Here is a 259,121-nt window from a genome sequence, read left to right on the forward strand (position 1 = left end):
CCCAAACCACCCCAGTCCAAAGGAATGAAACATGTTGGAGCAACCTGGGCTAGTGGAAGGCAGCAGAGAGGTGGAATTAAATCATATTTATGGTATTTTCCAACCCAGACCATTCCATGACTCCATGACCTGGTGTGGGGGGACAGGACACCCATGCCCACCCCTGCCTCAGCCTCCCTCTCTCCTGCTGCGCAGAACAGCTCACAGGGCTCAGAGAGGAATTAGAACAGCTCAGTATCACTGTTTTAATTTAATTAATTGGGCTTTCATTCTCTGGGAAGCTGAAAAGCAGCATTAGATGGGCCCTCTGATCTCCTCTGCTGTCTTGCACTGGTCCTTGTTTAATTGTTCCTGTTAATCACAGCTTTTGTGCCCATGCTTTACGTTATCAGGATGATTCAAGTCCGTGCTGAACTTAAATCTGGGGAAGCACAAGCAGCTGAGAAACTGAAATCTCTGTTGTGTTCTGGCCCCGATAAGGAGATCAGACAGGCCATGGGGCTGCTTGAAAGGCCCTCCACCAACAGAAATAAAAATTCTCCACATTAAGATTAAAAAAAGATAGGGAAACTGTTCACAGTCTGCTCACCATTTGGTCCCACAGATAAAATAGAACAAGAAATGCAGGAAGCTGAGATTTCACATGTTGTTATCCAGCCAGGGATGGATAATTCTGTGCATGTGAAAACGCTCCCGTGCTGCTCTCCACACACTGCTGCAGCCACTTGGCTTTGGCTACCTTTTATTTAATTAAACAAGCCTGAAACCCAACAAAAACACCACCCAAAGTGAGAGGGAATGACCCTCAGTTACAAGCCACCAAGGAGAGGATCACAAAATCCAAATTTGCAATTTAACTTTTTGCACTCTCTGTCCCTGCTGGTGACACAGCCCCGGGGCCGTGGGGAGCAGGATCTTGTTCCAGCAGCTCCTACCAGGAATAAAAATCCTCCTGCCTGCAGCACAGAGGTCCCACACAGAGAATCCAGGTTGGAACAAGGCTGGGTTAGAAAATATTAAACATTTTTTTGGCCATAATTGTGTCACAGCCTGGGGCGAGGCCTGTGCTAGGCCTGAGGCGCCTCTGTCACTGCCACCACAGCACAAACACATAAAAGATTTTTATTTTCTCTTATCTTTCCTCAGAAACATTTTTATTTTCTCTTATATTTCCTCCCCCACCCCTGCAGGATCCTCCCTGGAGCAGCTCCATCAGGGCCTGGTTGTATCATGGCCTGATGATGGGAAGCAATGTTAAAAACAAATTAAAAACCCCAACAAAACAACCCCAAAACTGAACCTCCAAGCCAGAAAAAGAACAAAAGGCAGCACAATAACCTTGGAAACTTTTATTAATGTTGTTTAACCAAATGAACAGGTAAAGAATTGGAGCATTTCCTTGCAAAAGCAGGAATGAAAATACAAAACTTGGTACTCCCAGATATGCAAAAGCAGCTCAAAGCCCAGGGAACAGGACAACCTTCACTCCTGCACCTTGAACAGTATTTATCACAAAAAAAGTGTGAAATATGAAATAGCTGTGCCTATCAAAATTCTCATCCAAAACTCAATTATATCCAGAGATCTTGGTGGTTTTTTTTGGACGAGGCCTACCAAAAATGTGGTTGAATTAAACACCAGGTATCTTCATAACAACCACATTTTTTTCCACATTCTTGTCTGATGCTGGCAGGGAACATATTGCTGCACTTGCAATCTCTGGAGAACACTGCCTTTTCCTCATTAGCTTTTTGCACAGCAATTAATCCCTTTAATCAGTCCAATCAGTTCAACACTAGATCACAAAAGCACTATGTAAAGAGAAAACAAGAAATTACCTTGTTAAATTTAATGAGCAAGGAAAAACAGACTCTACATGGGCTGCAACACTCCAGCATGGAAACATTTCAGTGCCTGAGCAGCACCAGCAGCCCACAGAATTACAATCGTTTTGTCTTTAATCTGAAAACTGCATAATGCAACAGAGCAAGGAATTCTCTAGCTTATGAAAATGTGCACGTGCAGAATAAAAAGCAGTTTCATAAGGATGTGACAGTAAAAAAAACAACAGCTCACTTCTGCACATTGACACTGCCTGGGCATGCAACAATGGCATCAAACCAGCACAAAACATTTCAGAACACAGAGCACTGGGTTTCCTTCTGAACTTGCTGCTGCTGTTCAAGGAAATCTGAGCTTTACAGGTGTTTATGTGGCCAAAAAGGGCTGTAATTCACAGAATAAACACTGTGCAAGCAGCAGCAAGCAGGTGATGTGTAGAACTTATTTACTCTGTGTTTTAATCACGGAGAGAGCTCTCATCCAAAATAATTTTCCTGCAGGGAACAAAAAAAAAAAAAAAAAAAAAGAGGGAAAATGGTTATGAAGTTGGTTTATCTTCTGTAAAGTACAAGATGAAGGGAATGGGATTTCACAGTGTCTCTTTTTAATGGAAGACAGGAATGCAGCTCATGCCACAAATAAATTTCTGCCACAATTCCAGTTTAACTCACAGAGTCTCACCTGAAGGGTGGAGCTGGAGCCAGCTGCTGCTGGGGGTGGGATTTCTGATCCTTGATCTCATCTAAAAAACAGGGAAATTCAGCTCAGAACATGAAAGCCACACAGAGACAGCAACTGAATCAAGAGCTGCAGGTTCCTCTGCTTGATTCATTTGGAATCAGAACCCAGCCCCAGCTCTGCTGGATCACCCAGGACCCTCGTGGGGATCAGAAAATCAGAAATAATCCTGATTTCCATCCCTGAAGCCCAGTCCCAGCTCAGCTGTGGAACTCTGACAGCAAACAGGGGCACAGCTGCTGTTGCTGCAACAATTTGTTATTGTAATGCAATAACAAGCACAGGGATGTCACCCCCAGGCTTCTACACTTTAAAATTGCCATCAATATTTCCAAAAGTAACCAGAGATTTGGGACATTTCAAACTTTGGGTGCATCCAGCAGCTCTACAGACCAAGGGCACCTGCTGAAGTCCCTGCAGAGATTCCTGGTGCTCTGCCTCCAGCCCAGGCTCCTCTCTGCTCTACTTCATTCTTCCTTCCAGCATCTTCTGGATCCTGCAGGCTGGCAGCCCTTCAATGACAGAATTTTGTGTATCATCCTCATTTTTTTTGTTTTTTAACGGGATTAAATAGAAAATTCTGATGCCAAACATTCTGATGCCAACAAGTTCCTTTGTGAGACCGAAGTTAGGGATATGAGCACTCACTGTGGAGCTGTTCAGAGTTACTGGGCTCTGATCTTTAGTTCCAAGAGGAAAAACAGTTATTTGGGATATGAGTATTTTCCTTAAAATGATGTTTAAATGACTTCTGCCATGTTCTTCAAATTTCCTAATATACTGCCATGGAAGCACAACCATTTTCACAAACTCTTCTTTCTAAAGAGCTTTCATGATTCTGTTCTCTTAATGCACATTTTGTCTGTCTCAAAAAATTCCCCCATTCTGTCAAATTATCTCTGATTTCTGTAAAGACCAAGCACTGCCTTTCAGGGCTGTTGAAGTATTTGCTTTCCACCTACAGGAAGCTGTATTAACAAAACATTCTTTTCCATCTCAATTTAGTAGGAGAGTTCACATTCACGTCTCCAGGCAAGTTCCCTGGCACTCTCCACTCCCCAAGGAGTCTCAGCCCATTTTCTGAAAAGTCCTCCACAGATGTGCACACAGCACACAAAATAAACCCTTGAACACAAATAGAAATTATCAGCTCACCCAAGAGCGTGTCCCTGAGGCTCTTCTTGGATCTCCTCATCTCCAGGAACTGCATGGAGCATTCTTTCCAAAACATCATCCAGACTGGAGTGAGCCCTGTTCAATAAAAGATTTCAAAGTGATGGTGACAAGGATCATGCTGCAAATTTCCAAATAAAACAGTCATAAGGGGATTTAAAGTTTTCTGTAAGCATTGAATCTTGTTAAAATTCTAAATCTTTGTAACTCAAAGCCAGACATGCCTTCCCATCCTTTTTCATACCTTTCTGTATCCTCTGCTAGATTAAATGACTCCTTAGTCCATAAACTCTGATTTGTCTTCTCATTTCTCTCAGATTCTTTTCCTGACTCTCTGCTTTCCATTTTAACTTGATCAAGAGCTATTCACATAAACAGCAAGATTTTAGTATCAAAGGAAGATAAACAAAGACATTAAAATGTTGTTTTCTTTGGTGCACTTGGGCAATTTCCAGTTGCCCACTTCTCAGTCACTCTTTCCTCAGCCAGGCCTGATTTTCTACCAGATGAACAAATTCCCATTATCTGCAGTCAAAGGTGGCCAGCAGCAAGGCCCAGATAAATATTTCACTCCAACACATTTCCAGATTCACAGGACTCCACATTTTGTTTCCCATTGAAATGAAAAATGCATGTGGAAATGAATCTTTAATCTTTCCCTTTCCAATCCCAGATATGGGAGAGAAACCCAAGGGAAACCTGAGGATGGTTTGCCTATTTATCAAAATCCAGTGACTTTCCCTCAAAGCTTTATCAGCAAATTCTGTTCCCCACAGAAATGAGGGTTAGGGTTGGGCTTAGGGCTGAGAAGGGCACCCCATGGTGAATTTTCTCAGCTGGAAATTCATGGTGATGGGGTTAAACTTAGGGGAATATTTCAGCCCCTTCTGCTGGGCTGTGATAAGCAGGAAGCACGAGGCTGCCACAAAAACTGGGAGTCTGAAATAGCTGTGCTTTATGCAAATCCAAGAAAACCACAGTGATTGAGCAGCCAGCAATAGCCTGCTGCAGTCCTCTCCCCCTAAAAACAAGAAGCTCCAATGAACGTCCATCCCTCAGGAAAAGATTTAACAAAGCTGCAGGACAACCAAACATGTGCCAGCATCATTCTCGAGTGACTGTGTTATTTAGCTTTTTACAGACTTAACTCATGTTCTGCCTTTTTCTTTTTTTTTTTTCCTTTTGCCTTTTTTTGTCTGCTTTTTTTTTTTTACTGCTGCTCACTTTGTGACTCACTGGAGGAAGAAAAAAAAGCACAGCCTATAAACATTTAGGTTTTCTGCTCCTCTGACACGACTTGTTGTACATCTAAAAATGATTCCCACTTAGCACCATTTGCATCTGCAGCAGCACAAAGATTCACCACTCTGCTGTCTTTGTAACAGAGCAGGAAATCCAATATTCATTACCCCAGTGGAAGCTATTTTTTTTCCTCTGTGAAATCAGAGGCATTATTTCATGCTGGAGAATTAGGAACATTAACAGGTAGGGTGCAGAGGCCACTTTCTGAAGTGAATCACCCTCCCAGAATGGATTTGACATCACCTGCCCAGCACCTCTGCTCCTGTGGGTGTTGTCACCTGTGTGTGAGCACAGCACAAGCTCCAGTGGCACAATAAGAGCAGAAAATTTCATTTTTCCTGCTTAGACCTGCAAACCTCCCCCAGCAGCTCCCCGTGGACCTCGGAGGGAGCACACAGGGAAAGGCAGCAAACACTGGTGGGGGCACCAAGCTAAAAATTGCAATTTATTGTTCCAGCTGAACAGCCAGTGACGAGGACGCAGAGGCAGTTTGCAGCAAGGAAAAAAGAATTTTCTATTTTAATCTCCACATTGGGACTGTTAGCAACCAACCATTCACTTGCACTCCGGAGTCTGGCAATCCCATCCCTTCCAAGCCTGGAGTGATGGAATCTTGCTGCTTTAAGTGTTCTGTTAAAAACAGCATTATTTCCATATTGGTCTAGGCTGCTTATACACTAAAATACCATATAACTTCATCCATCCAACCCTGGAGGAAAACCTGTACATTTATAATTATTTATATATTATTTTTGAATTAATATAATTTAAATAATATATATTATAATATAAAATATAGTAAATACATTACATTTATTGCAATAATTAAATTACATATAATTGCAAATATTTGTATATTTATACATTATTATATAAAATATAAATATAAGTATATGTTATTATATATTACATAATATCTATATATTTGTCAATATTTATAATTATTAATATTCATAACTATATTGTACAATAATATAATTATATACTATTATGTCTTATAATATGTACTATATATTATATATAATAATATATAATATATATAATATATAATATATACTAAATTATAAATAATAATATATAAATATATTATTATATATTTTTATTTTATCAATAATTATAATTACTAATACTTATAATTATATGTATTACAATAATATAATTATATAATAATATTATGTCTCGTAATAAGTACTATATATAATATAGAATAATATATACTAAATATAATATATTATAATATATTAATAAATAGAATGATTTACATATTATAATTTATAATTATTTTATATATTAACCTACAGGTTGCCCCTGACCATCATTAATGGCATCACCTTTGATGCCAACTCCACAGGTTCTTTTTTTGGTGATTGAGGAAATAAGGTGAGGATGGACAATTTAATTATGTAATGTCTGGTGTTAATTTAGGAAGAGCTTAATGATGGATAAGCAAAGCAAACTCTTCTCCAATACCCTGCAGTGAAAACCACACAGAGGTTTTACATTTTTGTGTGAACACAAGAAGAAAATGCAAATCACTGACTCTGCACAGACACCTGGGGGGTGCAGCTGCCTCCTCTAACAGGGAACACAAATTGCTCCAGGACACCTTTGAAAAATTCAGTGTACACCAAACTCCTCTCTGTGTTAAACTCCACCTGCACTCAGTGTGCTCTCAGCAGCAGCAAGGAAACACTCAGAGAAATGCAGAGGCCTCAAGAACTGCCAGTTATTTAAGCTGCTGATCATTTAAGCTCTTGATCTTCCTCATAATTGACTGCAACTAATTTGGAAGCTCCAGTGTATTTTGGCAGTGAATGGTTTGGGAGAAATCCTGACTGAGCACAGCTGGAAAGCCTCCCACAGTTTGGGGTGAAGTGCCTCTTACCAATTTCATCCAGCAGCTCTTGGGCTGGTGGAGGCAGCTCATCACTGGAGGGGGGAGATGCCTCTGAGAGTGCTGAGACAGAGAAAAAAATATTCCAGTTAATTAGCAGTGATTAATCCTTAATAACTGTGACATAGGCTTACACTCTGATAGCATCTTGCTTACATATTTCATTTAACACCCTGCACGAGCCTGGCTCATTCATATTTTATCAAATTTCCCTCAATAATTCCATAATGGAAAAATCATTTGGAGCCAGACTTGCACATTCAGCTCCCAATGGTGTATCAGAAATCTGAGGCCAGTAATATTTACACTTCAAACAGAGGTTGATTTAGAGGTCAGAGTTCTCAGTGTGCAGGTGCAAACACAAAATCCATAACCTAATTAGCACCAGCAGTACATGGTTGAGTGCTCAGCTATTTATCCCTCTAAAAAGAGACATCCAGGAGCAAAAGAAGAAGGGAAAAAAAAAAAAAAAGGAAAAATAATTAATAGACTGCTGAATTTCCTTTCAAATCCATTTCTCTGTTTATTGAACAATTTATTTTGGCTGGGGCTGGGATAAAAGACTTACCAGGTGCCTGCCTGGTGTTCCTCAGGGATGAAGCAAGTGGTGGCAACCCAACCTGAGTGAGATCAAACAGAATTAAATACAAGAAGTAAATTGAGAAACTGCTGATCTTCAATCCTCCCCTTCAACATCCTAAATCCAAAATTTAGGTAGAACCTTCAATTAAAGCCTGAGCTGACCATTAAATTTTAAACTAAGCTTTCCAATCAGTCCAGAATATGAAAACAGAGTAAGACTGATGTGTCAAAACTTTTTCTTACACTGCTGTGCATCATAATTTAGCTGTGAGATATCATCAGCTTCATAATCTTTATTTCAACACTCTGAACAGACAATTGGATGGGGATTTTCTGACTGGGCAGTTCCAAGATTTCTTCAGTTTCCATTCTCTGCTTGGAATCTTTCACTATTAAATCCAGGCACATCTGTTCTTTAGAAGAGCCCCCCCAAAATTAAAAATTTGTAACCAGAGGCAAATCCTCACTGCCCTCAAAGTGGCAATATGCACTTAATTCTAGAATAAGATTCTGGACATGAAGTGACAGCAGAGCCACTCAGGGCTGTAAATGAATTTAATGAATTCCAACTGCTCTGGCACTGGAGCAGCACGACACAGACCTGCCTGTGCCAGGTCAGCTGCACAATGAGCAAACTCTGATTCCAGCTCTGAACCACAGCCCCAGCACTGGAAATAACAAGAAAGGTGAAAAGGCAACTGTGTTATACAAAACTGTTTTATACAGAACTGTCTGCAAAGGCAATTTGAGATAATGCTGTGGCTCAGGAACACCTTCAGTGCCAAAAGGATCAGTGGAAATGGCTGCAGCGACCTTGGAAACTCTGCACTCCAAAGGGTTTGAACAAAGCCAAAGAGATTGGGCACATTTAATGTGCAGAAAAAGGAGAAAAAAGCTTTGAACAAAGGGCTCATTCAAACCACCTTCTGCAGAGTCCATTCCGGACTCTGGGCAGAATCCAGTCTGGCCTTTCCCTTTTGCCAAGTCCATTCCAGACTCTGGTCAGAATCCAGTCCAGGTTTTCCCTTTTGCCAAATCCATTCCAGACTCTGGGCAAAATCCACTCCATTTTTTTTCTTTTGCTGAGTCCACTCCAGACTCCATTTGGAATCCATTCCAGGTTTTCTAATTTGCTGAGTCCATTCCAGACTCCGGCTAAAATCAGGTCTGAGCAAGTCCATTCTGAAATCCAGTCCGGGTTTTTCCTTTTGCTGAGTCTATTCTGTACTCCAGCCACAATCCAGTCTGTGTTTTCACTTTTTCTGAGTCCATTCCAGACTCCAGGTGAAATCCGGTCTGGGTTTTTCCTTCTGCCAAGCCCATTCCATACTCCAGCCATAATCCAGTCCAGGTATTCCCTTTTGCTGAGTCCATTCCAGTCTCCAGGTGAAATCTGGTCCCGGTTTTCCCTTTTTCCAAGTCCATTCCAGATTCCAGGTGAAATCTGGCCCGGGTTTTCCCTTTTGCCAAATCCATTCCATACTCTGGGTAAAATCCAGGATTCCAAAGGCTGGGAAGTGGAAATTCCCAACAGCCAGGGAGGGATGGAGGGCAGGGAAGGGCCACTTGGAGAGAGGCCAACATTCACCAACAAGAGGAACCCAAATCTTTGTGTAATCAATGCCTGAAATTAATCAGGACTCTTTACTTCATCCACAGAGCCACGATTCCCAAACACTCAAAAAGACCTACAAGCATTTCTCTGCTTGCATTTCTTCTCAATAAAAGTGTTGTCAAAAATATTTTTAAGGAACATTAAAAGAATATTTACAGAAACTCCTGGTGTAAGTGATTTTCTGACTTACAGGCTCTTTCGGTCCAAATGGGCAAACTCTTGAAGCCACCACTGGAATTTCCATGCTCCTCTCCCCTTCCCAGGCTGTGGTGAAAGTCTTGAACAGCGTGGAGGAGGTCTCTTGAGAGCCACAAAAGGAAGAATCTGAAGAAAATTCACGGCACTGTTTGTATTTCTCAAAGGCTAATGGAAATTTTTCGTCTAGAATTAAAAAAAAAAAATAAACAGGAAAAAAAAAAGTGAAGACAGCAAAGCTGGAGAATTATTTTTGGAATTTTTGAATCTTTAGCACATTTCAACAGAAGCAGAAAAAAATTTAAAGGGAACAGGCACCTGCATAAGAAACTCTATCCATAAAAGACCAAACTGAGGTTGATAACTCAGAAATTCCACCTGAGACAAAACTTTGCCAACTGAGAAATTCCACCCTCTGTTTAACACCAAATTAATGAAGCACAAATGTTAATTCATTACTCTTTGGCACTCCAGTTCAACAAACATTTATCATGTCATTTAACTTGTTATAAACTTACTGAGTGCTTATTAAATTGCCTTTAATATGCTAAAATCCACATGTATCAGTTAAAGTTAAAATTACTTAATTTCTGATTTATGAAGGCTGCCAGAGACCTTTCAGGCAGTGACTTTTTCAGCTGTGTCCCTGTAAATTCTCCTTTAATTCTGTGTCTTTGAACAACGAGATTTTCAACAGGAACAACAGCATTTCTCGTGCAAGCCTGACATTCCCGCACAGAGCAATGGAAGTTCACGATTCACCTTGATGATTTTCACATAAAAAAAAAAAATCCTGGCAGAAAGGCCTGGCTGGCACAGAGAGGAGATTCACAATTCCCCGTGAATCCTCTTTTTCCCCCTCCCCGCATTACCTGAGCCCAGGGGGGTGCTGACACTGGTGGGAGCGTGGCTCAGCCGAGGCGTTCTACACTCCACACCCCTCTGGAAGTTCTGCTCACAGGGGATGCTGGACAAATCCTGAATGTCTGCCACTGATCTGAATTATAGAGAGATGTTCTGACAGTTAGAATGGCCACTTTCCTGCACCTGTGAATCACCAGATCCTGCTATTTTCAGGGTCTTGAAATTTTAATTTCGTGCAGTCTTATCTAGCTCGCCGGAATGGAAGGAGATGTTCCCTTTGAGACTCCCCACAGGAATCTTTGGAGGCCCAAAATCACCATCCTCAGGGAAGTTAAAGAGGCAGAAAAGGTTAATTATTTGCTTCCCCTTCTTTTCCAGGATGTGTTAAATAATCCTTCCACAAAACCAGCTCAGGAAGCTGCTTCCAGAAAGGGCAGGAGCTCCAAATGTGAACCAAAAGGCAGAAAAAAATCCCCAAAGGCAAGGGAAAACCTCAAGGGTTAACAAGAATTAATGAGCCATTAATTAAGACTAAATGTAGGCCTTGGGAGCATTTAAAAGAATGACTCTGATAAACTGAGACTGCTGAAGGCACTGACACAGCCCCAAGTGAAAAAAATTAATTCCAAATTGATCAAATTTTGGGGAGATACACCCTGGATTCCATCATCCTCAAAGGCCATGGAAAGAACAGACACCTCCTGTAAATCAGTAATTTTATGCAAATCTCCATTAGCTGTAAATATAAATTAACCTCATTAGCTGAATCACAAACATACTCTGCTGATTTTTTTTTTCTCCCTGAAAATCACAGGACTATTTCTGTAATAAAATTTATTTGGCTCCACACGAACGATTTGCTCTTTAAAGTGATTTTATTTCCCTGTGCCATATGGAGAGAAGAAGAAACCAGGAATCCTCACACTTGCATGGGAAGAAGCACACCCAGATGAACACCAAGTTAATTACTTCTGAATATGAAAATATTCCCAACTCAGGACAACACTTTTACACCAATCTCACAACTTTTCACAGGAAAATACTCTCTCAATACTCTGGGGAGTTTTCTCTTGGTCTGTCCCTCCTCCCTTGACAAAATTTTGTAGTTAATGACCAATTTGCTGAAGTTTTGCTATAAAATGTGGCTCTTACACATCTTTTTCTTGGCATTCTTCCTGTGGCTCCCACAGCATCGCTTCTTGTGCTGCATCCACACTGAAACGAGGGAGGAAAGGTCACATTCACCCTCAGAAAATTATGGAAATTGAGAAATTTGGTTTCCTTTCCTTCAGGAAGTTTAAGCATTACCTTCTCTCTGAGGAAGACTGCAGCTCATAAACACTTTTTGCTTAAAACCTTAAAAGGTGGGGACTGGTAGGAGAAAAATGTCATTTTTAACAGATTTGTTAAAGCTTCTAATTGACATTTGCAGCTTCAGAACAAAAGTGAAATTAATAAAATTAAGTGAAATTAATTAATTAATCTGCCTGCTCATCTGGTGCTGGGGACTGGCAGCTCCTCCCTAGGATGTCAGAATGGAACAACATTATTGACCAAAAATAAAAAAAGAAATAAAAAAGAGATGTGAAGTGAGTGATGTGAGGCACTGCTGGAATATCAATGAGAGCAGGCAGTGGCACTAATTGCCTGCCAGGAACATGGAGAAATAATGACATTTAAATGCTCACCTCGTTAAAATTTGGTGAAATTAATAAAATGAAATCAAAGAAATCAAAACCTAGGCATACACACCACTCCATTGTTCCATCATCCCTTGATCTGTCTCAGATTGTGACAAGGTCAAAGAGGATTAGGCAGAGAGCAACATCCCCTCTGTCCTGCTGCCAAAAGTTCCTAGGTGGAGGGAGCAACCAAAAACCTTCTTTTTTTATCCTAAAGCCAAGTGATTTCCACTGCTGGTGCCTCCCTCAGCTCCTGGGTGGCGAGGAGACCTGGCAGTCACAGCCAACTTCTGGAAAAATTTTACCATGCTGGTAAAATAGAAAATTTTAATAATACAAAATTTAATAATATAAATTTAATATAATAATAATAACAATAATAACAATAATAACAACAATAATAATAATAATAATAATAATAATAATAATAATAATAATAATAATAATAATAATAATAATAATAATAATAATAATAATAATAATAATAATAATAATTTTTTTATAAAATTAAATATAAAATTTCATAGGGGGGACAAAAAAACCCTCTGTTTTTCAGAGGAGCCGGCCAAACCTCCAAGGTTTCAGAGGCTGCCAAATCTGATGTTACCCCCAGGCAGGATCAGTGAACATTCCTGGGCTGATCCCCTGGGGTTGGGAAAGGCAGGATCTTCATGGCTCCACTTCAGCTCCACAACCAAAATTAAAGCAGATGACTGAAGCTTTAATTTGAATTATCTTTGCTCTGTTTCAGCTTGTGGTTTATCAGGAATAACGATATGTACATGGCTTTTTTTCCCCCTATTTTAGCTCCCTCATTAAGGCAGAAAAAACCCCACCAAACTCTGCAAAAGACAAAATCCCTTGAGACCTGTGAAAATCCCTTTTTGTATTTTCTTAGCAAGGAGCTGAGCTGTGTAGATAATCATTAAAAACCACCACTGGCATCTTATTTGAATATTAGATATATAAGCAGAATTAATGAAGAGAGCACACTTTAAAAGCTAATTTATGCCTGAAGCAACAATGAAAATGAGTTTTTCTACCTGGCTACAGGCATTTGGCTCAGCTGATTCACTCCCAGCTTGTTTCTGCCACTGCTCTGTGGTGTTGTGCTGCAGAATGGCATTTTTCCTCCTGAATACAAATAACAAATATGTTCCCTGTTATTGGCTTTTGCAAGCACAAAAGAAAACAACCCAACTCATTGAACAGGAAATTGTGATTTTATTAATTTTTTCTTTTTTTTTTTTTTTTTTTTTTTTTTGTCTGAGTTCTTGTGACCTTTGTTGTTATGGAGAGACAAATGTGTTTTAAAGATGCATTTTCATAAACATGGCACAGCTGCCAGACAGGCACTGGAGCACTGGGGAATATCACAACATTTAGAGATTTGAGCTAAAAGAGACAACAGAGTAAGGAAACAATGATTCTTGATTCTTGCATTATTCTGCACACACACTCTGTCAGCTCTCACTGGGTTTAAGCCCAAGATCCTCCCAGCAATGAGAATATTAATGTGTAAATACAACTCTAATTCAGTTTCCAGCACCACAGCAAGTTGCATAAAAAGATTAAACTTCGCCCCAGGGTAAAAATAAAAAGGTTTCAAACAAGTTTTTTTGTTTTGGCTTTTTAACTGAAACACAGCAAGTACATAAACACTGCATCTGAAATGATTTCAGGCACTGCAATGCCCAAACCAAATTCCTAAATGGCCTGAACTCTCCCAGAAATAATAATTTTGAAATGAGAGATCAACTGAGCCTGAAGAATGGAAGTCCAGCCTTGTGACAGGAGAGCTGCTAGCAAAAATATCAATGCAACAATTCTGTGTCCCTGCCTCAGAAGTGCTTCTGTAAAAAGGACATTTACCTGGAGCCTGAATTGCTGTATCTGCAGGTGATTTCTGTAAAAATCCTGCACAAACATCTTCAGCTCTGCCCTCAGCATCTGAGGTCTGAAAAGGGGAAAAAGAGAATTTAATTCCATTTTTGACAGAGCAGCTGCAAAGGGCAGGACAACCCTCCCAGGATGATGGGAGTGGAGAGAGAAACTTTTCAGGAGCTCATCAGCAAACGGCCCAGACTGGATTTAACAGTAAAATAGGAAAGTTTTGTATCTTCCAGAAATTAGTGAAGATTAATTTGCTTACTCTTACCCAAATCTTTATTTGCAGGTACTGTTTTGAAAGAAAAGAATAATAATGAAGAAAATAAATCTCCCATTTTCCACAGCTCTCTTCAAATCAAATGTGAGCACAATTAAACCACATGTTGTGTAACTCATGTCCAAAAAATGTTATTTTTACCTCTGGTTCTGACCTTCCCTCAAGAGCAGGAGGAAGGAAATAATCAGGAGTGAAGAATTCTTCAGTCACATCAGGAGGTGAATTAAGGGAACAATGCAATTCCCTTGAATGTCCCTGTGAAAGACATCATCACCTGAGATGATCCCCCTCTCTATTAATAAAAAATACACATTTCAACCAATAAAAACCACTGCAATTCTGAAATTCTATTTAATTATTCCCTGACTTTCCACCCACCTCCTGCTCCTTGCATTACCTTGGTGGTTTATAAAACAAAATAACAAAAAAGAAGGGGGAATGAGGAGGGGAATTGTTCCTCAGATCAGCTCAGGCTGAAGTTTTCCATGGACAAGCAGCTGCCACTGAACTCCCTGGATTTCTGTACATACTCTAGAGAGACTCTCAGCTTGCTGAGGAAGGGCTGGACTCTTAGGAATGGATTTTCCAGACTCTGCCTCCTCATCTGGTGCTGGGGACTGGCAGCTCCTCCCTAGGATGTCAGAATGGAACAAAATTATTGACCAAAAATAAAAAAAAATAAATAAAAAAGAGATGTGAAGTGAGTGATGCGAGGCACTGCTGGAATATCAATGAGAGCAGGCAGTGGCACTAATTGCCTGCCAGGAACACGGAGAAATAATGACATTTAAATGCTCACCTCGTTAATTAATCTAAGCAGGGGAACCTTGCCCTGTTCCTTTGTCCAGAACTTTTTGAAAAGCTTTACCCACTGAGCTGCTGCAGGAAAAGCAGCTGTGTGGTGAGACTGGAAGGAATAAAAGTGTGACAGCACTCTCAGGGCTCTGAGAGCTCTGGGTTCCTCCTGCTGATAACATTCATCAGCAATGATGAAGGTCCCCAAGCTCATCCCCTCCACCCATTAACACCTAATAATCACCTTATCTCTATTTGTGCCCACCAGGGAGTGCCTGACTTGCTCTGAGGGCAAGATAAAATGGACAAAATTTGTAAAAATTCACAGAAGCTGAGATGTGAATGGAAATGGAAGGGGGAAAAAAAAAAAAAAAAAAAAAAAAAACCAAAAAGAGAGCAGAGCTTTTACCTGTGGTGGAAGCCCTGGGTGCAGGCTCCAGGTCGCTGTCCCCAGAGTCGGTCCTGTCCTCACTGTCCCAGGGCTCAGCAGCCTCACCTGGCTGCCACCCCCAGCCCTGCTGAGCTCTGGGGGCTCCAGCAGGGACATCCTGGGGCATCTCCCTGACACTCTCAGCTTCACTCTCAGACGTGCACTCGCCGCCAGGGTAGGGACAGCCGAGCCCCAGCTGGCCCGAGGCCACCCTCCTGGCCATCTGCTTGACTTCAACTACACAAAAAAAACCCCAAAATTACCACTTGACACCCCGGGATCTGGAGCTTCAAAGCATCCCCTGTGTTTCACTGTGCCCGCAGCGTGGAAATTTGGAAAATCTGCATTTGGAAATGCAAAGGTTAGAGCTGGCAGCGCCACGGCTTTTGTTATGAAAGGAGCTAAACGCTTCCTTTTATTTTAAATAAAATAAAGATTTTTAAATTTTAAAACCTGCACAAAATGATATGGACAAGTCTCCACAGGAACAGGTTTTGTTGGTTGGATTCTCCATTATCCATGCCCGTGCTGCCATCCACTGGGCACTGCCATCCCTGCCCCTCCTGAATCCTCACCCTGCCCAAAACCAGGCTGGAAATCCCTCCAGCTCCAGAAACCAAACCACCCCAACGTGCCTGGGATTATTTTATGCCCAGAATGTGCAAGACACAGGATCCCACTCCCTTGGATTCCCTCCAAGAACAACCTCACAGATCTTCAGCAATTAAAGCACAGAGACCTTTCCTCGCGTGCTGAGTTTAATGCTCTGCACTGCAGCAGGATTTCTGATATTAATGCTGATTTAACACTGATTTAATATTGATTTGACACTGATTTGACACTGACTTAACATTGATTTAACACTGATTTAACACTGATCTGACACTGATTTAACACTGATCTGATCTGACACTGATCTGACACTGACTTAACATTGATTTAACACTGATTTGACACCGATTTAACACTGATATAACACTGATACAACACTGATTTAACACTGATTTACTCACTCCTCCACCCTGACTGCACCACCCTCCTCTTCTCGCTGCTTTTTTTGCTGCAGAATTCCACCCTTGGCTTTGAATGGCACCTGCAAAAAATGATTATGAAATGCACAAACTATTTTAGAGCCTGAGCATATTGTGTCAAGTATTCCCCAGCCAGGAAAAGGCTCCAAGTTGTTTTAACATCAATTAGAGCACGTGTGCCTCTCAGCCTTTTAACAACCCAGCAGAACCAGCAGATTGAGCTGCCAGGAGCTTGGAAAGCACAGATAATAATTATTTAGGTTTATTCCAGATTAACCAGACAAGCTGTACATCTCAGAGCAGAGCTGCAGATGCTGCAGCTCCAAAACCACACCATGGGTGATTGTGGGGATTGTTTTATTGAGGGGATCACAATTTCACACCTGGACAGTGATTCTCCAACCAGAGTTCACTCCCTGACCTCCACTGACCATCAAATATTTCTGTTCTAACCTTTACCAACAGGTATTTCTGATCCAAAATGCATCATGGATTAATTTAAAACTGCTGTAATTTTTTCTGATTTGACCAAACATTGAAAGAAGTGTCTGTCCCCCTCTTTCCAACATGAATCTGCACAAGTTTTGCCAGGTAATTTCAACATGTGCTTTCCATTGCTGCTTAAAACCACAGAGAAATGACACTGAAAAGCATTTCTGCTGGGAATTGAAGGAGGCTGTGCCCAGAGAGGAGAACCACCTTCATTAACACCTCCCCACATTGCTCTCCTTAGGCCCTGCTACATTTTGGACCACTGACCTCCATCCCAGAGGCATGTGAAATCATTTTTAACAGCACTGTTTAGCACAAAGTGCCCTGTCACAGCAGCTCTGCAGCTGACAGTGACTCACAGCAGGCTCCTCTCTGCACAGATGGCTTTTGCCTTCCTGAGGAACATTTAATGCCAGCCTTGATCCTGATGTGCCTCTCTCTCTGCAGATGGATCTGTCAGAATTAACTCTTGTATGAATAAGATCAAAACTCACCACTTCTCCTCCTCCCTCCTTGCTGCAGGATGTGAATCAGCTCCTCTCTGGCACTGCAAGTTGAACTTTTGCTGGCTCCTTGCAGACACGTGTGGGAGGAGATGCTGAAAGGAGTCCAACAAGCCGTGATTCAGCACACACTGGGCACTCTGCTAATTACTGCTAATTACTGCCTGAGCTGGCTGGGATGCAGCCTCAGAACAGGACAGCACCAACTTTAATCCCTGAGTTTTATTTTAGTTTTATTTTAGGATGACAACTCCAGCAGAATATAAATATAAAATATAAATCCAGCTCTGCCCTGCATTTATAGCAGTTTCAGGTGCAGGCAGTGAAAACATGGAACTTCCAGGGCGATGAGTGGACCTGAATGAGTCAAGATTATCCTGACAGGAGAGATGTAATTGGATTTCTCTCTTTCTCTTTGGTCCATGTATTTAATAATGAAAGTGATCCAGAAGCCCCTCCCAGTAACAGCTTAGGCCTCAACACAAACAGAAATATTTCTCCACTGAGAGAAGAGGAGAAAGAGGAGAAAATTTCTCCTTTTCCCTGAGATTCCCATCTCCATTTCAGTGCAGGATTTGGATTCTAACCCCACCCTGAGCCCCTGGATCAGTGCTGTCCTGGGAGGACTGGAGAGAAAGGGGAAATAACACAATTGCACTGCTGAGCTGCCTTCATTCCTGTATTTAAAGCCCATTTGAAAGGACAGATTCATCCCTCCTCCTGGACACCACCCATCCCTGCTAAGGATCACAGAAATGATAACCAGGCCCTTGCTCAACACTTTACCTCCTGGTTTGGGCTCCCTTCACCATCCAGCCCCACGCTGCAGCCCGGGTCACGATGGGTGGCTGCAATTTTGCTCTTCCGTTTCTCATTCTGCACTGCCTCTCTGTCCTTGGCTGTCTTGGGAACAGCCTGGAAGCTGTCTCTGCCCGGTGCCTGACACGTTACTGGAGGTGGAATGTAATCCCTGGATGGTGGAGCCACAGCCTGGTGTAAAAGAATATCAGCTCCAGAAAGAGCCTCGCTGGTGCTTTGGGAAGCAGCACCAGAGCCATCCCAGTGTCTTCCTTTAGAATTTCCCTTGGGGAGCAGATTCATCCTGAGCTCCTGGAGCAGCCTGCTCTGCTTTGCCTGGGCCTTCAGCCTGTCCAGCTCCTGCTCAGTCCTGCTCAGGGAGTGCCCAGCCTGCCGCAGCATGCTCTGCATGATCTTCAGGTTCAGCACGCACTTGCTGATGTGCTGCTCGCTCTGGGAGGGGCTGCTCAGCCTGCTGCCAGCATCTCCCCTCATCTGGGACAGCCCAGGGGCTTCTCTCACCCTTTCCTCTTCCTCCTCCTCCTCATCTTCCTCTTCCTCCTCCTCCTCCTCTCCAGTGAAGCCTGTGCTGGACCCTGAGGATTCCTCTTCCTCCTCAGCCTCCCACTGGCTCTGCTCTTGCTCCTGCTGCCTTTCTGCGTCCCTTGGAGCCTGGCCCGACCCAGGTCCTCCTTGCAGGAAATCCTGGGGACCTTCTGGGTAACTGGCCAGGATTTCATTCATCTCAAAGCTGCACAGGCTCTCGTCCACATCACTCTCACTGCAGGGAGAAGCTGCTGGCTGCAGCTCAGAGCAGACACTGTCCCGCTCAGGGGGCTCTGCTGCCTCCTGCAGCACCACAGCACTGCTCTCCTGGGGGAAAGCAGAGTCCTTGGGGGCAGGAAAACCACCTGGGAAATGCAATTGGAAACATGGAATAATTTCTCCAGAAATCCAACAATTTGCAATTCTGCTAAATTGGGAATTCAGAAACTCCACGAGCAGCATTTGACACCTCTGCTGAAAACTCTGCCTGAACAAAACAGATTTGGAGTCCTGAGTCTACATAAAGTGGCAGCTAAAATCCAGAACCAACTGCTTCCTATCTTCAACCTGCACCATAAAATCTGTGAGTGCTCCCATTTTAATTGGGATTTCTGTCAGCCTGCTGTGAGGAACACATGAAGGACATCCTGCCCCAGGAAACTCACCAGCCTTGCTTATCTCTCTTTCCTGGACTTCCACTGTTCTCTTCTGGAAGCTAAAAGCTGATGCCCAGCAGATGTTGACATCTGCAAGAACAGCAGATCTCTGGGCTTTGGGTATTCCACCACTTTCAGATTTAACCAAGTCCTGTAAAACAAGACAAAAAAAGGAATAAAATACAATTGTATTTGACAGTTCTGTGTCTCTGCCTGCTTTTCTGAGAGTGTTGGGTCACCTCCTCTAGATTTAAGCAGAATCTGAATGGACATATCAAAGATTAGAGCGCTGGAAATCACCTTCAGGTCATTTTTGAGGATATATTGAATATCCTGGAGCTTCATGGAGCGGTTCCTCTGCTTGGGTTCCAGCCCTGACTTGACAACATCATAATAGAGCAGGGGGAGCCTGACATCTGCCTGCAGCTGCTGCCCTGAAAGGATGAGCTGCTTCACAGCTGAGTCTTCCACACCTTTCCAGGGAGGGCTCTCTGCAAGACACAAGAGCAGATTTTATGTCACCAGCTGCACATTATTGTTATTTAAAAAAAAAATACATCATTTCCTAATGTAATTTTTTTTTAAAAAGTGATAAAATAAAATGTAATAAAATAAAAAATCACATTATTCCCTGTCCATTCAGTATTTTACAATTAAAAACAAGCACTGGCATCTCCTCCCTGTCTTATTGAATGCTTTCAAGGGAGCTGACAGAAATATCCAGAGGAGAGTGACACTGCAAACAGCCCTGCTCTGGATTCTTCACTGGGATTAATTTTTAGGGTAATTGTTTCTCCCATTTCACTGTCAGAATAGTCAGAGTGAATGCAGAGCAGACATTATCTGTAATAACAGCTACAAAAACACAGTAACATTAACTTATCTCCAAGTTATCACACAGATCCAAAACACAAAAGCTGCACAAGCTTGTTGTGAACAGTGAAAAGACTTAATTGAATGTTTTGCTGCGCTGGTAGGAAGAAGAAGAAGAAGAAAAACAAACAGCAGAAAAACACTTTATTTCTCCAATAATTTCATCCCTTAGCCACACAATTTTTTCTGATCACATTTTACAGGAGTTCCCAATAATCTCTGTTATTGTCGTTAATATTTGGGTTTTTTTGCCTGGTTTATTTTTTCAGTTTATTTTTGCCCGTTTATTTTTTAATTTTGCCTGGTTTATTTTTTTATCCCAAAGCCGTGCTCTGACCTGTCAGGGCCTCCTGCAGCACTGCACAGAAGCTGTAAACATCAGATTTGACCGTGCCAGGTTTGCCCAGGACGATTTCAGGGGAGCTCCAGCGGAACAGCTGGGCCGGGACAGGGATTCGGGTCAGGTCACTGTGCTCCCCACTGTCCTTGCTGCAAAAAAAGGGGGAAAATTGGAAATTAGGACATAAAACACACTCAACTGCAAGGGCTGTATTTAGGGATTAAACACCTGAGTGTCCTACAGCTTTTAGTTTAATACATAAAAGGTTCAGGGCAAATAGAAATGTGCAGTAAATGTATTTTGGCAAAGATTGTCTGGGGAAAGCAACACCTCCTTTAATGACTTTACAAAAAAAAAAAAACTAAAATAATAAAAAATACAAAATAAAATATAAATAAATATAATACTAATATTAACAACTGTAACAATAATAATAGTAACTATAATAATAATAGATATGTGCAAATGCAAATAGAAATGTGCAGTAAATGCCTTTTGAAAAAGTTTTTCTGGGGAAAGCAACACCTTCTTTAACAACCTTACAATTAAAAAAACCCTAAAATAATAAAAAATTTAAAATAAAATATAAATAAAATATAATAATGAGAATTAAAATAAATAATGTACTAATACTAACACTAATAATAATAATAATATTAGTAATAGTAATACTATTAATACTACTAATAATAATACTAATACTACTAACACTACCACTACTACTACTACTACTAATAATAATAATAATAAACCCTAAGAAAAAGCAGAACTTTTCCCAACATGAGCTTTCCAAACAACCCTCTACTTCTGACCACGAATAAAACACAGAAAGCCTGAAATTTTTTTTATTTTCCAACGTGTCCAGGGGACAATTTCAGTAATAGTGAGACGAAAAAAAAAATCCTCTTTATCTGACTGGTGGCACTTAATTCCCACCAGTCTAAGGAGGTGCTGGATGTCCCATCCCCAATTTCAGAGCAAACCTGAGGAAATTTTTCGTGTCCTCCCCCAAGGACACGACCTGGATGGCAAAGGAGGAGAGGCAGCGGTGCAGGAAGTCCTTGAACCCCCAGTGCCTCCTGAACCCCCATTCTAAAAAACCCCAAAAAATCTCTTTTTCACCCCATGATCAATTATTATTCTACTTAAACTCTCTTGACTTGTGAGTTCTCATATAAAGGTTGGTAACTGCTTTTTCCAAGGGCTAAATCTAAGGCACGGGGTGGGTCTTAAGCTTTGTGCCAAGGTCTCTGAGCCCCTTGGCGGGGTCTTGAGTCCTCCAGGGCAGCCAGAGGAATTTGCAGAGGGATTTCCAGAGGAATTTCCTGGGTTCCCACGGCATCCCTGAGGGAGTCTCTCACCTCTCTATCATGTGCTCCAGGTTGCAGAGCCTGCCCTCCCCCGAGGACACGATCTGGATGGCAAAGGAGGAGAGGGAGCAGTGGAGGAAGCTGAACCCCCATTCTAAAAAACCCTAAAAGTCTATTTTTCACCCCATGACCAATTATTATTCCACTTAAGCTCTCTTGACTTGTAATTCCTCCTATAAAAGTTGGTAACTATTTTTTCCAAGGGCTAAATCGAAGGCACAGGGGGGCCTTGGGCTCTGTGCTCTGAGATCCCCAGGGCAGCCAGAGGACTTTGCAGAGGGATTTCCAGAGGAATTTCCTGGGTTCCCACAGCATCCCTGAGGGAGTCTCTCACCTCTCTATCATGTGCTCCAGGTTCCAGAGCCTGCCCTCCCCCAAGGACACGATCTGGATGGCAAAGGAGAGGCAGCGGTGCAGGAAGCTGAACTCCCATTCTAAAAAATCCCTAAAAAATCTCTTTTTCACCCCATGACCAACTATTACTCTACTTAAACTCTCTTGACTTATAATGCTTCATATAAAGGTTGGTAACTGCTTTTTCCATGGTGTAAATCAAAGGCACAGGGGGGCCTTGGGCTCTGCGCTCTGAGATCCCCAGGGCAGCCAGAGGAGTTTGCAGAGGAATTTCCTGGGTTCTGACACAACCCCAATTTCAGAGCAGCCTGTGGGATCTCAGCACCTCAGGATGGAGGTGCAGAGTGACCGAGACCACCCTTGGGGGGCTCGGAGGTCCTGGAATGTTGCCAGAAGTGTCTGGTGGCTGGACTTTGATTCTGCACGGGAGACGACACCTGTATGAGGATGGGAGGAATTCACTGGGTGAATGGTGAAGGGATAAGTTAATCAGAGTGTGAAACACAGGGTTTAGGATTTCTGTACAGGGGGGTCTAAAGAAGTAACATGGAGGAATTGGGGCGTGTCCTGTCCTTCTTCTTCTTCTTCTTGGCCTCCATCTTCTGTGGTGGTGCTGGCACTTTGGGATTGGTTATTACTAAAAGTGCACTGGTCAATAAGGGTAAAAGGTATTGGGGGAAATAGGTAAATATTGTATATGTAGTTTTGAGTATAAAGATAGGTGACCGCCCCAGGGGCTCTCAGTGTGCTCATGTCTGGCTGCTGTGCAGATCTCTGTCGGGCCGAGAGAAAAGCTTTTAGATAAACAACTAATAAACACTGAAGACCGAGAAAAAACCTGAAGCCTCTTCTCATCCTTTGGAGCACGAGCTGCCCAAGGCCATCCCCGAGCCTTTCCAGGCCATGAAACAGCCGGGAAACCGACAGCAGCCCTGATGGAGCTCCTCACCTCTCTATCATGTGCTCCAGGTTGCAGAGCTTGCCCTCGCCCGAGGACACGATCTGGATGGCAAAGGAGGAGAGGCAGCGGTGCAGGAAGCCCCGGGAGTGCAGGAACCGCAGCGCGTCCAGGATCTGCAGCAGGACGTGCAGGAGCGTCTCCGTCTGCAGCACTGGGAACTCTGCTCGCTGCAAAAACAACCCAAAACCAGCACATCTGCAGGGCAGGTTCTTAAACGTGAGCTGAGGGAAAGTTAGGGGTTGGTTATTGTGGGTATGGTTTAGGTGGAGAAGGCAGCGAGGGAAATTTATAGGAGGAAAAAGGAAATTTATTTTTTGTTCTCGATGCTAAACCAAGTAACAACATCTCAAAAAGAAGAGAAAAATATTAAATGACAACAATAAAACACAGATTTAAATTTTTTTAATTGACTAAATTTTTTAAAAAATTGATTAAATTTAAATTTTTAAAAATTTAATTTTTTAACTTTAAATTTAATTTTTTCAGTTTTAAAAATGGATTAAAACTTTTAAAACTGATTAAATTTAAATTTTAAAATATTTTTAAATCTTAATTTATTTTTTTAATTTTAAAAAATAGATTAATTTGTTTTAAATTTAAAATTTACATTTAAAATTTTTAATCCAAAATTTTAATATTATATTTTATTTTTCAGTTTTTAAAAATTGATTAAATTTAAATTGATTAAATTTTAATTGATTAAATTTTTAAAAAAATATTTAAAATTTTAATGGATTAATTTATTTAAAAATATTGATTAAATTTAATTTTTTTTTAAATTAATTAAATTTTTAAGCTGATTTAAAAAATAAGAAATGTAACCAGAAACTCAGATACACACTGAGGATTTTGCCTTCTTGAGGAAAGATGTTAGTCACTAAACTTCTGGTGAATTATTATTTAAAATCCAAGCACTGCAGTTACCCTTTCATGGAGGATGCTGTAGAGAGAGCCAAAGTGAACCCTCTCATAGACCAGACGGGTTCTCTCCAGGTCGCAGGACAGACAGACAGACATCAGCTGCAGCAAGTGAGGGTGGCGCAGTTTGCTGCACAGGGAGAGCAAAAATCAAATTTACAAATCTGAGATGAGAAGAAGGAAAGTCCTGCCCTGCTGAGTGCTTTTATCAATATGACACACGAATGTTGGAATGTATTTTAGTGTAAATGTATTTTTTTTAACTGAAATATTTGATTTTAGAAGATCAGAGTGGGAAGAAAATTGTATTTCTGATCTGGGGAAGATGTGCAACCCCAGCTGAGAGGTAAATCCCATTCCTCCAAGATAAACTCCATTCTTCCCAGGTAAATCCCATTCCTCCCAGGTAAATCCCATTCTCCCCAGGAAAATCCCATTATTCCTTAGATAAATCCCATTCCCCCCAGGGTAAATCCCCTTCCCCCAAGGTAAATTCCATACTCTAGGTAAATCCCATTCCCTCCAGGTAAATCCCATTCCTCCCAGGTAAATCCCATTCTTCCCTAGGCAAATTCCATTCCTCCAAGGCAAATTCCATTTTTCTCTAGGTAAATCTCATTCCCCCCAAGATAAACCCCATTCCCCCCAAGGTAAATCCCATTCTTCCCCAGGGAAATTCCATTCCCACAAGGTAAATTCTGTTCCTCCCATGCAAACACCATTCCTCTCAGGTAAATTCCATTCCTCCCTATGTAAATCCCATTCTTCCTTAGGTAAGTCCCATTTCCCCAAAGTAAATCCCATTCTTCCTAGGTAAATCCCATTCCCTTGAGATAAATCCCATTCTTCCTTAGGGAAATCCCATTCTTCCTAGGTAAATCCCATTCCTCTCAGATAAATCCCATTCTTCCCTAGGTAAATCCCATTCTTCCTTAGGGAAATTCCATTCCCTTGAGGTAAATCCCATTCCCCTGTGGTAAACCCCATTCTCTCAAAGTAAATCCCATTCTCCCCAAGGTAAATCCCGTTCTTCCTAGGTAAATCCCATTCCCTTGAGGTAAATCCCATTCCTCCCAGGGAAATCCCATTCTTCCCTAGGTAAATCCCATTCTTCCTTAGGGAAATTCCATTCCTCTCAGGTAAATCCCATTCTTCCCTGGGTAAATCCCAGTCTTACCAGGTAAATCCCATTCCCCCCAGGTAAATCCTATTCCTCTGTGGTAAACCCCATTCTCTCAAAGTAAATCCCATTCCCCCCAAGTTAAATCCCATTCTTCCTAGGTAAATCCCATTCCCTTGAGGTAAACCCCATTCCCCCCAGGTAAATCCCACTCTTCCCTAGGTAAATTCCATTCCTCTCAGGTAAATCCCATTCTTCCCTGGGTAAATCCCATTCTTACCAGGTAAATCCCATTCCCTTGAGGTAAATCCCATTCCCCCAAGATAAACCCCACTCTTCCCAGGTAAATCCCATTCCCTCCAGGTAAATCCCATTCCCCCCAGGTAAACCCCACTCCTCCCAGGTAAATCCCATTCCCCCCACCCCAGAGCAGCCCCTGCCCCACCTGCAGTGCTGCTGCTCAGCCAGGAGCAGGTCGGCCAGGCGCAGCTTCCAGCTGTTCTGCTGGGGCTGGAAGCTCAGCTCCTTCACTGTCACCCTGCTGCCTCCCCACATCAGGCTGCAAAGAACAACAGGAATTTGCACCAGATGCTTCCAGCAGTGTTTTCCCTCTTTCTTTTAAATATTTTTCCCCCAGTTATGTGGTTATGTACCCAGAATTTTGTTATTCTTACCAAGAAAATTCTTACCAAAAATTCTAAGATTTCTTCTGTGGTGCTCTGGTGCTGCCTCCCACTGTCAGGAATTTAAATTTTGCTCTTTTTAAACTGACAACAAATAAACTCGTCCTGCTGAAGGCTGATGGAGCAGGAAAGATTCCCTGCCCAAAATCCCACCCTTTCCACAAGGAATTCCCTTCACCAAAGGTCATCAGTGACACAAATCAGAGTTTTGGGGAGATTACATCACCAATTAAATCAATTGAGAGACAACCACTTGCTTAACACACAGTAATTAGAAAACACCATATTGTTGTAATTATTACCAATAATTACAAGATTTTAAATGAATGTTCAGCCTGCCCTTGCAACTCTCATTTCAGCACAGGTTATGCAGAGGAAATCCTGGACAAAGATTTACAAGGATTAAATGCTGAACAACACAATCTGTGCAACCCTAAACACATTTCCCACCACAAAAAAAAAAAAGATCAATACTGAACCACTGCCATCAGTAATCAGCCTTAATTGGGTTAATATTGCTCGTGGGCTGTTTTTGGCCTCTGAGCCATCAGTCTGACTCAGATATTAATCAATAAACAGCAGCAAACAAGGTGCAAGCAGGAAATAAACACAGAACAAACATGGGAAATCACCCAAACAAATCACTGGTACAACAATTTGCTTTGCAGACACAAAGAGGGGATAAAAAAAAAACCTCTTGAATTCCACTCACTTGGTCATGATCATGTAGGGCCCCACGGGGTAAGAAAATGCTGGCTCATCATCAGCCTGGACCACATCTCTGTCCCCAATAATGGGGAGGGAGGCCAGGTAGCCCAGGTGGCCACTGCCTGCCAGGTGGAACTGAAAATGCAGGAAAATGAAACAGCAAAATGCAACAGTTCCCGTTGGGAAGGATGAAAGTTCCACGAGAAAGCAGATCCAGCCCTTAGGAAATGCCACAGGTGATGTTTAATAGGAATTTCTGCTGGTCCAAACCCAACCAGGCACCAAAGGCCTCAATATTTGGGATCTTCATGGGGCTTTTTCCCCCCATCTTTTCAGCAGAAATAAGAATGCAGTAGAAGTTAAGAATGCACTAAAAGTTAAAAAGCAAAAAATAAGAATGCATGAAAAGTAAAAATAAAAATGCACTAAAAGTTGGAAAGAAGAATCCACTAAAAGTTAGAAAGTAGAAAAGAAGAATGCACTAAAAGTTAAAAATAAGAATGCACTAAAAGTAAAAAATAAGAATTAAGTAAAAGTTAAAACATTGAAAATAAGAATGCACTAAAAGTTAAAAGGTTGAAAATAAGAATGCACTAAAAGTTAAAAAGAAAAATGCACTAAAAGTTAAAAAGAAAAATGCAGTAAAAGTTAAAAAGAAAAATGCAGTAAAAGTTAAAAAGAAGAATGCACTAAAAGTTAAAAAACAAAAGATAAGAATGCACTAAAACTTAAAAAGTTGAAAAGAAAAATGCGCTAAAAGTTAAAAAAGCTGAAAAGAAGAATGTACTAAAAGTGAAAATTAAGAATTCATTAAAAGTTGAAAAGAAGAATGCACTAAAAGTTAGAAAGTTGAAAAGAAGAATGTACTAAAAGTAAAAATAAAGAATTCATTAAAAGTTAGAAATAAGAATGCAGTGAAAGTTAAAACGTTGAAAATAAGAATGCAGTAAAAGTTTAAAAGGTGAGAATAAAAATGCACTAAAAGTTAAAAATAAGAATACACTAAAAGTTACAAGATTGAAAATAAGAATGGACTACAAATTAAAAATAAGGATTCACTAAAAGCTAAAAAGTTGAAAATAAGAATGCACTAGAAGTTAAAAATAAGAATAGATTAAAAGTTTAAAACAGCACAGATAATTACTGTGAGGAGCAGCAGATTCTGGGGAAAATGTTCCAATATCATCAGGAAATCCCTCCCACAGCACCTCACCTTCCCAAAACCAAAGCTGTAAATGTTCTTGGCCACGCTGGGTTGTCCCTTCAGTAATTTCCCCAGAGGCGCCTCAGCATTTCTAAACACCAAAACCAAAAGCAATAATAGTAATTTATTTATTCCAAGGCTTGGATGCAGAGAGAGAAGGGAAAAAAAGCAGAACTTCTGCCAGAACCCTGCATTTGACTGGTCCCAAAATACATTGTGGGTGTTAAAATTCTAAATTATTGCGCAGCTCATTAAAACTTTTTGGATGGATTTTTATGATATTTATTTATTTCTTTAAGGCAAGATAACCAATAAATATACTTATACACACACTGCATATCCTGCACTGCTTTTTTATTTTTCCCACCAGTATCTGACACAAAAACTCCTGAAACAGTTGGGAACACCCCCCAAAAAAACATCTGCAGTGATCTTAAAAAACATCTGCAGTGATCTTCCTGCTACCACTTTAAGGCTACTAAAATCCAGTGCTTTTAATGCTGGTTTCAAGGGTTTAATTAATAAACAGATATATTAATTAATATAATATGTAATATATATTATAATATATAATATATAATATATGATATACGATATACTATATAATATTTAATATATACTATATAATATTTAATATATACTATATAATATATACTATATAATATATAATATATACTATATACTATATACTATATACTATATACTATATACTATATAACATATAACATATAACATATAATATATAATATATAATATATAATATATAATATATAATATATAATATATAATATATAATATATAATATATAATATATAATATATAATATATAATATTGTGTTTAATTTACACATATATGTTTAATTACTATACAGATATTTACAACTATCAAGTTCCTGTTTAGAGCTGTGACAACAGAAATAAAATTAATCACAGTGGACTTAAATCTGCTATTGCCAGGAAGATATATGAACCTGCTAATTTTAAATAATAATATATAAAATTTTAGATATTTATGTATAATTTAAGGAAATAAATAAAAATTAAAATATAAATAAATATATAAACTAACTCATAAGAAAATAAATAAATATAAATATACACAAATAAATATAAAATAAATATATATTACATATATAATTATAATTATTTTAATTTTAAAATAGCAGAAAATGGAAGTAAAATCCCTCCTTACCCTTGGACAAGGCCACCAAACCTCAAGGGGCTGCAGATCAAAGCCTTTGAGGAGCCAACTTTCCTGAGCAGATCAGAGGGAAGGTTCCAAATGGCAGCCTGCATGTGCAGGGTGCACTGCTGGATAAATTCCAGCATCTGGGCAATAAAAACAATAAAAATAGAGAGCTTCAGAAGAAAAAGAACCATTTTAAATTCATAAATCTGGATTACTGGAAGGAATAACTGGTTACTTGCAATATCAAAATGGGAATTTTGAGAAAGGCATTAACACAAAATCAATTTGATGAAAATGGAAGAAAAGCTGACCTCAAACAGGTGAAAAATTTGAAATTTCACCCAGCTGGAATTTGAAAAATCACAGAGAAAATTGTTGTCACTATACGACATGAAATAACTTGACACACAAACACTGCTGTTCTTAAGGGAAAAAGGGAAGTTTCTTTTCTGACTCAAATATTTACAGATTTCCAAAAATGACAATGGATTGGAGGGTGAAAGTGTCACCTCTCCAATGACACTGAACAAAACAACAAATTTCTATCAAATTTCTCTTCCTCTATAAAAGAGGAACGTAAATGTAAAGTTATGTTAAGGTAAAACAATAAGTAAATGTAAATATTTAATGTAAAACAGTAAGTTATTTACAGAAAGTGTGTGGAAAGAACGTAAACATCAAAAAGCGTAGAAAATCTTAAAAAATCAGAACAATAATTGCCATTGCAGGTTCCTTTTTAAGAGGAGCATTGTGATAATGGAGAAGAGGAGTTTGAAATGAATACTGCAGCCAGGAATCAGCTTCCACAGCAATACCTGAGTGTGAAAATGGAAAAGAGGGGTTTGAAATTAATATTGTAGCCAAGAATGAGCTTCCACAGCAATACCTGAGTGTTGTGATAAAGGGGAAGAGTTTGAAATTTGAAATGAATATTCCATCCAAGAATGAAGTTCCACAGGAATACCTGAGTGTTGTGATAGAGAAGGAGTTTGAAATTAATATTTCAGCCAGGAATGAGCTTCCATAGCAATATCTGAGTGTTATGATAAAGGAGGAGTTTTAAATTAATATTCCAGCCAAGAATGAGCTTCCACAGGAATACCTGACCACTGTTGTAAAGGGGAAGAGGAGTTTTAAATGAACATTCCAGCCAAGAATGAGCCTCCACAGCAATACCTGAGTGTTGTGATAATGGATGAGTTTTAAATGAATATTCCAGCCAAGAATGAACTTCCACAGCAATACTTGAGTGTGAAAATGGAGGAGATTTAAATGAATATTGCAGTCAGGAATGAGCATCCACAGCCATACCTGAGCACTGTGATAAAAGGGAAGAGGAGTTTGAAATTAATATTGCAGCCAAGAATGAGTTTCCATAGCAGTACCTGAGTGTTGTCATAAAGGAGGAGTTTGAAATTAATATTGCAGCCAAAAATCAGCTTCCACAGCCATACCTGAGTGTTATGATAATGGGGAAGAGGAGTTTGAAATTCACACTGCAGCCAGGAATGAGCTTCCACAGCCATACCTGAGCATTGTGATAAAGAAGGAATTTGAAATTAATATTCCAGCCAGGAATGAGCTTCCACAGAAATACCTGAGTGTGAAAACGGAGGAGTTTGAAATGAATATTCCAGCCAGGAATTAACTTCCACAGGAATACCTGAGTGTGAAAATGGAGGAGTTTGAAATGAATATTCCAGCCAGGAATCAGCATCCTCAGCAATACCTGACTATTGTGATAAAGGATGAGTTTGAAATGAATATTGCAGCCAGGAATTAACTTCCACAGGAATACCTGAGTGTTGTGATAGAGAAGAAGTCTGAAATTAATATTCCAGCCAGGAATGAGCATCCCCAGCCATACCTGAGCATTGTGATAAAGGAGGAGTTTGGAATGAATATTCCAGCCAGGAATGAGCACCCACAGCCATGCCTGGGCATTGTGATAAAGGAGGAGTTTGGAATGAATATTCCAGCCAGGAATGAGCATCCCCAGCCATAGCTGAGCATTGTGATAAAGGAGGAGTTTGGAATGACCATTCCAGCCAGGAATGAGCATCCCCAGCCGTACCTGAGCATAGTGTTAATGGGGAAGAGGAGTTTGGAATGATCATTCCAGCCAGGAATGAGCACCCACAGAAATACCCGAGTGTGAAAACGGAGGAGTTTGGAATGAATATTCCAGCCAGGAATCAGCATCCTCAGCAATACCTGACTATTGTGATAAAGGATGAGTTTGAAATGAATATTCCAGCCAGGAATGAGCATCCCCAGCCATACCTGAGCATTGTGATAAAGGAGGAGTTTGGAATGAATATTCCAGCCAGGAATGAGCATCCCCAGCCGTACCTGAGCATTGTGATAAAGGAGGAGTTTGGAATGAATATTCCAGCCAGGAATGAGCACCCACAGCCATAGCTGAGCATTGTGATAAAGGAGGAGTTTGGAATGAATATTCCAGCCAGGAATGAGCATCCCCAGCCATAGCTGAGCATTGTGATAAAGGAGGAGTTTGGAATGACCATTCCAGCCAGGAATGAGCATCCCCAGCCATACCTGAGCATTGTGATAAAGGAGGAGTTTGGAATGAATATTCCAGCCAGGAATGAGCACCCACAGCCATAGCTGAGCATTGTGATAAAGGAGGAGTTTGGAATGACCATTCCAGCCAGGAATGAGCACCCACAGCCGTACCTGGGCGCTGCTCTCCTTGCTGCCTGTCAGAGCCCAGAGCTGGGGAGTTCTGCCCTGGCTGTCGTGCACCCGGAGCTCTCCCCCCTCATCCAGCAGCTTGCTGAGGATGCTCTGGCTCCCCGAAAATGCAGCTGCGTGCACTGGGGTGCTCCCGTCATAGCAGCGACTGGGGAACAGCAGGGAATGATCAGCAGGGGGAAAAAAACCAGCATGAAAACAGCACTAAAACAGCACGAAACAGCATTAAAACAGCATTCCTGGAGTGCTTGTGTGCCCCAAAATAACAGAATAAACCATGAAATAAAAGAAAATTTTCATGGCCCAAATAACAGAATAAATCATATATATATTCATATATATATATGTGTGTGTGTATATATATATATATATATATATATATATATATATATATATATATATATATATATATATATACACACACCATATATATATATACACACCATATATATATACACCATATATATACCATATATATATATTTTTATATATATATATATATACACACACCATATATATATATACACACACACCATATATATATACACCATATATATATATTTTTGTGTATATATATATATATATATATATATATATATATATATATATATACCATATATATATAAAATATATAAAATATAGAAAAATATTTCTATATTTACCACTGAGTAGCTTTGGTTAAAAAACAACATTCCTGGAATATCTGTGTGCCCCAAATAACAGAATAAATCATATATTAAATCATATATATATATATATATATATAGATAGATACATATATAGATACATATATATATATATATATACACACCACATATATATATACACACCACATATATATATATATATATACACCATATATATAAAAACCATATATATATAAAATATAGAAAAAATATTTCTATATTTACCACTGAGTAGCTTTGGTTAAAAAACAACATTCCTGGAATATCTGTGTGCCCCAAAATAACAGAATAAATAATATATATATACACCATATATTTATATTTATATATAAACCATATATATATAAAATATAGAAAAAAATTTTCAATATTTACCACTGAGTAGCTTTGGTTAAAAAACAACATTCCTGGAATATCTGTGTGCCCCAAATAACAGAATAAAGCATGAAAAAAAGAAAATGATCTCTGTATTTATCTCTGAAGAGCTTTGGTTAAAATACCATTTTCATGCCCCAAATAACAGAATGAACCATATATGTATATATATACCATGTATAGATATGTATATATATAAAATATATACTATATATATATATATATATACATATATAAAGTAAAGAAAAATTATTTCTATATTTACCACTGAGGAGCTTTGGTTTAAAAACTACATTCCTGGAGTGTTTGTGTGCTCCCCAAATAACAGAATAAACCATGAAAAAAATAAAATTATTTCTATATTTACCTCTGAGGAGGTTTGGCTAAAATACCAACATGCATCTTAAGCATTTCTTCATTTATGCCCAGTGAACATTGTGTTTCAACTTGAAGATTAATTTTAATTAAAAAAAAAGGTTGATACTTAACTGATTGGCATCTGAGCCGTATTCCAGCAGCACATCCACTATTTTACCCAGCCCCAGCAGTGCAGCAGTGAACAGACAGGTCTGGCCCATGGAATTCACAGCATCAACAAAAATTCCTGCAAGGAAACCCAAAATTCCATGTTACTTAAAAATTTGTTTGTTTTAATAAAAGCTAATGGTTCATCATCACTGCTGTGAGCTGCTGCAGGTACGAAAATCCAGCAGCAGAAATTGAGGGGGGAAAAAAACCAGCAAATTATATTTTTGTGACTTTCTAAAGGGAAAGAACTGCATGTCCATGAGGGTTTTAAATGCAGGATGTGTAAGTAACAAACGGTGCTTTTATGAGTTGTGTAAGGAATTATGTGTACTGTTTAAATTAAACAGATGGATATGTAAGTATATATATATATATACATGGAAATATATATATGGATATATATCTATATATTGATCATCTGTATAAGTACAAATGATGGATATATAAGTCGAGATGGATGAGCACACATGACAGAGGACAGAATTAATAAATAAGCAAATTATTATTTAGTAATTACCTATTTATAAATAAGATTATTATTGTCATCATTATTGTTATTATCATTATCGTATTAATAATTAGGTAAATTATTCTTTTGTAATTACTTGTTAATGAATAAGTTTATTATAATTATTTTATTATGATTCTTACTACTGCATTAGTAAATAGGTAAATTATTCTTGAATAATTGCTAATTAATAATAAGTTTATTGTTACTATTGTTGTTGTTGATATCGTATTAATAAATAAGTAAATTATTCTTTAGTAATTGTTCAGAGCATGGCGCTGATAATGGCAAGGTCGCAAGTTCGATCCCTGCATGGGGCATTTGCTTTAAGCAACAAACCCTGGTGGTTCTATTCCAGTCACAAACCCTTTGTGATTCCAATATTCGGTTGCTTTGATTTTATTCAAAATAATTGATTCTCCTCTGAAATTAAATTCCGATCTGGAATAATTTGCAAGGTGATGAGCTAATTGATTCCAGATTTTTATTAAGGGAAGGTGATAAGCCCGAGGACGACTGGGGGAATGATGGGCCTAACACCGGAGTAAGGACGGAGTTTAGGAAATTGCTCTATTTTTGAACCACAATAAAAAAAAGGGCCACAAACCACTCAGCCCGTGTTCTCTCCCTCCCGAGCCCCACACACGGGGCCGGGAACGGTCATCAATGGCGAGCGGCCCCTGCCCAAGCAGCACCGCCCGCCCGCTTCGCGCTCAGGAGAGAACACCTCGCTCCTCCTCGTGGCTTGTGACGCCGATCAGGGAAGATCACTCTCCTCTAGTGACCAACTACAGAAATGATCCCTGAAAGTATAGTCTTAACCCAACCCTGCCCGCCGCGCCCGCCCCTGCCGCCGCCACCCGCGCCCAGCGCACGGCGAGCCCCGAACCCCCGGCCGGGAGCGGCCGGCGCGGCCCCGCCGAACCCCCGCGGCCGCGGGAGCGCGCCCCGAGCTCTGTGGGAGCGCCCGCGGCCCCAGGAACGGCCGCGCGTGGCGGCGGTGGGGACACGCCCCCCTGATCTGCATGTTCTGCCCCCGATGGCCAATCAGAGACGCTCCCCAAGCCCGCGCCGGCGCGGCCCCGCCTACCCGCTCCCCCCCATTCCTAACCAGAAGTGACGCTGCCGCCGGAGCTTGGGCTGTCACCCCTGTCACGGCTGTCGCGACACGAGACAAGAGACCCTCACCGCCCGTGTGCCGCTGCCCCGGGTCCGCAGAGGAGAACAGCCCCGGTACCGGCAGCCCCAGCGCGGCACGGTTTGCCGCCGGGGCGCTGCGCTGGCTCCCAGCCTTTCCGACGCTGTCAGGGTGGCATTAATGCATTCATGGAGCAGAAAGAACAAACTGCGGCCTTTACATCTCTGGGCTCAGCCTGAGCAACACGGACCGACGCGACAAAGGGCAAAACACGGAGCAGTTTCTCCCTAAAGCCCATCGGTATTTGTAACTGACCAACACAGGCTTCCCACAAGTGATGAAAGATAAATCCGCAACAGGCTCCCCTTAGTCCCGTGTCATTCTCTGATCATCACCGTTCAGCAGGGTCAGCACTTTAAAGAAGTCCCCTTGCCCTGCACTAAGAGATGGGTCGAGAATGCCATTGGTCTCAATACTCTCATTAAAATCTAAATTCGCTGCTGGGCCTTCCCTTGGGGATCGTGCATTGCGGAGCCCTGCAGCGAGAGCCTGGCTGCGGGTTGTGTACGAGAGAGATGGAAAAGCCCCTAGACAAGGCTTGTTCATCCCTCTCGGCTCTGTCCAATTCTTTTTTTGCCACAATAAAAAAGGGCCACAAACCACTCAGCCCGTGTTCTCTCCCTCCCGAACCCCACACACGGGGCCGGGAACGGTCATCAATGGCGAGCGGCCCCTGCTCAAGCAGCACCGCCCGCCCGCTTCGCGCTCAGGAGAGAACACCTCGCTCCTCCTCGTGGCTTGTGACGCCGATCAGGGAAGATCACTCTCCTCTAGTGACCAACTACAGAAATGATCCCTGAAAGTATAGTCTTAACCCAACCCTGCCCGCCGCGCCCGCCCGTGCCGCCGCCACCCGCGCCCAGCGCACGGCGAGCCCCGAACCCCCGGCCGGGAGCGGCCGGCGCGGCCCCGCCGAGCCCCCGCGGCCGCGGGAGCGCGCCCCGAGCTCTGTGGGAGCGCCCGCGGCCCCGAGGAACGGCCGCGCGTGGCGGCGGTGGGGACACGCCTCCCTGATCTGCATGTTCTACCCCCGCTGGCCAATCAGAGGCGCGCCCGCCCGGCTCCGCTCCTGCCCCGCTTTCCCGACCGGGGACGCCGGCGCCGCCGCCGCGCTGGGCCCAGGACGCGTCACGAGAGGCGGAATCGGCAACGGGCCGGGATTCGGGAAAAGTCGCCCGAAAGCTGCATGGAGGAAAAGGACCCTGGCATGCCGCACAAGAGTGGGTGCACAAGAGCGGGCAGCGTGCCCAAGTGCCGAAGCAGGCCAGTGGAACGTGGCTTGTACCGGCGGTTGTGTGACCAGCAGGACCAGGGCAGTGACCGTCCTCTGTACTCGGCACTGGTGAGGCCGCAACTCGAATCCTGCATCCGGTTTTGGCCCCAGCACAAAGAGAAGGACGTTTAAGGGGCTGGAGTGGGTCCAGAGAAGGGATCAGATTTTGGGAAGGGTCATGGATCTGAGGAGGAGCAGTTCAGGGAGCTGGAGGGACTCAGCCTGCTGGGTAACTTCCAATTTGCACTGGAAGGAATTATATAACGTGCTTGTGGCACATGGGGTCGGGATCCAGGAAGCGACCAGCCGGTGAACCAGAGCTTCTTTGCATTAAATTCTATCTTTCGACCATGATAACAAAAGGGCCACAAACCACTCAGCCCGTGTTCTCTCCCTCCCGAGCCCCACACACGGGGCCGGGAACGGTCATCAATGGCGAGCGGCCCCTGCCCAAGCAGCACCGCCCGCCCGCTTCGCGCTCAGGAGAGAACACCTCGCTCCTCCTCGTGGCTTGTGACGCCGATCAGGGAAGATCACTCTCCTCTAGTGACCAACTACAGAAATGATCCCTGAAAGTATAGTCTTAACCCAACCCTGCCCGCCGCGCCCGCCCCTGCCGCCGCCACCCGCGCCCAGCGCACGGCGAGCCCCGAACCCCCGGCCGGGAGCGGCCGGCGCGGCCCCGCCGAACCCCCGCGGCCGCGGGAGCGCGCCCCGAGCTCTGTGGGAGCGCCCGCGGCCCCAGGAACGGCCGCGCGTGGCGGCGGTGGGGACACGCCCCCCTGATCTGCATGTTCTGCCCCCGATGGCCAATCAGAGACGCTCCCCAAGCCCGCGCCGGCGCGGCCCCGCCTCCCCGCTCTCCCCCCCATTCCTAACCAGAAGTGACGCTGCCGCCGGAGCTTGGGCTGTCACCGCTGTCACGGCTGTCGCGACAGGACACAAGGGACCCTCACCGCCCGTGTGCCGCTGCCCCGGGTCCGCAGAGGAGAACAGCCCCGGTACCGACAGCCCCAGCGCGGCACGGTTGCCGCCGGGGCGATGCGCGGGCTCCCAGCCTCTCCCGACGCTGACAGGGTGGCATTCATGGACAAGTAAGAACAAATTCCGGCCTTTACATCTCTGGGCTCAGCCTGAGCAACACGGACCGACGCTACAAAGAGCACAACACGGAGCAGTTTCTCCCTAAACCCCATCAGAATTTGGAACCTGACCGACACGGACTTCCTAGAAGTGATGAAAGGGAAATCCCGAACAGGTTCCCCTTAGTCCCATGTCACTCTGTGATCATCCCCGTTCATCAGAGGCAGCATTTTTAAACAAGAAAGGCCCCCTCCCCTGCACTAAGATATGAGTCGAGAATGCCACTGGTCTGAATACTCTCAATAAAGCCTAAATCCGTGTGGCTGCTGGCCCTCCCCTGGGGATCACCCACTGCAGGCCACTGTAGCGAGAGCCTGGCTGAGGGTTGAGTACGAGAGAGGGAAATGCCCCTCGACAAGGATTGTTCATCCCACTTTGTTCTGTCCAATTCTTTCTTTAACCACGATAAAAAAGGGCCACAAACCACTCAGCCCGTGTTCTCTCCCTGCCGAGCCCTGAGGGGACGGAGGGGGCTCTGCCTGGAGAAAAGGAGCCTCAGGGGGGACTGTCACTCTCCCTGCCCCGGCCTGCAAGGAGGATGTAGGCAGCTGGGGTCTGTCCCTCCTGCACGGAAAAGTCAGGGGGAAACGGCCTCAGGTTGCACCAGGGGAGATTTCAGTTTGATATTTGGGGAATATTTATTCACTGCAAAGGTTCTCAAGCACGGGCACAGCTGGCCAGGGCAGAGGCCGAGTCGCCATCTCTGGAGGGATTTAGAGGACATGTGCTTGTGGCACTTGTCACCAGAGCGCCTTTACGAATTGATTCTCTTTTTTGACCAACATAAAAAAAAGGGCCACAAACCACTCAGCCCGTGTTCTCTCCCTCCCGAGCCCCACACACGGGGCCGGGAACGGCCATCAATGGCGAGCGGCCCCTGCCCAAGCAGCACCGCCCGCCCGCTTCGCGCTCAGGAGAGAACACCTCGCTCCTCCTCGTGGCTTGTGACGCCGATCAGGGAAGATCACTCTCCTCTAGTGACCAACTACAGAAATGATCCCTGAAAGTATAGTCTTAACCCAACCCTGCCCGCCGCGCCCGCCCCTGCCGCCGCCACCCGCGCCCAGCGCACGGCGAGCCCCGAACCCCCGGCCGGGAGCGGCCGGCGCGGCCCCGCCGAACCCCCGCGGCCGCGGGAGCGCGCCCCGAGCTCTGTGGGAGCGCCCGCGGCCCCGAGGAACGGCCGCGCGTGGCGGCGGTGGGGACACGCCCCCCTGATCTGCATGTTCTGCCCCCGATGGCCAATCAGAGACGCTTCCCAAGCCCGCGCCGGCGCGGCCCCGCCTCCCCGCTCTCCTCCCCATTCCTAACCAGAAGTGACGCTGCCGCCGGAGCTCGGGCTGTCACCCCTGTCACGGCTGTCGCGACACGAGACAAGGGACCCTCACCGCCCGTGTGCCGCTGCCCCGGGTCCGCAGAGGAGAACAGCCCCGGTACCGACAGCCCCAGCGCGGCACGGTTGCCGCCGGGGCGATGCGCGGGCTCCCAGCCTCTCCCGACGCTGACAGGGTGGCATTCATGGACCAGTAAGAACAAATTCCGGCCTTTACATCTCTGGGCTCAGCCTGAGCAACACGGACCGACGCTACAAAGAGCACAACACGGAGCAGTTTCTCCCTAAACCCCATCAGAATTTGGAACCTGACCGACACGGACTTCCTAGAAGTGATGAAAGGGAAATCCCGAACAGGTTCCCCTTAGTCCCATGTCACTCTGTGATCATCCCCGTTCATCAGAGGCAGCATTTTTAAACAAGAAAGGCCCCCTCCCCTGCACTAAGAGATGGGTCGAGAATGCCACTGGTCTGAATACTCTCAATAAAGCCTAAATCCGTGTGGCTGCTGGCCCTCCCCTGGGGATCACCCACTGCAGGCCACTGTAGCGAGAGCCTGGCTGAGGGTTGAGTACGAGAGAGGGAAATGCCCCTCGACAAGGATTGTTCATCCCACTTTGTTCTGTCCAATTCTTTCTTTAACCACGATAAAAAAGGGCCACAAACCACTCAGCCCGTGTTCTCTCCCTGCTGAGCCCTGAGGGGACGGGGAGGGGGCTCAGCCTGGAGAAAAGGAGCCTCAGGGGGGACTGTCACTCTCCCTGCCCCGGCCTGCAAGGAAGATGTAGGCAGCTGGGGTCTGTCCCTTCTGCACGGAAAAGTGAGGGGGAAGCGGCCTCAGGTTGCACCAGGGGAGATTTCAGTTTGATATTTGGGGAATATTTATTCACTGCAAAGGTTCTCAAGCACGGGCACAGCCGGCCAGGGCAGAGGCCGAGTCGCCATCCCTGGAGGGATTTAGAGGACATGTGCTTGTGGCACTTGTCACCAGAGCGCCTTTACGAATTGATTCTCTTTTTTGACCAACATAAAAAAAAGGGCCACAAACCACTCAGCCCGTGTTCTCTCCCTCCCGAGCCCCACACACGGGGCCGGGAACGGTCATCAATGGCGAGCGGCCCCTGCCCAGGCAGCACCGCCCGCCCGCTTCGCGCTCAGGAGAGAACACCTCGCTCCTCCTCGTGGCTTGTGACGCCGATCAGGGAAGATCACTCTCCTCTAGTGACCAACTACAGAAATGATCCCTGAAAGTATAGTCTTAACCCAACCCTGCCCGCCGCGCCCGCCCCTGCCGCCGCCACCCGCGCCCAGCGCACGGCGAGCCCCGAAACCCCGGCCGGGAGCGGCCGGCGCGGCCCCGCCGAGCCCCCGCGGCCGCGGGAGCGCGCCCCGAGCCCTGTGGGAGCGCCCGCGGCCCCGAGGAACGGCCGCGCGTGGCGGCGGTGGGGACACGCCCCCCTGATTTACATGTTCTACCCCTGCTGGCCAATCAGAGGCGCGCCCGCCGCCAACCGCCTGGGATGGCGCAGTTCTCCATCAGCGCAACCCACTGAGATTTGTGATTCTAAAACCGAAACGAAACTGCACCAAGTATTTGCTTTTATGTAAAAAATTCCTTGTTACTATGTCGCTACAAATCTGGCTGTCAAAATGCTTAAGGTATAAACCGTACCCTAAGCATTCGGCAATCCGAACTAAAATCCAATTGACAGAGAATATTCCTACAGCTGTCTTTCAGAATTTTAGTATACAATGCCTCAGTCATGAGCCCTTTACTTATAAAAGATTAGTTTTCTTTTGTACTAACTTGCTTTAATACATTTTTCGATTCAAGAACTATTCCAACTTAACGGAAAAGGCCAGCTATAAATCATTTTGTTAATATATTTCACTCAGAAAGCTGGATTCTACAAGGAATATGCTATTTTTTACCAGAAATAAAAGAATACAGGGAAAAGTAGATATTTTCTGCCAATACTTGTCTAAACTTAGCTTTTACCTTTTTTCAGAAGCTTCTTCACTTTCACATAGTTCCCTTCCCTGACATACTCATGCAGGTCAGCTTCCAGGGAGTCTCCTTTTATAAGTCCAAGCTTGACTGGGCATGGAAATGGGAGAGGGATGGGATGAGCCATCTTCTTTCCTGAACGCAACTGGGAAAAGTTAGGAAACATCAAGCTGCAAAGCACCTCAACGTAAAGAACTTATTTGTGACTTCAGAACCTGCAGTAGCTTAAAATTAGCTCTGCTTCCTGTAGAAATATCCAGGGATGGAAGGGAAAATCAGCCTCCCGCCCTCCCTAACAGTGCCCGCTCGGACGGGAGAGGCGACAACCGGGAGATCACAGACCCTGCCAGGAGCAGCGGTGTCTCCGGGGCACACAGGCGGGACACACCGAGCGGCATTCCCGGGTGGGCAATGCCCGCTCCAGCCCCTCCCGGAGCCCGGGACACCCGCGGCCCACGGGGCACCGCTCACCAGCCGTCCGAACGGCCCCGACACGCGGGAACGCCAGCGCGCATGCGCGGGGGCACGGCGCTCCCGCTTCACGCCAGGGTGGGGCGGGGCGGGGCCAGGCCGTGAGGGGCGGGGCCGATGGGCGGGGCCGGGAGCGAGCGCTTTCCCGGTTCGGGTCCGGAGCGCGTCCGAGCCGTGTCCGGAGCGTGTCCGGAGCGATCCGGGCCGTGCCCGGTGCCGGTGGGTCCCGGTGCCGGTGTCCCCATGCAGCGGGAGGTGGGCACGCTGCCGCTGGCCCCCGCCCTGCGCGCACGCCTCGCCGCCGCCGGCTTCCAGACGGCGCAGGAGCTGCTGGACACCGGGCCCTGCGGCCTGAGCAAAGGTACCGGCGGCTTTCGGCCCCGCGGGGCCTCCCCGGGATCTTCCGGGCCCTCTTCCTTCTCCGTTCCGGCCCCAGTGAGGCCTCTGGGAAATGGGCACAGTGAATAATAATAATAAAAAAATAGAGGATTCTGGTAAAAGATCAGCTGACACTGATGGATGGAAATGGGATGCAGGAAAGCAGAGGGATTCTGTTAGGCTCATCTCTCTTTCCCCAGCTTTCCTCTTCTTTTTACTAGGTGATTTAAACAAAATAAGTCTATTTGAAGTTAGAAAATTGCCTTTTTCCAGGAGCGTGTAGTGATTCCTCCCTGGGAGGGTGGGCAGGCCCTGGCACAGGGTGCCCAGAGCAGCTGTGGCTGCCCCTGGATCCCTGGCAGTGCCCAAGGCCAGGCTGGATGAAGTTTTGAGCCTGGGACAGTGGAATGTGTCCCTGTCCATGGCAGGATGGAACTGGGTTGTCTTTACAGCCCCTTCCAACCCAAACCTGTCTGGGTTTTTGATTTTCTAGTTTTATTATCCATTACAATAACAGTTTGAAAATCGCATCATTAGTTCCAGGGCTGTGTGCATGTTGTTCTGAGAGGGTGAACATGGAACATTTTGTGGAATCAGTCAGTGCTTGCAAAATAAAAGTGGTGTTTTGTGCTTTTGGCTTCTCTAGAAATTGGAATCTCCAGGGAAGAGGCGCTGGAAGCGCTGCAGGTGGTGAGGCAGGAATGCCAGGGGGACACAGCAAGGACGGCTGGGGGATCAGGTGCCACCAGGAAATGCACAGCCCTGGAGCTCCTGGAAGAAGAGCAAACCCAGGGCTTCATCATCACCTTCTGTTCAGCACTGGACAACATCCTGGGAGGTGGAGTGCAGCTGACAAAAATCACCGAGATCTGCGGAGCACCCGGCGTTGGCAAAACCCAGCTGTGGTATTTCACTGTCCCGTGCCTTGTGTGCAACCAGGAACCACTTTTTGTTCAACTCAGTTATGAAATGAGCCCATTTTCCTTGTTGTCTCACTGCAATCTCTGATTCTTCTCCAGCATTATAAATACAATAATGGTTATACTGCTCCCTGTGTATTCCTCAGCAGGAATATCACTCCAGTGAGCAGGGGCAGCTCTGGGATGCAGATATTGATCTCTATTTCTGTTTCCCATATCAGATCTCTGTTTCTGTTTCCCAGGGACAGCTCTGGGATGCAGATATTCATCTGTGTTTCTGTTTCCCCTCTCAGCATGCAGCTGGCAGTGGATGTCCAGATCCCCGAGTGCTTTGGGGGCGTTGCTGGAGAAGCTGTGTTCATTGACACCGAGGGCAGTTTTATGGTGGACAGAGTGGTGGACATTGCAGCTGCCTGTGTGCAGCACTGCCACCTCATTGCTGAGGCTCAGCAAGAAGAGGGTAGGTTGCCAAGTTGTTTCTTTTCTGGAGGAGGCAAGGATGGAGTGAAACAAGTGGCTCATAGGCTGCAGTGTTGCTTTTGGAGTGTTTGCTGACAGCTTTTTATTGCCACCTCTGTGGATCAAACCCTGAACTACATCTGTGTCTGGAGCACACTGGGCTGGGCTACTTCAAAAAGAATTATTTTTCTACAGGGTGATTTTGTGAACATTTTGATCTTGGGAGTTTTAGGCAGCGTGTCAGATTTTGATATTTGATCTTCCTTCTTTCCTCTTTTTCCTCCATTTTTTAGCACCTTAATGATCATATTTGCAGCACCTTATTGATCATATTTGCACCTGTTGAGCAAAACTGAGGGTTTTGTTTCAAAACACAGGAACAGGTAGGGAAAGAAAAGAGAAACAGCAGAATTTTGTGAGGCAATGTTGCTGCTGAAGGCCCTTAGAGTAAAACCATAGCTGGAATTCAGCTCCTCCATAAAGTCAATATAGCCAGGCTGCTTTTAATAGGTTTTATTCTCTAAGTCATCAGTCTCCTGGGGATAAGGACACAACTTTTGTGTTACTCATGGAGAATTTATGCACCAAACTTCTGTTTGAACTGAGCTAAAGAGACAGTGTATTAAATGAGGTACTGCCTGTATATTGAACAAGGGATGATTAATAGTCCCTGATGTCCTCTGGTGGCGTTCTGGCTTGAAAATGATTTACTGGAGAAGTTCTTGCTTCAGAAATAAATTTTTCATTGTTGGAGGCCTCCCTTGGAGGCTCCAGTGTGTCTGTGTGCAAATGCTGGGATAGCATCTGCTCCCCACCTTGCTGACTTTCGAGCCAGATGGAAAATATGTTTCCACACTCCTTACCTTGCCTGTTCTGTTTCTGGGGGCTTTGCTGTTGCTATGTGTGGAGGGCAGGCTTTGGTGGGATGATGAAAGTAACAATATGCTCGTACAGACTCCTGACTCAGTTACTCGTCTGTTTGTTTTGTTCTCAGATCATGGGAAGGCTTTGGAGACTTTCTCTGTGGAAAATATCCTCTCTCACATCTATTGCTTCCGTTGTCGTGACTACACAGAGCTGCTGGCCCAGGTCTACCTCCTGCCAGAATTCCTGGCAGAGCATTCCAAGGTGAGGCTTGTCAGGAGGTGTCACTCATCTTCACACTCAGGAGTTTTTGTCTGCTGTAGTAACAGGAGTAAACACCTTGGTACCTCGTCAGCTTGGCAGTGAAACATTGGCTGATGGCAGAGTACAAATGTAAAGCCTTCTGCTTGTTTTGCCTTTTCGTTCCCATCCCAGTTTCTCTCAAGAGTAATTTGCTTTTGCCATCCTCCTGAATTTCCACTCTGAGCTGAGGACACTGGGTCTGTGCTGCCACATGTTCCATTTCTGGGAGCACTGAGCTGTGAATCAGCACAGAACTGCTCTGCACAAGAGCCTGCCAGCCAGGGGGGTGTGTGCTGACCATGAGGGGGGCATCAGAAAGCCTTGGTGCCTCTTTTTTTGCCCTGAAAGATGGCTGAGGATCAGAAATATCCTGCACCATCCAAGTGACTCCTCTTTTTAGTGCATCTTCTGTTGCTACAAGCAACCAGAGCCTGCAGCTTGACTCTTGGGTGGACTGCAGCCAGAAAGTTTCTTAGTACCTAATGTCTTAGAGAAATGCTGTTGTAAGGCAGATTTTCACCACCTCCCCTCCAGATTTCTGGGTTCTACACTGCAGATCACTCCCTGTCAGGATCTGGGAAATATGACTGTGCCTTGTTCCTTCAGAGCACAAATCAGTGCTGGATTAGAATGTCTTTTGCACATATTCCAAGATTTTTCATTGATGGGAGCTGTGGTGTTCTGGAATACACAGATGGGAGCCTGACTTGTGCTCAGTGTAGTCTGGTATTCCCCTTTCCCTGCCAGGTACTAACGGTGCCCTGTTGTGTTTGCTCTTGTGGAAAGTACATGGCTTCATTAGCACAGTTCCACTGGGCTGCAGCTCCCTGGAACCATCTGTGCTGATTATCTGGCCTTGGCCTGCAGCCTGAAGTGCTGAAGGTTGCAGGAGAACCACAAGACCTTCTGCTGATTCCTTGGATGGGCTAGGAGTGATTTGGCAGATTGCTCATTGCAGTCCAGCTCTCATTATTGAAATTAGTCTGATCCCTCTGGAGCCCAGTCTGGGACCACAGGAAGCCTCCAGATTTCAGGGTTTTTAGGAGAGAGAAAAAGTTGTAGAGGTTTAGAGATGAGAAAGATGTAGAGTTAGAGGTCCAAATATGCCATTTGGAAATATGAATTAGTTTGAGATCTTGTTAATAATATAAGACTGTTAGCAAATATTCTTGTGATAAAAAAACCTACTTATTTAAGGTCTGCTAGAGCCAAGCTGGCATGGACAAGGCAGGTGTTACCAAGATTTCTTTACACTTTAAATACTTTAGGTTTTCCTGTCTGCTCTCTGGGAGAAATTTAACTAAATTGCATCCTACCTGGACATAATTGTGATAGCCAAGTTATATAACCATCTATACATTCCTGTCTAGCATGAGTCATGTTTATGCTGTTAAACTCATTGTTCTTAAAGAAATGATACATGAGGAGAATGTACAGACTCATGGAAAAGAATTTGTAGGAAAGAGGGAAAATGAGAATAAGATTGATGTCTTCTTTTAATCCCAACTATTTAATCTTCTTTTGCAAATTAAGGGTTTTTTTCAATTGGAGGCCCAGGACTATTTCACAGTGATGTCTGTGCAGGCTTGTGTGTTCCAGTCATAAAGAGGCTTCCCAGTAAGGAGTTAAATCAGTAATGCAGAAAATCAGGATTTTTGTGTTGTTTCCACTTTGTTATCTTGTGCAGTAATGCAGGAACTTGTAGACACCAAGGATTTGAGTGACATCTGAATATGCAGGCACTGTTAGACCATCCATCTCCCTCCTGTATTTCATACTTGGGTCATCAAAACAGCCACAACAAATGAAGTTAAAATAAATCAAAATCCCAGACTAATGTTTGTACAGTGTCTTGAGGGTGATGAGCCAGCAGCTGCAGCATGCTCTGACTTCAGCTAATGATTGCTACAAAAGAAATAATTCAGCAAAGCAAACATCTTGAGGCAAGATAGATCCTCAGCTCCAGTGCAGTGTGCCTGGAATATCTTCAGGCATCTGTTAAACTGTGTGTTTCCAAGGCAGATCACTGATAACAGCTGAGTTATCTCAGCAGTGCCTCCAGAGAGCCTGAATTCTGATTCTGATTTGGATTTAATTTTTGAGGGAGAGGGTGAATTAATTGCTGTTTGTGGAGAGCTGACTGAAGAACAGTTCTGCTGTTCAATGATTATTTTCTCCAGCTTCTCCTCTGCAGGGCTTCAAGCCCAGCTTTGCCAGTCGTGTTCACCTAAGGATGAAACAAAACATTCCAGTGCACTTAAAAACAACTCTTGCTGTTTGTTGTCATTTTTTATAGGATGGAAATGACAGTTTTTGATCTTTTCTGCTGCCTTTAGGTCCGGCTGGTGGTGATTGATGGAATTGCCTTTCCCTTCCGCCACGACTTTGAGGACCTGGCGCTGCGCACGCGGCTGCTGAACGGGCTGGCCCAGCAGCTCATCATCACAGCCAACGAGCACAGGGCAGCTGTGAGTGCAGGCAGCCCTCCTGCCCAAAAGATAACTGTTTTTATTACAAAGAGTTAAGGAAATGTGTCTCTAAATAGCCAGATAAAACTGCAGTAATACCCTCTGCAGTAACGCCCTCTGCAGTAACGCCCTCTGCATTCACTCTTGCCAATTTAGTTGGTGAATATAGAGGGATCACAAAGGCAAAACACCTAAAAGGTGGGAAATTCCTAGACTTGCCAAAATAAGTGAAATTTGCATCAATAGCATCCTTAATTAAGTGTTAGCACAGCATTTCTAATGCCATCATCTCCAGTGATTTGGTTGGACAAGAAATGCTCCTCTGATGACTTTACCTACAAAAATACCTGGGACCATTCAGCAGTTCCAACACAACTTTCCACTCTCTGTTTAAAAATAAACATTTGCATTCCTAGGGAGGAAAACCACTTTATCTGCTGGATTGGCATCCATGGAAACCCAGAGGCTCCTTGCTGGGCATTGTTTTACGTCACAGACGGTCTGGAGGCAGCAGAGCCACAGCCAGCAGATGGCACTGGGAAGCTGCAGCTGTTCCAGAAGTTGTTTTGGAAGTCTCTGACAGCTCAGAGGAGCATTGTTCAGGAATTGGAGCTTCCCCAGCCCTCAAAATGGTGCTTGTGTCTCTAACGGTGTCCAGGTGACTTGTGACCTTGTCACCCACAGCTCTCTGGTGCAGTTGGCTTTTGTTCCAAGCTGCTAAAAATAAAACTCCTCTTGTGCTTCCTCTGGGAGCTGTGGGAGGGGAAGAGCCCAGCATTCCCAAAGTGTCCTGACATGAGCTGTGGCGCTCCTTCCTGCTGCTCTGGGCACCAGGGAGATGATGTTCCAAGGTCTGCACAGCCTCAGGTTTCCTGAGGGCTTTCCCCCACAATTTGGTACCTGGTGACCTTGAACAGCAGCTGCTGTCATTGGACAATGCTTTCCTTTGGTCAAGGATAAAATCTATAAATCATTTCTTCTGAACCAGGCAGCACTTTAGTACAAATATAATAAATGAATTCACTTTTGCTAAAGGAGTCAGAGCTTCAGGAAGGGTTTTGCTTGGATTTGCCCTCTTGTTGGTGGTGTCTGAGTTAGTTCCATGAGCTGTGAGCAGGCTAAATCCAGTCTGCATGCCAGGGATTGCTTGTCAGGCAGCTCTGGATGCTCTAATATGGAAGGAAGTCAGATCCTAAAGCTGGACTCAGAGTCAGGATGCCCAGCCCTTCTCCAGCAGGGGGATGAGGAGCCTTTTTGGGGCTGTTGCCATGCACTTGTGATGAGTTACTTCTCTAAAATGTGCAATATCCATGCTGGGCTCTCAGCTGTGTGATGTTTCAGGCTGTGCTCAGTGGAACTCTTTGCTCTCACACACTTTCCTGAACTACTCCAGCAAGAATCCTCTGAGCATGTCAAACAATGGAACTCTCTAGGGTCTTAGATGGGTACAATTTTTCATTTTTAATGAACTTTGTCATTAATATTCCTGGCTCTTCTCTGTCTCAGCCACCCCCTCCTCTGCCAGGGATCTAACCTAGACTGTCTGTGAGCCTCCCACCCGTGACTGGGGCTGCGAAAACACTCCCCCGCTCTGTCTGTTCACTTGCATTCTGCTTTGTCTTGTACCCACTTGTGCATTTTTAGACTACAAGGCACAGGAATTCAGTTAATCACCAGATAATGCACACTGGGAGCAGCAGCACCAAGTTCATTTACCCAGGGACTGAGGGCTGGCTCCTCATGGAAGGCCAGTGCGAGTCAGCTGCAGCTAAACATAGATCCAAACAGCATTTAGGACAAATGCTGTGGGATAAATAAGTTGTGTGGAGCTTGTCTCCCTTGGGGAGGGAGAAACTGAGATTTCTTTAAAGTCTTGAATGAAAGAAATCTCCCATTCAAACCAAACATACATTTTGCAGGGTACTCTTAATTTGTTTTGAAAAGATGAGGCACACTTACAGTTTTTCCTTATTACAGTTGCCAAGAGTTTTGCCTGACTAACTGCAAAAGCTTTTTTGAAAATTCCCTCTCTTCCCTCCCACCAGTGAGCTGATTTCCAGGAGATTTTAATTTATTTTTTTTTTTTTGCTTCTGTTTCCTCTTTCAGGTAGTTCTGACAAACCAAATGACAACAAGGATTGGACAAAGCCAGTCCACATTGGTACCTGCTTTAGGTAAGTGTTGAGCTTTCAGTTGAAAATTGATATATGAGTTCCTTTCCTTTGGCTTTATGTACAAAGAGAAATCATCCAAAAATGTACCTGAGAGCTGTAAAGCTCTAGCAGGGATGTGGTGAGGAGAAGGTTAAATCACTCAAAAAAGAACCCAGCTTAATGGTTGCATACCCCAAACTAAGCTGCAATTCCCTAAATTCCCTGAGATCCGTTCAGTGCCTCTCCCAAACAGTTTAAATTGTTTATTTGCCCATTACCCTTGAACATGTCCCATTAATTATTTGCAAAGGCATTTCATATTTGCTGTATCACTGGAATTCTCTGCAGCTATGATGTACAGGGAGGTTCTGTGGGGGATCCTCAGGCACAGCCTGCCCTGAGCCAGGTTAAAGATTTTTTTTTGCAGGCTGCTCAATTTTGCCCTGTAATGAGCAGATACCTCATCCATGCCTTTCTGCTGCAGTCACAGGGGAAAATAAAACAGTTCTGAAGTGGAGATTTCTACAAATTAAGGAAAGGTTCAGCATTTCAATCTTATTTCAGGCTGTAGCATTGCATTATTTTATGATTCACTTAAAGGGCACAAATTCTTCATTTTCTGTGAGCCAAGTAATGATTCCCTTTCTCTGGAGAGGAGAGGGAAGGGGACAGTACAAAGGCAAAGATGTTCCCAGAGTCTGTACAGGCACCAAACCACTTGGCAGAGATAGAGGGTAAAATGAACAAACACAGCCCATCTCCTGCAGGAATGTGCAGAATGTGGAATTTGGAGCTGTGCAGGCAGACCCAGCTCCCAGGATCTGACCCTTTTTGTCAGTTTTGCCTCTTGCTCTCTGATGGATTATTTTTGGCAGCCTTTCTGGCTACAAACTCAATTAAAGCTAATAGAGTCTGTCTTTTTTCACTGGCCAGCATTGTTTGGGAGCTGTTGTGTTTATTGAGTCATGGGGACAGTAAAGAATGTGAAGACATTCAGGGGAGTTTATAATTCCCAGCTATCCTGCCTTGCCTTGTGCATATTTTCTTTCACAAACAATTAATTTGACATGACCTCCTGTGGAGCTGCCTGTGCCTCTCCCCAGCCTGTGTGACCACAGCATTGTTAAACTCAGCAGTGTGAACTCTTCCAAAAATGCAGCTTGGTACCAGTTGGGAGAATATTTAACCAAGTGGTTTTGATGCTCTGCTCTGGAAAGATGGTGTTTCAAAAGTCTCATCATAAAAGCTAAGGAACCTCCCACTCCTCCATGGTTTGGTGTAGCCAGAACTTGAGGGAGGGGTCAGCAGCAAACCCCCAAGTAAAATCACTAAATTGGGTTTTTCCTCCCATTGATTGGTAAGCCTAAGAAACAGCTTTTTCATGAAAGCATTAATCTCTAAACTCTTATTCAGCTCCTGAGCAGAAGGGAAGATCTTAATTATGAGGAAAAAAAAAAAAAAGTAAGAAAAAGCACAGATGCTGCAAGGTATTAAGTCAGGAGCTTTATGAAGGGGACAGCTTTCTTTCCCACTTGTGATAGCTAAGCTGGGTGTTCCTAGACATTTCTACTAAATATATTTAGAAAGGAGGTCAAATATTAATCTACAAGCAGTTCAACTCAGAAATATCTCATTTTACAGTAGCATTTTTCACACATATTCAGTGCAGTTGGAAATCTGCTGGTGTGGAATTTGTAGCCATTGTAAAATGTGTTTTGATCTCTGCCTCAGAGCCATCTCTGAGAGCCAAAATCTTTAATCTCAACTCAGATGTAGTGGAGCAAGCTCTGGCAAGATGCCTAAAGGATCTAGGTCTTCATTACAGTGGGATCATTTTATTTTTTCCTTCTCTGTGCTGTAATAAATGCCAGAGCACAGGGGGCACGAGGGGCTGGGGGTGTGGGGCAGACCAGGGAGGGGAGGACAGCAAAGAGCAGGTGGACAGGGGAGACTTGGCTGGTTTAAAATGCAATCCATCTTTGGAGTGCTGACAGGGATAAACAGGAAAAAGCACCCAATAAAATGTCTGCATATTGACTTGTGGTCGGGTGTGAGCTGAAACATTGGGACTGAGCCCCTGGAGCAGGATAAAAATCTAAATTTTCTTCTCTCTTTCCACCACACCTCCCTGCTTGCTTTTGGTTATTTTGCATTTTGCTGTCAGAAGCAGAAAACTGCTTCAGGGGCCCTTAATGCTTTAATAATGGTTGACTTTCTCCCAAAGCTGGCATCCCAAAGGGACTGATGTTTGCTCATAATTATGCCTGAGAGACAGAATATCACAGTTCTGAAGTAGGATTTAGACCTCCTCACCAGACTTCTTTAGTAGTAATTAGACAAATCTCTTCTTCAAGCTGCCTCTGTTTTCAAGACTTGTTTAGCACCTGTCCCTTATTGGGCATCCATGATTTTTTTCTATATTTTCATATTTTCTATATTTCTATATTTTCAAATTTTTCATATTTTCTGAAATATGGAAGTATTGCATCAAGATTTCTGTAAAACACACAGACCACAGAGGTTACTCCTTTTTTTAGGTCTATTTGTTGTGAATTCCTTGCAAGTATGAAAAAGATGTGGTGCATCACTGCAAGAAAGGCAGATTTTGTTTTAATCATGGGGTGGTTTTGAAGATTAATTTCATTTCAGCTTACTGATGTTGGTGTTGTGAGAGATAATGATCTGTCATTTTGTGTTCCTCAGGAGAAAGCTGGGGACACGCTGCCACCGTCCGTTTGATCTTCCACTGGGACAACACTCAGAGGTGAGGGAAAATGGGAGGAAAATCCCCATAAATGCAAGAATGGCACAGGAGAATGTTTCAAACTGGCCATGGGGGCCAAGCTGAGGTTTGAATTTGGCTCCTGGCCTTGCTTGTGCTCCCAAGGCTCAGGAATTGTCTCAGTGAGGGTTGAACTGTCAGGCTCCTTCTCCTCCTCTTGGTGAGTTCTTCCTGGCAAGATGCCATGGTTTATGAAAGTGTAACATCCTCATGGCTCAGACACAAGGATTTCTTTTACTATTTGCATTTTGCAAGATAGTTTGGTTTTTTTTAATGAAACCCTTCTCATTTTAATGTGAATTTTTGCCCTAGACTCAGTGCAAGTATAGATCTGCTGGGTTACAAGGTGATTTTTATGCCTCACTCTGAAGAGGTGCAATTTCAACAGCCTCATTATAAAGAACCTCCCACTCCTCCATGGTTGGTTGTAGCCACTATAATTTCTTTGAGAATAATTTTATTTTGCTTCAGTGTTTCCATCCCCAGTCAGTCCAAAGCCAGAGATGCCAAAGAAGGCTTTAAAGCCACCTGGCCTGTGACCCTCAGGACAGGCTGCTGACCCTGAGCCTCAGGGGTTGAACCTTCCAAAAACCAGTGTGAAATTCTGTTTGTTGCAGTGAGACCTCCCCTGTTTCCTGGTTCTTTTTCCCCTCTTTATATTGCAAGGTCATTTCTCTTTCGTGGTCAGTTAAATTTGTCCTCTATGCAGTATCACCATGCAGCAGCTTGAGATTAAGGAGCTGTGCTGCAATTCCCTAATCTTGTGCAAACAGTGAGCAAAAGTGGTGCTAGAATGTTGTTGTGCAGTGTTTTGCTTGTTGAATTTGAAAGAAAAATGCAGTGACACTTTCTCGGGGAGTTTTGTTTTTAAATTCTAAGTTTGAAGGCAATGCAGGATGATTAGAGCAGGCTGTTTAATTTGGAATTAAATTAACATCACTGATTAGTTAACAGTCTTTTTAGGACGAGTTGCATCAACATAATGATTACAGAGTGAACAAAAGTTAATTTTATATATGAAAAGAACTTTTTTTTTCTTCTGCAACAGAGCTGGGAAGGCTGCAGATAGAAGTTCCAGAAAACAAGCCAAGGAGAGACAAACCTGGCTTATTTACTGATGTAAATCTGCAGTTAATGTACAGTGGGGCCTGCAGAAACAGCAATTCTGGACACAATTGTAAAAGCAGAAATAGCTCAACGCTGTCTTATTTTTGCACAGGCTGATGCTCCATTGTGATTTTGTTGGTTTTACATCAGGTTATTGAGGCACAAAGATCATTTGAGGATCTATTGCCTTTTTAAAAATAATTTTTAAATGTGCTTTGGCCACTTTGATACCTGTCTCCTCCTTTCTCTCTACTCTTGAAAATGTCAGAGCTTAATTCTAAGAGTTCTCTTTGCTGGGAGGAAAGATCCTGTTGAGTCAGAGGCTCCAGCTGAGCTCTTGTGAAAGCCTGGCTTCTGCAGCTCCACATTTGGGCAATTTTGTCAAGTATAACCCAGCATTTGAGTGTTCTGAGGAATTCCCTGTGTAGCTAACATGAAGTGGCAGCGTTCCTCAGGCTGTAATTACGTGCTCTCTAATAGAAAGGCACCTCAGGGAGGAAAAAACCCCCCGAAAATAATTAACAGGATTTTTGGCAGGGTGTCTTGCTACAGAGAGCAGAACACTTTCTGGATTGGCTTATGTAAGGGTGAGTTTTGGGGAGGTGGGCACGGTGCAGCCCTGACAAGGGTTGAAAACCCCTTTCCTTTTGAGCTGCTGTGCAATTTTCTCTCTATATTATGCAAGCATTTGCTGTAGAACACAAATCAAGGTGTATTGCTTAGAGTTTAAATGCAGCAAATCAGGGAAGTGTCAGAGGAGAAATAAAAGGGAAACTATTTTCTCAAGGTTGTGCTGTGTGTCAGTGGCAAGGGCAGGCTTAGAAATAGAACATCTCCAGCCTCTGGGTTATATTGACAGGCTTGGGAAATCTCTGCAAAAAGCCTCCCTAGAAGTGCTGGAATTCTTGAAGAATTCTTGAAGGTCTCTCACATCCTTGAGAGGGCAAAGAACAAGTGATTAATGGGATAGGGAAGAGGTGTGCTCAAAACCTTTTTTGTTTGCATTTTAAGAAAGTGACATTTGGAATTAATTCATGATGAATATTGTTCCAAAAATGTCATCAAATACTGTGATGAAACAAGGCTAATTAATCATTCACTTTTTTTAGTAGGTCTAGATTGTGTTTGAGCTGACAGGTCGTGTAAGGATGGGAATCCACAGTTTGAATGACCTATATGAAAATACATCCCTAAGAATTCCACTGGTACTGTGGGAAAACTTGGGTCTGGTCACTGGGCTATTTGGAATTTTTATTATTGTATGTATTAATGATAATTACCTGGGGTTTATTTTCCCAGGTTGGCCACGTTGTACAAGTCACCAAGCCAGAAGGAGTCCACCATAGCCTATGAGATCACAGTGAGTGTCCCTGGGGGAGGGACATTGCCAGCTGGAATGTCACCTGCAAAGGAATTTCACACAAATCTCACAGTGGCCTTTGCTTTCTGAGTGTTGCTTTCCAGCTGCCTTCTGAAGGGAAGTGGTTATACTGGGGTAGCTCCAGATTTTGGGGTAATTTGCTCTTTTTCTCTTTGGAAAAGTGACCCAGCATTTTGTCTACTCAAAGTTAAAATACTTTTGATTTCCAGACCAAAGTTTCAGGCAGCCTGTCCCCATCTGTTCTGCTGCTGGTGCTGTTTATTTTATCTGCCCCTGAAGTTAACTTTTATCCTAAGTGCAGGTACCAAGAACAATCTGAGCTTCATTTTGGGACACCTGAACCATTGTCTCCCTGCTCAGGTAGGGAGTGGTTTCTCAGGTGGCTTTTTGCCTCTGTTCCAGCTGAGTTCATCTTTTTAGGATGAGGATGACCAGAATTAAACCTGATATTCCAGAGCCTGTCCAGTGCTTTGTTCCATGGGTATTTCTCCATCTCTGCTTTCTGTGTGGTGTAACCCACGTTGTGTTTATCCTACACTGACCCTACACCCAGTCAATATAGGGATTTTTCTCTTCTGTCCCTGTCATAGAAGGAGCTTCCAGCTTATGGCTGGAGTCCTTCTTCATCCCCAGTTAAATCCTGTGATTATTTCCTATTGTGGAGTGCTTAGATACATATTAATGAGAAGACATGCTGTCTAAGCTGTATTTAGGTTTAAAAAGACAGCACCACTCAGTTCTTACCTCCTCAAATGTCACATCCATAGGTACAATTCCATCACTGTTTGCTGCATGTCCTCATGGAAACACGTTGCCATAGCATTTTCTGCAGATTTTAATGCTGCCATCAGATGAGATCCTCAAACTTTCAAACAGAAATCAGGGTTTTCCCCCTCACCCATTAATGCATTCACCAAATACTGCAAATATAAACTTTTATAAAGACTGGAAGGGGAAGTGGGACTGCATGCCAAGGTTGTTTGGATCATGTGATGTGAGTCCTTTTTTTCTCCAGCTGGCAAACAGATGGATTTTATCTCAGACAGTTTAATTGCCTTTTTCTTTCATTTTTATAAGCATCATAAAACAGCTATGCTCTCTTCTGTGTGAATGCACACTATCTTGAAATAGACTTGAGAGTGAATCCTGATCAAAGATTAGTTAATATTTAAGATTATCCCTGTGGTCTTTCCCTTAATCCTGATGAACTGCTTCAGCAGATGATTTCTTTTAGTAAAAAATTGTATTATCTCCATTTCTCTAATGAAATCCAGGTCTGATAACAGTTTGCTGTTATCATTTCTCATTCCATAGTTAAACTGAAAGATGTCAATACATGTCCAGTGTTTCCAGGTCAGATTTGTCTATAACCAGCAAACAAAAAGATATAAAAAAATAATAATTCTTTAGGATTGTGCAGATGAGGTGCATTGGTACCATTGGCAAAGGGGCTGCTCAGCACCCATGAGCTGATGAAATGTGTAAATTCATGAGTGAGCTCTGGGCTTTTTTTATCCTGTCCTTCCCAGCACACTGGAGTCAGTCACCACTCTGAGGGGGCTGTGGAACTCCTCTCCCATGAAATCCCTCCTTCCACAGGCTGATAAGGATTCATTCTTAAATGCACAGTATAGAAATGGAAATTGATTTATGCACAAGGGAGTAAGTAGCTGGGCTGATTCACCTGAATTTCCCAGGAATGTGACCTGATTATTTCGTAGTGAAAGACAGAGACCCAGGATCTAAATTCCAAGTTAGAATTGTGTTTCCCTGAGCTCTGGAGGGTCTGCCAGGCCTGCACTGGGAGCAGTGCTCAGGTAATAAACACATCTGCCCTTGCCAGTCTTGCTGCAGAGGGTGTAAATCCAGAGGATATTAAGGAACAATTCCAAATGAAAGACTGAGCTTTGTCCTTGGTTCCAGCAGTCACATCCTCACCATCTGAAAGCCACTACCAAACCTCACAAATGTACACAAAATTCTTGTATTTTCAAGGTCCCTGCCTGTAGCCAAGCACAAAACATCCATCCTGGGCAGGCTGCTTTATGTTCTGGCCTTTCTAACCCTTGGAATGCTTTCACTGGGAGTCAGCATTCTGGATTAAGTGGATACTTGGCTGCAGATCCACCTTTGTGCCTCAGGGAAATGGCAGAGATTAGATGTAGTGAAACATTAAACTTGAAGATTCCCCATTATGCTCTTTAGAATAACACTTGAGTTGCTTATAAATAGCAGAGGGGTTGCACAGATCCTGCCCTTGTAGCAGCTCTTGCTGTTTGTTCCTTTAAAAAGCCCGGGTTGGGTGAGGTGAGGCATTCAGAAATAGAAATACAGGGATGGGAGACTTAAACAAGACATTTTGTTGGGATTTGGGATTTGGGATTGGTCTTGGTGTGGGACACGCTGGCATTTGGGAAGAGTCACCTCTGATGGTAATTCTGCCTGCATTCCTCCTGCACCAACCCAAAATGTCAGCATGCCTGAAATGCTCTGGTCCCCACATTGTCTCTACCTGAGCATTTTGGATCAGCAGAGCAATTTTGTGTTCTGGTTAATGCCTTTTCCTCTCTAAGGCTGCACTGAGAGTCTTCACTGAGCTGTCAGCAGTGCCCTCTGCACAGCATTTGTCTGGAGATGGGAATTCAGAGTTGCAGGCTTCACACAGCACACCATCTCCATCTGCATCCATGGCATGTTTAGCTAACTGACTTGGAGATCTTTCATATTTTAAAATGGTTAAAAATTAAATTGTGAGCTACAGTAACAGAAAATACAAGTGGTACCAGGCCAGATAGATCACTTCAAGCACTCTCCTGAGTAGCAGCCTGTAGTTTTCACTTCTACATTTAGTTTTTGGCAGTCAAAGGTTTTCATCCCATTGTGTCCCATAAATTACTATGCTGGAACAGTCTTTGCAGTCTAGAGACAGATTCAGCTCTGCTGTTCTCTTACAATGTCTCATTGATGTTTTCAGTTCATTAAGTAGGTACATGGAACAAAAATATCCTAGGTTGTAGAAATTCACAGTTTTGTTTCTGAAAATGACTGAGGCAATTAATCCAGTCATCTCCTTGCTTCTGTGGGAGCTGATGGATTTGTCTTTTGATTTATTTAAATAGGCAACATAAGTTAATTTACAGAGAAGCAGTTTTTCATAGCCATAGGGGTGATAAACAGTAAAATGGAAGTGATAGCCTGGTTGGTGAAAATAAAATATCTTTAAAAAACAAAATGAGCAGACATGAGTTGGCACATGTGTTGTAAAGTTTGCAGCGCTGAGCTTAACCTGGTCTATAAACATTCTGTGGCTGCTCATCCTGAATAAATGGCAGCATGATCCTTATTCTGATCTTCTGGGAACTGCTTACTCATGCTTTCTATCCCTACAAGCCTTAGGACACGATTTCCCTTTCATCTTCCAGCCCCATGGCTTCCGAGATGTGCAGCCTCCAGCTGGCCCTGCCAGCACAGGAGGGACTGAGCCCAACCCTCGGAAACGGCCCCGGACAGAGGAGGAGAAGCAGCAGTGACCTCAAAGTGACCCCAAATGATCCCAAATGACCCCAAAGTGACCCCAAATGATCCCAAAGTCACCCCAAAGTGATCCCACAGTGGGGTCAGGTTAAAACCCTGCAGGAGAGCAGTGCCAGGGTGGACGTGCAGCCAAAGGCAGCCTGAGAGATTCCCAACTTCAGTTCCTGCTTGGGACTTTATTTTAATATTAAGACTGCAACGTGCACATTTTTGTGGCACAAAATTCCTTTGTGTATGGCATAATTGTACTTTTATAATAAAAATATGTTTTCTATAAGAAATGGCTTCAGCTTTGGGGCTGGGGCTTTTTTTGTTTGGGTTTTTTTTTGGGGGGAAGGTGGATGTGGGAGCCACAACTGCATCTTTTCACCCTGGGTAAAAAGACAATGAAATGAGAGCCTCTAGCACAGCACATTTAGTGACAGGCATGTGGATCAGTCATCTGGCTTTGTGTGTACCTGAATTTTAAGGAGGTTGGATGCAGCACTGTGCTCTCCACAGGCTCAGAGCAGGGCACAGGCAGTGGATGCTGGAAGGGAAATGCAGCTTTCAGTGCTACACCAGAGTGGGGCTTCAGCCCTCACCTGCTGCAAAGTCCTTGGTCAAGGACAGTGAAAGCTCTGCTTTGAACTTCTCCTTTATCCTGTGGTGCCAACAACAGAGATGAAAGGCTGAATCTGAAGGACAAAGAATTTAATCCAGCACAATAATTTTATGTTCCTGTTTCAGTAAGAGGGAATATTTTACCGTGACTCAGGCTTGAACCAAACTGCTGCACAGCCATGGCTTCCATGTTCTTCATTTCATTTCTTGCTGTGATCAGGATCTCTTTTGTTCATGGCTGTAATAAAGGGGAAACCCAGACTTAGGCACCAGCAATATCAGCAGCTCCAGAGTCTAAACCCAGAGAATGAATCCACACTGAAAGCACAGCAGCTTTTTGTCCTCTTTTTTATTAAGAGAAAACAAATCAAGGAGATTATTAGAGGAGAAGAAAGGTGCTGCACTGCAAAATAGTAATTACTTCAATTATGGGAAGTGTTTGTACACATGCACAGAGATGACCCCTTTTGGCAGAGCACTCGGTAACGTTAGAGCTGAGGAAACTCAGCCAGCAGCTAAATGGAGAATTCAAGTTGTGGGAGTCACTATGTTAAATTTTTTATTTAGTATACACTAAACTGACTTTCCCTTGAAATTAAATTCAGTGCTGAATCTGAGTCATCTCCCTATTAAAAAAAAAAAAAAGAAAAAAAAGCAGTGGTTTTTGCATCATTATAGGGTTTAGATAAAAATTACATAATAAAATATTAAAGGGAAAAGTATTGAGTTGCCATGCAGCAAACTGGGCTGTGTCAAAATTTAAAAACTGTGAGTCAGGGAGAAGCTGTGAAGCAAGCAGGATGACATAGGGGAAGGGAGGCAGCGGGATCTGTGACTCAGACAAACATTTCAATGCAGGAGACACAGGCAAACAAAAGGATCCTGGTGCTTGTGATGTCAGCAAGCAAACGCTCCCGTTTGGGAATAAAGCCTTCCTACGTCTGGCAGGGCAGGAGGAGGGGGGAGCTGGCACCCAGCTCTTGCCGACGTAGGCATGAGGAAAACCATCCATTAGGAATGTTGGAGCAATATTTTCAGGAGCTCTCCTGGATCCTGGTGATAGCTGCTATCCGAGGGGTTTGGTAATTATGGAAAAATCCATTTCTCTCAGTGCATTGTGCTGGGATTTAACACCCTCCACACGTCCTTCTGTGTGTGAGCACAGGAACAGTGTGGCTCCCATATACTATTAATTTCAGCTGACTGGTGGTTTTAATTTTGTTTGTAGTAGAGTAGCATCCAGAAGCCCCAGCTGAGATGCTGATCCTGTTATAACAAGATAAATGGTCTTGGCTGAGTAAATGTTAAAGCTTCCAGTGTTATGGGCATCGTTATTCAAATTAAAAAGATGCACAGTTACTGGTTAACAGTGGGAGTTACAAAATGTCCAGAGGAAACATTGGAGGCTCTCTGTGCTGAGATTTTTTAATTTTTCACTCTTTTTTTCCTATTGAAGCTATTATAAAAATCAGCTCTGCAGACCAGAACTGAGAGAAGGATCTGTTGGCGGAGACAAAATTAGATTAAATGAGCCAGATTTCGTTCTCATCTGCTGGAGACAAGGAAGCTGTTCCAGCCTCAGAATTGCAGAGAAAGAAAGAATTTGACCATTGCCTCTCCAGTAAATCTTCCATGGCAAGTTGATTTTTTCCCATATGTGCCTGGAATCCTCGTGCATGTCACAACATCAGTGCCCAACAGTGAGGGGCAGAAGAGAATTTTATTACTGCACAAAAAGTGAGATTCTAAGTAGCCAACCTCATGGCACTGCATCAAAAAGAAAATGGGTTGTTTGATTTGCTGCTTAAGTCCCAGTTTGCTGAAAGCCAAGGGCTTTAACTGTCATGCTGAGTTTGAAATTATTCCATTTTGTGGGGACGGCATTTACTTGTGGTGGAGGAACTTATTTTGTCGCCACAAGAATGCAGATCCTACCACAGGCCTTGGCAACAGGCAAACACTGCGGTCACAGGAGGATTCTCAAGCCCTGAGTCCTGCTTTGAAACTCTTTAGTTTGGACAGGGAAAATAACAATTTATTTGTTCCTGTTTTGATCTGTTCTGCACCTTTTCCATTATGAAGTACTGAGGAGCCAGCAAGCCTCTAAGTAGAGTAAATTGAAGAAAACATGGAGAAGAAATGGCTTAACTGGAGGTACAAAGGTGCAGCCAAGGTTCAAGGTAGGAAATCAGTCTCCTCTTGGAGTCAGCCACAAAGTGATTGACTTGTGGAAAGGAGATTGGCCACTAACCTGAGTGCTGAATGCAGAGCTGAGAAAAGTACATCTAAATTATAACAACCATTTTCCTGATCAATTTCAGTTACTGTTCCTTCAGTTATTTTACAGGGGGACTAAATTTAGGATCAGATTTATTCTCAGATATTTAATGGATTAACAACAAAGGTGAAATCCTTGGAACTCCACCCTTGTCCTGAACAAATGAGATAGAGAAGTTGGAAGGGCATGTCATTGTGCTCCAGCTTCTCCAAAGAGACTGTCTTACCATGCTCAGGATAATAATTCTTTAGAAAGGCATATTGAGATGTGTAGTACTGTTTTAGCATCTGATAATTCTATAATAAATATATGTTGTCACAGACATCTTTTCATAAAAATCCTTTCTTTAGGATTTTTCCCTCTTCTGGAAGGCTGAGAGAAAGTGAATATAAACAATGCTTATCTGCTGCTGTGGAATGCAACAGGTGCACCTGTGGTTGGCCCATGTTCCATGCTTACAATTAAGGGCCAATCAGGGACCAAGCTCTCTGGGACAGATCCGAGAGAGCTCTTTTGTTTATTCATTCCTTTTCTATTCTTAGCATAGCAAGCTTCTGAACTTTTCTTTCTATTCCTTTTCACAGAATCACAGAATCACAGAAGCTCAAGACTGGAAGAGATCTATAAGATCATCAAGTCCAGCCGATGTTCTAACTGTTCAACTAGATCATGGCAGCAAGTGCCACATCCAGTCTTTTTTTAAATTCTTCAAGGGATGATGACTCCACCACCTCACTGGGTAAATGATTCCAGTATCTGACCACTCTTTCTGTGAAATATTTCCTTCTTAATTCTAACTTACATGTATTATATATCATAAATTAATAAATCCAGCCTTCTGATCATGAAGTCAAGATTCTCCTCTATCTCTTCACCCTGAAGAACCCTTGCAAGCAGTAAGTTTAGAAGCATGGTTTGATGGTTGAGAGAAATGGAACAAACAGCGCTGACATGGCAGCAGCACAACTATTCCAGAAGGGAAATAACAGTGTTTGAAAGGACGGGAAGCAGGGGGTCAGCCTGTGTTCCCGGCGCGGCAGGGCCACGCTGAGAGCCCCGCAGGGAGCCCGGTGCAGGGGAATGTGGCGCTGGCAGGGGCCGGGAGCGGCCTGGCCAGCGCTGCTGCTCCTCCTCCGCAGCCCCGGGGCTCCAGCAGCCGCTGCCAGCTGCTCCCTGCCCCGGCTTCCCCCTGCTGCCCCCGGGCCGGGCCCTCGCTGCCTCGTGGCTGCTGGCCATGCCCTCCTTTGGGATGGTTGGGGTCAGGGGAGCTGCCTTCCCTTGGCCGCTGCAAGCTGCCTGCCTTCGTGTTCTCTCCTGAAGAATGAAATCACCGGGAACTGGCCCCTTGCCCAGTACTGGATTTCACCCACAAATGCACCCACTGTTAAACTGTCAGCTCCTGTCTTGCTTCCCACAAGCAAGAAATATTCCTACAATATCCACTATCTATCCATGAGAGAGCCTGAGCTCTCCACAGTTTGAACTCTAGCTGTTGAAATAATAAATGGCATTAAAACCAATAGTCCCATCATCACACAAGCAGTAAAAATGTTAGATTGTGTGCCAAAATAATGCATAGAAAAGACTGTATTTTAGTAAGTCAGACTTCAAGAATTATAGCTAATACTGCTCATTTTTACAAGAATTGCTTGCCATTGATTTAAACAGAGCCGAAGGAGTATTGGGATATTTAAAAAAAAAAAAAATCACATTTCAGTTTCAAACAGTGAGAAGGGGGATTGTTTAAAATATTTTATAACATATATAAAATAGTAAAAAAGAAACTCCACAGACCTCAAGGAATGGTTCTAATTGGCTCTGGATGTTTGTCTCAAAGGCCCTGAATTTGCTGTTTGAATGCTTGCTCAGTTTCCATTATTTTGGAAGTTTAAATTTCTGACACATATCCCTCTAATACCCTTAATTTATTTAGCGTGAACTGCTGCAATTTTAGCAACACAGTTACAACTACACTCAGTTAGTAATTCTTTTTGTATCATATATGTTACTAAATTAAAATGTTTGGGCTAAAGAACAAGTTGTCTCCTTAGCAAGAAAATAATGTCTATAAAGTGCAGCGTGTCAATAAGAGATTGTAACACTTTTTTTTTTACTAGATAAACTTACTGCTTACTACATTTTGATAGTAAATATGTTACATCACATAAATCTATCTCTTTAAAAGCCATTCATTCATTCGTTTGTGAAATGAGCACAAGTTTCTGTGGCTAATTCACAGAAGGGTTTGAGGCTGTTGAAAGAAGTTAGAATGAGCTGGATCAATGGGGTTTGAGAGGAACACAAATTCAAAGCACACCCTTTCCTGAACTGGGGTCTGAATGGAAGGCTGAAAATGGAATTTTCCTTTGGGATGGGACTGGAAATTTCCATGACAGCTGGAAGTGGGATTCAGGCCTGAAATCCCGTGTTTTGCAATGGATGGGGATATTTCAGAATAATCTTTGACTATTAATCTGGAAAAGCTGACTTGACCTCGAAAACTTTAAAAAGAAATAATAAGAGAAAGAAAAAGAGAGAATGACTTTGGTAATTAGAAACACCCTAAAAAAACCTTATTATGGTCAAGGAGGCAGTAAAACTGTGATGACAGAAGTTACTGAGCTTTTCAAAGCTGCAGTTGACCAGGCTGAACCTGAGAAAAACCTGAGAAAATGAACTGCAGCTTGATGGATGTTGGCTCTGTCAACAAGAGTCCTCTTGCTGTATTCCTTACAAATTCCTGCTGCCTTTGGTCTTAAGCAACTGGAATTATTAAAACTGAATAGAGCTGCTAAAATTAATTCAGGTTTACTGCAAAAGCCCTACTTTTTAAAGAAGCCCTACTTTGAAGGAGCATTTACCATTGGATTTTTGCCATTAAACTCATTTGTATGGTATCAGATCATGTGTCACAGGTATTGTCAAAGCATTCTTCATGAGACCTACCTGTCTTCTGTTTGCCAGCCCACAGGAGCCACTTCCAAGGGTTACAAAGAATTAAAAATCACTTCTTTTTGCCCTCCATACAATTCAGGTCACCTCCCCAAGGCCTGTTCAAACCCTGCTTATTACTCAACAGCAAATGAGAAAGAGGAAGGCATTGTTTTAAGGCTAAAATGAAACGGATTTCTTCCAAAACAATACTGCAAAATGTTCTTTTTTAGAACAAAAGACGACATTATTAAATTTGAAATGATATAAATACCTGTGTTTCCTTCTCACATCAAGTGCAAGCCTTACTCTCCATATGATTGGAGAATATGGAGACTCAGGAAGCTGGGAATTGTGAGTTTATCCCATCCACCTCCCCTCATCCCACAGGAGCCATGCACCCAGCGACGCCCAGAGCACAGCCAGCACTCTAAATTTAGCTCCCCGAGTTCCTGAGCGCTCCAAACGTTCTGTAACAGCGGCGAGCACACGCTCTGGGGGCTCAGTGGGTGCTCAGAGCTTCCTCTGCTGGGCAGGGTGGCTCCTTCTGGGGGAGCTGGGCCCCCCGGTGTCCCCACAGGGCCAGCACAGCCTCCTGCCTGGCTCTGCCACCACCCACCGCCACCGTCTGCTCCCCGCTCCAGCTTCAAGGAACGCTTCCCCACCTTTTCCCTCTCACAAACAAACGCCAGCGTGGCTCGGAGCCATCAGCTCGCTGTTTAACACCACAGCAAAACAATCCTGGCTTGACCGCGGTGCCAAAAGTTGACAAAGTGTCCTGAGTGTGGAGTTGGGCTCTGTTTCATTTTAATTAGTGTCTTCTGCCACGAGACAAATGATGAAAAGCGCATGGGGACTGCCAAGATGAATCAAGGACATCTGGTAACTTTAACATTTCAACATGGAGCAGAGTAGGTATTGCTCCCAGATACTCTTCTGTGCTCTTTGAAACAGCTGAAAAAATATATAAAATTAACAAAAATTCCAGGAAAGGGCTGCCTAAGTGCTTTTGAATTTCTTCTTAGATAATTTTAATTGCTGCTTTTCATAAAACATGAAGCTGATCTTGCATCTTGTTGAATTAGCTGTGAGTTCCCTAAGACATTGTAGTAATAGGAATTTTTATAATTCAGAACATATTACATTAAGATTATCTGGATTATAGTTTCTTGGAAACTCCAACTGCCTCTGGATTCTGAGGGAAAAACAACTGATGATGAAGTTGAAACTGCTTTGTGATACTTGCATTGATATACATCCTCCCGGGGCTTGTGACTCACTGATGATGCAGAACACACAAACATAAAAAAAAATAAAAAACAAAATCCAGCAATGACATCGTCAGCTGCAACTGGGAGCTCTCTGCTCAAAAAGAACTGCGATGTTTCTTACCCTTCAATGTTTCTTACCCTTCAAACCCACCCGGTATTCACTAAATAAATGAGTGTTAAATTGAAAATAAAGAAATGGCATAAAGAAAAATATTGCTTAGACATAACCTTCCAGGACAAGTGATGAGATTTTCTGTCACTGTCAGCTGTGAAGGACTAAGACTGACTGTGACAATCACATTTTTAACTCCCAGGGCTTTTACATATTCACAAGATCTCAATATGATCAGTCAATGCAGTTGCTGGAAATATTCTAAAATTAGTTTGGCTCTGAAATAGCTCACCAAACAGAAGACAGATTTACAGGAGCACCCTGACATGCAGAGGTAATTGCTACAATGCAGAGAACAACAGGTTTCAGCAAGATACTGTCCCTGTTACAATACATAAAAATTTGAGGATCTTTTTGCATATGGGGCTTGTGATTTGGCCATTTTTCAAGGTATATCTCACATTAAGGATATTGCTCCCTCCCATGTGTACAAGCTATTTTAAATGTGTTGCAATTATACCTGTTCATTAATTGTATTTATGGACCTGATAGCTCTGAAAATAGCTTTCCAGAGCAGTGAATAAAACAAGCCAAAATGCCTTTCACAAATGAAAGACATTTGTTAGACAGCAAGAGAATATTCACTACAGCTTGTCTCCCACTGGCAGGTTATCTTTTAAGTTTTAGTTGGTGTAGCATCTTCAGCTTGTCACAAATTCTCCTTTGCCAGAACATGGAATGAATAGATATTGTGTAATATGTAATTTACCACAAAATGATGGAATGGTTTGGGTTGGAAAGGAGCTTAAAGATCATCTATTCCATGGACAGGGACATTTTCCACTGAACCTGGGAGTTCAGAGCTCCATCCAACCTGCCCTTTTACACTTCCAGGGATGGAGCACCCACAGTATCTCCGAGCAGCCTCTGCCGGGGCCTCACCGCCCTCACAGCGAACAATTCCTCCCGAACACCTGAACTAAACCTACCCTCTTCCTTTTCCATGGCCACTTCCCCTCACGCCAACACTCTCCGCTGTCAAACCCGCTCTCCGCGGCTGCTCCTGGCCCCGGCCCGGGCCGCGGCTCGGCGGGACAGCGCCGTCCCCTCACGGCGGGGCCCCGCTGCCGCCCCGGCCCCGCGCACCCTCCGGCAGCCGCGGAGGCGCCGGCGGCGGCGGCGGAAGCTCCAGGGAAGCCCCGAAGGAGGCAGGGATTAGGTAACAGGCGATGTGCGCTCAGGTTTCCTCCGGGTTCCTGTGAGGAACCTACGCGTCTGGCTGCCTTCGCATGACTCATCACAGCGGCGCGGCTGCCGCCGCTCCCGCTCCCCCGCCAGCGCCGCGGCCCGAGCCGCCCCCTCGGGCGGCCGCCGGACCCCGCCGGGCCCCCCTCAGAGCCGCGCGCGCTCCCGACGCCCAGGCGCGCTCACCCCCCCCTGCACCCCCCGCGGCGTGCGCGGCCCCGCGGGCCCGGCTCGGGAGCGCGCGCGCAGGCGGCGGGAGGGAGGGAGGGAGGGAGGGAGAGGGAGGAGGAGGAGGAGGAGGAGGCGGCGGCGGGCAGGGAGCTCTCTGCGGGCGCAGTGCTGATCCGCCGGCGGGCGGCCGGGAATGCGAAGCGATGGCCGCGGGCGGCTCGGGCAACGGCGGCGGCGGCAGCGCGGAGGAGAAGACCTACCGCCGCTTCCTCGAGCTGTTCCTGGGCGAGTTCCGCGGGCCCTTCGGGGCAGAGCCGGAGCCCGAGCCGGAGCCCGAACCGGAGCCGGAGCCGGCGGCCCCCCCTCCCGCTGCCGAAGCCGCGGGAGACGCTGACGAGGAGCCCGGGGCAGAGGGAGAAGCGGGAGCGGCCGCCGAGGCGGAGGAGGGAGAAGGCGGCGAGGGCGATGCCGGCGACCCTCAGCCGCCCGCCCCGCCGCCGCCGCCCCCGCCGCTGCCCTCGCTGCCCCGGCCGCTCTCGGAGTACATCACGGAGGAGGAGGTGGAGGGCGAGTGCCTGGACCTCTGCCTGCAACAGCTCTACAAGTAGTGAGTGCCGGGCTGAGGGGAGCGGGGCAGGGCGCGGGGCTGAGGGGACCCTCCTGTGAGGGACCGAGGGGACCCACAATGTGAAGCTGAGGGACTCCCAGTGTGTGGCTGAGGGGACTCACAATGTGAAGCTGAGGGACTCCCAGTGTGTGGCTGAGGGGACTCACAATGTGAAGCTGAGGGACTCCCAGTGTGTGGCTGAGGGGACTCCCCCAATATGAGGCTGAGGGGACTCACAATGTGAAGCTGAGAGACTCCCAGTGTGGGGCTAAAGGGAGCCCCCGATGTAGGGCTGAGGGATTCCCAGTGTGGGGCTGAGGGACACCCCATGTGGGGCTGAGGGAAGGAAGCGAGGACAAGGGGGGATACCCGAGGCAAAAGAGTTCAGGACTACTGTGGTGCTGAGCACCCCGGGGTCACAGCGTCCTGCTCTGTGCGGCTGCCCCTGCCCCAAGGAATCCTCTGCTCTGTGCCCTCCGCTCGCCTGGGACAGGACAAGGGAAGACAAGGGAGAGCCACGAGCATCCATCTGGAGAGCAGCTTGCTGGGGAGGGAGAGCGCTGGGGGAAATATCTCACGCTCTGGTGCCAAAGCAAAGAGGGGGGTTTGCCTGTGGTTGATTGTGCTGGGGCTTGAAATTGAAATGTTCCCACTGTGAGGGCTGGTAAATGGGGAAACCTCTGCCAAGAAGGGGAATGAAGATGGGGCAAGGGAAGAGAGGCGGTCCAGTCCCTTCACCCTTCCAAAAAACCACAGCACATGGAGAAAGCCACACCGTGTATTCACAGAGCGGGGAGAAAAGAGGAGTAGAAAGCCTTGGGAGAAAGCTATCCATAATCATGGGGATTTTTCTGCCGTCAGCTGGGGAAAGCCGGCTATACTCGGTTCTGTACGGAGGCAGTTTCCAGATCTGTGCTTTCTAAAGGCTGGTGCATAAAGAGGAAACAGATGGGATCTATTCCCAGTGTGGAAAGTCTGTGGACTGAAACCTAAAGATCAGTTACCAGTGCCTTGTATTGTGCTCAGCTCCGGCTTTGAAGGCTCGAAATAGAAGCGGTTGTTAGTGGCAATTCTTTAGGAACCTTTTTAAACTGATGCCACAGGAGGAGACAAATGAAGCTGTGAAAATCTGCGCAGCACACCGGGGAGATTTTCTGCCATTGAGCCGGTAATTGTAATGAGAGGTGTTACTCAGTCGCAGAAATAAATAAATAAAGAGAGAAAAGAACCGGGTTTTACAACTGCATGGTCTGTTTCTATCCAGTTCTCATCTGCCCTCTGCGTTTGTGGACGGTAGGGACAACACAATGATAGCTGCAGAGGACAAAGCTCTCCTATTCACACATGCTCGCCCTGCCACCTTTGGAAAGTCTCTGGAATACAGCAGCACATTCAGAGGATGTGGTAGAGAGCAGAGAGGCAGGTCCCTTCTACCTATTTAGGACGTGTTTTGTTGGGTTATTTTTAAACAGGTTTGTGAAATCCAAAGTCACGATAGTGGGAATAAAGTTTTAGAAGTGGAGCAGATGATTTGAAAGTATTATTTGAAGTATAGCTATGAAATTATTTTGAACTGGAATTCCTCCCCAGTCCTTTCTCAGACCTGTCCCCATACCCCAGATTCCCCATTTCAAGGCTGAATTTAATAAGAAAAAAAAAAAGAAAAAAAAGACCTTTTGAGATGAATCTTTTTATAGACCCAGCTCTTGCCAGGTTGTGGCTCTTTGGGTTTTTTCAGCCTGAAGTATAAATCTTTGGATGGCCACTGAATGGAGCATCCCCTGGCTTTGTTTGTGGTGAAATCAATGCAGGCTTCCTCCTCTAGGCTAAAACCAAGGTCTACCTCAAAATCATGGGAGCAGGGGATTATGTTGTGAGAAAACAGTTTCCTAAAGGCTTAAATAAAACATTTAAAAATATTATAAGCCAAATCTAACAACTCCTAAGACAGAGCTAAACTGAAATAGCTTTTTCTTTTCTTCCACCATCATGTGGAATCTGAGGTAAGTGGAAATATGCAAAAGTATTCCTCAGGTAAGGCTCTGTATTTTTAGTTCACTCTCCAGTCACCAGAGAAACTTAAAATGTGACAAGACTATAAAACAGGCAGAAGCAGAATCTTTTCACCCTTTACAGCCAAAGGCTCAGCTGGTTCCAGAGGTGGGAAACTTGATGTGTATGAGTAAAGCTCTCTTGTGCCAAACAGCTATGAAAGTGTTAAAATAAAAAAATAAAAAAAAAACCCCAAAACCTAAATAAAAAAGCACATGAAAACTCATGTAAGAGGGAATATTTCCTCTGTTTGTCCTTAGCAGGAGAGACTGTTCTGAAGGCATGTTTTCTGCAACTATATATTAGTCAAATGACTGGTTTGCATTCTATGTAGCATGAAGATAAAACCCATTGCTGTGAAAAATCCAACAGCTGTTTTTCAGCTATTTTAAGCACAGAGCTTTAGATCTTTTTGAGAAAAGTCAGACCATTTCAGACATGAGAACATATTGCTAATCATGACAAAATATAATGTTTTTCTGCCACTGTGTAGATCAGTATCAAAGAGTTCTTATTTATGAGATTTCCCTGCTATTTTCCAAAAGACTCATATTCCCCTTTGAGCTTTCCTGTTCCTGTTTTGTTTTTTTTTTTTTTTTTTTTTTTTTATTTTTTGTGGAGGCAACATATGCTTGGAAAATTAGATTAATGTAATCTTTCTATCTGTCTAAATGCCACCAAATGGGCACTGTGTGTTTTCTTAGTGACCCTCCACAGAATGAAAGCCATCAATAGGAGCTGCATTAGATGGAGAAAATTGTCAAAAGGGGATTGCCTTGGAACATTGGCTGGTAACCACAAAATGAACTCTCAGGCTATGGCTAGACCATATTATTCAAGAGAAAAAGATAATTTACAGAGTTTCTTTGTAGAAACAAACATACCAAGGCCTTAAAATATTAAATATGAGATCCCATCTCTTGCTCCTGCTGAATCAGACCTGATTTCTGACTCATTTTATAGGAAGAAGTTACTAACTTGAGTAACAAAGTTACATATCATGCTCTGGTCTCTTCCTACTGATACCATTATTAAACCTGACACATTTAGAGAGCTGGTTCTTGACAAGACCTCTGAAAAACAAATCAGCAAAGCTGTGCTTGCCAAGAGAGGACACAGCCAGACTCTTACAAGTTGTGTCACCAGGAAGCACAAATTTGTCTTGCTGCTACACTCCTTTTTTCCTGTGCAAATGAAATGCTTTGAAAAATTCAACTGTGCATTCTTCTTGCTTTTATTTTCTTTTTTTTTTTGCCCCAAGCTTTGATAGGAATAGATACAGCTGGTATAATTTCTAGGTTCAGATTTATTTCCAGTGATTTTGGAGGTACAACATTTCTGCTTTCAAATGTTCATTTAGGAATTCAAATTTCATTTGAACAAGCTTAGAAAGCAGCCCTACTTGTCCAGTGCTGAGTTTGCAGAAGATGGTAAGTAAAATAAAAGTAAAATTTATTCTTATGTCATCTTAAGTGCTTAACTAAGTCCCTGATGGCAACATTATTATTTTAAAGGCTGTAAAAGCCTTGCTTTGACTTGGAACATGAAAAGAAAAACTTGTAAGCACTGTCCTTTTACATTTCTTCACAGAATAATGTGCAACATTCACAGAATACTGTGCAACATTCACAGAATACTTAGATTCCAATAAAATGCAGTATTTGAAGTGAGTTCTTTTAACTGATCCTTTCTTTCTCTTAAAGAGAGAAAATATTTTTTGCTTATGGATTTCCCACAGCCTTACTATAAAAAATCAAGAAAGGCAATGTAGGCTCACCCTTCTAACACTGGAGTTAAGTGAAATGTGGACAGTAAATGAGAATGGAGGTTTTGCCCCTCAGCTTTCAATGTTAAACTAAAGAAGACCTTCTTGTAGTAATTTTCCATGAGCAGAAATCCTTTTTAAAATAAAATAAGCTCTTGAAAATTGTTATTTCTGCTATCTCCATCTCTGTTGAGTGGAGAGATGGAATTCTCTCCCTTTAAACAGCAGATATCCACGTTTTAACTTGCTCTCTAAACCCTCTCACATGAAAGCTGGCACTGTTGTCACTTTAAGTTGAAATCCATGTATGATGCTGGATGGGCTTTCTTAGCATCCTGTTAAATAGGCTGTGATGTTTTACTCCTTCATAATTTGTCTTTTAGAATCAATTCTATTGATTGCAATCTCAAAGCCCTTTTAAGAAATGTAATTAACTACTTGCCATGTCTAATATTAATCACAAGGACCAACAAAAAGTCATTGCATCCTTTTTAACATGGTGCTTTTCTCATCATCTTTTGTGAGGTTTAACAATAGAAATGATAATGTTGGCCTGTGCCCACAAGGAATGACAGGAGGAGATTTGGCTGCACCTGGCTGGGGCATTTTCTCTGCTTAATGAGATTGGATAGAGAACATTCCATTTAGAATATCCTAATATTCCTCCATATTAGGAATATTTCATCTAATCTAGGCTTGGATTAGATATCAGGAATTGTTCCCTGTAGGGTGGGGATGCCCTGGCACAGGTGCCCAGAGCAGCTGTGGCTGCCCCTGGATCCCTGGCAGTGCCCAAGGCCAGGCTGGGCAGAGTTTGGGCACCCTGGGACAGGGGAAGGTGCCCCTGCCATGGCAGAGGTGGCACTGGGTTGTTTTTACAGCCCCTTCCAACCCAAACCAGGCTGGGCTTTCCCATCCTGAGGCTGTGTTAACTCTCAGGAGCCCCTCCAAGGTCAGGAATCCCCTCCAGGGTTGTTGTGGAGCTGGCTGGGTACAGCTGAGCATGCTGACATCACACCCAAGGGATTTTGGTGCTAGAAATCCTGGTGTTTGTCTGAATTCATCCTAAATCCTCCCACTGGGGGTGTGCAGAAAGTCAAGAGCTTCAGTGCTGCTGGTACCTTGTCACTCTTGAAAAGAGCCCAAGTTCTAAGTGCTGGTGATGTCATGGCACACACATCTCATCCCCTTAGCCTAGAAATCACTATCATCTACAAACAGAAATCTAAATCTACAAATTAGATTTAGAAATCTAAATCTACAAATAATCTACAAATAGAAATCACTATAATCTACAAATAATCTACAAACATTTCCCAAACACAACTCATTCTCTACACATTGAGGGATTCTTCTTGTTGTTTCTAAGACATATTCAGCTCACCCTCCCACACTTTTAAAAATACTGAAGGAAATCAAATATTTTGATACTCATTAAAAAAAAAAAAAAAGGAATAGCAGCTCAAAAGATCTATCTAAATTGCAGATTTACATTTTGTAATGGTTAACATATAAGGTGACATTTCAAAACTTCCTACTTTATGATTAAAAGGATGCTGAGTTTTTCAAGCACAAGGGTGACTATGCTTGGGAGTTGCTTTATATAGCATTAAAAATCATTCTGAGTGAACAGATTATGGAAATATATTCATTCCACTGCTTTTATTTCAATGAACGTTCCTGGTAGTACAACACATTAAAGGGAATTAATGTTGTTAGGAGCTTTTCACACCAAGATTTTTTTTGACCCAAGAGCAATTTGCACAGATTCTCTCCTCCTAAGTGAGGCTGTTTGCTTTTGAGTACAAACTGACTGAAGAATTAGATCTGTGCTAACACATTCTTTTTTTGGACCTTATACTCCTGCAACTCAAATCTCATTGGCCATTGTGTGGAACTACTTTTGACTCTGCCTTTTGGATGTGATGAGCTTCATTCCTCTGGAGAGTTTGTTTGGTAATTCTTTTTGGCACAAAACACTGCACAGAATATTTTTATCCTTAAAATCCCTCATTGTAACTTTAACAGTGGCAGAGCATTTCTCCACCTGTTATTTGAAGAACTCAGTGTGGTTCTTTTCATAAAAGGTGAAAATTTTAGTTTGCTTTGCATTCTGTGAGCAGAAGTTTCAGTGCCTTGCCTGCTGTCTCAGTGATGTTTGCTCTCATTCATTTTTGTTGTCTGGCTAAATTGCTTACATGATCACATTAAAAGCAAAAGCAACAGGGCATGCAGTAGCAGATAATGAGAATACTATTTATTACTATATTTGATACCCTGAAATATTCTCTGGCTGTTCCACACCATTTTCTTTCTTCCCATTTTTTGGTGCCTGCTCTTTTTTCATTTGTTTTCTCCTCGCTGTCTAGGAAAGACATGTGAGAAAGGAGATGAAATGGAGTGAGCAGTTTAAAACATTAGATGTTCTTTGAAGCATGCTGCAAGACTGTCTTATGCAATGCAACCACAATTATGTAATGCAAATGATTACAAAAATAAATGTGTCCTGGACAATATGTGTGAGAGACATGTTAGGAACCCATGACACTGCTAAAGGGCCGTTACTACAAGTTGTACTTCAGGGCCTTCTGTTTGGGTTGGCTGAAATCTCAATTACTAACCAAATATTCCAGATTTTTGTTGTTACAACACACCAGTGATTAGATAAAATGATTGCAGACTGTGGACTTGTTTTACAGCAACATTTTCTGCCGTGCCTTTGTACTTCATTAAGAAGAAACAACATTACCCGCCTTTAATAAGACATTTTATAAAGAAGTAATGATCAGAGCCATAAATGAGGAGTGCGTGGGAAATGGCTGCCCTTGGGTACTTCTATAATTAATACAGAAGTTAAACAAGTTAACCAGATTGCAGGATCACCTCAGTTTATGTTTGTATTGGATGGAAAACAGCTGAGGGCAAGGAATGACTGAGTAATGCAGCAGTTGGAGCTGTGGAGCTGCTCCCAGCCCTGAACTCTCTGTGCACCCTCATGGGTGGCTTTGGTGGCAGGGCAGGGTTACCAAGTGGGCTGCTAAACTCTGATCATGGCAAAATGGCCTCGGATGCACACAAACCTGAAGTGGGAAACTGCAGTTACAGCAAAAGGAATGTTTGATTAATTGGGTGAAATTGTGGGCAGCCCCTTCATTTTCTCAGAGGGTAGGATTTGGAAGCTATTTTTGCCAGCCTTTGATGATCCAGTAAAACCTGTTAAATTGTACCTAACAAATTTTCAACTTTAGTTTCTTCTGCTCTTCATTTACAAGAAAGAATTTGAGTACTTTACTGGGTTGAGAATATGATTTTTTCATAGGCTCTGTACTTCCACACCATGTAACTAATAATAGAAGCAGCATGTAAAAATAGCCCTTGGCATTTTAACTTCTTGGCACTTTCTCGAGGGCTGTTCCTTTCACCTCAGGCTGTGACCTTCTTACTGAGGTTCAGGGAGCTGAAATGAACGTGGTGACTTGTTCCTCCTCAGTGTTACAAACACCCTGCTCTGCATGTTACATTCATTAGCTGCCACAACGGTTCCATTCCCTCAGTCCTGACTCCACATTCTGCAAGGCTGAAAACTCCCCATGCTCTAGTTGAGAATTCAACAAATTTTTGTTGTTGTCTTTTTCTCAACAAAATAAATATTAAAAATAGGATGAAAAACCCAGGGAAACATTCAGTTCCTATTGCAACCTCTGGGCCCAACAGTGATAAATTATCAAAAATTCCAGCCTGGATAAAAAGCAGGAATTTAGTAAGTTATAAACTAAAGCACACACTTATACACAGCATGACATTTATTTTAAACTAAGGCTTTTCCAAACCTTTCCTAGAAGTGGCGTCATTCTGTTTGTCATCTCATTGCTGTGTTTGAGGAAATATTGATGAATTCATGTATTTATTTATAAATATCCCTGTCTAAAATGAGTTTATGCTCTCAGCTCTCTTATTACCCCTTTCTCCTGAAAGGGGTAATAATACTCTTCTGAAAAGCTGGGTAAAACCCAAACATTTGGCAATGAGAAGCCAGAAGCTCAGTATTTCTGGCGGTTAGAGGAACACCCCTGTTTGGGACAGATGCACTTTGTGCCTGCAGAGCATGGAGGTGTTGGGCTGTTCTTAGTTCTGCTTCCTCACTGGATTCTGCTCCTCACAGAGTGGGAGATCTACCTGGTGTGACATGAGCTTAACCTCTCCTCTTCACTCCAAAAAGTCCAAATTTTAAGATATCCAAAGTATCAGATTCTCTAAGAAAATTAATTGATGCTAACCTGAAGTAGGGAAGAGCCCCCAGTAGAAATGAGCGTTGATAAAACAGAAGTGGGAGCTTTTAACCTTTTACCTTAGTGGTACAAACTGTGTAAATCGATGGGAATGATTGTCTGCTGTACAAACAGAGAGTGAGAGAGATCACTGTGTGGAAGTGGTGCAGTTCCCTGTGGATGAGAGGAAAAGCAGCTGCAGGTTCTGGGGGTGTGTCCAGGCTGGAGGAGCTGAGCCTGCACTGAGTGACTGCTCCCCTTCCCAGTGCATGGAGAACCAATTGGAAATGCTTTAAAATTCCTCATGCTGTCAACTTCTCTCAGTTTGGCTGATGAGAATGACCCAAATGATCATACAATGCTTCAAACCTCACTAATTACATTGTATATTAATTTTAGAGAGGCTTTTAGATACTTTTGGTTTAGCACCTCACAATTCACACTCACTTTGTTTTCCCAAGTGTCAATGCTGTCCATGACATACAATAAAGTCATCTCCAGAAACATGAGCCAAGCCACAAAGTTCTAATTCTGGCTCTGGGGATTAAAGAAAAAATAGTTTATCCTACAAAATTACTAAATATCCTAAAAATATTTCTCTCCTCCCTGAAATTTTACAAATTCTTTCTGTGTCTTGGAAGATGCAAGTAAAAAGGTTTGTCAACAGTGAATATAGAGAGTGGAATACAATAAATCTGAAAAATACTTCTTAAATTCATCCTAGCTGGTTGAAAATGTAATGCAGAAAGCAATGAGCTCTAAATATTTAGATTATCATTCTTTAGAAAAGCTCTTCTTCCATTTCTGTTCATGTAATTCTATATTAAATAGCTTTAAGAAACCAATTACAAGATATATATCTTATACATGACAAAATATGGGATTTACCTAATAAAAAGCTAGTTTTGCATTAACATATTGAAAACTATTCAATTTCATTTATTGTCCTCTGAAAATGGATGGATTTGGTCAATTCCTGTTTCCACGCTCTGTCTGTGCTTCTCAACAGGAATAAAAAGAAATCTGGAATTTACACTTTGTGGAGGGGGTATTAGTTTTTATTTTCTGAAACAGAGATAACAAAGAGCATTGGCTGGGGAAGTACAAAAAGAAGAAGGAAAGTCTGCTTTGTGTTTGTGAAGAGATGAGACCCAGCTCATTAAGGCAGTGTGAAATAATACAACAGAAAGAGGAAGAAAGAGTTAAATAATACCACAAACATAAATGACCCACCCACTCATTCCTTAGAGAATCATTGTCAGTCTGTGACAGGAGTTTGTAAAATAGAGAAACTCCTCAGTTTTTGATCCTGGCCCAGTTCCTGAGCTGAGCTGGTTACACAGGGCTGGGTTTGGACTTGGACACCCCTGTGAGGTACCAAGGCTGTTACTTTAATTTAGAGAAGGATTTGATGCATTCTCATGCTCTTATTTCATGGGGGTTTGCTATTAATATCCTCCTACCAGCTCCAGGTGCTTTCAGGGAGCTGCTTTGGGCTGCACTCAGGTTTTTTGGAAGGACTGATAAAATAATTCAAGTGTCTCCTTTTGGTTCTGTACGAGTGTGCCTGGGGCTGTCTGGCAGGCAGAACAGAAATTCAGAGGTGTTAAACCCTGAGTGATCCTGGTAGCAACAATAAACCTGGAAATTGCAGGGCAGTGCCAAGCTCCTCACTGTGTCTGGAGGTCAAGTTGCATTTTTTACATGTCAAGGACTTCCAAGTTATGTCAAAGGAAGTTTGGGCTAAATAAAAAGGCACAGGATATGACCCTCAAAAATTGCTGTTTTTAAACCCAAGAATAAACTAACACATCCTCCAGTCTCATAAACCCTTATGTCTCAGAAGTGAGTTAATTAATTTACTCTATATTTATCCTTTATTTTAAGGAAGATGATTTGTTTTACTTTTCTAGGAAAAAGGAAGGATAAATACATAAAGCAGGGCAGGAGGTTGGGAAAATTTATAGGGGGAAAAAAGAGAAAAGAGCAAGTTACTTTTGGTTTAAAAGTAAACATTCAAAAACTCTTCTCCACTTAAAAATATCCTTTTCATTCTTGATCTTTTCTCCCCACCCTCTGCCAGCTCAGTGACAAAGTTTTCATTTCTCTAGCTATAATTTAAATTATATTGTGCTGCTGCTACAAGTACAAATCCAGTTGGGAGTCTTGTTGGACAAGCGCTTTCCTTGTTCTTCTAAAAAAGTCCCAAATAAAAATGGCATTTTAAAATGCCATAAAAATCCCTAAAACAGGAATGTACAAGTGAAAAGGTGAATTAGAAAGCGCTGCCAAACCAAGTAATCATTGTATCAGCACTTAGCTCAAATGATACAACTGATGTAAATTTAAAATAATTGAGAAGAAGCTCTGGTGTTGGGTTGGCTTCTGAAAAGTGTACTTGGAAACATTTTACACTTCTACTGTGCTATCAACTTGGAAAGTTTCCTTAAAAAAAGAACAAACTGAAATTTCAGTGGGGTTGTTTTCCAACAGACGCTGCAGTCACCAATTAACCTCCAAGAAGAAAGGAGCAGAATGAGAAAATGTAATAGACACAATTGGAAATAATTTAAAAATAAAATTGTGAGGGTAATTAGAGCTGAAGCATTGGATCAGCTCAAACAATTAAAAGGAATTGCCAGGATGATGACTTCAGTTCCCTTCCCTAACCAGGCTGTGTTTAACCCTCCCAGTAAAACCCTGATTGCCCCTCATCACCCATCAGCTCCAGTTAGAGGCTGAGAGCTGCAATCCATCCAAAGCACAGCACTCCTCCTGTGCCCTGTGAAAAACTGAAAAACTGGATTTTCTGTTTGATCCCTTGGAGAAACTGCACCTTTCACCCAGCCACGCTCCCTGATTCATTCAGTGATGTACCTGTAGGGCAGCAGCTGAGATATCACAACTGGATTTACAGAATTGTCATCTTTCTCAAGTTTCAGCATTCTCTTCTGCCAGTGTTCAGTGTTTCTTCCATGACAAAGGAAGTCTGACAAGGCAAACAGTTGGTACAAATTGTCTTGTTCATCCAGTGTAGTCTAACCAGCAAGAGATGCTTTTATGTTTCCAGGAGTGGTTTGAAAAGATAAATTTTTCATTCTCTACCAGTCCCTATTGCTGTTCTATACATGGGAAATAAGAATTCCTCACATTTTAGAAATCTCTTGGCAAACAGAAGGACACTGACATGGCAAGTTACCCCTGGATGTGCTGCTGATGAACTTACACCAATTAGGATGGGTTTGGTAATGAGCAGATTTGTTCTTTCTGATATCTAAGAGAAATTGGTAATTGTTAGATTTGTTCCTCCTCTTTTGTCAGGGGTCTGGTTCTCTGCTAGTTGCTGGCAGAATTAAGTGTGGAGTGATGTGTTGACCCAATATCAAAATAAAGTTTTTGCAATATTAAGTATATTTCTACAGTATATACACTACACACTATAGTACAGTATATTAAGTAGATTTGTAACTCCCCCAGTTGCATGCTCCAGCCCACATGCTGGGATATCCTGTAGCAGAAAACATTCCACAAGTATTATTCTGCTCCAAGATTCATCTGTTCTCTTCCACCTCCTGGATCCAAAGATAGTTTACACATCTCTGTTGTGTGAACACAATAGAGTATGAGGATGATGCCTCTCTCTGCATTTGCCTGCAAATATTCAATGTTCATTTGTTGTAACCATAATCTGAGAAAAACTAAAATAAATGCATGATAAGGCAGGATTTTTACTACAGATGCAAGGCTGATTAATTTTACTGGCACTTTTACTGCTGCTCTCTCTGTGTGTATTATAAAACCATTGTAGTACTCTATGAAAAGAGGAGAGACTACTACTGTGAGTATGAGTAGCAAATACAAGCTGCCAGTGTCACTTAGAGCAAGGGGGAAGTGACATGATAAGGAAATTTTACACTCAAGTGTCTAAAATTGTTGCCCTCATCATAACACTGGTGGGAACAACAAACTGGGGAAGTTCCTGAAAAATGGCAGCGTAAACAAAGCTCTTTGGGAGGTGTTGCCCTTGATATCAGGCTTGAAAATATCATCCTGATTATTTTATTCCTGCAAAATATTGGCCATGGTGCTCAATAATAGGGAGAAAAAGGCACACAAATGTCTAAAACAGCTTTTTTCTGTAGTCAACAAGCTTGCCCATGAGCCACCAAAGGAGTTTTCTGAGTTAAAAATAGCTTGATTAGGAGCTTATTAAAAATACAGAATTGGTTAAATGATGTGTTAGTGTGTGTATGCAAGGTGTTAGTGTGTGGTGGGTTTTTTGTTCTGAATTAAGAATGTGGGAGAACTGTGATGTTTTCCTCTCCATTGTCTCAGAAATGCCAGAGGAACTGAAATCAGCTGTCCATGCTCTAAGGTGGTTTAGAGTAAAAGTGAGGGAGGGCAGAGCCAGAGGTGATGCTCAGTCAGGATTTTGGCCTCACCACCCCAATAAAGTGTGTGAGGCTCCTTATGGAATGTCCATTTTTGTAAAAACCAGTGATAATCTGTGTGCTCTAAACCCATTTACTGTGTTCTAACTTCACCAGATTTGCTCCAGTGATAACTCTGAGCTGTCATCTCCCTTTTTCTGAAAAATACTTAACCCTGAAGAATCCAATCTGGCTGGTACATAATCCTGAATGGCCACATGGGACATGCATTGTGCCTATCAGTTCTCCCCCTGTTTGTCTGGATAAGTTTCATTCAAGCCCTATTGATCACAATTAAGGGTTGAAATTAGAAATTGACTTTCATTAGCTCAAGGCAGATCCATCTCAAGGCACTGGAGGAGGTTGTACTCACTTTCTGTTAGTGGAGTTGACAATCAGGTTCAGCTGGAATCCAAGAGTGCAGTGGGAAGGCTGTATCCCAATATCTTAATGTGACAGCTACCCAGGGAATTACTTTCAGAAGCAGAAGAAGGGAAACTGGAAACACTGAGGGGGTGGATGCAGACAGATATGACAGGATTCTAAGAACCTGGGATTCCTGACAGCGTAGGCCTCCAGAGCCCACCCACTGAGCTTTGGCAGGTAATAATCTAGGAAATTAGAATACACTTATTTTAAGAGAATCCGTTGAGATGTTTGATCCCAGATCTTCATTACACATACAGTAAGGCTTCTGCTGCTGGAGCTCTGTTATTTTCCCAATTATCTTGAAGGCAGGAAGAGATTTCAGAATGGATTTTGTAATGGTGTAGCACCCAGTGAAGTGAGCACAAGCCTGACCACATTCTGCAGAACCTATCATCATGATATTCCTGTAGGAAAAAAATGTTCAGTCAACTTGGATGTGCTGCTCCTGAATGGAGCTGGCTGAGATCCTCGTGCTCTGTGTGTGGGTAATGAGATTGCAAAATCCTGGCACGGGGAGGAATCACTGCAACTAAAGAGCTCAGATTTACACCCCCCCAAAACTGCTTGGTTTCTCCAGAACCTCCTCATTTCCACAGAGCAGCCCCGTGCAAATGATGGAATGAAATGTTTACAAACAGTGGAATTTGTGTTGTGCTGCTCAGCCCGTTCCTCTGCCACAAAGCCACTGGACAGCTTTGTCTTACAGCTCAGCAGATTAAGGCTGGATCTGTGTGCTCCTACAAAAGCCTTCCTCCTTCCCCCCCTGAACAGATCCTGAATCTGGACTCTAAAGCAGAGTGTGTGTAATTGGGGAAAGAAATGGAATATATTTCCTGGTGACAGGGGAGCTCAGGCTCTGCTGGGACAAATGGCAGCGCCTTTAATGAGCTGCACGGGGCAAGATTTAGTGCATGCTGCAGGAATTGCTGTCAGAGTGGGGCTCTGATAGGACTTATCAAAGAGTACATGCTACTTATCTATCTTAGGCAGGGAACTCTAACTCCCTTTAACTGTCAGCACATCTATAATCCTTCCAAGTCTGGAATTGTTGATAGAGTGCCAAATATCTTGGGTTATGGATTGCCAGAACGAGGGAGATCTGTGTTTGTAATCTCAAACAAAGCAAATGTAGCTGTTTAATGAAATTCTGCTGAGCTTTTAATGTGGTATAATATAAGCCTGGTTTGTTGTGGGGTTTTTTCAGTATTGTTTTGGAGATAAGACAGAGGGATGGGGATATAGAGAGATTTGGGGATTATAGCTACCTACCTACAGATAGATAGCACAGGCAAACCCAGCCATTTATGTTGTTATTTTTGCATGATGGGAGTCTTAATATACACACTGGAATGTTCTGGTCAATTAGTACCTTTGTGGTATTATGAAAGTGGTGTTAAAGGACATTGGAGATGAGACAATGTTGGAGCATTCAGCAATGAAAAAATAACATCAAAAAGGACAAAACAGCCTCTGCTGAATGGTGTAATCAGCAAGGAGGCTATTTTAATTCTAATTCTCCATGAATCAACATCTGTCTGCTTGCTGGTTTATCTTTAAAGGCGTACACACACAGACATGAGCATGCACAGGCTCTGGAAAGAAATATATTTTAATGTAGAGCTGATTGAGGCTGTGGTTTCACTCCTGAAACCCAAATCCTGTGCTAAATCTCAGCACAATTTCTGCCAGCTGCAGTACCAGGCTTTAGCTCAGGGTTCCTGTTCCCTTCCTCATCTAAAATTTCACAGCTCTGGCACTTCTGCTGCTGATTACGTGGCAGTGCCAGTGGCACAGGAAGAGCCACAACAACGTCCCCAGCTCCTGCCATCCCAGCTCCCTGCCAAGCGAGTGGAGCTCATCCCTTTCAGCTCTCTTGCTGCAGCTCCCATTAATGTGGAGATTCTCACTCAGGGGCACGGCAGCTCCTGCCCTCACCCTGCTGAAGGTATGGCTGTTCACAAGAACAATTACAGCAGATGAGTAATTCTTGTTCCCTGATCAAAACAGAGAAACAAAACAAAAGGGTTATCAGGCATGGCTCAGGCTGCCCAGGGAAGTGGCTGAGTCACTGTCCCTGGAGGGACCTAACAGCCTTGTGGATGTGACACTGGGGACATGGGGTGGTGGTGGCCTTGGCACCACAATTGGAATCAATCTTTAAAGTTTTTTCCAATTCCTTTTTTTTCCCCCTTCACCCTTAACAAAGCCCTTGGGCTAACAGCTCCTACAAGCCTACATTTTTCTTCATTTCCTTTTCAACTCAAGGGTAATAGCAGTTAAATCTAGTAAAATAAATGTTGATTGATGGAGTTTATTCATCATGCCAGGCTAATGAGGCATCATAAATATATTTGTGAATGTGTAAAATCCATCGGGGGCAATGGCTTCGGTTGGATAAAAGATACAAAATCTTCTTGTTTCACTTGTCTTGGAGGGAGGAACCAGCTGAGCATGTCACTGTTGATTCAGAGTTTTTCAACCTTCACTGGTGCAAATAGGTTCTTTTTCAAAATTCTCCAGAGGAGAAACATGACAAAGCAATCCTGTCTGCTTTTTGAGTTTCTCCCCAGAGATGCAATCAAACAGCAGAATCAGATCCTGAATTTCAAGAAGGAAAATACATGAACATTTCAATTTTTCTCCTGCTGACATATTTTGTTTACAGAGTTGTGGCTGACAGGACTTTTGTGGCTCTTCAGTGTCCTTGTTCCATTAACCCATGTTTGCTACAGAACTGGTTTCTGCTCTATAGGAAAAGAGTCGGGTTCCTACATATATATATCATAGATTATATTGATAGTAAACCAGGGATCTTGACCTAAAAAAATCCAAAAATCTGCAGTTAATGGTTTGAAAATGTCTGCCTGTGTTTAGAAATGTTTATCATAACACAGGAAATTACAAAGGCAATTGGAAAGCTGGAATTCCTTTCACATGGGCTGCTCGTTTGCATCTTAATGAGATACTTCTCATTAGTCCAAGAAATGCAGGTCAAAGAACCCCAGCAAAATCTGATAATTTTGCTTCTCTGTACCCCTGCTCATCTCAGGAAATTTGGTTTGAGTCAGTGAATATGGAATGTCAGTTAATTATTAATATTATTTGTGCAGAGAAGAGCAAATTGGCTTTTCCTTGCAAAAATACCTCACCACAGTATCTGTGCCTTAAATCAGTGAAAGGTTTGTTATTTGTGTTGATATCTCACTGTGTTTTGCAAAGTTCAAGAGAATAATATTTCAACATCATGTTCCTTTGGGGATGATGATTGTGCTAGTTAAAATTTCCTGTAAATTGAAATGTTACTTTTAAGGTCATTATTCTTCATGCATAAGAATGGAAAGAACATGATGCATTTGTAATGGACCAGAGTATTGCTGTGCAAAATGTCAATTGTAAATTGTTCCTCTCGTGTGTACAGAGGTTCTGATGTCAAAGGTAAATGTTCTGCTATTAAATGGAATTTCTTTAGCTAGAGAAAATGTGCTCAGACTCAGCCCTCATCTTCTGAGGATCAGCTTGTCTGATTTGGGACTCGGCTCTGAGAGCCTGACACTCCCATTTATCATGAGCAGCAAAGCCAGAGCAAGTGGCACCATCCTGACCTGCCAGAGGAAATTTCCTTCCTGTCCTTCTTCCATTCAGGTTTCTAATGACCCTTCTGTCCTGGGAGGAGTGTGCAGGTGTCCTCTGGAACAAACCCTCCATGCCATGAGCAGCACCTGAGGGCTCCTCTGCTGGATTTTAAGGTAGTTCAGGTCATTATTTCCCATCAGCAAAAACTGGAAATATATCTGAGTGGTTTGAGCCTAATTTTCCTGGGATGTGACCATGGAACTGAGACATTTACACCGAGTTCTGTGCTGAGTGCCCTAATCTGGCTTTGCCACCAGGAATGGGCAGCATCCCACAACATTCCTGACTGGAAAAGGCCCATGGCATTCCACCCCCACTCCTGAGCCTGACCATGAATTATTGCACTGGGGAAAACACAGATTAAACCAACAATTCACGTGATGGCTGAGCGCAGAGGAGGGAAACTGCTTCTTTAAGCTCTGAAAATGTTCTCAAAATTTAGGTAAACCTTTTCACTCTATCAAATTTAAACATTAGCTCCTCAATCCCAAAACTTGCTCCTGCCAAGTCCAATTAGCATTTTTTGAGGGGAAAGGTTGAATTTTGCCTTTGCCTTGCGAAGGCGTGCAAGAGCAAACAGCATATCCAGTATATTTACTTTTTAACAACATAAACTCTTGGCTCTTCCTCCAAGAGCAGCTGTTCTATTCCTTTCATGGCTTTTATTGCCTTCTGTGTACTTTTTCTTGTTTGTCTGTGCTGGGAGGGGAAGTTGTAAGCACAGAAGCTGGACTGAGATCCCAATCAGAGCCAATATTCACCCAGGGTTTATAAAGCAGGATAAAACATCCCTGCTCCCATAACCACCAGCACTCTGCTGGCTTTACTTGCCTTTAGTGAAGAGTAAACTGCCTTTTTAATAGACCTATTCATTATAACTTAGAAGAATGCTTCTCCCAAGAGGCAATAGCCTGTTCAGAGACTATTTTGTGTGTGAATTTAGGATGGAGGTTTCTTCCCCTCCTGCATCCCTTTACATGAACCTACAGTGTGATTTTGCTGCCACTTTGTCACCCTCACCCAACAGCCTGGCATTGCTGCCACCAAGTTTATTCCATCCTGAGTAAATATTATATTAAGGTATGTCACTTAAGAGAAGGTATGTATAGAACTGTTTAACTTTTAAATGCTTAACAGATCAAAATAATGAAAATAAATTGCTCCTGAGTTAAGTACAGGAGGAGGCCCATGAATTTTAAACAACTGGCCTCAATTATCCTTCCTCCTGTGGTGCTTCCATTCAGATAAGCCTGCAGCAAAGCACTTGGCCTAAAGATGTTCATATGCTGTGGTCTCTCCATGGAAACAGTCTTAAACCAGAGAAAACAATTCCATTTTTAAAAAGGCTGAATCTCCTTTCCAGTTGGCTCCTAAAATAACTTTGAGCTCAGCCTCACACGTGCTCACTGCGAGTTAACTCAGAAGGGCTGAGGGATGGTGTTAGAGCCATTTTAAGGAGAAAGTTGGGGACACTGCTGTGACAGTCACTTCAGCTGCCAGGGTGGCCTTAGAGCGTGAGCTGCTCCTTCAGCACTGCATTTTCATGTGGTGGCCCTTTTGGAAAGCTCAGGATTAGGAGCTTTCCTAAACTCATATTGTGGAATCCTGTTAACTGTTTGCTTTCTTTTCCAGACAAATTTCAGTTCAGGTTCTTTCTCTGAGCTCTTTCAGCAGCTGAAGGTGAATGACCTTGTCTGTACCTCCCTGTTCTCTGCAGACAAACCCAAATTTTCTCAAACACACAGGAAAGGCACAGAATCACCATTTTGGTTTAGTCATAATTAGCCTGAATGTGAAGCCCAACAGAGAGTTTCAGTATCTATTAAAATTAAATATGTATTATAATCTCCCTTGGAACTGAATACAGATTCATTTTGCATCATTTTCCCCTCCATAGCTCTTACACAGTAAATTTGCCTTAAGAGAATGTTGTATTTAAGAAAATAACCCAAATTATTCTGACCATATGTCAGGGATACCCAGCATGTCTGTATTTTACAGACATGACAGCTTGATCCAAAAGACATAAAAAAGCCATTTTTGTTTTGGTGATTTTGGGGAGGGAGTGCTGATGTGAACAACCTGGCTATTTTAGCAATACCCTGGTGGCACACAAAGCCCCCAGTGTGAACAGGGTTGGGAACTGGGACAAAAAGATAAGTCAAGACTTTCCTGACTGGATGCCAAATCCTTTGTGAACTGTCTGAAATGCCCAGATTATGCTGATTCCTTATCACCAGGAGAAACAGCAAATGCTGGACAATTGCTTCACTCACGTTGCCAGGACGTGACACCCTTTGGGTAAATCATGTCTCCTTTCAGAATCCAAATTATTTTTATCCTAATTTTCGAGGTTCTATCTTATTTTAGTCCATTTGTTTCCTCTCTGTTGATGGGCTGTGCTGTGGCAGCTTCCTGCAGGCTGCTGTTCCTTGTGCAGCCATCAGCCTGTTCACCTCTCAGACCCTCTGTGCCCATTATATCCTCTCTGATCTTGGATGATTCTGTTTTCCTCTCATCCTTCAGCTTTCCTCAAGATTAATGCTGCCATCAGCCTTCCACTGCTGACTCATTGCTGATCTCCTCCCTGACCTGCTCCCACCAACTGGAATATGTCAACCTATGAAAATCATTTACTTGAGAGAGAAAATGACCAGGAAAATAGATGGATAATTAGATAATTTTATCATTTCTCTCGCTGTTCTCTGCCTGTCAGGTGCCCTCCTCACAAAGCTTAAAGCTGCACCCCATTTTTATCTGGATTATTGCACATATCCAGCCATGGCCCACAGAACTGAGGCTTCATTTGCTCTTTTTTTTGGAGATTATTATCCTTTGCTCAGAAGCTGCACAGCTCCTTCCCTTCCTGACAATTCTGGACATTTTTCAAGTGTTTCTCATCTCATTCATCTCCATGACTATCCCTACTCACATGGGTTAAATTTTGCCTCGAGTTATTTCTGAGCATGGGGAAAAATGGGATTCTGGAATTGATTGGTTTACCAAAGAAAACCTGTATTAGAGATGAGCAGAAGCCTGAGCTTTCTAAACTTCCTACCCTGGCTGCTATAATTTCTTCCTATGCCAAGCTAAGACACAGCAAATAAAATTCCAAAGGGTTTCTTGGGTTTGGTTACACCAATTTTAACATCCTTTTTGTCCTGGGGGAATATTGTCTCTCCAGTTACTCTGAGATACTTGGAACCTCTCAGGAAAATCAAATCATGTTGTTTCCTGTTTTTCTTCCTTGACTTCTTTTGTGTTCCTATAACCTGAGGGGGCTGGATAAATCTGGATTGTCAGCCTGAAGGATTTGTTGGAGCTGAAATCAGAGGGTTTGTGGTGAGGAGTGAGCCCTTCATGCCTTGGTTCTGTTCTCCAAACTGGGGGCAGTGATGCCAACCTGCCTTCAGGGGCTGGGTGCTACAGGGACAGCAGGAGGAGGAAAAGAATTTATCCTCATGGAGGTTTCTTCAGTGGAAACTTCCTCTGAGGAGCAGGGCAGCAATGGGAGATGGAAGGGAGGAGGTTCAGTTTTAGTTACTGGAGCCATCTGGAAAGAGATTTCCAGTCTGCAAATTGGGGAAGTGAGTGGGAATTGAGGCCCCAAAATGCCCTGCAGTGTCTCCACTCCCAAATCCCCCAGGCTGGGAGCAGAGCAGGAGGGAAGAGGAAACCTGCACAGCTGGAGCTGCCCTTTGAATTGATCCTTCACATCCCAGGGCACTGCTTTTCACATGCCCCAGAATTTAAAACAAATTGGAAATATTTCAGAGCTGTGAGTATACACAGCCTAATCTGTTTAATTGCTGTCTGACAATATGAAATCAGTTCTGAATGTATACCATTCAGTAAAATAATAATTACCATAGCAACACACACTACATCTGAAACACAGCTCTTCCCTACAAAAACCCAAAAACAGAAAGCCTGAACTCTTCACACAGCTCTGAGAGCAATTAGTGAGGTTTCTTCTCCCCTTTCAAATCACTGTCTTTGAAAGAGGCTGACAGATGTGGAAAGGTAAATAACAATCAAATCTTGTTTCTGCACTCCATCCTTAATTAGAGATAAATCAGTGCATTGTATTTTTTATGGCAGAGATTGTAACTAGCTCTGTACCCCAAAGGAGAGACGGGAATGCAGCATCCTGGGGATGCTCAACCCCTGCTCCCACCTGACCCAAAGGAAATACATTTTCTGGCACCATTTCCCAGGTTCTTTATTGCAATTATTCTGCTCCTGGCAGTGAAGGTGCCCACCAGGGTGTTCAATGGCAATGTTAGAATTTGAAACTGGATTTTTGGAGATGCAGTGGCTCAAATTGAGAGGTGACAGTATTTTATTGGGGCACTTTCATGTTCTTAAATATATAAGGCCTTGGTTTTGTTGCTGAACAAACTGTGAGTATCCTCACAAAATGAGGTAAAATGCTTCACTTTGAAAAATCACATTAATTTTCCTTTACCTGTTTTGTTTTTCCCACAAGAAAGTCCTACACTAGATGCTGCTAAGATCTAGATTTCTATTTTTGAGTTTTACTAAAAGAATATTAAGGAGTTTGGCAGGAATTTGGAGGTAAAAGGATTTGCAAGAGCATGGAATTAACAAACCAAAGTTAATCCCAGTAATTTACTGCACTTCAGTCTTTTTCTAAACCAATGATAACATCTCTGTGAATATTGCTTGATTTTTATTTTGATTTATTTATGTACAAATCTATGTGCATGAAGAGCTCAGTGATTTTCCCTAACTGGTGCAGCACAGTTCAGATCCCTGAGTTCTTTGTTCCCAGCCACAAAATGACTTTAAAATTTGGTGTAGGAAAGAATAAACCCCCAGTGTGAGGTGTGTGGTTTGTTCCCTTCTGTGCTTTAAAATGACAGAAGTGAGGATGAAGAGACTTTGCCCTGCAGGGAGAAAAAGCTCCTGAGCTGGGTGAGTGATGGATGGCAGCAGTAAAAATGGTTTTCTTTCCAGAATGAATTTAGAAGCCACTGGGTCCATAATGTGAACTCTGTGGTCTGCTGCCCTTGGGGTTTTTTTTTCTTTTTTTTTTTTTTTTTTGTGTTTTGTTTTGGTGAGGAAGAGAAACTGTTCTCAAAGATGAGAAAGATGAGCTTATTTACAAGAGTGTTTCTTGGATGTGCAGTTGATTTCCTGCCATTATCCCTTCAGCAGCAATGGCTGTTCTGGAGGTGCAGGTGCAGCTTTGGTGCCAAAACCACTGAGGGCTCACTGAAAATCCACCCTTGGATATTCAGAATTGATGAATTGTGACCGTGCTCACAGGGGCCCCAGGATGAGGGAAGAGATGAGGATCTGACTCCATGTTTCAGAAGCTGATTTATTTTTTTATGATATATATTACATTAAAATTATACTAAAAGAATAGAAGAAAGGATTTCATCAGAAGGCTGGCTAAGAATAGAATAGCAAAAATGATAACAAAGGTTTGTGGCTTGGACTCTCTGTCTGAGCCAGCTGACTGTGATTGGCCCTTGATTAGAAACAACCACATGAGACCAATCCCAGATGCACCTGTTGCATTCCACAGCAGCAGATAACCATTGTTTACATTTTGTTCCTGAGGCCTCTCAGCTTCTCAGGAGGAAGAATCCTAAAGAAAGTATTTTTCAGAAAAGATGTCTGTGACAATGAATGTTTAGAATTGATGCCAAACTCTCTCCTGTCTTGCTGTTGATTTCCATAAGCAGGTGATCATTGCTATAAGTAATAAATCCATTTTTTTTTCTTTCTCAAGCAGTGAAAGGAGTTTTCAGAGCAGGCCCTCCTTCTGTAGGGAAAGGGCCAATTTTGGGTGCTCTTCCCTAAAAATCCACCCAGATCCTGAGGTGCCAAGGTGCGGGATACCTGAGCAGTGCAGATTATCCAGGTACATAAGAGCATTATGCCATTAGCAGGACTGATTTGTGCATTTCATTAAGAATTACCCAATGACAGAATGAGAATTTGAAAGCCAAAGCTTGGTTATATCAGTGCACTTAATTACCATTATTTTTGGATGCATTTTTTAGGTCTGTGTCAGGAAATATATTTGAATTAACTTTTCATGTGCAAAGCACTATAGACTAACAGATAATGGACATTTTTTCATTTTGTTCTGCATATTCAGAGTAGCTTTAAATAAAACAACCAATTTTTCCTAAGTAATTTATGTTCAGAGAACAGAATTATTTCTTTGGCTAGCTGTTCAAAATGTATGGAATACAAACACAAATGTGGGAGAGGAGCAGAGAACTATTTTTCTCCAGATAAATACAGAATCCTGTCCTTTTCCACCACTCTACTGAGTACTTAAAACAGAATGTCTGAAGTTTTTTGCATTTTCAGCAAACTGCTTCTTTGTGGGTGTGAAAACAACACTTTGATAACTCCATCTGCTTTTTTCTCCCTTGTCCTGTTTATTATTTTATTACAGTGGCTTTCCAATTTTTATCTGTGTTTCTCTGGGGAAGAATTTGTAGTTTTCAGTTGCTTGGGTGCACAGCATCAACAAAATCCTCTGGAAGGACTTTTTCCAGGAAGCAAGGACATGTTTATATTTGCAGCTGAAATTGCTTCTTTATTCACTTTTCTTTTTCCTAGCTGTGCTTTCTGGGTTTCCATAACAACACAAAAACTCCCTCTATAGTGCCTTGCTATTTTTTCAACAGAATTCTTGTTTTGTTTCCCCTCTTTTCTCCCTTCTTTTTGTTGGATTCATCTCAAAATGAGAATTAATTGGAACAAACAGTGGGAAGAACTTTTAGTAAGGAATTCATAGGTCAGGATTGCTTCCTGTGATCAAATATGCTTTTTCCAGGGAACATGCCTGCAATCTTCACATTTTCCATTGTTTTTTCCCTATTATTCCATAGAAATATATCATGGCAAGGCAATCTCCAGCCAGGAGATGTGGGAAGAGCTTCCAGGGGATGGCTCAGGACAGACCCAGGAGCTTTAGGAGCCCTCTGGATCCTTCCCAGGCCTTGGAATCAGTGCTGGCCTTCACTGCATGCACCTTTTGGCAATGCCTCCTGATTAAAAAGGCTTTAATTTTGTTATTTTTAACCACTCCTGTCAGTTTGAAAGCATTAATTGAATTTTGCCTGTGTGTTTGTATCTCCAGAGAGATTATTTGTGACGTGAAGGATGGAACACTGAGAAATTTCATGGCTTTCCACTGATTTCTTTTTTCCCCCAAGCTATCCTCTATTGTTATTTCTGCTTTAAATTTCTTTAAACCCTAGATTTCTTAAATAGCATTAAATTTATGGAGCAACTTTTGATTTCAGCTTGAGGATCACACAGAAATTGGGAACAGAGAGCAATGTCATCTTGAAGTCACTGGGTTAGAATTTTATTCTTTGGTTTGCTATTAAATAATTCATCTGGAAAATGGTAGTAAAGACATTTAGTAATGTTTTGGTGTTACTTTGATTCTGCTGTTTAAAGGTAACTGTCAGAATTTCAGCACATGGGGATCAGTGTCACTCATGTGCTCTGAATGCTGATGGTCTGGAAATGAGGTAAATTCAAAAGTTTTTTCTAAAGTGTTGAGGTCTAATTCAAGGTCAGTGGCTGTTGGAGAAATCCTCTCTGCAATTCAAACCCTCACAGGAAGAAATTCCTCCCCAATATCCATTCCAAACCTCTCTCTTCCTTTTCTAACACATCTATTTTTTTCTAATCCTTCTGCATAAGGTTTGGATTTTTAAAACCTTCATAAAATCACCAAAATATGAAACCAAAGGTATTTATAGTGCCTGGGAGAGTTTTATATTTGTGGGTACAAATTCTAATAGCTGAGCAGATGGCAGCACCTGCAGGGTTACAGATGTTTGCATCCCTGCGTGCAAAACCCAAGTCCTGTTGTGTTTCTAAAGATTGATTGCTGAGAGTTTATTCCAAAACCCATCATAGCAGCCTCAGTAAATATAAATAGCAGACAGAAAAGGCCACATTTCTGGAAGGTTATCCAAGAAGGTGTGTGTGGAGGTTGTTTCAAAGAAAGACCAGTTCATTTTCTCTCTGTTTTGCTCTCATTTTGTGTGTTAAAGCTGCAAACCACACTGTTAAAGTGTGAGTGTATTGAAGTAATTTGCTTTACAAGATGTGTTAAAAGGTTTTGCTGCATATAGATCTTCCTCCACGTGGTGTTAAAATGTTTCTTTCAGTTCCTCAAAATTCAGTGTGGTTGTTATTGAAGAGTTTTCCACCAGGCACTGGCTCTGATCATCATTCCTCACTCCATTTTATTTCCCACTTTCACTGGGTTTATTAAGTATCCTGAGATGAGGATTTCAAAGATGGGTTGGAGGTCACATCATCCTCACCAATTTGTAATTATGTCCCTATTATCTCTAAAATCAAGACTGATCTTATTAAGTAAAGAGATTTCCCTCCCACTCCCTTGGGCATGCTGACCTGATTAACACAAGGTCATTCTCCAATTCTTTCAGTTGCTTGAACTACTTGTTTTTTGCCACATCCTAACAAATAAGTTGCTTTCCACTCTGTGCCCATCCTGTCCCATCCCTGCACTCTGCTGGGCCTGTTGGCCTCTTATCTTGTAGATAACAGAGCAATCAATTAATGAGTGGAATTTCAGATGAGCCTTCCCATGGATCATGAACCTGGGACAGAATTTCTCTGCTTTCTCCTGGCTGCATCCCAAGGCTGTTTTATTCTCTGTATTATTTTCTTTATTCCCTTGCTAACAACAGCAAAGCATCCAGGTGCTCCTCAGCCTGGCACAGTTCAGATATTGAATTTCAATTGTTTCACATCCCTGCTCTTAATCTTTTTTTAGAGGAAGTTGGTTTGTTCTTTTAGAGAATTGTTGAAAAACTGCTGCCTTGGGCCTTTCAGTCCCTACTTTGTGTGCTGCTCCCTGCATTGTGGATAAACCTGCATGGAAATCACTCCTAAGCTCAGCACTGTGTCCAATTCTGCAGCACACAATTTAAACATAGACTCCAGCAGGCCTGAACAAAAGGTCACACTTCAAAGCCTGGAATTCCTGTCCAAGGCAGGAACAGCAGCACCAAGCATGTTCTTTGATATTTACTGGGTAATTGAATATTTCTCCGCTCTTCAGGAAGCTCTCCAATAAATTCAGCTTAGAAAGTGTCAACAAAACCATTGTCTGCCACTGGGCTGTAAATCTCCTTGACTTCCAAGTCATACTCAGGACTTTTTCAGTAGGAACTCATCTAAATGCAGTAGGAACACATCTGAATGTGGGGAGCAATCAGCTGGAAGCAAATTATTAAGAAAAAATTTTCAGACTGGTTTTGCCTTTTGGGGTGCAAAGTGTTGCCTTGAAACTGTGGGCGTCTGTCTGAGCACGAAGTGTCCTGGGGTGAAGCTCTGGCAATTTACCTGTCTCTGCACGAAATTGGTAATTATTGATCAGCACATGAGCAGGAACAGTTCTGGGCTGCTTTAGGAGTCGTGTAGGTGTAAATGCATTTACAGTGATTATGTATTTACAGCTAAAATCAGAAAGAATAAAAGATACAGGACCCTGCTCACCAAATGTCATGCCTTCCCCTCTTTTGTTTGAAAAATAAAGCAAATATTCTCCAAATACCCATGCCCCAGGCATAGGTGCAGGTCCTGCCTCTGTATAACTCATATATTATGTATTTCCAATATCCCAGCAGAGTGCCAGTGCTATTTCTGTTTGTGATTGCAGTTCATCACCAACAGGTCTTTTAGGAAACAGCAGGAGGGAATTTTTCAGGAATGCACAGAGCCTTTTGTGACTCCTTGTGCTCTGAAAGGCTCTGCAGCACTGGAGCTGCTGTGCCTGGGGGGGCAGGCTCAGCTTCCAGCAGCTTCTCCCCACACATGGCAGCAGAGCTTTGGAATCAGCATTAGGATATCATTCATTCCTCCCTAATCCTCAAACAATTCACTCCAGGGAGTCATGCTAATGATCCTATATTCTAAATTATGTGCAATAATAAGAGCAATAAATACATCCTGCACAACATAAAGTGGAGGTTTAAACTGAAATGGCCTTTTCTCAATGCCAATTTGGGTGTTCCCTGCTTGTCTGAGCTCCAAATTTCTCTCTCCAGTCTTACAGCCATCAACAATTTGGGGGCAAGATCACCCAAAGCCCAATCCTGCAAGGTGCTGGGAGAGCTCAGTTATTTATGAGACATCTCCACGATCATCCCTGACTGGATTTGTTGTTTTTGTTGAATGAGAGTTTTCTAGAAAAGGATGAGCAGGGTTGGCTGTTACATTGTCAGTGCATTTGGGCATCTCAGAGTGCTGGATGCTCCCAGGTGCCTGGCACACCTCATTCTGCAGGAAATTGCAAGTCAGCCTCTTGCTCTTCTGTATTGGTAAATTTTAGACAAATTTAAAGTACAAAGGTGGCATCTCCTGTGATCAAAGATCTCATTTCTAAAGACTTGTTGTGCCCTTGTTGTTCCAGTGCTAAATCTGGAAGGAAGAACTGTCTGTGCATGGGGGGACTGTGAGATTCTCACTACTTTTCATCAAATTGTTGCTTAATTTACACTTTTGCCATGTAATACATGTTTTATACCAGATTATTCAGCTACTGAGCCTGCTGGGCTCTGACATTTGTCATTATGTTAAAAGCTTGTTCAAAGGCAGCAAATAAAACACTTTTTCTTGTAAGTGAAATTCAGACAGACAAATCCAGCTGTTGCCTGTAAAAATAGCTACAGATGTCCTCAACAGGAAAAAGGTTTGCAAGCGTTGTTATAGCAACAGAAATTCAGGAGAACTTTAAGATTAGATATTGGCTATTTTTTCAAAATTCCCATTAAAAATACCCTTGGCAAATAATTTGCTTTTTAAAGAACCACTCAGATTTAATAGGAAGAAATTATGCAGCATAAAATGAATTCCAACTTGGAGGTTATATCCACCACTTTTGGATAATATAAAACATGATCTGGTTTTAATCAGTGGTCCAGTGTCAGCTTGAAATGCTCTTCATGTTACCTGTGTGGCATTTTTAGATCTCTCAATGTGGGACATCTCTTAATTCTACTCTCACGAATTGTTAACACACACACAAACTTGTATAATCACATTTTTCACAGAAATAGTTGTGTTGTGGCTGAAAGTCTGGAAATACAATGAGGAATTTATGCAGATATTTGGTTTTTCAAATCTGCTGTTCTCACTTGAAAGCATAAATATTTCTCCTCTGATTAATGGACTTTTTTTAGCAAGTGTCAAATCAGCTCATTCTTTGCTTTGCAGCTGCTTTTGCCTTGAGTCCAATTTATATTCTGGGTGTTCCTTTCCCTAAGTTTATGGATTGACATATGTGGCAGCAAGACTAATATTTCACTAGGAATCTTATTCTGAGTCTGCCTTCTTGTAGCACAATTTGCTTGGGGTTCAGACCTCTGTGTTTGGAAGTTGCTCTTCTTACCTGTCCTAATTTCATCATAATAATCTGAACAATATTTGAATGGAAATCTCCCTCCCAAGCAGTGGGGCTAACCTGGGTGCCAAATCATCATTCTTTTCATGCCTTTAATGCTTCACTTCTCTTGCCCTTCCTTCCTCTCCTTTTGACTGACAATTTCAATATTGAAATTGTGAATTCTTTGGGTCAGGGAGCATTTTCTGCAGTGAAATTCCAGTGGAATGCAAGAAAGGACAGCCCAGATCCCAAAACTTCCAGCACATGTCTGTGAATTCCTGGATTTTCAGGGGGAACTTGGGCCTTCCATCACCACCAGCCCTTGCTCCTGCTGTGCCTCTGCTGCTCCTTTGCCTCCCCCAGGATCTGGAAGTGCTGTTGCACCCCGTGCTCCTCGTTAGTGTGGAGGTGACAGGGATGGTGTCCTCGGAGGTGTCAAGTGACAGAGGTGACATCATTGGGATTCTTGGCACTGCCACCTGCCAAAGCCACCGACAGAGAGGGCTGCAAGGGCCACGTGCAGGGGTGAAGAGGGTGAGGAGGCAGCACAAGAACCAAGAACTGCTCTGTTCTGTTCACACACAGCCCAATTTCTTTGGGGCGACCTTATTTACAGAGCTACTCAGGAATTTGTAAGAATGGTAACAAAAAATGGCAAATTCTTACAGAGAATTCCAATTAAACACCCAAGTGCCGTGCCATTTGAAATGTCTTTGCTCTTGTGTCCAAACAAACAATGATCAACTATCTAACAGCTGGAAAATGAATGTAAGCAGTATGAGACCTGACTGGAGACTATAAAACACATTTTAGTGTCACACTGCAGCTGCAAGTTTGTATTTTCACTGCTTGTTTCTTCCTTTCATTCGGATTTGTTTCCATAAGAAACTTTTTCTTGGAAATTTTTTATGACTAATAAAAGTAATGGTAGTCCTTAGGTCATCACCTGAGAGAGCTCAGGTCAGCCTTGTACACTGCAGGAACATTCAATTGAATCATCTGAGCAAAAATAGATCATCAGAGAGCAGCAGATGAATCCATTACCAGGAAATCTGCTGCTTTCCCAGCCTGGACAGGAGAGGAACAATCTCAGAGCTGGGAGAGGAAAGAGATGAGGCCATGGGAGAGAAAGGAGCAGCAGAACTGATGTGAGAACTGGATAAATCCCTGTTTTAATAAACTTCTGTATTTAGAGGAACATGATGGATCTGTTCTCCTGATAAAACCAAACCTGTCTGCCATAAGCAACCATTTATGGCAAATAAAATCCAGCTCCTGGTTTTCTGACAGTTCTGTGGTGCTGTAGCTGTGGGATGTTTGATTTTATGTAGAAAAGGAAGCTGAGAACGAAAAATGAGAATCCAGGGCTGTGGTAAGGCCATGTTGTCTCTGTGGCTTGTGAGAGCTGCTGCTCGTGTGTCTGGACACCTCCCCAGAAGCAGCAAATACAACTTTCCTCCAAGAACAGAAATTGCTTCTAGCTCTTCCATTTGATATCTGTGTGTTTGTGGTTATCTATGATCAGGGTCATAAAGTAATCCTGGCTGAATTAGGAAAGTGCTCCAAGGCCTCCAGGTCCAGAGAGGAGCTGCCTTTGCAATCAGGCTCCTTTCAGGTAATAGCTTTTATCTCTGCAGTTTGATTCCTTTCTGTGTCATGAGGACATAAAGATGAAGGTAAAAACCTTTTGGAACTCAGTAAAAACTTGAATTTACTTCTTCCATTGCATCCTTGTGTGATTGCATTTTAAAGCCTTTATCTTAAAATAATGGAATTAATTCTTTTTTATACTTACAGCAAGTGGTTAAAAATAAATACCACTTTTTAAATTAGTATTGACCATAGAGTTAAATAAATAAATGAATTCTGGGCCTGTTGAACTATTAGAAAACAAAGAGTTAATGAAAATGGGGAGCATAAAGGAAGGGGATATATAAAACACAGTTACTTGACTACTTAGCCTTATAAATAGCTCAGAAATCATGTTACACGGAGTTGCATACGAAATAGAGCAAAAATATGCAAATGCTTGCCTTGAAAAGACCCAAGCATGAAAATAGCTTTGCTTTTCTTCTGTTCCCTCCCATCCAGAATGGTTTTTCTCCAGAATGTTTACTCTCCTCTGCGTTGCACATCAAGTCTTCATGAACAGCATGGATTTTTCTATTTCCAAGTGGTTCACATGAGGATAGTCCATCAGAGACTTCCTCCCTGGCATGTAATTAAAACATTTCCTACCTGAACAAGGATCCAATCCTGCCTGATTTATGGAATCACTGCACCTTGGGAAGGGCTTTACCAGCTCACTGTCCTATTCTCAGTTGCTTTCCTCATCCCCTGCCTTTATCAGGAATTATTAGTCCAGTTTACAAATACTGGAAAATAATCACATTTCTAAAAGATCTATAAATAAGCATGAAAATCTACTTCCAATTAAATACTGAATGCGGTTTCAGTTAATGCTGTCATGTTCATTTTCATTCAGTGGGACCTTGCCCAGTGCTTAGTAAACAAATCTAAACAAATGGATGTGGGAGCTTTCAGAGTGAAACTCTCCTGGATTGCCTGCCAGCCTTTCCATTATTCATAATCAAGATATTTTTTTAATAAGTTGACCTGCTTAATGATAAAAATGCCTTTGAGTATAATTAAATTGAATTCTGTGCTTAAAGTGACCCTCTGATTCATGGGCATTTGCAGCAGAAAGAACAAAAATAAAATGAAATCCTTACTGAAAGGTGCAGTAATTAAGTCTCTCAGTTCTGATTCCCAGCAGCTGGGATAAAACAGGAGCTCAGCAAAGGCTGTTATCAGCAATGCACCCAAAGATCTGCCTGTGAGGGAGATGCTACCCTAAAAAATGATTTAATTTTTTTTAAAAGTGGGACAGAGAAGTGTGAGAATTGAAATCATTACAGAATCATTCCTTACAAAGAGGTAGAAGAGCTGGTTCTTCAGTCCTACAGAATTTTACAGCCCTGAGAACCCCAAAATGTCACATCCAGCATAGAGACCTCATGGATTTTACTTTGGCTGAGGGTTGGCTTCTCTTTCCTTGGAAGTTCAGTGGAGATGTGAGGCTGAGCCTCAGATGAAGATGCTTTTCCCAGGCAGTCAATCCATTATTGGTGCCTGGTTTGAATTATTAAGCAGCTAATCGGATTCCAGAGGCATGTCTTTCTGTTGCCTTGGATTAAGGGCCTGATTACAATTCCTAATTAGTCACCTCAATTCCCATGGATTTCCCAGAGTTAGGCCACACCACTCTCTGTGATCCAGCTCCACATTCCAGAGGCAGAAGCCACAGGAATGTAGGGCAGGAGCTGGAGGGGGCACCCACAGCACAATGTGACTGCAGGTTACCTTAGCAGGTTAATTAATTAAGGACTATGCTCTGGAGATCCCGTGCCTCTTGAATTACCCTCCTTCCTTTAAGGAAAAGAGCTAAGGGAAATTTCACATGTTTTTAATAGAATAGAAAAACCATAGAAAATAGGGCTGAAAAGCAGCTCAGGAGGTCATTGAGTCCATGGTTCCACTCAAGGTAGAACTCACTAAATCTGAAGCCCATCCTGGGAGCTCCTTTCTGACCTCACCTCAGATCCTGGCACTGGAGATCCCACAACCTCTGCAGGGCTGTTCCAGTTCTGGTGATGGCAGCTACAGGTGGGAGGTTTTCCTTCTGCCCACTCTGAATCCCTCCTGTGAATTTTTCAGCCCCAAGTCTTCATGGGCCTCATTGCTCCGTGTGTGAATTCTGGTGTTTCCTCAGCCACCATTTATTCATTTTCCAAACTTTTGACCCTTCTCACTGCTCTCTGATTTGCATTTTTAACAAATCTTTAGTGCAGCAGAAATAATTTGGCTGGAGAACAGTATATCAAAAAATAAACATTATCCTTGAATCCTGTGGGCATTACAGGATGGATGGAATGGCTGCAGCTTGAGGAGCCTTTTGGTGAGGCTGTGCAAGGCCTGTCCCCTGCAGGGACCATCTGAGATCCTGGGGCTGCAATTCTCTGGGGGCTCTGCTGGCATCACCAGGGGCCCAGGAGTGAACTGGGGCGTGCAGTCCCTCTGCAGCCATCTGCTGTTTTCTACTCCACAACCTTCATACACTCCTCTTACACATTTCTTCTCAAATCTAAATGTGCTTTGGTTTGGTTTTGGTTTGTTTTGTTTCCTTTGTTCCCCCAAATGGAAGCTAAATTCTAACAGAAAAAAAAAAAGACAGGAGTGGCTGGAAGAGCCCACCTTGCCCAGGAGATATCTGGGTTTGGTTCCGCCACTTTCTCTCATCCTTTTGGTAAATTCTCCACCAGGCATTGCTGGGTGTGCTCTTTGCTGCTTCCATCATGGATCTCTCAGAAATTGCTCATGGAATGTTGGGATTTTTGTGCCAAAAAAGCAAATGGATGATTCTTTTAAATCTCTTCTGTATTTGCCAAGCTGGGAACCTCAGTGCCTTCTGGTGAGTGGCTTGTGCTGCACCTGGGTCTTTAGCAGATGAATTGCTCACAGAAGAACTATTAGAATTTGAATTTACTGGCCATTATGAAGAAAAAGTCCTAAGTTATTACCTATTCCACTGTATGATGATGCAATATATCAGGTTGAGTCTAGCAGAACTCTTAAATGAATTCCACTATCCATTTTGAAAATTGTGTGTAGTTTTGCGTTAAATTGCATTAACTGCTGAGTGTTGCTGTGATATGTGTACTGTGCCTTTCAAAAGGGTAAAAATCAAATTATCAGGAATGGCAGGGAGTCAGATTTAAAATTTGTGTGGCAATGGTAAAATGAACTTAGAAGCAAGGTAAAATAAGAACTTAGACTTGGCATATTGTGCATGAATAACCTGTAAATATTGTGCTAATGTTGCAAAGGGGAGGGCAGTGATTGAATTTAAGGACATACTCTGAAGTTAATTATGAATTTTGCCTGAGACTCAGCACTGTGTCTCTGTGCAGCCTGGAGTAATTTCTGCTGGAAGACTCAATCCCAACCATGCCATGGACTTACTCTAAGAGCATTTTTGTCTCTCAAATTTATGTAAATCCAAGTGTCTCCCTGAGTACTCCCACTTACCAAGGGTTCCATCAGGAAACAACCTCGTATTAAGTACATGGAGTGAGAAATCTGGGGGTTTACTCTCTTTTTATTTTTTTTAATTGGTTGCTGCTTTAGACTTTTAAAGATATGATATTTCAACAAGGGAGACTTTGAAGTTAATAGATATAAACTGATTATTGGGACAACCTGGAGCACAGTCAGGGGTTTTAATCCTCTAATTTCCCCTATTTCCTGACCACTTCACATTTCTTGTCTTTCTCTTCATTTCACAACAATCCCTTTTGGAGGAAAGAGTTCTACCTGGAAGGATGTGCAAGGGAAATATTGGGAGATCTTCTCTGTTCATTGTCATCCTTGGAACCAGAGGAGTTTGTTTGAAATCTGTGGGCAAGGGCTGGGATGTGGGAGGGTGAAAAACCCCTGGAAAAGACAGAGAGGAGAAATGTCCAATTCCTGCTGCTCCTTTGTCAAAGGGGGATTCAGGATGCAGAATTCTTTGCACTCCTGACTAAATGTTATTCACTGTTTTTGCTCTTATCAATCTTCTGCATTATTTTGCTTCAATATATTCCAGAGTGGCTGCAAGGGAAGAGAAATCCATTTTAACTTGGAAGTAAAATATATCAGTGTGTCAATCTCCCTCCTGAATGGGGTGCCTGAGACATTCACATGATAAGAGAGAAGTCTTTAATTATTGCAGCAGCAAGTACTCAAATTAATCTCAATCATTCCATTAATTTTTCCTTTCTTTCTTTTTCTTCCTTTCCCTCTTGGTCAGGTTTTGCAGATATCAGAACCTGAGCAGTTACTCAGACGTGTCCTATTGTACTTTATTGTTCTTTTCCCTGCACATTTTTCATGCCCTCTGTTCTTTTCCCTGCTAATTTTTCTTGTTCCCCGCGTCAGAGAAGAGCTTTGATCACTGAGGTGTTAAAATCAGTAATATTCAGTTTTGTTTGCAACTGACATCACATTCAACTGAACATATGTACTAAAAGGGCCACATATATTCCTTTTCCAGCCTAAATAAAACTTGCTATCAAAAATGGACATTTTCCTTCTGGCAAGATGAGATCTGGATTTAAGAAATGGTTATAAATGCTAATATTTCTTTCCAGTTTCTCCAGATTCCTTGCTAGGTAGATTGGGGCAGGAGGAAGAACACTAAAGGAATATCCCTTTATTCCTTTGAGCCATTCCTGCAGGAGAGGGAGAGCAGCAGAGATTCAAAGTTCTCCATCAAACACAAAAACCTCTTTCTTTCATGCCCAGGAATATCATTGATCCCTGTGAAGATAATGACATTTTCATACTACTTTTAAAAAAGAGAAGATGTAAGAATTATTTATAGTATTTCTAATAAATGTTATATAATAAATAAAGAAATATTAAATAGAGAAGTATTATATGTATAATAAATTATTTATTTATTGATAAATAAACAAAACCCAGGTAATTTCCCCTTCTGTGCTGTGCTCACCTTTCCATAATGTGATGGTGACTCAGAGCTGAAGGCTCAGGAGGAGCAGTGCAATTGTTCTTGGCAAGTTCTCCTAAATATCCAGAATTAATATTCAGCTGCAAGCAGGAGCCTGGGAGGTTTCCCTGATTGGATTCTCAGCCCTGCTGCCCCAGGCTGTCCCTGTGGGTGACACTTTTTGCTCTGCCTGGGCTCTCAGTGGCACACTGGGGTCAGTTCCACTCTTGTGGGCATCACTTTGGATTTTCTTTGCTGCTTTCTTATGTCTCTATTTTGTTGTCCTGAGCATTTCCCTTTGCTGCCATCTCAGGCAGGTGAAAGCAAATCAGAGCTCAGGCTCCAGCCTTGCTGAGCTTTACTTGGGAATGAGGGGATTTTCTTTGTCTGTCTTTGGTACTACTAAAAATCTACAAATAAAATGCATGATTTCAGGAAATTGTGATGATCATCATCAAAAAACCCACATTAAATATTAGAAAACACCATGAGCATTTTGCCATCAGTCCATTATTGGTTTTTAACATCTCTAAGTCAAGACATGCTGTGGAATCATGAGCTGAAACAGAACAGAAGCAGATGAGGATTCACTGAAGAAAACACAAAAATACAAAAATATTTGAGGAGGCAGTGGTAACTTTGTAAATACCTTGTCCTTCCCCAGCCCTTTCCATCTAAGGATTAAAGCACAGTTTTCAGGCATTAATAAATTAAATTTCATGGTGCTCTTCCAAAGTTTTAAGGCAATGGAGCTCTTTGTCTCCTGGATGGATGGAGGTGCAGGGATTAAATGATTTGCTGGCAGAGGTGTCATTTGTCAGCCCCAGACCTGGAGCACCGCTCAGCCTCCTATCATGTTACATCTTCCAATTTACCACTGCTGCCTTATTAGAGCTCAAATCCTGCTTTAGCACCAACTTCCCCTGCGTTATCTCAGAGCTCAGCTGCTGTTGCTAATCTTTATTTTTGCCTTGCTCTATTATTTTCAGCGTAACCCGTGGCAGTTGTGTCTCTGCTGTTGCCTCCATGCCTCATTAAGGAGCTCACTGGGCTGGGGGCACCCCCTGCATTTGGATTTGAGAGCTCTGTGCCCCTGAGGAATCTTGGTGCTGCCTGCCTGTGCTCCTGATAGATCCAATTCTGTGCTATTAGCAGTGTTTTACAGATAAACCCAGCAAAAATCATCCATTGCACTTTCCAGGCTGCATTTGGAATACTGATTTCTTTTCTAACATTTGGTGCTTTGTTAACAGTTAAAAATTCTTGCACTTTCGTGGCTCTTCTCTAAATCTTTCACAGAAATCTCTCTTCCATCTAAGAAAATCTACTTGTTTTATTTTTCCTTGATTTTCTCCTCCTGGATTTGTTCTTTTGTGCTCATATAATTACTATTCTAATTTACTGCTGCCTTTAGTCCAGAGCTGTGCCTTGCAGAGGCCCATTTGGTTCTTTATTTTATTAATCATTGTTAGATGATTTTCTCTACCAATACCATTACCAGTGTGTGTTTTGGGGACAGAATTGATTGAATTTATTTTCAAAACATTACTTTGCCTGGGGTTTTAGTAATTTCTGTGTTAGCTACATATTTCATTACTATTTAATAGAAGGAAGTCTGGTTGGGTTTTTTCCTCTCTAGATTTCCTCCTTTTTTTGTTGTTTTAAAATTTTGTGAGACATTTGATCTTCTGGCTATTCTAGGAATATTTGCTCTTTCTTTTTCCAAGGAATCTGTGGTGATTACTGATATTTAAACACACACACACATATATACATATATATATATATATATATATAAAATGTATCTATGCATGTATATATATACATATATACGTATAAAAATGTATTTCAGCTGCAGATGTTGAGCATTTTCCTTCAAGGCACTGTCTCAGTGTGGTGCTAAAGAATGATGAGAGAAGGATGATGGAGTTTGAGGGTGAGATATCAAGGCAGACAATTCTCATTTTTATCCCATCACAGGTGATATTCACATTATTCTCATTACATTTTACCCTCAATTTCTGTGTAGAGACCTGCTGTTCTCTCCAGCATGGTTCATTTCTTGCTGTTTGTTCCAAACAGTTGTGTAATGTTGCTATCCATGGTTAGCAATTTGCTGCTTTTTATCCAAGGTAGCTTGGATGTCAGTGCTGCTAGAAGTAATCATTTATTTTTAGATTTTAAATCCTTTGGGAACGCACAAAGCACTGTAGACATAGAAGATAATCATTTGTCTCCAAAGGTTCCTTATTTTTTATTAATGTTTTGATTTGCTATTCTCTCTGTCTGCTATCCCTGCCTCCCTGAATATGTATTACCAGGGTAATTGATAGTGTGGCTCCTGAGGAACTCTCTTAAGTGCTGATTAGAGCTGTGTCCCTGCTCCATTTCAGCCTCCTCATCATGAGCTGAGTCAGTCCCACCAGTGCATTATTTACAATGCAGCTTCAAACAACTCCTGCTCATGCTTGAGGAACATTTCCTCAGATCTGAGTAAATTCTTGCCACATCCCGAATCAACTTCCAGGCAATGTCACCTGTTTGCATTTGTTTACCTTCCATAGGGATAAACCCTGAAAGACTGCACATTATTCCACGTTTTTAGGGACAAACTCTGAAATTTTGCACATTATTTCATGTTCTTCGGGATAAACCCTAAAATTTTGCACATTATTCCACGTTGTTAGGGATAAACCCCTAAAATTTTGCACATTATTCCACATTCTTAGGGATAAACCCTAAAATTTTGCACATTATTCCATGTTCTTAGGATAAACCCTAAAATTTTGCACATTATTCCACGTTCTTCGGGATAAACCCCTAAAATTTTGCACATTATTCCACGTTCTTAGGATAAACCCTAAAATTTTGCACATTATTCCACGTTCTTCGGGATAAACCCTAAAATTTTGCACATTATTCCACGTTCTTAGGGATAAACCCCAAAATTTTGCACATTATTCCACGTTCTTAGGGATAAACCCTAAAATTTTGCACATTATTCCACGTTCTTAGGGATAAACCCCGAAATTTTGCACATTATTCCACGTTCTTAGGATAAACCCCGAAATTTTGCACATTATTCCACGTTCTTAGGATAAACCCTAAAATTTTGCACATTATTCCACGTTCTCAGGATAAACCCTAAAATTTTGCACATTATTCCACGTTCTTAGGATAAACCCTAAAATTTTGCACATTATTCCACGTTCTTCGGGACAAACCCTAAAATTTTGCACATTATTCCACGTTCTTAGGGATAAACCCTAAAATTTTGCACATTATTCCACATTCTTAGGATAAACCCTAAAATTTTGCACATTATTCCACATTCTTAGGGATAAACCCCTAAAATTTTGCACATTATTCCACGTTCTTAGGGATAAACCCCTAAAATTTTGCACATTATTCCATGTTCTTAGGGACAAACCCTGAAATTTTGCAATTATTCCATGTTCTCTGTGCTTTGGGTGCTCAGGACAGACCCAAGGGCTGGCACTGGGTAATGTCACAGATTTTCCTCCCTTTTCACTCAGGCTCGTGCTGTCCACAGGCTCTTGTTGCTCCTTGCTCAGGGCATTATGTAACAGATTCTTTCTTATATTTAGAGCTTGTGCCTCTTCTGAAGAGATCACAGGTTTGATAATAAGCTTAGGGAAAAGTTGACAATCTTCTTTGTGGAGGGGGAGAGGGAAAGCAGAGCTGTTGGGCAATTCTGACATGAGCAGCGTTGGCACCTCTGAAATGGGTGCTGGGAACGTGTTCATCTCACAGAAAATCAAATGGAACAAATAAGACTTAAAGACTGATTATGCTGCACAAACAAAGTCCCAGATTGTGGTGAACAGGCAGAGTTTGTGTGGGAGAATTTGTGAAGTATTGAGAAGTCCAGGGTAGAGAACCAATGTCCATAATCTGGTGAGATTTGTAATGTCACACTATGAAATGTCACAGCTCTTATTGTTTTTTCAGTTGACCTTTTAACAATGTGCAGAGATTTCTTTTTAAATGGGACTGGGAGTAAATTTAAGACATCTCTCCCCAGTTTTAAATCATTCTCTGTACCTTCTAAGACAGGAGAGAGGCCACAGCACTGCAGAATTCTTTGAAACATCCCCAGCTTGTTGGGAATCACTTCCCAGAGCCTTTGTGAGCAAGAAGAGCCAAATTTAGCTGTGTACAGCAGGCAGGCTCTGCTCCATGGGCTCAGGACCTGCCTGGCCCTGTGGAAATCCACATTCCCCTGCTTGGAGCTCACAGAATTTCCCCACCTTGGTGACCTCAGAGTGCAAATCCTCAATAAAGCTGGGAACAGGGAGAGGAGGGAGCAGGGGAGCACAGGGACCCTGTCCCTTGTCCCTCCCTGGGATGCTGTGCCTCATTCCCAGAGCCTGAAATGTCATGGAGCCACTTCCACAACGTGGCATGGCCTCCAAGTGTTATTCCTCCTCTATTTCAGTGTTATTCCTCCTCTATTTCAGTGTTATTCCTCCTCTATTTCAGTGTTATTCCTCCTCTATTTCATTAGTATTTGATAGTATTTGATAGAAAGAAGTTTGGTTGGGTTTTTACCTCTCCAGATTTTCTCCCTTTTTTTTTTTTTTTTTTTTTGTTCTTTTCAAATTCTTTTTACTCCTTAGAGATGCTACAATTTCCTGCTGTAAATAGATCCATCTAGGAAGTGGAAGGTGAGCTATAAAAGGAAAACTGTTTGCTTGAAGCTTATGTTGCTACAACTACTCCCCCAGCTCTTCTCCCTGCAGCATCTGAGTGTAAATCTCTCCTTGGCATTTGTGGGCACAATTCTCCTTGTGAGTTGGTTGTACAGTGAATTTCCCACTGCTGCAGTCCCCTGTGATGGCAGCACAAGGTGGCAAAGTCAGATATTGCCACAAATTCCCAGCCAGGCACATTGTCCCATCAGCACAGATATTGGAATGCATCTTTGAAGCTACAAAAAGCATTAAATTCAACATGTGTGTAACATAACTTGTCAAGTTAATGTCAAGATAATTTCTGTCCCTGTTGCTTTTTGTGTGTTCAATGTTTCATGATGTGGCCTCTTAAAATCCCAGGATTTCCATGCTGCAGCCTGGAACGTGAAGCTGGATTTGCCATTGTAAAATCAGGTGATATCTTTGCATTTTCCAGCTGAAGGGAGAGTGGATTATAGGCAAAGGGAGAAGAGAAATATTTGAGTACAATGCTTTAAATAATTCACTGGAAGGTTTAGAGCCATGCTATATAATATGTAAACACCTAAGTTCTGCTTATCTCTAATAATTTAGGACTAATCCTAAGTAACCATTCAACCTGTCCAATGAAACCAAACTTTGTGCCAGTGCAGGGTTTGGGAGAGGCTCTCACCTGCTGCTCATGACTGTGATTATTGAAGATGGATGGCTGGAGCTTTGGCTGCTGCCTCTTTAGGAAATCTTTTAAACCAGGATTGGAAAGAGAATATTTTACAGCCTGGTGAAAAACATCTAAATGCTGCCATTGTGTCGTTCAGGCCAGAACAACCCAGAGCCCTAATGTATTTTATCTGCTGTTCTGTTCCTCAACACTATAAATAATTCAGATCTGTTGGCTTAACTACTACTGGCAATTGTTATTTATTAAGAATGACTGAAATAACTATGTGGCTCAGTAGAACAGAATGCATTAGGGACTTTAATGTGAAACAGAATAGCTGAAACATTTTGATTATCCTTTAAAGAAAAAGCCTAAACCCCTAAACCTGCCATTATCCTTTGCAATTCTGCAAAGGACAAGTGACAGTGGGAATTAGGATGGGATCTTTCTGAGTAACTAAAGGGTTTTTCCTTTAAAAGAGCACTCACCCCAATCACAGAGCCCCTTTTATCCCTCCAGCATCTTGTTCTGTGGGCATCAGTGTCAGTAATTGTCATCTTGAGGTTCCAATCCAATCTTTAATGTGCCCCACTGGGAAATCCTTGAATCTGCCTGTAGTTACACATCTGCCTGTAAAACCACTTTTAAAGGTGCTGCATTGTTTTTTATGTTTGCTTTCATTTGTTTCTCTTGCACGTCATGCACAAGAGCAGCAGGATTTTCTGGGAATCAGTGCAAGGGAATTGCTGTTCTCTTGTTCCATCCCCACTTTAGGCTTAATTAATAATATCTGGCACTTCATCATTGGCTTGGAAATTGCTTTCCAGAGGTCAATAGCATTGTCCCTGCGTTGCAGGCCCAGAATTCCTGACATCAGGCATTGCTACAGCACAAACACAGTGTGTCCCTGCTCACAATTACAGCACTGCACAACAGAATCATTCTGCAAGCCAACTGATTATAAATGGGGCATTTGGAATAAATTTTTTATCACCAAAAAGAGTTGACATGCAGGACTTGGATGAGTAATTATCTAATCTTACATCTGGCATAAACACCCAAGCCATTTGTGTGATGAAGTGCAAGGCACAGGAGGGAGAAGGCAGCGAGGGAACATTCACTGCTGACTCAGTGCCCATAAATCTTCCAGGGTGTGTTTTGCCTTAGATTTGATATTTGTTCAATGGGTTGAAAGAAGTTAAGTGATCAAATGTCATTTGGAAATCCTGGTCTGCAATTCTGATTTTTCCTCAGTTACATGAGATAAATGCTCCAACAGGAGCAGGGTTTGGGGCCTGGCTCTGGGGATGTTACTGAAGCTGAGCACTTGAACAGGCACCATCTTCACCCCTTTTTAAAGAAGTAATTTAACATTTGTTTGCCTTAATGATGATCTGCAGGAGACAGCAGGGGATGTATTGCTGTGGAGCATTTTATTTCATTTCTTTGAAATGAAGTTTTAGCTATAACACCAAAATGCATTTTTCTTTCTGACAGAGGACTTGGGTGTGTTAATCTGATCTCTGATAAAACAGAGGCTCTGCATTGGGGGATTCTTATTTAACTTGTATTTCTGACACATCAGATCTGCATGGAATATCCTTTCCACTTAAGGGAAGTGTCAGTGGAAGTTTATTTATAACAGAGAAAAAATTGGGCATGAATCAGTGGTAAGTAAATGATGTGCCTGAACTCTGCTGCAAGTTTCCTGCAACATGAACTTTTCTAGAGACTGTGTCATTAATATTTTATAGCAAGGAGAGAAATCATCAAAAACTCCAGCTAGGACATAAAATATCTGAAATAATAAGAATATATATAAGTACCTTCAGAGTGAGCTGGACACTCTCATTGATTTTAGACAGCATCTCATCCTGGCTTGACAAAATGCAGAATTCATAAATTAAATCTGATGTATACAGTGCATGCTTTTATGCTGATGTTGGCACGCTTTCAGATGTAAAATTAAATTACTTTTTCCAATAAGGCAGCACAGATTGAAGCATGGATTCCTTTCTTTGCTAATGGAAGCAGGAGAAAGATATTGAATTATGCTGACTTTCAACTGACTGAGTGCCAAAGAGAGAAAAATCAATGACATTTTTAATGTCCTGTGGAGCTTTTAAACAGGCCTGGCTCTGCCAGGGAAACTCAGTGTGAGGTAACTGCTGCTGCCATTGGGTTTCCAGTGAGGAAATTTCCTTCTCCAGGGAAGCAGCACCTGGCACTGATGTGGCTTTGTCCCCATTCCATTCCCAGCGGTGCCAAGTGGGCACAGGGAGGGTTTTGGGGGACTCTGGACACCCCCACTCCCTGAGCAGGGCATGGGCTGTGTGAACATGCAGGGTAATCCTTGCAAAACAACAACAAAATCCAGAAGGATCTTTCCTCTCACTATAAACCCCTGAAAGTCACATGAGTGGGTAATACCAATAAATTACCTTTCTTTTGATGAATTAATGATAGGGTAAACACAGATTTATTTTCACTGTGAGTTTGCATTTGCAAAGCTGAATACCAAAGAGCTAAGCTGCACAATCAATGCCCATCAAATAAGTGGCTTGTTGGGGTTTTTAAATTTTATAATAATATTTTTATAATTTTTAAAGTGCATTTCATAACAGCAATTAAGATTTTATTATAAAACATCCAGTCCCTCAGAATCTTACTCCTCAGGTAGAAAATATTCTGATTTAGATGGGGGGAGTCTATTTAGATACATCCTCAACATCTTGGTGTTTCTTATACCAGAGGTTCATGGATTGGGGTCCATTTTTCTCTGCATTCCTTCAAAGTTCAGGTTTCCCTTTCTTTTAATAACAGATGGATACAATCTGGCTGTGAAGTGCTGGGATATGATTTCCAACAGCAAACTTTGTATCCTCAGCTCTTTGCTGTAATGAAGAAAACCCTCCCAGAGTCACTCCTGGGAATTCAATTTCTTGCAGTTATTTGGCTTCCAGCTCCTGGCAGGGCCATGCTGGGTTTTCAGGGGTTGTCCATGTTACAGGAGGTGATTTCTGTCATTTTAAATGCAGCCACAGCAGCAGCCCCAGAAATTGGAATATGAGTAACCTCAGAACCCCCACGCTGGGAGGATGAGTGAGAGAAATAATAGAATTTGGTTTCAAAGATAATACCCAGGCAATTTATCCAGGCAGGAGCTCAGGAGAAGCTGCTCTGTGTGGTTTGGATTCTTCACAATTCACCCCTGTGGTGTCAGTGCTATTTTATTGACAGCCATTAAATCACAAATGCTTATCAGTGGTTTGTGGGCAGCCAGCATTTATATTTTAGATACACACCGCCCTTCCTGACATTGCACCTCATTAAAGAGACAGAGATGACCTTTTTATTTTGTCTTGCTCACATTTTGGTGCCTTTATGTACTGCCATGTGCCCTTCACCCTCTGTAGAAGGGAGCACTGACTTGCTCTGCAGAAATTGCATCAGAGCTCTGAGCCTAATTCATGTGCTGAGAACAGTCTGTGAAAAGCCAAGGGTTTCCCCTGGTGAAGCATCTTCATCCAGCTGTGCAGAGGATTTCTGATGAGCAGTGCTCCTCTGCTTTGGGTATTTTTTCACATCCAGTTAAGACAGACTTAACTACAGAAATATATCTATACAAAATAGGCCTGGAAAACATCAGCGAGCAGAAAGCAGAAGGTTAAAAATATGGTGAATGCAGTGTCTACATAGACAGGGGCATGATAAATGTATCTGAAGTGTCTTTTTGCAAGGCTTGTGTATTATATTTCTGTTGCTTACAACTGTCAGCACAAGGACAGGCTGGCTGGGATGTGAGCAGGCAGCTGTCTCTGGGAGCCTATAGATAGCAGCTTCCTTGGGTAGCACGTTTGCAGCTCCCTCAAACAGATTTATCAACATCTTCACTGTCTCACCACTGCCAGCTCAAATGACTTCTCAAGGAGCTTTGGTTATGCAAGCTTGTAAAAGGTGCATTGTTTTTTCTATTTGTTTCTTATTTTTGGATGTGTGTGTGTGTGTGCCAGGTTTTTTTTTAGTAACTCACTGCAGCAGATAAATCTAGTGCAGGGTTTCACCATGTGTTAAGGGGAAAAAAAAATAACAATACTCCATTTGTCCAGCGTGACCAGGCTTTAAATAAGCATCAGAACTTCCAGCAGCTGTGCAGAGCAGTGGAACAGCACAGGGCAGGGATGCTCTGGGAGTCAGGAGAGGAGAACCTGCAGAGATGGGAGCTGGAAATAGCATCTGCTGGGCAGATCCAGAGGATGCAGCCATAATCATTTTAGGGTCTTGGAATGCTTCACTGAATATTCCCCTCTAGTGCTGGGTGACCTGGAGGAGTCTGGGGACAAACAGGAGCCCCTCAATGCTCCAGGTCCCTCTGGATGGCCACAGAAACAGGAGCTGGAGGAAGGGAGGGTGGGGAAACAGCCCAAGGAGCTCCCCAAAGCATTTCTGTGCTCATTGCTCTGCACTTCCCAGCATGGGAACCTGCAATAATAAAGACTTTAAAGGCTTCTTCAAAAAGCTTCCAGGCTGTTTCCAAAGCTCCATCTGGAAGGTCTCCTGAGAGTTGGGGATGTTTTGTAAATACAGGCAGGGGACAAATGAGGTTTTTCTTAAAGTGAATCTGGCAGAAGTTGCTTTCTAACAAGAGCTTGCAACTGGCCACACGAGCAGGAGTTTCCCAAAGTGCATCCCTGCTGGAATGTCTTTTGGAAAGGGTGCAGTTCATTTGTCATCCCTACAAAGTCTTTTACCACCACAGTAAATTACAGGCCTTTGGGAATGTGCTGTGCTTGGTTCTTTTCAGGTCATGTTCTGGGTCTTGGATTGCTGGGTGAAACCAAATATGCTGCTTTATCCTGTTTGCCTGTGCATTTGTTTTGTGTCTCAGCAGATTGAATAGCATTTCTATTTAAATCATTGCTCATTCTAACTAAAACAATTGCTGTTCTGTGGCGTCAGGGGATTCCTGAGGTAACAGGAACACTGTGCATTTTGTGATTTACTGCCCGCTTTGCCTCTTGAAAGCCCCAGTTCGTTTTGGTCTATTTTCCCTGTTTGTTTGGGTTAGTGATGCCTCATCAGCTCCCCCAGACCACGACAGGGCTGGGGATTTTCAGCCCTGGTGCCCTCGTTGTGGATTTAGGCATTTTAGCTTCATTTTCCCATCAGAAGAGCTAATGCTCAGAACTGAGAGTTTTAAGAACTTGAGGTCTCTCTTTGCTGGTTTTCCCCTCTCCTGCAGCTGTTGGTGACACTGTGAGTTACCCAGAGCTGTTGTTTGCCTGTGTGCTCCACTTAGCACTTCTGGCAGTTATGAGAAAAGAGTGAGAAAAACCTAAGCAAAGCTATCAGAACTATGAAAGCATAAACCTCCTATAGATTGAAAATATCTCCCACTCTCATCTTGGTATTTTTCCCTTCAGTTGGGCTCTTAGCAAGAAATTCCAGAATACTTCACAAACACGGATTTAGGCCTTCTACAGCCTTCCTCCTCCTCCTCCTCCTCCTCCTCCTCCTCCTCCTCTCCCTGAGGAAATGACATTCTCATTCCTTGTTTGCAGATGAGGAATGAAGGTTTGAGTGGCGAAGTGACTCGTCCAAGGTCAGCTGCTGAGTTAGTGGCACAGCTATGAATAGACAAAGGCATTTTAGCTCTCAGCTCTCTGCTAAACAAGACTGTGCCCTCCCAGTTTCAATTTGTCAGACTTCATGACTAATAACACTTGAGCATCTAGAAGGTGGCAGAAGAATTTCTTTGCAGAGCCAGCAGGTAACCCCTGGTTACACCAGCAGCAGAGTGGGAGCTCCTCCCTGTCCCCAGGGATCCTGGTGACAATTTTGGGTTTTGTGAAGAGGGAGAACTTTCCCCTTGGATTGCTGTTTGTGTCATGTTCTATCTGCTCACCTGAGTGCTCACTTTGGTGCTGAAAACAGAGATAGAGATCCCAGAGCTGGCTCTTCATTTGTCTTAGTGCAGCAGTAATGAAGTGTCCTCAGAGCAGTTTGCCTTCAACAGCTATTTTAAACCTCCAGAGCAATCTGCTGTTCCTTGAAGGGAAAAAGTAATTCAACTAAAAGTGCTCTGAGGAGCCAAGGGAGAGAAGGAAACGTTGAGAGGTGCTAATCAGGAAGGGGAAATCATCTGTCTGCGTGTGGGCACCTCCCTGCTCACATGGCACAGCCCTGCAGCAGCCACATAAGAAGCTTTGTGATCAACAAATGTCAAGGGCAATTAATTCTTGGGCCAGCAGCTGTTATTATTAGGACAAAGAGTGGCCAGACATAGAAGGAAAGCCTTCAGCTGATTTGTTTTCTCTACCTTTCCCCTCCAAATTGATCGGTTGCTCAAGCCCCAGCAGTGAACTCCCTTGCAATAAGAATTTCAAATTTGCCATCTCTTTTATTTTCAGGAGGAGAGTTTGTATTAGATTCAGAGCACAGAGGAACAGCTCAGGGAAGGTGTTTAGAAAGTCCTCCCCACTTTAATGCTATCAGGATGGAGAGGAGTTAAGCTGGTAACATAATAATATGTGGGCTGAATTAAACCCACCTCAGACTGGTTTTCTCCAACTTAATTCATGGAAGCAGAGCACTTTTAGGCTTGACTTAATACCCTCCCAGAGTTATTCCAGGATTGCTACAATGCAACTGTGGGTGTTCTAAACACACCTACGCTGCCAGAGAATCAGGAAGGATGTACTCAAAATCCTTTAATTTATCTAATAACATCTTTAGCAGCTTTTTGTGTAGGTTTAGCATTGTAATGGAAATGCACTCTATGGCTGGATATAGAGCTGCTGTGTGGAAATGGAACACGTGAACAGCACTTGGAGCTGGGGGGAAATACTCTGACCTGCTACACCTCCTGTAAATGCACCTTTCACTTGTGCCATTGGTCTCTGCAGTTAAAATAATACCTAAAATTTCAGATACAAGTGTTCATGGCTCTGGGTATCCACAGACATTGCTGTGCCCCCTCCCAGGGCCAGGCAGAGCAGAAATTCCTCCCCTCTGGGCTATTTATTCTTTGCTGTTTAGTCCTGAGTCTATTTTAGCCACGTTCCTAACCAGGTTCCCTCTTTGCCCCTGATGTTCCTGAGGGTTCTTTAGAAGTGACACAAAACAAGTTTGGTTTTACAGCCCTGAGCTGGTCAGGGAAGCCTCGGACTGGAAACAGCTCAGATTCCTGCGGGTGCCCTGCTGGTAACTGCTGGGATAATTCTGCTATCCCGGGCACTGAGACCTCTCCCTTTTTGGGGAATCTCATGGAACATGAGCAGAACCAGCATGACAAACCTGCTCTTTGTGACCCAAATAAAGACAGAAGAAACAAGGCAGGAAATCAGCTCCTCTACGTGCCAGCAGCAGGGGATGTGCCGGGGTTTTCCTCCGGATGGGAACGGGATCGGAGCCCTGGGATGGGCCGGGATCGGAGCCCTGGGATGGGCCGGGAAGGGCCGGGATCGGAGCCCCGGGCTGGGCTGGGAAGGGCCGGGATCAGAGCCCGAGAAGGGCCGGGATCGGAGCCTTGAGGGAGGCCGGGATCGGAGCCCCGGGCTGGGCCGGGAAGGGCCGGGATCGGAACCCTGGGATGGGCCGGGAAGGGCCGGGATCGGAACCCCGGGATGGGCCGGGAAGGGCCGGGATCGGAGCCCCGGGCTGGGCCGGGAAGGGCCGGGATCGGAGCCCCGGGCTGGGCCGGGAAGGGCCGGGATCGGAGCCCCGGGCTGGGCCGGGAAGGGCCGGGATCGGAGCCCGAGAAGGGCCGGGATCGGAGCCCTGAGGGAGGCCGGGATTGGAGCCCCGGGCTGGGCCGGGAAGGGCCGGCCCTGAGGCGGCTGATTCCGGAATCCTGCCTGGGAATTCCAGGGAAAACCCTCGGATGGGTGGGGCCCTAATGAGGCACTGTGTGTGATTTTCAGAGCTTCCTAACAGTGTTAGACAAAGGTATTTATTGTTAATCTTATCCTTTAATCGTTTATAGATATGTTGAACAGAAGGAAGTGTTGTTGTTCATTGCCTGTTCTCTGGATTTCTGAGTTGGAATTCTGTGATTGATGGATGGTTTCTGGGCTGAAATTGGCTCTGTGTCTCTCTGTGGCCCTGTGAGAGTGGATGTATTGGGAAAGACATCATTATCCCACTAAAATCTGTGGAAATTGGAAGTTTCAGGCTGTGTCAGCAGGAGATACCTGCAGAAGTTGGGGCTGACCAATGGGAAATTCAGAGTTATACATAAATTAGGAGGTATTAAATTCCTCTTGAATGAGAGAATGTACATTAAAGTGGCCTTGGCTTGCTATAGATTAATTAACCTTTGGGGATACCAGGTTTAATTAAACTACAGTGAGTTCAAGCCACTTCACTCTGGGTAGAAATCATTCCTGAGGGAGCTTTTTTACCTTATGCACATCAGCTCCCTGTGGGTTAACCTGACCCTTTGGACACTTTGAAATCTGAGGAATTCTGGAACCCTGACTCCAAATCTTAGGAGAAACTGGACTTAACTTGAGTTAAAATTGTACCATACATATGTAAAAAATGTACAGTGGTGTGACAGACTCTGGAGGGTTCAAGTCTAGATTTGAAAAGAATTTAAATAGAGGTTATGAACTGAAACATTAAAACTTAAGAACCAGGGAACAGAGGAGTGAAAGGAGCAACCAAAACCCATCAGTGAGTCTGAGGTCTTGCTGCAGGGCTCAGGCAAAGAACCTTGGTGAAGAATACACTCATGTTACCTGGCTGAATCACACTAAAACATCTTTTTGTGCTTTCTCTTTTTCCTTTCCAGTAATTGCCCCTCATTTCTGGCCTCTGCTTTAGCCAGAGCAACGTCAGATGAAGTCCTGCAGAGCGACCTCTCGGCGCATTTCCTGCCCAAGCGCGTGGACAACGCTGACGGCATCGTCCGTAAGTGCCACCAAATCCCAAATTCCCAAATCCCACCCCTGGGCTCAAATTCTGGGACAGAAACACCCCACATGGATGGAAAAAGCCTCATGGGGAGCTCACCACCACTCCTGACAGAGCTGCAGGTCTAATTGCTCAAATCAAACCTTTGGAATCACTCTATTAAATGCATTTTCGTGGCTGTGTCTGCTGATGGCCCTGAATCTCTCTCTCAGCACTTCATACAATGTGGTTCTGCTGGCAAGTGCCAGTTGTCCTCCCTCATCCTTGGAGCAAAGTCAAATATATGTGGGAAGAGATAATTTAATTCTGAATTATTTCAGTCAGTGTGGTTTTTACTATGGCTTGTAAGGGTTTTTTTTATGGTTTTAGCAAAAGGTAGTATAAAGAGATTTCATGATTAAAAGGAAGAAAAATCCTTTTTCTCATTTGTCTGTGTTGGCTGACAAGATTTTTGCACCCTCCAGCTCAAGGTCATGCACCCTAACTCATTTCAAGAGTGTGCTGGCCTAAATAACCTTGACAATTAGCTGGGTTGTTCATTACAACAAAGAGCAATGTTTCTCACATGTAGTAACAGGAATTCTGTCATTTGATCTTGAAAATACAGTCCCCAAACCACTTTGTCCGTTCCCTCCTTTTTTGATTAAAAAAAAATTCCTGTAAATTATTCTGGGGAAAAGGAAGATCCATAAATCTGGCTCGTCAAAAAGGAAGATTTTGCTGTATTCCCCAGAGGCCCTTGGAAACCTGAGGAACAGAAAAACCTGCTCTGGGTTCCCTTTCTGTAGGTATTGCTGCCTCCTCCTGCTGAGCAGGTAAATGGAATAGATTTGTCATTGTTCTGGCTGAGCAGCCTTCATTAATTTCAAATTGAGATCTCTGAAACTTGCATAAATATTTGACAGTCTCCAAGGAAATGTTGACTAAGCCTCCACACAGAATATCTACAGAATTCAACAAAAAAGGGAAAAAGAGAGGAAAAAAAGCCACCACAAAACCCTCACACCTACAGAAATTGACATTTAAATATATCTAAGGCTGTAAGACAGAGGCAAACATAGATTGAGATGGGAACAGACTGCAGCAGGCACTAAGAATAGGGCTCCAGATGCAGTTTGTTGAGGTGAATTGTCATAATGAGGATACTTGGAAATAAAATATCCCTTTGCTGATGCAGTGTGAGTGTTAAAATGTGAGGGTTTAGGGGGAGAGGAAGAGAGAAATCCTCTGGCCTGTAGTAAAGCAACAGCTTCATACAAACATACAATTTCAATAATCTAAGTGATAATTTTCTAAAGCAGGACATAAGAATGACAGAATCACAGAAAGGTTTGGGACATTGAAGATCAATGGGCATGGGCAGGGACCCCTTCCACCCTCCCAGGGGGCTCCAAGGTCCATCCAGCCTGGCCTTGGGCACCTCCAGGGATCCAGGGGCAGCCCCAGCTGCTCCATCAGTGCCTCAGCAGCCACCAGGGCCAGGCTTGGCCCAGCAAACCCCGACAAAAGTGGTGACAGCAGCAGCAGCTCCAGCCTGGAGACGCTTCAGGGAGTCCTGGAGAATCCTGGGCTGGCGCTCAGAGGAGATCTGCCCTCAGTGGTGCCACACTGGGAGAATTCAATGCTTCAATGCTTTGGAAGAAAGCAAAGCAAAGTGTGGCAGGTGGTGAAAATGGGATTTCTACATCCTGGAGTTTGATGCTCAGAGTTCACTGTGCCCTGATGCTGTTTGAGCTGCTGCAGAATGTGAAACCAAGCTGAATTTCACTGCCTGGCTTTAATATCCAGTTCTGTGTCAGGTTTTTATGAACCCAGAAAGATTTTTACTCTGTGTAATACAAGGAGACATTTACCTGATTTGCCTCAAGTTTGAATTTGCTGAAAGATAAAAAAAAGCTATTTCAAATTTCCTTAGTGGCACATTTCACTCTGAGAATTGCAACGTGACAAATCATGTCCTGTGCTTAGGAGTGGGGAAAGCAGCTCTTGGTGGGGAGAGAAATGAGAAACTCCATGACAGAAGAATGCAAATCTTACAAGAAGAAAAACTGGTTGGAGTCCACAAATGTAGAATTGCAAGATTAGGGGTCTGTTGTGTTTGGGGTGACCATGTGTTTTTGGATATCTGAGTCACAGGCCATGACTCTTCCAGCTGCAAGAGATTTTCCATGAGACCTGAATGATGTTGGATTTCTTGTTTGAAAGGTCAGGTTAAGGACATTTAGGTTAGGGTTTGTATTGGAAAAAAGGCTCCCAATATTACCAGTTGGATCGTGCCTGGGGCAGTCTGACCCTCGCTGCTGGGCCAAAGGCAGCAACTGCGGTGTATCACCCCAGAGATACCTTGGCTTGCTGGTGGTTGCAGCTGGGCACTGAACAAGTCCAGGCTTGTTGGAACCCCGTTACCTCAAGAGGAATAGCTTCAGGCGATGGTGAAGAGAAAAAGGAGAGGATTCTGCTGGAAGGTTTAATGTCCAGGGGTTTATTCCATGGTTACAGAGGTCTGAACGTGAGGACCTGCTCCAACAGAACCCCAACCGCATGGTCTGATCACCTTTTTAAGCTCAGGGACAGGGGGAGGGGAGGTACAGGTGAGCCACCAACCAGGTGAGAGGGGCAGGGTCTCAGGGGAAGATGACACCCAGACAGGCCAATGACCTCTGGGCCTGAGGGGCATCCTTTGAACTTGACCAACCACACGACGCCTTGCTGGAATGTTAAGTCTGAGTGAGTGACAGGACTCACTCAGCATGGGGGTAAGGGGGAAGGGATAGACATATAGGGACACCTGGGAAAGTGACCTGGAAGGCCAAAATGGGACATTACAGCACACCACAACATCACCTGTTGTGTGTGGAGGAAGAGAATCTTGTGGAAGTTTGGCTTTGTTAAGGAACCAGCAGAGGCTGGATAGCAGGACCATGGGACCTGGTGGTGGTGTCAGATTTCCAGGAGATGTCACAAAGCAAATCCTAATGTCCATTACCCAGTTGTTCCAGGTTCTAGGAGATGGATCCTAGAGATATCCAAAGGGATCTAGAGCTCCTAGATGAAGGAAAACCTTGATTCTGACCTGTCCATGTTATCAACACAGCTCATAAAACATGACACTAAAAAGCAGGACCTGGATCCTGGTATCCTTTCCACCCTCCTTCTGCCCTGTCATCTTTGGGAACAGCAATGCCTGAGCTGGATTTCCCACTCACTGTGGTGCAGCTCAGCATTCCTTCCAACCTTGGGGATTTGGGAGCAGCAGGAGGGAAATGAAATTCTCCATGACACAACTGCAGTGCCAGCTGAGTCAGCTCTGGCTCAGCGTGGCAGCATTAACAATTGATGAGTAATTTCCAGCTGTGAGGGGGAGGTTTTTATTTGGCATTTCATTATTCTCCTGTTTTAACCTCACGAGCAGTTGCTGATGATGCTGACAGCGCCCAGGGTCCCCTGGGAAGGGCAGTGAGGATCTCAGCAGGGCCCTGGGTTCACTGGCACCCTCCTGCAGAGGTGCCACAGGTGACTCTGCCATGTCTGCCCAGTGGGGAGGGATGGGAGAGCAAAATCTGTGAGCTTTCCTCTGGAAAATACAACTTGGACATGTCAGGTTGGACATGAGGAATGGGAGAGCAAAATCTGTGAGCTTTGCTCTGGAAAATAGAACCTGGACACCTCAGGTTGGATGTGTTCCCTCTTTAAATAATTACCCAGGGAGATTTCTGGTGGTCCCAGAGAGAGCAGCACAGGTGGGGTGAGGAACCCCCCACTCACACTGTGGGAGTGTTTGATTTCCACCCCTTGGTTTTAAAGCTGTGTGATCAAGGATTCAAGGTTCCTTTTGGTTATTTATCCAGTGTATTTTCAGCTTAATACCTCTTGATTGAACCAACCCATAATCAACAGAGCTGGGACAATATTACAATATTTGTTCCTAAGGGTCTGGGCCCCCTGCTCACTCTAGACCTAGGACAGGAATTTGTAAATGCTGCTTTTAGGCTCTGTACAGAATTCCTGTGAAGTGAGAGATGCTGCAACTCCCTCCTCTCCTCCCTGCATGAGCCCCTCCTCCTGCAGGAGTGATTGGCACTCCTGGATTGCTGCTGCTCAGCTTTGAGGATCCTGCCTTTGGTGAGCCATCATGAACAAAGAGATGGGGATGTGTTCAGCTCTGATGCTGAATTCCTGTTTTCCTCTCCTGGATTTCAGAACAAATGTCAGGTGCCTGAGTTTTCACGTTTTAAAATGACAATTTCTCAGGAGTGCCAGTTCAGCATTTTCTTAAATTTGAGGCCTTTATGGTTTTGTCATTTGCTCATGCAGATTTCTCTGACACACCGTTGTCAGGAATATGGGAATAATAGGAAATCAGGGAATAGCTAAGAAGGCACCTGTGCACTGCTGAAAGTGCACAAACACCTTAAAATCACTCTGGTAATTTCTGCAGATTGTTTCCACAGCCTTGCCTCAGCTCTGCAATGAAATGGTGTTTAGAACAGGGAATTTGGTCCAAACCCAGTGTGTCATTGTCAGTGAGGGTGGGTTCTGTAGGTGGCACCCTGTGCCATGACACAGTCCCTGTCAGAGCTGCACACCCTGGGCAGGGCCACGCCAGGGATCCAGCACTTTTCCTGCCTTTCATTGTCTCTGCTGCTGCAAATGAGTTCCCCAAAGGCACAGGGAAATGTTTAAGTTAAAAAGACAAACAAACAATGAGCTGCTTACTGATGAATGCTGATTATGGTGACTTTGGCTTCTTCTTTTCATGCATCAGAGCCCAGAATTTCCCTGCTGACATCAACTGCTTGGCTAAAATGGTTTTGTTTCATCTCTCTAATGTATGCAGGGGAGAAAACTCTGCCTTAATAACACTCTCAAGGCTTTCATCTGTGCTTTGTGCCTTCCTCAGAGATCGAGACGGTGAAGTTGGCCCGTTTGGTTTACAGCAAACTGCACGAGATCTGCAGCAGCTGGGTGAAGGATTTCCCCCTGCAGCCCAAGCCCCACCGCTACTACGACACCTCCATCCACGCCATCAAGAACATGCGCAGGAAGATGGAGGACAAGCACGTCTGCATCCCCGACTTCAACATGCTCTTCAACCTCGAGGTGAGCTCACACCTTGAATTGACACATTCTGTGAGAATTGACACATTCTCTGGTCAATATTGTAAATGCTGGTCCACCAACAAGGGGAGAGAATGATGCATCTGACTCCATCTTATCAGAATAATTTATTACTTTATTATACTACGTTATATTAAAGAATACTATACTCTACTATACTAAAGAATAGAGAAAAGATAATTACTGAATGCTAAAATGATAATGAAAATTCGTGACTCTTTCCAGAGTCCAGTCCAGGCTCTTCAACCTCTAGGTGAGCACACACACACACAATCTGTGGTTGATATTGTAAATGTTGGTCCACCAGCAAGGGGAGAGAATGATGCATCTGACTCCATCTTATCAGAATAAAGTATTACTTTATTATATTATGTTATATTAAAGAATACTATACTGTACTATACTATACTAAAGAATAGAGAAAAGATACTCACTGAATGCTAAAAAGATAATGAAAACTCATGACTCTTTCCAGAGTCCCAACACAGCTTGGCCCCAATTGGCCAATGAGTCAAAACAACTCACACCAGAATCAGTCAAAACAACTCACACCAGAATCCAATGGAACGATCACCTGTGGGTAAACAATCTCCAAACACATTCCACATGAACAGAACACAAGAGAAGCAAATGAGATAAGAATTGTTTTCCTTTTCTATGAGGCTTCTCTCACTGCCTTTTGGCTTCCCAGGAGAAAAACCCTGGGTGAAGGGATTTTTTTAGAGAATGTGAATGCCACAGGTCAGTGGTTTGCATCCTGGAAAAGCAGGAGGTTTTCCACTGAGGGAGTGAAGGGTGATGGATCTTAGCAGGGTTGGCAGTTGGTCACCTCACAGTTCATCTCTGAAGCCATTTGGCAGCTGGGGTGGGTCTGCTCTGCTTTTCAAGCCTTCCTCTTGGGAGGAAGAAGCCAAAAGCAAAAATAAGGAAATTAAGTTAAAAAATCCAAAACAAACCCAAACCTTACAGGACTGAGAGCTCACACACAATTCTAGAAATGTGAGTAGTTTGGTGGAACTGTAGCCTTGTCTTCCCTTCCATTAATTTCTTGATGTTGCCATTGGTCAGACACTCATTCTTGCTCTCCCTTGAGATATAAAACTGGACACTCAGGAATGGAAAGTAAAAGAAAATGGCAAGAATTTTACCTTAAGGATCAAATTGCTGCATAATTACTTCTTTTTTACACCCTGTCACTTTAATAACCATCTTCTACACCATCCACATTCTTACCTTTAAAAGATATTAATGCAAACAGAGGCAGATGTTTCCTTTGCCTGTCAATTGTCAGCTTTCTTATTCCAATTTGTGTTGGAGTCCATTACCTAAAAATTACAATGTGCAAATATTCCAGTCACTGAGCTGGCTGTCAAGGTTGAATTGGCTCTGTCAGTGGGTTGGTGTTGTGTGTGTGAGCTGCTGGAGTTGCTGTCTCCTGCTACCACGTTGTTTCTCTGAACAGAGGAGGGGAAGCTGAGAAAACTGCCTTGAAGATGAGTGATTTTGCTGTATTTGATTTGTGAATGCAATCACAATTTTCTGATGAGAGAGCACATGCAGTTTTTTTAAAACACATCTAAGATGATATATTTTAGATTTAAGGAATAAAGAAGAGTGAAAGCAAAGACTGGCTGGCTTCACATTTTAACTGTACTGGCATTTTGTCCCTGGTGGATTCCAATCATGATGTAGACTTCATGCAAACTGTATTGGATGTTCCTCTCTCTGTGGTTTTTGCAGTCACAAAATCTCCTGCACAATTTGATGAGAATGGCACTTCCTATTTGAGTTGTGTGACTGAGCTGTAACAAATGGGACCTAAGGAGTACTGAGAACACCACACAGGGCATCTCTTGCATTTTGCAGGTAGAATTCAACAGGAAGGTGGAAATTTCCCACTGATGCAAGTGCAGGTGGTCAGGGTAGTTTGCTTCTCCAGTGGAGACTTTGTCTCTAATTACAGTTTAATGAGGACAGCACAAATCCCAAGTTCAAAGCTTTAAGATGATCCAATGAGCTGTTCGTGTTGGTTTCACTTGAGTTTTTTCCTCCCCGTGTTTCCTCTGGCAGGACCAAGAAGAACAAGCTTATTTTGCAGTGTTTGATGGCCATGGAGGAGTGGATGCTGCCATCTATGCCTCCATCCACCTGCACGTGAACATGGTGCACCAGGAGATGTTCCAGCAGGACCCGGCCGAGGCTCTGTGCCGCGCCTTCCGCGTCACCGACGAGCGCTTCGTGCAGAAGGCAGCCAGGGAGGTGAGGGCTCTGCTGTGGTGCCATGTCATGGTTTGCCTCAGATACCTCAGGTTTATCCCTGTAGATCTCCCCAGGTGTGCCATCACCTCTCCTTTCCCCACCCTGACCCTGCTGAGGGCTGTCTGTCAGTCCTGGCATTCCAGAAGGGTAGTGAGTGATTGGCAGAGCTCAAAAGATGCCCTCAGCCCTGGGGACATTGGGCCATCCAGGTGTCATTTGTCCCCTGAGACCTCCCCTCCTGTACCTGGTTGGTGGGATCCCTACCCCTTCCCTGCCCCCTCTCCCCAGGGTTAAAAGACACAACAACCACATGGTTCAGGGAGTTCTGTTGGAGCTGTTGCTGCATTCAGAGGCCAGAGTAAAGCTCTGGATCAGAACCCTCCAGCAGAACCCGACTCCTTTTTCCTTCACCATTGCCTTAAAGCTTCTCCACCAAAGGTAAACCTGAGCTCCTGCATGCCTGGACTTGTCTCTAGCACCCAGCTGCAATATCCAGCCAGCCAAAGGTGTCTCAGGTGAAACCACCACAGCTGCCACCTTTGGTCCAGCAGCAAGGGCCAGACGAGCCAGGCACGTCCCGTGTGGTTATATTGGTAAATAATTCCAACAGGACTGAGAGCATGAACTGCAAATCAATCCTGCCTTTCCAGAGTGGCACAGTGGAATCAGCACAGAGCTCTCCATGCCCCACTGGTGTCCATAGCTTCACATCCCATAAAAATGTCAGCTCCTGCTTCTCCCAGCTCCCAGCCCCTCTGAGGGATGCTGCTGCCATTCCCACTCTCAGCTGCCTCCCAGGCTCAGCCCTCAGGGTCACCAACACCCAGCTGTGCCTGGCAGCAGCAGGAGCAGCCCCAGCAGTGCCCAGCTCCTGGCAGGCAGGTCCCATGCCAGGGATGCCATGGGGCATGTTGGTGTTCAGCCAGGTTGGCTCTGAGGGGCTGTAAGTGAGCAGTTGTAGCTGTAGGGAAAGCACTGCCTGTTCCTCCCTGGGAATAGCTCTGTGCTGCAGTTTCCATGTGTTCTGTCCCTGGGTTAAGGAAGAAAATGCTTTGAAATGGAAATGTATTTTTTTCCAGAGTCTGCGCTGCGGAACCACCGGGGTGGTGACTTTCATCCGAGGGAATATGCTGCATGTGGCTTGGCTGGGGGACTCCCAGGTCATGCTGGTGAGGAGAGGCCAAGCTGTGGAACTGATGAAACCCCACAAACCAGATCGAGAGGTGAGAAGGGGCTGTGTGAACAGCCCTGGGCAGTGACCAGCACAGGTACAGCTCTGGGGAGCGCTGCCATGCCAGATCTCTGTGAGCAGCAGAGCATGTTCCACTATCCTGGTTTGTTTGGATCTGTGAGCAAATCCTTTGGCTCATGGGGCCTGCTGTGTTTGTGAAAATCCAGGTGTTGATGGGAGTGCTGAGTGTGTGGTGCAGCTCTGACTGCTCTGTCTTGTGTTGCTGCTCAGGATGAGAAGAAGCGAATCGAGGCCCTGGGCGGCTGCGTGGTCTGGTTTGGAGCCTGGAGGGTGAACGGGAGCCTCTCTGTCTCCAGAGCTATTGGTAAGAGAGAGCCTTCATTCCTTTTTGAGGCTTGCTTTGCTTTTTAACTATAAAATTTTAATTTTCTAGTCATCAAAATTTGACATACAGCTGAAGATAGACCTATGAGCAATAACCTCTATTTTTCCCCCTACAGTCTGAGGGAATAATTTCCAAATAATTGCTTTAACTTGGGCTAAGAGTCACTGGCTCCACACTGAGTTAATAAAGGGCTGCTGGAAGCTGTGGCTGCAAACCCACGGTTGTGTTTCTCTGCTGTTCTTGCACAGGGGACGCTGAGCACAAGCCATACATCTGTGGGGACGCAGACTCTGCCTCCACGGTGCTGGATGGCTCCGAAGACTACCTCATTCTGGCCTGTGATGGCTTCTACGACACAGTGAACCCCGATGAGGCAGTCAAAGTGGTGGCTGACCATCTGAAGGAGAATAACGGTGACAGCAGCATGGTAGCACATAAATTGGTGGCATCTGCTCGCGATGCCGGCTCCAGCGACAACATCACGGTCATCGTGGTGTTCCTCAGGGACATGAACGCGGCGGTCGCCGTCAGCGAGGAGTCGGACTGGACTGAGAACTCCTTCCAAGGGGGGCAGGAAGACAACGGGGAAGACAAGGAGAACCATGGAGACTGCAAACGGCCCTGGCCCCAGCACCAGTGCTCAGCACCTGCGGATTTAGGCTATGAAGGACGGGTGGACTCCTTCACCGACAGAACTAGCTTAAGCATAGGCTCCAGCGTTAACCCCTTGGAGGATCAAGGCTATTTAGACCTGACAAAAACAGAAACTAGTACACCTCAGAGTGCCAAATGTCTGCCACCAGTCCAAGCGTTTAGTCCTGGCATACCAAAGAGCGCGGGTCGGATCAGCGGCTCCCCGGTGAAGAGCGAGGCCCCGGAGCTCGGCGCGCCCTGGGGCTGCGACCGCGGGCAGGACGAGCCCGGCCCGCTGGGCTCGGGGGCTGCAGGGCAGGGCATCTACAGGGTCAGGGGCTCATCCCCCGTCTCCTTCGGGCTGGAAGATGAACTGTTCCAATCCTTGGGAAAACGAGCCGCGTTCTCTCATTTGCGGCTCTGCAGCGGGAAGAGGCGGCGAGGAGCCAGGCTCAAACCAAAGTTTCACACGCCGCTCTGGGCTCAGGAGCCTTCCCAGGGAGAAGGATCCGGCCTGCCCTTCCCTGCCCGGGGCCGCAGGAGCAGGAGGGCCTTGGCCCGGCCCTCCCCGTGGCGGAGGCTGCCCGGCCACGGCTCTTACAGCGAGTGTTTGATGCGAAGACAAAGTCATTGTATACCAGACCCACACCTTCATCAATGCTGTCAAATGTAACCATCCCCTCGTGTTCCCCTGTCAGACTCCCATAGTAGACATTCCCAAAATAAAACTGGCATCATCAGAAAGAGAAAAAAAAAAAAAAAAGAAAAAGAAAAAAAAAAAGAGGTGGGCATTTCCGAACTGTACTCCAGTCCCCTGCCAAGCTCAACCCCGTGTAAATAGAACTAGGAATTAACCAATGTAGTTGTTTGGATCTCTAACAAAGTTTGGTGGTGGTGCCACCCCCAGCAATGCCGCAGCCGCCCGACCACCCGCACACACGAGTGTCAGCCACATCCAGCAGGGAGAGCCCAGCAGCGCTGCACGTGGACAGACAGACAGACAGACAGACAGACAACGCCAGGGCACGCTCCTTACACATGCAGAAGGTTGCACCTGCCTGAGAAATGTCTGTGGAGCAATACTCAAAGAAGGATCTGGGTTAGAACTGCCAAATTTTTTTAGAGCAGGGGGAAGTTTCCATAATAGAGTCGAGGTGTGGGGGTTTTTTGGGTTTTTGTTTTTCCTTTCGTGTTCTGCTTTCTGTTTATTCCAGGTGAGCGTTAAGATGAATTAGAAAATTACATCCACTTTTGCAGGTAGATGACTAAAAGCCATACAGGGTTTACCAGGTACCTTAGGAATGGACACACTAAGCTCCTGCTGCTCTGGTCTCAGACTCCCATCGAGGTACAGACTCATCATTTACCTTTTTGTTTCCCATGTAATATAAAATGCAGAGTATGAAGAAAACTTTTCTTGCAGTTTAAAGAAATTATTTCCTATAGCTGGAGGTGCAGTGTAGGGAATTTCGTATCTTTCTGGTGCTTTTAGTGGCATTTTTCTCATTTCTCAGTTTAGGAAATTGTTCTCAATGAGTTGAACATGACTGTGCTTAATGCTTTGAGCCAACCTCTTCCCACCTTAACTTCATCTCAGGTCTTAAGATAACCCAACCCGTGGAGGTGTCCAGTCCCACCCTCTGTCCCCGCCCGTCCCAGCGGAGATCAGGAGCTGTTGGAGGAGCTGTGTGGCTCTGGTGAGGATTCCCAGCTGGCAAAGGCAGCGTTTCACAGCCAGGGGCAGCTCCAGGGCTGCGCGCTCGGGTGTGTAGGGAAGGATGCGCAGCGATCAAAGGATGCCAATGCCGAGGAGCAGCAGAGCGGGGGCTGCGCTGGGGCCGCAGCGGACAGGGAGGAGCTCGGGGCCCCGCAGGGCTCTGCTCCGGCTGCCCGGGCCCAGCAGGGCCAGGCAGGGGCTCGGCTGCCCTTTGTGCAGGGGAGGTCACGCCCGTGGGGAGCCGTAACTGGGACGTGAATAAGCGGCCGATTCCCATCAGCTCCACCAAGTCCAGATCCCGTTCCTACCCTGTGTTACAGCGATGCACTGGGAGGAGGATGAACAAAATAAATCTTCATAGGCACTTAGTGAACAATCCATATCATTTTAGCAGTAACAATAGCAGTATTAGTGTTTAGCTAGAATTTGCAAAGTATTTTAATATTAAGTAGTCAAGAAAATTATTCAACATGACAAGATGGCGAGGCTTGAATTCTGCCAATTTCCGCTGCTTCTCTCTTTGATGCACTATTTTAAAAGCAATCTGATGAACAGCAAAAGGCTTTGTGAGCAACCAGGAGTTGGAGTGTGGCTTTAGATTCCTTTGATCTTTTTCAGACTTTGTTTTAATCTTACGGGATCATTGGCTCTTATCTGCCATCTTATTCTGCCTTAGCTGTTGTCAACGTTCTCTTTAGCTGCAGCTTCTGGTCCAAGTCAGATTTAACGAGGAAATTTGAGAAACCATGAAATGGTAAAATATGCAACTCTGGGGCATCTCTGCGGTGCCTTTGTTTTAAATTATTCACAGTAATAATGACTCACTGAAAGTCCATCTTTAGCTGACTGTCATGTTCTGGAGAGAAAGGTGGTGTAAGTGCAATTCTTGATGTGAGTAAATGAGAATGCAAACCCGTCACAGATGATAAAACTTCTTCCCAGTCTGCAGGAGCAGTTGAAGAGCACTGGACTGCATGTGTGCTGTTTTGGGAAGGATCTAGCTTTTTTAGGTGTGGATTCATAAATGATAATTCTGCGACTCATCCCATTTATCTTGCTAGGAGAAAAAAAAAACCAATCCACCATCGTAGTTGCAGTGTGGTCAGGTAAAACCATTGTATAGATAGAGCAAGTGTTCATTTCTTCACTAACTGCATATTTATAGAGTAGATAGGAACCATTTGTAAGGTAAGTCCTTTAAAGTTCTATAATATTAAAAGTAGTGGTTATTGGTCTGATTATGCTGCTCTTGATTCTACACACTAGACAAAAAGCAGTGCTTGTGAAATGCAGTGTTTTCTCTTAATGCCACTGGTGATAGGAAGTAGTTCCTTCAGTTCAAACTCCTGTGCCCTTATCTGCTGCTTGCTGACGTAAGCAATAATCCCTCTCTAACGGTATCTAAGTGTTCTGTATTCGTACCTTGATCGTCTATCTGGTGACAGTGTAAAATATTAGGCTAATAGAGAACTATCTCATTGTATTTATTAACTGTTGATACTGAGATTTAGTCTGTGACCTGTGTTTTGTATTTTTATCGTGTATCTTAGTGGTGGTGAAAATTTGTACAACGAAATCTTTCCAATAAAGAGCTGAAGTATCCCTTTGCCGCGTCCACACAGCCCCGCATCCCTCTCGGTCGCCGTGCTGACCGTGGTTGCAGAACCAGGAGGTAGCAGTGACAACACGACTTTAGCTTTGTTCTGTTTCAGTTGTGGTGGTTTTGAGGAAGGGGCTCGGGGCTGCTTTGCCTGGAGCTGCTCAAAACCGGCTCGTGAGCTCTTCACTGTGAGCGCCGCGGGGGCCGCGGTGCTTCCCAAGGCTGAGGAACGTGTGCGGTGCAGAGAGCAGAACAGCACAGGGCAGGGAGCTCTTCACCCATTCCATTTGCACTAGAGGTGGGTGGAAACGCACGCGTGGAACTTTTCTTTACCTAGAAGTGCCATCCATTGTCCTTGTGAGTGAGAACCGTCCGTAGCTGAGCTGCTGAGCTGCAGCGCTGGAGGACAATGTCCAAGCAGATTTAACTTAACTTACACCACGTTTCTGGTGGTGCATCATCCTAGAAACTCCACCTGTTTTTGGAGCACTGTGTGTCAGTTGTCCCATGGGCAGATGAGGCACAAGGAGTTGTGTGCACAGACATGGCTGCTGTAGTTCAGGTCCACTCTCTCCTCACCAAATCCTCCCGACCCCAAGATTCTGCGGGAATAAAGAAAAATGAGAAAGATTGGTCTAAATTAGGGGCTGTTTCAGCACAATTTCTTCACTCGGCACTCAGTCACATAAACAAAGCCATCCAAGGGGATACTGCAGCTTTGTTCATGTCTGTAATTTAGGGCAATCTTTCTTTAATTCACATCCTCTTTGCGACAGGAACAAAACTTTCTACCCTCGTATCACGTGCAATAATAAGGAAGCATTAACAGGACCTCGGAGCCCGATGTCCGTGCCCCCCTCCAGCCCTGGCACCCCAGCCATGGCACAGCCCTTGCCAGCATTAAAGACAAACAAGCCCCACCTGTCAGGGTCTCGTGCAACCCTTGTCCTGTCCGGTCTTTCCTCTCCTTCCCTCTGAAGACACCTCGGGACGAGAGCAGGGGAGGTGGCTGAGCTCACCCCGAGCGCTGCTGCTGCTCGTGGCCAGCCAGGCACAGTCTCAGCTCCTGGGTGCTCCTGCTGACCTTTCTGTAGTACCTTGTTCATGAAACATGTTCTTTCTGAAGTGAATAAATCCAAGCTAAATCATGTACCAGCGTTGGGACTTTTCCATTTGCAATCTTGTTCTACAGTTCACCCGCGAGTTTAGTTCTAACCATGTATTAGTCATCCATATTTTATTTATGAAAGCTGTTTATACAGGAAAAACTGTTGAAGTTTTACCAATATCTTAATAAAACAGTAATTTAAACCACACTCCAGCTAGTCTGGTTATTGAAGAGCTAACAAAGGCAGCAAGTGCCTTTAGTGTGGTGGGAGGGGGTTTCCTTTGGATGTGGAACTGGGGTTTCCTTTGTGGATATGGGCTGGAGTTACCCTGCTGAGCTCTGGCTTCCAGGGGCTGCTCAGGGCCCATCGCTGTGGCCAGAGGGATGAGGCTGTCATGGCACAGCACAAGGACATCAATGTCCCTTTCCAAGCTCTGAATAAGCTGCCCATAGAAGGTGAGCAAAGCACCAGCTCCTGTCTTACCCAGAGCAGCCCCTGTGCCCCAGAGCTCCACCACAGCCCCAAACACCCCCAAGGCACCTCCAGGTGTGGCCTGGCCTGGCCCAGCATCTGCTCCTTCTGAAGAACCAAAGCAACTTTGGGGAAAACTCTGCATCCTTCTCAATTTCTGTTTGAATCAGCATTTGGTCTGGCTTCTACAAATAGAATCCCACAGGGGTTTAAGTGCTTTTCACTGAATAATTAAAGAAAAAAGTGACAGGAAAAGCCCCTCCACGCACAGCCAGGTGTTGCAGTGAGTGGAGCTGACCCTGACAGGCTCCACCATTTTACTTATCCACACACAAAACACCTGAAATTCAGATTTCAACATTCATTTTATTAACAAAGTGCAAACAGTTTCAAACCAGGAGTTGTAGAGCACATTCACACGGACACAGGGCACAGGCAGCCACACGAGGACAACACCAGCAGGTACTGACAGGGCTCATGCTTTGTCACTAACCAGGCATCAGCTCCCACAGGAGCTTCACAAGGACTTCAGCAGCTCAAAATGCAACGAACAAAGAGTTTGGCAATGGGTGTGGTTGGTCCACGTCACCAACTGGGGAAACAATGGAGTGGTGGCCGATTTCCCCCAGCATTCCAAAGGACAGTCACATTCTGCAGGACTCTCATCCCAGGCTGGGGCTCAGCACCTTCCCCACGACTCCTCAGGGCAGCTGAGGCTGGGGGAGCAGCAGGGCCACCCCTGCAAAGGTCCTCGTGCCCCAGGGCAGGGTGAGACAATGGCAGAAGAACCCCAGAGTGGAGAGGGCACAGCCTGGGCACAGCTCCAGGGACTCACACACCTCTCCAGGGACGCAGCCATGGATCTTCAGGCCCCGAGCCCACGCTCTACCTGCTCCAAACAAAGGCAGTGTGCACTGAGAACTCTCCTGCTGGAGAAGGCCTCAAACAAACACAATCTAAGAGTTGAAATTTTATGCCAGCTGTTCCAACCCAGTCAGTTTTGGGAGCATTCAGAGCTCAGCCCTCCCTCCCTCCCTCCCTTCCAGGCTGCCTCAGAGGCAGAGGGAGCTCAGGATCCCTGAGCAGCCCCAGGAGATCCCTCCCAGTTACCTGGTGCTGTCATCTGCAGGGACAAAACTGAGATCCTCAGAACTGGCCTGGTCCCCATCTGCTACCACCGAGGAGTGTCCTGAGGGTGAACACAGCACCAGTAAAGCCCAGTGAGCTCCCAGTGACCCTGCAGAGCCAGGGAATGCTCCCTCCCCTCCCTTCCCTCAGGCCAAAACTTCACCCCCTGGCCCCACATCTTTGATCTATTGGGTGAAAGTGAAAGCTCAACCAGAGGAGTCTCTGGAGCTCCAGTGAGCTGCTGGAAGCACATTGCTGCCAATTAAGATGCAAATCCATGTCTCAGGCAGTGCTCACCTCCCTGGAATTTGCCTACTTGCAGTGCCAGTCCTGGCTCACAGGGAGTTCCAGTTGGGAACTGGAGCTCTGGGTTTTCCAGCCCTTCCCAGGAGATTCACCTCAACTGACTTCTCAAGGCTAGCACGAGTTTCCCTCTCCTGTTTTGAGCTGTTTTAATTGGGATCCCAAGAGGAGAGTTCCAAATCTTACTGGCACTTGGAGCTCTAACACCTCCACAGCCTCCCCTCCCAGAGATCTGCATCCAAGGAGCTCTGGGAGGGTTTGGGAAGGTTTGGGAAGGTTTGGGAGGGTTTGGGAAGGTCTGGGAGGGTTTGGGAAGGGGGGCTCTGGCAGCTCTACCTTCACTGGAGGGCTGGGCAGAGAAGGCCTGGTTGAACACCTCTGAGGGGGAGGTGGCATCTTCCTGCTCCTCGTTCTCCGTGTCACACTCGATGTCACTGTCACTGCTCATCCCTGGCAGGAGGTGCAGGACGTGCTTCTGACACAGCCCAGCTGCAAGAGACACCCAGGGCACAGCGATGGCACAGGGTCTGCACTGCTGACTCTGCCCCATGTCCCATCCTGCCAGCTCCTGGGTGCCAGGGCAGAGGGAAGGAGCACGTCCCAAACACCCAGGGTCTGATGGAGCACAGCTGGGTTTGTCCTGTGTCACCAGCTGAGCTGCTCAGTCCACTCTGCAGCTGGCACAGAAAATCAAAGTTGCTTTTCTGGGAGCCAAAAGGCAGCACAGCCTGTGGGGCAGGTGAGCCTGCAGAGCCTTCAAGCAGCAATATTTTGAGTTTGAGTCTCACACAACAAATTTCCCTCCCAAAGCAGAAGCAGAGCCCTGGTGGCTCCAGGTGATGACCTGGGGTGTCACGGGGCAGCCAGAGCTCCCCATGGACAGCACAGGCTCTGCTTCTCACAGCCTGATACTCTCACTTTTGCTAAGAAAAGCAAAGTGAGGGGCCAATTCTACTGCAGTTTTTCCTCTGAAGGAAGAAAATTTGTAATATTTGCTTCCTGGGGTTTTTAACAATGAAGTATTTCAGTTTCTAAAGAGTTTTCCTATTGGGCTCCCTGCTCTGAGAGCAGAACTGCAGGAGCACATCACGATCATGCTGCAGTGACTAAGAGCAGAAATTCAGTTTTGTCACTGAGAGACCTTCTGTAAATGCCAACTCCCACACAATATTGCACACTGCAGCTCGAGATGGATGCTGGCACCTTAATATAGGCTTTGTGCTACAATCCAGTCATTGAAATTCAAATTAGTGCAGGGGTGGAAGGCAGAAGAGTTTTAGCAAGATAAGAAAAACTCTGTGTGGACTTTCAGAAAGGAAAAAAAAGGCAGAGTTATTTTTTTCCAGCATGGAAAGGATGCAGGAAGGGAGGGGGAAACTTTCCTTCAAGTCTCTAAGGAAACTGGATGATGCACCACAACACCCAGCAGGACTGAGGAGCTGGAGAGGCTCTTGTGTGGCTGTGGACAAAGTTCCACAGGGGCTGGCCCTGAAGGCAGCACAGTCACCAGCCAAGGGCAGAGGATTCTGTTTAAATGAGCAATGAGCAACTTCTCAAGGCCACTGCACTGCACAGCAAAGCCCTGCAGCTGTCTCAAGGTACAAAAGCAGCTGCTTGTCCAGAGAGCCCGTTCAGCAGCCACACAGGGATCCTCTGAGCCCACTCAGATTTATTCTGCAGCTCCCAGCAGAGCTCAGAGCCAAGGAAGCAGCTTTGGGGGGGTTCCCTCCTCCCTCAAACCCCAATTTACCTCCTTCCTCAGCTGCTGCTCCCTCAGAGCTCAGCCCCTGCAGCTCCCCGGGCTCTGAGCTGCTCTCCAGGCCCCCAGGCTGGGCTCCTTCTGCCCGACACCCCTTGGAGCTGGAGCTTGGGAAGGAATTGAGGAGAAACACAAAACCCCAGGTTAGAAATTCAGCCTGAGCTCAGCTGTGGAAACAAAGCTTTTAGTGCCACATTGAGTTTTACTCCTTAAGTCTTCTGCACACTCACTTAGACTTCCAGTTTTTTTAACATTTTAATATTTCTAAATCAATCAAAAAACCTTGAAAAGTTTGAATATTTTTTTTAAAAAAGTGACTCTACTCTACTCTATTTTTTCTATTTAGAAAAAATAACCTGAAAACTTCATTGCCCTTTGCTTAGGCGGCCAACAGAGAATTATTATCATGAAATGGTTGAAAAATTGAGTTAGAGTGAAAAACTTTATCTCAAATGAGGAAATCAAAAGTGATTAAATGTCACTTAGAGGGTATTTTGCATGGAACAGTGGGAAAGCAGACCTGGGCTGCCTTTCAATTCCAAGTGTCAGACTGCAGCCAGAGCTGATCAAAATAAGAGAAAAACGAAAAAAAAAAAGAAAAAAGACAGCTTGTAACCTAGTTATAAACCCAAAAATTGCTGTCCAGAGGGAACAGCAGCAACCAAGTAAACTTCAAAGTAATTTCTCTTTCATGCTACAAGCACCTGGTTTTAGGAGATTGTGGGGTTTTTGCAGATCAAGGGAAGGTGGGGGAGGAGATAAGAGAAAAAAAAAAGCAGAAACCCTTACCCCAGAGCAGCACCTTTCCTGTTCTTGTCTCCAGCAGGCAGGCCACTGAGGGCAGCAGCTCCCAGCTCCGAGTCTGAGCCCTCGCAGGGCGGCTCCTCCTGCTTGGGCAGCGCCTCGGGGGCCCGGCCGTGGGGCCGAGCACCCAGCTTGGAGCTGCCCAGGCCTGCTGGGCAGGGAGGGAGAGCACAGTGAGACCCCTGGGATCCTCCCCTGCTCCTCCTCTGAGCGCTGCAGAGGAGCAAAACACCAATTTCTGTGTCTGGGGCTCCCCTGTGCCTGCACTGAAGCGCTGAGGGAAGGGCATTGTGCAACCCAGGAGCAGCTCCACCATCAAATCCTTACTGGAGCTTCCTGGAGTTCCCTCTAAGCCAAATCACAATTTAAATTTAAATCACAATTTAAACCTGGCTCAGTGCTGGTTAATCCTGGATTTGCACTGTCAGCTTCACTCCTGAGAGGCCAGAACACAACACACAGATTTATGCTCTGCTCAGTGAATGTGAGGTGCTGCTCCCCAGCTCAGCTACAGGAACTCATTGGGTGGGAAAAAGCACCCATGCAAATTTAAGGGAAACTCCAGTTTCTAAATAAAATATTCATTGAGAAGCTTTTGTAGAAGAGATGGCAGTTCCACCCCCCAGGTGGCAGTGCCCAGGTACCCTCAGCAGGGTGGCTGCTGTCCCCTCAGTGTCCCATGTACCCTCACTAGGGTGGCCATTCCCCCTCAGTACCCTCACTAGGGTGGCTGTGTGCCCTCAGTGTCCCCTCAGTACCCTCACTAGGGTGGCTGTGTCCCCTCAGTGTCCCATGTACCCTCACTAGGGTGGCTGTGTGCCCTCAGTGTCCCCTCAGTACCCTCACTAGGGTGGCTGTGTCCCCTCAGTGTCCCATGTACCCTCACTAGGGTGGCTGTGTCCCCTCAGTGTCCCCTCAGTACCCTCACCAGGGTGGCTGTGTCCCCTCAGTGTCCCCTCAGTACCCTCACTAGGGTGGCTGTGTCCCCTCAGTGTCCCCTCAGTACCCTCACTAGGGTGGCTGTGTCCCCTCAGTGTCCCCTCAGTACCCTCACTAGGGTGGCTGTGTCCCCTCAGTGTCCCCTCAGTACCCTCACTAGGGTGGCTGTGTCCCCTCAGTGTCCCCTCAGTACCCTCACTAGGGTGGCTGTGTCCCCTCAGTGTCCCCTCAGTACCCTCACTAGGGTGGCTGCTGTCCCCCTTGAGGCGCAGGTTCCCGTCCCCGCTGTCCATGGCTCTCCTCAGGGACAGGCTCCCAGCAGCTCCTGAGCGAAGGGGCTTGGCTGAGGAACTTTTCTTGCTGGCAGCTGCAAAAAAGTGTAAAAATGTGACCAATGTTCAGTCAAAGCACTGCTGTACCCTGGTCTCATTGTTTATTAACCCTCAGTCCTGCACAAAATCCTTCCTGTCAGAGGCCTGGGCTGCACAGCTCATGTTCACTTCCCTCCACTGGAACATCCTTCAGAAAGCTCCACCCACACTCTTTAGCCAGCATGAGAATATAAATGATAGACAAACCCAAATCCTTGCATTTTAGATTTCAGCAAGGCTGTAATTTGCTGTCTCAAGTTCCCAGATGGGCCTGGTAGAGAGCAGCCAAGGGAGTGAGCAGCTCAGACCAGCCTGACACTGGTTAAACCTCAGAACTTTGTCACTGGCTCAGGTCTGGCAGTGCCTGTGGGGTCCAGTCTGGTGTTTGCAAGGCCAGGGCAGGTTTACATTCCTGATCTGCCTCATACTCAGGTTCGACTGGAACTGCCTGGGGACCTGAACCACCTGTGAGGGTGATTGAATCCCCCTTGCCCACACACTTACAGTTCCTTATGTAACAGCTGGTGACTGAGGACTTGGTCAGCAGCTCCATCCCAATCTCCTGCAGCTTGCTGCAGCTGTCAGTGCCACAGGCAGCCAGGGCCCCCTGCTCGATGGAGAAGAAGCTGGGCTGCCCCTCCCCTGAGGCAGCATTGCTGCTCCTCACTTCAGACAGCTGGTTCTTCACATCAGACATCTTGCTCCGAACTTCTGCCATCTGCGTTTTGAGTCTTTTCAGCATCTTCAGGTCTGGGGGCACCCTCCACATGGCCTGGTGCCTGCGCTGCTCCCGCTCCTTCAGGGAGTAGGAGGAGGCTTTCCAAAGGAACAGAGAGCACAGCAGGTCAGGAAAAGCATCCTCAGATAAACATGGACACACAAGAGTTGTACCTTGTGTCCTGCTGTAAGTGAGGGACACACACTGTGCCTGGCATTGGACCTCACGGAGGCTGCTGGCACAAGCAGGGTTTTGTCCCCAGGCATGGAGGAAGGTCCCCAGCCCTGCTCACTGGGACAAGCCAGGCTCCCAGTGCTGCTGCAGGAATCCTGGTGACACCTGAGCTCCCACCTTGCCAGCTCATATCAAATTTGTTTTTATAAAACTTGTTGACTTTGTGTAGAAGATTCTCAGACCACAATATCTCATAACACAGAACTCAAAGAAGTTGCAGTTAGGGAAGGAATTCCCTTAAGTGCCCCACAGCAGAGCAGGCTGAGCAGTCAATACCTGAATAATCCTCTGTGTTGTTCAGATGGAATTAAGTCAACCTGGGTCTATCTGAAGTGTTATAAATTCTGTGTTTCTCTGCAAATTCAGCTGTTCCAAACTGCAAAGTCAAGTGGCTCTCAGAAACCTTCACCTCGGGAGGTGAGCTCTGGCAAACTCCAAATGGAACAGCAGCTTTGTCTTTACTGACCAGGTTCAACCTGACTGGGAACAGCCAAACCCCAAGGGAAGCTCCAGAACAGGTGATTTTGGCTGTGTTCAGTAGCTAAAGATTCACACAGAGAGCTTCACCTGCCTCAGAGGCACAGCACAAAGAGCACTGCCCTCTCCTCAGCTCCTTTAGTCCAGGGAAAAAGCTCCTTTTCTAAAAGCAAAACAGAACTGGGACTCTCAGTTCATGAGCTGTTCCCTTTTTTTTTTTTTTTTTACTTCTTCTAGAAGGGACTTCCATTTTTGGAAATATGGATTACATTCAGTGAAAATTCATGGCTGTTTATGTAACCCCATTTAAAAAGCTAATGACAAAGGAACAAAGAGTTTGAGCCAGCTTTTAAATTCAGTGCCACCAATGGCATTGTGGCAGCAAACCCCAGCATCACTTGTAGCAAAGGGACATTTATTTCTCTTTCTGTTCTAGAAAGTCACCAAATGGTTCTGGGCCAGCAGTTAAATAAGTGTCAATCATGACAAAATTCAATCAAACCTCAATAATAAATTGAATTCCTCACTACCAGAGGAACAAGCAACCTCCAGGAAGAGCCAGGGCTGCCAGCTCTGCTGCTGCACATGGAGTTAATTGCTATTTTCGGGTCAAGGGTCCCAACTGAACCACAAATACTCCTCAATTATTTAAATACCATCACTATTTTTGGCTCCTGACATTTTGATCCTTTTTTTCCCTTTTCCAGCCCTTACAACCACTCACGTTTTTCTAGCTCTAATGGCCTCTAAATTCCAGGATTTATTTTTTTTGGTTTGCACCATGCTCCAAGTACTCCCAGTGTGCAGGGAGAGGCTGAGCTGCTGCCTCAGCACAGAATTGTGTCTGTGCTGTCCTCCAGTGCCAACCCTTCCAGAAAAGTGGCTTTTTAATTCCACCTGGAGATGCAGGAGGATGAGTTAACATCACACACGTGCTGTGGTTACCTCTGCTCTGCAGAAGGGAGGCGGGAGGACGTGGCTGAAGGCCCCAGAGGTTTTCCATGCCATTTCTGTCCTTGAGGTCCAGGAGGTGGATGAGGATGAGGGGGTCTATGTCCAGCAGGCTGCTGCTGGCAGCGGAGCCCAGGGCGCTGGCGCCGCGCCGCGAGGCTCTGCTGAAGCTGTGGCTGGTACCTGAGCAGGGGAGACACAAAGGGGGCTGCTGAGGGACACAGGGGTCATTTATTACCTGGGGAAAACAAAAAAGAGTCACACAGGTAGATAAGGAATTCATTGACCCCATGAAATTAAGGAGATGTGGGTGTTTTGTGGATTTCTGGATGCTGAAAGCAATTGGATGTGCTGCTGATTAAAACAGCTGGACAAGGGAAATGCTTCACTTCATTCCTCTTATAAAAATCTCTTAATGAACAGATTTGTTAATAAATAAATACAAAGATTAGAGTTACTCTAAAGGATTAAGGAGACAAACATGTCCCTCCCTGACCTCCAGAACTTCAAAACAGGGAATTCTGTCCTTCAAGCACCAAGAGACTTTCACAGCAGCACAAACAGCACTTCTGGTATCTTTGTCCTAAATAAATACACTCAGATTCCACAGTATCTCTCTATATCCCATACAGATACTCATTTCTTTCAGAATCTTGTGGCTAATTTGGGCTGTGATCATCTCCAGGCTGCAGACAATCCCAGAACACCTTACCATGTTGCATTTAAAATGTATTGTGAGTATTCTTTACTTCATTCCCTCCACATTCTTTGGGTTTTGCAGCGCACTAAACCCCAAGTGAATGTGTCACCCACTCAGAGGTCACCGTGACATCAGTAAAAATTCCTTGTCAGTCTCCTATTGATTGGAACACAAGGAATTTCAAAGCTGCCCTCCAAACTTTGACATCATTTTTAAACCAGCACATTCAGATTTCCTCCCCCCACTTTTTTTTTTTTTATTGAACCAATGAAGTGTTTCTGCTACACTGCAATAATCAGTACAAACCACATGATGCAGCAGTTCCCAAAATAGAACTGCCTGCAGAACACACAGCTTGGCTTTGCTTGCAGGAGGAGCAGGGGAAGGAATCCAGCAGTGTTTCACTTTGATGGGAATTCTGGAGTCATTTTTCATACCTGATGCTCCAGGAGTGGCAGCAGCTGCTGCATCCTCCATGAGATCTCCATCCTCCAGCTCCATGGTACTGCTGTACTCCACATCATTCTCTCCAGACCTGCAGGGGTGGTCAGGGTGGGAAAAGGAGAATACAACTGTTAGCTTTCCTCAGCTCTTGTTAAATGCTGTGGCACAAACCTCAAAACACAACATAAAGTGCTGTAAATTGTATTTCCTGCATTCCAAGCTAGCCAAACAGACAAAGGAAGTGTAGTAATTAAACGACTGTCTCATTACCCAAGAGGCCAAAAGTGCTGTATGTACCTAGACTGCAAAATGTGATGCTGCAAACTCCAGTTTTTGGAAGTGCAGCAGCAGATTGTCATGTTTTAATTAAGATTCCAGGATTTGACATCAGCTCTGCTCAGTCTTGAATTTCCTAATTTAAGTACCTGGCCTCATTGTCACTCTCCTACTACTGCAACACTTCCCAGAGCCAGACCTCTACTCTGTTACAGCACTGAGACAGATTCCTGAATGGTGTTTGGGAAAGAACCTTCACAGATTATCACTTGTCAAAGGCAGAGTGCAGCACCAACGTAAATAAAGAGATCAGAAAGACACTAATTAGCTGACCAAAAATTCAATGTTTAGCACTAACTCTGTGAGTTTGTGTTGTTCCCAGTATAGAAACCACCTCTCAAATCACACTGGGATCCCACACACCCAAGCAAATTACTCAGTTTCCACTGGAATTAGGATGATTACCCTGGGTACAGGATGAGCTGAAAGACATTTTTAGTTACTTACATAGTTTCTTCATCAATGTCATTTTCCTCAGTGTTACTGGTTGCTGTTGAACTTGCTGAAGAGCTGCTGCCATCAAGGTGGTTCACCTCATCTTCTCCAGCAAGGTCTATATCCAGGTCACCATCTGAGAGCTCGTGCTGCAGGAAAAACAGAAGGGTTTTGATCTAGAAACATTGAGCAGCACCTTGATGCATCCCCAAAAGCTGTGAACAGACACTCTCTGTCCCCAGTGTCACCATCACACAGCAGTGAGGAGGCTCTCAAAGCACATTAAAGAACAAACACAAATCAGATTTTTCAGCTGCAACTTGGAGACTTTTTGTGGTGGGATCTTTTAGCTCAGTTCTGGAACATGTCTCTGGAGTCACCTCTCCCTCACAGCTCTCAAGTGTGTCATCTCCTATTTCCATAGCAAGGATAATAAACCTCATTTACAATTCACAAGTTCCCCTGTTTCTATTGCTGCCTTAGCAAAGAAAGCTGCACATAAACAGAAGTGGGAAAAATAGAATTCCTACATTAAAGTCTTCCTGCTGAGTCTTCTCTTCCTCCTCCTCCTTGTTCTCCCGTGCCAATCCTGGAGCAGTGAAATTCTCAAGCAGTGCTTCAATGCTTTGTCCAGGTTTCTTTGCTCTTGTCTCTGAGCCCTCATCATTCTGGGGACTGAGGTGAGTGTCTGGAGGGGAAACCCCTCGGGATTTCTGAGTCCGGGACAGCTCAATCGCGAGCCTCTGCAAGGGCACAAAAACAACAACAATGGAGCAGCAGCAGCAAATCAAGCAGCTTTGTTGACTTGCAGAGACACTCCAAGAGGTGATTTTACATTCACAAACATCCCACTTACCTCTTTCAGGTTATTTATTTGCTGGATGTAACTTGTCTGAGCTGCTTCCAGCTGAGCAATGTACCAGTGCTGATCGCGGCACTTCTGGAAGAAGGTTGGTGAGCGCACTTGGAACCTTCAAAGGAATGTTTGAAATGGGGTTTTTGAGGGAGTTTGTTTGGTTTGAGGTTTGTTTTCAAATGTCTCCTGCAGAACAACCTTAAAACTTAAAATCTAGTGGTGAAATAAGCTTAACAAACAGATCCTTGTGGACTCGGTGTCCTGACACCCTGACCAGCCACAGTGAGTTCTGTAGCAGGGACTCACAGACTTTTATACCCAAAGTTCTCCAATGCTCACTAAAACTGTTCCTAAAGATGGAGAGAAAGCACCTTTTTCCTTTAATTCTGGTAGCTACAGATCTCTAACCCTTATAAATGAGGAGCAGCCACTCCTCAAAGGAAGCTACGCTTAAAACACTCCCCAACTCCCTTGGGCACATTTCCCTCTTTCAACCCGCCGAGGGTGAAATCCACTTGGAACAAAACACGCCACCAATATTTTCAATTCAAACAGGTAAATAATTCCCTATTTCAGCAGCAGGTTTGTGGTGCCCCCCTTGGGGAGGAGAGCAGCAGCCCCACCTGAGGATGACGGTGTCGTTCTGGCGGTTCAGGTAGCCCTCGTTGGCCAGCAGGTCCAGGCGGAAGAAGCGATTGTAGCCCCAGCACTCCCCAACCTCGAAATCAGAGGCAAATTCCCGGATGATGTTTTTGGTGGGGTCGTTGGTGGACTGGTGAACCATTTCTACACGGTATTCATACCTGGCAGGGCAAAGGAACAGGGATTTGGATCAAAAGATGTCAGAATTGCTGAGTGGTTTAAGAGCTGCGCTTTCTTGCCCAGCTGAATGAGTGTCAGGCCTAAAATTTGACTGAACATTTAAATAAACAGTGAAAAAGAAAAGAGAGCAGGAATATGGAGTAGAGTGAACTCCAGAGCTGAACTACTACACAGATACTCTTATCAGTTGTTTCACCAGCTTCTTTTTTATCTCAAGAAAGCCACTGAGTAACAACTTTAAAATATTCTCTGTGCCCAGTCAAAGCCCAACAGACAACAGAACTCTCACCATTCTTTTTCAAAGGGCTTTGCAGTCTCTGACAGAAAAACCCCAACATCTGTTCCTAGTGCAGCTTTGCTTACTTGGATGTCTCTGGCAGTCCAGCAGACAGCTCCAGGAACACTGACAGGTAGTAGCCCCGAACTACTCCATTGCCATCCTTGGAATGAAATCAAGACATTGATTAAAAATAGAAAGCAAAAACTATAAAAAATTTAAAAACCAAAACAATTTGATACAGAACACTTAGAAAAGTTTAGAAAACCATTTCAATAAGCACTGTATTTGCAGCAGGAATCTACTTTGGGTGTTACAGTTGTGATTTTTAGTCTTCAGTGACCTCCTACTGTAACACAAATCAACAAGAAGCACATTCACAGTCTAGTATTGGTATCTCAGATATAAATCTCAAGACAAAGCTTTAATTACTCTATTAACACTTCAGGTATTTGATGAAGTGGAAGTCTGAATAGACAAACATAATGTATCAGAAAAATATTATTTTAGGTTAAACATTAGTTCTGTAATGTAAATATTTTACATAGAGTCACATTTCAAAGCTACCTAATTTTTGAGAAAATAGCAATTTGTTCAGAAAAAAATCCCATGCAACATGAAAAGTTAGGGCAGTTAACTGAGAAACAATATTAGAGTCACCAGAAGTCAAGAAAAAAATACAGCAAAACCTCCATCACACTCACCTGAATCAAGGATGAAGAATGGCTCAACTTGAATCCTCCAGCTTGAAGAAACATTTCAACTTACCATTGAAAAAATAAATTTTAATGCCTTCTGACAGCACAGCTCAGGTAGCTAATCCTGAATTTACAATACTGTGGAAACTTCCACACAGTTCCACCTCTGCACTGCAATAATTCAATTCTGGGCATCCATGGGCTTAACTTACAGAGCCATTTTTCAAGGATGTCACAAAAGTCACTAAGACAAAGCTGCTTCTCCACACAGCTGCAGGAGCAGCACTGAGCAAAGCAGGGAATGTGGGAGGATCCCAGCTTGGGGGTCAACATTCCAACATGGACAAAGCTTCAGAAACTGGAATATTCAGCCCACTGAAGGGACATAGCAAAATACACTTTTTAATGTCCAGTTTGAGAGCTGGATGCAGAGTCAAGAACAAATGCTTGGTCCTCCTCCCACCTCCCCAGGAAGTATCACTCAAACAGGGTAAGTTACTCTATACCTCAGTTCTGTAAGGGACATTTGCAGAAATCCCTGAGAGATCAAAACAGCTATCAAAATTCCTCTGCAATATCAGTAGGATCCATCTTTAATTGCTTCTAAATTAACCAAACTCTACTGAGCATGTTCTCAGTGGAGATCTGGAGGCAGAGAGGGAATTCTCCAAAGGTTGGTGATCAACTCATTATAATGTTCTTTACTTTTCCTACAGCTTTTCATGTACAGCATGAGACAAACATGATTCCTTACTGGAAAGCTGGGAATGAGCTGGGATGGGAAAACAGCTCCAGCTGAAGACAAAACTCACCGGGTAAACCTTTAATCTCCAGCACAGTCCTGACACCTGCAGGGGAGGGCTGTACACAGGATCCGCGCGCTGCCGCAGGGTGCTGGGAGACAGGAGGAAAACATTTGGGACTGGGACAAAGCAAAACCCTCCCAGAGAATTGATTATTCACCTGGTAAACAAGAGATTTTTATGGAATTCCCATAGTTTAGTCTGCATCTCACTGTTTTCTGTAGAGGTTGTTCTGTGTTTTAAATAACACTTCTCGTGTGCAGAAGCAACAGAAGGATGGTGCCAATATTCACAGTAATTAAAGATTTTCTTACCTGAAGTTTTCCAAGACAAATGTTGTTGAGTCATAGGCTGGAACCAATTCACTGTGTGGTGAAAGAATAAATGTATTACACTTGAATAACAAGGCATTAAAAATCCCAACTTTTACAATCTGTAGAACTTTAGATGTCTCAGGTCACCCCACAGCCACTGAAATTCATCAAGACTACACTGGGTTATTGCAGGATAATTCCATTTAAACACCTCCTCAGGAGGAGATTCCTTGGTGCCATTGGAAATTAAACATTCAGATTTAAACCATGACACAGCCAATCCAATTTTTGCTGAGGAATTCCTGACACTTCTCTGACTTTCCATTTTTTCAGCACAGGCTCCCTCAGAACCCAGCACCAGCAGCACTCTCCTGATGAAGAATTGTGCTATGAAGTGATTTTGGCTGTATATTCTGAATTAAGGTGACCTGCAGAGGTATCTCATGAGAACCTGGCAATTATATACTGAATGACCCAATAATAAGAGAAAAAAGGACAAATCAGTAAACCATGTGTAAAAGAGAAAAAAAAAAATTATGAGCTGGAACCCACTGTCCTGAGTCCCCAGCAGGAACCACAGACACAAAATAAGCCCTGCTGGAACAGAAAAGCCTACTTGCAGCACATACTACAAGGAGTAAGTTAAGAGGAAAGTCTCCTCTCAGGTACTTTAAATATGTTTTTAAACACTGAACAAACAGAACAGAAGTGCAACACCGACCTTGTGAAGTCTGGGGGGACAGGAGTGGTGACAAAGGAGGCCATGGGCTTCCGATGGACCTGCTGGAACATCATCAGGATCTCTGAGCTTTTGGATATCAGCTCACTCTTGCTGCAGGACCGCAGCTGGGAGGGGGGAAAAAGAAGGGAAAAAATCCTTAGCTCAGTCAAAATCAGAGGTTTTATCCACTTTTGGTTTTAAACAACTGAATTACATGTTTGTCACAGCTTCAGAAAGTTTACCCATGACACAACAACAAAATGCAGCTTGGAGGTTTTGGGTTATTTTATTTTCTGGAATTCCACAATGGAAGTTACAACAGCCATTGTGTATTTCCCTTAGATTAAACTAACTTACATAGAACTGGGTAATTTTGTATGATGTTGCCATTAATCCCTGCAGTAATTTTTCAAGCAACACAACACCTTTGAGTATCTCTAGAAGACACACTTTCTTTTAAGAAGAAATTGTGCAACCTAAGGCCACATCAATGAAAATATATCCTCCAGAAATATCCATCAATTAATATTTTTAAAATAAAAAAGTAAGAAAGATCCCTCCTCAGCTGCCCTATCTACACAACATTTAATCTCCTTTCATAATTACCTGATGTTCTACTTCTTGAAGCAGGGTTTCCAGAAGTTCAGTTTCTTGAGTAAGTGATGTCTTCTGACCTGTTTAAAGAAAAGATGTTAAAAAACTTCTAAAACACATACTCAATATTTCTTAAGTGCATTTTATCTTTTATTGTTTCCACTTGGAAGCTGCCTCAGAACATACTAAGGTAAAGGATTTCTACATGTACCAAGGTTGATTGAGAAAGCATCTGAAAAGCAGGTCTACATTTTTAATTAGAGCTGTACTGAAGAACTCATTTAAGGTTAAGTCAGTAACTAAGTGCTCTGTGTCCCAGAAATGGCAGGTTTGTTGGGGTGCTTTTATGGACAGAAAGAAAAGCAGGTTTGACTCTTACCCAGATAAGCCCTTCTTACATTAAAATTACATTAAAAGGAGTATCTATTACAAAGATGCATTTTCAAACTAAACAGATGAAGTAAAAGCACTTTACTTGAAAAGTGCTAAATAACTTCCAGCTAGATGGGAATGTTTTCCAAGTCATTATATAGGAGTTTTTAACAGAATATAATCATGTTATGGTGAATTTAGAACTTTTCACAGTAACTACATCATTAACCAAAGGCTTTGCTGCAGGTGGAAATTTCCTGCCAGTAGTGAACTCACTCAACACCACAGCATGGAATGAGTCACCCTCCCAGGGAAACAAAGTGTGGGATCTCAGCACCTCAGGATGGAGGTGCAGAGAGGCCAAGACCACCCTTGGGGGGCTCGGGAGTCCTGGAATGTTGCCAGAAGTGTCTGGTGGCTGGACTTTGATCCTACACAGGAAATGACACCTGTATGAGGACTGGGAGGATTTCACTGGGGTGAATGGTGAAGGGATAAGTTAATTAGAGTGTAAAACACAGGGTTTAGGATTTTGGTACAGGGGGGTCTAAAGAAGTAAGATGGAGGAATTGGGGCGTGTCCTGTCCTTCTTCTTCTTCTTCTTGGCCTCCATCTTCTGTGGTGATGGTGGCACTTTGGGATTGGTTATTACTAAAAGTGCACCGGTTAATAAGGGTAGAAAGTATTGGGGAAAAATGATAAATATTGTACACGTAACTTCAGGTATAAAGATAAGTGACTGCCCCGGGGGCTCTCAGTGTGCTCATGGCTGGCTGCTGTGCAGACCTCTGTCGGGCTGAGAGAAAATCTTTTAGATAAACAATTAATAAACACCGAGACCGAGAAAAGATCAGAAGTCTCTCCTCGTCCTTTGAAGCGTCGGCTCTTCAAGGCCATCCCTGGGCCTTTCCTAAACACCTAAACAGCCGAGAAACCGAGCAAGTGGCATCCCTGAGCTATCTCCGGTCCTAAACAACAGAAAGCGACAACAAAGTTTCTCAATGGATTTACACATTGCCAATACATTCCTCCTCCTCCTCACAGAGGCCATACCCACCCATGAGGGTGATGAGCTTGTTCTTGAGCTGGGTGTCCAGGCGGGCGATCATCATCTCCACGGCGTTGCGGATCTCGCGCACGCGCTCGTCCTTGGCGCTGCGCACGGCCTCCACGTTCCGCTCCTGCAGGGCCAGAAACCTTCACACAGCTGCACCTCCCCTCAGCCACACTCCCTCAGACCCCAAAAATGCTTAACTGTCCCTAAATCCCCTAAGAGGGGAAAGAGGAGCGCTGGTTTTGATGAGTGATTTCACTGGATCCCTCAGAGAGCCCCAAGGGTAACTGGGAAGCTCAGCAACGTTGTCTGATCACACAGGGATTCGTCATGTGGGGATTCTTTAGGATCAGATCTGTAAATGCAGCTGCCAGTTTCTCTTCTGCAACTTAACCAGCTCAGAAAAGTGTTTTACTCTTTATTCATGTTATTCTTACAAGAACAACATGATAAAAACAGAAAAGTTTTGTGGTAATGAGATAAATCCAGCATCCTTCTCTCTGCCAGGGTAAGGCCACAAACTCTCAGCATTTTATCCCCACAATTGTGTTTATAAAGTCACATCTGAGCTGGAGAAGAGCAAAACTATGACTGCACGTGGCAAATAGGCACCTGAAAAATGAGCAGAAATCATACAGAAACTAGCTCCAAAAATTCCTGGTTTTACATGCACAAAGACTGCTCATCATAAATATAACAGAACATAAAAGTAATTCTTCCTGGGCTACCAGAAACTGCATCAAATTGCTGGAATCCCCACTGAAACTGCCCAAGCTGAACGTGTGAATATTCAGATTTTTGACATTTTTACCCCACAGGGAAGAAAAAGAATGTGCACAAACACATCTCCAACTGGTGAGCTGCTCATCCTGCAGGCTCAAATACATTTACAGTTTATTATCCTAGAGAAAGGAAAATAAGCTGCTAGAATAAAGTATTTTTGTACTCATTTAGCATGACAGAACACATTAAGTGTTGACAAAAATATATATTTCAAAGAAGTATCCAACTTCAGCTTTTAAACAGCACACTCCAAACAAAAAATTCTGTTACCTAACTCTAAACCAGAATTGAGAATATTTTTATCTTTCCACATTGTATAAAAAGAGTCAAATGAAAAAAACAAAAAGGTCTCTCTGTGGGATAATCTCACCACCTTCTAACAGGTACTATTTCCACTTCCCACTTTACAATTTCCTTTGCCACTACAGGAGAACTTTCTTACCACTTCCTGCACCAAACTGATCAATTCCATGAGTCTTCTCCTCAGCTTTGCCACTTCTTCATTCACTTTGGTGACATGCTGCTCGTAGATTTCTGCCAGTGGTTTAAAAGTATGTCCCCCATGCTGTTCAAAGAGAAAAAAAGGGAGGAAGAGGAGGTGGTGAATAATACAGCATCTCTTTTCCACTTTATTCCACTCCTATTAAATTCCTGAAAGAGAAGGGAAGAAAGCCTACGAGTGCATCACTCATTCTGGAAAGGTTCCAAAGCAGATTGTATGTAGGAAGTCAGTCTTTCACTTCCCTTTGTAAGAAATCATGAATTTGGCTCTCATTCCATCAAAGCTTCCTGTCAGGAGTTATTTGGAATCTCAAGAGTCCTCCAAAAATAAACGGCTTCATTCACTGTGCAATCCTTTACCAAATCAAATATTGGTAGAAAGTTTATTTTTATCATTATTATTATTATTAAAACACTCTTCCCAAACAAAGGCAGCACACTGTTAACCACTTACATTCCAAACAGCAACATTTGTTTCTCCTTGAATACCCAGCTGGATGGATAAACACTGATGAATTTAACAGCTTTGGAGACTGGAGGCCAGGACAATTAAACAACAAGTGTTATCTTTGTTTTCTGAGCAAAGCTCCTTCCTTTGCTCACAAAATTTCCCCACCACAAAGAATTTGTCCAAAATATCATGAAGTTTATAACAAGGAAGGTAATTCTGACCTGGTTTTGGTAAAAACTCGATTTCTTTCTCTATGAACTGAAAGTATCATGTTTCACAAGCAGTGTTACTAAATAATAAATGCACCTAAACCTGCAGTATTTGCACGGCAATCCAACAGCCACAGCAGCAGTTTCACAGCACTTTCAGTTCTTCAAAACCACATCAGACACAAAGTTTGAAGTCCCTCACACCGTGTCCATCTCCCCTTACCATTCCTCCCCAGAGTGCACACTGGTGGCAGATACACTTCTTGCAGGTCCAGCAGAAAACACTGAGCTTCTCATGATGGTTTTCACACCTTGAACCAAAAAATACACATATCACCAACAGAAAACAGCCATGAATTTTCTATAAACTCAGCTAAACATTTTCACTTGTTCTGCTACACAACACCTTTTGCAGGAGGAACAGCTGTAGTCAATAAAAACCTTTTGTAAGGTTCTGCTTTCAGTATTCTCTCCAGAGGCACTTCACAGATACAGAGAGTAAATTACTAAAATTAGCTGCTACAATCCAAACCACAAAACACTTGATGCAAAGAACACTCAATTTACTTGTCCTTCTCATTCTCCTCGTGCTTGGTGAGGCTGCAGAGCTGCAGTGTGTCCAGCTGCTGTGTCACCTCCTCTGCCCAGCGACAGTTGACGAGCTCTCGGAGCTGCAGGGGGGCTCTGCAGGAAGGATGGCACAGTTAGAGCAGGAATTTGGCTCCAGGAGCCAAAGAAGAAGCATTGAAGTGAGCTCAGTTCATTACTACATTACCAGAAGAGTCACAGGTAAAAAAGAGCAGAAACTGGACAAGTTATTCCATGAGAAAAAAATAAATTAAGTCAATTTGATCATTTGGGAGAGGTGGGGACTGCAGCCTGCAATGATGCACAGAAATTGCATCATTTCCACACAAATTACAGGCACTAAAAATGGGCATTTTCACCCTGAAAACTGAAGCTCCTGGGCTCTGACTTTTGAAAGAAGAATATAAAGAGGAATTCCCTGTAGTTACTCCTGTTACACCAGCTATGTGCACAGCAGTGTTATGTGGGAAGAACAAAGATCCTGCTCAGCTTCTCACAAAACCAGAATGCATTTTAGAAGAAGTATTATACCAGGGCCAATTTTTAAAGAAACAGCAGGCAGGTCTGAAAAAAATTTAAAGCTTATAAATTTAGTGCAAGCTGCACTGAAAAAGAGACTGATCATAACAGGACAATCCACCCAATTGCTGCTATTAAAAATACCTTACCTACAATGAGGGCACTGAGCTCTTTGTTCAGTCAGCCAACGCTGTGATGGAAAAAGGAGAAACCTTTTTAAACAGGCTGGAATGAAAGAACTGCAGGCAAATACATTGTATCATTAATTAGGAGTTACTTAATTTATTACTTTTTCCCTGTTAAGCAAATTTTCAATTTAACTGTTCAACCACTTAGAAGAAGCTGCTATTTGTGTCTTAGTAACAAGCAACCACTTTGTCTTCAGATGGCAGAGATGCTTCAGTTAAAATTACACAGAGAATTTGGAGGTACCAAATACTCCATTAGGAACCACCCACCTGGCAGATTCCCAGAGTCTTAGACTAAAGAGGATGCTTCAATAAAGGAAAGAAAAAGACACCACAAGCATCATTCTCAGAGTCTAATTAGTCTTCAAGGTAATTTATTTCTTCCTCTTGAGTTATTTATAGACAAATTAAATAGCTGAAGTTCAATGATCAAATCCACAAGGAGCCTGTGAATGCTTCTCTTCCAGAAAGCTCCAGGGACAAACAGCTGAGCAAAGAACTTCACCTGCCCACTACAACTCACAAGTGTAAAAGCTCAGCACTTGATGGGTTTATATTTGTCAGCTCTCTACTACATTTAAAGAGTCTCATGAATAATCTCTCACCACCCAGCAACAATATGTCACTGAAATCCTTAATATGCAGCACGAATGCTTCACCTCCAGCTCCTGTCAGAGCTTCCAGAGCGAAGGATGAATGTCTGTTCCAATTTCTGGAAATACTACTGGAGGTCTGGAAACCTCAGCTGAACCTTCTGCTGCTACAGCAACACAAAACAGCATCTGGATTTGGAACTGGAGTGTGATACACGGCCTCAACAAAGAAATGAGGATTCAGGTGCTGCCTCAGACTCCCCTGAGGAAGATTTAGCCCCACCTGATCACACCACAGCAGCCTGCCAAGCGTTATAAAACACCTCCAGGGTACACGAGGTGATGCTGTGACCTTCCCGGATGCAAAGTCAGCATCTGATTCCTGTCCCAACTTTTCTCTTCCACACAGGCATCACCAACTCTCAGGAGGTGCTAAAGGAGGGATCATTGTGTGTCTCTTCCTTAAAGCAATTATTCCAGATGGTGCCTATAATTAGCAGCACTGAAGGCAATGCACAGCCTGCCTACTTCTTCCTCAGGGGTGTTATAAAAGGTTTTGAAAGGGAAACTAAAGGGGAAGGGAAAAAAAAACCAAAAAAGGAATCCTTGGAACTCCAGGAAAAGAATGTTTTCATAAGCTCAGACAGTTTTCAGTTCAAACCTTTGAAAGAACAGCCCAAAGCAAGCAAACTCACCCGGATACAGCTGAAACAGCAGAGCTTGGAGCAGTGGGGGCACAGGCGGGCATCCCGCAGCTTCTCCATACAAATAAAACATCGGAACACCTCGGCAATGCTCTGCAGAGGGGGATTAGCACCATTGTTAAACATGCTTCACACACACCGGGGCTGCCTTTGTTCCCCAGGCACAGCGCCAGGTTTCTGTGCTGTTCCAAACAGCACCTCTCTGAGGGAGACACAACCTGCACAGCACAGCTCTCCCCCTCAGCTTCTCCCACACTGCACCAGCAGCTGTTTTATAACATTATTCTCTTTTTCAAAGGAATACTTTCTGTTTGCCTTATCTCTTTCAGAGCAGGCCTTTCTGTAGCCAAGATATTCCCGTGTGTGTTCACACGGGATTGAGCAGCAGCCAGAAGAAATGGTGTTGTACCTGCAGACACTGCACTGGAACTAAACTATTTCACTATTTCTAGATCACGGTAAGTGCATGTATGTGTAATACAAGAGGTGTTGAACTGAATTGGGTATTTTTTTGACTTTTATAAGACTTATATTCTTTTAAGGTCTACCATTAGCATCAGCTCCACTATTTCTACACTCTCCCCCACCCTATTTAATCAATTTTGGGTGATAAAAACATTCCCCAAATGAGAAAGTGATAAAAACATTCCGCAAATTTTGAAAGCAATGTTTGCTTTCCATATTGATAATTTTGAACTGATAAGGAAGTTTTACATATACATACATTTTATATATACATACAACTCCTGTATCATACAGGACTTATAATACTTCTGGTTATAACTCTGGAACTTCATAAGGTCCTTCAGGTGGGCTAATTTTTTTTTTTTTTCACACAGAACTCAGATTGTGAATCAGCACAAAAGCAACACATCTTCAATTTAGGGATACCAATACATCTCCCACACATTAACGCTTCCTTTAACAGCTACAAGCCATTGAAACGCACCATACGCGGTTACAGGAGATAATCGCAGCCGGGCTTTTACATCCTCTCCCAGCCTGGCAGGGACACAGCCCCCAGCAGGTGTTGGAGCTGCCGGGTCACAGCCACTTCTGCACCTCCACGGTGCCGGGGCGGGCTCGGTGTGCGCCAGGTCTACATCCCTCCACGGATCCATCCATCCATGCCCGGATCCATCCCCCTCCGGAACCGGCACCCGCGGCGCTCCGCCAGCTCATTTCCGACCCCCTCCCCGCCTGCCTGCCCACCCGAGCCAAGCCCCGCAGCGCCGCAGGCTGTTCCCAGCGCCCGGGGCCGACACCGTTCGCTACCGCTCGGCGTTTTTTTCCCCCCTCACACAGGGTACGCCGAGGCTGCGAGGGGCTCCGGTGAACCGGGCGGGTGCCGCAGCCGCTGCCCCCTCACCGCGGGCGGAGAAGCCGCAGCCGCTGCCCCCTCACAGCCCTGAGGGAGCGCGCGCCGCCCGCCCGCCCGCCCGCCCTCACCTCCACGCTCTGCTCGTCCATGGCTGCGGCTCCGCCAGCGGCGGCAGCAGGGACGGCTGTCCCCGAGCTCCCTGTCCGTGCCCGCGGGTGAGGAGCAGGAGCTCCGGGAGCGGCGCTGCGAGGAGCGGAGCCAGCGCACCGGGCTCGGCCCCGCGCACCGGCCGGGCCGTGACCGCGGCAGCGAGACCGCCCCGCCCCGCCCGCGCTGCGCATGCGCGGGACCGCCCCAAACGGGCGTGGCGGAGCGAGAGGGAACGGGGCTGCGATGGATGCCGAGGGTTGGGGTTCGGGTTAGATCTAGGGTTGGGGTTTGAAAACACAAAACCCAGAGCTCCAGGCACTCTGCAGCTGCAAAAGGCATCCCAAGGGCAACACTAAACTGCCACAATATCGCTGCTTCCATGGCTTTTTCCTTGGAACCAGCCCTAGATCAGAGCTGCCTTTCCTGCCTAGGATTTGGGTTAGGTTTAGGGTTAGGGTTAGACCTTGGGTTAGGGTTAGACCTTGGGTTAGGGTTTAGGGTTAGACCTTGGGTTAGGGTTTAGGGTTAGACCTTGGGTTAGGGTTAGACCTTGGGTTAGGGTTTTGAAACCACAGAACTCAGAGGAGCTCCAGGCACACCCCAGCTGCCAAAGGCATCCCAAGGGGAACGCAGGTGGCGCCTGAGGGGAACCGGCAGGGAGAGAGCCCCATGTTTGCATCTTCCTGTATTTTCCTTTAATTTTCTTTATTTTTCTTAATTATTTTTCTTTATTCTTCCTTACCTGCGAGATTTCAGGAGCAGGGATGGGTTTCTGGCCTCTACTGACAGCTGTCTTCAGTTGCTGCAGCCAGCTTTAAATGAAATATTTAACCCTGCTATAGGCAGTGGCACAGCAAGGTTTGAGTCCTCTATTAGAAGATCAATGTGGTTGAAAGCTACTAAATGAGTTTGTGAAACTGAATAATTGCTTGGAACTGATTAGTTACTCCTCAAAGGGCACACTTGGCAGCAGACACCATAAAATCAACTTATCCTTGTTCTTTCCTCTGCAATACCCAGCCTGTTTCTCTTCCCATCCAACCCCTAAAGCAATTCAAGGATGGGTTCAGAAATCAGCCTTTCCCTCCCTAAGGGCACTAATTTAAATTTCTCTCCTTTGACAGATGTAATTTTTCACAAAAAAAGCCCAAAGTAACTTAATAAAACTTCATGTATCTTACCCTCTCAAATTATGCTGAAATATAGCAATATAAATATTAAAAAGTATACAATATATAGAATGTATAATATATATAATATAGAAATATTAGACATAGGAAAAAATGTTTTTCACTGTTAGAGTGGTCAAAAGGTTGTAAATTCTGGATCCTTGGGAATTTTCAGGATTCTGCCCTGAGCTGCAGTTCAGGGGCTTGGATTGGGCAGTGCCCAGAAATCCCTTCTGACCCTGCCTGGACTGTAAAAACCCGAGGGAATTGACATTAAAGGGAAATGAATCAGGGCAGGGATCAGGGTCAGGAGTCACTTCAACAAAAGTAAAATAAATCTTTATTCAGGAATGCAAGGACAATTGAGAGGCTTGGATTATTTGCCTTTAAAACCCCCTCAGGAATGCAGCAGGAAAGTGGAACATGGCTCACAACATTCCTTAAAAATGCATCAACCATAATCCCTTAAAGAAATCCCATAATAAAAAAAATCCCATAATAAATCCCTTAAACAGCCAAGGTTGAGTGCCAATCTCAGTGACCTTGAACTCTCCAATTTCAAGAATTACCAACAGAGTATTTATACAGAAACATGAACAACTTCCCTACAGTGGAACTCTTCCTCCAGAGAAATTCTTGTTCCTCAATAACCCAGGATGATTCTGAGGCAGATGAGTTTTCTCTCACACAGCTAATTTAACATTTCCTTGTTTGTCGAGTTCTACAATCCCCAGTTCTTCCAGGATTTGAATTCTTGAGTCAGTGGCTTTCATATTCATCTTCTTCACCTATGAAAGACTCAGTGCTGCTCTGCAAGACAAAAACAATTTAGTAGAGCAGGGATCAAACATCAGGTCTGGCAGAAAAAGGCTAAAAAGCAAATGATGGTTAATCGATGATTTTTGTAAATCTCAAATTTATTCAGATTACCATCAACTTTTCTATGCCACTTCAAATCACAGCAGTCATTTGTAAATCTCAGGGTTAAAAAGACAGAATTCCTGAGTTTAAAACTTCCTTTTTTTGTAACATCAGCCTGTCAGAAACCCCCATCACTCACCCAGAGAAGGGGATGGTGAGGGGAGGGCAGGGTTTGGGACATGGTTTGGTCTCAGGGCATTTTGAATTTACAATAAGCTTAACTAGCTGCTTTTATTTAATTTAAAAAGGCTGAAATTCTTTGCAGTTTATAAAAATCTTTCCATTAATGGCTTTAAGCCTTACCTCTTGTTCTTGGTTAAATAACTCCTTGTAAAAATTATTCAAGTCTGCTAACTTGACAATGCTTCTTCTGCTCCTGGGCACACTCAGAAATGCTTCCTTAGTCAATGGGGTGGACTGGGCTTCTAAAAATTGGAAACAGAAGATATTTGTTAAAAAGAAAAAAGAAATGGAAAATATTTGCTTCTTCAGAAATTGCATCAAAGATAGAAAGTGCTTCCATTAGTGTTTGATAATACCCCTAGGTGGGACTAAAGAAAGATTTTCCAGCAAGAGAAAGGAGAGAAAAAACAATCACTGGATCTGGACACTCAGTTAAAAAATCATTTAATTTGAGATCTGATGAGGATTGACAGATTTGGTCTGGCAATGACCAGCTGGCTCTATTTTTTGTGTTTTTGTGGGTTTTTTTTTTTTTACAAACCAAAACCAAGTGTGAAAACTCCTTCCTATAAGCAGGGATAAATGAGTTTAAAAGAAGAATTTCTATGGTAAGATTAGCGCACCATTTCTTCCAGAGCTTAAACACAACAAGTTTTCCATTTCAATCCCAATGAAAGCAAGGAAAACATCCCAGAAACATGGCAACTATTCCTGGAATGTAACTCAGGGGTCAGGTCCTTCTAGAAAAGTCTAAATTCTTCACATAAAATCAGCAGATACTGGTGCTTGAGTGAAAACACTGCAGTTCCTGCCTAACACAGCCTTTATGAAATTAAATCAGTGGGAAGTTGATTTTTTCAGCACTTACCTTCATCTGAGCCAGGGTCTGTAGATCCTGGAGAGGATGGCTAAAAATAAACAATAATGTCAGTATTTGTTAGTGCTTTGCCCAGAAATCTTTTTTTACACTCTCATTTCTGCATGAAATTTACATTAATTACATTTTACCATTGGATAAGCAAAGATCTTGCAGCCACTGAGGTCAACAGCAAAATCTTAGGGATTAAGCAGAGTTTAAAAATGAAGTTTAAAATGGACACGGGAAGATTAATGTGCGAGTCAGATGAGCCTGTGCAGCTTTCCAGCACAGATGTGAGAGGGCTGCACATGACCTGGAATTAGTGAGGGACATAAATGGAGAGCATTTCTCAAGGGAGGAGCAGATATTTGCAAACAAAGGGTGAGGGAAGCTGCAGGAGCTGGACAGGCTCCATGCAAACCAAGTGTGGCAATAAAGGGACACAAAGTGTGACAGTGTGAAGTGAGAAGGAGGAAAAGTCAATCAGAAAAACACCCTCTGTTGACCTGCTTTAATATTTTTAATATGAGACCCAGAGCAGATATTTGCAGATAATTATATTGGATAATTACACATCAAGCTATGGGAGAATATCTGACTTTTTAAATAAATATTAATTTAGATCTAAGTTCTACTGCATTACAGTTAGAACAGATTGTTACTCATATCCCAAAATTTGTTTAATATTTCACAGGAAATTAAATTTCTCCCCACATTGGTTTGAATCAATGACATCCCTCACTCCCACCCAAATGTTTCTTTATCAAGAAGATCAACCAAGTGCATTCCCAAGAAACACAAACATATCCCAATTAAAAAATAACAGGAACAGAATCTTCCATCAAAGCTAATTTCTCCTTTGTGGACCATCTAATTGGAACAATTAAAAAAAAGCTTAATCTGTACAGAATAAAAATGAAAAGGCTTGTTAAGGAATTTAATCCCATTTCTGAAAAATCCCATTCATTTGAGAGGTATGAAATCCCAAAACCAGCCCCTCCTGCACTTGGGGTTAAAGGTTTCTGGAATTCTGACATTCCATGCCCCAATTACCTCTTGCACTGAAAATTCCATTTCTTTCCCAGTTTTCAGGTTTAACAGCTGGGCTGCAGTCTGTTCTGCTGCTGACAGAGGTGAGTTCTGGGAAAACAAGAAAAAGCAAGCACAGAGAAGTGTGATCCTTCAGTTCCTGAGGTGCTGATATTTACAGAGGGACTCAATGTTTGTGCAGCCCTTGGCTCATGGAAACTCACAGTGAACTCCTGATTTCCTTCCTCTGAAAGCAAATGTACAAAAAAAAGTGGTGCTGAAAAATCAACCATGATCTCCCTCTAGCACCAATACTATAAATTAGTCAAGCAAGAGAAATTTTTCAATTAAAAAAAGGTATTTAATTTCAAGATTTTTATGGCTCCAGAAGTTCGATCCATCTTTGGTTTAGGAAATATAAAAAGTGAAAGAAAATCTTTATCTTAGGAAATATAAAAAGTGAAAGAAAATCTTTTCTTAGGAAATATAAAAATTGCAAGAAAATCTTTACCTAAAGCTCTATATATAACTCAAGAAAAGAATCTTCCAGTTTGAGAAAATCCAAGTATAAAGTTATTCTGGGCAGAATATCCTCAAAGCACAGTAAGATATGATCTGTTTTCCCTTTTGTGACATATAACCACTGTCTTTTAAATCATGATACAGCCCATTTTGTCTATCAAAAGTTACCAGTAACTGTTGACAGATTAATAAATCTGTCTAAACCTCCATCACTGTCATTAGAATATTGGTCTAAATCACCTCATTTGTAAAGGGTCAAAATTAATGTTTTCACCTCTTCAATAATGAAGCAGTGTCTGAAGACCACTTAAGAAAATGTTGTTTGTTGAGTTTTTTACCAATTTAAACATTATCTTAGGAAAAACAGCTTTGGAATAACAGCAATCCCAGGGTGTTTGTTACAATGGTTTAACTTTCCCCCTTTAGACACTAAAAATTTGTCATTTAAAAGCTTTTTAGCCTTTTAAACCTGGTTTCACTTTGTGTTTTCTTTAAGGTGTCAGTGTGGCCCTGAGGAGGGCACAGAGGTGTCAGTTGCTATGAAATGACCCAAATTGTGTCACTCTATGGACACTCCTCAGCTCCAAATCTGAACAGCACTGATTTTAACTGCTGGGATTTTCAAAAACAGCTCCAATCCTGCCAGCATTCCTTCTGGGAAATTGTCTCCTGATCTTCTGCAAGTCTGCACAAACAATAATTTCCAGTGGCACGCAAAGGTTACAAAGTTGGCGTTCACTGCCAGCAGTGAAAAGAAAGTGATTGAAATGAAAATTTTGATTTTAATTAAATTTAAAAACCCACCTCCAGCTGGGTTTGCTGCTGCAGTGCCTGCTCAATCTCCATGGCTTTCCCCAGGGCAGCACGGATCCTCTCCATGGATTCCTTCCGCTCCAGGGAAATCTTCTCCATGCGGGCACACAGGGATTTGTACCTGGATTTCAGCACTGGGATCTCCTTCAGGAGAGCAGCTGGGTCCTCCTGTGTGAGCAGAACACTTAAATTACACTAAATGGTAAAATTCATGTGGTCACACATCAATTAAAAGTGTAGGTGTGAGACATTTAACATGAAATAATCCTTTACAGGAGAAAAGGGATTATTTACAAAATCCTTGATGTGATGTCATTTGTTGTTTTCCTCTCATCTCTCCCCCAAATCTGAATTTATTCACTGCTTGTTGGCAAGTTTATCTTGGTTCTCACAGCAAGGGTTTTAGCTCAGACTGGAATCTGTAACCTGAATTTAGGTGCCAACACCACTGATTGCTCAGAGCAGAACATGGGAGAATTTCATTGTCCCAAGAAACCAAAGGAGTTAGGTTGGAATTCATATGAGGCCACTTATCTTGATATATGATGCAGGAAATAAATAAATAAAATAAAAATAATTAAAATAAAATAAATATAATAATAATTGCCTGATAATAATATTATTAATGGTAATAAAATAGTAATGATTAATAATAAATAAAATAACAATAACAACAATACCAATAATTATATTAATAATACTCATACTATTACTACTACTACTGCTACTAGTCCTGACAAGTATATTAAAGAATAGCCAATTATATTTCAGGTTTAAAGAAAAAAAATACCCATTTATGACCAAGTTCATGCAATAAAATGGAATTTCATCTGGAAATACTACCTCTGGTGCTGTATCCTCAGGAAGACTTTTCATTATTTCAAGCTCCACTCTGCGCTGAATATAATCCAGATCAGATTCTGCTTTCTGGAACTAAAATATTTAAGGTCAGGCACAGTTTATTAAAACCCAAAAACTGCAGACAAACCCCAGGCTGTGCTTCAGGAAAGCAGGAGGCCTGACTTTGAAAAGCTCAGAGACCATAAAAGTTTTCCAATTGAATTTCATTCAAATATAAAGGGTTCTGTTAGCAAAACTACAACACTCAAGTTATTTACACAGAGTTAATTCAGGATCCAAGAGAATCATCAGAGCTTTTATTAATACTCATATTAGGGATGTGTTCTTTCAGATGGCTTTAATGTCCACAATACACTTTATTATTCCCTAATAAACCAGCCTGACTAATGGATGACATCACTTTTCTTTCCTTGGGATGAAGAAGCCACCAGAGAATTGTCTAATTGCCTTGTAAAACACTCTGCTGATAGCATTACTACTTAATTAATTTTAGTCTGCAATTTTAATATCTGTTAAAGACTTCCACTTTCAGGAAAGGCAGTTTCCCCAGCTCCCAAGCAGCTCATTAACTCTCTGACACAATAATTCAGTGATTTTACACTCACAGAAGAGACAGTGATGAAAGCAAATTAAAAATGGTTGTGACCTCCTGAAGTTGCTTTTCACTGTTTATTTTGAAATTAACCCCAAAGTGACCATTCCAATTTTTTTTAAGGTTCAAAGCAAGGCTGTATTTGTTGTAAAGGAATAAATATCCACAGTCTGTGGTCAGGCTGGGATTCCAATATTTATGTTTTGAACATCAGCCTGTGAAAAATGCAGGTATTTTATGATTGTAAGTATTAAAATGAACGTTATATGTGTTGTGTTAGAAAGTAATGCTGGATTAATTCTCTTAAGTACTGTGTTAAATATAGTTTTAGGTTATAAAAAATGTTAAAATAGAAACTGTGCCATGTAGGATAGTTTATTTAAAGAAAGGACTGGCAGTGAGATAGCAGCCACAGCACGCCTGAATCTTTCAGAGAAAGAGAATTTATTGCTGTATTATCAGGAGAAATGAATTTCTCCCTGCCTCAAGGTGCTGTTGGGGTTCAGAGGAAGAAGCTGATGATGACCAGACAGAATCCTGTGTTTGAATGGAATTTATGCATCATGTGTGAGGTGTTTGTTTTTAAGGGTTAACCCTCTGTTAACTGTGTCCTTTTCAGGCTTGTGCTGCCCAGAAAAGGGACCCAGACATCCAGAACTCTTTGTATTTATTGTCTCATATTGTCCTCATTCAAATTATCCAAATTATAATTAATGGTATTACCATTTTTATAACCATTTAATTACTATTAAACTTTTAAAATGTCAAAAACAAGCGACTGGAGTTTTTCACAAGCCTTAAGGAATGGCCATGGATGCCTTTGGGAGTTTGGAAATCCAGCCTGAAGGAGCAGGGTTTGATCTGCAATAAAATCCCCTTTCTGAGGGGTGATGGATGATGCTCCACACACCTCCAGCACATTTTCAATAATAGCTTATGAAAAGGAAAATAAATCCAGTGAAGAGCTGGAGCATCCATAAATCAAGGGGAAAGCTTTCACCATAATTCACCATCTGCCCAGCAAACTCCTTCCCACACCTGCCCCAGAAAGCAGCCAGGACAAAACCCAAGAATAAATAAAATACTTTTCCAGCACACTGTACATTTTTAAAGAGCTCTCAAGGGATTTCTTCCCTGACTGCTCAATGGTTTCTGTTCTCCTCCACTAAGAAGTATTTCTAGGTTTTCCTTTCCATGGTAGACACCTCAAAAAGAACATTTTTTGCTTTTCTCCTCTGCCTTTTTTTTTTTCTCATTTTTTTGCTTTTCTCTTCTGCCTTTTTTTTTTTTTTTTTCTTTTTTTGCTTTTCTTCAGAAAAGCAAAAAACATCAGTTTGATGAGTTTTTGGGAAAGCAGACAACAAAGCTGCTTTCCAAATGACCCATTAAATATTCAATACTGATATTCTGACATTTCCATAAGGAGCCAACTAACACACTGTGATTCAAGAAAATAAAAACTGGATGTGAAGCTAAATGTGGCCAGAATTTTAAGCTTATTAACACAGTTCATTAGGACTGCTTTTATTTTTGTAAATATTTACTTCTTGCTGCATTTCACCTGCAAAAATCCCCCCTTCGCATTCTAGCTCAGAAGCATTTGTAGGATGATTATTTCACAATAAACCACACAGAAAATGCGGAGTTTGATGTATAAATGTGTAATTTGACCCATCAAATATTCAATACTGATAATTTGACATTTCTATAAGGAGCTAACTTACACACTGTGATTCAGGACATTCAAAACTGGATGTGAAGCTAAATGTGGCCAGAATTTTGTGAGGACAGTTTGTTATGACTGCTTTTATTGTTGTAAATATTTATTTCTTGCTGAATTTCGCCTGCAAAAATCCTCCCTTAATATTCTATATAAGAAGCATTTGTAGGATGATTATTTCACAATAAACCACACAGAAAATGCAGGGTTTGAGGTGTAAATTTGTAATTTGACATTTCCATAAGGAGCCAACTAACACACTGTGATTCAAGAAAATAAAAACTGGATGTGAAGCTAAATGTGGCCAGAATTTTAAGCTTATTAACACAGTTCATTAGGACTGCTTTTATTTTTGTAAATATTTATTTCTTGCTGCATTTCACCTGCAAAAATCCCCCCTTCACATTCTAGCTCAGAAGCATTTGTAGGATGATTATTTCACAATAAACCACACAGAAAATGCAGGGTTTGAGGTGCAAATGTGTAATTTACTCACAGGTTTGGAAGGAAATGTTAGCAAGTGCAGAGGGCTCTGCTCTCAGATGCTTTGACAATACTATTGCACTGCTCTCTGTATAGCACAGTAGTGCAATAAAGTCAGAGCACTCGTTAGCAGCAACAATTCTGGGCACAAATCAACCACACACTCACCAAAAAAAGGGAATAAAAACCACATCAACTCAGCCAGAGGATTCTGTGGATGGTGAAGAGCTGCACGAGGTTAAAGCTCACCAAATCCTAACACACAAAAACTCACATTATTATTATTTTTATCCTTCAGAATTTGCCATTCCACTGATCGTGAGAAGGGGGGAAAAAAACACCCAACAAGAGATGTGCCAGAAATTCAATTTCAAACTGTTTGGTGCTTTCTAAACTGGAAATTCCATTTCCAGGTGTATTTATGGCTTGGGTTTTCCTCCCAGCAAGCTGAGATTCCAACCTGCCATCAGCCAGATGTTGTTAAACTGCATTACAGGGAATATCTGCTAGACAGCAGAGTTTATTCTTTGTAATTTCCAGTGTGAATCACAGTAAAATGCACTTAACAGCTCCATTAAATTCACTTAAAACTCCATTAAATGCACTTAAAAACTCCATTAAATGCACTTAAACACTCCTTGCCCAGCTCTGGGGATGGCCTTTACCATGGGGAGTGAAAACACCACCACAAGGAAGGGGTGCTCCAGAAATCTCAGGGATTATTGGGATTTTTAACACATATTGAGAGCTGGAGGACTCTCAGGCTTGGGAGCTGCTGAGATATTTTAAAAAACACCAAGAAACCTGGGAATGGAGTGGAGAAAGGGGATTTTTGGGGATGTACACAGAGCTGAGTGACCTCAGCCACGTCTAAGACAGGGATTATGGCATTTGTCATTAAATGGCCAATGTTCCTCCTTAAAAAATAATAAATAAAAATAAACCAGTGGCAATCTCATGTTGTGGTCTCAGACAGATTTTGGGCTTGTATATGATTAAAAAGAATAGAGAATAATGCAGATTGTATTGCTGGCCAATGCCCTTTTAACATTGCACTGCTTTTTGTGCATCATCACCAGTAGTACAACATAAAAAGGGCACTGGACAGACACCACTCAGGCCAGAGGAGGTGCAGGATCCCAAAAAACAGAAATAAAAATGAACTGAACTGCTCTGAATGAAGCACTGCCAGCTCTGTGATCTGTTCCATAATTAATCTAACACTGATGGTGCTCCTGTCACAAATAACCATTGATTACCTGGTTGGTTTTGTTATTTTCAGACCCATTTTTCTCTTCAAGCTCCCACTAATTACTTTATCCCTGCTTCCAAAAGGGAGCTTTCCATGAAATTCGTGTCAAAAGCTCGAGGGAAATAAGAAGTGTTATTTTATCACACTTGTGTGGAGAGAGCTGACTTCACAGGAAATCCAGGACGGGGAAACAACAAAGCAGAAGGGAAAGGAGGAGACACAAAGCTGTGAGATGTGAGATTATTCTAAATTCCAGCATAAAAGCCCCTGTTAGCTTAAAGAGGGCAAAAACACCTCTCTGTTCACACGTCCTAAAATGAGAATTACTTGAAAGCATGACTTTCAATAAACATGACAATAAATAAATTCAGTAATTAAACATCTAACCCAAGTATCTTTAAACATATTTCGAAATTAAATTAGGCTTCAGAAAAAATACAGAGTACTACATATGTGGGCAAAAATAGAAAAAAGACACTGTAACAGGAAGATGAAGGTTTGAGGGACGGCACGAGGAACTCGGCTGGTTGGACACCGCTCCCCAGAGCCCTCACGCGTGAGGTAAAAAATGAAGCTCTCATTTGTAAAAGGAGAAAAAGGAGGAAAAAACCCTCATTTTTTCCACTTTTCCAGGAGTGGGGATGGCAGAGAGGCCGTCATTCCCTGAGGGGCAGCTCCGTGGAACGGAGAGAAAAGCGGGGAAAACTCCGCGATTTTGGGACTCGGCCCCTGAGGGCTGAGGGGCCATCGCCCCGCTCCCCCCGCGCGCGGCGCCAATGGACCAGCCCAGCCCGCCTCTCCCCCCTCCGTAACCACAATGGTGCAGCCCAGGTGAGCGCTTCACCCTCACCCCCCTCTGGGAAAAAATGGACTAGTCCGGGAGCTCCGCTCTGCCCCGCGCCCCCCCTCCCGCCGCGGGCACATGGAGCGGCCCGGAGCGGCCGCGTCCCCCCGCGAGGCGGGCAATGAGCGCGCCCACCGCCCCCGCCCCCCCCCCAGGTGCGCGGGAAATGGCCGCGCCCTGCCCCGCGCTGAGGGGTGAATGGAGCGGCGCAAGCCCCGCCCCTCGAGGAGCGGAGGGGGGGCGGAATGGACCGGCCCGGCCGAACCCGCCTGACCCGGACGCGGCCGGCGGGCGCCCCGTCGAGGGCGGCGCGGGCCGCGCTCAGGGCCCGGATGGGGAACGCGGGCGCGGCTGAGGGGCCGCTCTTCCGTCGCGCCGCGCCCGCGCGCCCGCTTCTCCCTCCCTTCCTCCCTCCCTTCCGCGGCGGCCCCGCGCCCTCCGAGGCGTCGCCGCCGCCGGCCCGCGGCGCGGCCGCCTCTCAGCGCGGCCGCCGCCCGCCCTCACCAGGGTCTCGAGCTTGGTAACCGCCGTCTCCATGTTGAATAGTTGACATTCCTCAGGCGGCGGCGGGGAGATCCCCACCCCCCGCGCCGCGGCACGGGAGAGTCGGCGGCGCCCATTGGCCAGCTGTCACTCGCCGCGCGCCTCCCATTGGCTGGCGGCTCGCGGGGCGCGCTCGCCATTGGCCCGCGGAGAATGTAAACCCGCTCCGAGGTACGGCCGAGCCCATTGGCCCGGAGTGGGCTCCGGCCGTGATTGGCCGGGGCGGGGCGCGCGGTGCTGGCGGGAAGCGGTGCGGGCCGGTCCGCTGCGGCCCTGAGGGGGCGGCGCCGCCGCTCCGCCTCCCCGGTTCTCTCCCGGTCGCGCCGGTAGCCCCGGCGGGGCCGCTCCTCGCCCGGTTCACCCCGCCGGCCTTCCCCAGCCGAGCGCTGCCCGCAGCCGATTGGCGGCACGGAGAGCGCTCGTCCAATGGCGGCGCCGCTCGCCTCAGCGCGGCCGGGCCGGGGCGGGGCAGCGCCGGCCCCTCTCCCGTGAAGCGCGGGCGCGCCTCGGAGCGACAGCCAATCAGCGCGCGGCTTACATGCGGCGCGTGGGGAGGCCGGCAGAGAGCGGCGCTGCCATTGGCTGGGCCCGGCGCGGGGAGCGGTTTGAATCGGCGGCGGCGGGCGCGGAGCGCGGCCCGGGGGACGGGGCGGCCCCGGACACCCCCGGGACACCCCCACAGGTGTGTGCAGGTGTGTGTGTAGGTGTGAGTGACAGAGAAATCCCCGCTCTCCGTGCGGGATCCCGATGAGCGGGGCTGGGATGTCACCGATCACCGGTCAGGGACCGGCCCGTGCCGCCCCCGGCATCCTTCCGTGTCTTCTCCGTGGCTTTTGTCACCATTCTCCCCAAGCGTCGTTTTCCCCAAATTCAGTGCTTGGCACGCCAGCCTAACGAAAAACTGAACATCCGTTTATTTTTATTGTGCTTTCATATTAATAGTTGCAGCATTTCTATTCAATTGATAACATTTCTAATCACTTTCTTGTATGTTTACACTTATTTATAGTATTATAAATAATGCTTTTCATGTGTACTTATTTAACTAATTCATATTTTTATTTATAATAATTATTTTTTAATGCTATCTATTATACAAATAGAAAAGGGGAGGAATAAGCCCATATAAAACGGTGCTTTCTGTGTGCAAACACATCCCCATGGATCATATGAAATTAAGGACGTGTTTTCTATCACTGGTCCATGCTAATTCCACCAAGGCAGCTGTGAGTAACCTCTGGCTGCATTTCTGAGGTGCTGCCTGTGCTATTCTCTTTGGTGGCAGCTCTGTCCCAATGTATAATTTGATTTATCTCTCTACAACCATTTGCAATGTGTCTTTTTCCCCAGTAATGGCAAGGTACAAGAAATGCAAACGAAAACGAAGATCCCGAGCCAAATTTCGAGTGGAAAAGAAGAGAAATGCTGCAACCCCCCGGGGCTCAGTTTGTCCCTCTCCACGGTAAGAGGCTCTGCTTGAATTTTGCCTTCTCACCCCATCCCTGGGTTTGTTTTAGCTCCCAATGGCTCATGGAAAAGAGGAAAATATTTGTGCCAAGTCCATGGCACTCCATGGTATCTTTTGGTGTGACCTTGGGGATCTTTTCCAACCTTAATGTTTCTATGATTAATAACCAGGAAAAGCAATTTGAATAAAAAAACTATTTCCAACAGGATTTTCCCCCATTCTGTACTGAAATGTATCTTGGCTTTCTGTGATCACATTTGCTCTGTTGTTACCTGCTTGTAATTTCCACAGGATTGGTCACAGTTACTTTATTAAAAGCTGAGATGATAAATGAAATTCTGGCCTTGTTCTGTTGCAGGTCACCAGCTCCTCTCCCTCTGAACTCATCACCAGCCCCAAAGTGTTCCCACTGGCCTTTAGCCTTGCCCAGTGTAAAAAGTGTGGTCAGACCCTTGACAACAGCAGCATCATTTCTTTACTGGTGGTGCCAAAGCAGAGTTACACAGGTAGATCCTTCCTTTGATATTGGATTTTTCTGTTTTAAACAGGGATTAATGCTGTTTACTTAGAGGGAAATATTTCACTGTACCAATTTCTTTTGTTCTGTTAGTACCCCTCCTAAAAATCATGTTGATCTGAAGAAAATCAACACACAAACATACATAATCTGTTTCTTTTTATGCTTAGAGCTTTCAGGTGGTTAAAGACACCATATTTCCATCACAAGTCTACTTAAGGGAACTGAATACCTTCAGGGAGAAGCTGGAGAAGTTGGAAAGTGAATTTGCCAAGCTACAAGGAGCCCTGCAGGTCAGTCTCAGTCCAGCTGGGGCAGGGCAATATTTGTTTGTGTGAGGATCAGGAATTGTGTGAGGATCAGGAATTGTGTTCAGTGCAGATGCACTGAGGTCTGAGCAGCTCCTCAGGGGCATTCTGTGCACCCAGAGCTGCTGCTCCCTCACAGCAGGAGGGTTTATATCTTTATACCTCAGCCTTAGCCAGCACCTTTGTTCTCTAAAATCCCACCTACTTTTTCTGCTGGATTTAATGTTCTCTTTATTTAATTCCGTCGCTTTCAGATGAACAGTGTGGCAGCTTCGCCTTCAGAAAGTTCCCTTTGCCAGAGGTGTCACAAGCCAGTCCTGAGTGCTGCTGTGGGGACACAGATGGATCCTCCACCCTCAGCATCCATGCCTGTGTCCATCCCTCCTCCTCCTCCTCCTCCTCCTCCTCCTCCTCCTCCTCCTCCTCCACCGCCGCTGCCTCCACCCAAACTGCCTCCAGCTCCTCTCCTCCTCCAACGGGGCACAGCCTCTAAACTGGTAGGGAATCAGAGAGTTCCTCTGCTTTTTGTTTCATGCCTGAGTTCCTTTTGGACCTGGATTCCTCAGTGTGGGATCTCAGCACCTCAGGACGGAGGTGCAGAGAGGCCGAGACCACCCTTGGGGGGCTCGGGAGTCCTGGAATGTTGCCAGAAGTGTCTGGTGGCTGGACTTTGATCCTACACAGGAAATGACACCTGTATGAGGACTGGGAGGAATTCACTGGGTGTATGGTGAAGGGATAAGTTAGTTAGAGTGTAAAACACAGGGTTTAGGATTTTGGTACAGGGGGGTCTAAAGAAGTAAGATGGAGGAATTGGGGCGTGTCCTCTTCTTCTTCTTCTTGGCCTCCATCTTCTGTGGTGATGGTGGCACTTTGGGATTGGTTATTACTAAAAGTGCACCGGTTAATAAGGGTAGAAAGTATTGGGGAAAAATGATAAATATTGTACACGTAACTTCGGGTATAAAGATAAGTGACCGCCCTGGGGGCTCGCAGTGTGCCCATGGCTGGCTGCTGTGCAGACCTCTGTCGGGCTGAAAGAAAATCTTTTAGATAAACAATTAATAAACACCAAGACCGAGACAAGATCAGAAGTCTCTCCTCGTCCTTTGAAGCGCCGGGCTCTTCAAGGCCATCCCTGGGCCTTTCCAGGCCACCTAAACAGCACAGAAAACCTTACAAGCGGCGTCCCTGAGCTATCTCTCTCCGAACATAAATCAGCCGGGAGAAAGTAGAAATTTACACCTCAGCACATCACTCTGTGAGTGCTCAGTCACTTTCCCTTCCTGATTTCCCCTTTGCCTTCAGGCAGCACCAGTGAAAAAGGATGGGCCCGTGCACATCACCCTCAAAGACCTCCTGAATGTTAAACTGAAGAAGACAAACAGCAACCTGAGAATGGACAAGGTAAACTGGAGGGTGAGTCAAGGGAAAATCCACCCTGGAAGTGCTGTATTTCCTGCTTTTTTCTTTTTATAAATTGATTCTCATCCAGACACCCAGTGATAGTTTTAAATGACCATTCTAATTCTGCGCCTGGGCTTTGGAAGGGAAGAAATAAAGTGACAAACTCAAATCTCACCTGGCACTCAGGACAGCTCTGATTTTACATTAAGGCCATGCAGCTTTCTGTTTTATCAGTAGATTTTTGGACTCCTTTTGCCCAGCTGGAACTTTGTTTGCAGAAAAAACACCCCCTGTTTAGGGTTTTGTTTTGTTCTGTTTTTTCCTAAAACTATTTTTATCCAAGGCACGTTCAAATCTTAATAATTCAAAAAAAAGCATAAAAGCCATAAACCACAAAAATCTTTCAGGTTTATTAAATATTAAATGGATTTCAGGGTAGTGAGACCTTCTGAAGTTTTATTTGGGGTAACATTTCTCTCCTTGCTGTAGGAACAATCACCAGTGAAGCCACGCAGGGCATTAATTACAGTCACAGATCTACAGAGTGTTAATCTGAGACCTAAATCCAAGCCATCACCTCATGCTGCAAAATCTTTAATGTAAGATTCTTTATTCCTTGATTAGATATTAGATTCTTCTGTTTTAAACAGTGATTAACACTTTTTACTGAGTGGGAAACATTTCATTGTACCAATTTCTTTTTTTTCTCTTAGTACCTCCCCTAAAAATCAGATTGATCTTCGGAAGCATCTGAAGAAAGTCAATATAGAAAGGTCTGTTCCTTTCTGTTCTCTTTAATTGTTTTTTTAATCTAGAAAAACTAGGGAACTAATCAAAGTAATCATAATTGCCTTTTCAGAAGTCCTGGTGGCACTCCTCTGAATAGCAAAGAAAACACTGAATGTGGCTCTGGGCTGACCCCAATCATGACACGGGCACTGCGGCGCAAGTTTCAGGCAAGTCACTCTGTCCCTCTTCTTGGAATCATAAAAATCACAGAATTCCTACTGATTTAAGGGCTCTGCAGAATGGACATGCCATTTTGGCAGGTTATTTGACAATCCCAAGAGGAAAAATTGCTTTTTTTGGTGGCCAATGGGGTGCCTCAATGCAACTTTCATTGTCATAGTTCCACTTTGCAGAAGAACAAAATGTGAGGGTGAATTGCGTCTTTTATTTTACTGATTTGTTGTGTTGGTTTTAAGGTGCCAGCTAAGAATTGCACTGTTTTATCTCAGTGATAATGAACTCAGATATCCAACTTCTGACCCTTCCCTTCTTTTGACAGATGGCTCACCCAAAGAGTCCCTCTCCTGCACGGCTGAGTGCTGCAAACAGCTTTGATGAAAAGTAAAAAGGAAAGTAGGTTTATGGAGCAATTTTCCATTTGTGGTCAAGAAGACACTTGAATCCCATTTTTATCCCACTCAGGCACATGTATTTGTAAGTAAATGTAGTGCACAGGAAAACAGGGCATTGTGAAACCCTGTAAAGCAGATTGTGCTTTTTATCTCTCTCTAATGTCTCTCAATTTGGTTGCATCTTTATTCATAATGGAAAAAAAATAGGAAGTTGCCCAAGTCTTTTGACACCTGGGTGCTGCTGAAGCAGGGACTGTTATATTCCTAGCACTGGTGCTGCTTGTCATACAAATATGTATTTGCTGAAATTCAGTATTATTATATCTTTTTTTAACAAAAAATAACTTGACGGTATTTGTACACTTTCAAAGAAAAAACAACAGTTTAATGCACTAACGTTATTAAAGTGGAAAGCTGCAAGCTTCAACAAAAGTTTTGCTTGGAGAGCCTGTGGCTACAAATGTCAGAGGACCTTGTACTGTGTATCACTGCTGGCTGATCGCGATTAAAAGGCTGCACTGCTTAAAGGCGAGGAACTCAAAACTTCCTTCCAAGTCCAAGTCATGGGGTGGGCAGAGGTTGTGCCTGTAACGCGGTTTAGCTCACGATACAACCCAGGACCAGGGCAGAGTGGTGGCACAGCCCTGCCCGGCATCTGGGCACGGTGCCCGCGGTGTTCCCGGCTGTGCGGAGCCGACCCTCGGGAGCGATGGGGACCAGCAGCGATCGCTATGCTGTCACTCCCGGCCGTGCGGATCCCATCCTCGGGGACGATGGGGACCCGTGGCGCTCGCTGTGCTGTCGCTCCGGGAGCGATGCTCGCCGCGCTGTCACCTCCGCTCGGTCCCGCCCCCCGTGCCCGTGTCCGCGCCCTCCGGGGCGGGGCCGCTCATGCGCGGGGCCGGGGCCGGGGCTCCGCCGCTTCCGGAGCCGGGAGCGGGGCTGGGAGCGATGCCGCTGCCCGGGGCCGGGCCGCCCGGGGCCGTGGGCACGGCCGTGGGGCCCATGAGCCTGCGGGAGCTGCTGCTGGCGGCCGAGGCGGGCGGCGCGGCGGGCGGCGAGGAGGAGGTGTGCGTGGTGGGCATCTTCGGCAAAACCGCGCTGCAGCTCTGCTCCGAGAAGGAGGCCCTGGTGAGCACCGTGTGCGACCGGCAGGTGTTCCCGCTCTTCCCCGAGGAGGATCCCGAGCTGGCGGACGGCGCCGCGGGGCAGGACGGGGACCCGGCCACCAAGGACTACAACCAGCTGCAGGCGTACTACAGCCAGGAGAGCCGCGTGCTGTACCTGGTGCTCACCTCCATCTGCGACACGCCGCAGCTGCTGCGCGCCTGCGGGGACCTGGCGGCCGCCGAGAACAGAGAGGCCGGGCCCGGGCACCCCTCCGGAGGCCCGGCCCCGCTGCCCCACGCCGAGGCGCACGAGTTCTGGAAGCACCAGGAGAAGCTGCACTGCCTGAGCCTCCTGTACCTGTTCTCCGTGTGCCACATCTTGCTGCTGGTGCATCCCACCTGCTCCTTCGACATCACCTACGACCGCGTGTTCAGGGCGCTGGATGGGCTGCGGCAGAAGGTGCTGCCCTCGCTGAAAGCTGCTATCAAGGACTGTCCTGTCGGCAAGGAGTGGAAGCTCAACTGCAGGCCATGCCCTCCACGCCTCCTCTTCCTCTTCCAGCTCAACGGGGCTCTGAAGGTGGATCCGCTGCCAAGCAGGGGTCAGGACCCCTGTGGTCACCTGGAAAAGCCACCCCCCAAGAAGCATTCCCCCAAGAGGAGGCTGCAGCACGCTCTGGAGGATCAGATCTACCGCATCTTCCGCAAGAGCCGCGTGCTGACCAACCAGAGCATCAACTGCCTGTTCACCGTGCCCGCCAACCAGGCGTTCGTGTACATTGTGGCTGGAGGGCCCCAGGATGGAGATGATCCCGTGGCCATGCTTCTCGACCAGCTCCGGAGCAACTGCACCATGAGGGAGACTGACTCGCTGCTGGCTCCCACCCTGTCGGGACCCAGGAGGTATCAGATGATGAGGCACGGCCGGCAGCAGCTCTCCTTCCACGCAGAGAGCAGCAGCTCCAGCTCCAGCTCCTCTGGGCAGCTCGTGGACTGCACCCTCAAGGAGTTCTTGTGGCAGCACGTGGAGCTGGTGCTCAGCAAGAAGGGCTTTGAAGACAGCGTGGGGAGGAACCCGCAGCCCTCTCACTTTGAGCTCCCAACCTACCAGAAGTGGGTGGCAGCTGCTCTAAAACTCTATGAAGTGACCATTGAAGGCAAGGACGATGACCCCACCTGTGGCGAGCTGAGCTCAAAAATCATGAGCAGCATCAAAGTTTTGGAGGGCTACTTAGACATAGACACCAAGTTCTCCGAAAACCGTTGCCAGAAGGCTCTGCCCATGGCCCACAGCGCCTACCAGTCCAACCTGCCCCACAATTACACCATGACAGTGCACAAGAACCAGCTGGCCCAGGCCCTGCGCGTGTACAGCCAGCACGCCCGGGGCCCAGCCTTCCACAAATACGCCATGCAGCTCAACGAGGACTGCTACAAGTTCTGGAGCAACGGGCACCAGCTCTGCGAGGAGCGGAGCTTGACGGACCAGCACTGCGTGCACAAGTTCCATCTGCTCCCCAAAGCAGGTAAAGGTGCTCACTCGTGCTTTGGTTTCATGGTTCAGTTTTGTATCTGTGTTAAAATGTCTTAGGCTGAAAGTACTGGCTCTGAAGTGTTGTGGGAGGTGAAAGTTTGCAGCTTTAAAGCGAGGTGTTCAAGGACTGGGTGTGGCACTCGGTGCTGTGCTCCGATTGACAAGGTGGTGACCAGGCAAAGGTTGGACTCGGTCATCTCAGAGGTCTTTTCCACTCCAGATGGTTCTGTGATCATCTCTACAGTGGGATCATAGCAGAGCTGATGCGCAGGTTTCCTTTATGCTGAGTTTAGGAGCCAGTCCGCTGTTAGTAGCAACTCTTACTCTGATTTTCTGATTTTAGTAGTAACTCTGATTCTGTCTTACCAGCTAAAAGCAATTACACTGGAGTCCTCCTAATGAGAGGAACGTAAGAACAAAATTCTCTAAAAAGCATAAGCATCCCCCTTTGCTTTAAATGACCTGGTTGATCAGGGAGTCAAAACTGACTTCTGCAAGTTTATTGCAGGCAGAAGAACTTTGAGCCTTCAGGAAGAGGTTGTAAAAACAAATAAGATTTGGTTTAGTGGTAAAACCTCCACTGGAACTTTGCAATATTAAAAGTGGGAAAGGGAGGAGTTGCTTGACAAACATTTTGTATTTGTGTATAGCAGGGAGGGAGCAATGGATGAAGGGAATAAAGAAAGTTGTGAATGGTGAGCAATTTGCCCAAGGTCTGATTGATTTTGCTTTTAGGGGAAAAGCCAGAAGCAGACAGAAATCCCCCAATTCTGTACCACAACAGCCGGGCTCGTTCCACTGGTGCCTGCAACTGTGGAAGGAAACAAGCTCCTCGGGAGGACCCCTTTGATATCAAAGCAGCCAATTATGACTTTTACCAGGTAATTCAGGTCTCTTGGTGCTTCCAGCAGTGCTTTTGTTCCAGCTGCAGAGTCTGTATCCTGAAGTGACCACAGGTTTCCTCTTAACCTTACCAACTTTTTGCTTGGGGGAGACATTTCTGGGAGCAGAAATGGGCTGACCAGGATGGGCAGTTCCAGTCTTTACCACACACACAGGAGCACCAGTTTATGCAGCTGTTTACACTTTGAATATGTTGGTCCATGGGAATTCTAAATAATCAGGTCTGTGGGCCGTGTTCCCATCGCTGCTTTGGTTCTCACGTGGTGCAAACCTCTTGTATCTTAATTGTAGCTGCTGGATGTTGTGACTCTGAGCTCCCTCATCTCAGGGTGGATACTAAACCACCTTTTCTTTCTCGCAGCTGCTGGAAGAGAAGTGCTGTGGGAAACTGGAGCACATCAACTTCCCCATATTCCAGCCAAGCACACCTGACCCAGCGCCTGCTCGGGACGAGGCATCGCCCGCCCCTCCGGAGGGCGAGATGGAGAAACTCAAAGAGAAGGAGCCTCAGACTCAGGGAGAGAGCACAGGCCTGAGCTTAGCCCTGAGCCTGGGCCAGTCCACGGGCAGCCTGGGCACCTACCCACCCGATGCCCAGGGTGCAGGGGACACCGCAGAGAGCCACGGGCAGAGCGGGGACTCCAAGGGCGAGAAGAGGCCGAGCCTGGTGGATCGCCAGGCGTCCACTGTCGAGTACCTGCCCGGGATGCTCCATTCCAACTGCCCCAAAGGCCTTCTGCCCAAATTCTCCAGCTGGTCACTGGTCAAGCTGGGGCCTGCTAAGGCTTACAACTTCCACACAGGCTTAGATCAACAGGGTTTTATCCCGGGGACAAACTATTTAATGCCTTGGGACATTGTCATCAGGACCAGAACTGAAGATGAAGGAGACTTAGACACCAATTCCTGGCCTGCTCCCAACAAGGCTGTTCCTGGGAAAAGGAGCGCCGTGGTGATGGGGAGAGGCCGGCGCAGGGACGACATCGCTCGGGCTTTTGTGGGCTTTGAGTATGAAGATGCACGAGGGAGGAGGTTCATGTGCTCGGGGCCTGACAAGGTGATGAAGGTGATGGGAGGGGGGCCGAAGGAGTCGGCCCTGAAAGCCCTCAACTCCGACATGCCCCTGTACATCCTGTCCTCGACGCAGGGACGCGGCCTCAAGCCCCACTACGCCCAGTTCATGAGGCTCTTCGTGGTGGTTCCTGATGCTCCTCTGCAGATCACCCTGACCCCTCAGGTAGGGAGTGCAGAGGGAATCTGGGAGCAGCAGAGGCACGGCTGGTTGGGGAAACATTAATTAAAACGGTGCCAAGAAACTCCAATTCAAACCAACTTCAGCCCAGACACTTGTTTCCAAAGTATCTGTTACATAAGCACTTGTGATTTCTTACACTTTAAATTTATACTTTGTATAAAGTAAATATACAAAAATATTTTACCAAGGATGAGTTATTGGCATTCCCTGCTATTAAAAAAAAAAAAAAAAAAAAAAAGCTAACAGTGACTCTTTAAGAATACTTTGTCATTTTAAATGTCATGGAGAAAACCAGTGACTCATTGCTCAATTATTATTAGTAGTTACAATTTGAATTTAAGACTTGAAAAAATGTAGGTTTTCCTAGTTGGAGAATTCTTCACCATTTCTTCTATTTTTCTTTCAATACACATTTGAAAAAAAACTCCATTTGCATTCTATTACTTTTTAAGGTAGTAATGATGCTTGATTACCTATTCACGTTTCCTTTTGCCTTTAGGTTCAGCCAGGACCACCACCCTGCCCTATATTTTACCCCGAGAAGCAGGAAATCACCCTTCCCTCTGATGGACTCTGGGTGCTGAGGTTTCCCTACGCCTACGTGACAGAGCGGGGGCCCTGCTTCCCTCCCAAAGAAAGCCAACAGTTAATGAGCTACAAGGTTCTCCGAGGAATCCTGAAAGCAATCACACAATGAGAATGGTTTTGGGTATCTCTGTTTGAGTTTAAGAAGGCTGCCTTCAATCCACCTCGTGGGTTTTGGTTACCCAACTGTTGTCACTGCAATTGTGTGAAGCCCCCACTGTATTTCACTGGAATGCGGTGAGATTGGAAATAAAGTTGATATCAAAGCAGGAAAAGGGATCTGAGACATGTGAATTTTCCATTTATTAAGTTTTCATTTGTAAAAAATAAAAGCTGGTTTTCGTAAAGTGCTGATCTTGTATTACTAAATGTTTTGATGACAGTGCTTTTCCCCATCCTGTATTTTATATACCTGTTTAGGAATATTAAAAAATTAGCACTGCCTGAAATCAAGAGTTTACTTTGTCATATTGAGGCAATGATGAACAAAATATTTCTCTGAACAAGCTGTTTGTATGTAAATTATGTTTTTAATGTGATGATAGGAGAAGTAATTTTGTCTTAAAAAAAAAAAAAGATACTGCAGTTCTGATGTATATTAACAGCAAAGCCAGAAACTGTGCTCACCTGTATCAAGTGACTCTCAGTGCCAAAAAATCAGCCACAGTAAATCGACTTTTAACTGAGGTAAGATGGAAGGCTGTATGCCGAGACCTAATTTAATTTCTAGAATATTTGTTTCTAATTAGCATGCACACAAAATTTAATTTGCCAGTTTGCTATAGTATGGTAATTACACTGCATGACCAGAGCTGAGACCTGGTTTCTGCTCAGAATACGACATCTGTGAGGGGCTGGCTGAGGAAAAGAGGAAAAGACATATCTTCATATGGAATACAACATTAGGGCTGCGGTTAGATGGTCTTTAAAGATCTTTTCCAAGCATTTCATGATTCTGTGATCTCTCAGGGGCTGGATGTGGGAAATGTCATATTCCTTCCATTTGGAATATGACATCGCTGAGGGGATGGATGAAGAAAACACATCCCTGCATTCGGAATGTGATATCTCTGAGGGGTTGGGCGTGGAAAATGCATCCCTCCTGTTTGGAATATGATATAAGGGGTTGGACTATGATTTTATGACCTCTGAGGGGGTGTGTGGCGAAAGAGCATCCCTGCCATTTGGAATTTGACGGGTCTGAGGGGCTGGGTGGGGGAAAACACATCCATTTCTTGGAATACGACTTCTCTGGGGGACTGGGTGTGGGAAACGCATCCTTCCACCTGTGAGGAGAGAGCCGGCACAGCCAGGTGGAAAATAAAAGCGTATAATTGAGAATTTCCCCACAGCACTTGCTTTTTGACCGTGACAGCTCCGCCCATGAGGCGGGCGCTGGGCGGGGGTGTGGAACACACATCCCTCCACCTGCCAGTAGATAGCCGGCACGGCTCGGTTGGGAATTAAAGCATTTAACTGGGAATTACCCCCGGAGCGATTGTGAAGCAGCGGCGGCTGCGGGCAGCCCCTCACGGGCGGGCGGGAAGGGAAGGGCGCGGGGCCGCCGCGCCTGCGCGCTGCGCTCCTGGCGGTGCCGGGGCGGCTGCGCGGGCGCAGAGGCTGCGCTCCCTCAGAGCCGCCGCCGCTGCCTCGGAGCCTCCGCGTCCCGCAGCGGCTCCGCCTCGCTGCGAGCCGCCCGCGGGCTGGGACACGGACACGGAGCGCGGCAGGACGGGCCGGGGCGGCCGGTGACAGGTGCAGGATGTCGGCCACGCTCTACGTGCTCTCCACGCTGGGTGGATACGTCCTCACCTCCGCGCTTCTCCTCAAGTGCCCGGGGCTGCTCCATCGGCCCAAGCGGCAGCGCTTTCGCTGCCGGCACATCTCGCACCGCGGCGGTGAGTGAGGGGCTGCGGGGATGGAGGGGAGGGGATGCGGGAGCCTCTCTGCTCTCTGTCGCTCCTGAGGGACGGTCCCAGCCCGGCTCTGGGCGCTCCGGGCCCGCGGGCGCTGCTCCCTCACGACCCCGGGGCTCTGCTCGGGCCCCCGGACGCGGGAGGCTCGTGAGGGGCTGCGCGGTGTCCGTGCCTTGCAGGGGCTCCCTTTAAACCTTCCTCCCTCAGCCTAATTTTAGGTGCCACCTGCTGACCAGTGCCTCGCTTCAGCACGCGGAATTAATCTCCGAAGTCCAACAGCGCCAGTCGAAAATCAGCTTTTTTTCCTATTTTTTTCCTTTTTTTTTTTTTTTTTTTTTTTTTGTGGGGCGTGATGTTTTCCCTCTCAAACACATCTTTTTTTTTTTTTTTTTTTTTTCGTTCTTTCTGACGATTCTGTATCCTGGTATTTCTCTCCCCAGCCAGATGGGCGTCTGGCTGTTGCGTAGGTCAGGTACAAGAGAGCAATTTTCTTGCCTCTGCCCTCCTGTTTTCTTTGCTTGCTGCTTTCAGGGGAAGCAGAATTTGCTGTGACTCTGTTCTTGTTCCCCTCGGTGTTGCAGGCAGACAGTGAATGGCTCAGTGCCCTGGTAAAACCCTCTTGCATTTGAAAGTCAGGCACGTTGATTCTGTCTAAAATAGGCTTTTAAGTTTCTCCCACCTATTCCAAAGCATTGGGAGGGGGAAAGGCAGCAAGGTGTGTCTTCCTGTTGTGTAGAGATCAGTTCTGTGCTCTTCCATGCTGCCTCACCTAATTTTTGAAAATAGCTAGTTTGCTAGTAAATATTTTTTGATATTTTGTGTCAGGGGTGTCTGGTGATGAGTTTAAACAGTTTTCAACATCAAACTTAGTGCCAGTTTTTGCAGAGGTTGATCACAGTTTTAGCCAGTGGTCCTTAACAAATGCTGTTGTCTTGAATTATCATAATAAAAAAATTGGAGCTGATCTCTTAATGATTTTATTCCTGGCGCTTCTTTCATTTACTTCATTTGGCAGTTTAAGATTCTTTGTAACTATAGCTTTAAGTATACCTTAAAACGTAACTCTTTGTGTGGACTATCTGTATTATCTGTTACTTGGTAGTTATATTTTTCCTTCATCGAAAAGATTCTCAATTTTAAGGGTTTCCTAGTTTGGTTTGGTTTATTTGTAAGCTGTTAAAAACTTGCAGGCGACTTTGTTGGAACTTGGAATGATCCCTTAATCCTCTGTTCTCGCTCCTTTGCAAGCACCTCAGTTAAGATCCGCAGCCCCGAGCCTGGAATGCGAGGGCTCGGGCCGGTCGCTCTAAGCTCCATCGGAACTGCAGGAAAGCCTCGCTTAAGGCAGGATTATTCCCCAGGCACTCAAAGTCCACAGCCTGAGAATCGTTCCTGTGAAATCCACCCGAGGCAGGAGGGCAGCCCTGGACGTTGCAGCAGCTTTTTGCCCATTTGAGGCTGAAGATCCCTCGTGCTTTGCTGTCCTCGGTGTTTACCCTGCAACATAAATTCCTGCGGGACTCGAGTTCCCGGCTTTGGTCACGCTGTAGCTTTAGACTCAGTGTCAGGTTTCCTATTGCATTACTCCAATTAGCTTAACTCGTTTGGCTTTTTCCTCTCTGGGATCAAACCTTGTGCAGTCAAGTTTTTAAGTCTTGATTTATCTTGCTTTTTCATTCAAGCATTTTGTCACCTCATTTTGTAGAATCATGCCTGAATTATTTCTTCATGTCTGCATAATTTTATAAATGGTCATTTCTGAGGGCAGTTATTGACTCCTGATATTCTGTGTTGGAGTCCTCTGTCGATGCCAGCAGCCCTGGGTTGCAGGGTCTCTCAGAGAGGGTAGCAGGATGGTTTTTACACAGAATAATTCAGATTGGAAGGGACCTCTGGGGATCTGGACATCTGATCAGAGCAGGTTAACCAGGACCTGGTCCAGTTAGGTTTTGGATACATCCAGGGATGGAGCCTCCACAACCCCTCCAAAGTTTGGCTACTCTTGCAACAAAACAAGGGAGGTTTTCTTACATTTATAAACTGAATTTCCTGTATTTAAACCTGTTCTCATTCCTCTTGTCCTTTCCCTGGGCACCACCAAGAAGAGTTTGGCTGAGTCTTTATTCCCTTCCATCCAGTATTTACATGTGTAGGATCCTCTCCAGACAAAACAATCCCAGCACCCTCAGCCTCTCATCCCTGACTTTCACAGCCCCTCCTTGGATTTACTCTGGTAGATCCAGGTCAATCTTGTGCTTTGGAGCCCAGAACTGGACCTGGTGCTCCAGGTGTGGTTTCAGCAATGCTGAGCAGAGGGGAACCATCACCCCCCTTGACCTGCTGGCCCCAAAACCTCCTCGAGGGTCACCCCCTAGAGGCAGTGCTGGGTGTTGGTTCCCTCTTGGCCATGGTGGTGCTTGCAGAGGGGGAATTGGTGCCCTCCTCATGTCTGGCTGTGCCATTTGGGCTGGGGAAGGTCTGTTCCTCACAGGGACTGAGCCCATGGAGCTGGAAATGTCTTTGAGGAAGTGTCAGCAGCCTTTTGGTCAGCCCAGCCTTCTCACTTTTCTGGGAGAAAATTACTTTTATCCAATAACTCGTGTAGTTCCCCTTTCTGCGTGTGGTTGCTGATTTAGAATTCCTCTTTCAGCTGATCTCTCAACTTTGTTCCTCATTTCCCTGAAATGCTCCAAGTCAGGCATTTGACTCAGCACCCCTGACCTGTCACCATCCCTGGCCCTTGACCACCTCCCTGCCATGTGATTTGTCACATCAGCCACTTGGAACTTTTATCTTTGGAACTTTCTGCCCAGGAATGTCAGGGTGCTCTTGCTTTGCTCACAAATGGAAGACTTGACTCAGGTGTTTTGGCCCTTCCCTCCCCGTTCAGGATGTATGGGCTGGATTGCCCCAGCTGATAAGTTATCTAAAAACCTCAATAATTATTGCAGTTAATTTGTAACTGATCAGCCAGGCCCTGTGCAGGGGATTCCCATTTGTTAGGCAATCACCAGATGGGCACCATGAGGTTCTCCTGCTCTCCTTTGTCCCTTGTTCACTTTTGCTGCTCAGCCAACTCCCAGTTCTGCAATCAAATCCCATAGAATGGTGAATGTCTGACCACAGGAGCTGCTGTGGGCTCACCATATTGTTTTACATTAAACCCTGCAGATTTTTGTCATCATAATTCTAAGTCTTCCATTTTGTACGCCTGCCTGAGAACAACAATTTTTAATTGGTGCTCGTGCATTGCTTTAATTAAGTAACTGAGCACAGGTTTAGGTAAGTATGTCCTGGTGAGGTCTTGTTAATAGGCAAGGCCTTAATTGGAGCTCTTATAATTGCTGTTTACAAAGTCTGTCATTCATTGCTGTCAGAGAGCAGCTGAAATTTGCATAGATATCTTCATCAGCACGTGTATCCTCCCGAGGTTGTTTTGTTTGCCAGTCTATAATGTTGCCTATTTTCTGAGGAACAACCTCAGGAAAAGGCTGACAAAGGCACAACCTCAGAAAAAGGCACAACCTTTTCCAGTCCCTAATCAGGCTGATTTTCAAAGATTTTTATGCAGAGATTGCTGGCTTAGGACTTGCAGAATTTAATCCTGCCTGAGAGAAAATTAAATTTGTTTGTCCTTTCATTTCTTAACTGAATGGATGTGTGTTTGATTCCTTGTGTGTGAGAGCTCCTTTCTCCTGCAGCACAAACCTGTATTGACACATTTGTGCTCTTTGCACTGAACAAAGAGGTTGTCACCTATGTCACCCCAGCTGGGTTATACATTTAGGGAGTGTCAGCTTTAGAATGCCTTGGGGGATTTAATTCATTGCTTTTTTGTTATTTTTTTCTCTTGTTACTCTTCCCACCATCTCAGCTCCATTTTTGCATGTAATTTCCCTGTGCCTGTGGGGTTTATTGTTCTAACTGAATACCTCTGGTAAAACAAACACTTTGGTTTGAATATTCTAAGTGTTACACAAATCCAAGAGAAGTTCTTTTTTAAAATCCTTTTACTTGGAGAAGGTTGTGTCTGTCCAGGACATTGGTGGCAACAGAGATTTCTGATTCATGAGGATTTCATCTCATTTCTCAAAATATGTATATTTTAAAACCTGCTAGTTTTTAATTCTATTTTCAGTGGGGTTGAGGGGAGGAAAAGGATTTTGTGTAAGTTTTATTTTTGTTGTTTCTGCAGGTGCTGGAGAGAACCTGGAGAACACAATGGCAGCCTTTCACCAGTGAGTACAGAAGGATGAGAATATCTGACTTAGGTGTTCTCAGTGTCTTTAGTGAGTGAAGCCACCAAGGGAGGTGGGAGTTCCTCAGTTTTTGGGGTCCCCATGTCCCATTTCTGAAATCAGCTCTCCTCTGGGTAACTGTGGATTGCCAAATCCACTCCAGTTCCACCAGAAGGAGTTGGGATACCACAAATTATGGTCTGTGCTCAGTAACAAATGGAAACAACCCCTGAGGCCTGAGCTGTGCTAAACCAGCAAACAATGCTGTGCCTGGTGGTGATTACTGCTATTAATTAATTTATCACTATAAAGCAGAAAATGCTGCTGTTGATGGTTTTCCCTGCACTCATGCAATGTGTGAAAGCCTCTTACTCAGGGTTTAAAATGGGGCTGGGACCAGAAAGCCTCCAAAGCCTCCAGCATTTAAGTAGTGAGTTTTAACATTTAAGTAGTGAGTTTTAACATTTAAGTAGTGAATTTTAACAAGGTTCTCAAAGGCATTTGAAGAAGCAGCAAATCTAAAACTCCAGCTGCTGCTCAGAAGGGACCACATTCTGTGGGCTCCTCTTTCTTTTGTTTGGGGTTTTTCTGATTTGCTTTGTGCTCAGGAGCCTCATCAGTTTGCTGTGTCCCTGCAGCCTGAGGGGTGCCAGCTCTCCCAAGCAAAGAAAAGAAAGTCCTGCACTATTTTCTATCTCCATGGAAGCTCAGCATAGTTTTCTGTGGCTTTTTGTTTGGTTTTTTTTTCCTGCTGGCCTGCCTTTTTTCAAGTCTGCTACCAGACTTTCTGAAAGTGCTTCTTCCTTTTTTTTAACCATTTCTTAGTTTTCATTTAATGTCATACATAATCATTCTGTACACAAAGAGCTCTTGCAATGGAAATTACTCCATAATCAATTTTTATTTTATTCCCAGAAATAAGCAGTAATACTCAGAGAAAGGACTGTGCTGGGGGAAATACATTTTGTGATGAGTTTTTCTGACTCTCTTCTGCCCATTTTAATTATTTTAGAGCTGTGGTGGGACAAATGCAGATTTTGAACCCACAGCAGTTGCCAGTAGCAAAGTTCATCAAGGAGAGCCAGGGTAGCTCTGCAGGAAGCAATTTCCTCCTGTTAGGAGTAGAAATTTTCTGGCTCCTTTTGGGAAGGGGTAAAGGCTTTGTCCATCCCATTTGCTCATTCCCATCTTCACAAGTAAAGCAGCAAAAGGGGTAGAGAATCAGTGTTTTGGCTGGTGAAAAATGGTCAGGATTGGCTCAAAGAGCTGATAGGAGCTGATCAATCATAATCCATCAGATTCTGTGTGAAGCCAGACAGGGTGTGTCTGCAGGAGCTGTTCCTGCAGGTTTGCACAAGCAGGAATATTTGCCTGTTGCTGTAGTTGAATCCAGAGGAGAATGTTTGTATGGGGGGAGGAGACATTTATTGGCAATTTCAGTTTCTATACTGTTTAATTTACAAATATTCTGGAAGGAAATGAGAAGCTTTTTGTACCAAAGACAATCTTTTTTTTAGTTTTGTTTTACTGGGTAAAATGTATAATAGATGGGGGGAGGGTTATAATCTTGTTCTACCATATTTAAATGCTTCTGTGGTGGGTTTAGGTTATAAAACAACAGATTTTAAGCAGGAGCACTCTCACCCTAATTTACAAATGCAAGCCTACCTCACAGCTTGAGTTCTGGAGCAGTTGGATCTGAATCCACAATGATGTTGTGAATCTGGAGCCTTCTCTGGAGCAGTGTGGGTTTGACAGAACAAACTGATTCCAGCTGGGCCAGCTCAGCACTTGAGGAAGCTCATTGAGCACTGAGCTGCTTGTGAGGGCCTGGCAAAGCCTCAAATCTGCTCACAAGGAAAGTTGTTGTTCTCCCCTTTCCAGGCAGCATCAGCCCTGATTCTTAAGCAAGAAATATTGCTAATAAAATCTGCTGGTGCAATGATAAAACATGGGAACAGCTACAGATCTGGCAAATCTCCTGCAGCAGATTTGGAGTTGCTTTCCCTCAGGAGGAAAAAATCACCCAGTACAGCCTGTGATTCCTCCATATGTAACAGGATTTTGTTCCTCTCCTAATTCTTAATTAGCAGCACTGGCAAACAGTTCACAAATTGGCTTTAATTTGACAGCCCTCCTTGATCATTATTCCAGCTGGACCAGAAATTGTTTTAACCACTTTGGGGAGTGTGTTCTGATTTATTTTTTTGGTTTGTTACCACATTAGTGGATGTCCATGGGCTGTGTTCAGCAGCCAGCAAAGCCCAGAAGGAAAAGGCTGTGACTGAATTTCCACAGCTTTGGGTCCCAGGTGGGCACAGCTCACAGGTGCTGTGGGTTTGCTCAGAGGGGGATAAAAAAGGTTTTGAAGGAAGAGTTCAGACTTTCATCTGTCTGCTGGAATTACACCTCTTTTCTGGTCAAATGAGCAATTCACTGCTCATTGCAGCTTTTTTTTTTTTGTTCTGGTGTGAGGTTTCCTGTTCTCATTTCCATCAATATCATTATTATTTTCTGCTTTCCTTGCTTCTCCTATGAACCAAACTACCATGGAGTGCATTTGGGATTGGATTAGAGCTTTTCAAAGCAGTGGCTTGGACCAGGAATAGTTATTTTGCTTTGAAAACTGTGACTGGATGTTTAGTGGTTTCTTTCCTTTTTAATTTAAATTAAAACTTTTTCATTAAAACAATAGTTTCAGGTTGTTTTTCTACCCAATAAAACAGCCAAAAGCCTGAAAGTCCCACTGCTAATTTCCTGATCCATCCCTTCCTGATTAATGTAAAAAAATAAACAAAAAACAGGTTTCACACCCCTGTCATTTGTGGTTTCTCATCACAAATTCAATTTCTTTTTTCACAACCTCACTTCCTGCAGTGGGCAGATGTGCTGCTGCTCCTTAACACCCCACTCCAAATCCTGACCCAATCTTTAGGAGCAGGTTTCTCAATCCTGGGCTGGCAGGCTGCAATCCTCAGGTGAGCTTCCCAAATCCTCTGGGACACAGAGCCAAAATTCCCATCTGTGCTTCCAGAGATGTTGTTTATTCTTGCACCAGCTTCAGCTGCAGCAGAGATTGTGAGGATTCCTGTTTGCTCCTTGCTTTGCAGCAGCATTGAGAGGATTCCTTGCACCACTAAAGCATCCAAGGCCCTTCCAGTGGGTTGGTTTGTGGAATGTTTTGGGTTTGGAGCTGCACAAAGCACCTGAGTGGCTCAGGGCAGCCTTTCCTTGCAGTGCTGTTAATTTGGGGACAGACATGCTAGAGCTGGATTGTCACCTGACAAAGGATGAGCAAGTGGTTGTGTCCCATGATGAGAACCTGAAGAGATCAACAGGAGTTGATGTCAACATCTCTGACCTCAAATACTCGGTGAGTTGAGGAGGAAATGGGCTGGGGGGGTGCTGAAAAGTGAATTTGTGGGGTGGGCAGGGGGCTCTGAGTGTGCCTGGTGCCCAAAACCAAAGGGGAGGATCCACCTCAATAAAAAACCCAAACAAAAACCCCACCCTAAACTAAACCACCCTCCCTAAACTCCCTGTGCAGGCAGGAGATCACACCTGGCACGTCCACAGGGGGATTCACTCCTCAGGATCAGCCTGGGTCAGTGGCTCTGCAGCTGGCATGGTTTGTCACACCAATGGCAGAGTGACAATGTAAGTTTTCTGTGCTGTTTAGGTGGCCTGGAAAGGCCCAGGGTGGCCTTGGACAGCCCAGCGCTTCAAAGGACGAGGAGAGACTTCTGATCTTGTCTCGGTCTCGGTGTTTATTAATTGTTTATCTAAAAGATTTTCTCTCAGCCCGACAGAGGTCTGCACAGCAGCCAGCCATGAGCACACTGAGAGCCCCCGGGGCGGTCACTTATCTTTATACCCAAAGTTACGTGTACAATATTTATCATTTTTCCCCAATACTTTCTACCCTTATTAACCGGTGCACTTTTAGTAATAACCAATCCCAAAGTGCCACCATCACCACAGAAGATGGAGGCCAAGAAGAAGAAGAAGAAGAACAGGACACGCCCCAATTCCTCCATCTTCTTTAGACCCCCCTGTACAGAAATCCTAAACCCTGTGTTTTACACTTTAATTAACTTATCCCTTCACCATTCACCCAGTGAAACCTTCCCAGTCCTCATACAGGTGTCGTCTCCTGTGCAGGATCAAAGTCCAGCCACCAGACACTTCTGGCAACATTCCAGGACTCCCGAGCCCCCCAAGGGTGGTCTCGGCCTCTCTGCACCTCCGTCCTGAGGTGCTGAGATCCCACATGACAAAAGCTCTTCCTGGTGTCACCAGATTTTTAGTGGGAAAACTGGGAGATGAATCCCCTCTGCCTCAGCAGTGAAATTTTCAGGATTCTCAGTGGAATTTCCAGAATTCTCAGACATCTGGGAAAGTTTTGCTTTGTTCCATTACAGGTGACACAAATCTAAGAATGCCAAACAGTTCAATTAATACTGAAGGTGGTGCTACTAAACCAGATTTTTGGATGAGGAGAAAGTGGCTTGTGAATTATGATTTTTTTTGTCTTTTGGGAGGAGGGTCATGATTATATCCCTGCATTTGAACTGATGTTCCATTCTTCTTTATTTTTAAGGAACTTCCACCCTATCTCTGCAAGTTGGATGTCACCTTTCAGAAAGGTGAGATGTTTGTCTCTTGCTGTTTCAATTTTCCATTTGGCAAAGGGATTAGAAAAGTGCATTTGCTTCTCTCAATATCATGACAAAAGAAGTTTCAAAAGAAAAATATAACCCTGGCTGTAGAAACCAGTGCAGTAGTTCCTGTAGGTATGAGTTCAGAAGGAAATTTTGTTCTCATTTTGTCTTTTTCACATGAATCTCTGCATTTGGTGTGTGGTAACTGAGCCTGTGTTTGCTATTTCAGGATTTTAATGTTGCCTGTACTCCTACTGTTGCTAAATAATGAGTGAATTTCATGAAGTTAAAACCTGAATGTGCAACGTGCTCAGGGCATTTTCATGATGGAAATGAGCTTGTCATAGTTAATTACAGCTGAATGAAGTCATTTTTTGTTTAAAAATGTGATTATCCTTGGAACTTTATTAAAAGTATAAAGTTTGAAGGTGTTGAGTGCTCTGCCATTTCTGCTTCTCTCTGTGGTTTGTTCAAAGTGGCCACAGCAGTGAGAAATTTCTTGTTTCCCCAGAAAGTCAGTGTGAGGGGACAGACAACCGAATCCCACTGCTGCAGGAGGTGTTTGAGGCATTTCCAGAGACTCCTGTCAACATTGACATCAAAATGAACAATGATGTGCTGATCAGAAAGGTACGTGGGCCCTGCTGAGCTGACAGTGAGGCAGGGCAGTGCTGCTGATATTCCAGGGGTTTTTTGGAGTTCTGGCAGTCTGTGATAGCCAGATCTGTGTTCTTGGACTGCTTCACCCTTCTCATGTTGGGTCCTGCTCCCTGTGTGAGGTAATAGAGGAGACAGAGAAGGGCTCTTGTGCAAGATATTCTGTAAAAGCTCTTCAGGACCCTTCATCTGGAAGAGAAACATCTCCAGCACTGCTGGAGACCTGTTTGGTTTGTACCTGATGGGAAGGATCTCCTTAGGGACTGTTGCTCCCCAAAGCAGCATAAAAATGATGTTATTGTGTAGATAGTGATGATGTGAACATCTCTGACCTCAAATACTCAGTGAGTTGAGGAGAAGATGGGCTGGGGGGTGTTGAAAAGTGAATTTGTGGGGTGGGCAAGGGGCTCTGAGTGTGCCTGGTGCCCTTAATACAAAACCCAAACAAAAACCCACCCTAACCTGAAAATCCCTGTGTAGGTAGTAAGAAAGTAGAAAGTAACCTGAGTAGATGTGTTCAACACAGAGGGAAACCTTTCCAGAAAATATTATTTTGTCATTTAGCTTCCTTGAATTCTTGAGGGTTTTTTGTAGCTATAATCTGTTGTCCTGAACCCATCAAAGCATCCATGATCTAGTTGAGGTGTTAGAACATGGGTTGGACTACAACTTCCTGAAGGGTGGCTGTGGTGAGCTGGGGGTCGGCCTCTTTCTCCGGGCGACAACAGATAGAACAAGAGGACACAGTCTCAAGCTGCGTCAAGCGAGATGTAAGTTAGGATTAAGAAGGAAATATTTCACAGAAAGAGTGGTCAGATACTGGAATCATTTACCCAGTGAGGTGGTGGAGTCATCATCCCTTGAAGAATTCAAAAAAAGACTGGATGTGGCACTTGCTGCCATGATCTAGTTGCACAGTTAGAACATCGACTGGACTCGATGATCTTAAAGGTCTCTTCCAACCTAGAATTTCTGTGATTCTGTGAAAAAGTAAAGAACTCTTCCCTGCAATGATCTCCAAAGCAAGCAGAGTTTCAGTTCAATAATGCTGCATTTAATTCCAGTGGCTGCAGGTGAGAGCTGTGCTTTCTGTGTGCAGGTCTCAGAGCTGGTGAGTCGGTACAAGAGAGAGCACCTGACCGTGTGGGGCAATGTCAATTATGAGATTGTGTGCAAGTGTTTCAAGGAGGTAAGGCTGAGTCCAGCTGAGCTTTGGTGCTGTGTGCTCACAAATCCTACAAAAAAAAAAAACACCCTGCAAATCAAGATTTAACCAGCTAAGCCAGGCTTCTACTCCTGGTGAGAAATTCTGTGCTCAGATTGTTCTGCTAAAATAAGGCAAGCACAGATAACACTCCTCTACCCTGCCATAAAATACTTGAGGAATTCAGCTTAGTCATGTTTTATTCTTGTTTTATGAAATATAGGGCATTGCAGTTCTATGCCAGGAGTTCTTAGAAGCCTCTTTTGCACATCATTCATCTGATAAAAAGCAGTTTTCCCAAGGATTGCTGATTGTCTGCTTCTTTGCATGAAAATAATGGATGTGGCCACTAGTGGACAGAGTTGCATCAGCACAAAGCTGTTCTTTCACAGCTATAATTCTCCTCCTTCTGCTGAGGAATTTTACAATTTAGAATTAAATTACAATTGTGCTTAGTCCAATGAGTTATGCACCTGAGTGAAATCTATCTTATTGATAGTTCAGTCTAGTTGATTATTTCAGTTTATCAGTGCAGGACTTTTACCGCACCTGAGTGGGCGCAGCTGGTGAGAGAGAGACGGTGAATCTTGTTTCTTGAATTAGAAGGCTTGATTTATTAATATATGATATAATACATTATAGTTATACTAAAAAGAATAGGGAGAGAGGTTTTTGCAGAGCTGCTAGCTAAGCTAAGAATAGATAGAAAAGAATCCACAACAAAGCTGTGGCCAAGGACTCAGTCCCCTGGCTTGCACTGGTGATTGGCCCTTAATTATAAACATAAAACATGAACCAATCACCAATCAAAATAGGTGCCCCTGTTGCATTCCCCAGCAGCTGATAATAATTGTTTACCTTGTCTTTGGAGGCCTCTGGCCTCCCGAAGACACAGAAATCCAAAAGAAAGGATTTCTGTGGAGAAATGTCTGCAACACAGGACAACACCCATTTCCTACCTGAACAGCAGTTAGATGTATTCACATAAAGCAGCTTAATCTCAGGTGTGATTGCTGCACTTCAGCCATGCATTGATGAGTAAATTGAATTGCAGCAGAGTCAAAATCTACCAAGCTAACTGAGAATCTCTTTTGTGGCTCCTGCAGAACTCTGACATTGCCACCATCTTCTGTGCCCAGCGTGTCCTCCTGCTCCTTGGCCTGTTCTACACTGGGCTGCTGCCCTTTGTTCCCTTCAAGGAGGAATTCTTTGAGATCCCCATGCCTTCCATCATCCTCAAGTGAGTTACAGCCACTGCTGCCCCAGTGTAAAGCAGCAGATCCCTGAGGCCTCCCTGAGCTGGTTTTTGGGGCTGAGGTTCCTTTTCTGCTGGTTTAGGCACTTTTGGATATTGCTGGGAGAATTCTGTGCACAGTAATACCCAGCAGTTCTGTACTTACAATAAATTCTTGCTCTTTTCTCCTCTTTTCTTGAGAACAAATTTATCTGATAGGGCCCAGAGACAAGCCAGCAGTAGAGTGGAAATGAGATTTCACAATCTTTCTCATTCTTCACTCAAAATGCTGCAGAATTCTCATCTCTGCTGCTTCTCTTAAATGTGGCTCATTTCTCTTGTATAACCCAATTCTACGTCACTGTCTTGAGCAGTGAAATTGCTGCTCTAATTTGAGCAAGATTAATTCTTTATGTTCCTTTTGCTGGAACATCTCAACTAAGATTTTAATCTGTGCTCTGGTAATTTTTGGTTTCCTTTTCCTCAACAGGCTGAAAGAACCAGAGAAGATGTCAAAAAGCCAGAGATTTGTTATCTGGCTGGCTGACACGTAAGATTTTTGTCTGGTTTTTATTTATATTTTGCTTTTATATTTATAAACATTTGACTCAAACAACTAAGATTAGCTATTGCTGTATCTATGCATTATATATTTTCAGTTCCTTCCAGCTTTTTGTCAGTGCAGGATAAATCAGATTCAAATCTTATGTAGGTGTTCTTTATGCTTTTATTTTCCATACACATGAGCTTTTTAAGGTGGGAAGTATTCCAATTGTCTCTTAAGCTCCTGTCCTTAATTGTGCTCAGCTAATTAACATGCAGTTAGATGCAGAATGCAGATTTTGTGGATGTGACTGTTTCATAATGTTGTCAGAGGAGAGGCACTGTTTGCCTTGCAAGGAACACTTTGCATTTTAAGAATATCTGTGCTTCAGAGGGGATTTAGGCACAGCTTTTCAGTGACTGCAGTGTCTCCTGCCTCTGACATCTGATAGTTTAATTTCTCCTGGATGTTTTCATGTCTTTTGGTGGGAAGGATAAAATCTCACTTGAAAGCAGAGTGGTTCACCAGACAAGGTGTAAGGTCCCTGCAGGGTGAAGGATTTCTCTGCTGGATTTAATCTTGATACTTGAATTATTTGAACAATTTCTAGGATTGGATTTCTCTTGTGGAAAACTCTACACACTGTATAGGAACTTCATTGCAGGTCATCAACAGACACTGAAAATTCCAAATATACCTGAAGTTGTTCATTAATTTCCCTCTCCTTTCTCAGGCTGCTGATGAGGAAGGCACTGTTTGATCACCTCACAGCTCGAGGCATCCAGGTACAGTGGGGAAAGCTGAAGTGAGAATTCAAACAGACAGGCCCAGCCTTGAAGGAGGTTCCTGTTCCCCACAGCAAATTCTTTGTGTTTCTGGGACCAGGAGTTGCTGTTTAGTTCCTGAGCAAAAGCTGCTGCTGTTATATTTCTGGTTGCAAAGGAAGATTTGTACACCTGGGGAAAAAAAAAAAAAAGAGTTTTTTCATTTTAATCCCTTGAAGTAAAAATTAAGCCTATAAAATCTGCAAAGCTGGTTATTTGATGTGGGACTTTCACAAAATAATACTGACTTTTAAAAGGGTACAAAGTCTGGGGTAGTGGAATTGGAGTCACCATTAAAAAATGTCCTTTTTGGAAGGTGAGGGGGAAAGTCCAGCATCAGTGTCATCATTTCTCATTTTAAATATGCAGCAACATCTCTCTCAGATCAAACAATTTAGATCAAAAGTCACTTTTTAAAAAGGAAATTATTATTTCCTGTAATAACTTGGTTGTTGTATCCCATTTCCCAGGTGTACATTTGGGTACTGAATGAAGAACAAGAATACAAGAGAGCATTTGATCTTGGAGCCACTGGAGTGATGACAGACTATCCAACAAAACTGAAGGAGTTCTTACATAATTACCCAGCATGAAGGAAGAAAACTGAGAAAGTCCTTCCAGAACAGATTGTGAGCCAAGGATTTTCCTCACTAAAAAAAAAATAATTGGGGGCAGCATGCACAGATAATTTCTGTTGGAAAGATGTAACTGATGATCTGTTTCCTTGTTGTCAAATCACTACCTAATGTCAAGGTTGTCTATTTATTTTAAACTTTCATGACATAGTTTACATTTGTAAATAGCTCATTTAGTAACAGCACACTTCACAAATGATGATGATTAGGAAGAGAGTTGCCTGATAAGGTTGCTGTAGATAATAAGCATAATTTTACCTGTCACAATTGTTCCTAAGCAGCTGTCCAGACATGTCAGTTATTCCAGTTATATTCTAGTGAGCAGAAACTGAAGAATTTCTGAAAGTGTAGCCTGTGTGTTTGCATTTCTTGTGTTGCTTTTAGATTTCAGGTACCTTCTAGAGAAAAAAAAAAAAAAAAGATAAAGAAAAACAGGCACAGGAGAAACAGCAAAGCAGACTCTGTGGCTGGCCAGGTAGTGAAGTGCACTCAGTGAAGGTGGTCACTTTTAGCCAGAATTAACTCAGTGCAGATTTATTCCATTATTCTCACTGACAATAATGTTGAACTTGAGTTGGAACTGGATTTGGAGCCTCTCTGAGGTGATGGCAACACTGTGACCTGTTGGTCCAGGATTTAAATCAGGATCTGGGTTTGACACCAAGTTCCAGTGCAGGGTCCAGCTTTGCCCCTGCCTCTGGCTGCCTCTCATGGCAGGGGCTGGATTTCCAGGATGGAAAATTGCACTTGGTGCAGATTCCACTCACTTTGAAATAGCCTTTCCACCATGTCCTAAAAATCTTTTGCACATTTGTGGTTCTTGATGAACAGGAAGTTGTGTTTTAGGGTGAGGGACCAAAGAAGATTTTAAATTTGGTCAGGAGTTTCAGGGACAAATGAAAATGTTCCTACTAAATGAATTCACCCAGATTTTTGTGTATTTATAAAGGGAGGAAGTGTCAATCTAATGTGTATAGATTTAGTCTTTTCTCTCCACAAAAATCCATTCAATATCCATCATGTTTATGTGCATGGATGTGGGAACAACTGGCAACAGCCAGGAAAGCTCAGTTAGGCAGGAAGGTATTTCTGGAAGCTTCCATGCTGCTGTGAGCAGGAGTTACCCCAGTGTCAGCCAGGTTGGAGCCTGCAGTGCCCTTGGGGTGCTCATGGCATGGCTGGGCCTTCAGGGCTTTGATTTTGTGGTTTAATGACCCCCAATGTCCAGAGCTCAGGCACTGCATCATCAGATGCTCTCTCTAAGCAAGAGTTTGGGTCTGGCAGTGTCTCTGTTTCTTGAAGGGATTTCATGTGAAAATAATAGATTTAATAATAAACACAGTAATCAGATGTGTTTTTACAGCAAGGAGCAGCCACTGTGCTAAAAACTGATTTTTAAGTAATTTTTTCCCCCTTGGTAGCTCAGATTTGGGAGGTTCTTGCTGCACCCCCTGGCTGCTGTGCCATATTTATAATTGTGGAGCATCTTTGCTGTTCCACTGCCTGTCAGGAGGTTGTGAGGATGCCAAACCCATCTGCAGGGAGAGGCTTTGTTTCTGCACCACAGCTCCTTTCTGAGGAATATGTCTGGATGAAATGGAAAAAACCTGCAGCATTTAGGATTCAAGTGAACATGTGCTGATGGGGGCAGATGAGTTAATGTTGTCCTTTGGAATGTCTGCCTGCTGAGGATGACTGCAGATTCAATTTCCTCCTAATTTAATCAGCCTTGTTGCTTATTGAATGGAAGAGAGGAAAATGGAACTTCCTAACTGTTCATGGGGGGAAAAGGATGAAATTATTTATTAACTACTAAAGCTTTCTGTTTCCCTCTCAGACCAGCTCTGTCTGCTCACATAAGTGCTAATAATCAGTCAAGTCACAGCTCTGCCTGCTTTTTAGAAGCCACAGAATGGTTATAGAAAATGTTCCACATGCAGCTCAGAAAATTAAAAAAAATTCCACCTTTCTGTCCCAATCTGGGTTTATTAGCAGTTTGTAGCTCCAGATAAGTTTTTATGCAATGTGGGTTTTTTAAATTCAATTTTATTGCTGTTGAATTTGTAACACATGCACCAATATTAAGATGCAGATATAATTATGGTTTTAGAAAATTATATCAAAACCACATTAAAACTGATTTGTTTCAGTTAGGAGGAGCTAAGTTTTAAAATGCCAGTTTTGATCTCTGACTGACTTTGTGTCAAGTTTCCCTCAACACTCAATAAATAATCAATTTTCCATTATTCTACATTGAATGATAAAACACAGGCACTGAAATTAGTGTTTTATATTTAATTTTAACATTTTAATTCTCTGTTTAGTAGTAGAGATGGAAATTTCTGCCTTCTCAAATTCTCAACACATTTCCCAACCCTATTTTTGTCAGACCACCAGTGTTCTACATCTGATGGAGCTCCTGACTGTGCTGTTACACATTGACCTCTCTTGGACAAATCTGCTGCTCAATATCTGGAATTGGGTTGGGAGGGAAAGGCTCCAGAGCTGGAAAAGATGGAAATAAATAAAGCTGGAGATTAATCCAGAGCTGGATTTATTCCTTCACCTCTGGGATTGACACAAGAGCTCAGCTCTGATCTCATGGGACAGAAAATGTCCCGTGGGTGACTCCCAGCCCCAGTGCACAGGGCCTAGGCTGTGATGACTGTTTGTGACAAACACCATGGACTTGGGGGAACTCTAAAAAACGAAGACTTGTTCTTTCCAATCTTGTTTGGAATATTCCAGAATTGCTGTGTGATTTTTTTTTTTTTTTTTTTTTTTAAACCACTTGTACAGAAAAGCTTTTGTTGAGAACTTGCACAACTGTCCAGGAGGATGTTCAGTTCATCTCTCTCTGAGGTGAGATTCTTTTCAGGTACTTTTAACTCTAAATATTGTTTTAACACTGTGTTCTCCACCCTGTTTATGTATGAAGGATGACTGCATGGATTTCATGCACTTTTAATTTGCAGAAACTCTCGTGGACCTCTCTAGCTCCAAAGCTATGCAGTGATTTCTCTTTTCATGTCAAGAAGGACTTGATGCTTTTGAAATGTGGCACATTAAAACATCTTTGCTCATAAAAGGTCTAAAACTGAATGCTTGTTAGGTGTGACTTCTTTCCCTAAAAACCTCATTTCTGAGAGTTTTGTGTTTACAGTGTCCTTGCTTTGAGTTGGTGTTCTCAGGAATTCCACCTGCAGCAGCTTTCTGTCCTTTCTGACGATCAGCAGGATAAAATTTCCTCTAAACCTAGAGGAAACATTTCCAGCTTTCCTTCTGGATTGCCATTAAATTACATGAAATATTAGGTTTTAAGGTCAAGTGTAATTTTGAAGCCTTGAGAGTTCATATTTAGGTGAGAGAGGTGAGCTGGGGGTTTGTGTGTTACAATATTCAGTAACTCCCAAAGGATTTTTCCAGCACTGTGAGAGGATTCTCCAGATGGCTCTGGGTGCTGTTTGATTTCTTAAAACACTTCCTAAATGTTTGCTAAACCAGAACAGGAAACTGGGGGACATGACAGAGTCTTTAACATGGAAAATATTTATTTGTGATCACTTCAGGTGCTGTCACTTGCCATAAATTTGCAGCTCAAACAAAATATTCAGAAAAACTTCACAATTTATTTGTCCAAAGCAGGAAGGCTTAAGGTGCTGATTATTCTGAGTAATTTTCAGGATATAGAATAGAATAGAATATATAGAATATAGATCATATACATAATATATAATATATTATATATTATATAAATTATATATAATATATAATATATTATATATTATACATTATATATATAATATATATTATATATTATATATTATATATTATATGTATTATATATTATATGTATTATATATTATATATTTTTATATTATATTATATATTACATAGATTATATTATAATATATAATATATAATATATACTATACTATACTATATCTTATTATAATATTAGATATAATTACATATGATATATATCTTATTATTATATATAATTACATTATATATCATAATATTATCTATAGTTACATATGTAATATGATATATAATTACAATTAAATATATAATTATATTTACTATATCAATATAGTTATAGTATCTGAATATAATATATTCATAATATGTATTGAAAATATAATCATAATAATAAACAATAGAATATTATAAGTAAATAATATAAAATATCTACTTATATATTATTTATATAATATATAAATGCATATATTAATATATTATAGAATTTTATCTATAAATTTTATATATTATATATTTTATATAATTTTATCTATACATTTTATATATAATATAGAATATATTATCGTTAGTATAGATTTATATAAAAACATTTGTTTTTATATAAAAGTATATTTGTATAATATATATTATACTTATATATAATAATTATATATAAATATATATTTGTTTTATAGGTTTTATATCTATAAAATATAATATATAAAATTATATCACTTATTTCTATAATATATAAATATATTTTCATCTATTTATAGATAAGATAAAAAATTTTATATATAATTTATTTTTTTTTTTTAAATATTGTTTTCCCCCCGAAACTCGCAGTGCACAAGGGCTGGATTAGGGTAGGCAATAACCGGGGATGTCCCTGCTCGGTGCTGCCGCCGGAGGCCGCCACAGCCCGCGGGTTCCCGGTGCCTTTCCCGATTCCCATCATCATCATCATCATCATCATCATCATCATCATCATCCTCGGCATGGGAACCCGCACTGCGGGGCTGCAGCCCGGGGAGCCCCAGCTTAGGAGATTCCCCATCGATTTCTGCATGGTAAAACCGATTTCCATGGAAATCCCATAGAAATCCTAACTGTGAAATCTGGGTTTTTGCTGCAGGAAGGGAAATGAGGGAGCAGCTCCTGGGGTTGTGTTTCAGCTGCACTTGGTGATTTTGGGCCAGGATGAAGCACTGGGGTTTTTGTTGGACCAAAAATAGTGAAATTAGGGGAAAAAAAACCCCCAAACCTACTTCTATTAATGATGGAAACGCTGAAAGACGCCGCTGCATCAAAAATTTCAGATATTCCCATTTTAGACAAGAAAGGCTCTTCCCAAATAAAGAAAAACAGAAAGATGCCGCTGCATCAAAAATTTCAGATATTCCCATTTTAGACAAGAAAGGCTCTTCCCAAATAAAGAAAAACAGAAAGATGCCGCTGCATCAAAAATTTCAGATATTCCCATTTTAGACAAAAAAGGCTCTTCCCAAATAAAGAAAAACAGAAAGATGCCGCTGCATCAAAAATTTCAGATATTCCCATTTTAGACAAAAAAGGCTCTTCCCAAATAAAGAAAAACAGAAAGATGCCACTGCATCAAAAATTTCAGATATTCCCATTTTAGACAAAAAAGGCTCTTCCCAAATAAAGAAAAACAGAAAGATGCCGCTGCATCAAAAATTTCAGATATTCCCATTTTAGACAAGAAAGGCTCTTCCCAAATAAAGAAAAACAGAAAGATGCCGCTGCATCAAAAATTTCAGATATTCCCATTTTAGACAAAAAAGGCTCTTCCCAAATAAAGAAAAAGAGGCAATAGCAGGGGAGGGATCTTGGTTGCAGGGCATTAACACCCGCTGTACATAAAATCAGGAATGCCAAGAAAAAGAGATTTTATCAGCTCCAAACACAGATTTAATTCCCAGGGCTGAGGCAATTCCTCCGTGGCTCATCTGGAGTTTTCTCCCCTCTCAGAATTGCCTGACAAAAGTTTTCCCCAGGCAGCGATGCTGGAGCAGTTGGGCTTTGCTGTTTAAATAATAATTATTATTTAAACTGATATCAGCCACTGAGCAGGGAAAAACAGTAACTGTGCTGCTCAGGCTCCAAAAAATGAGTGTTTGCAAATAGAGAGCTTAAAAATCCTGGTTAGTGTTCAGTTTAAAGCTAAGTTGTAATTATTGTAGAGCCAAAATTCAGATTTTTTTAAAATAGGTTTCCCTAAAGCTCAACCCAGCAAAGTTTGCAACCAAAGTAACCCAGAATCGAATGTGAAAATGGGATTTAAAGCTTTAATAAGTAGCATTTAAATCAATGAATGTTTTATTTTACAAAGGTGAGTGAAATTCTCCTTATAAAACACTGGTATCCCTAAAAACCTTCCAATTTTTTTATAAATCAAAAAATATAAAGAAGAAATTCTGGCTTTTTTATGGTGATATTTTACTACACCCTCAAAGCTGTGTGAGCCCCCAGATCTCCACAGTGATGCTGAATTAAAGCAAAATAATTCCAATTTCTCATCACCCTAAACCAATAAACAACAGAAACCTTTGCATATGAACAATATTAATGTTCACCTTGTAAATAATAATAATAATAATATTGTACTGAAAAATTCTGGGGTGAAAAGAAAAAATTCCCTTCTTTGGTGATGTCAATTTGTTTTGCTGATGGTTTCTTGTGGTTTCTGGGTGATTTCAAGTTCAAGTAAATTCTGTCACCACTTCCTGCTGAAGATCTGTTAAATTCAGAGTTTTTAGCACTGGGGAGAGGGGCTGAAAAAGCTAGGATGTTATTTTTTAAAAATTATCATAATTAATGGAAATATTGCCTTATTATTCCACGTATTTAACTTTTGAACCAGAATATTGCTCTTATTACCAATGAAGGAATTCTGCAATAAAATATCATTAAGAATTTCCTTAAGCAGGAGAGAGAACAAGAATAATCTCATAAAACAAATATATTTCAGCCCTGAAGATGCAGAATTTTAATCATGGATGTGAGAAATGGACAGATAGATATTAATTAAATATTTTTAATTTTGGAAATGTCTAGGGAATAGTGCGAAGACTCCCTGGCCATTTCAAAGATTAGAAATCTTATTTTTAATAATAATATTATTTAATAATAACCCACCAGGGGTGGAATGGGATGGACTTTAAGTTCCCCTCCACCCCAAACCCTTCTGGGATATTAAACCTGTACTTTATACACTGAATTATTGTAATTAGGGGATAAAAACAGGGAGAAGCCTTCAGCTGACCTGAGCTCTCTGTGTTAATTACAGATTTGAGGGGATTTTGGGTTTAATTGGGGTTTGCTGGGGGTGTGAGCACATCTGCCCTGCTGGGGCACAAATCTGCTGGAAAATTCATGGATAGAGAAATATGGAAAATCCTCATTTCTGCTGTTACCCCTGAGGTGCGGTGGGGGAGCTGGGTTGGTATTGGTGGATTTTGGGAGTTAATACTGGTTAATTTGGGGGTTAATATTATGAATGTTGAGGTTAATATTGGTGTATTTTGGGTGTTATTATTGGTGAATTTTGGGGTTAGTATCAGTAGATTTTGGTGTTAATATTGGTGGATTTTTGGGGCTAATAATGGTGATTTTTGGGGTTAGTATTAGTGATTTTGGGGTTAATAATGATGAATTTTGAGATTAGTTCTGGTGGATTTGGGGGTTAATATTGGTGAATTTTGGGGTTAGTACTGGTGATTTTGGGGTTAATAATGGTGAATTTTGAGATTAGTTCTGGTGGATTTGGGGGTTAATATTGGTGAATTTTGGGGTTAGTACTGGTGATTTTGGGGTTAATAATGGTGAATTTTGAGATTAGTTCTGGTGGATTTGGGGGTTAATATTGGTGAATTTTGGGGTTAGTACTGGTGATTTTGGGGTTAATAATGGTGAATTTTGAGATTAGTTCTGGTGGATTTGGGGGTTAATATTGGTGAATTTTGGGGTTAGTACTGGTGATTTTGGGGTTAATAATGATGAATTTGGAGATTAGTTCTGGTGGATTTGGGGGTTAATATTGGTGAATTTTGGGGTTAGTACTGGTGATTTTGGGGTTAATAATGGTGAATTTGGAGATTAGTACCGGTGATTTTAGGGTTCAGTTCGTGCATTTTGTGTCTCTGCTCTGCCGCTGCTCCCCCAGCCCGGGGCCGTCCCCAGCGCCCGCCCCGCGCACGGACACCGCTCATTGCCGCCGTTCATTTACCTGCGCGGGGAAAGACGGAAATACCGCACAACCCTGGCCCGGTGACCGCAGCCGCCCCTTTCCCTGCGCCGCGACCCCGAAACCCCCGGGACCCCCGGGCCGCGCATCCCCCGCGCATCCTGCGCGCATCCCCGCGGGTGGCGCGGCCCCTTTAAGAGCCCGCGCCGTGTTTGTTGTGCGGCCGCGCGAGCCGCGCTCCCATTGGCTGCGACAGCGCGAGCCGCGCTCCCATTGGCTGCGCCGGCCGCAACCGCTGCGTGCGGACCCGCGGGTGCGCGCGGGAGGGGCGGGAGCGCCGCGCCCTGAATGGCTGGGCAAAAATGGGCTGCGGCCGGTGCTAGCCAATCCGCGGCGTGTTGCTATGTGCCGGCGTGCGCTGATTGGTTAAAGTTGATGTCGCTCAGCTTCGGTAGGGTATAAGGGGAGGGAGCAGGCGGCGGGCGGGGGAGGCGCTGCGGGCTCTGTGCGCGTCGGCCGCCGCCGCGCTCGGTCCGCGCCGGGACGCGCTCGGTGCGGCCGCGGTGAGTGAGGGCGGCACGGAGAGCATGAGGGCGTGAGGGGCGAGCGGCCGCCGAGGAGAAGCGTACCGGCCCGCGCGCGGCGGGGCCGGGGCTGGGCGGCCGCGCGCAGCTGCGCCACAGCCGCGTCTGTGTCCGTGTGTCCCCGCGTCCCCCCCTGCACCCGGCCCGCGGCCGCGCGGAGCCCGCGGAGCATCCCCGGGGGGCTCCATCAGCGCCGCTGGAGAAGATGGGGGAGCCCCCGGTGCTGGCGGTGGGAGAGCCGGGCTGGGCGAGCGGCGGCCTTTGTGTGCGCGGCCGGGCCGGGGGATGGAGGCGGAGGGCAACAGGTCCGGCCGGGAGGGGCTCGGTGCCACCGGGCCGGGGAGCAGCGAGGAAACACCGGGCGAGGAAGAGGAGGATGAGCAGAGGTGGTCGTGCCTCGGCAGCCACCCGGCTGTGGCGGTAATCGCACCGCAAGCCTTGAACCGGTGGCACCGGTGTGCGGGGGGCTCGGGCCGTGACCCCGCGGAGCTGCCGCAGCTTCCCGGGGGGCTCCGGCCGGCGGCTCCGAGTGCCAGCGGGACTGCGAGTCCCGGGAGCCCCGGCCGTGCCCGGCCGTGCCTCTGCTGCCATCGTGCCCGGGGGGGCGCAGGGATTGCGGGGCAGCCGGGGGATGGATGTCTGCTCAGCTGCTCTGTGTCCCTGCTCAGCTGCTCCGTGTTGTATCTCGGCTGCTGTGTTGCTGCTCAGCTGCTCTGTGTTGTTGCTGTCTCCCCTGATAAGGGTGTAGCAGCTTCCTCTTCTGCAGAGCTCCGCCGAGGGCCAGGGCTGAGGTTTGAAATGCTAACGGGGTTTTGCATCTCCATAGAGACTCCTGGGTTTGATGCTGAAAAGTTCGAGGTGACAGAAGTAGCCGTGGGTCCATAGCTTCAGGTTTTAATGCTGATTGTTGAAGTGCAGCTGATTTGAAATCCTCCTGTTTAAAATGGGGTGGGAAGAACACAAGTGGGATCCTCGCAGCCTTAGCCTGTAATTTACTGGAGTGGCTCTGTCCTCACCTTTTTCTGTCTTAGAAAAGAGCCAGAGGCAGGCCTGTCAGGGCAGCGAGTGTTCCTCGCATGCAGCTGGGCCAGGGCACAGCACCTGCCCTGCCTCCCTCCCTGCCTCCCTCAGCGCCGGCTCCCCGCTCCAGATAAAGATTTTTCCTAATGCGTTTATGGTTCCTTAAAGCTGGGCAGCGCAGGGAGGCCTGTGCTGAGTGAGAGGGTTGTAAACAAGCAGATACCGAGGGGAGCTTGCCTTGTAATCCATGAGAGGATTCTGCCTGGAGAGGATGTGTTCTGTGACTTCATCCTCGCACAGCACTCCCACTGATTCTGTTCAAGATCTCATCGTGTTGGATCCACGCCTCTGGTTCCTTGTAAACACGGTGTGCTGTGGAACAGGGAATTGGGATGTTCTCCTTTCCTCCCTGGTTCTTGTTTCCTCCTGTGTAAAAGTGAGGGCTGGGCTTTGAAGCTGAGGTTGGGAATACTGTGATGGAGATGTCAAGTGCTTCCCTTATTTATTTATTATTTTAGCTTTCTTTGCAGGTGTCTCTTTCCCAGTGCCAGGATTGGAATAACTGGCAAAACAGTCCTTGAGCTCCCTGGTATCCTCTGGATCCATAGATTCTGAATAAATTATTTCCTTCCCTTGCTGCTTGGTGTGTGCAGTTGAGTCAGGGCTGTGTTGAAGCAGACAGCATCCCTACCTGTAAATCCACATTCCCTCAAAGGCTCCTTGACTCATGGATTGAAACCTGTTGCTGAGAGAGAGAGAATTTAATTAAGGAACTGGTCACTCTGGTGTAGGTCCTGGCTGGCAGTTCACAAAGTTGGGACCTCCTTCATGTGCTGTGGTACTACAAAAGCATTGCAGGGATTGCAGAGGAGTAAAAAAAACATTTATTTCTTGTTCTTGCATCACAGCCTTGCCTTTGCTCGTGTTTGTGGAAGAAGAGGCACCGATAAAGCCAGGCTTTCATTGGGCTTTGGTCATTAACTGGCAGAGCTTAAGCAGAGTCTTCATTAGAGGTCAGCTGTGGGGTGCTGGAGCACAGGGATCACAGAGTGGAGTCAGGAATGAGGAAATTGAGGGTTCAGTTCCCTGTTCAGGCTGTTCTGAAGCTGATCAGGATGTCCAGGATGCAGCAGAGTTGTTCATTGCTTGGAAACCAGGACACACAGCTGTCTTTTTCCACTCCTTGATGGAGAGCTGTGGGTTGGTCCTTCAGGGTGTTCCCTCTTTTCTGTGCCTGTTTGTTTGCAGCTCCTGTCTTTCAGATCCAATCACAGTAACTGATGGCTGAGGACAGCTTTCCTTTTCCTTCCAGTCCATGGAACAGAGGGACTATTCTGACCCCAGGATTTTTCATTTCTTTGGTACAGGTCCTCAGCTGCTAAATCAGTGTCTGTTGGCTGTGTGGGAATGTGGGTTTCTTACAGTTTGTCTTTTTGGGGAGAATAAAACCACACTCTTCTGGGAGTGCTGTGCCCTGAATCCTGTTCCCTGTACCCCCATTGATCCCTGCTCCTCATCTCCCTGGATTTTGGCAGTGGGTTATTTCTCACTCTGCTTTCTGCCGTGTCATTTTGCCTTTTTGTCCCCGTTTGTCAGCCTCTGTGGCTGTCCTGCAGCACATAAACTGAGTGTGGCTGATTCTTCTCCTCTTCTGCCACCTTTTACTGGACAGCCACATCTTCCAAGCTGCCTGGGAGCTTTTCCACCTTTTCCACCCTCTGCTGTGGGGTGCGTTGGCCATGGGGAGCAGCTCCATCCCCGGAAGCCTCGCTGGACTGGCCAAGCCACTTAAGGCTGCAGGAAATAACATAATTAATGAGACTTAGTTCTCCCACATCTTGTACCTGACAATCTCAAGTCACTTGACAATGCTAATTAAAGCTAATCACGTTCCTCTGTTTTTAGTAAATAGCTATTATCCCTGCTTCACTCTTGCTTTAACAAATGATAGTGCCAGGCTCCGTGAGTCACTGGGAGTTATGGGAATGCAGGCTGGTGGAGCTGCCTTCCGGTTTCCTCACCAACAGGTCCATCTGGAGATTGGTTTTGTACACCTGCTCAGGTGGAGGATGTTAAAATGTGAGCTGTTTTGCTAACTCACAAAAATATATCACTTTTAGTCTCCTTTTTTTTTTTTTCACTGCTGTCGTGACTTGTACAAAACAAAACTCCCGCAGTGGAGCAAAGGCTCCTGAAAGTTCCAAAAGCTGAGGATGCTTTGAATTTGCCCTTCAGAGGAGTTTTTGATGTGCAGAGTGCTGTCACTTCTCCTGTTTCACATTGGCAGCAGGAGGACAAAACATAGCATGGTGTGACCTGGGCATTGCCCAGCCCAGCCATGGAGCTCCAGAGGAAACCTCTGAGGTTTCACTGATGAAATATGGCTGGAGGAAGATGTTACTAAAAACAGACTGCCAGCATTGCAAACAAAAATAAAAGATGGGGTTAATCATTAACTGTGGGGAAATAAGAAAACTTGAGGAGAGTCCCAGGAACTCCCAGCTCAGACGTGCGTCAGTTCTGTCACAGACTGAGCCAGGTGAGTCAGTGCACCTGCCTTGGCAGGCTGAGAGGATATCCAGGAGGAACTAATGACAAAACCTGGCAAGCTAACAGCTGACTTGACCTTCTTAAACTGGATTCAGTTATAGAGTATGTGCCACGGGAAGATCCAAGCTCTAAATGCTCACCTGGCTTTGCCCCCTTGACACACTAAAGGGGAGTGAGAGGGGTTGTGGCTGAACAACGCAGAGCTTGTCCCTTGTTAATGCAGGAACTGTTGCATTTAAAGTGTTTCTGGCAGAGATGGGTCAGAATTCACCATTTTATCCTCAGCTTTACTCAGAACAGAATCAGATGTAGCAGGGTAGAAAATAAAGCTGCTGCCTGTCTTGTGGCAGATGAGCTGCTGGGTTAAAGATTTCCTGGGAAGAGCAGGTGGGGTTTGTGGGCAGTGAAAACTTGGGAATTTGGCAAGAGGAGCTTGTAGTAGTGAGTCATGACAGGCAGCTCTAGCAGACCCTTCTTTAATGTCTCTGGGGATATTGGAGTGATCCTTGCAGCAGATAAATGTTCTCACTGTGTTCCCTGCCTTTATCAGGAGAAATGGATGATCCGTCCTGCAGACCCAGGTAATTGAATCCTGCTCATACCTACGTGTGCCAGAGAGGGAGATAATAAAGTGATCTGAGGAACACCACAGAAAATGCAGTGATAGGAGATTTGTTTGGACAGCCAGACTGTTTTGCAATTAAAGCGAATCAAGCTGAGAAGTGAGGATGATGAAAAGCGTTTCCATTTTGTCAGTAAATGATCAGTTGGGTGGGAAGAGCTTTTCCCCTCTGCCTTTAGTTCATGTTGGTGCTGGAATAGCAGGGCAAGGGTCTTGTTTCATTTTGTAGAACTCTGTGTGTGTGTGAATGTGGCAGAATTCTTGTCTGGGGCTCCAAGTGTGACCTTCACCTTGAGCGTGGCTTTGTCCAGTGCAGGGATGGCTCTGGAACTGAGGAGCTGCAGCTCAGCTGATTCAGCTGCAGCACTCTTACCCCTTCCTGGGCCTGCTGGGGCTTTGCAAAATGTACAGGAGGAAATGGAGTCACTTGTGTGTTAAATTAGCCCAGGCTGCAGCTTTTATTTGTGGCACGAGTGGGATTTGCTGGTGGGAGCAGACGGAAGCGCCGCCTGCTTCAGCATCGCCGCTTCTGCAGGAGATTTCTCCTGCTTGGTGCCTCTGGAGTGGCCTCTGCTGGAGCTGGGCCCTGGACCTGGCTGCAGGGAGCTGGAGGTGGGCATTTCACAGCTGTAATCTCGCCCTGCTGCTCCTTATCAGCAGCACAGGCTCTTCTGCATTGCAAAGATATCGCTGCCAGGCAACTGGGGAGAGTGGGAAGAGAATTCAGCCAGAGGTGTCAGTCACTGCTTGGAGAGGCTGGATCCTGCAGTCCCTGCTCCTGTGGTTTCAGAGGCAGGCCTGGAAAAAGTAATAAATTATAATCTTTTAATAATACCTTTAAATAACAAAAGGTTTAAAGAATCCTTCTGTAATAAACCATTGAGGCAGGTGATGTCTGTCCTAGCTTGTGCCGTGCCTTGTTGAGATGAAATTGGAAAGGAAAGGCTTTGATTAAAATATCCAGGATTGTTTCCTTTCCCTGCCTTCCCAGTGCTGTCTGATGGTGCTCTGGGTTGTGGGGAGGGATGAGTGAGCAGTTCTGACACTGAATGCTCCAAGCCCAGCCTTAGGCTGTAAAGAAATCAGAAAATTCTCATTGTGCCCTGCTCTCTGTGGTCAGGAGCCAGAAAGAAGCACCTCTGCATGATCTTCAGTGAGTTATTTTAACCTGTTCTTTCCCTTTCCAGTTGGCTGAGGGCTGTAATTCACACAAGGATTCCTGCTTGGAATGCAGGAGCCTTTTGAACTTGCTTCTTGCATCTGGGAACCTGAAAATGCACTGGTGTGGGTTATTAAAATGGGTGAGACTTTTAAATTTGATTTAATCTCCAAATTGACAGAACCTAAAATAAGGATTTTAAAATGTTTTTTAATGTTAGTAAGTTTAATGGGTTTTTACTGGGTTAAAGTCACAAATCTACACAAAATTCTAACAAAAGCGAGTTTTAAAATTTGCTCTTTGTTCCTTTTCAGTTTCAGCTCATTTCCCTGTGCTTTGCAGGTCACCTTTAGAGGAACCTGTCCATCAGAGACACCAGGGGGGTTTACTGTGGGGTGCTCTATCAATTTCTGACCAGAGCAATTGTGATAGACACAGAGTGATGATCTCAAAGAGGAAGAGAAGCCACCAAAGCCCAGCTTGGAGAGGTGATTAACAGCAGCAGCGTGGCGGGGCTGGCGCTGGGTTTTTCCTGCCGGGCTGGCTGTGGAATGTGGAGCACGGCAGGTGCAGCAGGGCTGGCACCCTGCCCGTCCCGGCTTCCCTGGGGCCGGGGTTGCCTCCTGCTTGCTGCAGCTCCTCCCGATGCCCTCTAGTGGCTCCCTGGCAGGTGTCTGGGATGCTCTTTGCCGTCAGCATCACCTCCATCCATCCCCTTTTCCCCAGCACCATGCAGTGCTGCCTCACGGTGATGAGGAGATCTCACTTGCTAGGAGACACCCAGAGGAGGAGAAGGGGTTCAATATATTATTATTATTATTATTATTATTATTAGTGTTGTTATGATGTCCGTGCAGCTGATAAAAGTGCAGAGGGTTCCTGCTGGCTGTTTTCCACGTTTTCTCATGTTCTTCTCCTGCTCGCAGGGTTTGGAGGATGAGCTGAGGTGTTAAAGGACACTCAGGGGTCAGTGCTGAGCTCTTTGCAGGGTCACCTCAGGCAGGGTTTGAAACTGGTGTATTTCAGACACTTGCTGCTGAGGGAGTGAGTGAAGCACATTGTGTTCACCCATCTGCTGTTTCAGCTCCTTTCTTGGCTTCCCCTTGTGTTGTTCCTTGCTTAAATTCAGGATGTTCATCCTTCCTCAAGGTACATCCCACCCTCCCTCCCTCCTTCAGAGGATCTGCTGCAGCTTTCCCAGAGCTGTGGCTCTCCAGAACTGCCCCAGACCAGGATATTTTGTCACCATCAGGGCATAAAATGCTCCTTTAGCAGTGCCAGGTGTGTCTGAGTGTCCCACACCTGGCTCTGGTAACTCCTGATCCAGAGGGAAGCAGAGCAGGACATCAATTAGAAACCAGCCTTCCTTCAGGCTGCATTGAGGAATATTAAGGCAGTTTTTGTCAAGAAAACCCTGGTAAGTGGCTGTATTTACCTTGAGAATTTTCCTAAAATCTTGGTCAGAGCCTGGAGCTACCCAGTTTAGGCACAGAAAACTCCAAACCCAATTCCTCTTGTGCTCTCCTTGCTCTGGGAATCAGCACATCTCAAACTCTTTCTGTATTAATGAGAGACCCACCAAAGGAGAAAGGTTGGGTTTCCAAATACCTGGATTATTTCAGAGCTGCTGCAAGCAGCTTTCTGTAGCATTTGCTATATTCTAATAAGTATTTCACGGGCTGAAGTTTATCTTAAAATTGAATAAATCATTAAAAAAACCTCTCAGCTCAAACAAACCTGTTGTTTGTCCTGCCACAACGAACATTTGCATCTGAGCTGCATTGCAAATGGATTTTATTGAAATCAGGCTTGTGTGTGATGGTTTTGTTCCCTGGCATGTGGACTTGTACTCACAGTGGCCTTGTCTGGCAAGTGCTTGGCACAGAATTCCTCCTTTTTTTTGTGTTTCCTGAATTGCTGAGAGCTTTGTGTGGGACACCCACAGGTGGAGGGTGGGTTCTGAACCAAAGCTGCCCAAATGGCAAAAAGTGTGTGGTGGTTTTTCCATCAGGAAGCTGATACCTGCCCAGAGCTCAGCAGGACAGCCCGACACACCCAGGGCAGGCAAACAAAACATTCAGCTGATTTTCCCACTGATAACCCACAATAAATGATGTTGCAAGTTTTTTTTTCTTTAGAATCCTTTCCTTTTGTCTAAACCAACTTCCTGACTTGGTGGGCATTAATTAATAGGCATAAATTCCTCTTCCATTGAATCGAGTGAGTGCATCCCAGAGATAAATTTCTCTTGAATGGGAAAAGAACAATAATGGATGATGGTGGTGGTGACAGATACTCATCTCTCTGACAGTGCTGGGCACGATGATAAAGTGAACAAACCTTCTTTTGTTCTTTTTTAAAGTGAGTGCAACGATTCCACTGCTGCCCACTGCCTGTGGTGCTGATGAACATGAGCTCATCATTCTGAAAACCAGAGGCACAGCCCAAATTCATCCTGGTGCCTTTGTTCTGCAGCAGAACAAATGCACTGTTAACTGGTAATTGTCTCCTAATTCAAATGTAGTTGGCATTAGGACATGAAAAATCCACGGGGTTGGGTTTTGCATTGCTGGGAGCCACTGAATACATTTCAAAATTGTATTTAAGACAGAAATTGGTCCTTATAAGCTGCTGGCTGTGCTTGTAGAATGTCAGGATGCATTTCCTGCAGGTTTTACCTCCTCTCCCTCACTGGTGAGGACAGAGCTCTAGGTAGACAATGCACATGTGGTCACACCGTGTCAAAGTGGTGTCTTGAGAAATTACAGCTGAGCTTATCTGAAGTTTTTATTCAAGGCATTTTCTTAACAAGGCTTCCCACCAAGATCTTGGCTCACAAATCTTTATTCTCTGCCCTGCCTGGAGCAGAGATGGAGTTTGCTTTCTCAGCACAGCCCTGAGACAGGAATTGCAGTTCCTCTGATACCATCTCGCCTGAATAATTTTTCTTTTTTTGGTCTGCTTTTAAAAGGTCAAATGTTTTTTTGCTGATGTTCAATGTGTTGTGAGGTCAAATAAATGAATGCTCATGAGCTGCTTTTGCAGAAAGCTGTGTGCAGCAGCTAATTCCTGTGTGTGTGCTCATTGCTGTGTCAGATAAATGCAGCTGTAGGATTTCCTGCTTTGTTCATTGTTCTGGAGCATTGATGCTGAGCAGCTCTGGAGAGAGGGGTCAGCAAGCAGCAAATTAAAGGATTGCTGGGGTTTTGTTCTGGTTGGGGTTTATTTATCTCTCTCTGGGGGTGCCTGGGGATTACCTTCTGCAGCTGGTGGGGAAGGGAAGGTTTGGCAGGGCAGGATGGAGGTGGTGAAAGTGGTGATGGATTGCTGCACTGATCCATGCTGCTGTGGAGGTGACCAGGGGCTGCTTTTCATTACAAATCAAGCCTGAGGTTTAGACACAATCTGGATTCTCATCCAGGAACCAGCTGAAGTGATTGCCAGTCCTTCCTTGTGCTTTCCCCCAGCTTTTCCAAGGGAATTTGTGTCCAGCTGCTCCAGGAAGGGCAGATTTGTTCTCCTGCTTCCCTGGAGCCTCACAGATTCCAGGATATGGAATAAAAGACATCAGCTGCTCAATCAGGGCCCTGGAATTTGGGGATGGTTTTGTGGCAGCTGAAAATGAGGATTCTGCTTTGGTTTACATCTGGTTTCTGCCCTGTTGCTAATTTAGGCTACAGTCCTTGAGTGCCTCTCACCTTGGATGGGAAAACAATGCTGACTAATGCAGAACTCAGTTCTGACAAAAATCTGGTGCACACAGAGAACTGGGGCAGGATACAGGTGAAGACTGATTTATCTTCCTGATTTATCTTCCTTCTCTGATGAGTGTAAAAGACACTAAAATCTTGCTGAAATCCAGAGCTGCAGCTGGGGAGCAAACAGTGCCCAGTCCTTAGCAACTGGCCAGGTAAATCCCTGGCAGAACCTCATTTGGACTGGGCAGGAGAGGGGGGAGCTCCTCACAAGCTGGGAAATGAACCTCTCTGTGTCAGAGGGGTCCTGCTCAGCTGTGGCTGTAACTTTAATTGGAAAAGGTTAATCTGATTAGTTGGTATTTGCAGAAAGCTTTGGGAGTGAGCAGTGCTGTGGAAGTGCTGACTGCTATGATCATGATGGATGTGCTTTATCAGCAGCTTGCCTGATGAGCAAGATGCTTTTTTCCCTGTTTGACTGTGAGGGAGCTGCCTCCTGGAGAGCAGAAGAAAAATATTTCAGGAAAAAAAAAAGAAGAAAAATTGGGTATCCTGTTGTTTTGCAGGATTCTGGCTCCTGTTGAGCTCTGTGTGTGGTCAGGTCCCTCTGGTACCAGGCAGAGGGAATATTTCCATGAGCAGGGAGTGGCAGGACAAGGGGAATGGCTTCACACTGATAGAGAGGAGCTTTGGGGTGGGGATCACCCAAAAATCCTTCCCTGTGAGGGTGGGGAGGCCTGGCACAGGCTGCTCCATCCCTGGAGGTGTCCAGGCCAGGCTGGACAGAGCTCTGGACACCCTGGGACAGTGTCCATGGCTTGGACACCTTGAATTTATCAACCATGACAAGGTTTGGGGAAGTGTTGGAGGCAGGGTTCTCCTGATGCCTGAGATGTTATTCCTTGTTTGCTTTATTTTGGGGGTGAGCTTGGTGGTGTTCCATGTTTGACCCACAAAGTGCAGGCTCAGAGGCTGAGCAGAATCACATGGAAAGGAAAATCCTCCTGGGAGGAGCAGCCAGAGTTCATGATTAATTTGCAGAGCGTGCGTGCACGCCATGGATCCAGGAGGGAGGGCAGCTGCTGCTGCTTCCTTTGTGCTTCTCCATCCTCAAAAGCAACACTTGCAGCTCTAAGACTTTTATAGGTGTGGGATCTGAAAACTCCATTTCTGCCAACAAAAAGAGACCCAGACTTGAGCTGCCTTGCAGGTGCTGTCAGATGATGTTGGAGTGTAAAATGGTGTTTCCATCCTGAATAGGGTTTTTAATGTCTCTTGCTATCAGGAGGAGGCTTCAGAGGCTGTGCCTTGCTTTGGCTGCTGTCAGATGTTCAGATAAAAAAAAATAAAATACTGGAGTGCAGTTTATAGAGTAGCTTCTACCTTCAGAGCTTGCAGGGAGTTCTAAAGGAAAGTATAATGAAGGAATCCTGCATTTCCCATGGGGAAAGTAGGGCAGAATGGAGAGAAAAACTGGTTTGGTGACTCATGGCCTTAGAAAACCCAGGTCCAGCTCTGATTTTTCCCATGGGGTGTCACAGCAGTGAGTCAGGCAGGGGACAGGGGCTGGCTCTGCTCCCCACTTTGTCCCTGCCAGGGTGGGAATCACCTCCCCTCCTCTGCAGGAGTCACAAGGGCTGGAAGAATGGGTGCAGATAACGGGAGAAGGGAGGTGTGAGGGCAGCCAGCAGGTGAATAAAGAGCTGTGCTGCTGATCTGATCCCTGGGCATCACTCCTGTCTGCTGCTTCTAAATCCTGAGTGAAGGTGGGATTCGCCTCCACTCCTCTGCAGGCATTTCCAGAGCCACAGAGGGGTGGAAAAATGGGTGCAGATAACGGGAGAAGGGAGGTGTGAGGGCAGCCAGCAGGTGAATAAAGAGCTGTGCTGCTGTTCTGATCCCTGGGCATCACTCCTGTCTGCTGCTTCTAAATCCAGCCCTAAATCCTGGCTGGGTGAGAATCACCTCCATTCCTCTGCAGGCACTTCCAGAGCCATGAAATGCTGGAAGAATGGTGCAGATAACAGCAGCAGGGAGGTGTGAGGGCAGCCAGCAGGTGAATAAAGATCTGTGCTGCTGATCTGATCCTTGAGCATCATTTCTGTCTCCTAAATCCAGCCCTGAATCCTGGGACCAGGCTGGGTGGGAATTACTCCTCTGCAAGCATTTCCAGAGAGAGCCACAAGTGCTGGAAGGATGGGTGCAGATAACAGCAGCAGGGAGGTGTGAGGGCAGCCAGCAGGTGAATAAAGATCTGTGCTGCTGATCTGATCCCTGGGCATCACTCCTGTCTGCTGCTCCTAAATCCAGCCCTAAATCCTGGCTGGGTGGGAATCACCTCCATTCCTCTGCAGGCACTTCCAGAGCCACCGGTGCTGGAGGAGTGGTGCAGATAACAACAGCAGGGAGGTGTGAGGGCAGCCAGCAAATGAATAAAGATCTCTGGTACTGATTTAACCCCTGGGCATCTCTCCTGTCTCCTAAATCCAGCCCTAAATCCCGCTGTGGGCTGCAAGCTGAGTGTTGTGTGTGCTTTCCACCGCAGGTTTCTGTGCAGTCCCCTGCTTCTGGTGCCCAAATCCCTTCGTCTGGAGCATCAGCAGCGTGTGGAGCCCGCCCCACACAGCCCATCCCTGCCAAACCACGGCCTTTACCTGCGTGTTCCGCTGTTTCCCGTGCGACCCCTCCTGCGGGAGCGCCTCCTGGGCCACCCCCGACTTCAGCCAGCGCTCTGTGGCTCCAATGGTGAAGATGACGAGGTCCAAGACTTTCCAGGCATATCTGCCTTCCTGCCACAGGACCTACAGCTGCATCCACTGCAGGGCTCACCTGGCCAACCACGATGAGCTCATCTCCAAGGTAGGGGCTTCCAACATTCCCTCACGTTGTGTCGCCTCATTCCTCTTCGCAGCAAGGCACAATTCTTCCCAAAAATATTTATGAGATTCACATTCTCTAAACCTTTCTTATCTAAAAGCAATTCTTATCTCATTTGCTGTGCCTGTGTTTGTGCAAAAGTAGAATGCAGTACGGAGTGATGGTGTTTTGGTTCCTTGGTTCAGGGCCACGTGTGCAGCCCCACATTTCTCTTCACAGAGAAAAGCAAGGCACAGTTCTCCCCAAGAATATTTCTGGGTTTCACATTTTCTGAACCTTAGAGAAAGGAAAAACAATTATTATTTGCTGTGCCCGTGTTTGTGCAAAAGCAGAATGCAGTATGGAGGTTGTTTACCCAAAGTGATGGTGGTTTGGTTCAGGGCCAAGTGTGTAGCCCCACATTTCTCTTCACAGAGAAAAGCAAGGCACAATTCTTCCCAAGAATATTCTTATCTCATTTGCTGTGCCTGTGTTTGTGAAAAAATAGAATGCAATATGGAGGTTGTTTACCCAAAGTGATGGTGGTTTGGTTCCTTGGTTCAGGGCCAAGTGTGTAGCCCCACATTTCTCTTCACAGAGAATAGCAAGGCACAGTTCTTTCTAAGAATATTTCTGAGATTCACATCCTCTGAACCTCAGCGAAAGAAAAAGTAATTCTTATCTTGTTTGCTGTGCCTGTGTTTGTGCAAAACTAGAATGCAATATGGAGATTGTTTCCCCAAAGTTATGGTGGTTTGGTTCCTAGTGTGTAGCCCCACATTTCTCTTCACAGAGAAAAGCAAGGCACAGTTCTTCCCAAGAATATTCTTATCTCATTTGCTGTGCCTGTGTTTGTGCAAAACTAGCATGCAATATGGAGGTAGTTTACCCACAGTGATGGTGTTTTGTTTCCTTGGCCTGTCAGGGCCAGGTGTGTGTGTGTGTCAGGACTGTTGGGTGACAGTCACAAGATCAGGGCAGTTGTGTGCAGAGCTGAGTGCTTGGCAATTCAGTTTAGATGTGATATAGTATAGAATAATATGGTGTAATAAAGTAATTAATTAGCCTTCTGATAAGATGGAGTCAGATGCATCATATCTCCCTGCAAATACTGTAATGTTGCACATCAGTGGTGGTAGAAGTGCTTGGCCTTACCCAGCTACCTTTTCCCTTGGAAAATGGGCTCTCATCCCAAAGGATCTGTTTGTGAGCTGCTGCTTTTGTGTTGACTGCCTGGGGTCTTCACCACCCTCACAAGTGCACTGATCTCTTCACTCCCGTGACCAGGGAATGGCTGGAGCTGGGGCAGGGCAGCTTTAGTTGGTATCAGGAAAAGGTTTTCACTTCCAGGGTGGTGGAGCACTGAAAGAGGCTCCCCAGGGTTTGGTCTCAGGCCCAGGGTGGGATTGTTGGGGGGCCCTGTGCTGGAGTTGGACTCACTGATCCTGATCAGTCCCTTCCAGCTCTTCAGGGGTGTTGGGATGAGCTGAATTAAAAGCTCTCAGAGCCAGTAAGAGTTCTGATGCAGGCCAGTAAGAGGAGCTTGTTCTGAACTGGGAAAATGAAACCTTCCCTGGCTGTGGTCAGCTCCCAGGGCTCAGCTGCCTTGGAATAACTGTTCCATGAAGTTTGTTCAGCTTATAAAATCTGTGCTCAGAAAAAACAGCCCCAGCCAGAGGTTGATGAGCTGGGCTGAGTGGAAATGGTGCTGTGAGCTCTGTGTGTGCAGCTTGAACAGTTCAGCTTGGTGGATCAGCAGGGACAGAGGGGCTGTGCCCCTTGGAAAGGGGTTTAAAATGTAAATAAATGTAAATGTAGCAGCATCTGTGCCCTGGAGGTGAAATTGCTTCACCCTTGGGCCAGCTGGTGACTCCAGGCTCCTGTGCCCACCTGGGATGGGGCAGTGACTCCCTGGATTTTTATTTGGTGCCCTGGATGTTGTGTTGGGACACAGAAAGTGCTTCACTGGCTGAGGAAGGAGGCTTGTTTTACTTGCTGTTTGTACAGTAGATTAAAGTTTGTGCTCTGCTTTTGTTTCTTGACACAGCTGGTCCCCAGCCAAGGAAAAACAAGGCTGTACATTCCCAGTGCTTTCACCTTTGCTGCTTCCTTCCCCTCCTTGTTCCAGGTCCATGCTCCAGTGCAGCTCTGCAGGTTAAGGAGCTTCCAGCAGGGCAATGCTAGAGCTGCCAACTGCTTGGAATTTGAGCTCCTAGCCCAGGAACTGCCCAGGAATGCTGACCGCTAAAATATGGACAGGAGAGGGAAAGGAGGGAAGCACAATGTGACTTTTGGAAGTGTTAATTCCAGTGTGCTCCTTCTAAAAGTTCATTCTAGACCAAGGTGTGAATTAATAGTTGGGACCACATCGTTGGTGGAGCCACCAGCAGGTCATGGAATTTGAATGCAAAGGGTTTGGGGTTTCAGGGTTTGTTTCTCAGGGTTGTAAACACGAATAAAAACACATTCTTTGTATAATTGGAAACCTTATAAAAGCAGTTGTGCAATCATGGCTTGTACAAGTGGTGTTTGACAGAGCAGAAGGGCAGTCCCTGCCTCAAGGGGCTTCCAGATGTGGAGGAACTTTCCCAGGCAAAGTGTAATAGTGGCTTTTTTATCTGTTGGAGCTCAGTTTGGAGGAAGGCTTGGGGAGATGTTTCAGTCCTTTCATCCCAGCCTTATGCTCCCATCCCTGAAGCAGGCACTGCAGTTGCTGTGCTGGTTTCCCACATGGAAACGTGGCAGAGGAGAAGGGAGGAACAGGGCTGGAAAAGGGAGTGGGAGACTGCAGAAATGGGAGCAGCTGCAGCTCATCCTGAACCTGGCTGTGCCATGGGATCCAGGCAGCCCAAATGACTCCATCCTTGGAAGCATCCCCACCAAACAGGCTTTTATGTAACAGCAGGGTGCTGGGGATTTGCCTCCATGGAATGGATTCCTGTGCTCCTTCTGCCCCGAGCTGGGCTGCTCTGCACTCCAGGAGCTTTTAGCTGCTCTGGATGCTCCTCACAAGCTGCAGCCCTGGCTGGAGCTGTTGGATCAAACACAACTGGAGCTGAATCCCAGGATTGTTCTGCTTTCATTCCCTCTCCATCTCCCAAGTTTCCCCTCTCAGCCCTTCAGCACAGCTCTGGCTTCAAAGTGTTTTACCAGCACCAGGTATCCAAAACTCTTAGACAAATCTGCCTTGGCAGGGCGGTTTTTGCTCCTTTCTGTACTGCAGGAAAACCTTGTGCTTTAAAAGGGGTGGAAGGTTTCTCAATAAACTATTGCTATTTAAAGGAAACAATCGATGCTGAGGCTTTTAAGAAAATCCAAAGCTGTTACATGAAGCCAGTTACCAAAATGTTGCTTACTTGGCCTTTTATCTCCTGCAGCCTGAGGGAGAAAGTGGTTTAGTGTGTCTGATTTTGTAACAGGATCTAAATTGTAGGTTGGGCTGTCTGGCCAAGAAAGGCCTTATTGACTTAGGAAATATTAAGGTGATCAGATAAATTGGGTGGAGTGAGCAGTTTTTCCTTTCTGTGTTCCTTTGGTGTCTGGCTTAGCATGAGTGGAGTTTCTTGTTCCCTTGGAGCAATGCATCATTTAAAAGGCTGTGCCAAATTTAGTACATACTCTTGTTTCACTGCTTTTTCCAGAGCTTAAGCGGGCTGAGACTTTGGGAACTCAACCCTGCCCTGCAACAGATTCCTGTGTGACCTTGAGGAAGTCACTGAATGTCTTTGTTCCTCCTTTTCCCCACCTGAAAAATGCTGCTTGGAGGGTTTTGGAGCAGGTCCTGTCTGCTCCTCCAAATTAGTACAGGCTGTCCCAATCCTCTTTGGTTTTAATGTAAAAACAAAATCACTGTGCCAGGCAACTGTACTTAAAAATCATATTTCAATGCCAAAAAAATAAGTGAAAGGTACTTCTTGTTACAGGCACAACATCCCATGGTTTTTAGAATGTTTGAGAAAAATATATATTCCATCATCAATGTCTCCAGGAAGCAGACACAGGAGTTTTTCTTTTACATCATTTTCTGTTGGGGCCTGAGGGGAACAGCCAACAAAATGGACATTTACCAAGTAAAGTTAAACCAAGTTTAAAACTGGCAGGGGTGATTCTGATTTATATAACCTACTTTGAGTTATTCCAACTCTTTCTGTTGGAATCCATTTGGTGCCCTTAAAGGAGGATGGGAACAAGAGCAGAAAGATCCAGGCCAGAGACGCCACTGAGTGTCTTGGGTGCTGATTTTTTGTGCTGATTTTTTGTGAGCAGTAATTCAGCAGAAATGTCCCTGATTATGGAAATATGTGGAGAATGTCTTGTGGGCGTCCTGCAGTTTCATTTTTTCCCCTGAATTAACTGTGATCCAACTGCTCAGCATTACTCAGTGATGTATCCTCTGAAGTCAGCCCCAGGCTTGCTGGGGAAATTTAATGTTTTCCTTTGATGTCTGCATGGAACCTCAGCTGAACATGAATGGGAAATCCTTCAGCACAGAAAGGCTGCAGCTCCTCCAGGCTGAGAATTTAGGAAAAATCCAGCGCTCCTGTGTGCCTGACTTTCCCATTTGGGGCCGGGTTGTTAATGAGGGAACACTCGGAAGCTCTTTTTGATCTTCTCAGCCGGGATTTGGGAGGTGGAGCAGGAAAATTCCCTCCCAGTCCTTGTGGCCTCTCCCCTTCCTGGCTGCTGGAGCCTGAGCCTGGTGGTTCTGCAGCTCCTGGGGAGATTTATGGCTCCATGAGAGCACCAAACTCTGCTCCATCTTCCAGCTGGGGGATCTGAACAGGATTTGAGGCTTTTCCACAGAAGCTGTGGGTGAATTCAGCTCTTTGGGGGCATTTGGGGCACCACATGCAGGTGAAAGGAGCAGCAGTTTTGGTTTTTTGGTGAAAGGATCAGCAGTTTTGGTTTTTTGGTGAAAGGATCAGCAGTTTTGGTTTTTTGGTGAAAGGATCAGCAGTTTTGGGGTTTTTGGTGAAAGGATCAGCAGTTTGGGGTTTTTGGTGAAAGGAGCAGCAGTTTTGGGGTTTTTGGTGAAAGGAGCAGCAGTTTTGGGGTTTTTGGTGAAAGGAGCAGCAGTTTTGGGTTTTTGGTGAAAGGAGCAGCAGTTTTGGTTTTTTGGTGAGAGGAGCAGCAGTTTTTAGTTTTTTGGGTTTTTAGTGAAAGGAGCAGCAGTTTTTGGGTCTTTGGTTTGGCTCTTTGCTATTTTTTTTTTCTTTCTTTCATGTGGACAAGGCAGTGTTTAATGTTCTTTAGGACTTCACTTCTCTGGTATTTGTAGTTCAGTTCACTTTGAAGATGTGAAGATATTTGCTGGGTGGGGGCAGCATGCACACAAGGCAGAACAATAAATGTGAAATTACAACGAGGTAATCTTTAACCTAATGGGAAAAGAGACATTTAATAAATGTCCAAGACATGTCTGATGAAAATCCTGCATTTCCATCACAGGAAAAACCAGTGTATGAGGTGAGAGGGGTATTCCTTTCTCATGGGTAAAGTTCTTGGATTTCATTACACAGGTTTTATTCTTGCTTTAAAGCAGATTTTGTTCCTTCCCAAATATGAATTGAAGCTCCCAGCTCCACAGTAATTGAAATAAAGTTATTTATAACAGTGATGAGCTCTGAAGGCCAGGAGGAGCCATCCCGTCATCATCATCCTCACACCTGAGCTCCTCTGGGGCATGGGCCAGTGGGTTTCTCCAGGATTGCAGCAATTCTTCCAGGAAAAGCATTTAGTCTCCATTTGAAGACGTCAGGAGGGGAAATTCACTGCTCCCTTTGGTCATTTTAATCCAGTGGTTAATCATCCTTACTATTAAAAATCAGAAACTTTGAATTCAGGTTTGTCTGACTTGTGCTTCTTGTCATTGGCCATTATTTTATTTCTTTGGCTAATAAAATCCATCTCCAGTCCCTGCTCTTCTCCTATAAAATATCTCCAGTAACCAAAGTCACTCTTGATCAGTTTTTGGGCAGACTAAACAGATTCATGGTGCAATCTGATTTTTTCCAGTTTCACATCATTTTTGTGGTTCTCTTCTACGTTTTTAGCATTTCAATCTCTTTTTTAGGGATGGAAACAGAGCTGCTCTCATTGTTGCAGCCTCAGACTCTGCAGCAGCATCTTTTCAGCTCCCACATTTCATAATTGCATCAGTCTCAGTGGCTCAGCACTGCACAGAAATCTTGTGTTCATTTATTTGCTGGGAGCTCTTCATGCACCAGATTTATCCATTTTATGCACATTTTCTAGAAGCTGTCCAGCAGCTTTTGGATCCTCCTTTCCAGCTCTTGTTCCCTAATGAATTTGCCACTTCCAGGCATTATTCACAGCCTGCTCTTAATTGCAAATATTTGAGTTCAAGCAGTGAGTGATAAACAGCAAAGCAGCTCCGGGAAAAGTCATTATGAGATTTTTCAGCTCCCATTTCAGTGCTGTGAACGTGAGGGGGGGGAAAAGCACCTTGTAGTTCTTGGCTTCCATGAAGTTTAAAATGAAATGCAGGTCGAGAGGGTTTCAGTGCTCTGTAAAACAATGTGTCATCAGAGCTTTTCCTCCAGCACGAGGGGCAGCCTTAATTCGAATTTTCCAGACAAATCCATGCCCAGAACCCTTTGTGGGCAGGTTGGGGTTGGCATGAGGAGGGCAGAGGGTCTGGGGTTGTTATTTGAGTCCCTCAGCTCCGTGTTTGGGAGGGAACAAACAAACAAACAAACAAACAAACAAGGAGTGCCCTTTGCAGGGAAAAGTCAGGATGTGAAACCCGAGCTGGGGAAGGAGAATTTGTGCTGCCCATTCTCTAATGCAGCCACTTCAATTAATCCTTCTGTCCTGTGTGGAATTGCTTCCTCTGGGCTTTACCCTGCAAGTGTTCCTGCTGTCCATAATGGGATTGAAAAAAAATCAGGATTTTTGTTTTATTTAGCCAGGATATTGCTGTTTTAACAGAAAAACCCCAAGGTAATTTGTACCTCCTTGCGTAATTGTGTTTATGCAGCAATTAACTGCCGTGTGATTTTTTTAAAGATATTTCATTCTGGTCCAAAAAGAAGGAGGAAAAAGGTAATAAATCACAAGAGTTTAGAATCCCCTGTCAAGGAGGAGGAACGAGGTAAAAATGGATTTTTCTAATCCATCACTTTCTTCATGGAAACAGCTCTCCTTTCATCTGCTGCTTCCTCTGCCTTAGAATTGATGACCTGGGCATAAATAAAATATTGCTCCCATTTATTATCCAGGGAGCTGCCAGGGAGGAAGGACAGTTGAATCATCAGGGTTTTTGCTGCAAATCCTCAACAAATCCTCATCGCTCTCTACAACTTCCTGAAGGGTGGCTGTGGTGAGCTGGGGGTCGGCCTCTTTCTCCGGGCGACAACAGATAGAACAAGAGGACACAGTCTCAAGTTGCGTCAAGCGAGATGTAAGTTAGGATTAAGAAGGAAATATTTCACAGTAAGAGTGGTCAGATACTGGAATCATTTACCCAGTGAGGTGGTGGAGTCATCATCCCTTGAAGAATTCAAAAAAAGACTGGATGTGGCACTTGCTGCCATGATCTAGTTGAACAGTTAGAACATCGACTGGACTTGATGATCTTATAGGTCTCTTCCAGTCTTGAACTTCTGTGATTCTGTGATTTAACTGCAGCTGGAAGCTGGTGAGGTCTGAGCCCCCCTGGGAGCTTCACCTCTTGGACAAGGAGGGAATTCCAGCAGAACCCGGGGCTGCTCCTGGAGGAGCTGCCCTGGGAATTTCCCTTGCAGGTGTGTGGTTTTAATCTGATTTATCCTCGTTAGGAGCGGCGCAGAGCTCTGGTTTAATCTGTAATTTAATCACACAAAGCCAGGGGGGGGCTTTTCCCGCCTGCTGCCTTTGGGGAGAGGGCCCTGAGGAGTGTCTGAGGGTAATTTCTATTTGAGAGCAGCAGGAAACGCTGTCTGAGGGCCCCACGTGTGCTCTGGGCAGCTGCTGTGTGTGGCAGGCTGCAGCACAGCCCTGCAGGAATCCTCTGCTTTTCCCCTCTTCCAGCAGGGTGCAATGGGCAAGGGCTGAGGCTCAGGAAAAAGGAAACTCTGCCCAGAGTCTCCTGTGAAAAACGCCAACCACTTGGCTTTATATTTTAAAGGTTTAATAGTAATGAAATGTTTAATAGTAATAGAAATAGTAATACAATTAGAGTAATAATAATTTGGGCAATTGGGATTAGAACAATATAAGACAGTAGAGACAAAGAGTTACGGATGTCCAGGTACCTTTTCTGGGCAGCACAAGCCTGAAAAAGGACCCAAGTTAACAGGGGATTAACCCTTAAAAACAATAACCTGTTGCATATTCATACAGCTCATACATGATGCATAAATTCCATTCAAACACAGGATTCTGTCTGGTCAGTGTCAGCTTCTTCCTCTGGATCCCAACAGCACCTTTGAGGCAGGAAGAAGTTCATTTCTCCTGATAATGGGGCAATCAATTCTCTTTCTCTGAAAGATTCAGGTGTCCTGTGGCTGCTATCTCGCTGCAAGTGCTTTCATACATAGGAAATTATCCTACACAGCATAATTTCTATTTTAACATTTTTTATAACCTACAACTATATTTAACACACTACTTAAGAGAATTAATACAGCATTACTTTCTAACACCACACATATAATATTTATTTTAATATTTGTGAAAAGGCAATCATAAAATACCTGCATTTTTCACACTCCTCTCTTAAAGTGCGCCATGGAATCACAGCTGTTGGGATAAGCAGCAATAACAAATGCAGAAACTGAGGTTGGATACCTGGAATTGGGAGATTTAAAATCAGAATTAAAATCTGCTTCCAGCTCAGCTCTGAGGACAAATCCTCGATAATGAAACACATTTTAGTACCAAAACTTCTTTTGACGAGACACAAATATTGAGAATTTAGGTGATGGATTAATAAATGAATGAGAATTTCAATAAATGGAGGAATTCTCAGCCAGTTTGGTGACTTCATTTCCCTGCAGTGGATCTTGCCCAGGGACACAGGGGAGCTGAGCTGCTGCCCTGGGTAAATCTGCTTTTGCTGAGAAGCCAGGCTGCCCTCAGTGTCAGCACTGCTGCTATTATGGGCTGCATTAATGGTAAACAGGGCTCCCCTGATACGTGCACACTCACTGTTATGCTGCTAATTAAATAACTTGTTGCATTAGCACTTTCCATCTTCCATCCCAGCTCTGTGTTTATCTCCAAAACCCATGCAGCAGCAATAATTAATGTGGAAATAAAAGGCTTTATTCTCCCCCTGCCACTCCTTTTTCAAAATGACTGCATCGGGGTGGATGCTTTGAGCCTGGAGGAAAACAGCAGCACTGGAAAGTGGGGGATAAAACCCACAGCAAAAATTACAATTTTTCATCCTTGTGTACCCAGAAAGGGCTTCACTGTGACCTGCTGTGGTTTTTCACAGTAAATAACAAAATTTTCTCCATATTACCCTTCTTCATGGCAAATGTGAATGGGTGCCAAACCCATCCCAGCTCTGGGAATGTTGGTGCAGGGATCAGAGCAGTGCCCAGGCTCCCTCCTCTCCTGGAATCACAATCCCACATTTCTGCCCTGCTTTTCTCTGCCCCCAAATAAACTGCAGTGATTGCTTTTAAAAAAGTAAACACTCCATCTGCTCTTTCTCCCCACAGTATTTCCATCCTTTTTCATCTCAAAGTCAAGTTTTGAAGCACAGCAGCAACCAGAGACTGTGAAAAATCACAAGAGGAGCCCCAAAATATTGTGAAGTTTTATAGAAGTCGTAAATCTGATGGGGTTTGTCTTTTATTTGCCTTCAGTAGTTTGTGCCCTCAGCCATTTGCATTTTGAAATTTCACTTTGAAGTCTGTGAGCTGGAAACTCGTTTAAAAATAAATAAGAGCAGAGTGGAGGAGCCCAGGGCTTCAGGGAGGAGGGGGAATAGCACAGGGATAACAGGAGGAAAATTCAGTGTTGGGCTTGAAGTGAGGCAGGACAGCCAGGCAGGGACAAGGGGACAGAGCAGTTTGCAGCTGTTCTGTGAATTTTGGCATTTTTGTAGGGTTTGGCTCAGGATTTAGCTCAGCAGAGCAGTGTTTTTATCTGTGTTAGAAATCCAAGTGCTGGAGGAAAAACCTCCCCCTTGATTTTAGGGAATTTTTATTTCCCTGAGTGCTGCCCTTCATTAATTGCAGAGCCTCAGAAGAAATTCTCTTTTTCCCTTCTGCAACTGAAATATAAAATTTCCCCTTTGAGAGAAATCCCTTTCCCTGCCCTCTGGGTATGGATAAATAACTGGGAATGTGCCCCTGGATCCTGCCCCATTTAAATCCCTTCATTTTCCTGGGCACCACTGACATTCCAGGGATATCCACTGTGCTGCATGACATTTCAGCATTTTTGGGGAATCCTGTGAAAATTTGGATTTTTCTTGGCTCCAGCACCCAGAAATGTGAGAAGATGAGAGAATCTCCCTTTGAAAACCAAACCAAAGTGGACCAAAAATGTCCTTATTGAAAATAATTTTAAAATGAGAATTCCTTAAATTTGCCCTTTAAGGATTCCTTCAATCTGCCCAAGGGTTTTAGGATCAGGAGATGCTGTATGGCACTGGAACTCTGGGATTTCAGAGCACAAGGATTCTTGTTGCTTGGACATGGGCTGGGGGTTGCATCAACACCTGGGAGGCAGAATAAAAAATTGCAATGAAATTCCCATCAGAATAAAACCAGACAAAAATCTGTGTATCTGCACAACCTGAGCCACAAAATCTGGAGCTGTTCTGGGCCTGGAATGCAGCAAATCCTGGTTATTCCCTGAGTTTTTGCAGAGCAATACCAACTGCAGGGGAGTAAAGGCCATGCTGAATTAATTGAATTATTTCAGAGATGAGTTTGGTCCACTAATTCCATATTGACTTGGGGCTTTAAATAGCATTAAGGACCCGTGGTGAAACTCAATTACAGCTCAGGAATGCAGCTGGAGCAGGGGAAGGTCACATCTGGAGCAGGGGAAGGTCACATCTGGGCACGAGGTGCAATCATGGAACCTGTTCTGATGTCTGGTGGCATCAGAGCAAAATTGAATCTGTTTAATGTGATCATGGCCTGCCCCCTGTGTGAGGAATTAATGAACCCTGAGAGGGCTCTGTGGGTTCAGACCAAGCAATTGAGCTGCTGCTCCCCTGGGAAATGCTGGGTGTGGTGTTGGAATGGCTGGGCACAGCCTGGAATCTGCAGCAGGAATTTGCACCGTTTTTATTTTCCATTTTTCTCCCCGCTGCACATTCCAGGGCTCATCTTTTTAATCAAATTAAATCAAATCAGGCTTGAAAGGTGCCACAAAGGCTGAGCTTGGTGTGGGATGTTGGAAACAGCAGGTGGGAATTGGGATTAATGCATGAGCACAAGGAAATTGGGTTTGGGGCACATCTTGGTGACAGGTTGTATTGACAGCACATTTTGTGTTACTTACAGGTCCCCTCTCCCTGTTCAGGCTGTATTTTATGAGAACCTCTCCTCCTTGGGTGTTTAAGGGTTAGATCAGCAGTGGGAATAGATAAATCTGACAGTCAGAGGGAATAGATGAATCTACAGTCAGTGCTGTGCTGTGGCTGCAGGAACTCAGACCCAAAGTTGGGAAATCAATCAGTGATGCCAAATCTCCCTGGAGAGCTCCTCAGTGCCCCAGGGTTTGTACCATCCCTTCTCTCACTGCAGCAGGGATAGCACAGGGAACTTGTTCCTTTTGGAAAATCCTGATTCCTGTGCTTGTTTTTCTCCTGACACTGCCACCCCTCATTGCCCAGGGCCCTCAGCTCCCTGTGCATCCCTGCAGTGGGAATTACTGCAGGAGCAGCCTGGCAAGGGGCACACGCTGTTCCCTTCCCCTCTTGGACCTCTTTGGCACCAGCTGCCTTTTCATTCCTGTTTTATGGGGTTGTTCAGAGCTGCCAGCTGGGTACTGGTGAGCAGGATCTGTTCAAAACTGGACACAGGTGAGCAGAATCTGTTCAAAACTGGACACAGGTGAGCAGGGTTTGTTCAGAGCTGGACACAGCTGAGCAGGATCTGTTCAAAACTGGACACAGGTGAGCAGAATCTGTTCAAAACTGGACACAGGTGAGCAGGGTTTGTTCAGAGCTGGACACAGGTGAGCAGGGTTTGTTCACAGGTGAGCAGGGTTTGTTCACAGCTGGACACAGGTGAGCAGGGTTTGTTCACAGCTGAGCAGGGTTTGTTCACAGCTGGACACAGGTGAGCAGGGTTTGTTCACAGCTGAGCAGGGTTTCTCTGCTGCATCTGCAGGGAACAACCATCACCCTGCAGCCTTTCAGCCCTGGCAGCTGCTTCCTCTTTTTTCCAGATGATTCCAGCAGCTCTTTTTGTGTTCAGCCCATTGTCTGACAGCATCACAAAGGCTTGGGGTGTTGATTCTGTCACAGTGCAGGGAGTGGAGCTGCTGAGGGGGCTGTGCTGGGAGTGAGGAGCTGCAGGAGCTCCCAGGGTTTGTGCCTTTCCCTGGAATCACTGGTGGGATGTCAGAGCTCCCTCCTGGCTCTGCAGCACCAGCAGAGAGGGGAATGAGCCAGAGCAAAGGACAGGGGTGGTGGAGAGGCACAGCCCTGCCCTGCATGGCTCTGCTCCGTGGAAATCTTTGTGTGGCTCTGAAAAAAACAAACAAAACAACAAAAAACAAACACAAGAGCGTCTGATTGTGTATAAATATACCTGGGGTTGTTTTTCTGATTTTCTAGTTCTCATTACAGCATGTGCCAGTTTTCCTGGTGTGCTCAGAGCTGTGGGTTCAGCTCTGGGGCTGAAAGCAGAGATAACAAATGGATTTATCCCAACAGCTCCCAAGGTCCTGGCTGCTGAGCAGAGCAGATCCAGGCAGGATCTGGCTGTGGCTGCTCCAGCAGCATCAGTGGAAGCCCAGGAGCCTCTGTGCAGGCTCAGTCTCCCAGCAGAGCTGCAGTTCTGTGCTCTGCCAGCACTTTTAGAGAATTCTCCATTCCCCAGGGCTGTGTCTGCCCCACAAGCACTCCCTGGGACTGTCCTGTCACTGGCTGACAGGACAAAGAGGGAAAAGCCATTTCCCTCAAAAAACATCTGGTTTTTAAAAGAATGGTTTGATTTCACTGCTCTGATTTGGGACCAGCACAGCTGAGGGGCTGCAAGGTGGCTGCAAATTGGGTGGCAGAAGCTCCTTAAACCAGAGCAGCTGCCAAAGCATCTCAGCATGGAGCCTGTGCTGTGAGAGGAGAGGGGATCTGCCCCAAACTGCCCCAGACTGCCCCAAACTGCCCCAAACCTGCCCCAAACTGCCCCAAACTGCCCCAAACTGCCCCAAACTGCCCCAAACTGCTGACTCCAGGCTCTGCTTCCCACCTGGGCACTGCAGGCAGCAGTGGGGAGGGTTCACACTCAGGCTCAGGAGGATGGAGCTGTTTTGAGCTGTTTTGAGCTGTTTTGAGCTGTTGTGCATCTCCAATCCCAGCAGCTCAGGTGGTTTTTAGAGGGCTCAGGCAGGATGGGGAGCTTGGGTTGTGTTGCTGCCACATCCAGATGTGTTCCCAGCCAGACCCTGAGCGTGAGCAGGGCAGGGAAAAATCTGTGGAGCTTCCAGTGGGAAACATCCACAGAGAATCCTTTCCATCTCTCCCAGCTGGAATAGCGGTGCCAGGAGCTGTTTCAGAGTCTGGGTTTCAGTGGGAGGGGGTTGAGCTGCGCCTCTGAATGTGCACAGGGAAAATGCAGAGCACAGAAAGTAGGTCTGGCTGCTGGCTGTCACCTCAGTGCACATCAAGGGTGTTGTGGAAATCTTTGTGTGGCTCTTAAACAAACAAACAAAGCGACAAAAACAAATACAAGAGCATCTGCTTGTGTATAAATATACCTGGGTTGTTTTTTGGTTTTTTTTTTTTCTGATTTTGTAGTTCCCATTAGAGCATGTGCCAGTTTTTCTGGTGTGCCAAAGAGCAGGAACATCTCCAGGAGATGCTCAGGTTACAGCCCCCAGATAAAAGCTGTCTGTGCCACCTTTACAGAGACACAGCCAGCTCAGTCCTGCAGAGGACAAATGCACTGGGGAAATTGTGGTTACCAGACTTTCATCCCTTCTTTTTATGTGTTTTGCCAAAGGCTGTGCTGGCTGGAGGGTGATTATTGAGACAGCACTGAAAGCTGAGCAGTGGTTTGTTCAAAGCTCTGCTTGGGCAGGGGGTAAATAACGTGAATATTTTTTTTTCCAGTGTCCACCCTTAGCTACCCTCAAGCACTGGTTTGGGCTGGGAGGAAGGGCAGGCAATGCAACAATGTCCAGTGAGCCCCAGCACAGCTGATGGGGCTGGGTTTGTTGTTGATTAAAGACAGACCTTTGTACAGCAGGAGCAGAAAATCCTATTTCTGTACCAGTAAAAACTCTGCTCCCACGGTTGCTGTTATTGGCAAACTCAGTCACTTTTTGGTGTTTTTGGAGAAGTATTTACAGGCAAGGACTGGATGCTGAGAAAGCTTCGTCTGCTTGCATTTTGCCCTGGTTGCTGTGGGATTTTGTGCTTCATCCCTGAGCCCTCCCCAGTTATCCCAGTGCTGTAGCAGGAACAGGCAGTGCCCCCTGCTCAGCCCCTCCTTCCTGAGCAGGGAATCATCCCTTGGCATCCCACTTTGGGATCCCCAGCTCAGTGGGACGCTGCAGGCTGGCTCAGGGCGGGCTCTGACAGCAGCGGAACACAGAGCCTGCAGAGGGATTGAGAGAGGCTTCTGTCATAAATGCAATCACACAAACATGCCTGAGCCCTGTGTCCTGTTTAACTGCTCCCCAAGAAAAGAGGAATTCCTCAGGGCACTGCTTTTGTGTGAGTCAGAGATGTCCCAGAGCCTCGGGCACCCTCTGTGCCCTGGGTGGCCGCTGATATTGGCCTTGGGATCCCTCTGAAGATGAGTTACCCCTGCAGGAGGCAGGGATGCTGTGCCAGGCAGGGATTGCAGCTGGCAGAGCCCCTGTGCCATGCAGAGCTCCCTGCCCGGTGCCCCGGGGCATTTCTGCCCTCTGAGGTGCCTCTGCTCCACGGGAAGGATCCTTTTGTAAACTGGGGATCTTCCCAAGGAGTGTCAGGGCTTGGGCTGCCAATCCATTGGGCAGGTGATGGAAGGGGGGAAGAAACCCCCCAGAGATTGTTTTGTGTGATGTCAGGTTGCTCTTAACCAAATAAATGGCTGTTGAGAGGGCCTGGATGTAAAACATGAATGTTTCTCTTTTCCCACAAAATTCTGTCCCTCCTTTTAAGGGTTTTGGTCTGAAATCATCAGCTGAGGTTTTCAGAAAACCACTAAACATTCCAAGGTTCCTGGTGAGGTGCAAAGTGAAGCAGTAAATGGTCCAGAAGAGCTGATTTTTGACTTGCCCATTCCCTGAGGTGTGCCACGAGGTAACCTGTACAGACAGCCCAGCCCAGCTCACAAGCACCAAATGTTTAATTCAGCGTGTGCCTGTCAGAGCACATTAAAAATGCAGCTGGCACTTGGTGCCTGTCAGCCTGGCACTGTCACAGGGTGGTGGCACAGATGTGGCACACTGGGAGGGGCTGGCAATGCCTGCCAGGCTGGATCCTGATCCCTGATCCCCCAAAACTGCCTTTCCACGGCGATCCTGAGGATGTGCCTGCATTGTCTGGGCTGCTTTGGCTGCTCTGTGGTTCTCCTGTCCATCTCCATCTCCTGTGGGATTAATCCCAGTTCCTGAGGCTCTCCCAGTGGGAATTGAGGTTTGCACACCTCAGGGCTGAGCCTTTTGTGGGATGCTGGAGCTGTGTTGTGTGCCCAGCTCCTGCACAGACACATCCCAATCCCTGAGCTTGGGTCAGCAGCTCCCTGTGCAATTCCCAAGGAGAATTTGTGTGCAAGTCCAATTTGAAAAGAGATTCAGAATTCATGCACAAGTGCAGTTTGAAAAGAGATTCAAACCTGTGACAGTGTTTGCAGGGGTCTGAGGATGAGGGAAGAGATGAGGATCTGACTCCATGTTTCAGAAGGCTGATTTATTATTTTATGATATATATTACATTAAAACTACACTAAAAGAACAGAAGAAAAGGTTCTTTTCAGAAGGCTAGCTAAGCTAAGAATAGAATGGAATGAATAACAAAGGTTTGTGTATCAGACAGAGAGTCTGAGCCAGCTGACTGTGATTGGCCATTGATTAGAAACAACCACATGAGAGCAATCACAGATGCACCTGTTGCATTCCACAGCAGCAGATAATCAATGTTTACATTTTGTTCCTGAGGCCTCTCAGCTTCTCAGGAGGAAAAATCCTAAGGAAAGGATTTTTCAGAAAATTTCATGGCTACACAAACCCATTTCTGCAGCCTCCAGGTGAGGCTGAGGAGTGAAGTTCATAAACACCAAAAGTATGAAATCAGTGGGAATTCCAGGTGTGTCCTGTGAAAAGGGCAGCTGTTGGAGATGGAGAAATTCGCCTCTTTGCTCTCAAGCAGCCAACTGAGCTTTGTTTTCTTGCCTTGCAGTCCTTCCAGGGCAGCCAAGGACGAGCTTACCTCTTCAACTCCGTGTGAGTACCCAACAAAACCCTCCTGAAAAAGGGCAAAAAACCCCAATTTCCTTCAGAAAACCTCTGCCTGGGAGTGGGGAGCTTCCTGCACATGGCTGGAGAAAGAGGCAGAAATAGCCCCTGATTCATATTTGAGTGGTGCAGGGGTTTCAGATAAGCAGCAAGGAAAAGGTGAATTTTTTCGTCATTGGGTTGAGAAATCAGAGCTGATGGCTGAGTCATCTCCTCTCCCAGGATGGAGTGGGACCAGAACCAGAGTTTGTAAATGTGGAGATAGATGGTATCTAAATATGCACTTCATAAAAACTGAGTGTAGTTTTCCCAGCGACTGGAAATAGTTTTGGGGAGGTCACTGCTGGTCTGGTTTCAGCAGAGCTGCTGATTTCACTCACATTTTTCAATTTTCCATTTGGGAAAGTAAAAGTACCATTTTATCAATTTGAGAATGAAAACCTTTCTCAAATGCTTAATTAGCAAAGTGACTAGAATGTTATTAATCTCCTTCTCAAAGCTTTCATTGAGTTTTTCAGTTGAATAAAAATCCCATTTCACCTTTTCATTCTGCTCTGGAGCTGCCAGGGAGCTTTGTCTGGGCACAGCTGGGAAACTCAGAACCTCCTGCTCGTGTTTTCAAACACTGCAGTGAAATCTCTGTCAGCTTTATTGGAGCATTTTGATGTGGAGGGGCACTAATGGAGCATCTGTGCTTTGTCCCAGAGTGAACGTGGGCTGTGGCCCTGCAGAGGAGCGGGTGTTGTTAACAGGACTGCACGCCGTGGCAGATATTTACTGTGAAAACTGCAAAACCACGCTGGGCTGGAAATATGTGAGTATTTGTGTCCCTGCCTGTGCCTCTGGGCAGCTTTGCTGCAGCTGAGGGGGTGGGGAGGTCATTTTGGGAGCCCAAAATGCAGGTTTGCATCTGTAGCCATCTGGTTTCCTCCTGCCTCTGCGTGTGTTGCATTTAGAAAATCAGCTTTAATAGTTCTATTTCCACTAACTTTATTTTATCTACACCTGGTGCCCCTCAGTGACATTTAACATAAATGAGGATAATTTCAGCCCTGTGCTCCACACTGTCTTTTTTCTATTATTCTGGTAGATGTTATCAGAATAACAGAATGCTCCATTAATCCTGTGTCCTCCCCACTGGAAATGCTGTTGAACACGGGTTTATCTGTTTGCTCTTCAAAAATTCAATTACCTTCCAATAAAATCCAATGTTACATCCTAATTCCTGCTTCTGGAGGCCCACATAATTCTGTCCAAATGTTTTTCACCAGTGCCTGAGCTGGTGCAGGATTTAAGATTCTAGAAACAGGGTTTAGGATTCTGGAAGTGGGATTTGGGGTTCTAGAAACATGATTTAGGATTCTAGAAGCAGGCTTTGGAATTCTAGAAATGGGGTTTAAGGTTCTATAAACAGGATTTAAGATTCCATAGGCAGGACTTAGTACTCTAGACTCCTGATTTAGGGTTCTAGAAACAAGATTTAGGGTTCCAGAAGCAGGATTTAATATCCCAGAAGGAGAATTTGGGATTCCAGAAACAGGATTTAATATTCCAGATGCAGGATTTAATATTCCAGAAGGAGAATTTTATATTCCAGAGGCAGAATTTAGGATTCTAGAAGTAAGAGTTAATATTCCAGAAGCGGGATTTCTTATTCTAGACTCAAGATTTAACGTTCTAGACTCAGGATTTAGGATTCCAGAAGCAGGATTTAATATTCCAATATTTGGGATTCTAGAAGCAAGATTTAAGATTTCATAAGCAGAATTCAGTATTTCAGAAGCAGCGTTTGGGATTCCAGAAGCAGGATTTTGGATTCTAGAAACAAGATTTAATATTCCAGAAGCAGAATTTGATATTCCAGAAGCAGGATTAAGTATTCTAGACTCACTGTTTAGGATTCTAGAAGTAGGATTTAGGATTCTAGACACAAGATTTAATATTCCAGAAGCCAAATTTTATATTCCAGAAGCAGGATTTCATATTCTAGACTCGGGAGTTAGAATTCTAGAAGCAAGGTTTAATATTCCAGGATTTCAGATTCTAGGAGCAAGATTTAATATTCCAGAAACAGAATTTGACATTCCAGAAGCAGGATTAAGTATTCTAGACTCACCATTTGGGATTCTAGACGCAGGATTTAGGATTTCAGAAGCAGGATTTAAGATTCATAAGCAGGATTTCAGACTCTAGAAGCAGGATTTAGGATTCCAGAAGCAGGATTTAGGATTCATAAGCAGGATTTCAGACTCTAGAAGCAGGATTTAGGATTCCAGAAGCAGGATTTAGGATTTTTTCCCTCACAATTTCCCTGAGAGCCCACAGGAGGACCTGCAGTTGTCTCTTTGGGCAAGGCTCAGACTTGCACCAGCATTCCCAGATCTGATCCATGACCTGATTCCCCCCAAGCACCACCTCAATCTCCCTCTGCTCCTCCTTCCACTGCAGGAACACGCTTTTGAAAGCAGCCAGAAGTATAAAGAAGGCAAATACATCATTGAACTAGCTCACATGATCAAGGACAACGGCTGGGACTGAGCAGAGCCAGCCCTGCAGTGCCAGAGATGCCATCCAGCCCAACATTGTACCCAAGAGTGAGAGAGTGACTGAACGCTTGGTTCCATGCATTTAGAGGCTCTGCAACCCGGGAGCATCTTCACACCCTTCTCCATCTTTATTGGTGACTGGCCTCTAAATTTCTGTCTCTCTGTCTCTTTGCTTTGTATCTGTTTGTGAGTTGACCCTGGCTGCTTCTCTCTCTGTTGTGTTGGCTCAGAGAATGCACCGAATGCCCGACAGCCATTCCATGTGCCCAGAGCTCCACCCAGCCTGGCCTGGGCTCTCCTGGCACCTCCCAGCTGGTGCCAACCCCGAGGTTGGGCAGGAGAAGGTGGGGCAGGGGTGGGGAACCATCAGAGGGTGATGCTGTGCTGCTCCTTTCAGTCCTGGGTAAGCGAGGCTTGAAACCATCTATCCTCGTGTAAATGGACAGAGAAATATCCACTTGTCTGAATGGATACAGAAATATCCACTTGTCTAAGAAGGACACAGGAATATCTCCTTGTGTGAAAGGACAGAATTACCTCATGGCTGTGTTTTCTCTCTGAATCCATCAGTGGCAGAGCCAGTTCCCCCACAATCTGTGTTTTGGTTGCTGTTTATGAACTCCTTGTTGCAGGGGAGGTTCCTGCCTCTCCTTTTCCTCGCTGGTTCAGGGCAGGGAGGCTGAAGGTCCCAGCTGAGCACGGCCATAGGGAGCATCCCCATGGCTGGAGAAACCAAATCCTGAGCTGTGAGCGCTTCAGAGAGGAGGAGAAAACCACTCCAGGCACAAGGAGGCTGGAGCTGCAGCCTAGAAAATGTGGAGAGGTGAAAAAAGGCACGTGTGAGGCAAGAAGGGGGAAATTCCATAGAGGAGGATGGGGACAAACAGTGGCAGAGGGTACCCCTGGATTTCCTGGCCTCCCCTGAGCACCCTTGGTGGTGTTTCACCAATCTTTCACAAGTGCAAGGAGGAAAATGCTGTTACAGAACCTTTTCCTTGGATGCCAGGCTCAGAAAATGCACAGAAATGGGGCGAGGAGGGAGCTGAGTGGTGGCAGTTGTGGTGCACAGTGGATATTTCATCCCTGAGGTATCCTCCCCCCTTTCCCCACTCCCAGCAGCCCAGTGCAGGCACGGGGAGAGTGGGAAAGGAAAAAAAGGAAAAAAAGAAATTAAACATCTTCCCAGCAGCCCTGGAATGATCCATGCCTTGAGGGGTGGACTGGGTGTCAGAACTGCAGGGACAACGAGTCCTTCCCATTTCTGTTTGTCCCTGGTGATTCCTGAGCACCTTCCCAGGGGGATGGTGGGGAAGGGTGTCCTGTGTGCTAGGGGAGCTGTGTAAAGTAAAAGTAAAATGAGAAATTTGCTCTGCAGCATCCAGCCAGTATCTGGTGCATCACCCAGGACTATTGAGCTGAGCTCGTTTTGTCTCTCCCCCAGTGAATTTTTATTTTTTTGTTGGCAGAATTCTCTCAAGTAGGTTAATCCATGGGGGGAAATCTTCCTTAATGCAGAAGGAAGGAGTTGAGTGAGTGTTGTGCAGGGGTGGTGGCTCCTCATGGAACAGAAGCTCCAATTGGAGCTGTGATCTGTAATCACTGCCCCCAGCCCTGAGAGGTGCCAGGGGCTGTGCAGGACTCATTTGGTGTTATTTGGCAGGGAATGGGAGCAGAGACTCTCCTGAAGGATCAGGGTGGAATTCAGGGTTGGATTCTTGTGCTGAAAGCCAGACCTGATGAGCAAAGGTTGTTTATTTTCTCTCTCAAGCTCTGTTCTTGACGGCCTTGGAGAGCTGAGGTGGAGCTGGCCTGGCTCCTGCAGGGGATGGGGTTGTGACCAGCCTGTCCAGAGGTGGCTTCTGCCCTCACCCTCCTGCTCTGGCTGTGCAACAATTGCTTCAGCTTCTGCTTTGGACTGTCTCTGCTTCTGCCAGCCACATTCCCTCAGTGACAAATGCAGGAAAAATCAGAACTCCCACAGCACCTGCTGGCACTGACCTGGTGCCATTTCCCTGTCCCTTCATTGAGGATCCATGGCAATTCATTGGATTTTGACTAGTGGGAAGCAATTCCTGTTCTTCAAAGAGCTCTTTATTCTGCACAGAGCCTTTAAAGAGCTGGGAGAGGTGAGGGATCATCCCAAATCCTGTGGGGCTGAGAGGAGCACACAGGGCTCGTGGTTTGATGTTGGTATTTGGAGTGAGTGCTGGTCAAAAAGCAAAATAAAAGGCAGGGCTGTGCAGAGAACTGCTCTGAGAAATGCCAGCCAGGTGGAAATGGTTTTTTTCCATTCATTTGGGACAGAAAAGGACAATGCCCCATCAGACCTGGCTGGTTTTTATGGTCACAGGTGTTGGCTTTTAATGGCAACCAGTCCAAGCTGGAATAGGGCGAGGTGTTAATCTGCTTTTAATTGGTTTTGTGCTGTTCAGTCTGTGCTCAGAGCCTGGCCCTGAGCCCTGGTGCAGCCCAGCGAGGCTGTGCCTGTCCCCAGCCCCCAGAGAGCTCCTGGGCAGTGGCTATGAGGGCTGAGAGGAGAACTGGGGCTTGTGCAGCCCCTGTGAGTGCCCGGGGAGCAGGAGCAGCTCTGGCCGGTGCTGGAATCTGGGATCAGTGACACACTCAGACACAACCAAAGAACTTCCCTGCTGAGCTGAGCCAGGTGGGGCCTCTGCCCAGGAGAAGGGGAGATGTGGCCCTCGGGAGCTGCTGCTGTCCCCGGGCAGCAGCCCCAGGAGAGCACGGACGGCGCGGGGCTCTCCTCCCCTGTCTGGTGTCCAGCCTCGTGCCTGGGCAGCTGTGAGCACCCTTGAGTTTACATCCCCCCCTGTACCCCAAAGCTCAGACCTGAGTGAGTTTGAAATTGTTTTTGCTCTGGTGTGAAATCCTGACCCCTGTAAGAAATATTCAGATGATAATATATACAAAGCAGGAAAAAAAATAACCCCCAGACGTTACCTTGTGAAATATACTTTTGTAAATAATATTTAATTTTTTTTTAAAAGAAATAATATATTTGGTGCTGTTTTCTCAGAGCCCCTCCCTGAGAGCACTTTTTTTTTTTGTTGTTGTTTATGATGATCCTGTTTCCTTCTGTATTTGTTGGAAAACATGTTTAAAGGGAAACAAAAACTCCTGATTTACGTTGTCCTCTGAGGTGGATCCGTGTTTCCTGTGGATGTGGCAGATTTGGGCTGGGACAGGGGGATGTGTGGGCTGGCATCAGGAGGGCTCCATTCCCCCCTGCCTTTCCTGCAGCCCCTTTGCTCCCAGCAGGAGCCCCCAGAGCCCCTGGGGCTCCCGATTTTCCTGGTTTGTGGAATCCAGGCCTGGCATTCCCTTGCACCAGTGCTGGCTGGAGTGAGAAGCTCTGGGGCTGGACAGGAGCTGCAGCCTCAGGTTTGCAGGGGTGGAGGATGGAGCTTTGAACCCAATTTTAACCTAAACCACAAATCTTTGGATCCTGCTTTTATCTTTGAGGGGAGGTTTTATTTTTGTTGTTGTTGTTTTATTTTTTTTTTTTTTTTTAACCAGGCTGCTACATAACAAATTAGAGTAAAAGTTTACCTCTCTTGGCAGTAAAGCTCATTTATTTTGTTCTCCTTTCTGTCTTTAATCTCCCCCCTTCTCTCCCTCCTTTGTTTTTATTTCACTTGGTCTCTTGTTTATCCAAAGTGGACCAACAGCACAAAGCACTGGACCGTGTTTTGCTGAGCAAGGAGCTGTTCAAGAACTGCTGCAGGTTCTTTAAAAATTCTCTGGGTTTGGAGAACTTCAAACCCCACAGGAACAAAACCAACCCTGCCAAACCAACCCCGTTGTTCTCGTGATGATCAAGTGAGAATTCTCTCTCTCTGTGTGCGTTTTTCTGGCTGCTCTGAGAGTGTGAATCATGCATTTCACTGCACTCCCCTGCTTTGGGAGGAGCTTCCAGGGGAAGCAGTTTTGGGATGAAGAGGGGACACCAAACACCAAGCTCAGCTCAGTGGGAAGGAGCTCTCAGTGCTCAGAAGCAATCAGGTTAGACAGAGGTTTTCTGCAGAAATCCTGGTGAGAAAGAACAAGCAGAAGAGGGGAAACGAAATCATCTTGAATTCAGAAAAAATAAAAAAAAAAATCAAAAATCAACATATTTAAATGCAAGCAGAATGGCATTGTGTAAGGTACAACCACCAATAAGCTGTTCTCATCGTTACAACTGTGTATCCTTTGTTTTGTTCTTCCTAAGGAAATGGGAATGCTTTCCCCACTGACAAAACTAAGGACAATATTTCCAATACCAGCCTGTCTATGGATGCTCTTGTGTTTACAAATTGTGTATATTTTTATTTCTTTGATCTTATTTTAATTTTTTTTTTTTTTTTGGCATATTCTTTCAGGTCATTTGCTTCAGTCATAAATGCAATTGTTTGTTTTCAAATAATTGGTTTTCACCTTTTCATGTATTTGTACATTGTATATAGTTCTTCAGTATTAGAGGGAGGCGTATTGTTTGTCATATTTACAATATGTGTTGGTGCTCATTTGAGAAAATAAAATTTTCAAGTACTAAAGCTGCTGCTCCAGGTTTCTGCTTTGTTCTGTGCAAATCCCTGAAATCCAGAGGATTTCATCCCAAAGGGAATTTTCATCCCAATCCAGGGGATGGGAAACAGCAGCTCCTGCTGCTCCACCTCAGACACCTCCACAGCCAGGGGGAAGGCAGTGCTGTATTTGGGATTTTGGGATGGGTGGGTGCAATTCCTGTTCATCCACTGCTGGAGGTGGCAGGGCCCTGTCCCCGTGCCCTCTGTGCCCTCTGTGCCCTCTGTGCCTATGTCCTGTCCCTGTGCCCTCTGTCCCTGTGCCCTGTCCCTGTGCCCTCTGTGCCCTCTGTGCCCTCTGTCCCTGTGCCCTCTGTCCCTGTGCCTTCTGTGCCCTCTGTCCCTGTGCCCTCTGTCCCCGTGCCCTCTGTGCCTGTGCCCTGTCCCTGTGCCCTCTGTCCCTGTGCCCTCTGTCCCTGTGCCTTCTGTGCCCTCTGTCCCTGTGCCCTCTGTCCCTGTGCCCTCTGTGCCTGTGCCCTCTGTGCCTGTGCTGCTGAGTGCCCTTAATTCCCCACGGGACCAAAAAAGCCACTTAACCCCGTTTGGGGACAGCCCAGGGGCTGAACTCAGAGCCCTGAGCTGGGAGTGAGCTGAAAGCTGCACCTGAGAGGGGCTGGGGATTCCTGGCAGCTGGGAAAGGCCAAGGAAGAGGGGATGGGAGCGACCCCATGGACAGTCCCTGCAGTGGGGTCAGAGCTCTTGGTTTCACCAAAACCTGAATTTGCTCCTTTTGCCCTCACACCAGCCTGGGACACTCTGGGTGTGTCCCTAAGGGACACTGCCCCCGCCTTGGGGACAATGGCATCCCAAAAAATGCCCTGCAGGGTCTGTGTGGGGCAGCTCCTGGTGCTGGGCTTGTTCCTACAGCCCCACTGGAAAAGCCCGGAGGTTTTAACCCTGTGTGGAATCCCCTGGGGCACTGGGAATCCCTGGGACAGTGGGAATGCCCTGGGGTGGGGAGGGGACCCGCAGATGTGGGGACATTTCTTGTTCCCCATCCCAGCCCTGCAGGGAAAATCCCGCCAAGAAAAAGCGTCCTGCTCAGCAATTCCCACCCGAGTGACAGCAAGGGGGACAACTCCAGGCTGTCCCTGAGCTGTGGCCTTGGGAACAGCCGCCAGATCCCATCAGGCCGTGGGATGGAGGTGGAAAATGCCAGGTCAGTGCGGAGCGGGGCTGGGGGCAGCGGGACCCGGCCGCTCCCGCATCCCAGGGCAGGGAGGGACCGGGACCGGCGCGGTTGGGGATGCGGGACAGCCCCTCCCGGCTCTGTTAACCCGCGATCAGGGCCGGGCCGGGCCGAGCCGAGCGGGGCTATTGATAGCCCGGCATTAGAGACAGAGCTGAGTCAGGCGGCTGCAGCCCCGGGCTCCGGCTCTGTGAGAGAGATGGATGGATGGATGGATGGATGGATGGATGGATGGATGGATGGATGGATGGATGGATGGATGATGGATGATGGATGGATGGATGGATGGATGATGGATGGATGGATGGATGGATGGATGGATGGATGATGGATGATGGATGGATGGATGGATGGATGATGGATGGATGGATGGATGGATGGATGGATGGATGGATGGATGATGGATGATGGATGGATGGATGGATGGATGGATGGATGGATGGATGGATGATGGCTGATGGATGGATGGATGGATGGATGATGGATGGATGGATGGATGGATGGATGGATGGATGGATGGATGGATGGATGATGGCTGATGGATGGATGGATGGATGGATGGGGGATGGATGGATGGATGGATGGATGGATGGATGGATGGATGGATGATGGCTGATGGATGGATGGATGGATGGATGGATGATGGATGATGGATGGATGGATGGATGGATGGATGGGTCCCCCGGTCCCCGCGAGGTGACAGCACTGCAGGGTCACCGTGACCTTCCCCGTGGCCACAGGACGGGCTATAAAGAGCGTCGGGGCCGAGCCTGGGGCAGCTCCCGGCTCCTCTCCCATCCCACCACAATGAGGGATTTTTTTTTTTATTTTTTCAAAGGATGATCACGAAGCTAAAAATACAGCAGCGCCCGTGGCCTTTAATCCCGGCTCAAGAGCAATCTGACACTCCTGCTCTGCTTCCCAGGCGGCTTTTTGGGACGCGGGGATGCTGCCAGCTGCTGCTCCATGGCTTCACTGGATCCCTGTGCTCCTCCTGCCCCCGGGGTTCAGCCTCACGGTGCCCCTGGGCTTCCCCAGCGCCTCCTTTCCCAGCGGGACCCGGCTCCCCCCGAGCGCGTTTCAGGCTGACGGGAGGAGGATTTACAGTAGCGCCTTCAGGCTGCAAACACACCCGGGATATTTTTACCCGGCTCCAGGCTGGGGTATAAATAGAGCCCAGGCCGTTCTCTGTTGCTGACCGAGAAATGTCCCAGAGAAGCGCGGCAGGCACGAGGGAAATGTCACCCGAACGTTGTCACCCCTGGGGGAAATAACAGAGCCCTGCTGCCACCCCTCTCCATGTGACCCCAAAAACCACAGAGTGCTGCTCTGTTTTGGGGAATCTGGGGGTGCTGCGAGCACAGACTTTGTCCAGGGATGGGAACCTTTGATTAAACCTCTCCAGGATTAAATCCCTCCATCCATCAGGGCACCCCAAGCCTGTAAAGGGGATCCTCGGGGAGAATGAAGGACAGCAGGGACAGGGGGTGACAGACATCACCAGCTCGACTTCTGTGAAAAAAAAAAAAAAAAAAAAAAAAAAAAAAAAAAAAAAGAAAAAACAAAAAAACCCTCATGGAGCTGTTCCAGGCTGTCCTGTTATTTATGGCTCTGGATCAAGCAGCTGCTCCCGGCGGGGGCTGCCCCGCGCTGCTCCACAGGGAAAGCTCCTGCAGACGTTTGTTCCCAATGTAGGGAAACTTCTGATGAGGTGAAGGGAAATAATAGGGGAAAAAAATCATAAAATCCTTTACCAGGGCCCGGCCTCGCCCCGTGGAGCTGTGCCCTGGGTGAAGGGCTCTGAGCAAGGTTTGGATGCCTGACAGAAACAGCAAATGCTATAGGGGGCTTTTATAGAGCTCTGCCTCCCCGTGAAGGCCAGGCTGGTGTTTTCTTTTCCACTTGGACAAGGATTTTCCCATAATTGTGCTATTTTTATGGAGGTTTCAGACAGAACCAGAGGGCCTCTCCCAGGCAAGCCCTGGTGCTGGAGGAGCTGGAGCTCGGGAGGGTTCAGCCTCTGACGCAGGTTTGCCTTTGCTGGCAGATGTCTCACCCTGTGCAAATGGGGGATTTGCTCCATCCCTGCCTCACAGGGATTTTTCTCTTTTGGAGTTTCCTGCCTGGACATGAACCGTGGTGCAGATGCTGCCTGGGCCAGGGGGAAGCAGCAGAGCCTTCGTGGCACAGAACGGGGGCTCTGAGACACAAAAATGAACCCCTCAGCAGTCAATATCAATTTCTGACAGACAAGGGGCCCTTATCTCCCCCAGGGCAGCCCATCAACACCCCAATCACTGCTGATGAGGCAAAGGGTGGGGAAACACCAGGAGTGATGGCTGAGAGGTACTAATGCCACCAGCTGCGCCCATCACCAGCGCCTCCCGCAGCCCCCAGGTTTTGCTGGTTTCTGGAGATATTTTTGCTGGGAGGGAGCTTTGTTTGGAGTGGTGCTGCTGCTGGAACCTCAACTGGATTTTGCTGCTCAGTTCAGTGGGAAGAAGCCAGGTGGGAGCAGGTTTTGTGGGGAGGAAATGAAGTGGCTGAAGGGCTGGGGCTGTGTTATCTTTAATTTGAGCTGGGATTTCTGTCTGACTGCAGGATTTGAGCTGCCGTGGCTCCGTGTGCCCGGCTATGGGGGCAGCAGGAGGAGGCTGTGATGGGGGACTGTCGATGCCAATCCTTTTGCAGGCTTGTGGAGGTGAATTTAATCTTTAGCATCCTGGTGGGAATGAGCTCTGCCGGGCTGGGAGCTGCCAGCAGCCGTCCAGCTCTGCTGCCGGCGCCTGGAGCCATTAGCAGGGCACTAATAATGTCCTTTATTAAATCACAGCCACGTCATCGGCTGCGCTTGGGGATGTGGCTGCTGGCACGTCCCTTCCCAACCTGCCTGCTCCTCTGGGTGATGTGGGAAGGGATTTTTTTCTCTGGGTTTTCAGTAGTTCTTTGCTCTGGGATCCATCCTACAGAAGAAGCTGTTTTTTTTTACCCAGGTCATCCCCAGGTCCTGGTGGCCTCAGATACACAGGGCTTTGTTTTTTTGGCTCTATTTGCTGTCAGCAGGAGAGGGTCTGTGAGCCCCTGAGTGAAATCCCTTGTGCCAAACCTGAATTTTCCCCAAAATACAAGTAATTCAGCCCAAACTGGGCTCTTGTGCTCTTTGTACCTGCCTTGAACCAGGCCAGGCTTTGCTTGGGTTTAGTGAAGCTGCTCCTGTGAATCCCCATCACAACCCAGCTCTGAACAGGAGCATTCCATGCCCGAGGGTCCCAATCCAAAACTATTTGGGAACCAGGCAAGGCTCAAGCCTTAGGAAACCCCACCCTTGTGGAGCTGCTGGCTAACGGGGACAGGGCTCCTTTTGGATTAGCTGCCCACAAGCAAGAAAAGCTATTTTGAACCAGAGGCTGGGAATGTTTGAGCTAATCCCAGGTGGAAGCTGATTAAGGGCTCGTGGGGAGAGATTTGGAGCAGATGCTGGTGGCACAGGGAGCCTGGCCACCTTCCCAGCTCAGCCTGGCCAAACCACCCCAGTCTCCAAGGAGTGAGAGGAGGTGAAGCTCAGCCCAGACATTCCTGAGGTGCTGGAGGGGATTTCTTTGCACAAACCCTTGCCAAGGTCTGTGGAGCTTAATCCTGACCTTTGGCAGCTGTTGGGTGCTGGGAAAGGGAGAGCTCTGTGCTCCTTTCCAGCCTGGTGAGCACAGGGATCACGGGGGCACCTTCAGCTCCATGTCACCCACACCAGGGAGCTGGCAGTGCCTTCATCCTCTCATATCCCAGGGAAATATTTTGATTTTGGCCACCATTTTCAGGGTGGTGTCAGTTTTCCTGGTGGAGATTCCCGCCCTGGGCTGGGTGAGCTCTGCTCCATGCTCTGGGAGGGCAGTGGCTGTGCCAGGGACCCAAGGGTGCAGGATTTGGGTGGGATCTCCAGGATGCACAGCCCTAACCTGCCCAGACACAGCTTTCCCCAGAGGGAAGGTGCTGCAGGGCTCATTCCCATTCCCATGGTGTCTCTATTCCCCTGTGCCAGGCACGGGGATGTCACTTGTGCCACAGGAGGGTGGCACAAACAGCAAATTTGGGGTCATTCAGGCACTTGGAGGAGGACATCTTAAAGGCAGCCATGGGGGATCTTCCCAAAAATCAGAGCAAAGCCACCACGTGGGAAGGGTCCTGCAGACCAGAGCTGCAGGTTGGGCCCTTCTGAATTAAATATTTGGGTTTATCCACCTTGCCCAGCCCCAGCCCAACAGCAGCCCCTTGTTTGAGGCTCACAGAAACACGACCCAGAGAAGAGATTCCTTGCAGCTCCTGAAACCACAGAGCTTCCTCCACACAAACCCTGAATTCTTCCCCACATCCTGCCCTGGGCAAACACTGAGCAGGACTGAGAACAAACAGCACCAGGTGTAAACACAGCAGCGTTTCCTCTCCAGGAAAATATTGACTCGCCTCTCTGAGCACTCCTGGGCTGAAAGCACATTTGCAGCAGCTTTTAAGGAATTGCTTACATTTCATTTTCCTTATTTTTTTCCCATGCTGAGCCCCACAACAGCAGCATTGTGGTGGAGTCTGAGGTGTTTTTACAGACCCCGTTTCAGGTGTTTATGTGCTGCTGCACGTAAATCACACCTCAAACTATGAGCCCTTGTCTGCTTGCAGGCCCTCAGTGCTCAAAATATTCCTGAGGCTGAACCCCTCCTGCCCAAGGACCCCAAAATGTCCTCCTGCTTCCTTCCATCCCCAAATTCTCCCCCAGATTTAGCTGCTGCATGTGGGGACCACCAAACCCTGGCCTTGTCCTGGGAATTAAGGGAGTTTTTCTCTCAGCACCAAGCTCTGTATGTAAACTTTTCCACGCGTGTATTTGCACCTATCTGATATGGGGGGAAGCTGGGAACAAAGTTTCTGTTTGAGGATGCTCAGCCCACCCCTGCTGTGGGGATGTGGGAGAGGGGAACAAATTAACACAAATTAATTTGCTCCAATAACTGCTTTCCTTCCCTTAAAAGTGGAGAGGATTGGTAAATCTTATTTTTCAGAAGTCCAGGCTGTAATCTGGGACCTCTGGCCCCTTTTTCTGCTCTTTCCCACAGTGGGGTACAGGATCAGAGCACCCCAAAATTGGCTGCAGGCGGGAACAAAGCCTGAATCCAAATGTGCAGCTGGGGAAGGACACACTGGGAGCTGCAGCCACGGGATTTGGGACACATTTCTGGCAGCCTGCGCCGAACCCTGTGGCCTCCTGCTTGTCGTGTGTCCATTTTCCTCTGGAATGCACCCAAAAGCTGGGGAAGCAGAACTGCAGCTCTGTCCATGGAGCTGAGCCGTGCACCACTGAGCGGCGACGTCGCGATTTGTGTCCAGATTAAAGGGAAATTAAAATTAATCCTCGCAGCCCAGGGAGATCTCTGGGGTTTAACATTTTTTTCCCTGATCATTCAGTATTTTTAGCAGATTTTTTTTTTTTTATTATTATTTTTAGTTCCTCACAGAAGCAGCAGGTACTGGAAATCCTAGCCCTGTCCCTGCAGCCTCATCATCTGTGCTGGGAGTGATGGGAGGAAGGATGGTACCAGGGAAAATTAAAACTGGCTGGGGTTGGTGGCGATGGGAGGCGACACCGGGGCCGCCTTTTGGGGCATTCGTTAGGATTGTAATTTTATTTATTTATACTTGTAAAAATATATAAAAATAAATATATATATTTATTTATACTTGACCAAGCTAATTAATGCTAAAGATTAAAATGCAGCTGCCTAAAACATCCTACCAGGATTCAAACTGAAGAAAAAAAGAAAAAACCAAAACCAAAACAAACCAGAATTCTAGAAATAAAGTTTTATGAAAGAACCAGCTCTGAAAGAACTGGTTGAGCAACTTTCTTGGCTTATAGGAGCTGATCTTCAGCAAGGTCTAGGATCTCTGTGCAGTGGTAAGGCAGCAAATCATGAAAGCTCATGAAAATGAAGGTTTATAATCTTATTCAATATTGAAATCTCAGCCTTCAGAGATCAAAATTGAGAGATGGGTGGTTAAATGAGGATAAACCTCTATAATGCACTTAAAAAACAGTTGTGCATCTGGGAAGAGCAGGATGGGAATTCATGAGGCTGCTCTGGAGGAACTCCCAGGCGTTTGAGCTGCTCCTGACACACAGCCCTCCTGAGTTGCTCAAGGGGATGGGGGAAAGAAGGAGGAGAGGAAAATCAAAAATGCTAAGGGGAGAGCCAAATTGGCGTATTTGTGCCTATTTCCATTCTTTTCATATTTCTGAATTAATTTGGTCTTCATTAAAAAAATAACAGCAGCCTCAGGGTTGATGCAGACCCCAGCCCCCAGCATGAGCTCCTGGTGTCTGCATCACAAACGGGTTTTATTCTTGAAATGGTAATTGAATGCTACATGGTAGAGCTGTCAAATAGATTGGGTGAAAAGATCAATTTGCTTTAGATAGAGAAGATGATATTTCACGGCACAAAAAAGGAATTATGGGGAATCAGCAGCAGCCTGTCGGTGTGCACCGGTGGGAGTTGTTACGTGTGTCTCAGACGTGTCTGATCAGTCTGAGGGTGAAAAATATTTGGGCTGAAGGAAATTTTGGTCACACAGCTGCTTTAGTGGTTTGTTTGTAAACGCTTCTGCTATGCTGGACATAGATGTATGTTAGTTTAGGCTTAATGGATGATATTGAATTGGGGGGGAAATGTTGTTTTGCAGTTCAGTAGTGAGAGTTATCTATTTTGTTTTTCCATTTCCCCCCTTTTTTTTTGTTTTTGAGAGGGGAAGGGAAGTCTGGAGAAGTGGGCAGGGGTAGTGAGGTGTCTTTTTTAATGCCTACACTGAAATTGTGCTCTGAATGTTTTAAGAATGAGTTTAATGAGCTGTGTGCACCCCAAAATCGTCCAACAGGTGTTCAGGTGCTGATCTCCCCCAGGCACTGATTACAATTTGCTAATTAACCTCCTCTCCTCCAGGAACCGCAGCAGAGGAGAAGATGCCCTGCACTGCCAGCCTGCCCTCCCTCATGCCCTGCAGGGTTGTTCTCTCTGTGTAAGGTCAGCAATAGAAAGTAAAATTAAACCTGCCATGAAAATGCCCCACTCTGGCAAACAGCAACTGCAATTACATCCCAGCCTCACCCTGGCCAAAGGACGAGGTGGCTGCAAGAGCTGCTCATGCGTCCTGCAGGGAATTAAGTCTGGTTTTGCTGTGCGCATTTTACAAGATGAGTGAGCACTGTAACCTCTTTAAAAACATCAGGTTGCTCAGAGCTCCATCCCACCCGGCCTTGAGCACTTCCAGGGGTGTGACAGCCACACCTCCTCACCACCCTCACAGGTTCTTGCCCCAAAATAATCTCAGATGGGAGCAGTTCAAGCAGTCCCCTTGTGCCTGTGAGCACATGGAGGGAACAGAGTGCACAGCATCAGCTGTCAGGGAGCAAATCCAGTTCAAACACACAGTTCTTATGCTGGAGTTGTTAAATCTTTGGCTAAACTAAAAAGGCAGAGTGAAGAATGTTTTTAATATGCTCAGGAAATCCTCCACACTGGATGAGATCAGAAGCAGCCATTAGTGAGGATGGACAGGGATTCTTCTCCAAACAAAGGCCAAGACTGAGTAATTGCAGTTCTATAAACAGAGCATCACTTCAAAAACTCAGTAAACTCAGTGGCTGCCCCAGCAGCCAGGGAAGCCTCAAACCCTGGGGTTTAATGTGAAGGTAGATGGATGGAAAACAATTAGGTGCCTTAACAGTTCCAAGCTTATTTTTTCCAATCCACATTGTCCTTGAGCCATTATATATTTAAAGGGTTTGCTCTGCACTAATGGGAATGGAATTGCCAAATTCCACCCTCACTCGGGGACCAGCCTTCTCCAGCTTTGTTCTTGGGAATTAAAGGACAGAGACCAGACTTTTTTTTTTTTTTTTCTCTGAATATGCTCACTTTTATTTTTCACAAAGCTAAAAAGCTGCTTGCTTTATGGATTAGATTTTTTCCTGACATCAAATTGCTGGAAAAAACCCAGCAAAAACTGTAACAATACAATAACTAAGAGAGTTAGTGCAGGGTTTTATTAGCCCCCAACAGCTGAGGAGCATCTGAGGGGTTCTCAAACATCAGTTAACCCTCAGAACATCATTAACCATGAGGGTTTTGATAATAATTTTATGGGGAGCAAAGAGGTGGGCCAATTGATTCACCAACCCATGAATTTCTGTCTCCAAATGCCTTCCCAGATTAGCTGTTAGTCACCATGCAATGTGTCTCCTTCATTTAATGTTGAGTATTAAATCCCAGCCTCCAATTAAAGGAGCTGGGCTAGCAGTCATCATTTGCTAGTAATGGACTCAAGCTGCAAAATTTGGCTTCAAAGCTCAGAGCTGTGTGAATTTAGGGTTTTAGCTTGCCTGTTATAGAAATAAGGAACAGATGGGATTTGCTTCAGACTCCTCTCTCCTCATCAGGTCAGTGTTGTTTAAGTTCAAATCAGATTTTCAGCCCGATTCATTCCTGCCTGCTGCACTGATGGCACACAAAGTGTCCCCAGGGATGGAATCCTTGGAGCACTGGGTGTGCTCTGGATATCCTGGAAAAGAAATTTCACCACTGGTTCTGCAAGTGTGTGGAATTAAAGGCAATTGGGAACATTTGTAGTCAGTGCCAGCCAGGTCCTCAACATGCACTTATATATCAAAGTTCTCATATTTTTAGAAGTTCAGAGCTGAGAACTGTACCATATTTCTTTTTCATCTAATAAGGGTTCTGTGAGACACATGGAGGGGATGGGTTTGAGATATTCTTAGCAATTTAACACAGCCAGAGCATCTTGCCTCAATTTGTTGTAGATTCCACTCCTCAGGGCAGAGTGATTCCTCAGGGATGTTTCCAAGGGAAATGGTGGCTTCCTCCTCTATCCAAACTGGTATCTTCCCTTTGGAAGCATCACTTCAGCTGAACAAATTTATTAAATTTAGTACTGAAAGAGCAGGCTCAAACTGCATTTTGCAGAAGGTAATATGGGAGTATCTCATGGTTCTGTCTGGTTTTTAACGAGATTTCATTTAAAATGGGGCTGCTCAGCATCTCGGAGCTTGTGGTGGTGTGGAACCGCCTGTGGTTTGCTCTTGTGTGCCACTCATCAGGAATTCCTTGGAAAGGAGAATTTCCTGAAAGGCTTTCACCCCTTCCTGATGACTTGCGGAGAAGGTTTTAGCTGGAAAAAGGGATTTATAAAAGCACGGTGCTAAAGACTCGCAGACAGGCGTTGCCTCAAACAACAGAGATTGCCAAATCCAAATCGTGGGCAAAATAAAGAGCTGCAGTTCCCAGGGCAGCCACCCTGCTGCTTCTGCCAGGGATGCACAGAACTGGAGGATCTGATAAGAAAACACTTTCATGTTCATGAAGTTCAGTGCCAGCCCAGCAGAGACAAGGGCAGTGCCTGGGGACGGGCAGCCACGGGAATGAAAAGCGAAGGAGGGCAAATGTTCAGTCTGGAAAGGCTTCCAGCCTAATGTAGGATTAGTGGGAAGAAAATGGACTGCACATTAAAATTCATGAAGGAGTACGGTTTAAAATCCATGAATAACAGAGCCACAATTATGCAGGAGCAGGGATTTGGGTTTGTTTTTGTTTTTTCCAGAGCTGGTGGAAGAAGTGAAGTCAGTAGCAGGACGTGTGTGGCTGCCCCGTGCTCTGCCCTCCTTGCTGGATGTTGTGGACACACAGAGCTGATGATACTGAAGGGTTAAAGAGGAAATGGGAGAGGCTGTGGATTCCCAGATAAAATATGAGGGGAGTTTGTGCTCTGAGAGAGGCTCTGTCCTTGTCCCAGGTAAGAAGTTTTGGTGCTTGTTTGGTCTGGACAGATCTCTCAAGTCTGGGGGATGTGGCACTTGGGGATCTGTCACTCTGGACCCCCTGTGACTCCTGGAGCCTTGGTCAAGTCACTTGATCTCCCAGAGCTCAGCCCTCCCCTCCAAAATGAGGGTGTAAGGGATGAGTTCATTCCTGGGAGGTGTGACAGCATCTGTGGTAAGGGGAAGGAGAGTTCACATCTGCTTTTTTATCCTTAATTAAGCTGCATGAGCCTCGGGTCCTTCCAAAGAAGGCTGTGGAAGGAAATCCCAGGTGAGCCTGGACCTACAGTGTGTGGTGAGGGCCATGGGAAGGGGAGGAAGGCAGCCCCCAGCTCATCAACCTCCAGTTTTCTGTTATACAGGAGAGCATCGAGGAGATCTGGCTTTTCTTAATGACTTAGCAAGAGAAAAGCTCATGCCAGGGGTTAATTCTTCATCCTGCTGCTCCCCTCCACGAGGACAGAGGCTGGGAAGTCAGCTGCTGTTATTCCATGGTCTTAATATAGAACAAAAGAGTAGCATTTTGTCCTAGATTTAACAGCTGGAGAAATAAAACTACTTTGGGTGGCAGGAGATGCTGTCATGTGTAAGAGGGCATTTCCAGGGCACTTTAGGATATCTGCTCATTCTGCAGCCATAGAAATATATTTAAATCACAGCCATGGGTGCACTCTAATGGGAATGGAGGGCCTAAGTGAATTATTGATTGTTTTGCACATTTGATAAGGAAGTCAAAAGAGGAAGGATTACTGATATACAGAAATAGATTGGAAGCCTCCCATGGGTTGAAACAGAAGTGCAAGCGTGAGGAGGTCTTAAAATAACCAAGAGCTTTCACTGCTGCAGGTACAAAAGGCCTTGAATCAGTGGAATGCCTCAGGTGGAGATCCAGGGGGATGGATCTGCTCCCTGCCTCCTGGATTTTTCCCCTGCTTGCTGTCAGTGTATGTGCTAAGTGCCCATAAGCTGCCTCCCTTCATCTCCTTAGGTAAGCGTGGGAAGGAAATGTTCCAATTTAACATGAAAAATCTCAGACACCATTTAGAGATTTAGGTATTCTCCAGTCTGCCCTGCCCCAGTCTCCAGGGAGACTGTTCCCATGCCATTCTGCATTTATGTTCCTGCACAGATCATTTCACTGATCCAAGGGCTGCTTGGGGGATTGCTGGGGGAGCTTTTTATAAACCACAGACACGGCGTAGTGGCTTTGTATGAGTGTCACTGAATTGTTTCCAACATTCAGCCCCTCACCTGTCTGCATGGTGTGTGAGGGCTGCCAGACAGATGGATGGACAGCCCATGCTCTGTGTGAGAATGCAAACAGCTGAGCCAAAGCTTAATCCTCTCCCCAGCCCGTGACCTTTTTATTCAGGCCTGCACCTGGCAGGAGCAGCAATCATTGATGGATGTGGCCTCGGAAACAGCTGCACATCTGACACTGGAGTTAAATTTAAAAAGGGTAAAGCAGGCGGACGTGTGAGGGGAGTCAATCAACAAAATCACTTCCTAGACCAACTTTAAAGAGAAATCATGGCTGTAAGAACATCAGTCGAGGCCTGCAGTGAGTACACCAGGTCTCTTGTGCTGAATACAATGATGTTTGTGCAGAAAGGTTTGCAGAACTGGGGCACAGAGACCTGAGAGTGTGACTGTGACTCACTGCAGGTCCATGTGCAGACACAGCTCCAGAGCAGCTGAGGGGAATGGATCAGCCTGGGGTGAGCTGGGCAGGGCTGTGAGGCCACCAACAAGAGGGTGAGCAGTTGCTGTGGCATTTCTGTCACCCTTTGTGCCATGGCTCGCTCAGACCTGGCTCAGGAGCTCCTCAATGCCACAGCTGAGATGGGCTCTCAGCACAGAACTGCAAATCCCTTTCCAGCACAAAAATATTTAATTCCACCAGAGCAATTCCCAGCTTGGGTCTGGCTGGACCCTGCCCACCTGCAGAACAAATTAAACCAGGTTCCTGCCTGTGCTGTATTTCCTGCAGCCTGTTTTTAGCAGAAACCTGGGAGTGCAGTTAGGAATAACCTGGCTGTCCTGGCAGAAGGCTGCACAGTAGAAATTGTTGTTTTCCATGGAGCTAAACACAAGGAAAATATATTCATGGTAGGGGAGAAAGGCTAAATGTCTGATTGTGTCTTCAAAAAGAAGCAATTTTTAACAAGCAGAGCAAGATTTGCAATAAAACATGTCAATTTGTAAATGTTTGGTAGCAAGGCACTGCAAGACAGCAGATGGAGGTGTGAAAGGGGTTTGGGTTTTTTCCTGTCTAACACCTCCTTTTTCCAGTATTCTTCCTCTGTTTTAAGAATAACACTTCTTCAATAATGACTCACAGCCAGTGCCACAAAAATCCTGGCTGTCAGAAAAACTGCTGGGTGTCTGACAGGAGTGCAGCTTGCAGGGAACATTGGTTTCCTCTGTCTCTGCTGAAATCACAGCTCTGGGATTGTTCTGCTAGAAAAGTGGCCCTACTTAGAGATTCCAGGCTCAAGGCAATTACCTGCCTTTCCTTGCTGGATGTAATTAATAGATGTGGTTTTCCTCACAGGCACATGGAAAGGACCACATTGTCCAGAGCTAGGAGATGAAAATTCCCCAGGAAATCAGGATTCTCTCCTGGGAAAGATGGATAAACCTCATGGTTGGAGGTTCCCACATCCTGCTAGATCTCTGCTAATCAGAAAAGAAAAGAGATCCTCTGCTCAGAAGGGAATAAAGACATCCTGAGGGATAATCCAGCAGAGCCACAAGCCCTCTGCCACCTCACAGGATTTGCAGTTCTGTGGGGAGCTAAACCTCAGGAAAAAGAGCAATTTTAGTCTTCCTGGATGGCCTGAAGGTAACAATGCTGCCCTGTGCCAGAGCAGCTGCAGGGATGGGAGCACATTTCTCAGTTATTGGAGCAGGGAATTGTGCTGGGATTCCTGGGTTCTTCCCCCAGCTCTGCCTTTGATTTGTGGTGTGTGCAGACCCCTTAATTTGTTTCTGTTTTCCCCATCTGTGAAACTGAGATAAGATCACAGGGGAATTGTAAAGTGTGCTTCATTAATGTTTATTAGACAGGGGGAAATCCTTCAATGAATGGCTCTGTATTCCAGGAGGACAAAGTTCAACACTGCAAAGGGGTTGATTAAAACCAAATCTGCTATTCCCAGGCTGGGAGGACAAAAAAGAAAAAAAAAAAAAAAAAAAGAAAAAAAAAAAAAGAGAATTGAAAAACCTTACCTAGCCCTGTGTCTGCCAAAAGAAAGATGTGATTTAAATAAAATTGTGCAGACTGCAAGTGTGTCTGCATAAATGTGTGTCTATTAAAACCATTAAATATTTATTGGCAAACACACAGCAAAAAGTGAAATAAGGGTGTGTTTGCAGTTTCAAATGTGTATATGATCACCATTAATTGTAAATTACCAGTGGCAACATGACATAAGTAAATGGTGATTCAATAAATGTGATATTTTCCATAAAGGAGTGTACCAACATAGAGTGTATTGGCACATTCCACTATTTTTTGTCAGATTGTCACAAACCAGCTTATTGTGGGATTTTACAATGCCTGCTTGTTGGCAAACTAAACAATTATTTGTAGGTCAGATAAAGCTAACTGATGGAAATGATAGAATATGTTCCAAGCCTCAGAGTGCATGTTCCTTGTGGGGAAATATTTCTCCCATTGTGCCAGAGGCAAAAATTGAGGGAATTTGGGATAACCAGACTCAGTGGGTGGCCTGAATTTGCTCCTGGTGTGACACATTTACTGTGTGCTTCTTTTCACTGATAGAGCCCAATGGAGGGTGAAAAACAGCATGTGAGGGGAGAAAGCACTGAGCTACGGGCAAAATTCACCATAAAAATCGCATTTTGGGGAAGGCAGGGGAGCTGGACTGCAGCTGGTGTGTGTTCAGTGTTCTGTGCTTGCCACCTTCAGGCCGGCTGTGAACTCGCAGATGGAGCAGCAGCGCCTTCATTTGTTCATCACAGCGAGTTTTGGGTAATTCACGTCCTTAAAAATCACATTTGTTACCCAGAGCACCACACAGCGATACCTGCACATTACAGAGGGACATTGATTATTTATTTCAGCATTGCCAAGCCTGGGTGAACCTCACAGAGCAGGCAGCCCAACCATCAAAACTTTTTATTGTTTACACATTTTAGCACACAAAGGAATTAGTGTTCATTTACCGCCAGTCACACAGTCCACTTGTTAATTAGTATTCTATCTTCTACCGGTTAATGATTTGCTTCTGACGCTAATTAGTGCTGTGCTGAGTCCTTCTCTTTGGGGTCAGTGGGTTTCTTGGGTGGGTGGTCACAGAATTACCAGAATTACCTTTTACTCACTTGGAGCTCATTTGGGTTTATCAGTTTCTTCCACATCTTGGCAATTCTACCAGATGTCCCCTCAATTCTACATTCTTTGTGCCCACTACCAAAGGTATCCTTTTTTTTTTTACACAGCTTTGTTAAGCTGCCCCTAAGTGTGAGATCATTGGAGCATATCCAGCCCTAAACTTTTAAGATTCTACCAAGTAATTTGTTTTTTTTTTTAACACATCCCTTAGTGCTTGTTGGCTGCTCTCTGTTTCAGAGATTGAATCTTGTCTCTTGTTGATTAGGTTTGAAAGTATAAAAAGATCCAACATAAAGAACTTTTTCTCTCTCAAGGAAGAAGTTTTGGTGCAGCAGGTTTGTTTATCAATATTTTACTATTTTCTGTAGGTGTACAATTGTGTTTTGTTCAATATTGTGTAACAGCCTAATGTAACACAGTATGACACCTAGCTGACCTATGGAGAGTATTACTTTAATGCAACACAATATGACACTTAACTGACCTATGGAAATTATTTATAACAGAATTCGAGATGGTTTCTTGTCGTTTAGATTTTAAAATGTATTTTTCCTAATTAGGGTCGTTCCATCAGGACATTTACGTGTGGACTCAAGACTCAAGTTTTGTCACTGAATAAATCTGAGCAGCCTGGCCCTCGCGCATTGATTTCGAGTTCCTTCCAACCCTTCGCGCTTTGTAATTTGGTAATTTTTGTCATTTTTTGAGCAATTCCCGGACTCTAAAGCGCCGCGAGGGCCTGAGGGGAGAGCGGGGGGCGTGGCCTAAGGAAGAGGCGGGAAGCTGCGTGGGGGCGTGGCTTAACGAGGAGGCGGGAACTGGGGCGTGGCGCGCATGCGCGTGGCGCGCGGCACCGGCGGGGTGGGGGGGGCGCGCACGGGGGGTTCCCGCCGGGGGCGCGCGTGGGCGGGGCCTCAGGTGAGGCAGGGGAGCCGCAGGTGAGCCCCGGGAGCCGCCATGGACGGCCCCGCCCTGCCCATCCGCCGCTCCCGCCGAGAGCTGGTGGAGGCCGTGAGGGAGCGGCCCTTCCTCATCGTCACCGGCGAGACGGGCAGCGGTAAAAGCACGCAGCTGCCCAGGTACCTCTACGAGGCAGGTAACGGAACCCCCCCCCCCGCCGCTCCGCGGGCTGCGGATGTGGGACACGAGCACCGATAAACGCATCCGGCTGTGCCCCTGTCCCCTCACGGGTGACGCAGCTTCGGGCTGGGATGTGGTGAGAGGAGGTGCCTCGGTTAAACCTTTTAAATAATAAAAAACAACCCCAAACTGTGGCTATGTGTACGTTATGTAGGTACGTGATATAAAGTGACCTGGAGCAGCTCAGCTCAGCGTCCTACAGTCACTGGGGATGTTCAGTCTGGAGAAAGCTCCAGGGGTGATCTTAAAGCTTGAAGGAGTCTGGAGTGACAGGGAATTGCCAGAGAGCAGGATCAGGTGGGGTATTGGAAAAGAATTGTTCTCTGTGAGGATGGGAGAGCCTGGCACCGGCTGCTCAGGGAATCTGCCCCATCCCCATGAGCATCCAAGGCTGGAGAAGACTCACAGCAACTTGTCATAGTGGAAGATGTTCCAAGAGGGGGTGGAACGAGATGATCTTTAATGTCCCTTCTGTGAAAAATGCGTATTTTTATGATTGGCTTTTTCCAAATATTCAAATGAATGTTATATGTGCTGTGTTATAAAGTAAGGCTGTATTAAGTCTCTTAAGTAGTGTGGTAAATATAGTTTTAGGTTACAACAAAGTGTTAAAATAGAAACTATGCTGTGGAAGGTACTTTTTTAAAGAAAGGACTTTGAGCGAGAAAGCAGCCACAGGACACCTGAATCTTTCAAAGAAAGAGAATTTATTGCTCCATTATCAGAAGAAATGAACTTCTTCCTGCCTCAAAGGTGCTGTTAGGATTCAGAGAAAGAAGCTGACACTGCCCAGACGGAATCCTGTGTTTGAATGGGATTTATGCATCATGTATGAGCTGTATGAATATGCAACAGGTTATTGTTTTTAAGGGTTAATCCTCTGTTAACGTGGGTCCTTTTTCAGTCTTATTTTGCCCAGAAAGAGGTGCCCAGACATCTGTAACTCTTTGTTTCTATTGTCTCATATTGTCCTAATGCCAATTATCCAAATTATTATTTCTCTAGCTACATTACTATTTTTATAACCATTTTATCACTGTTGAACTTTTAAAATGTTAAAAACCCGAGCGATTGGTGTTTTTCACTCTGTGTCCCCCCCCAGGGCTGGCCGGGCACGGAGCCATCGGTGTGACCCAGCCCCGGCGCGTGGCCACCGTGTCGGTGGCACAGAGGGTGGCCGAGGAGATGGGCTGTGCCCTGGGCACCCTCGTGGGGTACCAGGTGCGATTCGACGACTGCACCTGCGAGGTGGGACCTGGGGGCTGCTCTGGGGGTGGGACAGGGTCACCCGGGGGGCTGGGGGCTGTCCCAGGGCTTTGGGAAGGGGCTGTCCCAGCTGTTGGTGTCCCCTGGCTCGTTTGAGGGAGGATTTTGGGGCACCTTGCAGGTGAAACATTGCCAAGCACCCCTTGTGGTGCTGTGCATGAGGTCAGGGATGTGCCAGGGTCACCCAGGTGGCAGGGGGCTGTCCCAGGGCTTTGGGAAGGGGCTGCTGGTGTCCCCTGGCTCATCTGAGGGAGGTTTTTGGGCACCTTGCAGGTGAAACATTGCCAAGCACCCCTTGTGGTGCTGTGCATGAGCACAATAAGAATTATTTTAGCTGTGAAATCCTACATCATGCATGCATCAGGCCCTTAAACATTTTAAGGCAAATCCTTGTGGTGCCCAGGATGTGCCAGGGTCACCCGGGGGGCTGGGGGCTGTCCCAGGGCTTTGGGAAGGGGCTGTCCCAGCTGTTGGTGTCCCCTGGCTCATTTGAGGGAGGATTTTGGGGCACCTTGCAGGTGAAACGTTGCCAAGCATGAGCACAGTAAGAATTATTTTAGCTGTGAAATCCTGCATCAATACGTGGGCCAGGTCCTTAAATATCTTTTAAGGAAAATCCTTGTGGTGCCCTGGGGGTGTGCCAGGGTCGTCCAGGCAGCAGGGGGCTGTCCCAGGGCTTTGGGAAGGAGCTGTTGGTGTCCCCTGGCTCATTTGAGGAAGGATTTTGGGGCACCTTGCAGGTGAAACATTGCCAAGCATGAGCACAGTAAGAATTATTTTAGCTGTGAAATCCTACATCAATGCATGCATCAGGCCCTTAAACATTTTAAGGAAAATCCTTGTGGTGCCCAGGGATGTGCCAGGGTCACCCGGGGGGCTGGGGGCTGTCCCAGCTGTTGGTGTCCCCTGGCTCATTTGAGGGAGGATTTTGGGGCACCTTGCAGGTGAAACATTGCCAAGCACCCCTTGTGGTGCTGTGCATGAGGTCAGGGATGTGCCAGGGTCACCCAGGTGGCAGGGGGCTGTCCCAGGGCTTTGGGAAGGGGCTGCTGGTGTCCCCTGGCTCATCTGAGGGAGGTTTTTGGGCACCTTGCAGGTGAAACATTGCCAAGCACCCCTTGTGGTGCTGTGGATGAGCACAATAAGAATTATTTTAGCTGTAAAATCCTACATCATGCATGCATCAGGCCCTTAAACATTTTAAGGCAAATCCTTGTGGTGCCCAGGGATGTGCCAGGGTCACCCGGGGGGCTGGGGGCTGTCCCAGGGCTTTGGGAAGGGGCTGTCCCAGCTGTTGGTGTCCCCTGGCTCATTCGAGGGATGATTTTGGGGCACCTTGCAGGTGAAACGTTGCCAAGCATGAGCACAGTAAGAATTATTTTAGCTGTGAAATCCTGCATCAGTACATGGGCCAGGTCCTTAAATATCTTTTGAGGAAAATCCTTGTGGTGCCCTGGGGGTGTGCCAGGGTCGTCCAGGCAGCAGGGGGCTGTCCCAGGGCTTTGGGAAGGAGCTGTTGGTGTCCCCTGGCTCATTTGAGGAAGGATTTTGGGGCACCTTGCAGGTGAAACATTGCCAAGCATGAGCACAGTAAGAATTATTTTAGCTGTGAAATCCTGCATCAATACGTGGGCCAGGTCCTTAAATATCTTTTAAGGCAAATCCTTGTGATGCCCAGGGATGTGCCAGGGTCACCTGGGGGGCTGGGGGCTGTCCCAGGGCTTTGGGAAGGGGCTGTCCCAGCTGTTGGTGTCCCCTGGCTCATTCGAGGGATGATTTTGGGGCACCTTGCAGGTGAAACGTTGCCAAGCATGAGCACAGTAAGAATTATTTTAGCTGTGAAATCCTGCATCAATACATGGGCCAGGTCCTTAAATATCTTTTAAGGAAAATCCTTGTGATGCCCAGGGATGTGCCAGGGTCACCCAGGGGGCAGGGGGCTGTCCCAGGGCTTTGGGACGGGGCTGTCCCAGCTGTTGGTGTCCCCTTGTGGAAATGCATAAAATCAGAAAGTTTTGGGAAAGCTGCAGAAGGCAGGCCTCAGAGACAGCAGAACTGTCTCTCAGACAGTTTAGAGCTCAGCAGTAGCCATAAGTCAGCAGAAAAATGATGTAAAATGTAGAAAAGCCAAGACAAATAGAACAATGGTCTGTGTATTAACACTTGTCTGGAATAACTCCCTAAATACAGAAAAGTTTATCTAGCAAGATATTAGGAAGTTTTTAAGCTTAATAATGGAGCTCTGTGCATTGTGTTTTAAGGCTTGGTAGGTATTGTATTCAAAATAAGCAAGCATTGACTCATTTGAGGGAGGTTTTTGGGCACCTTGCAGGTGGAACATTGCCAAGCACCTGTGCTGCTGTGTGTGAGCAGAATGAGAATTATTTTAGCTGTAAAATCCTCTATCAGTGCATGGGCCAGGCCCTTAGGTATCTTTTAAGGAAAATCCTTGTGGTGTGCTGGGTAAATGTGTAGAAGGGTTTGCTTTGAGATGGAAGGCCAGGCTGGCAGTGACAGTGTGACTGCCCTTGCAGGACACTGCCATCAGGTACATGACTGACGGGTGCCTGCTGAGGCACATCCTGGCTGACCCCCTGCTCAGCAAGTACAGTATCATCATTTTGGATGAAGCCCACGAGAGGAGCCTCAGCACTGTGAGTGCCTCTCATGGCTGGGTTTTGGGTCACTGTTTCTGCTTTTCTGTGCTCTGTTTATCCCTTCCTTTCACTTCAGCACGATCCCCAAGGGGTTTGGACTGACTTTCCATGGATGTGCTTTGTCCTTTTGCTGCTTTGTTCAGTCCATGCTGCATAAGTTGAAAATAAGATGTAGCCTCTAATAGTGTTGGATTTTTGTAGTGGTTGCATTTAAATGCAATTAAAACTTTGCTGGCTGTTGAATACTCTCCCAAAATTTCCAGGAGTTTGAAGGCAGAGCACAGACTTTCTAGAATACTTGTTTAAAAAATAAACCACCACAAAATACACCAAAAAAAGCCAAAAAAACTCTCTTGTCCAATGTTTTTTAGGGTGTGTATGTGACTGTGCAGAGAGATTATGGCTGTTGGGTCCATGGAAGCATCTAGACCTGAGTCCCAAAGGTCACCCTGACCCTTGTGTGGCCAGCAAAGGGACATTGAGGTCACTGAGACCTCAGGAGATTGTGCTGTGTGTCAGACAACCTCCTGCTCCAGCAAACCATCTCCCAGTCCAGTGGAAAAAAGGGAAAATTATCTCCTGAATCCCAGTTTGCCCTCAGGCATCTGAGGGAATTGCAAATAACTGAGCTGAAGTGGTGGAAGGAGCAGATTTGTAATTCAGAGCAGCACAGAGGAAAATAAACTTGCTGAGGTCGTAGCAATAAATAAAACCAAGGAAGGGCGTACACACAGTCAGGGGACATGGCTGGAAAATGGGATGAAAAATGGGGCTGAGGTAACTTCTCACAAATGACTTGACCAAGAGTGTAAAAATGAAAAACAAAGGGGTTTGAGTTACACTGGTGCTGTGAGGAGAGCTGGTAAAAAAGTCATTAAACTCTAGAAACCAAAATATCCAGGCCAAATGTGTGTTTTCTTCAGAGTGCTTAGGCCCGGAATATGTGATTTTCACTCTATCAATGGGATAAAATAATCAAATTTCCAAGTTTTTCAGGCTCTTCTAAGAAAACCAGGGTATTAACATCAGCTGTTTCTGTTTTTCTGCCAGGATATTTTATTTGGTTTGCTGAAGAAGCTGTTCCTGCAGGAGAAGCCAGCAGGCAGGAGGACAGACATGAAGGTGGTGGTGATGTCAGCCACCCTGGAGGTGGAGAAGCTCTCAGAGTTCTTTGGGCACTGCTCAGTGCTGCACATTCCAGGCAGGAGTTACCCTGTCAAGGAGATATTCTGCAACCTGCTGAGCCCCAGGGATGTGGGCAGCTCTGCCTATGTCACAGAGGTTTGTTTTCTCTGGTTTTGGGGTGTTTTTCACCTGGAGGAATGAGCTGTTCTGTTGTGTTCTCAGCATCTCTGCAGGAAGCAGGGGAGGATCAGTTGGGATGGTGAATTAAATGGGATTTCAACTGATTTTGCCTTGTTTTTTGTTTGTTCCAGGCTGTGAAGGTCGCCCTGGATGTTCACTTAAATGAACCAGAAGGTGACATCCTGGTTTTTCTCACAGGTGAGGATTTTCCTGGGTGAATTATGGCACTGCCAGCAAAGCAGAAAAGCCTCCAGAGCCTGCCTGGTGTCTCCCAGAGCAGAGAGAAGGGAAAGGTGCAGTTGATGCACAAAGTCCTGTGCAATGGTAATTTCCGAGCTTTTTAGGAATAACCAGATTGACTCTGTGTTGTCTGCATGGTTTAGTTTGTTGTTAACTCAGGGAGGAAGAATTATTTGAGCTGTAAAATTCTACATCAATGCATGGGCCGGGCCTATATCTATTATCTAATATCTAATAAAAATATATCTAATTTTAAAGGCATATCCTTGGTGGGAGGCCCTGTGGAAAGGCTGGGTGTCACCTCCCAAACCCCCTCTCATTAATTCCTGATTTTAATGGTGAATTATTTTAGCTGTAAAATCCTACATCAATGCATGGGCCAGGCCCAAATCTAATATATAATATTAATATCTAATATCTAATAAAAATATATCTAATCTTTTAAGGCAAATCCTTGGTGGGAGGCCCTGTGGAAAGGCTGGGTGTCACCTCCCAAACCCCCTCTCATTAATTGCTCATTTTAGTCATGAATTATTTTAGCTGTAAAATCCTACATCAGTGCATGGGCCAGGCCCAAATCTAATATTAATATCTAATAAAAAGATATCTAATCTTTTAAGGCAAATCCTTGGTGGGAGGCCCTGTGGAAGGGCTGGATGTCACCTCCCAAATCCCCTCTCATTAATTCCTCATTTTAATGATGTTGGCATATTACATATTGACAAAACAATTTTCTTTGAAGGCGTTGCAAACCAGGAAGGCAGAGCTGTAGCTAATTAGGTGACTGAAATGCTCTTGTGTGTCTTTTAGGGCAGAATGAGATAGAGAGAGCTTGTGATGTGCTTTTCAAGAGAGCAGAGTCCATCGATTACCGCTACGAGGTGCACGACCGCGCTGTGGAGGGGCTCCTCATCCTGCCCCTCTACGGCTCCATGTCCACAGGTCAGAGCCAAAATCTCACTTCATCACAGCAATCTGAGCTGCAGGGCTTGTTATGGATATCATCCTCATCAGATTGTCTGTTTGGGTTGGGAAAAGGGTGGGAATGGACCCCTTTGGGGCACTTTGGGGTGGGGTTTTATTGTGGTCATCATGAACTAAATCAAACTTCAGCCTTCTCTGCTTGAGCCTCCAGTCAAAGTCCAGATCCAAGTCTGGATATGACTTCAAGATCCTCAGTTAGGAAGGGGATACTGAGTAACTGAAAGCCCAGATTACTTCACACTTTACCTTACTTTACCTTACTTTACCTTACTTTACCTTACTTTACCTTACTTTACCTTACTTTACCTTACTTTACCTTACTTTACACTTTATTTTGCTTTGTTTTGCATTGCTTTATTATGCATACTTTGTTTTATATTGCTTGGTTTTATTTTATTTTATTTTGTCATCTTATTTTATGTCATCATTTTCTGTCATTTTAGATCAACAGAAAAGGATATTTTTGCCAGCCCCCAGAGGCATCAGAAAATGTGTGGTCTCCACAAACATTGCTGCAACATCTCTGACCATTGAAGGAGTCAGGTATTGATTTCTGTCTCTCATAGCAGAGGGAATAATTCAGAAAGGTCTGGGTTTGGAAAAACACATTTATTCTGCTACTATTGCCTTTTTTTGGGTGTGTAGTAAGAAAACCATTGATATTATTATAGTCTTAGAGGTGACCAATATTTTTGAATCTATTTTGAAGTCAAATCTACTGAATAACCAGGGTCTAGGTAGAATAAATGTGTTTTTTAAAATTAAATCCTTGTGTCAGTTCCCTGCTAAACCCTGGTTTTTACCTCTCTGGATTGTTTATTTCAGATATGTGGTGGACAGTGGCTTTGTGAAGCAGTTGAACCATAATCCCAGAGTGGGTTTGGACATCCTGGAGGTGGTTCCCATCTCAAAGTAAGTGAAAAATGTCACTCACTTATTGTTTCTGGGAGCTGCTCTGGGAATAATGCTCTGTGTTAAAAAAATAAATAAAAAATAGGCAGCAACCTCAAAGCCCCATGATTTAAAACCACTTCAAGGTTTTAAAACCACTTTAAAGTTTAAAAACTATTGAAGATTTAAAAACCATTTTAAGGTTTAAAGCCACTTTAAGGTTTAAAAACCAATTTAAGGTTTAAAACTACTTTAAGTTTTAAAACCCACTTTAAGATTTAAAATCACTCAAGGGTTTAAAAACCACTTTACGGTTTGAAACCACTTTAAGATTTAAAAACACTTTAAGGTTTTAAAACCATTTTAAGGTTTAAAAACCACTTCAATTGATTTTAATTAACTAATTTAAAACCAAGTGAAAAGCAGTTCAGGATATGCAATTTCCTAAAAGTTACAGATATTTAGGAGGAATTGGCATTGTCTTGAGTTCTGAGCAGTGCTGGCTGAATACGACAGCATCCCAAAAACGCACAAAAATTCTTCTTTATTTCTTGCACAACTGGATTTTTCAGCTGCTGTGCAGGAATACATGTTCCATCTGTAAAGAGAGACATTTTGTGCTTGTTTGGGGGCTACCAGAAGGGATGAAAGGTTTGAATA

General features: G+C 44.8%; 10 protein-coding genes and 5 non-coding genes across 25 annotated transcripts in view; 7 read left to right on the forward strand and 8 right to left on the reverse strand.

Annotated features, from left to right (window-relative positions):
* Nucleotides 1-1,386: 1,386 nt before the first annotated feature.
* On the reverse strand, nucleotides 1,387-40,919 carry TEX14 (testis expressed 14, intercellular bridge forming factor). The gene is made up of 30 exons (XM_059486756.1): nucleotides 40,784-40,919; nucleotides 33,291-33,405; nucleotides 31,723-31,888; nucleotides 29,029-29,165; nucleotides 27,846-27,927; nucleotides 26,637-26,767; nucleotides 25,687-25,800; nucleotides 24,128-24,251; nucleotides 23,192-23,370; nucleotides 20,516-20,667; nucleotides 19,606-19,796; nucleotides 19,315-19,456; nucleotides 18,092-19,014; nucleotides 17,297-17,400; nucleotides 16,293-16,372; nucleotides 15,259-15,516; nucleotides 14,585-14,685; nucleotides 14,196-14,309; nucleotides 13,760-13,844; nucleotides 12,931-13,021; nucleotides 11,358-11,420; nucleotides 10,214-10,338; nucleotides 9,337-9,527; nucleotides 7,518-7,569; nucleotides 6,941-7,012; nucleotides 3,998-4,115; nucleotides 3,736-3,831; nucleotides 2,974-3,092; nucleotides 2,524-2,584; nucleotides 1,387-2,336 (listed from the first exon to the last, which is right to left on the reverse strand). Exons 1-30 carry the CDS (start codon nucleotides 40,917-40,919, stop codon nucleotides 2,300-2,302), a joined length of 4,359 nt encoding a protein of 1,452 aa, XP_059342739.1. The 3' UTR covers nucleotides 1,387-2,299.
* LOC132082826 (small nucleolar RNA U3) lies at nucleotides 34,443-34,656 on the reverse strand. The gene has a single exon (XR_009419872.1). It is a non-coding gene; the product is annotated as a small nucleolar RNA U3 (small nucleolar RNA).
* On the reverse strand, nucleotides 35,634-35,847 carry LOC132082838 (small nucleolar RNA U3). Its single transcript, XR_009419884.1, has one exon. It is a non-coding gene; the product is annotated as a small nucleolar RNA U3 (small nucleolar RNA).
* On the reverse strand, nucleotides 36,680-36,893 carry LOC132082837 (small nucleolar RNA U3). Its single transcript, XR_009419883.1, has one exon. It is a non-coding gene; the product is annotated as a small nucleolar RNA U3 (small nucleolar RNA).
* On the reverse strand, nucleotides 38,254-38,467 carry LOC132082841 (small nucleolar RNA U3). The gene has a single exon (XR_009419886.1). It is a non-coding gene; the product is annotated as a small nucleolar RNA U3 (small nucleolar RNA).
* LOC132082840 (small nucleolar RNA U3) lies at nucleotides 39,831-40,044 on the reverse strand. The gene has a single exon (XR_009419885.1). It is a non-coding gene; the product is annotated as a small nucleolar RNA U3 (small nucleolar RNA).
* Nucleotides 40,920-41,380: 461 nt separating the features above from the next.
* Nucleotides 41,381-61,295, forward strand: RAD51C (RAD51 paralog C). 3 transcript variants are annotated; one of them, XR_009419869.1, is made up of 10 exons: nucleotides 41,381-41,624; nucleotides 42,288-42,546; nucleotides 42,855-43,021; nucleotides 44,015-44,148; nucleotides 46,524-46,655; nucleotides 48,763-48,829; nucleotides 51,512-51,572; nucleotides 53,997-54,057; nucleotides 59,672-60,395; nucleotides 61,078-61,295. XR_009419869.1 is itself a non-coding variant. In XM_059487211.1 (9 exons), exons 1-9 carry the CDS (start codon nucleotides 41,381-41,383, stop codon nucleotides 59,678-59,680), a joined length of 1,134 nt encoding a protein of 377 aa, XP_059343194.1. In that variant the 3' UTR covers nucleotides 59,681-60,981. The 3 variants fall into 3 exon arrangements, 2 of the variants coding, with proteins under 2 accessions (XP_059343194.1, XP_059343193.1); XM_059487211.1 differs by lacking the exon at nucleotides 61,078-61,295 and having other exon boundaries at nucleotides 59,672-60,981; XM_059487210.1 differs by lacking the exons at nucleotides 59,672-60,395; nucleotides 61,078-61,295 and adding an exon at nucleotides 57,501-57,893.
* A 5,106-nt stretch (nucleotides 61,296-66,401) lies between these two features.
* On the forward strand, nucleotides 66,402-129,876 carry PPM1E (protein phosphatase, Mg2+/Mn2+ dependent 1E). The gene is made up of 7 exons (XM_059486774.1): nucleotides 66,402-66,830; nucleotides 115,535-115,653; nucleotides 120,557-120,756; nucleotides 122,845-123,033; nucleotides 124,113-124,256; nucleotides 124,496-124,589; nucleotides 124,859-129,876. The coding sequence occupies exons 1-7, from the start codon at nucleotides 66,427-66,429 to the stop codon at nucleotides 125,914-125,916; spliced, it is 2,208 nt and encodes a 735-aa protein (XP_059342757.1). The 5' UTR covers nucleotides 66,402-66,426; the 3' UTR covers nucleotides 125,917-129,876.
* Nucleotides 129,877-130,486: 610 nt separating this feature from the next.
* TRIM37 (tripartite motif containing 37) lies at nucleotides 130,487-152,425 on the reverse strand. 2 transcript variants are annotated; one of them, XM_059486773.1, is made up of 25 exons: nucleotides 152,236-152,425; nucleotides 150,778-150,879; nucleotides 149,451-149,491; nucleotides 148,762-148,878; nucleotides 148,418-148,505; nucleotides 147,476-147,598; nucleotides 146,254-146,377; nucleotides 144,837-144,904; nucleotides 144,231-144,355; nucleotides 143,510-143,560; nucleotides 143,205-143,286; nucleotides 141,781-141,857; nucleotides 141,219-141,398; nucleotides 140,596-140,710; nucleotides 140,270-140,482; nucleotides 139,752-139,888; nucleotides 138,962-139,059; nucleotides 137,819-138,007; nucleotides 135,949-136,260; nucleotides 135,309-135,440; nucleotides 134,120-134,282; nucleotides 133,322-133,437; nucleotides 131,908-132,060; nucleotides 131,251-131,329; nucleotides 130,487-131,029 (listed from the first exon to the last, which is right to left on the reverse strand). In XM_059486773.1, the coding sequence occupies exons 1-25, from the start codon at nucleotides 152,254-152,256 to the stop codon at nucleotides 131,026-131,028; spliced, it is 2,910 nt and encodes a 969-aa protein (XP_059342756.1). In that variant the 5' UTR covers nucleotides 152,257-152,425; the 3' UTR covers nucleotides 130,487-131,025. The 2 variants fall into 2 exon arrangements, with proteins under 2 accessions (XP_059342756.1, XP_059342755.1); XM_059486772.1 differs by having other exon boundaries at nucleotides 134,120-134,285.
* Nucleotides 152,426-153,739: 1,314 nt separating this feature from the next.
* SKA2 (spindle and kinetochore associated complex subunit 2) lies at nucleotides 153,740-164,110 on the reverse strand. The gene is made up of 7 exons (XM_059487158.1): nucleotides 164,010-164,110; nucleotides 158,597-158,686; nucleotides 157,745-157,921; nucleotides 156,443-156,529; nucleotides 155,399-155,438; nucleotides 154,651-154,772; nucleotides 153,740-154,236 (listed from the first exon to the last, which is right to left on the reverse strand). Exons 1-7 carry the CDS (start codon nucleotides 164,040-164,042, stop codon nucleotides 154,186-154,188), a joined length of 600 nt encoding a protein of 199 aa, XP_059343141.1. The 5' UTR covers nucleotides 164,043-164,110; the 3' UTR covers nucleotides 153,740-154,185.
* Nucleotides 164,111-164,558: 448 nt separating this feature from the next.
* On the forward strand, nucleotides 164,559-169,574 carry PRR11 (proline rich 11). Of its 3 annotated transcripts, none has more exons than XM_059487103.1 (10): nucleotides 164,559-164,730; nucleotides 165,399-165,510; nucleotides 165,875-166,022; nucleotides 166,204-166,326; nucleotides 166,596-166,838; nucleotides 167,650-167,760; nucleotides 168,238-168,347; nucleotides 168,462-168,521; nucleotides 168,608-168,704; nucleotides 169,037-169,574. In XM_059487103.1, exons 2-10 carry the CDS (start codon nucleotides 165,401-165,403, stop codon nucleotides 169,100-169,102), a joined length of 1,068 nt encoding a protein of 355 aa, XP_059343086.1. In that variant the 5' UTR covers nucleotides 164,559-164,730; nucleotides 165,399-165,400; the 3' UTR covers nucleotides 169,103-169,574. The 3 variants fall into 3 exon arrangements, with proteins under 3 accessions (XP_059343086.1, XP_059343084.1, XP_059343085.1); XM_059487101.1 differs by having other exon boundaries at nucleotides 164,587-164,740; XM_059487102.1 differs by having other exon boundaries at nucleotides 164,587-164,740; nucleotides 167,650-167,748.
* A 512-nt stretch (nucleotides 169,575-170,086) lies between these two features.
* Nucleotides 170,087-174,842, forward strand: SMG8 (SMG8 nonsense mediated mRNA decay factor). Its single transcript, XM_059487230.1, has 4 exons — nucleotides 170,087-171,744; nucleotides 172,488-172,633; nucleotides 173,017-173,892; nucleotides 174,410-174,842. The coding sequence occupies exons 1-4, from the start codon at nucleotides 170,115-170,117 to the stop codon at nucleotides 174,605-174,607; spliced, it is 2,850 nt and encodes a 949-aa protein (XP_059343213.1). The 5' UTR covers nucleotides 170,087-170,114; the 3' UTR covers nucleotides 174,608-174,842.
* A 1,158-nt stretch (nucleotides 174,843-176,000) lies between these two features.
* On the forward strand, nucleotides 176,001-195,324 carry GDPD1 (glycerophosphodiester phosphodiesterase domain containing 1). Of its 4 annotated transcripts, XR_009419868.1 has the most exons (12): nucleotides 176,001-176,393; nucleotides 180,607-180,649; nucleotides 183,887-184,022; nucleotides 185,250-185,295; nucleotides 185,822-185,940; nucleotides 187,067-187,156; nucleotides 188,278-188,411; nucleotides 188,896-188,955; nucleotides 189,683-189,734; nucleotides 190,244-190,402; nucleotides 193,208-193,270; nucleotides 194,996-195,324. XR_009419868.1 is itself a non-coding variant. In XM_059487204.1 (11 exons), the coding sequence occupies exons 1-10, from the start codon at nucleotides 176,258-176,260 to the stop codon at nucleotides 190,364-190,366; spliced, it is 939 nt and encodes a 312-aa protein (XP_059343187.1). In that variant the 5' UTR covers nucleotides 176,001-176,257; the 3' UTR covers nucleotides 190,367-190,402; nucleotides 193,208-193,504. The 4 variants fall into 4 exon arrangements, 3 of the variants coding, with proteins under 3 accessions (XP_059343187.1, XP_059343186.1, XP_059343185.1); XM_059487204.1 differs by lacking the exon at nucleotides 194,996-195,324 and having other exon boundaries at nucleotides 193,208-193,504; XM_059487203.1 differs by lacking the exon at nucleotides 194,996-195,324 and having other exon boundaries at nucleotides 176,002-176,393; nucleotides 192,798-193,504.
* A 3,537-nt stretch (nucleotides 195,325-198,861) lies between these two features.
* On the forward strand, nucleotides 198,862-234,525 carry YPEL2 (yippee like 2). 2 transcript variants are annotated; one of them, XM_059487205.1, is made up of 5 exons: nucleotides 198,862-198,919; nucleotides 210,532-210,845; nucleotides 227,371-227,414; nucleotides 228,132-228,240; nucleotides 229,875-234,525. In XM_059487205.1, the coding sequence occupies exons 2-5, from the start codon at nucleotides 210,729-210,731 to the stop codon at nucleotides 229,962-229,964; spliced, it is 360 nt and encodes a 119-aa protein (XP_059343188.1). In that variant the 5' UTR covers nucleotides 198,862-198,919; nucleotides 210,532-210,728; the 3' UTR covers nucleotides 229,965-234,525. The 2 variants fall into 2 exon arrangements, with proteins under 2 accessions (XP_059343188.1, XP_059343189.1); XM_059487206.1 differs by lacking the exon at nucleotides 198,862-198,919 and adding an exon at nucleotides 210,308-210,431.
* Nucleotides 234,526-250,935: 16,410 nt separating this feature from the next.
* The window catches only part of DHX40 (DEAH-box helicase 40), an 18,231-nt gene continuing 10,045 nt past the window's right edge, over nucleotides 250,936-259,121 (forward strand). The window contains exons 1-8 of one of the 2 annotated variants that reach the window (XM_059487175.1): nucleotides 250,936-251,074; nucleotides 252,221-252,366; nucleotides 254,919-255,038; nucleotides 256,092-256,322; nucleotides 256,478-256,544; nucleotides 257,397-257,528; nucleotides 258,014-258,113; nucleotides 258,396-258,482. In XM_059487175.1, the coding sequence (XP_059343158.1) occupies nucleotides 250,936-251,074; nucleotides 252,221-252,366; nucleotides 254,919-255,038; nucleotides 256,092-256,322; nucleotides 256,478-256,544; nucleotides 257,397-257,528; nucleotides 258,014-258,113; nucleotides 258,396-258,482 (1,022 nt within the window). Of the gene's footprint in view, nucleotides 251,075-251,612; nucleotides 251,974-252,220; nucleotides 252,367-254,918; nucleotides 255,039-256,091; nucleotides 256,323-256,477; nucleotides 256,545-257,396; nucleotides 257,529-258,013; nucleotides 258,114-258,395; nucleotides 258,483-259,121 lie in introns of those variants that run through there. The other variant, XM_059487176.1, reaches the window with a different exon arrangement.

Source organism: Ammospiza nelsoni, chromosome 21 (genome assembly GCF_027579445.1).
Source record: "Ammospiza nelsoni isolate bAmmNel1 chromosome 21, bAmmNel1.pri, whole genome shotgun sequence".
Taxonomy (NCBI): domain Eukaryota; kingdom Metazoa; phylum Chordata; class Aves; order Passeriformes; family Passerellidae; genus Ammospiza; species Ammospiza nelsoni.

Bases quoted from the DNA above. Each gene is read 5' to 3' on its own strand.
- TEX14 (XM_059486756.1), bottom strand. From the start codon at position 40,919: ATGGCTCATCCCATCCCTCTCCCATTTCCATGCCCAGTCAAGCTTGGA. The intron at 33,406-40,783 runs GTAAAAGCTAAG...GTTTCCTTGCAG, and splicing joins GAAGAAGCTTCTGAAAAAAG to GAATTTTTGTTGATGCTGTG. The intron at 29,166-31,722 runs GTACGGCTGTGG...TTTATTGCCCAG, and splicing joins GCAAGGAGAGCAGCGCCCAG to ATGCTGGAATTTATCCAGCA.
- RAD51C (XM_059487210.1), top strand. From the start codon at position 41,381: ATGGGCGGGGCCGGGAGCGAGCGCTTTCCCGGTTCGGGTCCGGAGCGC. The intron at 41,625-42,287 runs GTACCGGCGGCT...TGGCTTCTCTAG, and splicing joins GCCCTGCGGCCTGAGCAAAG to AAATTGGAATCTCCAGGGAA. The intron at 51,573-53,996 runs GTGAGGGAAAAT...TTATTTTCCCAG, and splicing joins CACTGGGACAACACTCAGAG to GTTGGCCACGTTGTACAAGT.
- PPM1E (XM_059486774.1), top strand. From the start codon at position 66,427: ATGGCCGCGGGCGGCTCGGGCAACGGCGGCGGCGGCAGCGCGGAGGAG. The intron at 120,757-122,844 runs GTGAGCTCACAC...TTCCTCTGGCAG, and splicing joins ACATGCTCTTCAACCTCGAG to GACCAAGAAGAACAAGCTTA. The intron at 124,590-124,858 runs GTAAGAGAGAGC...GTTCTTGCACAG, and splicing joins CTCTGTCTCCAGAGCTATTG to GGGACGCTGAGCACAAGCCA.
- TRIM37 (XM_059486772.1), bottom strand. From the start codon at position 152,256: ATGGACGAGCAGAGCGTGGAG. The intron at 148,506-148,761 runs GTAAATTGAGTG...TTTTGGTTCAAG, and splicing joins GAGGAGAATGAGAAGGACAA to GTGTGAAAACCATCATGAGA. The intron at 144,905-146,253 runs GTGGGTATGGCC...TTCTTTAAACAG, and splicing joins CAAGCTCATCACCCTCATGG to GTCAGAAGACATCACTTACT.
- SKA2 (XM_059487158.1), bottom strand. From the start codon at position 164,042: ATGGAGACGGCGGTTACCAAGCTCGAGACCCTG. The intron at 156,530-157,744 runs GTGGGTTTTTAA...TTGTTTTCCCAG, and splicing joins AGCAGCAAACCCAGCTGGAG to AACTCACCTCTGTCAGCAGC. The intron at 155,439-156,442 runs GTAATTGGGGCA...GTTTATTTTTAG, and splicing joins TGGAATTTTCAGTGCAAGAG to CCATCCTCTCCAGGATCTAC.
- PRR11 (XM_059487101.1), top strand. From the start codon at position 164,587: ATGCGGCGCGTGGGGAGGCCGGCAGAGAGCGGCGCTGCCATTGGCTGG. The intron at 165,511-165,874 runs GTAAGAGGCTCT...GTTCTGTTGCAG, and splicing joins TCAGTTTGTCCCTCTCCACG to GTCACCAGCTCCTCTCCCTC. The intron at 168,705-169,036 runs GCAAGTCACTCT...TTCTTTTGACAG, and splicing joins CACTGCGGCGCAAGTTTCAG to ATGGCTCACCCAAAGAGTCC.
- SMG8 (XM_059487230.1), top strand. From the start codon at position 170,115: ATGAGCCTGCGGGAGCTGCTGCTGGCGGCCGAGGCGGGCGGCGCGGCG. The intron at 171,745-172,487 runs GTAAAGGTGCTC...TTTTGCTTTTAG, and splicing joins CCATCTGCTCCCCAAAGCAG to GGGAAAAGCCAGAAGCAGAC. The intron at 172,634-173,016 runs GTAATTCAGGTC...TCTTTCTCGCAG, and splicing joins CCAATTATGACTTTTACCAG to CTGCTGGAAGAGAAGTGCTG.
- GDPD1 (XM_059487204.1), top strand. From the start codon at position 176,258: ATGTCGGCCACGCTCTACGTGCTCTCCACGCTGGGTGGATACGTCCTC. The intron at 188,412-188,895 runs GTGAGTTACAGC...TTTCCTCAACAG, and splicing joins ATGCCTTCCATCATCCTCAA to GCTGAAAGAACCAGAGAAGA. The intron at 188,956-189,682 runs GTAAGATTTTTG...CTCCTTTCTCAG, and splicing joins GTTATCTGGCTGGCTGACAC to GCTGCTGATGAGGAAGGCAC.
- YPEL2 (XM_059487205.1), top strand. From the start codon at position 210,729: ATGGTGAAGATGACGAGGTCCAAGACTTTCCAGGCATATCTGCCTTCC. The intron at 227,415-228,131 runs GTGAGTACCCAA...GCTTTGTCCCAG, and splicing joins GCTTACCTCTTCAACTCCGT to AGTGAACGTGGGCTGTGGCC. The intron at 228,241-229,874 runs GTGAGTATTTGT...CTTCCACTGCAG, and splicing joins CCACGCTGGGCTGGAAATAT to GAACACGCTTTTGAAAGCAG.